The following is a 273,475-nucleotide window of genomic DNA, read 5'->3' as shown; positions in this document are numbered from 1 at the left end:
TGTGTGTGTGTGTGTGTGTGTGTGTGTGTGTGTGTGTGTGTGTGTGTGTGTAGTGATTCTTCCTGAGGCAGGGCAACACTGCTGATTCGCATGATTTGTTGGGTGCATATTTTTAGCCTACTAGTTCTTAAAACTTCTTTGTATCTATGAAGCCAGTATTCAAGACAGAAAAATACTTGAATCCAAAACAGGTAAGTTCCCATCTGGGATCAAATAGAGACATACACTATTCTTGTTTCCACTCTCATATGTGAACAAGTGTTCTTTCCAAGTTCCATTTATTGACACAGGGTTGTGTGTGTGTGTACAATGTTCATGCTTTCTGTGATTGAGTTTGCTGTTTAAAATAACCCTCAAGCATAGTTTTTAAACAGAAGGCTGCACTGCATATGGAGGACATACATGCCTGGATAGGCTTCATTCATGCACAAGTTCTGAGGTTGGCTGTGAATTCAGTGTTAATGAATCAACAATTAGGTCCTTCTAGAGAAAGAAACAGGAAGCTCCCTAAGGTGTGTGAGGCCAATGCTGAAAGTCCTGAAGATAGCATTAGAATATACTAAGTGAAAAAAAAAGATAGAAAGGAGGCCAAATCTGTGGGTCAATGAAATGACCGCAGATTAAAAACCACAGTAGACAGGATTATTTGGGTGTTGAAAGCCAAAGACCTTCGGGTCACGTTTCTGGGGTGGGGAAAACATTAAGCCATTTCTCAGCTGGATTGATTCTTACAAAAGGCGTTTATCGGGTGAAAGGTTAAGCTTCTGGACAAATCAGGTTCCACATGGAACCTAAATGATTTACAAGCAGCTGCTGAAGCAGGTGAGCTAAAGCAGCTGGAGAAGGCCATCGGATTGAGTCATGAGACTCGGCTTGTTTCAGTTGGCTTTGGCCACAAAGATACTGTCCAAGATGTTTATTCCAAGTTATGCCTTGGCCGTCTCCATTTATCACATGCCAAGCAGGCTTCTGGCCATGCACGTCATTCTCCATTGGATATATATTTCTCTTCCCAGACACAGTCTGAAGCAAGATACAAGAAATAAGCATCTTTACATTCAATCCTGTCTGCCTATCACGACATCCAAGTTAGCTACACCTAGATTCTTCCAGTAACTTTTTATTTCCTCAAAGTCCCACTTAACTCTGTAAAACAGGAATCTACCATTGGATGTATTTCAGAATAGCAACTAATTTTGTTGGTATTCCCCCAGACAAAACCACAAATATAAATACAAGCTGCTGAGAATTACATAACAAAGGGACTTTGTGGAAGAACACATTTTTAACACTGATAAGACCAACTTGTTTTACAATGGCAAATGGTGTTTGAGTTGATAAGAATCTTGCAACCAGAGATCCACAGGAAACTGACACTTTATTTCCTAGCTGGGGAGCAATAGCTCAGAATATACCAACTTGGAGTTTTGTTATGTCCTCATGGGGTACAGTTATGAATAACAATACTCAGTTTCCATGTTGAACTCAGGCATGTCAATGGTTTGACCAATGACCTGAAGCAGAGGGGTGCTGTTTCATACCCACACAGAGATTTCAGAGCTATAGTATTACCTATACAGTTCTTGATTTTTCATCAGACAGCTACCAAATATGCTAGTCTCTGACTCCTTAACAAGTGTGGTGGTTTGAGTAGGTGACCCCCATAGACTCATGGGTTTGAATGCTTGGCCCATTAGGAGTGGTGCTAATAGGAGGTGTGGCCTTGTTGGTGGAATAGGTGTGGCCTTACTGGAGGAAGTATGTCACTGTGGGGTCCGGCTTTACAGTCTCCTATTTTCAAGTTATGTCCAATGACCGTCGCCTTCTGCTTTCTGTGGATCAAGGGGTAGAACTCTCAGCTCCCTCTCCAGCACCATGTCTACCTGCACTGTGCCATGCCTCCTGCCATGATGATAATGGACTAAACCTCTGAGACTGTAAGGCAGCCCAATTAAATGTTTTCTTTTATAAGAGTTGCTTTGGTCATGGTATCTCTTCACAGCAATGGAAACCCTAACTAAGACAACAAGTCAGCGCCTGACCAGAAACTATGGAAGTTATTGCAATAATTATGGCAGAGGGAGGTAACAACTTGTGAGCCATAAAGATTTCAGATAGTTTTCACTATAACACAGCCTGTCCTCTACAGATACAGGTTGCTACTGTACAGTTTAACCAAAACATTGTGTTGGCTTTAGAAAAATAGATTAGCAGTGGAGGAGATCCACAGCGATGAAGCCAACACACTTTGCTGACAGAGGCAGGATGGCGGGGTCTGATGCTCCTAGGGATTCATAATAGGAGTGGGGCTGGAAAAGAAAAAAAAAAGTTTGGAAAAATCATCAATTAAGTTTAGAATGCCCGAAGTTTGATATTCCCAGTTGGTATCCAAGCAGAAATAGTAGCCAGCTGACATTTTGAAGACAAGTTCAAGTACAGACTCAAGTTTTGGTCTGTTCAGTATAGTACTGGGAGCCATGCAACTAAATTTCAACACAAGAGAAGCCAGGTGTGCTGAAACGAAGCTCCAGAGCATGCTGGCATCAGAGATCACAAGAAAAAGACAAATGAGCAGAGAATGCTGAAGCAGTGAAGCAGGGAAACAGGATTGTTCTGACAGCCAGTGAATGAAAGGCTTCCAGAGAAGCAGAGAGCAGCGTGACTGTCAAATAATCCCAATAACAATCAAGGAAAAAAAGATGAGGAACAGAGTTCAGGTTTCACATGGTATTTACTCTTGAATGAACAGTTTCAAAGGAAGAGCTTCATCCTCCAAGGTTAAAAAAATTCTTTCAAAGGAAACTTTGAGTTTCTGCTTTCAGAAGAAAGAAGAGAATGAGAGAGAGAGAGAGAGAGAGAGAGAGAGAGAGAGAGAGAGACTGACTATTCTCATTGGTCTTAATAAAACAGGAAAGGCTTATGGTAGACAAGCATGGAGATTTGTCAAGGCTTAAAAATGAGCCTAGAAAGAGGAAGATTGAAGGACAGATCTGAAGCTGAGAGGCAATAAAGTGCTAATACAACAGATTTCTCTAAGTCTTAAAAAGCACTGAGGAGATAACTCGGTCAATAAGATGCTTACCTTGAGAACATGAGGGCCTGAGCTCACTCTTCAGAGTCCACAGAAACAAAAGCCAGGTATCATAATGTATGCTGTCCCCAGAGCTGGGGGACAGGCACATCCCTAAGACGCCATAGCCAGCCAGTAGAGCCTCCCTGGCCAACGAGAGACTTGACTCAAAAATGGTAAACAGCACCTAAGGAAGGACACCTGAGATTGTTCCCTGAACTCCATATGGACATAAACAGGCACCAATTCACACAGACCCATCTACCTGCACACACACAAACTCAAAACACATACACAGGAAAAAAGTTTGCCATTTTATTTCTCTGTATGCACAACAGAGCTCTTTTAGAAATACATTTAGTGGTTAAGTAAAGTTGAGCTCAATGGCCCTCAGCCTTCCTTAATGGTAAAACCTACCTGGAATATTATTTCAACCTGCCTAAGAGATAATCATTTGCAATGTGTTAGTAATGTTTGTGCTCTCTCTCTCTCTCTCAATCTGTGTGTGTTATATGCTTGTGTATGTGCATATATTCATGTGTATGTTAGTATTTTTGTATGAGATCACTCTCACACACAAAAGAGACAAGGTCTCTCACAGAGCCCAAAGCTTGCCAAGCCGGCTAGAATATCTGGCCAGAATACCCTTGGAATCCACCTGTGTCAGCCGCTACAATCCCCAGTGCCTGACTATTGGCTTTTACCTGGGTGTTGGAATCCAAACGCAGTTCCTCATGTTTGTAGGACAATTACTTTGCCGAGTCATCCCTCAAGTCTCTGTATTGTTAATAAGAGTTTTGCATCATGAAATCTTTGGGCAAGTTTGGAAATACTAGTTGAGGAAATAGTTCTCTCAGTAAACGAATACAAGAAGTTTTAGAAGATTAGAGAATTCTTAGCTACACCAATACTCTGTCATTATAGTTCACACACACAGAGTCATTCTATAACCAGTTCTCCATTAGACATTCTTTCATTTTTTAATAATATATTTTTATTTTATGTGTATGGGCATCTTGCCTGTATGTATGTCTATATATGTGTGCCTTTGTGCTTAAGGGCATTAGATCTCCTGCAACTGGAGTTAGAGGCAGTTATGAATTACCATGTGGTTTCTGGGAATCAAATATGGGTCCTTTGGAAGAACTGGCAGTATTATTATGAACCACTGAACCATCTCTCCAGCCCTGGACATTCTTTTATTAAAGGAAAAAAAAAACGTGCTGTGAAATCAGAGATGTATTTTATCACAACAAATTAAATTCTAGAAACTGAACATTTTCAATAAAATAATAATCTACAAAATATAATATTCTACAAATTATATTCTACAAATATTATTCCACAGTAATATTCTACAAATTATAAACTGATTTAACACACAGAGGCATGTAAAGTCCATTTACTATATGCTTAAACTTTAAAAAAAAAAAAACAACTTCTGGCAAGTATAATAGTCCCTTAAAAATCACGTTGCCTAGTAGCAAAATTTTAACTTGGAGTAGCAGAATTCTAAATGATTGGTTTGTTTGTTGTCTTTACCATATACCAGCAGGGCATAATAATAGCAGTTGTGTGATGCCATAGTGAAAAGTTTTGCATTTCTGTTATAAACCTCCACCTTGTAGTTGAGGAAACAGGGACCTTGTAATAGGTCATTAGCTAATAAGTGGCAGAACTAGGTTCAGAAGACAAGGTCCTTGAACTTCTGTCTAAATGCCTTGCAACCTACTCCCCGCCTCTCTTGCTCAACACAGGATACTGGATAATTGCTGTGATGCATTTTTAAGTGGAGTCATAAGCCAAACATATTGTTCTGGTACTCCAAGGTGTGGGCTGATGGTCATGGCGTGTGAAAACCTGAACAGGACCTTAAAAGACAGCAATCACACTTACAAAACCCAGTCCTGAGCCCAGAGATTCAAGCCTCTGAAATACTTGCCACAGGCAATCGAAGGACAGCAAGAACCACACCATGAACAAATCCCTCAATATCCCATATAATGTATGTTGTTGTCATCATCCTAGTAAGTAGCTGCCAAAAATTCAGTGGGTGTAAAATCATGCTTTTCCTCCTGGCCCCAAACTCCCAGAATAAAACCTCTGAGACTCAAAATATATTTCCAAATACGTAGGCTTTTTCTCTGACTAGCTCATAACTTAATAGCCTGTTTATACTAATCTATGTTCTGCCACATGACTGGTTACCTTTGCTCAGGTTCCATGAGTCTGACCTCCTTACGCCTTTCCACACAGATCTTTTCATGCCTGGCAGTCTCTCAGAAACCTTTCTGCCTACCTGATATCCCGCTTTCTACCCTTTTCTATAGGCCATACATTTTTTAAATCGACAGGTGATGTATTTATACAATACAAAAATATTCTTTCTACAAGTGGGCATATGTTTTTGCTGGTTAGTATATATCAGGGATTTGGGTGAGTTCCAACAAATACAATGTTGTGTCTTAGATCCTAAGAACCAAAAATTCATGTGGTCCCCAGTGTGGAGCAAAGGACGAGCAGGAGGACCTTTAAAGGGTAGAGCTTGTGGGAAGATCACACACCTTTTCCCCTCATCTCCAGTTTTGGCCATGAGGTGAGTGGGTTTTTCTCCACCAACCAGCCCTGCCATCATGTATTTTAATCAGTGTTCTATTGCTATGAAGAGACACCCTCGACCACAGCAACTCTTATAAAGGAAAGTATATTTCACTGGGACTTCCATACCGTTTCAGAAGTTTAGTCCAATAATACCATGGCAGGAAGCATGGCAGCACACAAGTAGACAATGGTGCTGGAGAAGCAGCTGAGAGTTCTACACTTGAATCCATAGGCAGCTGGAAGAGAGAGACTCTGGGCTTGGTATTGTCTTTGAGGTTTCAAAGCCATCCCCCAGTGGCACACTTCTTCAAACAAGGCCATACCTCCTAATCCTTTCAAATAGTGCCAAACTCTGATGACCAGTATTCTAATGCATGAGCCTATGGGGATCTTTCTCATTTGAACCACCACAACTAATGGCCCAAGGCAATCAATTGAAACTATGAGCCAAAAGAAAACTTTTCTCTTTGTAAGTTGATCATCTCAGGTATTCACTATAGTAATGGAAAGTTAACACATTCAACAGGCCTTGTTCTTCTTAAAGTTATTTTTAGTGAAAGAAAATTGTAAAGAAAGTTAAGTAAGAGTATTGTCTTAGTTGAAGTTTCATTGCTTTGAAGAGACACCATGACCAAGGCAACTTTCATAAAGGAAAACATTTAAATTTGTGCTGCCTTACAGCTTTGTTCAGTCCATTTTCATCACAGTGGAAAGCATGGTGGTATCCAGGCAGACATGGTGCTAAAGAAGAGTTCAGAGTTCTATATCTCAATCCTCAGCAGCAAGGATAAGACTGGCTGTGTTTTGCACTGGGCATAGCTTGAGCATTTAAGACCTTAAAACCCAGCTTCCACAGGGATACACTTCCTTTAACAAGGCCACACCTACCCCAATAAGGCCACACCTCCTAATAGTGTCACTTCCTGTGGTCAAGCATTCAAACACATAAATTTATGGAGGTCATACCAATTCAAACTACCACAAGCATTAATTGTAAGGATACAAGGTAATCATAAGCCAATCCAAAAGCAGATAGCCCCTAGGCCTGGGTTGCTCTAAGAATAGAGCTGCATCATAACCATAGGTCAACAGCAGCGCTGGGAGCTTAACTTCTAGAACCTGCACTCTATGCATCCTCTGCAGCTATGAACTTTTATGCTTTGTCCTATCTGTCTCACCTATTGCCTGAAAACATATGGGCAGAGCCTTCCTGTCCATTTAGCAGGTCAATTCCTCTAAGAACAGAATGGAAATTATGTAGGCCATAGGTGAAAGTCTGACTTTGTCAAGAAAGAAAGAAATTAAGATTGTTCTTCCATGAAAGATTTATGTTTTAAAAACAACTGTCCTTCAAGAAAGCTCTTGTTACCAGCTTCACAATATCCATGGGGTTAAAAACATAATAACATGTCTAAACAAATTAATAATACACATGGTTTAAATACAAATAATTCTTTGTGATACTATTCACTGAGAAGTATTGAGAAGCAATCCCTACATCTAAGGTTCAAGGAATATCTTGGGAGAAGGGGCAAAAAAGATTGTAACAGTCAAATGACCAGGATATCTGTTACAAGATAGCATCTTATAGACATGACGCAGATGCCACACGCATGAGATCTCAATAATATTGGTACCTACACAAGACCTACACAATGATAATAGTAGACATGCCAACACAGATGGGAAGTTTCAAAAGACCCCACCCCTAGATGGCGGGCAGGAATTCAATAGCTGCTGAGAGAGGGAGAAGCAGTTTTCTGCATGGGTGAGCTGAAAGGTTATCCTACCCTGAGTGGTAATCCTAAACACAGGTACATAACAGCAACCCCAAATGGGCTCAAATATGCATAAACATGTATATAACAATAATATAGAAGAAGAAGTCATGATCTAAAAGGGAATGGGGGAAGGATATGGTTTGAAGGAAGGTTTGAAGGTTGAGGGGAGGAGTAGTAATGGTATATACCATTCATATAGTCAAGTCTCAAAAAATCTAAATAAAAAATTTTAAAACTCAAGAGAAAGTGAGGTATTAAGAAGTGAAATAAAAATGAAGTCAGTGATAAAAATATCATATGCCAAAAGCTGAGTGAAAAGGAAAGAGGGATCACATACACACACATGTTCCTTGAATGTGTAAAGTGTTTCTGGAAAGACAGATAATTTATCTTTATACAATTTTAGTGTCTGAGCTGATACATGTTTTTCCTATGATAGGGCAAATATTACAATCTTTTAAATTTTTCTAACATGTTCATTTTTCTCACTTATTAAAAACATCAAAGAAATGAAAATCAAGAGACCAACTACTAAATCAGTAATAACCAATAACCAAACACTGAAGTATTAAAATGAAATTGACTTGTGGACAGAGCGTTCAGAATTTATTCATAGTTGAAGCACTGTGAGAGACACATGAGTATTAACAGAACTCAAATCCTTACTCAGGAAGGACCTGTCGCAGTTAGCCTATCATTCTTGAGATATTCGTGCTAGGAGGTGCACACTTAGACATGTGTGATTCAGGAGACCTGGAACATTTGTTGTAGTCTCTTTAGGTTACCTTCCATGAGCAGACACCTATCACACTCTACTTAGAAGTTCAAGCAAGGGAACTGACCACAGAGAGAGGTTGCTTCCTGCTGTAGGTTTCACGCTATCAGTGTTTCACTGGAGTCAAAACAAGGGAATGGAGATAGAGGCAGTAGTAAGACTGTTCAAATAACTTGCTCATTATTCTTGATTGCATGTTTGTGTCCCTGATAGTCATTCATTGAAATCTAATCCATCAAAGAAGCAGTGATTGGAGGTGAACTTTTGGGGGGTTATTAAGTCATGAGATGGAGCCATCATGAATGATATAACTGCCCTTGTAAAAGAGGCCTTGGTGAACTCCTTTTCCCCGTCCCCATGTAAAGCTATATTCAAAATGCAGCTGCAGAAACTAGACACTGAATTTTTCTATAAATTGATACTGTACTTCTCATCCTCTAAAATGATAGGAAATCTCTCCTGTTTATAAACCACTTAGCCCATGGTAGTTTCAAATAGCCCACTCAGATGAAGAGGATTGGTTCCCTTGAGCACATGATGAAATGGCACTTTTTTGCTCTCTTTAAATTGAGCGTGGTTGTAATACTTTGATCAGCCAAATGTAAGCAGAAGTGATTAAGGTTTTAGAAGCCAGTGCATGCTACCCATGTAGCATATAGACGAGCTACATAAGAGCTTATGGATTTAACGATTATAATAGATTTACTATCATGCTCATTTTTCCTCCATTATACAGAAGAAAAAGATGAATCTTTGAGCCTAGAAACTAGTTTCAGAGCTACTGTCTGGAGAAGGAGAAAGAACAGTTCTGGCTCCACAGAATGGGATATGATTGTAGCCAGTGTGGTTTGTTTATCTCCACCAAAGACATCTCACAAACTCCAAGCAACACACACACACACACACACACACACACACACACACAGAATTTGGGTACCTACATAACGATAATAGTCAACACACCAACAGAGATGGAAATTTCATAAGGCCCCACCCCTAGATGAAGGGGTACGGGCGATCAATAGCTTTTGAGAGAGGGTGAAGCCTCTGGTTGCAAGTGATTGCCATGCAAGGAGGGAACAATTAGAGAGAATGAGTACATCTTCTCAATGCCTGTAACAACTCTGGAGGCTCCACAGCCAAATGCCCAGGTTGTCCTGCAATTTGGAAGATAAATACAGCTGTGAAGCTTTGATTTACATTGTACTGTATAGACTTCTGAGTTGTGCGCATATTCAATATATGTTGATACACTGTATTTTAGAGGAATGCAGATATATTGTATGTGCTGTATTCTAGTCTGGTCCTCCAAGAAACAGATGCCAAAACAGAATCAAATAAGCAAGATTCTATTGAGTGAAGTACTGTGCAGTCTAAAATCACATCCCCACCCAACAGAGGTGCCAGGTTAGGGTGTACATGTGACTTGCGTTCAGAGAAGAGGGAAAGATTGAGCAATTGTACCCTAGATCATCATGCTCTCTAAAGTACACCTACACTTGAGAGACTTTGGAGGATCAAAGAAATCCCTCATCTCCCAGGAAGTCAGCCTCCTTGAGATCTCTACTGCAATTAGCCATTGCTGTAGACCATCCACAGGGGGGTGTGGCCTTGAGGCAAGTGCTGTGGAGGATTCACGGCCTGTAGAGCTATGGTGTGTTAAATGCTTAGGCTCCACCTGTTCGAGGAGACCTGGTTACACAATGCTCTGTGAACTAATACAAGGTGCAGTGATACTGCAATGCAATTGCATTCTCATGTGGGGCAGGTATGAGGAGAAGGCACATTACATCTGACTCAGCACCTCCTGCTTTAGACAACCCTCCCTGGGGCTTTCTGGGAATCCAGCCTGTTGCTTAACCTCACACAGGGAGACAGACATTTTTGGTCTCATGATCTGTCTTGACGTATTCTTCTCTTCCTTCTCTCACGGCTAAGCCTTGTTTTATTTACCTATAATTTTATTCTTTTTCCCCCCACTCAAAGTCTCTTCTAATTATTTCTTTCCTATATCTAATGGTCAAGTTGTCAAGAAGCACAAACTGAATACCTAAAAAAAAATCCTTCTATCTAGAAATGCCATTGCATCAATGGAAGAAAAATATGAACATGCATAATGTGCAATATTATGGCTTGAAAATGAAAAAAAAAGATTTTCAATTGAGTTAAAGTGGCTTCAGCATTACATAATATAGAGGTCTTAAAACTAAGATACAAAGTCATGCTTTCTCAGACAATTGGGAATAGTGCTACCTCAAGATCAAGCTATACCACTCCTGGGCATATACCTGAAACTTAACTCCCTGACAGTGTGCCTATGGTGGAAGGACATATCTGTTCTCCTTTGCACCTTCTATTTCATGATTGGGTCCTCTTTTTTTTTTAATTGGGGGTGTGCCAAATATCCTGAATATTGCTTATTATTAACTACAAGCGTAGGAGCCTTAGAAGCATACAAAATGAACAAACTAAAATACTGTGAAACTTAAAAATCAAAGTCCAATATCCTGTACCATAGAAAAATTTAAATCAAGAATACATTTTTTGAGATAGAGTCTGGTTGCCTAGTGCAGACTGGCCTCCAGTTCAAAATCCTTTTGCTTCTACCTCCTAGGAGCTAGGATTACAAGTGCCACAACCACAGACCATAGCAAATGTTAGTCTTTCGAACATACCCCAAATCTCCTATGTGGAGCAGGTGCCAGGGAGTGAGCAGGAAAGCACAGCAGCATGCAGCGCTCTGCTGTGTTTTGTATTTAATTTTCATCATGTCATTAAATCTTCTTTGTTTCCAATTCAGGCAAAGATTATAGCAAAAGATGGCATCTGTCACTAGTGGTTCAAAAGATGAAAGTAACTGTGCCTCCAGATCTTGTTCGTGTCACCTTTGGAGCAAGTTACATAACACTTCTGTATCCTGGTTTTCCTCCCTAAAGAGTAGCAGCTGATGGCTCTGATTTTACACATGGAAATGTTATACTCTTGTACTAGAGCAGTCTCTTTTTTTATTTTTGAGATAAATATCTTTATTATTATTATTTTAAATAACTAAAATAGAAGGCCATTTTTATTTCAGTTCAACAAACAATATGAAAATGAAACAAGACATTTTTATAATATTCATACAATACACACTTAAGAAGTAATTTTGTGTCCTGCTTTCCACACAAGGCCTTTTTTATGGTTTTATTTTTTAAATTAAAATTTTTTATATTAATTACAGTTTATTTACTTTGTATCCCAGCTGTAGCTCCCTCCCTCATTTCCTCCCAATCCCACCCTCCCTCCCTCATCTCCTCCCTGCCCCTAAGTCCACCAATAGGGGAGGTCTTCCTAGCTTATCAGGTCTCACCAGGACTGGCTGCAATGTCCTCCTCTGTGGCCTAGCTAGGCTGCTCCTCCCACAGGGACTGGAGAGGTCAAAGAGCTATCCACACAGGTCATGTCAGAGACAGTCCTTGTTCCCCTTACTAGCCACTTGGATACTGAGCTGCCATGGGCTACATCTGAGCAGGGGTTCTAGGTTATATCCAGGCCTGGTCCTTGGCAGGAGAATCAGTCTCAGATAAGACCCTGTGCCCAGATATATTTGGTCCTTGTGGGGCTCTTGTCCTCTCTAGGTCTTACTAACTCCCTCTTCTTTCATATGATTCCCTGCACTCTGCCCAAAGTTTAGCCATGAGTCTCAGCATCTGCTTTGATACACTGCTAGGTAGAGTCTTTCAGAGGCCCTCTATGAAGGCTCCTGTCCTGCTTCTTGTTTTCTCCTACTTCCAATGTCCATCCAGTTTGTCTTTCTAAGTAAAGATTGATCATCTTACCTTCTTGTTTAGCTTCTTTAGGTGTACAGGTTTTAGTATGTTTATCCTATCTTATAGGTCTAGTATCCACTTATAAGTTAGTGTAGACCATGTGTGTCTTTCTGCTTCTGGGATACCTCACTCAGGATGATCTTTTCTAGGTCCCACCATTTGCCTGCAAATTCCATGATTTCCTTGTTTTTAATTGCTTTGTGTAAATGTACCACAATTTCTGTATCCACTCCTCTGCTGAGGGACATCTGGGTTGTTTCCAGGTTCTGGCTATTACAAATAAGGCTGCTATGAACATGGCTGAACAAATGTCCTTGTTGTGTACTTAAGCATATTTTGGATATATGCCCAGGAGTGGTATAGCTGGATCTTGAGGAAGCATTATTCCTAATTGTCTGAGCAGTCTCTTATTAATGGAAATATGGCTTATTCATGTCATACATCTTTATAAAAGCTGCCTTTTTTAACCTTCCTCTCACTCCCCTATCCCCCCCTTTTTATGATTTTTTTTTATCTTAAGATTTACTCACTCAAGTGACAGCACATGCTAGCGAGGATGTGGAGAAAGGGGAACACTTTTCCATTTCTGGTAGGAGTGCAAACTAGTATAACCAATTTGGAAATCAATCTGGCACTTTCTCAGAAAGTTGGGACTAGTGCCACCTCAATACCGAGGTATGCCACTCCTGGGCATATAACCAAAAAAACGCTCCACCATACAACAATTACATTTGCTCACCTATGTTCATAGCCGCTCTATTCATAATAACCAGAATCTGGAAACAACCTAGATGTCCCTCAACTGAAGAATGGATACAGAAATTGTGGCACATATATACAACGGACTACTACTCACTATTAAATACTATTAAAAACAAGGAAATCATGAAATTTGCAGGCAAATGGATGGAACTAGGAAAGATCATCCTAATTGAGGTAACCTAGAACCAGAAAGATGCACATGGAATATACTCACTTATAAGCGGTTTTAGCCATGAAGTTCAGGATAACTATACTACAATCCACAGACCTAAAAAGCTAAATAATGAGGACCCTAGGGAGGATGCTTAATTCTTATTCAGAAGGGCAAATAGAATAAACACGGGAAGTGGTTGAAGATGGGAGCCTACCATACATGTCCTCTGACAGACTCCACCCAACAGGGGATCAAAGCACATGGGACTCACAGCCAAACTTTGGGCAGAGTGCAGGGAGTCATAGGAAAGAGTGGGGAATAGAAGGGCCCAAAGCAGATAGGAGCTCCAGAAGAAGACCAACAGAGTCAACAAATCTCTGCCCATGGGGACCTGCCAAGGACCATGTATGAAGAGGACTTAGATCCCTCTCAGATGTAGCCCATAGGCAGCTCACTCTTCATGTGAGTTCCCTAGTAAGGGGAGCAGGGGCTGTCTCTGACATGGACTCTGTTGTCCATTCTTTGGTCACTTCCCTCTGTTGGGGGCCATTGCCAGGCCACAGAGGAAGAGGATGCAAACAGTACTAAGCAGACTTGACAGGCTGGGGTCAGAGAAATAAGAGGGGATAAGGGGAAAGAGGGAGGGAGAATGGGACAGGGCGGAGATGAGGGAGGGGACATAAAGTGAATAAATTATAAAAAATAAAGTTAAATTTCAAAAAGATTTACTCATATTGTTTCATTACCTTTGTAATTGTAAGACAACTTAATCAAAAAGAAAAATTAATGTTCTGATCCCAAGAAATTCCTTAAAATTACAATTTAATACATTTTATGTTATGTAGTGATAAGAGATATTTTATTGTTATGTATTTATAATGGAAGGTCACCTCTTCAAAATTGTTAAGTTACATCAGGATCAAATTCGGTATAGAATGAAAATACAGTTGCAAAGGAAAATAGTGACATAGAATGGTTGACTTTCAGTGTTTGGGTGTTTTATAAATAAGGGATGTTAGGCATTAAAGAGTAATATTCAACTGACTATACAGAAATGAGTGATACAGAGTGCTAGTATATAAGTACACCTGAAATAATTTTTTTTTAAATCTCCAAAGTATGATATGGCATCATGATGTCACCTTACAACTGTGTAAAGAATTACTTAATTAAAAAAATGTGGGAGACATGACAAAAAACTTGAAATTATTATTATTTTTAAAATTCTGCTGCTTAGTTTTCATAATAATCAGTTCTATTCTGGGCACTCACTGAGAAGGCATTCATACTCTCACTGGTGGTCACAACACAGTAGGGTTGAAAATACTACAGGCAGACCATCCAAAAAAAAAAAAAAAAAAAAAAGACCTTAGTTTCATCAGTGATTTGTTTTATAACCCGTGGCTTTCAGAGTCATTTCCTCTTTGTGAAATGAAGTGGTGGGGCCATGGCTCATGTAAAGCTGCAAACCAATTCATTTTGCACTGCATGATCAATACTGAATGTCTCTGGGGAGTTTGTCATTTTCTTTTCCTTACTGTTCAAGTACTTTCCAATTCTTTCCTAAAGGAAATGAAACACGGTTGGGAATAAAGAAACATTAGCCTTGCTGCTTTTCCCTTACCACCAAGAGTAAATTCTAACCCTCACCCTTACAGAATGAAAAATGGTGATCAGCAGGAATTACTGCAGCCACTAGAGCAAAGTTTGAGGAGTGCTGTGGTTCGAAAAAAAGGCCATACAAGAGGTTCAGTTGCACCTGCCTCTTAAACTGGAGTCCATAGAAATGCAAAGAGACTGCATAGGAAAAAATTACTTTTATATCTGAAATTGTCTATAATTATGAATGTAAACTACACTGCTGCTTTGTTACCCATTAATCTGTGTAGTTTAGATATATTCAAATGTCATTTACGCTTGCTTCCCGATTTAGACATCATGGTAGTTTATTAGACTTGACGGTGTGTCCTGTAATTTAATGCAAAAAAGAGCACATACATAATTACTTGCATATGTGAAGCTGTGGCAGTAGAACAAAAATTGGGTATTCCTAACTGTATTTCAACCGTTTACTTCCTGTATAATCCTCTAGATTTCATCTTATGGATTTAAAAACAGCTGTGAGAAGGTCTCATGAGATTGTCAATGGGGCAAGTAAGATTACCCTGGAAGGTATAGGCACAGCCAGCTCATTCAGGGACCTGGCACTGTACATCCTAATGGGATGTATGCAAACCATGGCTCCATAACTGTCTTGAGCCAGAAGCGGCAAACAGGAACTTCGCTGGAGAAAAGGCAGATTATTTTTTTAGAAATCCCGGAAGCCAAAGAGTAAGCCGTGAAGACAGCAGGGGCCCACTTCGGTCCCGGGCGTGGCTTCAGAAACACTGCCAAGGGACTAGCTAGCAACCCACTTCCTGTTGACTAAACTGCCCCCTCTCCCCACAATATCCCTCCACCACACCGCGCCGGAAAACGCAGGACCCAGGGCCTCCACCGCTTAACCTGAGACCCGCAACCTCGCCTTCTCCCAAAGACTGACAGCTCTGAAGCCATGCCCGGGTCTCCCCGCGCTCCAAACGTAGACCCTTTAAGAACCTCGCTGCGGTACAGAGCCTCCCGCACCAGCGCAAACTCCACCCCCGCTCTAAAATCCGTGCAACATTCCGCTCTAGCGCTTCGCAGCGGCGCCGTTGGCTTACGTTGCGGCATCCGATTGGCCGGGCATCCCTGCGCTCCTGTGATTGGGTCCTGGGGGCCAGGGCCCGCCCCTTCCCCCTCCGGCTGGCGGTCGCCGGGTGTTCTCGCGCCGCTCGTCCGCGAGCAGCCTGGCAGTTTGCCTCTTCCTCGTCCGTCCGTCCTCTACCTTGCGTCCATGGCCACCGCCGCGACCGAGGAGCCCTTCCCTTTCCACGGTCTTCTGCCAAAGAAAGAGACCGGGGCCTCCTCCTTCTTGTGCCGCTACCCGGAGTATGACGGTCGCGGGGTGCTCATCGCTGTCCTGGACACGGGGGTCGACCCCGGGGCCCCAGGCATGCAGGTGAGGCGGCGCCGAGGGCCCGCGGCCCTCCGGGACCAAGCCGGGGGCGGGCCGGACAGCTCCGGGCCACCGCCGGCCCGGTTCCCGCTCCACACAAAAGCGGCGTGGTCGGCGTGGCTGGTCCGGATGGGGCGCCGCGGGGAAGCCCAGCTGGTCAGCCGGGGCGGGCCAGGCCCCGCAGCTCCTCAGGGTCAGCACCCGATCACGCCGAGCGAGGATTTTTAGAGTTCTTAATCTTGGGGGCGCGGGGGAGGGTGGGGTCCACACCGGTAGGCCGGCAGCCCTGACACAACTCGCCAGTTACGTGGTTTAGGCATTGGTTTTGGCAAGACCAGCAAAGCTGGGTTCCCAGACGATAACCCGGTACGCTTCCGGAATGGTTTCTTCTGATACTTGTGTTTCTTCAGTATTTTTTTTTTAGGTTATGTGCTGTGTATTTGTTTAGCGTCCTTGAAATTTCCTCAGCTAGTCTTTTTACGTAAGGCACAACCAGTTTGGTTGGTGCGAACTTTTCAGGCCTTTTAAACCCTTCAAAACATGAGAGAACATACTTTGATTATGGCTTCCCAAAAAGATTTCATTTTCCTTTATGCAAATTAGAAGTCTTACAGCACGGACCTTACTGAAAAGTGATGTTTAAAAAAAAAATGTCCCTGAGTAAAATACATAGTGTTTTAAAATTAAACTAGCCTTTTACGAAAACCTACTAATAAATGCTTTCTAACCACTGTTGAAGATCTTCCCTGACTAGTCCTAGCGCTCGTTTTCCTCCTTTTTGGCCCTGCCTCTGTGTTATCAGACACATTAGATTACATAGATACCATCTTAATCCTTACTCCTCACTAAAGAGGGATGCATAATAATTCCTCTCTTCCTAGCTCTTGATTTTTCCTCCCGTCTTCAGCTCTTTCACTGTGCTGTCTGATAATTGACATAAATGCATAGGAAGATAATTGACATAAACGTTAGGAATTAGTGCAAGGGATAGTAGGAAGCCTGTGTAGCCACTCTGTGGAATTCTCAGAGGGCCCTCCTTCCATGAATTTGTTACTTCCACTCTGTAGCACTGCTGTGCCCTGGAGCACAGGGTGGCGGTCCTGCCTGGCAGAGTCCCTGATTTGAAGTTCTGGTAGTTAGGCCTGCCTTGGTGAATATAGTTATTTTATTAACAGTGATTTCTAAGGTGACAGCATTGTCGCATTGTGAGCTTTCTACACGGTGGAAATGCTTCCCATTACACAGTAGTGTGTGTTTACTTCTTATAGGGTGTGTGGGAGGGTAATTGGCTCACTGGTTCTTTTGTTGGAGGATCAGAAAATTTTGGAGTAGTACTACTCAGTGGGCATTTGTAATAGTTCCAGTTCTGCTTATCAGAGTATTTTGTTTCTGTAAAATAACAGTTTTCACTCCAGAGAATTACTTGACAATTGAATCCATTATATGTGACTTTAAAGTGCTAAAAAAAAAATATTGAATACTATTTTTTAAAAGACCTGAACAAACACTAGATGTCTTAAAGAAGGAGTTCATTCTGAAGGGAAAAAGTTTGATATTTACATACAACATAAATATAAACAAACTATTGAACCAAATAAAACCTAAGATCATCTAACATTAATTCTCAGATTCTAAATAGATTGTTTTTTTAAGTCAGCAAGAAATTTACATGAGTGACTCTGATTTTTTTTTTCTTACCTGACAAAATTATTTTGTAACTCTGTACATATATCATTAAGGTAAGAAAGCAAATAGAAACAAACAAAAATAATAAAAGAGGAGGCTCAGCTGGCTATTTGTGATGCCAAATAGCTTTAAGTAAAGACTAGAGACACAAATGAGAACTTGGAGGAAACAGCTGATAGCCAGTTATCTCCTCCTTTGATAACTTCCTTAGACCAGGTCCTTTATTGTCACAGCATCTGGGTGTATTCAAAGTAGAGAGAACAGCCAGATAGGAAAGCACTCTTCTGGATACAGACAGTATAAGGAGATCAGTAATTACATAAATGATTAAATACTCCCTCAGCAAGCATTCAGGTACCTGGTAGGTGCCTACAAATCCATTAAATAATGAAGTCCTGCAAACTATGACTTTCACAGAGATACAGAGTGAAATGACAGGAAGACTGATTGTAAGACCACTAAGATAAAACTTGGTCTGGGCCTTATGTACAAAAGCAATTCTCACTGCTAGTAATCTTACCATTGATTCATGCTTCAGTTTTCCAAACTTAATATTCATCAAAGGCAAACCAAGTGTCACATCTTCATTCAAAACAAAGTCAGTTTGCTTTTATTTGAATAAAACTCCGCAATTTTGAATTCTAAGGCCTTTCACTTTCCAGCTCCTAGCCTTTGAGTGTAGCCTCAGCACCACCCTAAACTTTCTTTAATATTTGATTTCCATCTTTCCCAGATACTCTTGATGCCTCAGATTCTACTACATGTATTTGCATGTATTAACTTTGCCCAGAAGCTTTCTATAATCGCTTATAAATGTCTGCTTCATTCTTTTAACACATTACTGATTTAATTCAGCCTTTTGCTAGGTTTTAGTTAGATTGCTAAGGTCTGTGGCTTCACAGATGTAAGGTCCAATCAATCCCTATTAACAATGATTTTAATTTTTCTCCCTTTTGTTCTTCTCTAAAGTTGTAAATTCCCCTAATTTTTTCATTTTATTACTTAAACTTAAATTTCTTGGAAAACATATATCAGCTTTATTTGGTATGAAATCTGCTAGTAATAATATGCATTCTTGTGGAAAAGAGCCATGTATATGTATAGTAGGGAAATATAATTTCCTCTTGGAGAAATACAGTTTGGTGTAAAAGTATACAAGTAACCTTTTAAAAGTTTATTTTAATAAGTAATCATATATAGACTTGGTTATATAGTATTCCTATTAATAGTCTTTTGCTTATGTTTAGTTTCTGCAAGTTGAGCTTTGTTTTCTTTGTGTTTCCTGGCTACCTCCTTAACCTTTTGGATCATTATCTCTACTGATCTGTTATCTCAACTGATGATGAGCTTTCTAAAAGCAGGGATCCTTGATCATGCTGTTGGAATAGAAGTTACTAACTTTTTTCATCATATATGAAATCCCTTACTTAAGTGAACATTTTCAGTGTCTCCCTTGAAAGTTCAACTACTTATACTCACATTGTATTTGTTTTTTTAGTGAACTTCTGTTTTAGATGGTTTATAAGCTTAGCCCCTCTTGTTCTGGTCTTCTCTACAGATGCTTAATGAGTGGCTTCTATCCATAACAGTTTTTGCTTTATAATAGATAAGTGGAGAAATAAGTAACTTGGAGTCCTGACATTTCGGGGAAATCTTAAAGCAGTTTCTCTTTATTTAGCTAACGTATCCAGGAAGCATCTCCCAGTCTTCCCATCAGGACAAAGGACTTACTACTGTTGCTTTCTCCAAAATTTCATTTTACAGGCTTTTCGAGCCGTCACCCATGCACCACTTCTTCAAAGATGGACAGCATATTGCCGCTATTACCAGTTGAATTTTCTTCTTGTCCCAAAGCCCCACTGCAGAATTCTCATATGGATTTGCCTTTACATTTTATTTTCTAGTCCTAAATTCTGTCTGTTAGCATTTTTATCTATTTAGGATACCTTAAATCACCTTGCAACCTTTATAACTTGCATTTATGAACCTTGAAGTGTTTTATTAGACCTTCAGACATTTATCCTCATAACTTAAACTTGTATATCCTTAGGCCTTGTATCTAATTATTTACTGTGAGACATAGGTAAGACATCTATGAACCCTTCATTATCCTTTAAGTAAAGAATAGTAAAAGGTTATATCTGAGACCTGCTTTTTGAGTCTAGCAACAAAGCAGATTGTCAGTAACAGCTCTAGGAGTGAGGCTTAAGGCCAGGTCTCCTGCATATGAAGACTGAGAAGGCATCTGAAGCTTCCCAAGATAGAAGTTGGCAATATGACTGTGAGACCCAAGTGTGAGGTTAAAACAGACCTGCGATGTTATCCTGGGTTGGGTGAGGGTGGTGGAGGTTGCTGAATCTAGGAGCCATTTGTTCCCCACCAGGCCAAGGAGCTTGAAGGCTGCATGTGTCTGTGGCTCTTGTGCTGGTTTAGTCTCCCTGGCTGGGCACAGAGGACAAGCCTGCATGGGAGCATTTTGACTTACAGAGGCCATCTGCCATTAGGCAGTCATGGTCATTAAATCCCATTTGGTTTTTTTTCTTCTTCTCTCTCTTTTTTTTTTTTTTTTTTTTTTGCTCACATACTCATAATGAGGATTTATTTTTCTACTTTAATATGATTTTGCTAGTGACTTTTTCTGATATTAAGCCTTCTGGTTATCAGAATTCTTCTAGTATAAATATCTAAGTTAAACTAAAGAATTGTTGTTCATAAAAATAACAGCTGAGCCTGACAGGCCCTTGGGAGCCTCACAGCATCATGCTGTGTGGGATCCACCAGTTGTACCTTCTAAGCTTTATCAAGAAAAAAATTGTGCGCTGTTTCCTCTAAGAGTTACTTCTTCCTTGAGTATATGTTAAATGCAAAGCTATGCAAATACTGTAGAGGAAATACTTTGTGTTAGAGAAAAGATTCATGCTGGTCAAAAAGATCCAATAGTAATGGCATTAATGCTGGTTTTAATTTTCCAGGTGGAAGGAAAGTCTAAAGACTTTGTGCTTGTTACATTTTTGACGTTTGCTTTTTTTTAAATTTCATTTTCTTTTTTTTTTTTTAGACTTTGTGTTTCCATGTTTAATTCCTGCTAGTGTGTGTATAAATGTGTGTTTGTACACATAAGTACAGTTTTAACTAGTATATATATTTATTGTACAAAATGATGGGTTTTCTTATGACATTTTTATTCATCTATACCCCCCAAAACAATAAATAATACATGGAAAAATGATTTAGAAAGTTCTCAAAAGAAGAACAGGGCTTGTAAGGTGGCTTAGTGGGTAAATGTGCCTGCCACCAATCCTGACAACCTGAGTTGAATCTTTATGACCCAAGTGGTAGAAAGAGAGAACCTGCTCCTACAAGTTGTCATCTGATTTCTACTTACACTCTGGCGTACTTGCACTCATATACATACCCATACATACAAAGTAAATAAAATTATTTTAAAAATGTCCAACTATCCAATAATTACATGAAAAAATATTTAGCATCCTTAGTCATCAGGGCAACACAAGTCAATTCTGTACTGCGATCTCAGCTTAATGAATTCGGAATTTCTATCAGGAAAAGCAACAGGTGCTGTGAAGACAAGGTTGAAGGCTTCTGAATGATCCTTATATACTCTTGGTGGAATTCTATATTAGAACGGCCGCTATGGAAATAAGTATTGAAGTTCCTTAAGTATATAAGGACGTAACAACTTGCCTTTCCAAAACTCGCCTGAAAAGAGCCTATCGGTGACCTCTTCTGTGAAAACACACCACTACTTCTTCCAGCAATAGGATTGTGGCTGTCATGAAAGTTTATGGCTAGTAAAGAAACGTACCTTACCAAAGTTAAAACTGATGCTAAGGAATCTATGTTGGATCATTCAGTAATTAAAAAAAAAAAGTTAAAGTAAGCATTGTTTGTTGTTGGGTATATGTTGGCAAGTTGAATTCCATGTAGATACCACGTGTCCCTATGAACCTTATCCCCTTAACAGAAGAAAATGATGAGTGCCACCTCACTGTATATGTCATTGCAAGTTGGCTCATGTCCTGCAGAGTGAACAATGCTGTATGGCGATCAAGTTTACGATAGTGAACACATTCAGAGATCACTGGGGAGGTTTTTCTGAAGTGGTGAGACTTTCTGAATTTCAAAGATGATTGTATGAAAATAGCAAGTGGCGAGAAAGGTCTGCGTTTTATAGGAAGCTATTGTCACAAAGCTTTTCAAGTTCTGAGTGTTCTATGAATCTGTGGAAGGAAAGTTTAAAGGGGAGGAATAGAAAAACACAGTTTGTCTTAATAGTGCATTGTAGAGGCCCCGCTGTGAACGGTGTGAGCCTTTAAGAACATGATTATATAGGGCTTCTTCAGTGTAACTAACTTCTTTTTGTCCAAGAAATTTTACACAACCCCAGGTGTGTAGGCAAATTAAATAGTTAAACAACACAAGCATTTACTGATAAGTCATAAAAAAGTTTAAGGGCTAGAGAGATGGCTCAGTGGTTAAAAGCACTTACTGCTCTTGCAGAGGACCCAAGTTCAGTTCCCAGCCCACGTGGTATGTCACAGCCACGTTCAGCTACAGTTCTAAGGCTCCATCACCCTCTTCTGGACTCTGAGGGTGCCGGGCACACATGCAGTACGTATACATACATACATGCAACCACTCATACACAGCAAATAAAAATTAACCTTTAAAAATTTTTTACTTAATATTTGGTTTCATATAATAGTATTTACTTAAGGCAAAAACAAAAAAAATGTGCATATGCAATGAAATGAATAAACTTACCATAAAACAAATTAATTTGATGTTTCTATGCTGAGGTGTGATGGAAAATATTAAACATTTTTCTGAAATTAAGCCATTAGGTTTCTATAAGAGTAGAAAATTTCATGCAGTAAAGATGTTGCAGTCTTTAGGATACAGTAGGATCAAGTCAGCCTGAGGTGTTTCAAACAAGTGTCTGATGAATTTTGTGGTATGATGGCATGCATATGTACATGGTGAATGTTCAAAACCAAGTCCGCAGTTTTTATACAGTGCAGTCAGTGTTGTGTGCTGCCACAGATACTTCAGATTCATTGCACATTTAGTTTTGAAGTATGTTTTGGTTATAGCATATTCGGTAATGTTTTACTGTTGTCAATTTTTTTTGTGACACCACAGGAGATTAAGTGACAGGACCCTCATGAAGAGTGAGTTTCAACTCACTTTATGAAGCTGATACCTATCTTCATTATGAAAGGAAGAGATGCTAGTGGTTTAGCAAGTTGCCACAATGGTGATAAAAAGTAGAAAATGGATTTGAATTCCATTTTAGAGGAAGTGCTTCCTGATAGCTGTGATGCAAGGTATAAACTAGATAATCAGAGAAGTACTTCTGTTTCTGGTTTCAACAATGTGTGTGTGATGATGATGCCTGAGAAGACAGTTTTTGGAGAAAAACAAATTAGGGAGTGTGTTACTTTTGAACTTGCAACTTACTAAATTTCAAGTATTAGTGACATTCCATAATGAAGCATTATTTTCTATCCAGTTTAAAGCTCACTCTCTTTAGACATTTGCTCTAAAGAAGGCCTTCCTTGGCCAACAACTTAAAATTGAAAAATCCATACTACTTGTCTCCTGTCTTCTACTTCATTTCTCTCAGGACTTTTCATCTATATTGTCTCCTTTCTTACTCTGCAGTATATAAGGGATTTTTGTGTACAAACAACGGCTATAACCAACACCAAAAGATTATAGATATTTAAGAAATACATGAAACCACTTGAAGGATTGTATAGTTTCTGTGACTATTTTTTCATTAGTGTTTGTTATACCTTGTCTTAATTCAATTGTATTTTTTAATATAAAGCAATTTTCACAAGCAATTATATATATGTACATATATATACTTTACTTTCTTTAAAGACAATAACTAATATTTTATTTGCCTCAATTTTTAGGTTACAACTGACGGAAAACCAAAAATCATTGATATCATTGATACAACAGGAAGTGGTGATGTGAATACTGCTACAGAAGTAGAACCAAAAGATGGGGAAATTATTGGTCTTTCTGGAAGAGTGCTTAAGGTTGGAACATTTATCTTATTGAATGGGTTTTTTTTAAAAAATTGTTTCTAATGCCCCCCTCTTTTTGTAATGTTGCTTCAAAACATCTATTTTTTTTTTTTTTTTTTGTAACTGAAATTGGTAGTATAGTAGTATTTACCTGTTACTTGGAAAGCAAATTATCCCAAACCCCTTGGTTTAAAATAAGGATAAGATGGTCCATTACTGTGCTCCAGGAGCCTAAGTGTGATGTTAATGAATGTAGATAGTAGTGAATCGTAATGAAGTTTTAAATTGTTGGCCACAGCTGCTGTTTCATTTAAAGCTTAGTTAGCTCAGGTGCACTATGAAGTTAGCTCTTTTGTGGATGTCTTTTTTTTTTTTCCATTTGTTTTGTTTGAGACAGAGTCTTTCTATGTACTCCTTGATGTCCTGGAACTCTAGACCAAGCTGTTGTGTAGTATAGCATGGCAGCTGTCTTATCTCAGGACAAGAGATCTATGAGAGTAACCTAGGTGAAAGTCAATAAATCAGCAGACACGTGAAAGAGGTATTTCATGACAGCATAATAGCACATCCATAATGAAAGGTGTGGATCATGAGGACCATCTTAGAAGTTGAAAGTACTGAAAGTTTGGATTGTTTTCTTTAATTGAGGTCAATCAATGGTTTTTAAATTTAAAATAGAAAAACAGAAAGTAACCACCTGTAAAGTTTTGCCTTCATCATTTTCTTAGTAAACCTGGCCATAAAGAAATATTTAGACCCTAATCCTGACCATCTTAAATGACTGGCTTTGTTTTATTTTGTCCTTGGTAGAAAGGCATGGGAAAGCTAAGCATGCGAAAATAGCTATAAAACAATCATAGAGCTATTCATGAGTTCTGGTTAATAAATTTAGAGGATGACAAAAAAATTGAGAGTGATTTTTTAATAATAATTTTTTAAAACAAGCAGACTTAATTTAACGTGCATTAATTTACTCTAGGACAGTGAATCAACATTTCTAATGAGCCTTGCAGATTTAGACTATGTAATTATTCTTAGTTGCTTATTTTTGGATACCTGTAATAACCTAAGCTTTAAATAAGCCATATGAACTGTTGTCTTTGTTTTCTACCTTTGTGCAGACAAATAAAATACAGTATTTAAGTTTCCCTATTTTCAGCTTTTCATTAATGCCCTCATTTCTATATCAGTTCTTTGTGTTGTTGTGTTTGCAAGATTTGAGATTCTTACAACTTGCCTTTATATTACAGTAATTTGTTCAGTTTTACTGCTGAGTGGTGTGCAGTGGTTTCTGTACAGCACATTCTATCTATTCTGTTGTATTGAACTGTTTCTTGCAGTATAGCATGGCGTTGTTATTAACAGTTGAGAACTGTTAATGACAGTTCTTTCGAAAGCATTATACACATTTCCTGTGCATATGTGCAGATGTGTCCAGGGTTTATGCCAAAAGTAGAATTGCTGAGTCATGGAGTTAGCCTTACTAGGTCATGTGTGCCAGCTTTATCATTTAGCCGAGGCTGGCCTTATACTCTTCTGCTTTCCAGCCTCCCAAGTGCTGGGGTTACAGGTATGTGCCATCATGCCTGGCCAACTTTTAATTTACAATACTTGGTATTTTCAGGATTTTAAACATTTTAAAAAAATAGAATGGGAATTGCAGCATACCACATTGTAGGTTTAATTTACATTTTGAGATCAGTCGTCATTAAAGTTCATTTACCTTTTTCTTTTTCTGTTTTTTTTTTTCTTTTTTTCTTTGTACTAAATTGTCCTTTTTCCTAACTGGTGGTTTTTATATTCCATTTTCTGTTTTATACTTAAAGTTTTCAATTTGTACATATCAATTTTACATATATGTACATATTTAATTAATGAAAATTCCTGAATTTATTACTATGATAATGAAGATATTCTCTGTATTCCTAGAAATGTGTGGTTTTTCTTATTTTTCTAGAGAATTAGACTAGAATTGATTTTTCCGCTTAGTTTGAAACAGCTGTCCTATTTTTCCTGTAAGAATACCCAATGTGCCAACATCGCACTTTAACATTCCGTTAGTTCTTCAGTAATTCTGTCTTTATTTTTGCTTTGCAACCTTCAAAGTGTGTTAACAAGCCATGTCCAACTTGAGGCTCACAGGAGACATTTCGGCCAAGAGAGCTATTGGCATGGCCTAAGAGAAAGTCAGATTAATATACGAGTTGGTGGGGATTGGCAGGGGGTAGATTTTGGGTTGTCAGGTTTGTATGTAACAGTGTTGTGTTAGCAACATCAAAAGTTTGGGCATACCTGTAAGTCTTATTTTTAGTTCTCTTTGTCCTGTGGTTTTCCTGTAGTTCCTCTACTCCATTCTGATTGCGTTTTATTTATTTGTCTAACTGTCTTATCTATTTCTACTTACAGTAATTTTATTCATGCACCATTCTGATTTTAGTGACATTGGAAAGGGACCACCATGTTGTTTCCACTTTAGCATATTTAAGTTAAACACTTTTAAAATTATCTATATTTAGTTTCAAACACTGAAAACTTTTTAGAAAGCTAATACAGGCATAGAGAGTAGTGTGACTAGATATAGATAGCCAGAGCAAATGGTGTGTGAATGTACAGGCATGTGCTAGCTGGCAGGACTGAGACAGCTCATGGTTTTGGTGACACTTGATCCATTAAAAAAACATCTCGTTTGTTAGGCAGCCTCTTACTGTAATTTGTAATTAAAGAGATTATGTACTCCAGACACAGAGAGATTTTGAGTTCCAGGCAAACTGGATTTACATATATAACAGTATCCCATCTTTAAAAAAAGAGGCAAAGAGCCAGGCATGGTGGTGCATGCCTTTAATCCCAGCACTCAGGGAGGCAAGGGCCAGCGGATTGCTGTGAGTTTGAGGTCATTTTGGTCTATGAAGGACAGCCAAGGCTACACAGAGAAACCCTGTCTTGAAAAAAAAAAAAAAAAAAGGCAGAGATATTCACCATGGGGCCCTGAGGAGTTAGCTCAGTAGGGATGATTTGCAGTGTGAGTATGAACACATGAGCTCAGATAGCAGCACAGTGTAAAATCGAGGTGTGGTATACACACACCTAAAACTTCACAGGAATTTGGAATCAGTAGGATCCCTGGATCTCAGTAGTCAGCTAATTGGTGAGCTTCAGTTTAGTGAGAGAGCCTGTCTCAAAAAACAAGACGCAGAACAAGTGAGGAATTCTCCATCAACCTTTAGCTTCCATGTACTGCATGTGTGCAACACATGTGCACACCCACACAGACATGTATTACACACAGAAGAAAATGATTATAATTACTGTTTGTAGTTCGAACCATTTTAAAGATTTTTTCTTTTTCTTTATTACAATTTATTCACTTTGTATCCCAGCTATAGCCTTCTCCCTCATCCCCTCCCAGTCCTGCTCCCCTCCCTCTTCTCCTCCCATGCCTCTTCTCCAGTCTACTATAAAGATTTCTTAAAATGAAGAAACTGTAAAGCTTTGCTTTTTAAAGATATCATATATAACTTCAAAATGTAAACATTCCATAATTGCTTGAGTTTAGATAGCTTGACTTTAATTTTGAGGTTTTTTTAATATAATTTTTATAACTAGTCTCCTTTAAGGAAAACATACAGTCCTAAGTTTTGAGATGTATGTGATTCCGTGGGTCTTGTAGAGTTTTATTTATATCATAGTTAAATATAAATTGGCAGCTGGATTATTTTCATTGTGTTCTATATATATATATATATATATATATATATATATATATATATATATGCTAGCTAATGTGATTAGAGTTTTGCTTTTCCTTATTAGCATTTCAGTGCCTTTTGAACATTTCTGAAGTTGTTGGTAGGTATTTGTGTTGCCTGATAGTGGCATTTTGTTGCAACATGTTTTTTGTTATGTCATGGGCATTACAAGAATATGAAGAACATGTTTTCCAAAGAAAATGATGGCTTTCTCTAGACAGCCAGTTGGTTCAGAAATTATTAGTTAAAACATAGGCCTTTAATAATTTTCATATATCTAAGTGTGTGAAATTTTCACCCGAAATTTATTTGCTAAATTTCAAAAATGATTTCTGGGAAATAATTGCAATGGAACATAAGTTGGGGAGCAATACCACATAGTATAAGTGAGACAAGTGAGGGTTCTTTTTGATTTCCTGTTCTCCGCTGCCCTGGAACTCATGTAGACCAGGCTGGCCTCAAACTCAGAGATCCACCTGCCTCTGACTTCAATTGCAGCAATTTTTCATAATTAAAGGGAATAAGATTAGATTTTGATATTTTAAATTGGTTGGTGCTCTTTGCATTTTATTATTTATAAGAATCATAAAGTAGAGTTAATGACCCCTAGCTTCACTGTTGGGTAGAAGATAGACGTGAATAGTAGAGCTGGACAGCTAGAGGCGTGTTCTTTGAGCAGCCTTCCTGTCTATTGCAATTCTCATTCTTCATTATAAATCAAGCTTTAAACATAACAGGTGCTCCTAATACTGGAGGGCTAGAGTGTATCAACCAACCCAGTGCATGAGAGCAGTCATGAACCTTTGAGTCAATCTCAGAGGGAGTTAACCAAGAAGCTGTGGTTGTATCTTGGCATTTGTATTTTCATAATGCTCCATTGTGCTTAAATGGCCTTGAGGCTGCTGATAGATTGACTGTTCCCGCTATGATAGATGGGTTCTATCAGAAGCTGAGGTGCTAGGGTATTTTCCCACACATGCACTGATGCCTGCATCCTCAAAAGACCTTGACTTCATTATTTCACTTACTTTCTGGTTTTATCTTTTCCTCCCACAATTTAGGAAGAGAAGAGGGTCTCTTTACCTCATGAATATGCCACCCAGTTCATAAATATTCATAGAAAGTTCTCTACGGAATTTATATTAACACAGCAGTGCTGCCGCCTCACTTTTGAGACAGCCAACTCTCCCCTCTCCTTTGGAGTGCTTACTTGCTTTTTTGTATTAACTTCTTTTAAACCGTGTCTTGCAACTGATTTTTTTTTTTTTTTTTTGCTTCTAAGAAGAATAGAAACCACACACACACACACACACACACACACACACACACTCACACTCACACACACTCACACACTCTCTCATAAGGTTTGAATTATGAAATATTTTTGCCCTGGTACATAAAAGGAAATAAATGTACCCCCTACCCCATTAGTGTTGACGTTTGGAATCACAGCCACACTTAAAATCTCATGTCCTGTGAACTGAAATTTTTGGTTTTCATGATGGAACTAGATTTCAAAGTTTTACCTTCCTTTTGTTTGTATAAGTAATTTCATTTCATCTTTCTATTAAAAACTTTTTAAATATTATGAGGTAATTTGAGAGAGTATTATAGATCTTATATAAAATTAATGTGATTTTATAGTGCTTTATCTGTAAGAATGCAAAGAGCCCTGTTTAATATATGTGCATATATGTATGGTTGTAGAAGAATGTCACTCTTAGTCTAGTAGGAAATTAGAGTGTGGAAAAAGCTCTGAAAACGTGTGCTTCTCCTCCCTGTTACTTAATTGGCACGAGTATAGTAAAGGGAGATGTGAGGTGTCAGAAATGCTTAAGAACTGGTTTAATGAAGTAATATGTTTTCAAAGGATTTTATAAATTATGAAGCCACAGTGACATTAAGTGACTGCTTAGAATATTAAAAGTATTTCTCTTACACATAAGCGTCTTTACACAATGTGAGCCAGTAGAATAGATGTGAAATAGTTTGTCTTCATGGTGCTGTATCATTGGCATTGGGTAATGAGTGAACAATTTGTTTCACCTACAGATTCCTGCAAGCTGGACAAATCCTTCGGGAAAATTTCATATTGGCATTAAAAATGGCTATGATTTCTATCCAAAGGCTCTCAAGGAAAGGATACAGGTAATGAGAAACATAGTATCAGTTGCTTGCAAATGTCTATGCTTAGATTAGATTCCTGTGTGAAGAATAAGGATTTTCTTTGGTTTTGGTTTCATGCGGTCTTAAATTTTTGAGAAACTTGGATGTTGAAAGACTGTTCAAGGTTATGCTTTTTACTTAAAGTGATTCTTAGTTTGTGGTAGTTAGTTTAAGGATGTTTAAAGCAAAATAAAGCTCAAGCTTTTGTGTTTTTTTTTGGGGGGGAATAGGTGACATAAACTGGTTTTATTAATGTATAGACCTCTTTATTTTTGTTCATGTGTGTGTTTGTGTGTATTTTAAGAAAATTTGCCCCATTTATCTTGTCTAGTTTTCTTGCTCTCATTTGTTTGTTATCATTTAGTATTATTCTATTAATCAGGTCTAAAGCTATTGAAGTATGTGTATAAGTAACACAAGTCTGGGACTGGAGAGGTCGCTTAGCAGTTTAGAGGGTTTATTGCCTTTTCATCGAACCCAAGTTCATTTCCCAACATGCACATCAGATGATTCAAAACCACCTATAACTCCAGTCCCAGGGGATCTGATGCCCTCTTCTCGCTTCTGTGGGCACCAGTATGCATATAGTGCATATAAACTCACACATACTTACATACATGCACATAAAGAGATAAAATATGTCTGTAGTTACAGAAAGAAGAGTTAAGTGTGGATAGAAGTCTGCTTTAAAGAGTTGCTGTCCAACGGAACTTCTGTCATGATGCAAATGTTTGAAGTGCTTAATATCTGCTCTGTTAGGGGAACTGCTGTGGGCTACTGCACTGCACAGGGCCATTTCTGAACACCACTGTGGCAGTAATTGTTGATGTAAGTCCAGAGTACTTCAACTGTAAAACAAAAGTGTGAGCTTGTCAGAAATCCTAATAGATGAGTGGAGGCTGACATGTAATCACAATGTATTCTTCTTCCTTTGAGATCCATGAATTAGAACTTACTTTAATGCACACAGCTTTAATTAAATAAAAACATACAGATGTCAGGAAATTTTTAATTTGGCGTATTATTTTCAGTCAGTTTCGATAAGGAAGAAATTGACATATGAATATAAATCATGTAGTTAGAGTAGACTCTTCCAAGAAAGGATTCTTTTATTGAGCAAACTTTTGTTAGGAGATACTATGTGATGAAGAATGAATATAATGTTAAGGACTGGGACAGGAATTATTGAGGGTGTCTGCCCTTCCCAGTGAAGCTCCAGTTTTTCTTTGCCATCACCTTGTAGTTGACTGTCTTCATTTTCCAATTCTGTATGGGTTCAGAAGTCAGTATTTTCTACTTTAAATGACAGGGATACAGTTTGTTTTCTGATGATACTCTACATTTTGGAGAAGGGTGGGTATAAATTGAGGAATAACAATATAAAAATATTTTTGTATGACATGATAAACTTGTTCTCCTAACCAGCTTCATTAATCCAATACTTTACCTTCAATAGGAATTTTTTATACCTAAGTTTTTGTATGTTTTTATACTTTTTTAAAATTTATTCATTTTATATCCCAGTTGTAGCCCCCTCCCTCATCTTCTCCCTGTCCCACCCTCCTCCCCCTTCTACCCTCTCCCTCTCCCCTAGTTCACTAAAAGGGAAAGTCCTCCCCTACTGTCTGACCCTGGCCTATCAGGTCTCACCAGGACTGCCTGCATCCTGTTTCTCTGTGGCCTGGCAAGGTCTTCCCGGCAGGGGGAAGTAATCAAAGAGCAGGCAACAGAGTTCAGGTCAGAGACAGCCTCTGTTCCCCTTACTAGGGTACCCACATGGAGACTGAGCTGCCTATCAGCTACATCTGAGTGGAGGGTCTAGGTCCTCTCAATGCACGGTCCTTGGTTGGTGCATCAATCTCTGCTGGCCCCCCTTGGCCCTGATTTTTTGGCTTTGTTGGTCTCCTTGTGGAGGTTCTGTTCCCTCCGTGTCATTCTATCCTCCACTTCTTCCATAAGACTCCCTGAGCTCTGGCCAAAGTTTGGCTGTGGGCCTCTGCATCTGCTTCCATCTCCTGCTGGGTAGAGTCTTTCAAGACACATATGGTGGGCTTCCATCCTTTTCCACCTCTTCTGGAGTCTATCCTGTTTTCCCTCTGAATGAGAATTAAGTATCCTCCCTAGGGTCTTCATTGTTGTTTATCTTCTTTAGTTCTATAGATTTAGTATGGTTATCCTGTATTATTTGGCTACTATCCACTTACTTTTAAAGCCTTTGTTTGATAACTTTATAGTATCTGAACTGCTAGCATGCCATAAACATAATCATAGGTTTACTTGACTATTTTGTCTGCCTGATTGTGAGATTTTTTTTTTTTTCTTTTTTTGGTCTTTGCAGAAAGAACGGAAGGAAAAAATCTGGGATCCGATTCACAGAGTTGCACTTGCAGAAGCTTGTAGAAAACAAGAAGAATTTGATATTGCCAACAATGGTTCTTCCCAAGTCGGTGCTACTCACTTTCATTTACATGTTTCACTGAATTATATTAGTATTCTAAAGGGTGCATTTTCATAGGATTAATCCCTTGGCTGTTTTTTGGGTTTTGTTTTGCTTTTTAAAGATTTGTTTCCTTACATGTTGCATATGAGTGCTCTATAATGCACTATCTGCATGTATACTTGCATGCCAGATGAGGGCATCAGATCCCAGTATGGATGGTTGTGAGCCACCATGTGGCTGGAAATTGGACTCAGGATCTCTGGAAGAGCAGACAGTGCTCATAACCTCTGAGCCATCTCTCTCCATTACCTCCTCTCCCACGACAGTTTTTTCTCAGTTGTTTAAAGTTACCAGTTCTGATGCCATTATTCAGACCACATCAATTAACAGTTTTGATGTCATTATTTAGACCACGTCAATTAGCATACTTTTATGGAAAATTTAGAATTTATGTAATTTTTTAGAAACATGTATTTATGAATGTTTTAAAACATAATCATGAAATCTTTGTTACATAGAAATTCCTTTGTACCTTTTCTTAGCCATTGTCTTATTTGTCTTCCCTGAAAGTCATAATCCTGTTTTATAACACTGTGGAATGATTTTCCTCTTTAAGATGGAACCAGGCAGAACTTTTATGCAGTTTCTTTTGCTAAGAAAGTTAAAATATCTTCTGTGTCCTGAGTATTGCATTTAGTTTTACTCCTGTTATAGTAGTCTGTTTTTAGGGCTACTACAGTGTGTTCTTCTTGTAGATTGATACTGCCCTTGTTTTTATTTTAGTTTCATTTATTCATTTATTCACTCATTTACTTATTTATTTTTGACTACTAAGAATAATCATTTTAGGAGCTAGAGAGATTGCTCAACAGTTCAGGACACTTGCTGCTTGCAAGGATGACCTAGAATTGGTCTGCAACTCTAGTTGCAGAGGATCCAAGGCATTCTGGCCTCTATAGGCATCAGGCGTGCTGGTGGTGCACATACATACATACATACATACATGCATACAAAACCCTAGTACACATGAAATAAAAATAAATCTTTAAAAAATCATTTAAAACATTGTTGGCTAAAGCTTTTTGTAGATTATAATGATTATGCCAGTTTATATTCCCACCAGATGCATATAAGTGTACCCATTAATGTCATTAAAGATTTTCTTTATTTTGATTTTATATATATATGAATGTTTCCCTGCAGAATGTGTGCATGGTACCTTCAGGCCAAAACTCTGAGCTCCTGGAACTCAGCTTTCATAGTTATAAGCCACCATGCGGGTTCTGGGGAGTAAATGTAGGTCCTCTGCTCTTAACAACTGAGCTATTGTTCTAGCACCCCCCCATTGGTTTTAAATCAGTTTATAAATGGAAATAATGTATGTTTTTTGTTTGTTTTTATGGTTTTTCTCTAAAAAGAAAAGCCAACGTATGTTTATTTCAACAACAATGTTAGAATTTAGAACAACAACATTGAAGAAACAAACCAGCTTCTCAGTGTTTGCAACTCTGGGAGTTTACTCTGCAGTTTGGGGACAATACACCCATATTCCCAGGTTATTTTTATACTTTCCAAAATCGTATTTTAAAAATACTATCTGTTGTCATACTGTAATTTGATAACTATAATTCTTGTTTAAAAAATAAATGCCCTTAAGTTTAGTAATACTGCCTTTTCCACCTTTTTACCATTTCCCTCTTTCTCTTCTTCCTGTCCTCTCTGCCCCACCTCCAGCGCGCTCCCTTTTCCCCTCCCCTCCCTCGCTGCTCCCATTAAACCTATATTTACATAATATAGCTTCATCTTGCCATTAGCTCATTCCATTTTATTTAATCATCTGGTGCCTGTGACTCGGGGGAAGCTAAGTCCCACAAGCTGGACTTTGTGAGCCACTCCCTTGACCTCATAGTTCTCTGCTCATCATCTTCAAACCCTGAGAGAACTTGAGTACCCCCAGCCTGGCAACTTGGTAATCCTCCCACCTCCCTCTTCGTCTGAATTCAGATCCTGTTTCCTCAAGAACTGCATCCAGAGCTCAGGTGCTCTGCCTGAAACCTCACAGACTGAATCAGCTAAACCTGCAGGTTCCTAGCTGCAGGTGGTCTCACTGATCCTGGAAAGCAAATAGAACAGCTTGCTCTTGTAATTAGGCCAACATTCCAGCTATTTGCCCCACGCCCCAAAATTCAACATCCTCAATGTCAGCTGGAAGTAGTGAGAAAAGATGCTTTGCCCATTATTTATTATTAACAAAAGGCTGGGATGTCAAAGTCCCTATCTGCTGCAGGGCATGGCTGCCATACCCTGCCCTCTACCTAGGGGTGGATCTTCTCTCCCAGAAGCCCTTCACTGTATAATCCAGGCATCTTGGTTCTGCAGGCCCCAGTTTTCACCCTTCCCACCTTTCTCCCCTTCCTGCCCTCTCCCTCCCTCCTCCCATCCTCCCAGAGCATATTCCCCGCCCTCTCCCTCACTGCTCCCAATAAACCTGCATTTATATAATATATGAAAAAATAATTTAGTAATACTTACAAAGAACTACACCTTGTGGAATAGTCATGAAAACATAATTTAAAATTCAGGTCTTTCAGTAAGGTAACAGGTCCTTTGGAATCAGAGGTAGACACTGCTGATTTAGGGTCTTACCTTGAATTGAAAATATGTTAAACCTTGAGAATGCATTCATAGAACTTCCATGAAATATGCTGTATCTGTGAACTCATGAATAGTAAGCTTTTTGTCTTTATTATGAATGAGGTGACTGCAGCAGCGTTGGACAGCGCAGGCTTATAAATAAGTAACAAGTAAAAAGTGTTCATTATGCTGTCGCAGGAACAACTCACAATTTGCTGTTCATCCTTTTGAATTGTGCTTTTATTATGAATATACACCTTTTCTTAATCAAAAGTCAAATGGTGAATTGAAGATAGAACGTAGTGGTAGGCCACTTGCCTTACATACCCAAGGCTCCAGCTTCAGTTTCCACCACTGCTTTAAAGCATTTTATCATTTTTCCAAAGTGAGGTGATTTTTTTTTCTATTTGTTCAGCACTGTCTTTTGTCATATGTTAATCCAACTTTCAGTTACACACAAAATGCTCTAATATTAATCTGTTTTTGGTTAATAGGCTAATAAACTAATCAAGGAAGAGCTACAAAGTCAAGTGGAATTACTTAATTCTTTTGAGAAAAAGTATAGTGACCCAGGCCCTGTGTATGACTGCTTGGTGTGGCATGATGGTGAGACCTGGAGGTAATCTCAAGTCTTTTGTCATGCTTATTAAAAATCATTTTATCAACTCTGAAGAACTTTCAACCCTCAGAGCTGTACAGAGTTTATAACCATATCACTTAGCAACACTGTGTAGTTGTGGATAAGCCTTTTGAACTTAGTATTTTTCACAGTAAATGTTACATTTATCTAATTTTTTTATAAACTTAGTTTATTAACCACATTTTGTCAGGCTGATCACTGAGGTATGTGGAAATGTTCCTTGTTAAAGCTAGACAATTTGGAAAGTAACCAAAAATATTGTAGAACATTTACTAAAAACATGTTGAGGGTGAAAAGAAGAAAAATTGATTGGCATAGATTTTTTTTTTTTTAACAGCTAAGTTAACTTGGCAGTGTTAGTAATTAAGTGTTCAGTTCTGAGTTATGCAAAATGATTCATATGTTCAACCTCAGTACTTGATAGGCTAAGATAGAAGGATTGGTACAAGTTTGTGGCCTGTGTGGGCTGCTCAGTGACTATTAGGCCATTTGGGGCTGTGTAGCAAAACTCTGAGAAGTCACACACAAACATGCATACACAGAAAAACGTACAAAAACAAAGTATTGATCTTTACATAATTTGCATTTCATTTGTGACTGATTCATTTAAACAGTGATGTGCTTAAAATATATATATTTTAATTTTAACAGTAATAAAATAGGTAAACAGCAGATAGGAAGAAAACCATAAGATGAGATGGAAATTTTGTTTTGTTAAAAAAATAAGTAAAGCTTTCTGTGATTGGAGTTTGAAGCGTATAGTCATGTGGTGTCGGGAAGCTGTAAAGGTCCTGGATTACAATGGCAGCAGGAAGTTAGGGCTGTCCTACACTAGTCTACACTCCAACCCAATTTTTAGTTGTAATTTCTCACCAGCCATCTGTGCCTGTCAGCGTCACCGTTTGGCTTTAGCACTAGCTTCGGGTAGACTTCTAAGCTTTACTGCTTATTCTGTGAAACAGAGGAGTCTAGGCATTGGGTTTGAGTGGTGGGAAAGTGAGCAGCGAGAAGGTGACCAAGAAACTATATTGTGTGATTCTTAGAAGAGTGGAAGGATAAATTTTAATGTTTATTTCTCCTTCCCAACAGAGCCTGTGTTGATTCGAATGAAAGTGGGGATTTGAGTAAATCTACTGTATTGAGAAACTACAAAGAGGCCCAGGAATACGGCTCTTTTGGCACAGCTGAGATGCTGAATTATTCTGTTAATATTTATGATGATGGAAACCTGCTCTCCATTGTGACCAGTGGAGGTATCTGTTTTTCAAATTTACTAGTGAGAGATAGTCATGCAGTGGCCGAATGATAAATTTCTGCAGCCACAGTAAGGCTTTAGTGAATTTATTATAGAAATTTCTGTTGAAGGACAAAGCCTAGTAACTTTGATGTGATTTTACTCTCTTCTTTTTAAATTATAAACTATGTAGAAGTAGTTCATAAAAAAAGCAAAACCTTAACATCCAAAAATTCGTTCATAAGTATGAAGTGATAATACTTGCACATATTAACCGTTGAGAAATTTATCTGTGAGTACAGACTTAAGTAAAATGGTTCTTAGCGTAGTATTCTACGTAGGTTTAAAAAAGTTGTCTACTAGATAGCACACCACTAGATAACTGTCCAAGGCAGAATTTAATAATGATGTAAAATTACATAATCAAAAATAATATATACAAATGTCAAATGTGTGTGGGTTTTAGTGAAAATGTCTATCATAAAACACTTACATAAAGTGGAAGACTATGCCAGATAATAATGTACATTACAGATAGGTTTGGGTGATTTAGTGGAAAGATTATGTTGCCTTCAAGGTTGGGCAGGTGAGGAGACAGGAGGATGCAGTAAGATGTGACTGTTGAGGAAAAAGACCAGAGATATGGGGTCAAAAGACTATGATGAGGACAGAATGTAATCAAAGTACAGTAAACATGAAATTTAGTATTTTATGGGCTAACATGAGAAAAACCAATAACCTTAATGTCCTTCTTCCAAGTTTACTACACTCTTGATTTTTATCTTGGCTACTTTGGACTATATGGGTGTGTTTGTATTGAGTCAGAAGTAATAAAATAGTCTTAATTTCCACATGGCTTACCCTTTTTCAATTATGTAAATGAAATTAACCCAGTTTTTATATGAGACTTTAATTAGCCTTATTTTTATGAGCTTTATTTCAGTGCATATTAGTTCATATTTATTGTATGTCAATTCTAAGGATTGATATATTAAATATCCATTTGCTTTTAGTGAACCCTAAGTTATTTGGAATTTTGAATCATATAAATAATGAAGCCATGAAATTTTTTGTGAATATCTTGGTAAACATGTTTATGTGTGTCTGTTGGGTACTGGAGCAAAGGCGAGACCGCTAAATTCATAAGTATGCCTATGTTCAGAACAAGAACAGTGTATTCTATGCTCTTAACTATTGTCAACCTTCAACACTTTAGTTATGTTGAAAAGTATATGGAGGTAACTTCATTGTGACAGTAATTTGCAATTCCAAGATGACTAATGAAGCAAAACATGTTTTCCTATTTGTATGACTTGTGGACATCGTTTTGTGAGAGGTTTGTCGTATGTTTCACCTGCTTTCCTTTGTGAGCAGGCGTCTCCGCTCCTTTTCCTCTTTATTTGGTTTGGAAGATTTTTTATATACTTTGGAGTTCTGTGTATTACAAATACTGGCTGTCTTCTGTGGCTTACATTTTTTTTACTTACTATGAACAGAGTTGTATATAAGTTAGAGAAAAAAATAAATATGTAGTTGTAGTTTATTTTGTGTGACTTGTAAAAGCATATTTGAAATATTAGATATATATTCAGGTTATATTTTTATTAAATTATTTTTGTCTTCATACACACATGTTGAAATGGTTAAAATTTTCATATGTGATTTATTTCATATGTCATTTTATACACAAACACCCTATTTCTGTCTGTAGGAGCTCATGGAACCCATGTAGCGAGTATAGCTGCTGGGCATTTTCCAGAAGAGCCTGAACGGAACGGAGTCGCTCCTGGTGCTCAGATTCTGTCAATTAAGATTGGTGATACAAGGCTAAGCACCATGGAAACAGGCACAGGCCTCATCAGAGCTGTGAGTGTCTGGGAGTTCTTGACATAGATTAATAATTTAGGGATGTAGAAACTTACAGAATTTTTATAAGATACTCTCGGTTTATCAAAAGTATTTAAAACAATATTTTGGTGTACAGAACAGTATTTTTAGAAGCAAACCATTGCTGATTAATTCATTTTACATTTTTTAAAGTTGCCATGCGACAGTAGTGCTTGGCTTTAATTCCAACACTTGGGAGGCAGAGGCAGGTGGATCTCTTGAGTTTGAGGCCAGCCTGGTCTCTCTCAGTAAGTTCCAGGACAACCAAGACTACACAGACGAACCCTGTCTCAAAAAATAGAACAACAAAAATTTAAAGTTAAAAATTACCAGGAAAAAGTTTTTTAAGTCTTGGTAGAAAAAAATATTTTATACTCATTATAGTAAATCTCAATATAATTTTAAAAAATATATAACTTGTTCCAATACTCTAAAAGGAAATTTGACTTTTTAACAAATTTAATATTCTATATTTCAGTTTTTCATATAACTTAAGTATCTTTAAAATCTAATGAGAATCATTGTATTGCCTCACCCATTTTCTTTTATGGTTTCTTCATTCTAAAGAGAATAATTTCAGTTTTAATTGACAGTTTACTGAATTTGTTTCCCTGCTATCCTTTGGCTTTAATTACAGTTTGCTTAGAAATACCTTCTAAATTAGGATATGATTAGTCCTGACACTATAGGATTATTTTCTGGCTAAGCTGTTTCTACAGATAACTTCCTAAACCAGATTCTTATCTTAATCTTTTAATAGATGATAGAAGTTATAAATCATAAGTGTGATCTTGTCAACTACAGTTATGGAGAAGCAACTCATTGGCCAAATTCTGGGTAAGTATTTTTTGGCAGTTTTTATATCATAGAATCTACTTAATGAAAAGGATTAAATGTTTTAAAGTAAACTGAACTTATAGTAAAATATAACCATGATAAGCAGAAAATTGTGTTTCATAAGTCAGACCCTCACTTCCATGTCATGTCTTTGATGCCAGGTCCAATCACTATATCTTGCAAGACCATTCCAAGCACTCCTTCATAATAGCGCTTCTGAGAGTCAAAACTACCAAGCCCTCTGGCTTCCAAATTTTCCTTTCTAGCCAGATTGGATTTGTTAGTCCATCCATTACCAAAATAGCTCATTCACATCTGTCCTGGGATTTCTCAGTGCTACTTAATTGACAGACCCATAGTTGTTCTCAGGCTTTGCTGCTCTTACACATATTGGCTCCACTTGTTAAGCCGCCATGTCTCCTCAGTGTGTGCCACTTTCTCTCCTGAATTGCCTTCTTTCTTGTAAGTTTGTTGCGTGACAAAACTTTTCCTAAGGAGATCAAAGCACATTCCTACTTACCTGATAGGAAGCCCACAACAGACCAAAATACGGATATCATCAAAGTCCAACTTGGGGAACCAGTGAGTTTTATCAGAGTTACTTATGGCAGTATGGATGAGAGGTTTCTCAAAGAAGGAGAAGTGACTCAGAGAGCTGCATCACCAAAGTCCACGCCAGCATAGGTGACAGCTCTCAAAAGGTGGGAACTTGGAGCACATTGCATAGTCTGCAGGAAGCTCAACAGGTTGGAGAGTGACCTTTCCAGATCCCTCAGTTGGTGTAAACCTCTTCCAGGCAGATTGGTTGGTTTCTGCTTCTTCCAGACAGCTGGTGTATTCTCAGAGTCTACTTTGCAGTTTAACTTTTTAAAGTCTTCATTGTAAATTGACTTCACTCCTGTGAGAGGGACTCTCAGCTTTTATTGCTTATTCTGACAGGGAGGGGCCTAGTGAATCTGGTCAGTTTCAGGCACTTCCTGAAGTCATTTTGAGTTGTTTACTTTCCTGCTTAAAGAGTTAAAGAGGAGCTTGCTGCAGGATGAACTATTTCAACCTCAGAGGAAACAATTTACATTATCCATCTTTTCTTCCAATATGGTGTTTACCTTAACTTGATTTACCATAGCTCCTTTTCTTTATATTCTATGTGTATAATATTTAGAGCTTAGTGGTCAGTGTCTCTATCACTCCTGTCACCAAAGCATTAATATATGCCACTTAACCTGGTATCTGAAGCTGTATTTAAGGTCCTATCAAGAGGGAAGCTTTAATGATCTAGAGGCTGCACTTTATTTTTACCCTGTGGCTCACTTTTTTTTTTTTTTTTTTTTTTTTTTTTTTTGCAGGTAATTGGGTTTTCTGTGAAGTATTATTTCTTTTTATAGTGCAGTCTTGCGTTTTCTGTCATCTCTTTAATTTTAATCTGAGTGGTCCTTTTCTCCTGTGTCAGTTACACCAAATTTCTCTTGCTCCCTATCTCCCCTACTCCTGTGTGTGTGTGTGTGTGTGTTCGTGTGTGTGTTTAACTTGTGTCATGGTGTCCATGGAGGTCAGAAGAGGTCAGTAGATCCTTGGAGCTTCCTTTTCACATTCATTTGTGAGCCTCAAGGTTGATTGTGTTGGTAACTGAACTGGGATCTTTTGTCAGACATTGGATTTTGCAGGACCCTTTGGAGCTAGATGTTTTATAATTTCCATTCTTTATATTAATATAACTTCATCTCCTTTAACTAATGCCAGTAAATTTTCTTGCTTGCTGTCAATCTCTAACTAGATTGAGATTTTGAAATTCTTAGGTTTTCTAGGTTTTCTCCTAGTCTTTTTCCTACATTCCACTCCCCCATTTAACTGTGTCATTAAAGATACTAGCTAGCTGTTTCAGTCAGAAAATTCTTGGTCCAAATACAGACAAGAGCCACTTCATTTTCTGTTTTATTTATTTATTTCTCTCTCTTCATAACCCTTGTGAATAATTTATACTAGGGTATATCAGTTGAAATGGCATTGTGTCCTGCTAAAAGCTCATGTCTGTAAAATCATATAACTGAGTGAATCTAATATACATCGCCTCATTTAAAGCTACTGTCAGTTTTACAGTTTGGAATCATTGTGATTGATTTAGTTATACATAAATATGGGACAGTTGTATTTGCTCAAAGTAGGTCTTTCTTTTTCAGGAGAATATGTGAAGTAATTAATGAAGCAGTGTGGAAACATAATACAATTTATGTTTCTAGTGCTGGGAATAATGGTCCATGCCTTTCTACAGTAGGTTGTCCTGGTGGAACTACATCCAGTGTGATAGGTCAGTAAGCTTTACAGTTTCTGAAATAGGTTTGTTTAAATACAAGCAAAACAGAGATTAAAGAGGACTGGAGAGACCCTGTATCCAAAAATATATAAATTAAAAGTAAACCATAGTTTAATCAGGTACTGTGTTCTATATAGAAAACACTGGAGGCCCAGGTATTTTCAGTCATTTTACATTATGACAGGGTGCTTTCATCTACAGAGTCAACTTGCATAAACTAACTTTCACTTCATACTCTTTTAAGTAAGCATATGGTTTTGTGGGCTGCGTGTGACTTGCAGGCTCTTGGTTGGACATACCTTCATATAGACTTTAAATGTGTTGCTAGAAAAATCTGAGGAGCTGTTATCTAGAATTTATTGTAATTTAGGAAAAGTGGTTTAAATGACACACATCCACACTTTTTAGCAGTTTTTTAATGTACATAGTATTTTTATATGTACAAACCCAGTATACTTTGTATAGCATAAACTTTCTCTATTAGGTGTTTCCCTTTCCATTTACAAGAGATAGAGTGCTGATGTAGAGACTAAGCAGTTTACCCATGCACACAGGGTATGTCACTGGGGAAAATAGGGTACATGAGGTGAATTGTGTTCCCTTTGGTTAATGACGAACTCCATTGTAATAGGTGTTGGAGCTTATGTTTCTCCTGATATGATGGTTGCAGAGTATTCACTGAGAGAGAAATTACCTGCAAATCAATACACATGGTCGTCTAGAGGCCCAAGGTAAGTACAAGTAATGATTGGAAGTAATACATGTGTTTGATTAAACTTGATATTGGGAGAGGGGGGTTGCAGATTATAAGTAGTGATAGTCTTGCCAGCCAATTTGATATTTTTGGGGAAACAAATGTTGTGCCCTTTAAAGGATCATAGTAACAGATCTTATGTTTATTTTGAAGTTACAATCTACTTTGAGGATTTTGGGTAAGATCTATAGGCAAACAAATTCAGATTGACAAGTTTCAGTTTTCTAACATCATCTGAACTCTATTTGTCTGGTTGTAGGAACAAGTCTGTTTTATTAAGAGATTATATAAGTCCTAATTTTTATTGTACCTCATTATGACATCATAGTGAGTACTGGCACCTGATTAAAAATAAAATCTATTTTATTTCATCCCTTTATTTCTTTGGAGATGATTTGGAAGAATTTTGATTTTGATTCAGCAACTGTGCTAGTGCCTGCATTATGGTCAGACACAAATGACCAGTTTGTGGTATGAGCTCACAGTGACATTGCTGGATGGTGGGACAGTAGGTGTGAGAATAGTTGGTTTTCCCATCCTGGAGGAGGTGGTCATAGTTTTGAAGGATTGATAGAATGTTAATAGACAATAGATGGAGTGAATGCATGAAGTCAAAGATGAGCAGGTTTTTGTATGGAACTAATTCATTATACTAAACTAATTATGTATCAGGGAAAGTTTGTCTTGTACCATCACCATAGGCTGCCCTCCTTCATTCATCTGATATCAGTAAGAATAGCTATAGATGAGAATCCAAAGTCTGGGTTGCAGAGATGGCTCAGGAGCTAAGAACACATTCTTACAGAGGACTTGAGTTCAGTTTTTAGCACCTACATTAGGCAGCTCACAACTGGCTGTAACTTAACCAGAGAACTTACTACCTCTGCCATCCAGACAGACAGATACATACACAAACACACACATACACACTTACTTAAAAATAATGAAAATAAAATTTAAAACATTTTAGAAGAATCACAGAGGTTAAAGGTTTGTGTTCAGTTAATACGAAAATTATTTAATGAGTTCTAAATCTGATTTCTAAGTTAAAAGTTTTATGTTGAAATTTAAAATAAAATTATATTTAAAATAAAACAAAAGTGTTAAAGACTGTTACTTAAGCCAGCCTTTGCAAATGTCATTTGCTGTATAACAGTTAAGGAATGTTTTTAGATGATGGGGTATAGTGCAGTGGTAGAATGTATGTATGCTTAGCATATGTAAGGACTTGGATTCCGTCTCCAGCACCAAAAACAAAACAAAGTGAATTAAAGTAATATGCAAAGAATTATTTCAATAAATTACCAAAACAAATTGATCTGAGTTTGTCTTTATCTCGTGTACAACACACATGAAATACCTTAGCAAATATTTGGTTAAATTATTAAATTTATACCTTAATAATTTATAGTAATGGTTATTGTGGACTGATGATTATTTTGAAGAACATATTTGATAGTGCTCCCTGAAAAATTGTCCTACCTCAGTATTAAACATTAGCTGTATAGATCTGCTTTTAATTTCTTTGGTTTTCTGTTGCAACTGAAGCTTTACACAAAAGCCTATCAGGGCCTATTTGCAGGAATTGCAGCCCTGCCACATAGTGCCTGGCTTCGGTTCCTCTCCAGTCAATCTAGCCTTCTTGTTCTTGTTCTTTTTTTTTTTTTTTTTTTTTTTTTGTCTTCAGAACCAATACCACATGGATGTTTATGACACTGCCATGTTCTGCTGTCCTCTAGAGAGGTAGCCCAGTGCTTGGACCACAATTGTATCAGCCTCTATGTGCTAACTCTAGAGAAACACTTTCCCATGCATTTGCCTTTAAGGAACCCTCAACCGCATGCCATCTTAGGCTTTCTTTAGATCGCTATAAAATGGGGCCTCTTGAGGGGTGGAGTTTTGCTCTCAGAACATCCTTTTGTTCCAGTATAACATAGGTTTCATTGTAAAGATGCTAATCTTTATGAATTGTAAATGATGCTTTAGCACCAGGGTGAATATCATTTTGCCTTGAAATTTTCTCTGAAATCAAAGCAGACCATTGTAAATGATAATTAGTAAGGAATGTAGCAGGAAATTAATACAGCGGCAGTTTTTCTTTAAGGTAGCTAGTTCCCAAATAATGACACAGAGAGAATGTGATTTATTTAATTAGCTTTGAAGCACAATAACTGGGCATTTTAAATCTATTCTAATCTAAGTTAGTCTAGCTACTTCCTAGCCAAAATCCCCATAATACTTGCATGTATGGCCTTCTTTGTTCCAGTTCATTTCTCAAGATGTCTCCTGGTCCTCTCCTTGTGGCCTAATAGTCTACTCCCTCATTCTTTCTCCTCTTCTCACTGGAATTGGAGGTTTCACCCTATTCTCTCTATTACCCAGCTATTGGCTGGCCAGGTTTTTATTGACAAAGCAGAGAATAAATGGTGAGCAATATTTACACAAATTTGAGATTAGAGAGTTTTAGAATAAGCATTACAACGACATGTTCGGATTGAAACCAGATAGTGAGCTAGAGAAATTAATTAGCATTTGAATTATTTGAGGATAAACTTTACGGGGAGGGTGTACAATAACATTATGCCAAAGGCCATCACCTTCAGAACTTACCAGTCAAGCTCTTGGTTCACAGAATAAAGTTTCCAACATGGTTCTTGATCAAAATATCAAACAGATGGCCCCATTCCAGCTCTTTATAGAACACACACACACGATTTTAAGATTCCTTAATGTGGCCATGCTGTGGTAGCACATGCATTTAATCCCAGCACACAGGCAGAGGCAAGCAGATCTCTGTGAGCTCCAGGCAATTCTGCTCTACAGGTAGAGTTTCAGAACAGTTCGGGTTACACTGAAACCTTGTGTGGGGCGGGAGGGAGGGATAGCTAGGCGGTGGTGGCACACCTTTTTTCCCAGCACTCGAGGATAGATCTCTGAGTTTGAGGCCAGCCTGGTCTACTTAATGAGTTTCAGGATAGCCAAGGTTACACCAAGAAACCCTGTCCTAGGGAAAAAAAATAATGAAAATTACATATAAGACCCATGTAATATTTCTGTTGGACAAAGTGAAAATTTTCTAGTAGAGGAGGTAAAAGAAATAGCCTGATCAAAGCGTTAGAGCACTCAAGTAGTTGACATCTTTGTATTTCACACAAACATAGATACGTATTTCACTTAAAAGGGAAAAATAAGTGTGTGGTGAGAAATTAGGTGAGTTCAGTCATTTTCCTTTCATTACCGCCCATAATAATATCTTTGTCTTCTTTTTTTTTCTTTTGTAATGAATGCAATTATATCATTTTTGCACTACAGTTACAACTTTTTAAAGATTGTGTATGAGCAATTATCCTCACCCTATTTAAACTTTCCTGTTTTTCTGTTTAGTGCTGATGGGGCCCTTGGTGTGAGCATCAGTGCACCAGGAGGTGCCATTGCTTCTGTGCCTAACTGGACATTGAGGGGCACTCAGCTAATGAATGGGACATCAATGTCTTCCCCCAATGCCTGTGGAGGCATTGCCCTGGTACTTTCAGGTAAGTATATTACATACTACACTCTTTTTTTTTTTTTTTTTTTTTTTTAAGTAGTAGACTATGTTTTCTGAGATGGGACAGTGTCCCAAGAGAAGAGCATTGTGAGATAGGGAGGCCCAGGAACCACACAGCTCTGAGATAAGGTATCCCAGCGGAAGGGCATCCTGAGACATGGGAACCTAGGCGGTGCAGCTTCCAGGGGAGGGTATTCCCAGCTGAGCTGAGGAACTCAGGAGCCTTAGCCCTGCTCCATTTTTTCTTTTCTTTCCTTCTCTTCATTGCCCCTTGGCTTCTTCCAGTGAGAGTCACACAAGGCAACAAATCTCATAAAAGATTTATTGGAGGGTCTAAGGAATAGAGAGATTAATCCAGAAGTGATTGCCTCTGCTCCCGGGAGAAGGCAACAGAGAACTGAGCAGACGCAGCCTTTATATAGGATTTTTGTAGGGGGTGGAGCTTTCTAGGGCAGAGATTTCCAAGGTGAAGATTACTGGGATTTCAAGTTCTGAGCTTAGAGGAGTTTAGGGATTGGTGAGTTTCATGCTCTGGAATTGGTTGGTTTTCCTGTTCAGGGATTTTGTGGTTTTTTGTTTAGACTTTTTACCTAAAATTAGCGTTATCTGGAAAGGGTCCTATTGAATGGCTGGAGATGACAGAGGCTGGAAATGTCATTATGACAGTTAGAGAAGTGTAGGGGGGTGGCCTATTGACTCATGCATCAAGGGGTTTACACAGACTTGAACTCTGGGCTAAAGGAAACAACCTTCCTCAAATAAACTGTGAACTTACACTAAGGGGGCAGATTCCTGGTCCTGGTCCCAAGCCAGCAGTGCCAGACAATGTAAAGCTCCCTGCCTGGGAAGAATGGCTAGTTCATACATTGTTGCCACAGAGATGGCTCTAGCTGGAGGTCAGAGACAAGCATGCCTCCCTGCCACTGAGTTCCCTGTCAGATGCAGTAGCTTCTGAGGCTTTGGGGGATGCTGCCTTCTCTGTGACTTCAGCTTCTCAGTTTCTCCAGGAGTCTGATCTCAGGTCCCTGCAAAGTATACAAAGTTTACCAAGGGAATCCACAGCAGGAAAGGCTTTCCCTGTCCCTTTGTGGTCATGAATAGCCAACAATTTTAGTTCTGGGGCTTAAACGGATGGGTAAATTATAAAATGTACTTTGATGATATGGGGTTTATTGCAAAGGCAGGCTATAAACAAATTCAAAATGTTAATATCACACTACCAGGTTATGATTGCTGTGTAGTATTAAATCGGGCTCAACCTTCTGCCTCAAATGTCCTCCTCCTATTATTCACTCCTTTTCTGATTCTTGAGACTTTCTCCTCTGCCCAATATGAATAAGCTACACTGGGGAGAAGTAGTCTGCCTCCAAGCCCCAGTCAGTGCCATGCTAGGGTAAGTCAGACCTCACCTCAAGATAGAAATGGTTTCTACTTATTTCTAGTCCTTCAAACTCATCAGATATTTCAAGGTTTTATGCAAAAATACTATAATATTCATCCAGTAATAGTGAGTAATAGGCTGGCAGATGTTGGCTATAGCCTTCTGTGTTCAAAATATTGCTTCATGCTGGAATCACCTGGTACCTTGTCATTGAAAATTATGATCTATGGCTGGAGAGATGGCTCAGAGGTTAAGAGACAGGCTGTTCTTCCAAAGGTCCTGATTTCAATTCCCAGTAACCACATGTCGGCTCACAACCATCTATACTGTGATTTGGTGCTCTCTTTCTGGCCTACAGGCACACATGAAAGCAGAATACTTTATACTGTACAAATAATAAATAAATAAATCCTAAAGAAAAGAAAATTCTGATCTGACCTGTGTGGTGTTTTTTTATTTGTTTTGTTGAAGTTCCACTGGTGATTATAAAATATCCTTGAGTTGAAAATTGCTGTCATCAACCATAGTTCTAAACATACCAACTTTTTCTTTAAAAAGTCATTTGAATGCTTGTAAGCTGTCTGCTTGGTACATCCATGTCATTTATATGACCGGAGATTGGCATGCAGTGAATTTTTCTTAAAAGTATTTGTGTGATGTAAGCAGTTTAAATCAACTGTTTAATTTTTAAGAAAACATTCAACAGTGAATGTTAAAAGAAGACAGCATTCATCTTGGTGAATGGGAGGTGTTTTAGCTAATGAGTTCATTAAGATTACTTTCTTGTTTGTTTTTAATTTTAGGTCTGAAAGCAAATAATGTTGACTATACTGTTCACTCAGTCAGAAGAGCTCTAGAAAATACTGCAATAAAAGCTGACAATATAGAAGTATTTGCTCAAGGACATGGAATTATTCAGGTAATTGTTGTCTGTGCACACAATAACTATACAGTATTGAGACAGTTCTGTGAGGGTGATTTAGCCCGTCTAAACTCTAGACGTGGCCACTGTAGAACTGTAAGAAAAAAGGGTACACAGACGCTTTGTAGGGAAAAGAGATTAACTGCACTGAGACAAAGAAATGTTGAGGGTTTATAGACACTGGAAATTTGAATGGTAAGAGAAAGCATTGGTTTGGTCAGGTGTAAGTGAGTGGCTTTGGATCACGTGATAATAATTGTACATCTAGACTGAAGTGGAAGGTCATCATGTCATGATTAGAATGGTATTTTGTTTAAAAGTCTGGGTTTGCTATCTTTTCAGGGAGGGAGGGTTGAGACAAGGTTTCTGTCTGTAGCCCTGGCTGTCCTGGCTGTCTCTATAAACCAGGATCACCTCAAAACTCCGCCTGCCTGTGCCTCCTAAGTGCTGAGATTAAAGGTGTGTGCCACTGCCCAGCTGGTTGCTGTTTTAACTGTGGTATTTTTAGTTTAGAGACATGAATACAGAAATTAGCTTTGCTACAGCTGAAATTACGTTCATAATTTGTAATAAAATATTTTCTTGACCTAGCCACTTACATTTTACCATTTATATTCTTTTAGGTTGACAAAGCCTATGACTACCTCATTCAGAATACATCATTTGCTAACAGATTAGGTTTTACAGTTACAGTTGGAAATAACCGTGGCATCTACCTCCGAGATCCTGTTCAGGTGGCTGCTCCTTCAGATCATGGTGTTGGTATTGAGCCTGTATTTCCAGAGAACACAGGTCAGTACAGGGCTGGCAATAGGTAGAAGCATTTATATTTGTGGCTTAAATGAATGGTAAATAAAAGAAGAATGCTGCTTGTCTAACGCTGTAAAGTAGTGGTTCTCAACCTTCCTAGTGCTGCAGAACTTTAATACAGTTCTTGTTGTAGTAACCCTCAACCATAACATTATTTTTGTTGCTACGTTATAACTCTATAATTTTTATACTGTTATGAAATGTAATATAAATATCTATGTTTTCTGGTGGTCTTAGGAGACTGCTGTGAAAGATTTGTTTGACTTATCCCTCAATGGTCATGACCCACAGGTTGAGAACCACTGCTCTAAGGGGAGGCTACAAATTAACAAGCGATTATTTTAAAACTTAATAGATTTAATGGAAAATATTAATTAGGAATCCCAGTACCATGGAAGTGCAGTCAGCATCTAAGTATAGAGGAAAACGGTGTGCCCAAGCCTTCAGTGGCCCATAGTTTTATTAAAACTATAAAAAAAAATTACAGATTCCTTTTCTGTGCATCTCATTCCTTGGATAGAAGACAGAGCTTTAGGTGAGTGTTAGAAGTAGAAGCAGTTGGTGGGGGCAGGAGAATAGGGACACAGTTGCTCAATTAAGTATAAATAAAACTGTCCTTGTATATGTTATTCATTGTTTGCAGTGATACAAAATATCCACTAAACTTCTGTTTTTAACACCTGAGCAGTCTCTCTAGCCCGAAACTTCTGTTTTTATCAGCATTGGATGAAAATGTGTATGAATCTCACACAAGGATACTAAAATAAAAGGAAGATTGTGTTTTTATTTAGGTTGTAATTTGGGTGTCATGTCTAATGCATGATACAGTTGACCAGACTCAATTGCTAAATTTTCTTGACAGAGCATAGAACTTTTAAAATGGTTCCCAGGAAAAGGGGGAAATGCTGACTTTAATTTTTTATTTATTTATCTTTAATGCCAGAAAACTCAGAAAAAATATCCCTTCAGCTTCATTTAGCTTTAACTTCAAATTCATCTTGGGTTCAGTGTCCCAGCCATTTGGAACTTATGAATCAGTGTCGGCACATAAACATACGTGTGGATCCCAGGGGCTTAAGAGAAGGGTTACATTATACAGAGGTATTGTCATAACTATTATTTTTTCTTTGCTCTTTGAAACGCTTTAAGAGTTACCTCTTAAGTGAACAATCCCCAGTGTGTTTTCTCATTAAAAAACAACTGTATACTTTTTTTACTTGATGGATTTCCTTGCTTTTCAGTGTCCATTTAAGCAGTTAGTTATATAGTGTTGCAGCCTTCTATGAAGAAGGCTAGGGGAAGATACATATAGCAAAGCCTTGTTGATCAGACCTTTCCACTTTGTTAATTATGCAGTGCAGCTAAATTTGTGCTGTGGTTAGCTTTACTATTTAGACAAAACATTTGTTAAACATGGTAGTTGTAAATAAACACAAAATAGTGTTATATCATAACTAAGTTTTCCCTCCAAAAGTATTTATAATACTAAGTATTAGTTTGTAGTTTCAGAAAGTAATTAACATGCTTTTGTTTTGGTTTTTACTAGATAAGCCTTATTGTTCATTCATCTCAGTCATGGTTTGCTATGTGATTATTTGGATTGTGGGTTACTGTGTGAACTAATGTCAGTAATCTGGTATTAGTTTACTTGTAGGACCTTTAAACTTTAGATTATTCTGTGATTACAGTACACCCTTTACTTCCCGTTTTGCAACCTTTTGCGTGGAGGTTGAAATTTGCCATTTTTTCTTCAAGGTATGTGGCTATGATATAGCATCCCCCAATGCAGGTCCTCTATTCAGAGTGCCAATCACTGCAGTTATAGCAGCAAAGTAAGTAAGATATTTAGCTCACTATCATGTATAAATTGACTTTTGGAGGATTTTTAGCTCAGTAGCACGTTACCAGAAAGATTTAAGACAGAAGCGGGTAAACAGGTTCTGCTTCTAGCTAGCAGTCTAGTTGGTGTGTAGTTATTGTTAATTATAAGTAGTTGAGGGCATCTAGCATCTGTCTACCTTCCACTGAAATGTCTTTGCCCAAATTACCAGTGACTCTATATTGCCCCACTGAGAGGTTGTCTCCACTTTCATTTTACCCCGTTTCTCTCTTACTCGGTAGTGAGTCTTCATCCTCTTCCATTCCATCCTACTTTACCTTCCTGTGTCTGTGATTATGCTCTTCTGATTTTTCTAGTTAATTTCTGTTTGCAGACTTATTTTTTCTATGTCAACCGTCCTGGAGTCAGTGACTACAACTTTGATAATATTTTGTCCTGTTTCAAAATACCAGAAGCACTCCTTAAGGATAAGGTTTACGTTCTTTAAAAAAGCCCACAATTACAACTTGGAATCCCAGACAGCTTCCTGTGTCTGATTATACTAAATTACACATTTTTAGCTGGCTCCCTGTCCTGACACTCCTGGTTTCCTCAGTTACGTATACACTTGTACTTTTGCTTTCTTTGCCTCTTTTGCCTGTCTGTTAAATAACCAAACTTATTTCTGGGCATCCTAGGTGAAGGGAATTCCTTCTTTCTATACAGCAACACTGTTTACAAGACCCTGACAGCCCTCAGCTAATGTCTTTCAATTTCTTAAATTTAATTTATATCCTTTCATTGTCAGTCCTCTGAGGATACAAGCTTTATCTTACACATTCTAAATTAATGCATTTGGGGGGGGTATTTGAATTAAATATCAATTACGAAATAGGCTTCAGCCAGTGAGGTCTATAGCATAAAATTGAGGAGATTAAATTTAAATCATGTCAGGCACAGGGAAATTGCATCACAGTTAAATTCTCCATTATATATTTTGTGTAAGTTCAGTGGAAATTTAGTCAAGACTTTCAACAATCTACAGGCTCACTTTTAAGATCTAAGCCTTCTTCTATTTTTTGCCAACATTCCCTTTCTGGAGCTTGTTGCATTAAATGTTTTTTCTTTTGCTCCTCATTAGTTTTTATAGCGCAAAGGGTTATATTTTACTCATTGGTATATTTCTAGCTACAAATAGTAGTGTCTCATACGTAGTAGGTACCCATTTCTTGATTGTAAAATTAAAGACTGTAACTGCAGCATGTACTTTATTTCCATAACATATAGTTAACACATTTCCTTATAGAATCGCCATGTGGTTTCTGGGAATTGAACACAGGACCTCTGTAAGAGCAGCCAGTGCTCTTAAGCTTTGAGCTATCTTTCCAGCCCTCTTTTTTTTTTTTTTTTTTTTTTAATTAATACTTTTTATTTTGTTTTTATGTGCATTGTTTTTTTGCCTGCATCTATGTTACAGACAGTTGAGAGCTACCTTGTGGGTGCTGGGACTTGAACCTGGGTTCTCTGGAAGAACAGTCAGGTGCTCCTAACCACTGAGTCATTTCTCCAGCCCCATATAGTTACACATTTGATGTTTACATTTCTTTGATTTCTTATGAAAGTAGTTTGTCTTTGGAGTATTTTAAAACTCCAAGAATCATGTTTCACTTACACATCTGTAAGACTGTTACTGACACAAAATATAATTCGAGTTTAATATTTAGAAATTCCAGCCTGGTATTAGTGGTGGTGGCGTATGCTTTTAATCCCAGCACTCGGGAGACAGAGGCAGGTGGATGTCTTGTGAGTTCCAGGCTAGCCAGATCTACAAAGAGTCCCAGAATACCCAGGGCTACACGGAGAAACCCTATCTCAAAAACAAAAACAAAATTAGGAATCAGTAGTTGAGAGTCTGGTAATTGGAGAGTCTTGTGAGACAGCATAAACTTTTTACTATTTCTGTTACAAGGTATAAAAATAGTTGAGTAGAGTCATTTGTGAGCCGCTGTCAGGTTATATCTGCTGCTGTGGTACAGGAGGAGGGAGGATTGTGCTTACTGTTTATCACTGCAAGGCCCCAGGATTATTTCTAGCAAATTGTTCTCTGTTGGATGGCATCTAGAGAGTCTGTGAGTTTATTGTTTACATAGCTTTATTTTTAAAGTATCATGTTTAATTTTTTCTTTTTTTAAAAATTTTCAGAGTAAATGAGTCATCACATTATGATCTAGCCTTTACAGATGTACATTTTAAACCTGGTCAGATTCGAAGACATTTTGTTGAGGTTCCTGAGGGGGCAACCTGGGCTGGTAAGTAAAATTTGTATGTGATTTTTTTAAATCTCTATTAGAGAATTTGCACACTGGTAATGATCCACTATTGCTGTATTGATTTCCTTCTGAGGAGTCTCAGGAGATACTCCTGACTACTGTCTTTGTATATCCTAAGTCTGTTCTAGGCCCTTGGAGAAGGGTTGCTTCTAGAGGGCTTTTCTCCTATAGAACATCTTTATCTGAGTTCTGACTGACTTTTGAGAAAGAGGTAGCATGAAGTTCTGGGAATGCCCAGCTTTGGAGAATAGGTCTAGGCTCACGTGTAGACCCTTTCATATGCTAGTGCTACTTGGAATGGCTTGTTTTATACTTAGATGAATTTCTGTCTTAACTGATACTGCTCCCTCTTAGTCTGTATGATTTGACAAGTATGAAAGTGTTTCGTCTATGTTAAGGTTATAACTCGTCACAACTTGGTATACTCAGTGACAGAAGCTCTTTGCATCTATAATTGTGAGTTGTTTTGTGGACTATTTTGAGGTCAAGTTGTGTCATTGCCTAGTACTACAGTATTTATATAGGGCCTCTTGAGCTTGTGTAGCTCAAGGCTCTAATAAATTCAGTAGTAGTAGTACTAAAGAATACAAATCTTATACAGAGAAATTATTTGTTTCTGCCTGGCCTTTGTAGTTTCCTCAGAATCTGTTTCCTTTAATTAAAAAAATTTTTGGTTAGTGATAAGAGTGAAAAAATGTAATTATCTTATGATATATTTAGTTGTTGAAAACATGTAGGGTTTGGGGTAGTGGTTATTGTTACAAAACATTGCTGAATGCTATAAAGTGAACATCTTCCCACATAATTTCACAGTGTTCTGATGGCTTCTAGTTCAGATCAAAGTTTTGTCAAAACACAATATATGTACTCATAGCAATTGGTTAATTTCCCCTCTGTGTTTCTTGTTTTGTGAGAATCAAAATGAACTGAACCTTGCTTTAGTGCCCTTAAATTAGAGCAAGTGTTCCTTAAATTTTGGCTAATGATTTTGGTTTACCTCTAGCGTTACAATAAAGTTAAGCCGGTGTGTTTCTGATGATAATACTTTGGGGAAAAAAATAGGAATATATACAAGAGTAAAAGACTAGACATGATAAATTTCTGAAATTATAATTATTTTACTGGGAATTAATTTTCTTTCTGATTAAAATAGAAAGGAGAGATTTTTTTTTAAGCCCTAGTTATGATAATTGTGTATAGATCAAGAAACAGCTTTGTTCTTTCCTAGTGTCTGCAGTAAGGATTGCTGTTCACTTAATGGCTTATTTCTTACAGAATATCATCTACACACATACGTTTTTTTTTGTTTCATCGAAGCTTGCAGCTTTCCTTGGAAAATAACCTTTTAGGGATTGGAGGGAAGCATGGTTAAAAATACTTGCTCCTCTTCTAGAAAGACCTGAGTGTGATTGCCAACACCCACACAGAGGCTCCAACCATTTCTAAGTCCAGCTCCGGAGTATCCAGTGAACTTTTTGGCAGCTACCAGTGATACATATGTTATACAGACATACATGAAGATAATACCCACATATGTAAAATATAAATAAATCTAAAAAATAATAAAGAAAATGTTATTCTACTTTTTATTATTCTGTAAACAGGTAAACATTTTTAAAAACTATTTTTTGAGCATTTTAATTCTTGCCAGTTTAAAATTTAATTTCTTTATTTTAGAAGTTACCGTGTGTTCATGTTCTTCTGAGGTATCAGCAAAGTTTGTCCTTCATGCAGTACAGCTTGTGAAGCAGAGGGCGTATCGAAGTCATGAATTTTATAAGTTTTGTTCCCTTCCAGAAAAAGGAACACTGATTGAAGCCTTTCCTGTCCTGGTAAGTTTGCCTCACAGGAAAATCCAGAACACTCACAAGATGTTATAGGTTGTGTCTAGAGCATGTTAGAGCTTTAAATTCTGTTCATGCCTGTCAGATCAGGTAGGATGATCCATAATTTAATGAAGGATACTGAAAACTAGGGCTGGAGAGATGGCTTGGGCCTGAAGAGTGGTCGCTGCTCTTGTAGAGGCCTCTGCTTCACCTCACTGTGCCTGCTTGGCAGCTTACAGCCATCTGTAGCACCAGTTCCAAGGGCTCTCTCATGCCCTCTCTGGGACAAGCACCACAGTCCAGCAAAGCTCTCATAGCATAAAATAAAAATAAATCAGTCTTTAAAAACAGTGAAAACCAAGCCAGTGCTTAACTGTAATCCTAGCATTTGGGAATCAGAAGTAGTAGGAGGCTCTCCAAGACCAGCCTGATTTATATAGTGAGAATCTATGCCAGGAAATAAAATTTAAGTTTTGTTTCAGAAGTGAATTTTCCTCCTCTATTCTCCCTTTATTAAAGTGCTGTAATGGAACTCATCTAAGCCAAGTCCTTTGTAAATGAACTGTACCTCAACCAATATTCATATCTCTCTAACTTAGATACTTCAGTCTAAGAAAAGTTCTGATCTTGTGCCACTTTATAATTTGGAGCTTCATTTACATTGTTAGCACATTATTTTATTAACATTATTAACAGATTTTCTTAATGTGAGACTTTTCTACAGGACACTTGTTATGTTACTAAAGTCTTACTATTGAGAATCTATAGTTTGTTTACATTCTCCATTTTTACCTGTTAGGAAGGGCTAATCCTTCCTGTGTGAGAGGTGAATGTGCTTTTGTGCTTGCTATGCTTGCTCTTTTGGGTTTCCATTTCTTTCTGTATTGTCTTTGTATCTCTTATCTTACTTTTATACAGGGCAAGGTTAGCATTATTCATCCCTAAATGTACTGTTTCTTAAGAGAAGGTTGTAACCATGATTTTATTGGTACTTCAGTTGCCAAAATTTGTTGAAATGAAAATTCATTCATGCCTATTGAGTATGCTTTATAATTTTTATAATATTTCTTCTCATTATGAATCTTAGTTATCTTTAAATTAGTCCTAGGGTTCTTTTATGTGTGTATATATAAATAAGTAAAATAGATAATAAGATAAATATTTTTTTTAATACAAATAAAATTTTTTTTGGAACAGATAATATTTTGTAATATGAGGAAGAATTAGAAAACATTCATTCTTTTTTTGTTTTTGTTTTTTGTTTTCCGGGGCTGGGTTTCTCTGTGTATCCCTAGCTGTCCTGGACTCACTTTGTAGACCAGGCTGGCTTCAAACTCACAGAGATCCTCCAGCCTCTGCCTCTTGAGTGCTGAGATTATAAATGTGTGCCACCATGCCCTGCTAACAGATTCATTCTTTATCTTTCTTATTTTTATTTTAAGGGTGGGAAAGCAATTGAATTTTGTATTGCTCGTTGGTGGGCAAGTCTCAGTGATGTCAATATTGATTATACCATATCATTCCATGGAATAGTGTGTACTGCACCACAGTTAAACATTGTAAGTACTCGAACATTCTAATTATTTTGCTGTCATTTTTGTTATGAAAAATAAGTGCTTTGGTAGATATAAGCCTTAATTAGAAACCAATCTATAAATCTGATTATATTCATTCATGGGTATTTAAAACTTATTTTAGATACAAAATATTATCTGTTAAAGTTTGAGAAATTAATTTTTAAATATTTTTTTGTAGCATGCATCTGAAGGAATCAATCGTTTTGATGTTCAGTCCTCCTTAAAGTATGAAGATCTGGCTCCTTGCATAACTTTGAAGAGCTGGGTCCAAACACTACGGTATCTCTCATTGTTTTAAACAAAAGTTGAATGTTAATGGGAATAATTTTTTGTTTGTTTTTTTCTTCTTTTTTAATTTTTTTTTTTTTAAATCCGTGTGATGCTAGAAATAAAAAAAAAAAATCCAGTTTAATTTTACTGCTTAGGAATCCTCTCAGGTTTCCAAAAGTAGCTCAGTATTACTTACTACCCTGGCTGATCCCAGCATCACTAATGTTACTCTGTTGACCATTTCACTTCTTGACATAGACAAATTAACAGTTGAGGCTGAGGCAGGAGAAGAACAAGTTCAAGGCTAACCTGGATAATTCAAGGAATTAAGAAAAAGGATTGAGGAGCTGTGCCAGAGACCAGATCCAGCTCAAGGGTTCAGGTCCTGAGACTGGAAAGGGTATCGGCGGAAAGTGAAGCAAGTGGGTCTGAATAGCTCAAGACGTCTTTATTTAAACAATCACAATCCTATCCTGAGCAGTGACACCATTGGTTATTTTATTTAAAGAAATCACAGCCTGAACACTGCCTAAGCCCCCTCATTATGAAAAGCCCCCGATAATTTCCCTTCCTCTTTCCCACCTCCCCCTGGGTTAATCACCCCCCAACCATATTTTGTACTACAAAGCACAATTTCAGCAAGCCAAAAATAAATGTCGAGCCAGGCATGTCTTGTAGACATGAGCACATACCTACCTGGCAGCAAATGTGGTTACACAGTTATGCAAGGTGAGAGACAGGTTAATCATTTGTGATCATATATCTATTCATCAAATAGACTCCCTCTGTCACAGTATATTTTAAATTGTAGACTTAGAAGTAAGTATATATCAGGAAAGGTTGCTTGGTACCATGGGCCTTTCTGATACCGTCTTTCTTCTAATAACTGTTGTGAGTCTCTATCAGCCAGACACGGAGCTTCCCCATTTTTCTAAATCTCTGTTGATCAGACATAGCTTCTTCAGAACATTTATGCAAACGGGACCCATTGTGTTCTACCTATACCTTAAACTTACTCAGTGTGACTGCAGCTGTTTCTCTAGGAATGTTATTATGGTTCATAAAATACCCTAGGATAAATGATCACATCTGGAGGATCGATAGCGACAGAGGAGAGGAAAGAGGTTTTATCCCTTGAAAGAGTACTGAAAAAACCAGATTCATCCCCAGGGCTTTTAGCCTTCATGGTCCTGGCCCTGCCCGTGGCTAACAAAGTGAAACTATATTGCTACGAGTATAAACAGCATAGTGAAAGCAAGGAGAGCTTGTAGCACATGCAATCTAGATAATAAGCATAGAAGCCACCAAAATTCACCATAGGTCCTTGCCAAGTAGGAAGGTCACAGTAGAGTCCCATCAGTGACGTACTCATATATAATTCCCTGTAGATGGTACCTGGCCACTAACGGAACTGCTTGACAGGAGTGTTAACTTGCTGTGCATAAGACCATAAATTTAATTTCAGGTATTACAACAAAGAAAATTGACAGTGTCCAATTTTTATTTTGTGAATGCATTGTCCATTGTTTGTAAAAATTCAGTACCAGAAAATGTCATTGACTGCTAGAAGAAATTTGCCTCCTGAGTGTATGCCATAAACTCCCCGTGAAAGCAGGATCTTCCAGGCTCAGGGCTGTGCTGCTATTACCTTGGTAGTGTCATTTCTTTAGGACAAGGATTAGTTCTATCCCCAGCGTATGAGGGTGCTCCTGCGAAGCCCATGCAGCAGCAGCAGCAGGTGGGGTGAGTTCACATCTCAGAAACGTGCTTTAACTCTTGTAAGTAATCATCACCCAAGTGTTGGGATTTGCCTGTGCTAAGAGCTTTTTTGTAACATTTTTAAATGTTTTGATCATGAACAGAATATCTTTGTAATATTGCAGTGATTTAGTCAGTATGGAGTACATACTAACAAAATATTGAACACAATGGTGTTTCCTCTTTAAATAACCGGAGCTGGAACCCCTTGGAGAAATGCCATGTTGGTAGATTTAAGTCTTCCTCAACACAGAGTGGGGTTCCATATTTAGACACAGCCCACAATACCATGGATTCCTCCTGTGCTTGCAGTATTCTTAAGAAACTCAAAACAGTGTGTGATGAAGGACAGTTGAGAGTGGATAGTGGAAGTGGATCACAGGAAAACATTTTCCTGTCATAGAAACATTCTTGCCGCTATCAGCCCCTATTTCAGATCCATGTTCACCAGCGGCCTTACCAAAAGGACTCAAAGAATTTCGAGTCATTGGTGTTGAAGGTGAATCAATGGATTTAATATTGAATTATGCCTATACCTATGGAGTTATTCTGACAGAGGCTAGTGTGCAAGCCTTGTTCACTGCACCGTCTTCCAAATTCCTTGTATTTAAGATCGCTATGCCAAGTATGTGATTAGACATTTGGACCCACAAAATCCTGTTGAGGTCTTTGTCTTTGCCGATCATTATGGTCCATTAGGAACCATATTGGAGATGGATAAAGAATATATCAATAAAAAAGTTTCTGTGTATCACCAAAGAGCAAGAGTTTCTCCAGCTGACAAAAGACCAACTCATAAGCATACTAGATGGTGACGATTTAAATGTAGACCGGAAGAGCATGTTTATGAAAGCATTATAAGGTGGTTTGAATATGAACAGAGTGAAAGAGAAGTATACCTTCCACAGATTTTTGCCAAATGTATATATTTTTCTCTGATGGAAGATACATTCATTGAGAAAATTCTACCTGGATTTGCACAGGCTGTAGTCAAAAGCTGTGGGGAAAAGAGACCATCCAACACCAGTGGCTAAGCACGGAGACATGGGATTTCTGCTTTTGAAGTGATCCTGTGTTTTGATGCTGCACACAAAACACTCAGGAAAGAAGCAAACAGTGCCTTGTCTAGATATAGTCACAGGAAGTGTTTATTCTATGCAAACCACCAAATGACCAAAGAGAAGTTGGGATTTGTGTATCACCAGATAACAGCATTTGCATTGCAGGAGGGTATGGGCTAAGCAGCAGTGAGGTGTCCATCGATCATAAGGCAGAAACTTATCTTTGGATGTATGACCATTCCACCAACAGATGGATACCCAAGCCATCCTTTCTTTGAGCCAGCATAGGCTGCAAACTTGTATATTGCTGTGGTAAAATGTATGCAGTTGGAGGGCGTATTTATGAAGGTGATGGAAGAAATTCACTGAGGTCCATGGAGTGCTATGACAGGAGCTAGAACTGCTGAATGACTGTCCATGCCAATTTCACTGGAGTGTCATAATGCTGTGGAGCACAAAGAAAAGATCTATGTTTTACAGGGGAAATTTTGCTCCTTCTATGAGCCTCAAAAAGACTACTGGGGATGTATAACCCCCCCATGACTGTGCCTAGAATCCAGGGTTTAGCAGCTGTGTACAATCTACTACATATTGGACCCTGTGGAAATCATTAGCATGTGTTTACTGTGGAAGCCTATGATATTGAGCTAATGGACTTGTGAAAAGGACTTTCCATATGATCATTCTATAAATCCATACCTTAAGCTGGTACTTTTCCAGAATAAACTCCATTTATTTGTCTGAGCTAATCTAGTGACTGTTGAAGAACCATCAGGAAGCATTTTCTTTACCAGTCTAATGACATTGCTGACCAGTGAGTGAAAGTGTATGAGACCCAACATCTGTGGGATCTTGGCTGCCATTCTGAGTGTGCCATGGCTAAACCATGTCCTCAGTGTCTTCAGAAAATTCTCTGATAAGTGGGAGGCCTCAGCACATCACTGGCACCTCATACTAAGGACGCTTGTTTAGGAAATGCTGTCAACATTGAAGGAAGCTGAGCGAGTTCTGTGCACAGAAATGAGTATTCGTAACAATTGTGGTTTGGGGAGGGACTTGCTTTTACCTTCTTAACATTTTCACTTCAGTAAGGAAAGGTAATCAAATGCAATTATCAGTATTTTTCCACTGCTGGCATAAAAGTGTCATTCTAGAATTTTGTGATAAATAGTTGCTAAAAAACTAGGAGAATCAAGGCAGCAATGCACTCTTAAAAAGCAGAGTATTCCTGGGTGGAGACATCCAAACTGGTTAACGTGACTTTTTTATTTTGAATATGGGTAAACAATATGAGGCAGTATCATTTGTTTAGCTGTGATCTCTCTAACAGAGAAGCACTGACTTAGATCGTTATTTAATAACTATTTACATATATCTTTTTGTGCACTGTTTTCAAGTGTTAGAGATTTAAACATGCTCCATCTGTAGGCTGAAGGAAAACTTAGTTTCAGAGAGAACTTTTAGTCAGATTGTTTCATGTTTCTCATGTAACTTTAAGTTAGTCTAAAATGTTAAAGTGTTGGTTTTCTGTCCATAACTTTTTCAAGTGCTGACACTGTCTCACTTCTTAAAATCCCAGAAAGGGCTCAGATTTACAGATAACTTGTGCTCGTATAGGTTAATCCATGTGTAGTTAGGTTGGTTCCAGTGGTTTATGAGTCTGTTTTATCTTTCAGATTAGCATGCTGGTTCCATGGCCACGCCACTTTACTTGGTGACTTTACGAGGTCTGCTGTTTGTGTGTTAGGATATGGCCAATGGCCATTGGTCTAACTGGATTCAGTTTTACAATTCCAAGTTTAACGGGCTGTTTGGTAGCCCAACCTCCTTTTCCATCTATCTGTCTAGTCATATTGGTATTGTGAAAGCTAACGTATAATGTGAAGTTTTACACCTCCTTTTAATATTCTGTTTTCTAGAAGCAAGTGTCTTGCAGTGGCTTATATGGTTCATATTACAGTTACAATTTCTATTTTTTGCACTCAACAGTGATGAATATTTTATGTTGAATCACTTGTTCTAGCTGAAGGTGATAGAGAAGGAAGGATGAGTGAGTGAACAGAACCATGGGTTTCTGTGCTATATATGTACTAAGTTCATATTTAACTGATAAGTGTCTCAGTTAGTTAGGAATGTTAATATAATGGACAAACAACTCCTTTTTACCTAAGGCAAGCATTTAGGTTAATAACATTCTCATTACTATGCCACCTATAACAGATGAAGAAGACTGTTACGCATAAGGCCCAAGTCTGTCCTCAGTCAGAATAGCTTGATTCTCTTGAAGAAAACTGGCATGATTTGTATTGAAAAACAAACAAAATAAATTAATAAATAAAAGAAAAAGGGCTTGCACAAATTCTAAGGTGATACTGTAAAACAAATTGAAAACATTGCTACTTCATCGCATACCTTCTCTTCTAGAAAATTAATGCATTGCTCTACAGAGGCCCTAACAAGTTGAGGTAGTTTTCTGAAACTGGAGTTCAAGTGGACAGCATTTATAGAATGAGCATGTATGTGTTCTACAGAGCTGGGTTGTGGTTTTTCCTAATTTCTTTGTAAACATTGTCAACCAGTGTTTTTTATCCCATTGATTTCTCTTGTGTTTTCTTTTGCTTCATGCTATCTTAGGGTTATTTCTATGATTTTTTTTTTAACTTATGTTATAGTTTTGCAATGCTAATGAGAGGGGAAATAATTTTTACAGGAGATATCCATGTACTTTATTTTTGAAAACCTTGTTGAGTATCAAGATTTCCTGTCATTTTGATAATCTCTGTATTTAGGAAAGTGCATTACCTGAAAACAAGACATAGAACATTGAGTTTGCAATGTACGTATACCATATGATATGTAAGAGAACAACACACTGTGGCTAATTCTATACTAGATTTATTCTGTTGATGATCTGTATAACAATTAGTTCTTCTCCTATAACAGTGCATATTGAGGGTATCATCTAAGTATAGTGTGTCAAAGCCAAGGTTTAGAATTTGCTATGGGAGTAGAATATATCTTGAATTTTGTATGAAGAAGTATTTGTTTACATTATATAGCTGGGATATTTTCCAATTTTTAAAATGATTTCAGAAATGGTCCTTGGAATCTTACGATTACTGATATTAAAGGTTAAGTTTATGAATGTAAAAAAATTAAAATATTATACAGTTTACTGTAAAAGGCAATTTTAGGAGTGTTCTCTCACCTGGTATGTTTAGCTGCTTTCTTTGTATCATTAAATGAAGTCTTGACTTAATTCAGTGATGCAGTTGCTTTGTTACAGCCCAGTAAATGCAAAAACCAGACCTTTAGGATCAAGAGATGTTTTGCCAAATAATCGCCAGCTTTATGAAATGGTCCTGACATACAGCTTTCATCAGGTAAGTGTCTCCTCGTAAAATATACCTGTGCAGTAAACTCTGATTTTATGTACTATGAAATCACAGATGGAAAGACATGGGTTGTCTTGGTGACTTAGTTTTTGTTCATAATTTATTGAGGTTTTTTTTTTGTTGTTGTTGTTGATAGGACAAATAAAGGGGAAAAAATACGTAAAGGAAGGAGTTGCTGCTCTCCCATACTCTTTAGCTTTATGGGCTCAATGTTTCTGGGCCTGTAGTCAGGCAATATGCAATGGCAGCAGGAACATTATTAGCAGGGGCTTCTCAACTCTCAAAGGACAGAAAGCAGAGAGAAGGGACCAGTAAATAAAAATTGGAACATGCCCCCTGCTACCCATCTTCCTCCAACGAGTCCCTGCCTCCTAGAATTTCAGCCATCTCCCAAAGAGCACAGCATCAGCTGCTGGGTACCACCAAGTACTCAGCATGTGTGAGAGATACTGCATGTCCTGACCACAACAGCTTCCCGCTGATTGGAACACCTAGCCTGATGGCCCTCTGCGAAGTATCGGTAGTTAAAGTAATTGAGACCATTGTAAATGTTGGATTCAGGGGATTTTTTAGAGTCAGTAAGAGTTCAGTTCATGTTATACTTAGTTTTGAAGCATAGTGTGAATTTAGTTTTAATGTTACAGAATAGTAGTTTTTAGTAAATAGTTACATTCAATTTTATAAAGAAATTAGAGGCTCTCTGTTAGAGCTACATATATATATGTGTGTGTGTTGAGGTGTGTGTGTGTAGGTGTTTGTAGGTATGTAGGAAGAGCACTAGGTTTGTATACTTTAAAGTTTACAAAAGTGCATCTATTTTATGCCAAGATAGTAGCTGCCCTACACTTTGAAAAAAATGTTTATAAGAATGTATTTGGGGTACTTCATTGAAACTGTGTTATTTATATAATGGTATTATATATTATATATAAACATATCAATAATTTTTTTTCTTTTTCCATAGCCCAAGAGTGGAGAAGTGACACCTAGTTGTCCACTTCTTTGTGAATTGTTATATGAATCAGAATTTGACAGCCAATTGTGGATTATTTTTGATCAGAACAAAAGACAGATGGGCTCAGGTGATGCCTATCCACATCAGGTATAAATTGTAAAAGAATTAATAAATTCCAAAATTTTTGTTAAGGTAAAACACTTAAAAAGTTTTTTAAAATACCATAATTTTTCATTCAATTTTTTTACACCTATAGAAATGTCTTTTGCTTATTGTAGTTATTAAGGAACAGGCTTGACAACTTTTCTCCTACATTCTAGAGGAGGGTCCTTATAAACACTGGCCAGCAGAACATTTTCAGTTGAGGAAAAGGGGCAGCAGCTAGGACTTTGCACATCCTGAAGCATGCACTTGGCCACTAGATTAGACCAGTAGTTTCAGTGCAGCTGTTTGTTGTGTTTCTCCTTCCTACACAGTGCTTCCATAGCTTTAAAGACAGTGAGTGAGGTATGGGAGACTGTAAAGTGATCTAAGGTCTGAGTGGAATACTGGGGTTAGCAAATGAGTAGCCTGGTGGTTTCAGTTTATTAGTTACCTTCAGATGTGGAAGTCTACTGAATATTGAACTGCATATTAGGCACTGCTTTCCACTGTTACTAAAGGAAAAAAAAAATCTTGACATGTACCTACTTGGAAATTTTGTCTTTAGTTGAAGAAATATGAGATACTTTTCCTGAAATGCTCATGATTTTTCTTGAATAGTTTAAATTGTTTATGGAAGTTTTTGCATTTAGTCATTTAAGGAGTGATCTCAGTTTTCCTGTCAAGCAAGCATCAGTCTCATTGCTGTAGACTGGACTTGTGAGGCATTACTTGAGTTACATTTCACATTGGCGCAGAAGATACTGTCTACAAAATACAGCTTCCCTATTCATGAGCAAGGTGGAATGTAATAGCAGTACATTCCTTGATCCCACTGGCTCCCTGTTTTCCCTCTCATCATAAAGGGGTGTGACACTTCACAGTTAAAATGTGAAGTTTACCAGAAGTCAACATGTCCAAACACATAGATATTTGTTTTACATAATATAGAGAAGCTCATTTTGCCTTTTTGACTGCTACTTCATATTTCTGGTGACCCATAATTTCACTGCTTTCCTTGTTATGTATAAACATTGATTATGTGAGTGTGTAGATATGCTGTGGTGGAAAGAGTGAGGGCATTGGGGTCAGACCTCACTTGAGCACCTTCATTCTTCACTCCCTGTGTGACCCTGAGTAAGCTGCCTGATCGTGTTGATTCTGCTCATCGTCACCCTAGACATTTTGTATATAGATGTCTCATACCTTGTACTTTCTGTAAGTGGAATTGTCTCTTTTATTCTTTTACTGTCATTTTATTGAACTACACTTACTTTTTTCAAATGTTTTCTGTTTTAGTATTCTTTGAAACTGGAGAAAGGAGATTATACAATTCGGCTACAGATTCGTCATGAGCAAATCAGTGATTTGGATCGTCTTAAAGATCTTCCATTTATTGTTTCTCATAGATTGTCTAATACCTTGAGCTTAGATATTCATGAAAATCATAGCCTTGCACTTCTAGGAAAGAAGAAATCCAGCAGTTTGACATTACCACCCAAATATAACCAGCCATTCTTTGTTACTTCCTTACCAGATGATAAGTAAGTGATGATGATGATAATGATGAATGACATTGTGGTTCATATATTAATCTAGATTTATAATTTACTATCACTGTAGTCTGAAGTTATTTCTCAATTTGAATTTTGAAAATTTGGACATGGGAAATATTTCAGTATGGAATTATTTTGATGGTTTTCCTCTAAGTATTTTTGTGAAACTTTTTCTTTTGTTACTTTTTTCCCTTTTTAATTCTCTCATTAGAATACCTAAGGGGGCAGGACCTGGATGCTACCTTGCAGGCTCCTTGACATTGTCAAAGACTGAGCTTGGAAAGAAAGCTGTAAGTACTGGTGTTTTACACTGAAAGTACCTGCTTTAAATTTCCCATCCCTTTGAAGATAAATCCATGGTTCAGAAGGGGAAAAGAAGACACACAGGGAGGGAATAGAATAATTGTTGTTTTCCTTTTTCTTGAGCTATTATTGAAGGTGAATTAATATTTGGTATCCTTTTAAATGTGTCATTAAAAATATTTTATGTTCTTTCCTACAAGCCTTATGCCCCTAATCTTCTTGAGATACAGATCATATTTGGCTGAAGTAAATGTGATATGTAAAATTACAGCATGCCCTAGAATTTTGACCAATATATTGTAAAGATTGGAATAAGTCAGATTCTCTTTATTTGTTTGAAAAAACCAATCTGGAGAATTTTTACTAATGGATGTTGACTTTCACATTTGTGAAGACTTGTTGAAGTCTTTTATAATTATGCGGATAAATGTAAGGTGTTTATTGTGGTATTGCGTTTTATGTTTCCAAATGATGCTTTTTGTTTTTAGTTTACAGATAACTCATTAGAATTTTATAAGCATTTCAGGTTTTTCCATCTTTTCATTGTAGATTTTTTTGCAGATAATGTTTATGTGGATCTCACCATTTATAACAGATCATTTTAGTGCAATATAATTCTTACATCTTTGCATTCCTCATTTAGCATTAGTTTATACAAAACTATGTAAGTCTCCTTACGTAATACTGGGATCTAAAAATGCTGTTGTCAGAATGAACTCATCTCATTTATCTTGAAATTAATTTTTATTCCTTGTCTCTGTTCAACCAAGGTCATATGTTCACAGTCACTGAAGAATAATTTGGGGTTTTGTGCTTAGAAAAAGCTATTTACCTTGACATTTCTCAAGATGCATTTCAGTGTGTACTGCTTACTTACACATACTTCAGTGTCATTTGAAGTAAATCGGCACTTGATACTGGACTTTATTCTTGAACTGATTTAAGAAATTATCATAGATCTTTTTGTGGATTTACGTAGATAACTGCTTCTGTGGGACTACAACTCAATTTTCCACCCAGATGATAGATGGCACATCTCAGAAGTCCACTTCTCATGAAAAGTGTAGCAGAAAAGAATTACTGGCAGAAGTATTCATAACAATTCAGAAACAGTACTTCTGACTGTACTGTTAGAGGCAATTTTGAAATTACAAGTGCTTGCAATTGACTGTAGCCAACTAACCACCATTAGAAATGTCATTTATAAGAAAATAGCAATAATCTAAAGATACTGAGTTAGTATAATTGCCATTGGGTTCTTCATTTAAACTTTCCTCATCAGTTTTATACTTCTTACGTTTTGGTAGTTAGAAAGGAAATGAGATTTTTACTTCACTTTGCCTTTCATAATATCCCTGAGTGGGTTTTGTTGTTTTGTTTTTGTTTTTGTTTTTAAAGGATGACATAGGCTTGTGTAATGATCGTGACCTCCTATATACAATCGTACTCTGCAGACTGTCAGCTAAATTTAAATGTTTTTTTAATGTTTTAATGCTAATGGAGTTTGATCAATAAATATTTTAACTAAAAAGCTGGAAGTTTTGCCTTAAAATGGCATATTTGAGTGCATTTTTATTTTTAAAAACTGGCATGGCAGTGCTGCTTTCTTAAAAGCATGCCATTTGGTCACAGATCTGACCTGTCTGAGTACTGTGACACATACAGACGGAATGTTAAACTGGAAGAAAGTTAGGCAGAGGTGGTATCTCCATCCTGTGTAGATTATGCATGTTTTCTTACAGAATGTCGTTCTAACTCCCAGGGGCAGTCTGCAGCAAAACGACAAGGAAAATTTAAAAAGGTACTGATTGTCAGTTCTTAAAAACCATGTCTTAAAGCCTTATTTACATAGTAATTAAACTTTTTTTCTCTATTATAAATCTTTATTTTTAAAGAATCTCTCCCATAGTTTTCTTTCTTTACATTCTGCAGTATAGTTCTCTCAGTCAATGCCTACAAGCAGTATTGGCATATTGCCTTTCTATAAAAGGGTTTTTAAACTATAACCCCTATTTTTCCAGTGGTATGGACAATTTTTATTGTTTCTCACTTCTTACTATAGAAAAAAATGTCAGGTTCAAAATTTTGAAATTTTCCATATCCAGAGCCATAAAGAGATGAATATGGTAATAAAACAATGGAGAGCAAAGTGGTTAGATATTTTTAAAATCTAGGGCTGACAAGATGGTTCAATAGGTTAAAGTGCCTGCTGACAAGTCTAACAACTTGAGTCTGATCTCTAGGACTTACATGATGGAAAGAGAGTTGTCATCTGACCTCCATATATGTACCATGGCACTTGCCTGTGTACACACACACACACATACACACACACACACACACACACACACACACACACACACACACACACATTAAATATTAAAATGTAAGAAAATGTAAAAAAAAAACTGAAAATCTAAAAACCATTTTAAATAAAATGATTTTGTTAATGAACTAGTTTCTGCTTTTACATTTAGCCTAGTTTTGGGAGGACAGATAAAAAAAATAGCAAATACGGACTCCTAACCAAAACCTTAGTCTGTAATAAAAATACAGACAGATTTGATGCTCTGAAAGGTTCTACTTGGTTTCCTTTAGCGTGTAAGAGTCTGTATTGACTGATGGAACCACATTTAACTTAAAGGTCTTTACTTTTAAGTACAGAGAAAAGGACACTTTTGAGGAAGAGCCACTGATCTCCTTTAGCATTTCAGTGGTCTCTAAGTAAGAGGCATCGCAGTGAGAGAATCAGTTATAATTCTTCGAGTTGCCATGAAGACAGTCTGAAAGGTTCCCCAGGAACTGGAAAACATCAGTACGGGTTTAGGCATGGCTTTTCTTCCACTTGTATTTTTTAGTTGGCCTGCAAAGTTTTGTTGTGCTAAAGTTTTACAAGGTACAATAGAAGAATGAGATGGTTATTACTGGAGGCTCTATAAAGCTTGTGTAATAAGCTTGGGAACTAGAGTCACTTGTGTAATAAACTTGGGAACTAGAGTTACTTCTGTTCATTCCTTCTTATCAGTACAAGTACACAGGACAGGACAGGTCCAGGTCTTGTATTTAAAAACAAATATAAAATTACAAAGAGAAATACAATTTGATGTAAAAGAATGTAGATACTTTTAATCATAAATGGCATCAGTGATATTCTTTAAAATAGTTGAGCAGTATAAAGCTTTTAATAACTTAATTAATAATTGAACCCTCAAATTGGGCCTTTTGAACTACATCTAAGTGATGGTGGGTTGTCCACTGAGCAGTTACTAAGTTTCTGAAAAGTATTCTTCACTATTGAAATACTTTATGGATAACTTAAATATTCTTCAACTTTTATAAATACTAAGTTTCTTCTATTCAACACTTTATAACTTTTCTGCTATAAATATTCTCATTCTTATCTTATATTCTTATTCGTGATTTAAGTTACAAAATCATTACTATTAAAATAACCTCATATGACTCTTAAGTGAGTTGAAAAAAATGCATATTAAATAAAGAGTTTATGATCATAATGTTACAAGTTACAACAACTCCCATTTTCCCTTTGGTTAGTGTTTTATTGAAACAACTCCCATTTTTCTTTAGATTGGGGTTTTAAAGTATTGATTTGTAATTTTAATAATAGAAAATTCTTGTGAAGTATTTTATAAGGTTTTACTAACATTTTAATTGTACTGGTTATTGATTATTTTTTTAAGATTGTAAACTTTTCTACTCAAGCTTTTGAAATTGGATTTCTTATTTTTATAGGTATTACTTGGTTTTTCGTATATTAACATATTACTCATTAAATTCTATTTTCTATCTTCTGTACTAAAACAAATGTCTCATCTTTGAAATTCAGAGGACAAATTGCCTTTGAAAACACAGTTCTCTATGTGGAAATGTTTCCTGCTTCCTGGCTTGGCAAGCTAAAGGGGTTCACATTACTGTTAGAATGAGTAGGGACTGCCAGGCAAGTGGTGATGGACAGTTTCTGTAACATGGTTGTATGAAGAACTTGATTCCAAAGGCAATATAACCATATTTACCTAAGTAAATATTGGTGACTCTTTATCCTTACTTCTTAGACAGTTGTGCTAAACACATGAGACAGAAGCTGTTTCTGTTAGGATTTGATTGTGTTGGGCCAGGTTTTTCAAATACCTTTTTGCTTTGTCTGGGGCAATACCTACCCAGGATAGTGACCTGAAAGCGGTAGAGAAGAAAGCTGAGCATGCTGGAGCATGCTTTAAGTCTAGCATTGTCAGGGTTTGGAAGTAAAGACTGAGACAAAGTCATGAATTCAGAGCCAACCTGGCTTCCATTGCAAGACCTGGTCTCAGCAATGAACAGAAGGGGTGGGGCTGAGGAAAGGAGGACAATAGGTGACAGGGTTCTAAAGGAGTGGGCCCAACAGCAGACCTGTTCTCTTTTCTAGTTTGGACCTTATGTGAGCCTTTGTCCCTTACCTCAGAGAAGATATTGTGAAAAATGGATTGTGAAACAATGGTGCTTATTATTTTGTAGTGAAGTAGTAGCAGAGCTACAGCAGTAATCCCTCATACACTGTTGCATCCCTTTATTCCCCAGGATCATCAGAATGTTGTTAAAGTGGATGTGCTTACACAAAAAAACCTATTTGGGGGAGTAGGGTTTTGAAGTACTTTCTGTGAGGGCAGTATATGTCCCTTTGGTAATACAAATTTGTTCCAATGTTAGAAATTTCATTAAAATTAATATAGATAATAACTTAGCAGTTTAATACAAACCTGAAAAGCTGACTTAATAAATGACTTAGTTAAAGACAATCAGTTTTGCCCAGAAACTAAGTCTAACCACTTGGTTCCATTTCCCAATCAATATATGTTTATAGGAAATGTTTATACACCATAGACAAACCAATTAAAGTATATGTTTTCTGAACTTTCTCAAAGAACTGAAGTCTATTTCTTTCTCTCTTTCTTGTTTGGTTTTCGTCTTGGGACACTACTCTTGGCCAAGGTGATCGGTAGGCTCCTTGCAGCCAAATTTTCCAGTTAGTCTCTCCTCATTGTTCACCATCTTTCATCTGGATTAGCAGTTGATTACTGCATTCTTTTTGCTGTAAACTCACTTCTTTATTCTGTGTGGGGGGTGGTGTATGTATTTGTATTGGGGGAGAGGGTGGGATCTAGCAGCAGTCAGTTCTCTCCTTGCACCAGATCAGCCCAGGAATCAAATTTAGGTCATCATGCTCAGTAACAAGCACCTTCACTGTCTCAGCCATTTGCCATCTCTGCTACTTCACTCTTTATGGTCATTCTCAATGTTTTGAAATCCCAAATTTCTTTGGTTTTGTCCCTGTCTTAGAGCATCTTTGAGCCAAGCAATATTACTAGGTCTACTCTCTTCTATTCTCTTAATCCCTGCAGGTCTTAGTCATGCCATGGATGTAAGCACTTGGCAAACATTCTTGGCTCTACCTTCAAAGACTATCTATTACTTACTTTTGTCTCCAAAACCTACTATTTAGTTCTACACAATGTAGAGTTTTTTAGGCTTGTTTCCTGACTTGTTTTCCTACCTCTGCTTTTCCCTTCTTTGGTCTGTTCTCAAGACTTATATCATCAAGAGTTACAAAAACATAAGCCCAGTTTTTTGTTTGTTTTGTTGTTGTTTTTATTTTTTCGAGACAGAGTTTCTCTATGTAGCCTTGACTCTTCTGAACCCACTTTGTAAACCAGGCTGTCCTCGAACTCACAGAGATCTGCTTGCCTCTGCCTCTCAGAGTACTGGGATTACAAGTGTGCGTCACCGTGCCCAGCTTTCATAAGCCCAATTTTTAATATATATAAAATCGAGTCATTAAAAAGGAAAGTCTTTAATCACTGCCTTGCTTGAAATATTTGATAGGCTTCTATATATTTAAAATAGGATCTACATATTTTTACCCATGTTCTATCAAACTCCACTGCTGTAGCCCACTTTCTTGGTTTACATAACTGCTTTCATATTCTGGATTCAGGGTTTTGTATTTGTTCAACTTCCAAATGGAAAAGAGAGGGTCCTTTCCTCTCTTCAGTTGGGTTATTCAGATTCATTCATGTTTTCGTTTAGCTTCACTGATCTTTCCATAACCACTTTGTTTGCATGATTTTCCTTCTTACCCAGCCGCCACTCTATGCTTTATTGTTTGATTTATGTTTGTGTCATATGTAACTTTCAGAAAGTATTTACTTGTGAGTTCATTGTCTGACTAACACTAGATTGAACATGTATTTATAAGTGCAGGAACGGTACTTGTCCTCTTACTAGGAGATTTTTCTCCTTTTAGTTTTAACTTGTTTACTCCTCTGTTCAGGTTTAATTGTAAAAGAACAGGGTAGACTGCTCTCACGGTGTCAAGTGCAGCTAAGAATGCTAAAGACACTCAAGAAAACTTCTTACCTCTTTTCTTTTAAAGGGATGGATAAAAAAAGCTTCCATGTTTTTAAAGTTGGGGGTGGGTATGCCAGTAATTGCAGATTGATATTTTTGATGTTTTTGACCCTTCAGATCTGGAATACAATATAATACAACTCAGGCACAACTCATATTACAAGAATCTCAGCTTTTGACAATGATATTAAAAGTGTGTGAAATGAAGTCTATTAACCTAAGGCTTTCTTCCAACTTCCTAGGATGTGATCCCTGTTCATTATTACTTAATACCTCCACCAACAAAGACTAAGAATGGCAGCAAAGATAAAGAAAAGGATTCAGAAAAAGAGAAAGATTTGAAAGAAGAGTTTACTGAAGCATTACGAGATCTTAAAATTCAGTGGATGACAAAGTAGGTTGGTTTTAGTACTGGATTTCAATCCTTGAGTCTTTTTCAACTAATACTTTTATGTGTATATGGACTTTACTCAAAATTGTTGACTGAATGAGAAAACTGCAGGTTTTAAAACTTTTCCTATTTCTATACTTGATATTTTTGACAATAAAATGTGTAAAATTTTTGTTTTAATTTGCTTCAGAAGAGAATTTTATTGGAGGACATAAAAAAGAAAAAAAATACTTTTTCTCTCCAAATATTACCGTTGCTTTTGTTATCTGTTGTCTCTCTGTTTGAGCGTATAGGAGTGTATGTGGTTATGTACTTTTCCAGTTAATTTTGTTGTCGACACTTCCTTTGTCCTTTAATAGTTTTTTTCAGTGACTGTATAATTTATAATACTATTAATGAGTATAACATATTTAATAACTTATTTAGAACATATGTTTATAGCTTTTCTCTTTTTGTGTGATGACCCTTTCTCATACATACAGTTTTAACTTTATTTTCTTATTTCTATGGTTTTAGTTGTTTAAGACAGTGTTTGGTTTATCCCAGGGTGGCCAAAATATCTTGTTGGACAAGAATGACCTTGAATTCTTAATCATCCAATCTCCCAAAGGCTGGAATAACAGTCATATACCAGCATACCTGGCCTAATGGACATATTTTTAAAACTCCTGTCAGATAGTATAGTCTAATTGTTAGTTTAGATGATTTTAAAAGTTATCTTGATATGTTTTTCAAATTGGCTTCTGGTATGAATGTAAGATCACTGTCTGTACAGGATAGAAAAAGCTGTTGTTGCTGGCAGTTGAGCTGTTACCTGTTGTTCTCAACATTCTTAATTAGAATATGAGGCTGTTCTTACCAGCTTAAACTTTTTAACATGAAAGATATTCTTTTCTTACTTATCACTGCTTTCCTTAAGTTTATTCTTAGGCTTTTAGCTTACCGTTTAACACAAAACTTTTCTTCTGCATGGTTGAGTTAGTTGCTCTTTTCCTATGTTGTTTTCTCTTACTGATGATTTACTGGCAGAGTCCTCTTTAGCAGACTTTGTGTATATATCCTTTTGGGTATGTGACCTGGCTCACTGCACATATATACACTCACATATTTTTTTTTAAATGTGCAAGTACTACTACAGACCACTGCCTTTTCCCTTCCAGATCTTGATTTAGACTGGTACCACCAAGATACAGTCTTCATGTGCCTTACTTTCCAGTAAGAAAAACTAGCTGTACCATTGTACACATACTCCTTCTTACTGATTAGTGGAGGCTTAGTTCCACCTTACAAAGTCCTCATGTGCCCTCAGCTCATGTGCTCAGCTCACAAGCTGGAGAGAGATAGCTCAGGAGTTAAGAGAGCATGTGCTGCTCTTCCAGAGGACCAGAGTTTGGATCTAACTACCTGGAACTCCCAACTCCATGGAATTTTTTTTTTTTTTTTGACACCTTCTTCTGTCCTCTGTGGACACACAACTACAAGTGACAGACATCCACACAAATACATACTTACCCATTGTTAAAAACTTAAACAATTAAAAGAAGGAGTTCTCATCCATGAAGCTGTGGTTGTCACTTAGATAAATGCATATGGTTTTCTCCCCTCTGCTCCAGAGCCCAGGCTTAGATATTATGTTGGTGAGACAGAATTTTTTTTTTTTTTTAATGACAGCTTCTAATGTCTTTAAAGAACTTACTTCATCTGAGCAAGACAATCTATAAATTTCAACTGAAGACCTCCTGACCAGTGAAGTGGGGAGAGGATTTTTAAAAAAAAAAAAAAAAAAAGGAACTAACAAAATCTCAGAGAAACGTGGGATCTTAGAGTGTCCTAAAGTAGATATAGTGGTGTACTGGGAGAAAGAGGGAAGGATGAGAAAGTAGCTGAAGAAATAATGGCTGAAAACCCGTATTTATTGAAAAAGATAAATTTATACATCAAGGTCCCCTAGTAAACTCTAAGAACAGTAAATGCAAAGAAGTATTATAACAGAGCTGTCACTTGTCCACCACATAGGATTTTAATCAACCACAGGCTGTCCACAACAATGATCCCATGAGATGATAATCTGAAAATTTTCTATTGCCTTGATGTTAAGAGCCTCGTAGTGTCATTGTTGAAGTGTTTATGGTAGTATAAACCTGCAGTATTGCCACTGTGAAAGTATAACACATAAGTTATGTGTTAAAATTATCACCAAGTGACCATGTTACCAGCTTGCATATGTACTATTATGTATGTATTGTATTATGCTTCACATTTTAGAGAGTTCTTAAACTTACTTCAACAAGCTTCTTACAATGCAGGCAGAAGCCTTATACATCTCCTTTTTTTTTTTTTTTTAATATCTGTTCTTCTCTCATGTATTATACCCAACAGCAGTTTCCTCACCATCCTCTCTTCCCATTCCCTCCCTTGCACCTGCCGTCTACTCCATCCACTTCCTTTTTTTTCCTTTTGAAAAGTACAGGCCTCCCAGGGATATCAAACTAATCATAGCATATCAAGTTGCAACAGCACTGGGCAAGAGGCAACCCAGTAGGAGTGAAAGGTCCCTAAAACAGGCAGAGGAGTCAGAGACAGCCTCTGCTCCTACTGTGAATAGTCCCATAAGAACACCGAGCTATACAACCATGACATAGATTTATGCAGAACCCTTCAGGCTCCATGATTGTTAGTTCAGTCTCGTTGAGAGTCTATGGGACAAGGTTAGTTGAGTCTGTGAGTTTTTTGTGTGTGGTTTTTTTTTTTTTTTTTTGGTATTCTTGTCCCCTTTCGCTCCTATAATCCTTTCTCCCCCTCTTCTGCAGGATTCCCTGAGCTCTGCCTAATTTTGGCAGTGGGAATCTGCATCTGTTTCCATCAGTTCCTGAGTGAAGCCTCTCTGGTGATATTGGGCTAGATGTCAATGTATGAGAATAGCAGAATATCGGGATTTGACTTTTTGGTTTTTTTTCTTCCACTTCTGTTTGGTTCTATCCTAGGTCTCTGAGCTATGTAGACTTTGTTTCCTGGCCCTCCAGTGTCAGGCATGGAGTGCCTCTCATGACATGTGTCTCAGGCTGGGCCCGTAGTTGGTTGGCCACTCCCACAAGTTCTGTGCCACCTTTACCCCAGCATATCTTGCAGGCAACACAGATTTAGGTTAAAGGTTTTGAAGCTTGGTTGTTGTCACCATCCCTACACTGGAATCCTTGGTTGTTTACAAAAGATGCTTGCTCATTCAGGCTTTGTATTCCCCATTTCTAGGAGCCTGTGTTCACTAGGGTCACCCTTGTGGATTTCTGGGAGTTTCCATTGTACTAGGTTTCTACGTTTACAATATGCACCGCCAGTTCCACTCATCTCTCCTAGTACTGTATCCCTCCACCTCCCCCACCTCATCACTCCTGTTTCCATCTCCACCCTCCCCAAGTCCACCCACAAAATCTTTCCCCTTTCCAGAGATATCCATGTGCCGCCTCTTGAGTTCTTCTTGTTACTTAGCCTCTCTGGGTGTGGATTTTAAAGAATAAATATCTCTTTATGACGTCTCCTGAGTGCTTCAAGAGGCCACATGGATTGATTAGCCTATTCTTTCCAGGTTTGTGTATGTACATAGAAGTGTTCTGAAATATTACTCATTGCCAAAATGTAGAAATAAACCAAGTGTTCAGTAGCTGGTGAATAATAAAGTATATTTTAATGTCCACACATTAAAAAAAAACATTAATGCTAGTCAGACATTAAAAAAAGGACTGGCACATGTTATAACTTAAAAAACATTGTGCTAAATGAAGTAGCTAGTCACAAAAGACCACCTTTTAATGTCCAGTACAGAAAACTCTGTAGTGACAAAAGTAGATTATTGGTTGCTTAGGGTTAGGGAATATGGAGTTTCTAGGAAGGTTTTGATAGCTAGATGCACTTTAACCACTGGTGTATCTCTAGTCCTTTAGTATTGTTTTTAGAACATGAATTTTCAGTCTGGTGAAACATTTAAGACTGAATGTAGCTGATGTAAAGGTGTTGGAAATCTAAACATACCATTCACAAAGCCAGATGAGCATGGCTGTTCAGAAACAAAAGGAGACAAAACAATGGAAAAGGATGTTGATCCAGAACGTATTTTAGAAGAAATTCATAGAATTAGTAGAGGTCTCTTGTAGAATTTATGAAAACTTGAAATAATTCTTTCTATGATTAAGCTATAATAGAACATACTGGTTTTCCCCCAGGCACATTGGCGCACGCCTGTAATCCTAGCACTTGGGGAGGCAGTTGGAGGCCAGCCTGTTCTACAAAGTGAGTCAGGACAGCCAGGGCTACACAGAAAAATCCTGTCTCAAAAAACCAAAGAGAGAGAGACACACACACACACAGAGGGAATATACTAGTTTTTCTTTTGTATGATTGGAGGAAAAGAAAGAAGGAAGCAGGCTCTGGTTTGTTCTTTGTACTAAGTTGGAGAGAGTAAATGGCCTTTATTGAAATATTTCACTATAAAAAAATTCTTGCAAATCTTATTTTTATATTCTATGAGATTTTGACTATTTTAAGTGAATTCCCAGACGTGGTCTATCTGTACTTGTAGTTGTTTAATTATTACTTGGATGTTAATTTGGGTTATTTTTTTTATCCTAATAAATATAATCAGAAAGAATTGACATAGTTTATTCAGCTTCCCCATTTAGGAACATAGTGTTTCTCTTCATTTAAGAGTTTATTTTAATTGTGTGTATATTTATGTGTGAATATGGATTTGTGAATAAGTGTAGTACCCTTGGTGGCCAGGAGAATTTATTGTATATCTTGGAGCTGGTACTCTAGGTAGTTTTTAGCTGCATAACATGGGTCTTGGTCCTCTTTAAGAACAATATGAGTTCTTAACCACTATGCCATGTTGATGTATACTTTCATCTGAATGTTTTATACAGCTCTAACTAAAGTAATTTTCAGGTGTGTATATTATATGTAACTAGTCTTTATTACTAAATTATACTTATGAAATATTTAATGACTAGAACTGTAAAACAATGTGTTTTTTACATTTTTTAATTTTATGTGCATTATTATAAAGGTGTGAAATCCCTTGGAACTGGAGCTACAGACCTTTGTGCTCTTAACCACTAAGCCATCTCTCCAGCCCCTAAAACAGTATTAAATCTTTTTAACAGAAATTTGCTTTAAATTGAAAATCTCTGATTTGTTTCTTTTACACAGGCTGGACTCTAGTGACATTTACAATGAATTAAAAGAAACATATCCTGCTTACCTTCCTCTGTATGTTGCACGGCTTCATCAATTGGATGCTGAAAAGGTTGGATATACTTGTTATTTTAATAACTTGGTTTTTGTATAATAGAAACTAATGTTGGTATCTTTTAAGCAAAGGTGCATCTCTCTCTGCCTTTTCTCCCTGACTACTGAAAATGAATCTTCCACAATTGAATATGTCATTAAGATAATCGTAAGAACTGGCCACAGCCAGACGTGGTGGCACATGCCATTAATCCCAGCACCCAGGGAGACAGAGGCAGGTAGATCTCTGTGATTTAGAGGCCAGCCTAGTCTACAAAGTGAGTCCAGGATAGCCAAGGCTACACAGAGAAACCCTGTCTCAAAAACCGAAAAAAAGAACTGGCCACTACTGAGTTGTAGTAGCAGTAATTGTGTGAAAACAGTACTTGCCTGGTTCGGGAGATTGTAGCACTGGAAAAGTATAAGGTCTGAAGTTTGCCCTTAGTCTAAAGGATGAGTTGTCCTGGACAGCTGGAAATCTAAACACCTTCTATAACTACTTTATTACTAAAGGGGTTATTTTTGTTTTGTTTTTTAAAGATTTATTTATTATTTATGCAGTATTCTGCCTGCAGAAAAGGGCACCAGATGTCATATTAGATGGTTATAAGCCACCATGTTGTTGCTGGGAATTAAACTTGGGATCTTTGGAAGTGCACTTAACCTCTGCGCTATCTCTCCAGCCCTATTACCGAAGCTTTTATAATAATGCCAGATTGTCTTAACACGAGCCATAGGCCAGCTGTTATTCCTGTTAATGGAAGTAGAAACATAATGGTTATTATCATCAGTTAAAAATCATGAAGGTTTGGAATGAACTAGAAGGAGGTCTCTCAAAAACAATTTGACAAAAGAGAAAATTACTAAGTAGACCATCCATGGTGGTCATAATTTTAGTCTTGATTATAATCTTTATTTCCTCTTATTTTAGTGATTGTTTAGAAAGATTTTGCTTATGAATGAAGTTTTGTGGAATTTAAAATATTTTTTTTCATGTGGCATGGCATAAAATAGATTGTTATCACTAAAATCTTTTATGTTACAAAGGAATTTCCCTTGTTTAAAAAACCCTTGTTTAAAAAATTTTGATAAATTTTATATATTTTGTTTTATTTTCGGTTTTGAAGTATAGACTTAGGTTACAGATTGTCGCATCTGAGCCCGTTTTTCAGGGATACTGGAAATTGTAAAAATCACATTAAAACATAGTACAGAGTTCACAGAGGCCTACAAGGAAGTGATATAGTGTACTTTCATGGCTGGGACAGTAGAAATGAAAATGTTTTAATGCACTTATTGATACACCTTTATTTTCTACCCAGGAACGAATGAAAAGACTTAATGAAATTGTTGACGCTGCCAATGCTGTTATTTCTCACATTGATCAGACCGCTCTAGCAGTTTACATTGCAATGAAGACTGACCCCAGGCCTGATGCAGCTACTATAAAAAAGTACCTAACCAGTAAATAATCTTTCTTGCATCTCATTTCTTAGTTACTTGTTTAAAAACTAGGGACTAGTTTTGAGGATTTTTTATTTTTGTTGTAATATGCTTAAAATCAAGACTGACAGTTTGTTCATACTTCCTCAGAAATGTCATAATTTTCTTCATCTTGTTAAAACACAGCCCAAGGAAATAGTTTGCTTAATCGCCACCAATTACTATACAGGTAGAATAACTCCATAGTTCTGATCAAACAGTGCCGCCCTTGGTAGGTTATATGAATTGGATAGGTAGAGAAGACATTGCCTCAAGAAATTCACTTCTAAGTTATTTACTGACCAATAGCGTGAAAAACAAAATCTAGTTCTTAATACCTCATGAAATAAATGAAATGAGGTTAAAGCTTTTTGGCTTTAATTTTATGGAGGAGATTTGGAATTAATATTGGAGAGGAGTACAGAGGAGCATTGAGAGTTTGGCTTTTGTACAGCTTGATGCTCTGTATGCGTGGACCTTCAGTGCCTATTGTGGTTCAGTCTCTTCACTCTTCTGTGGACTCCTACCGTTACCTTTTACTGACTCTCCCCAAATCACACTTTTCTTACGTTGTATGGATTCCTTTCAACACGGGGGCTCACTAACTTGCAAGGTTCTTAATATCCTAATTATTTCATAGTTGTAGCTGGTAAAGCAGACTACCTAAAAGAACTATTATTTTCTTTAAAAGTTCTATGTTCTACATAAAATATTGGATGCAAAACTGCTAGAACTCTTTGTGTTACATTTTAGTCATAGTTTTGTTTTAGGAATCATTGCAAAAGTAGTAGTTTTCAAGTGGAATAAAATTTAGTAAGATAGCTTTATAGTCCATGGTTAGTAGTACCCTTTCATATTTTCCAGATGTATAATTTTTAAAACTTTTTATTTGGATGCTGTTTTTTAATTTTAGTAATATTAGAAAGTGTATGTGCTATTTATTAAATGATGATCATGTACAGGGAATTTTGGTCATTTTAAATGCATGGTCCTCCAGATACTGTAAAATAGAATATTTGCTTAGCTTTTAGAAGAGAGGAAAGTGAAGCTTACAGAGAGTGAATGGCTTGCCTGTAGTGCTGTAATAGGAAGTGGGAAAACCAGCATTCACACCTTTGAAGATCTACCTTCAAAGCCTGTGCTTTTTCTTTTTCTTTCTATCTTTGCCTTATTTCCCTTTTCTTAAGATGAGCAGCACTAATTTTTATCTCAAAGGAAACAAAGGAGCTGCTTAAGTGTGTTGCTTGCCTCTGCCTCTAAGTGTCAAGAGACTCCCTTCTCCAGGTCTGACCGTCCTGAAAAAACAGCTTTATCTCACTGTCCTCTGTAACTCTACTCAGTAAAAAGATACAGCCTTTGTCATATTCCTGCCAAGCTCCTGGTTTGTTGCAAGGCTGATTTGCACTGCTGTTCTACTTCCTTAAAGCCAGTATTTGTCCTGATACATGAGAAACTGACAGTGACATGTTAAGCTATTTTCCTTGCCCTACATGACCTTCTCTGTCCCCTCTGCCTTCTAAAATGTTTCATTACATCATATAGTTTGTAAAGTAATAGAATTTCTGGAAGGCACAGATGGCGCAGCTGTTTCATGTAGAGCAGCAAGGACCCAGGCTCAGTTCCCAGCACCCATATGTTAACTCAAACCGTCTGTAACTTCCATTCCAGGGGTATCTAACATCCTTTCTTGAACTCTGCAGACACTCATACACATAAAAAAAATTTTAAAGTAGTAATAGAATCTTCTCAAGTTCAGGTATATATAAAATAAGATAGGACTCATTTTGAGATTTTAGTAAGTATTAAGGCCCATTTATTTTTTTCTACTGTTTTGGCTATTGCTACAGGAGAAATAACTCCAGGTTAAAGGGAGTCAGGTGTATATTAGTCTTTTTTTTTTTTTTCCTTTAGTTGAGAATTTCTATGCTTTGAAAAACTCCCAACACTGACTTTAAATGGCTATCAAAAATAATAATAGGGAAGTAGCTGGTGAAGAATATAGTTCTAGAGATTTTGAAATAACTAGGTTAAGCCTATAAAAAGACCAACACACACACCATACTTTCTTAGATGTCTCTTTTCCATGCGAAGTTCCTTTTGTTTAAATCACTTTTATAAAAAGTGGCAAGATTGCTTGCCACATCTGTTGGCACATGCCTTTATTCCCAGCATGCAGAAGGCAGAGGCAGGTGGCTCTCTGTGAGGTAAGACCAGCCAGGTCTACACAGTGAGACCCTATCTCTAAAGAGATGGAGAGGAGGAAGAGAGGTGGGGACAGATAGAAATGCTGTTTTATGATCATGATCTTTTTTAGTGATCTGTAAGAGTTTTAGTTTCTTGTCTGGCTCTTAGGGTTAGTCACTTCCTAAAGTGTGGCTACAGTGGCCGTGATGGGATAACCAGTTTTGATCAGAGCGTGTTTATTGAGCAGGTGTATGTAAGTTATCATTAGGAAGGGCTTTAGAGAGTGACAAGACTTCCTGTTGAGAAAAGTTGGTCTAATTCAAAAGATTAAATTGGCAGACAGACCTGAGTGTATATCTTTAGTCCCAGCACTCAGGAAGGAAAGGCAGGTTGGTATCCATGAGTCAAGGCAAGCCTTGTCTACATGGTGAATTCAGGACGACCAGAGCTGTATAATGAGACCCTGTTTTAAAAATACAAAACAATAACAAAAAAAATTCCAGGTGGGATGTACTGTATTAAATATTTTTAATAAATATTTAAAATTTTAAAAGCCTGTAGGAAGGAAGTCTGACTCTTATTCTGAATGGGCAAAGCTTCACAGCTTAACAAGTTATTCAGCCTGAACAAGTCAGTACTAAGGTAGAAAAGAGGAAGAAAATATTTCTGTGTATGAGATTTCGATGATTTCATCAGAGGATGCCAAAACTGTGAGAAATGTGTCCTGTTGGTAACTTAATTTATCCCTGACAAGCATAGATCACCAGCTTCTCCCTCATCCCCAAAAGCCCTTCCTGAGTAGCTGTGACCAGTCATTTGGGTTTGGCATGAGTTGTGATAACTACCCTCATTGATTCAGTCTGTTCCAAAGCACTCCTCTTCTCCACAATGAGGACAGTTGTTCTACCTGACTCTTAGAGCTGTCCTAAAGCAGAAAAGAATGGTACCAGGCACTTGATGCTGGGCAGTAAGTGAGCAGGACAGTAGATGCCTCAAGAAGGGACCCAAAGTTTGCTGTTCTATGTCTGGATTAGCTAAAGCAGTGTCCAGGCATTTCCACATAGAAGAGCAAGGGTAGTTCTTCAAACCTTGGATGTGCTTGATGACTGGTGGAATTCAGGGCAACCTAGAACCCAGACAGGAGAGTAATGGAGCCATCTCTGGAGTCAGAGTATTACAAAGATTAGAATTAAATTGAAGAGGACCTCAAAGCTTGGAATGTGGAGTTTATACTGAGAGACTACTTAAAATAATTAAAACTGGGACCTGGAAGAATCATTTGTGTTTTAGTATAAGCTACTGAGGGGGCAGACATGTGGGATACCAAATTAATGAGTTTTGCCAAGCATTGTGTGATTAAATGAACCGATGAGTGAGGTGTGCTATGGCCCATCAAATTCTGCCTTTATTTATATATCGAGGTACAGGCCTGGTACTAAACTAACCTGGCGAATAAAGCCGTTGCCACAAGAAATATAGAATAAGTAACTGACCTGAACTGGAGGGCTGAGAGGAGAGGAGAGGAGAATGTAGCACTGCTACCACTTCATGGTTCAGGCTGACAACTGAAAATGGTAGAAGGACTAGGTGGCCAAAGAGAGAATGAGCATTTTGCCCCATGTCAAGCACTCCCTTCCCATCCCTGTGGCTCTGTGGAATAAAACTGTATATCAAGCCAGTCTGGTGACACCATAGGATAGCTAGATATGAGTTTGTGAAACCCCTGGCTTGTGGTTGTATGTCAGTTCAGAAATAAAAAAGGAAACTTTTATTGTTTTTGCTAATAAACTAGGGTATCTTATGGGCTAGTTTTATTTTCACTGGAGATGATGTTGAGGCTATCTTCTTAGATGACCTCACAAAATCAAATGGTCTTGGAGCTCTTGAGAACATCTAGTCTGGAACAGTATGTTAACACCAGCATTTTATGCTCCCTTTATGCAGTTCCAGGGACCTGCTCAAGTTAATACTCCCTCTCAGCATGCAGAGCTAGTAAGCCTCAGAGCCCCAAGTTGCTGAATTGGTAACTGTCCACCTGCTTCTTGTGAATCCGGTGCATTTCACACATTGCACGTTTTACTATGGGTCCTTCAGAGTTAGTCTTCTTGTTAAACTGGTCATCTTCCCACAGCCATGTACCTTGTGGTCATTTTCTCAGCATTTTAAGCATTTTAAGGATTGTTTTCACACATCCCTGGCATGAACTGGAAATAATGCCTCAAGTAAGCTCAGTAATGTTCCTTGGAGTGGAAGTTACTAATGCTGAACAGTAATGGATAAGCGTCTAGTCTATGCCAGGCATGGATGTAGGCACTGGAAAAAAATCTTTACATTCCCAGAGCAAGACAATTTACCCTAGAGACTGAGCCCAGATTGCAGAACCAGACAGCTCAACTTGGAGTCCTACATCTGATACTTTCTAACTGGACTAGATCTCTTTGTCCTTCTGCTTTCTCCTATGCAAAATAGGAGTATCTTATTCATAGACTTGCTTTTGGGTTTGTTTATTTTGTGTTTGTGTATGGGTGTACACATGTCATGATGTGCCTGTGGAGGTCAGAAGAGAGCTTAAAGCAGTCAATTCTCTTCCTCTGCTTGGTTGGTTCCAAGAACTGGATTCAGGTCGTCAGATTTGGTGGCAAGCACTGTTACTCACTGAGCCATCTTACTTCTCCCATAAAACTGTTTTGACTATAAGTGAATTCATATGGTTAAGTGCTAAAGCAGTTATTGGTGCACTCAGAGTAAACATGATATTTGCTTGATTTAATATATGATATCATTTGTGGCTATAAAAACCTTGTCTTTCTATACATTACATATAAATGTATATATAATTACTGTTTTTAAATGTAAAGACTTAAAAGATACTGCCCTTATTAAAATGTGTATAGCTGAGAAAACAACTAGATAATCTTTCAAACTCTTTGTTACTATGGCATTCTGCATCAGCTAAGCACAGTCACCCTAACTCATCTCACCTGTATGTATGATGAATCTTTTGATGCTTACTAATAACAGTCTCATTTGATGTGTAACACATTTACAAGGGTTTACAAAATTTATGCATGGTAAGTCTTAGAGAAAAGAACATGTGCACTAAAAATGAAATCATCCCTTGGAAAAACTTTTAATTAACAGATGGAAAAAAATTTTTATTTGCTCTCTAGTGATATGGACAAGCAGAAATCCACCCTGGTAGATGCCCTCTGTAGGAAAGGATGTGCTCTGGCAGACCACCTTCTTCATGTACACCCTCACAATGGGGCAGCAGCTGGAGATGCAGAAGGAAAGGAAGACGAAGGAGAAAGTACCTTGGAGACTCTGTCGGAAACCTTTTGGGAAACTACAAAGTGGACAGATCTTTTTGACACTAAGGTAACTTACTCTTCTGTTGTTGGTCTTAGTACAGCTCTTGATGTAGTGATCTCTCAGGTCTTGTGCTCTGACTGCCAAAGAGAAAGAAATTGATGCTACACTCTGAAGAAGATGCATTTTAGCCTAAGTACCTTGCTTTTGTCCTACCTGTTTTAATATGTTTGTTTAACAATAATTTTGAAAACAATTTGAGGACATTTATGGTAGCCTTTTAAGAGAGTTATAGAGGAAGCCAAAACTGATGTAAAAATGGTCCTTCTTCCTCCCTGCGTATTTTTTATGCTAATTTTTAGGGTAAAGTATGCTCTTTAGTTTATATATTATTATTTACTTTCTTCAAAACTCTGTAACTTCTACATATCTCAGGTTTTAGCTACCATTTTCTTTTTTTAATTTTATGTGCATTGGTGTCTTGCCTGCACGTATGTCTGCGTGAGGATATTGGATCCTGGATTTATAGACAGTTGTAACCTGCCATGTGGGTGCTCAGAATTGAACCTGAGTCCTCTGAAAGAGCAGCCAGTGCTCTCAAATGCTGAGCCATCTTTCTAGCCCCTAGCTACCAGTTTTAAACAAATGTTTGGAAAAGCAAAGTTAAATTTTTTTTGGATTTGGGTTCTAAAAAACTTATATCAAATTCCTTTTGTCTGTTTATAGTACATTTATATAACTGTAGGTTTTTATTAATATTCTTGGAGAAGGAAAAGTAGATGAGTTCTCACTCAGAAATTATCAATCACTGGGTCTCAGAATTAGCTATGGTAATTTTTAATTGAAAACAAAACTAGGAAAAATATTTTTTATGTTTGCAGCTCCCCTATAGACCAGTATTAGTACTACTGGTAGTACTAGTACTGTAGTTTTCTGCAGTACTCACAGAACTAAAGCAGGCAGAATTAGACAAGGGAGAAGGGTTAGGACCTGAAATTGAGTTTTATTCCCGCCTCTGCCTTTTTTCTCACAAGGTACTGAACATTGATACCTGTTTCTTCCCTGGATATTCTGAATAAGTAGTAAGTTCATGGGGAGTCCTCAGTGGTATTGCTGTTAACTGTTAACAGTTAGTAAAGGTCTGCTGTTCATCAGCAGTGCTTCCTACTAGAAACATGCATGTAGTGAGGTGATAAACACTATGATCTCCTCAGTGAGATTGTTAGGCATACTTCTGTCTTCACAGGGACGGGCAGTTGCTGACCAGGGGCAATGCGTTACAGTACTGGCCTGTTTCCCCTGTTAATTGAACAAGAACAAACACTGGAACAGGAGTTCTTTTTCTAAGGATGGTTACCACACTCCATAGTTCAGGGAAAACATCAAAACAGCTTGACAGATCAACATAAAGAAGGAACATATTTATGCAAAACATGTCCTTTACAGAGTTAGTGATTGTATTGGCCATTTTCATTTCTACTCTTTATTTTCTGTAATTATGTTAACTATGGGTTCTTTTGCGTGAAGAAATGGTTTAAAGTGGATTTTAGTAGCTTATGACTTATCATTATTTATTTTCTGTGTAATTATTTTATGTAATTATTTGCCCTTAAAAGACATTTTTTAAAAAATTTCCCTGATACAACATATTCAACTTAAAAGATACACATTCAGGGGCTGGAGAGATGGCTCAGTCAGTAAATTGCGTATCACACAGCTATGAGGACCTGAGTTCAGTCCCCTGCATCAGTATAGAAAGCCAGGTACTATGACCAGTAATTGCAGAGCTGGGGTGGCAAAGATGTGATGGTCTGTGGGGCCAATAAGATGGCCAAGTCACCCTTAAAAAGATGGAGAGCAATGAGAAAGATACCCTGTGTTGACTTCTGCCCTTGTGTACACACACAAGAAAAGCTATGTGTCTGTAAAAGCCTTATTTTGTTGTTAAAGCTATATGCCTTAAAATATACATACTCCATTGATAATCTTTATTTTGTTTTATATCATAGGTTTTGACATTTGCATATAAACATGCATTAGTAAATAAGATGTATGGGAGAGGCCTTAAGTTTGCAACTAAACTCGTAGAAGAAAAACCAACAAAAGAAAACTGGAAAAATTGTATTCAAGTGAGTAATTATGCTGCATATCACTGCCATACTGCATAGTGACAAGAGCATTCGCGGGGGAAACCTGTTGTCATTATAAAACATAACTTATTATGGCCCATTGTTACCATTACTAAAGCAATATGAGTTATAGTAAATGCGTGAGAGACCATCGGTAGCCATCAAAATTTCTAAAACAGTGTCACTGCTATTTAGAGATCCTTATTAACCTTGAATGTTTTCAGCAAGGGCAAAATGAATTAAGTACTTTCTGTTGTTAAAAGAAATCATTTTTTTTTTAATTTTTTTCTTATCAGTTACATTTTATTAACTCTGTATCCCAGCCATGTCCCGATCCCTCATTCCCTCCCAGTCTCTCCCTCCCTCATCTCCACCGTGCCCCTTGCCAAGTCCACTAATAGGGGGGACCTCCTCCCCATTCATCTGATCCTGTTTTATCAGATATCTTCAGGACTGGCTGCACAGCTCTCCTCTGTGGCCTAACAGGACTGCTCCTCCCTTGGGGGGTGGGGAGGCCAAAGAGCCAGTCATTGAGTTCCTGTTAGAAAAAGTCCTTGTTCCCCTCACTATGGGAAACCAATTGGTTACTGAGCTACCACAGGCTACATCTGAGCAGAGGTTCTAGGTTACATTCATACATGGTCCTTGGTTGCATGTCAGTCTCAGAAAAGACCCTGTGCCCAGATAGAAAAAGAAATCATTTTTGAAGGAAGCATTTCTTCTTAATGTGTATTGTTTTGGTTCTAATGTGGTTGAATTTGTGGAGCTTCTATTTTACTTTTTGTCTGAGGTGATTTCCACTATATATCACATATACAAAGAAAAACTTGTTGGAGCTTTCTTCGTGAGTTAGTTTGAGATGATATGAAGAGAAATGATAGTAATGTCATCTTGTTTTCTGTCTACCTTTGTCAGTCACTCCGAATAGTTAGACAGTTTGAGTCCTTTGGATCTTGACTAGGCTAAGAGAACTCTTTCTGGAGTTCCTATCATTGTTTCTATGTTCTTATACCCCTGTGATAAGATTGTAGTTTGTTAGGAAGGACAGTCAGTTGGTGGACGGATTAATGGATGACAGACTGAGAGAAGGAAGGTTCTGTCTTGTGGTGCTATAGTGCTATTACTAAATTAGGAATTTTGGGCTTGGAACTGTCACCTGCTTTACTAAATGCTCTCTTTTATTGTAGCTGATGAAATTACTTGGATGGACCCATTGTGCGTCTTTTACTGAGAACTGGCTTCCCATCATGTATCCTCCTGATTATTGTGTCTTCTAAAATAAGAACCAAGACTAAATTTCCAAAAAGAAAATTTTATAGTGAACAGATATATGAACAAATGTGTGGAATTTTTAGTCTAACTAATGCATGTTTTCATCCACTATCCAATACTGATCATTAAAACTATATATATTTATCAGAGAACTCAATGGCGTGTGGCTTAATACATGAAATCTAGACCTCTGACATCATGCTGTTTTCCTAGTCCTCCCACACCTGTCAAGGGCAAGGCATACCCTGTTTGCCAGCCTCAGCTGGATGCAGCTGTTCACATGCATGAGAGGTTTTCATCTTTTAACTGTAAAATGTCAAATCCTGTTTTTTATTTTATAAATGAAAAAGGTTAAAACATGCTCAATTTTTTCCAAGTATATAATGGCCTTTAAAAAGCTACATTAGATGTAGCTAAATTATTTATTTGACTAAAAATTAGGAGAACATCATTTCCAGACCTTGTTGGGTGTAGGTTTTTTTGTGTTTTTTTTTTTTTTTAAATTTTTATTTTATTTTTTATTTTTATTTTTTCCTAAAAAATTCAAATAACTTGGGGGGCCATAACCACATGGCTGTTGATGGAGGACACGTGTTACAGAAGTCTTCACTAAGGAGTCCTAACAGACAAGTTGTTTTTACCACCTCCTCAAGTACATAACATCAGAATGAGTTAAAATCTGTGTCAGTGCCAGACAGCTGACTTTATCTGGTATTGTAAAGATATACACAGTATGTTTATAATGTTGAAATCATGTAAAACACATGAATAAATGTACAAAACCACAGGCACAGTACACCATATGCACTCTGATACCTTAATTGCTTTTATAAATAATAAAAGTAAATATTGAAGCTCCTTAAGATTGTTCTTAATTTTTCATAAATCAAATTTGGGGTTAGAACATAACAGTGTATTAAATCTATAGGCCAAAAAGTTAGATAATTTATTTTATAATGTTTCTTAAGGGTTTTCAGTTGTTTGAACATATTTACAGTGCTTATCATTTGTTTAATTTTTTTTAATCTTTCTGTCTAGTATCCATAGCTTTATAAAATAAACAGACAAAAATAGACAATATTAAAAGGTCTAGAGTTAATCTGTTAGCAAAGTGTGTTTTTGTGCTCACGTTTTTGTATAATCTTGTTCTTTTGGGTTACTGCCGTAAGAGTTAATCTTGTTTACTCATTTGTAACTGTTTTCTTTTAGCTGACAAAAACATGAGAGCTTTATGAAAAAATAGAATTATGCTTTAAAATGCTTTGCATGCAGTTTCTACAGGATCTTATGTTATAGAGTACAATACCCATCCATGGATAGCTACAAGCATGAACTCAACATTACATGTGTTTTCAGATGTACACATGCAGGCATATACATCTAGTCTTAGCTCAGTAACAGAATTGAAAGGCTCAGAAATATTAGGGCACTTTCCAAAGATCACTGCAGAGTGACCTATTACTAATTTCAGAGTCTGTTCTGCCAGCCAGGTCCTGTTCCTTCCACAGAAGTACCTCGGGGAGAGGTCAGTAAACCGTGGCCGTTGAGCTGTTTTTGTAGTTTTATTGGTACAGTTCTGTAGCTGGGACAGTCAAGGTGCTGCCATGACATCTGCTCTTTCTGTCTGTATTATACTATACTTCTTGAGAACAGATGAAATCAAGTAAGCTCTAGACTCGAACATGTCCTCTAACCAATAGAAATCTAAGAAAAGATTCAAGGATGAGATGACTGAAAGTCATTGTGGCGAATGCTTGCACTACTCACACCGAAAAAAACTGAAGAACTAGAGAAAGTAACTTCCTAAAGGAGCATGAATTGCTGCAGAGTGTAGCTCGGGATTACTTCCAGAGGACATTTCCAGTACAAGCAGTCTGTCATCATGGAACTTCCTTCTCCTTAGTACTGTTATCTGCATCCTAGAAATACGTATTCTTTACCTTTGAATAGGCCAGTCCTGTCCTTAGACACACAAGACTTAAGCTTCCGTTGTGGTGCCCAGTACCCTAAAGAGTAGGCAAGAGGCTGGATAACTTGATGCCCACCTGCCCTTGTAGTCTAACCTTCCTGTAGGCACTCAATCCTTTCCGTTGCTCACTGTGTCTGTGAGAAAGTCTGTTGCGTTCAGTGTGCTACTCAACGTTCAGAAACTGCTTAGTTGTGTTACCTGCAGCTTTTGTGTCATGTTTTCTTCTCTGCTCTTTCAATAAGCCAGGACTTGAAAATACCTGAGCCTTCACCTTCTGTGTGTAGGATATAAGAAGATTGAATGTAGGGAGGTAGGTGAGGGAGCCAAAACCTTTCAGATGAATTTCATTTTGAAGAATATAAAGTCAGTAGACTTGAGTCTGAACATGTATACCCAGAGAAAGGAAGACCATGAGTACTGCTCTGGGAGTGAGGGGCGTTTGGGGCAGCATTTTTTCCTGACAGAATTTCCCACTGCCCTCCTGATCCTCTGGATCTTCCAGCTATGGCCTGATGGGAGCTTTGCTCTTACAAAGTACTGGCTACTCCCTGGTGCTGGTTTAATTTTATCTAGAACCCCCAATTCAGTGAGAAGCAATCCTGATGAGACTTAACAAGCTATGGGCAGATGGCAGTAGTGGAGAACTCTGCCTTTCAGTGGACTAGGAGTAGAGTATGGGGGAAAAGAGGGAAGGAGGGTGGAACTGGGGAAGGGGCTTCGATCGGGATTGTATAATGAATAAATTGTTCAGAAAAAGAAATTTTTAAAAGGACTTTAAGTTAGTTGAAATCCTGTAGGGATGGTAGGCCAGGAGGCTGTTCAGTGTCTGGTGTCGTAGTTGAGCGATGGTGGCTCTGTGATAGACTGTGTACTGGACACCAGGCAGTGGTTTGTTTATTTAACTATAGTCAGTCCAGCCTATGTAAAAATATTTCTGTCCAGTTACAGAATAGTGTTGTGGATATAAACGTGTTTTTGTTTTGATCCCAGGTGTAAGATACTGCACTGATTTCAGCAGCAGCAGATTCTTTGCTTCATACGGGCTCTGAGAGGGGCTCTTTGCCAGCTGCAGATAGATAGCTACAGCTGAGGACTGTGAGAAGGGAATAAGGGCCAGAGAGCAGAGGGAGGGGAGGTTCTGAGAAAATAAGGCTGCTGGTGCTCCCACCTACTGCCCCTGGTTGCTGTTGATGCAGTTTGACAAGAAGAAGTCAAAGATACCCTGAAACAAAGATTGGACTTGCCCCAAGGAACCTGATGACCCTAACCAGCAGGAAGTAGCTAAGAGAGAACTACCCACCATCTGCCCACTAACCTTGTTGTTCCCCTACCTGGTATTGGAGTGTTGGAAGGGGTTGGGGTAGAGAAGGGAGGAAGAGACATCAAGAAACATAAAAATTCTTTTTTAAGGTAATGCTCCAGAATATTGTGGAATTTGAGTCCTATCCTGGAAATACAAATAAAATATATTTGTAAGTCCATGAAGATATTTAGAGGACAAGATCCCATTGCTATAAATTTTACTTCTCTACATTCTATAGAGAGCATTTGAGAAGAAATTAGGCTCCATTTGATAGAAGTGCTTTTTTCTTTTAACTTTGTGTGGCATGTGTACACACATACATAGAGGTCAAAGGACAATTAGTGGGGACTGATTCTCATCCATCTATGGTTTGTGCAGATCGAACTGAGGCCATTAGGCTTGGAGGCAAGCCCAAGCCATGTCACCAGCCCCTAGCACAACCTGTTTTTAAATATTTGTCCATTTGTAGTCCGTTTCCATTCCGCCCTTTTCTTGAACAAGCTGTGTCCTGCTTCTTGTCACTACCCTTTGAGTTTACTACAGTGTTCTAAAAGTGGGATGCCCGAACCCAAGATCCTTTCAGTCTTCTTTAGTGCAGTATTCTTGAGTTAAATGCACACTGTAGGCTGGCTCCGTGCTGTGCTTCACTGCTGGTTCTTTCTAATACATAAACATTCCTCATTCTGTTTATCTGCTCACCAATTGGTGGGTATTTGTATTTACTTTGTGGTAAATATTTTAGAACAAAGTTGCTGTTTATTCTCTTTTTAATGTAAGAAACTTTCAAATTGTTTTCCAACATGACTATTTAAATTTCTTACTGGCTAAGTGAGTCAGGGGTTTCTGAGGGCTTTTTGTTGTGGTACTTTTGTTTTTCATCCTTCTCAGTGCTTAATAAACTTTTAAAGCTAGGTAGTGGTTGTGTTATCTGTTTGTGGTTTTAGTCCACATTACCACAATGAATAGTATACTTATTAGATATGTGTCGCCTCTTTGTTGAATCCTCTTCCAAAATTTAATCTTTTTTTTCTTTCTGTGTTGTTTAGTTCTTTTTGTATTTGACACATAAAGTGCTGTATTGTGTAGGTTTACATTTTATAAATTTTCTGCTAGAAAAATTTAAAAAGCGAAGATTTTGAAATTAGTATGGTCCAATTGCATGATTTATTTTATATTTTATTTTAGGCAAAGTATCCCTATGTAATCCTGACTGGCCTAGAACTCACTGTGTAGACCAGGCTAGCTGGAGATTTCCTACCTCTGCCTCGTACGTGCTGATATTAAAGGTGTATGCCACCACACTTGCTGCAGAATACCTTTTTAAATTTGTAAGTTATGCTTTAACTATCATTTCTAAGAGCTCTTTGTTTAATCCATAGTTATAAAGATTTTTACCTTATTGTATTTTACACCTTTTATAATTATTGCTGCTTATATTTCACTGTATGTTGCTATTTCTTTAGCTTATGAAATTAACCAGTATTCAGGGTTTTGTTAGGTAGGTGTGTACAGGGTTTATTCTTCTTAATTTATTGGTGGTTTATCACCCCATTGACTGACCGTAGCGTAGCACCTTTATCAGAATTGGTTGACTGTGTGGTAGTATATTTCAGAGTTTTACTCTGCTCTATTGACCCCACCACCACCACCATGACCATCCCATGGCTCTTTCATGCTCAGGTACTGACATTCACACTGAGAAACCAATGATTTCCAGATTGATTACTTCTACCCGTACTCAACAGAGAAGCAACAGCAAGTAAAACTGTTTAGTAGAGTTCTCGGGAAAATACCCTGTACTTGCCACACATTGTACAGTTACCAGAAACACTGTCCTTGCCTAGGTTTCTTCTGTGTGGCTCGATCCTGTGACTTTTGTATCCTAAAGAAGAATATTTAAAAAGCCTTCCTTTTGCTCAAAATAAGGAAACTACACTACTGTGCTGACAGATTACTTGTTTTTATTTAGTTGCTGAAAGTAGAGGGTACATAATTTGTGTGTGTATCTGTGTTTATGGGGTTCTAGGGAACTGAATCTTTTTTTTTTTTTCTTCAAGGATTTTAGAATTTTATATGTACCAGGCACCATGGTACACCCACTCTGTGGGTGCCTGGTGCCCACAGAGACTAGAAGAGGGTGTTGAATACTGTGGAACTGCAACTACAGTTGTGAACCAGCATATGGGTTCTGGGAACCAAACAAATACCAGACCTCTGTAAAAGCAATAAGTTCTCTTAACCATGAGCCCTGACACTTTTTGAATGTTGTTTTTCTTTTAGAATTTTATATAATGTATTTTGATCAAATTTCTCCTCCTTTAACTCTCAGATTCTACCTGCATACCCAACTAAATGTTCTCTCTCTTTCTTTAAACACACACATACACACACACACACCAGAACCAAAATATCAGCCACGGAGTCTTGTTTATGTTGGTCAACTATTGGTCATGAGGCTCTCTCATGGTTGTAGTTGTTATACTCAGTGTAACTCCATTGAAGAAAAGTGAGTTTCCCTCCCCCAGCAATTACCATTTGCAAGTAGCCTCTTGGGTAGAAATAGGACTTTTTTTTATTGTTGTTAAGTTTTATAAAGCAAGCCTTTTCACCAGATTTTTAAGGAGTATCCTGACGTCTCTTAGCCAAAATCTACAGAAGCAATTCATTTCATAAGAACTTATATTGGAGGCAGGGAAGCTCAGAGGTTAAGGGCACTGCTTGGTCTTCCAGAGGTTCAATTTCCAGCAACCACATGATGGCTCACAACCACCTATAATGAGATCTGGTGCCCTCTTCTGGCCTGCTGGCATACATGCATGTAGAATACTATATAAATAATAAATAAATGAACTTAATGTTGGGAATTTGACAGTGACTTCACATCTGTTCATAAAATTTGTAGAAAGTTAATCTTTGAAATGCCTTCCAGTGTAGGAACTTGCTCTGTTACCCCTTTTGTTCTTCTCGTTAATGCTATAAAATTGAGTAGGATTCTAAAATATCTGTTAATAGATTCTCTTACGTATTTGGCAGTGCTGTTGTAAGTGGAGTCTTGTATTTCCAGAGATCTGTGGCTAGAATGTATAAGGAACGTTGAGATTTGTATTCTGACACTTATCTTCTTTGCTAAACTATTAACAAATCCCAAAAGTCCTACTGTAGATGGCCTGCAAGTCAATGGCCTGGCAGGATGTCCTGCAGGCCACAGGCCACATAACAGCCACAGTCTGGTTTTGCAAGCAAAAACAATGACGTTTTTATAAGTTACTGTAAAGAAAAAAAATCTAGGTAGTATATGTTCTACAGAAGTAGTATGTAGCTTGCTAAACCAAAACTTTTATCTGATCCTGACCCAACCCCATCACATCAAACATGAATATTGTATTTTTTATTTGTACTTAAGGTTTGCATGTTTTCTTTGCCACCGAAGCTAAAATCTACACATACATAATATGTTTGTACATACATACACACATGAAATAATGGCAGTCAGAATTTTGTTTTCCTTTTCTCAAAAGCGTAACTGTAATTGCGATATTGTATGGGGTCTAGCTTTCACACCCTTGTTCCTCTGTGCACATGTGTGTGAAAGCTAGAGCTTGACACTGGGTGTCTTCCTCAGTCACTATTTTCTTGAGGCAAGATCTCTGAACTTGAAGTTCTCCAATTAGGAGAACAATTAGCTACCCGGGAAGCACCCGCTATCCTCCTGTCTCTGTCTTCCCAGCACAGATTTCAGGCATGTGCTGCTGTGCCAGCTTTTCATATATGTTCTGAGGGGGTGAGCTCAGATGTTCACATTTATGAGGCAAGCACACTACTGACTGATTTTCCTTTTATTTTTATGTTTTATGAGAGCAAGTAATTCCATTTTTTTTTTAGTGTTCCAAGAATTGTAATCAAGTTCGGGGCAGGGGACATGCAATCTAGAAATCCAGTGGAAAATTGCCATACGTAATTAAGGTAATTTTTAAATTCCGGAGAAGTTTTTAAGATAAGTGGCTGAGTGTGCATGTATGTGTGAGTGTGTGCACCTTGGTGCTCAGAGTCCAGAAGAGACCATCAGATTCCTCAGAGCTGTAAAGCGTTGTTTGCTGAACACCAGCTTGTTAAATGGAGATCTGAACTCCAGGCCCCAGGATTTCATAGCAAGTGCTCTTAATTGCCAGGCCCTCTCACCAGCACCTCTTCAGAGATATCTGTTTTCTCATTCCAGCAGTTTCCATGTTTTCATATAAATATAAACCAATCACTGTGGCATATACTTGTGATCAAGAGATGCATATCTATTTTAAAGCTGCCCTGGGTTGCACAGGGAGACCTTGTCAAGCTCAGTATCAATAATTATGACAAAAGCATATTGTCATATGACAAATCTAGACACTATAGCAAAAACAAGGAGGAACCCACCCATTTGTTCATTAACTTTGTAGAATGTGCTAAGTACTTAACTGATAGTCTTGGGGAGTCAGCAAGGCTGCTTTCATGTTTCTGTGTTACTCTGTAGATACTTAGAGTGACCGTGTCATCTTAGCATCTTAATTGTATTTTGAGTTGCACTTACTCTAGCTATACCAGTATGGTATAGTGTACCTTCTAATAGCTCACAAGGCACTGATACTTTGAAAGGCTCCTTATATTTCAGTCCCATTTTAGTGTCCCTTTAAAAAGTTTGACTGATGACTCTGAATATTCAGCCAAGAGAGTGGTATCAAAAACTTGCTTGAATGTATCTAAAAATTCATAATCAGTGGTAAATCTGAATTTGTTTGCCCAAAGCACCACAGTGCCCTGCTGGGAAAGGTACACCATGGTAGCAAGCAGCTTATCCAGGAAGTAGTGGTGGTAGACGACATCGGAGGCCAAGATGTAGTCATAGTAAAAGGTTGACTTAGGGAATTTCTGGTCGAGGTCTTCCCCCCACACCAGTTCTTTCACTTCAGGTAGATGAGCTGCGCATTCCACTGTGTTTTTTAAAAGATTGTATTGAAGATTTCCTAGAACATCAGGCAGGTCTGTTGCTGTGACTTGAGCTCCTAAGAGAAAAAAAAAATGGTGATGCTGCCTGGAGACTTGCGGACAGCCACAATTTCCTTCGATAAGAGATAGACAGGAACATCTACATGTCTGACCCCCTGCCATTGTATGCTAAGCAAACTGATGTAATTCAAACTAGACAGTTTCCTCCTGTAGTCTTAACCTGGGCTAAGATTTGGTACCACACTTGATTTCAGCAGCACCCTAAATTAAACCTCCACTCCCATTCATGGATGTCAAAGGGATTCAGTTTCATTCCTTTGAACTCAACTTCCTTGCATGAAAACAAGGCAAATTAACATAGCTGACTAACCTCCAAGACTGTTATCTCTGAATAACTAATGATGCCTGTCAGACATTTGGGGGCGATTCAATGAAATTGTGGCCAAGCCACACCCTGTCAGTAGTAAGAAATCAAGTTTGTCACAGAAGAGACTGTTGTTTTTGTTTGTTTGTTTGTTTTAAATGAGAACAAGAAAAAACAAACCTAAAAGACTTGACACAATGGAAACAAGGCCCGGTCCAGCACCAATTTCAAGTATTTTAGCATCTTGGAGCTTTAATTCCTCTGTATGGTCTTCCAGATATTGGCACAATGCTGTAGCCTAAAAGACATTAACAAACAATTTTCCCTTTGGAATTATATTATTAGAAACCATGAGCAGACCATTGTATTCTTGTAGTTGAATATTAAGGTGTAACCCTAAATATTTTTAGTTTAGTAAGTGTTCTGTAAGAACCTAAATAGCCAGATACAGTGGCTCAGACCTGTAAGCACAGTAATGAAAGAATGTGAGCCAGCCTTGAGCTACTGTGTGATTCTGTCTCCTTCCTGGCCCAAAAAGAAAGAAAAAAATGTCATACCCATCTCTGCCATGAATGTTGTAATTCTGTCTAAGGAACTAGAGAAGTGGTTCCACTCTTAGAATAAATCAGGAATATGTGCTGAAAAATAACAGTTCTTGACAGCTTTGTCATATTGGGTCTCTAAGTGCTTCGCGTAAACTATAACAATTTGAACGTTGTTTAGCTCTTTTATGAAAATTCAGACTAATTAGGTCTGTTACATTGGAAAACGGACCGGTTTGGTGTTCTCCCCACTTCATGTCTCTCTCCCCTTTCCCTTCTTGGCTGACAAACACTGTCAGAGTAGTACTTCTTAAAGTGTCCAGAGTAGCTTGTTAAAGATGCAGATCCTTTGCATCTAGGTCAGGCCTGATAAAGCCAGTCTGGACTATAATCTGAGTAAGCAAATTAGTTTTTGTGAATGATGTCAAATGTCCTTTTCTTTTTCTTTCTTTCTTTTTTTTTTTTTTTTTTTTTTTTCATTTTCTTTGTTTCTACTTCCCTTAACTTTTCTATAATGGGATACATCTCACTGATTCATTAAAAAAAAAAAATTATGTCAGCTGTGCATAGTGGCACATACATTTATTCCCAGCACTTGGGAGGCAGAGGCAAGATCCCTGTAAGTTCAAGGCCAACCTGGACTCTATATTGAGCCCCACGACAGCCACAACCTTGTTGCCAAAACAAACGTGTATGTGCGCATGTGTACAAGCACGTCAATGAAAGACTAAAAACGCCCTGGGAAAGACTAAAAAGTAAGTATTACCAAGAGAGTAGAACAATCCAGGCTAGGGTTGTTGCAGTGTGGACATGGACATGAAAAGTAGTTGAGCTCTGTAGTTTGCAGTCCACTTTCTATTTGGGCTAGACAGAAAGTTACTGGCCAGGGAATTTCTGAGCTCCTGCTCTTACCATTGTAGGTCATAGAGTGAATATCACAGTAACCCTAACCCATTGCATCCTGTGTTCTTAGGAACAGATAACCTAACCTACAAAGGTAAAAGTTATCTGTGCTGCCAAGGTACTCTAGTGGCAAAGCTAAGACATGTGAACCACTTACAAATTACTGTGCTTTATGTAGCATAAACAAGGTATACAGATAGGACTCAGCATTGGAAGTCAGTGCTGCCTTCCTGATGCAGGGAGGGAAGAGCCAGCTAAGGAAAGATGCCAATGGCCTTCTAGGTGAGAGTTGGAGATGTTAGCACAAAGGCAAGGAACGAGGTTTGGATTAGCAAAGAGAAAGTTTTTGTGTGGACCTTCAATATTCAATATCTCTTAGAGTGGCCCAGAGAACATATTCTGAACAATCTTGTAAAGATGGCTGAAACCAGCCTCCCTTTGAGGACACCCTGCTGCACAGCTGTACCAGAAATCACAGGAAGTACCATTCTCCCACTTACATTCACTTTGTGTAGTTGTCTGAAAGAGATCCCAAGAAAGGCTGATTTGGTACATGTCAGGCTGAGACCTTTCTTTTCCTAATGTCTTACTGTCTTAATATCATTATAGTTACCTGTTTGCCTAATGTAACAGGAAAAGGAAGCAGAGAGGTTTAGTATTTTCAAACTTCTGGTTAGGGAAAAGACCCTTGCTTGAAGGAAATCACCCCTGTGTTTGAATTACTGAAAGAGGCCCCAGACTTGAAGCCATGGCTCCTTTTCTCCCACTTACTACCAATCCCAAGACCATTTCGGGGACCATTTCACGACTGTTCAGTGCTCCACAGATGCACTATCATGGCTTCCTGGCTCAGACACCCTTTCCTATGTTCACATGTTATCAGTTTTAAATAAATACAGTCCCCTCTATCCAGTCATCAGTCAAAATCTGCGTTTGAATAACATCTCAACATAACTTCCAAAGGTCTGTGAATTTTTGCTCTGGATCCTTTCTAATCTGGACAATCCTTTCATTGGAAAATCTGCTAATTCTGGGCCCCGGAGCACCCAAGGGTTAAGGTTTACCAAGCCTATGGATCTTCCTGAGCTCTGGTATTCTCGGCTGTGTGGTAAGAACAATTGTTGGATCCATCACTACAGCTAGGTAAATATTCACGATGTCAGCAACTAGTTACCATTAGTTCACATTTTAAATATAGAAACTAAAGAAAAATGGACAAATGACTGCTCCTGACCACACAACCTGAAAATAGGGACTTGTCTGTTTTAGTACCATCTTTACAAGCATGGGAAATAAGAGGTATAGAAATGACTCCTGAATGTTTGTTTCCTCTGAAGTACCTATCATTTACCATGGGAAAGAAATCTGAAACTAATGAATGGCTGAAAATGATGGGAGCCCAAAGTGCCTTTTGCAAATTCTAAACTATAAAATTTTAATTTATTATGTAATAGTTTTATCAGCTTACATCCCATTTCCAATATATTCTACTTGTATCACTTGAAATATTTCAGTAAATATTGCTGAGGGCTGTGGGTGTGTAACTCAGTGATGAAGCACTCATTGTCTATCATGACAAGAAGGCAGGCAAAAGATGGATGAGGAGGAAGGTACAGGAATGGGAGAGGAGGGTTTTGCTTCAAAGCCAGTGCTCCTAGAAGAGCCCAAACCCCTGGGGGACCAGGCAGTTCCTCATCAGCTGGAAAAGCACAGAGGTGAGAAAGCAGATGGACAGTTGTTCTAGGCAACACAGACGTACAAAACATTTTATCTCCAGAAAGCTGGACCACAAATAAACGTAGCAGTTCTCACCCCTGGCCACACCACTGTGCCATAGTTCTCGATGGATTCTTGGATGATGATCTTCTTGCCTGCAAACCGGTAATGCTCTTGTGTGTAGCTAGCATAGTCTGTAGGAACAAATTTCTGGATGCTATGAAGCGATGACTCTATTTTGTCAGACTCTGAAACAGGAAAATGAGATGGGCCTCAATAAGATGAAAATAGGTGAAACTGAAATTTTCTCTAACAAGGAAATGACATCATCAATAGCTATGATTGCAGATGGAACACAAAACTGAATTACATAGGGTGATGGGGACATGGAATTCACATGTGACACTTTATATTATGGCAAAATGACAAAGAATGCTCCTGGTGTGTCCTTAGGAGAGGACAGAACCAGCGAGGGCCCACAAAGAGAAAGCAGTGTAGCCTGGTTACCTGCAAAGTGGCCTGAGTGAGCTCTCTGAACATGGCGGAGCTAGATAAGCACGCAGACAACTATTTTTAGGTCTTGGGATGAGGCGGTGTTCCCACATGTTGGCAATAGCATGTTCTCTTAAATCCACAACTAGGCCTCAAAAGGCCTAGGCTACCTACAGTGGGGCCAGCTCTCCAAGCCTGGAGAGGCTGTTAACTGAACTCCAGATATTAAATTACAACTGCTCTAAATACTGCTTTAGCCCCATGAGCCATGACAGCCGTTCTCAAATGTCATAAAGCCAGAAAGAGAGCACCTGATGGGGCTGGTACCGTGCAGTCACGGGTCTTCACAGGTTTTCCAGTGTTAAAGAGCTGTGAGGCAAAGTGTCAGCAGGGAGGATAAGGGCGCCGAGCTATGAGCAACCAGTCACTGTTGGCTAAGCACTACAATGGCATCAACAACAGGAACACTGGCTTAGAGCAGAAGGGCCGTGTATGGCCTTTGTTTTTATGTCCTAGGATATGACTAGATTTTGACAGAAGTAGAATCCGGTCTCTAGAAAATAGAGGGGAGAACAATCAATGAACATTTGATGTCTTTCAGAGCAACCACTGAAGGTGGAAGGGGAAGGATGAATTGGGAAAGAACCCTACCCAGTGGTAGCTTTCTTCAGAGCAGGCCCTACAGTGACTTCAGGTTACGTTGACTGTGGCATAGTTTATTTTTAAAATAAACTGGGCTAATAGGTTGTGTCTATGTATGCTCATTTTTGTTTCATGGAGGTTTGTTGTGTTTTATGATGGTATCCATCTGGCACGTGTAAGGAACAGGTCCTGATCACAGTAGGGGGCATTGAGTCAGTTATAAATTAACCTAGAGGCAGCCTTTGGTTTCTCTGGTGGTATCATGGTTGTTAACAAGCAGGCGGTTCCAACTTACATCACTCAAAAGAGAAACTTCTGTGCTGGGACAAAAGCAAAGATTCCCTGAGCTCACCAAGAGGCAGCACAGACCCATTAGCCTCTGTAGTGACCTGGTTATCCAGTCCAGTCTTTATGAATGACTAATGAGGTCCTAGACTCCTACAATGGGGCTGTGAGCCGGTACTGGGGAATGTTTCACTCACAACCCCTACAGAGAGGAAGAGACACTGATTCACGAGGCTTGACAAGGACCCTGCATAAACATACCCACCGTGGGTGGTGTGTGACCCAGCAACAGAGGAGATGGAAGGAACCTGTGTCACTGTGAGATGTAAAGGTGAGATCTGAGCAGGTTTTAGATTTTATTATTTCATGCGTGTGGCTATGTTGCCTCCGTGTAGGCAGGTGTGTCTGTGTACTGTGTGGGTGCGGTGTATGGTGCAGTCTCTGCAGAGGTCATAAGGCATCAGAGCTCCTGGAACTAACGATGATTGTGAACCACCTGTGGGTGCTGGGAACCAAACCTAGGTCCTCTGGAAAAGTGACCATTGCTGCTGACCACTGAACCATCTCTCCAGCCTGAGGTTTGAGTAGTTATAATATAATTGTTAGTTCACATAACATCAAATGTTACTTGGCGACAAGTAACAACCAGCTTCAAAGTCCATGAAGTGCACAGCCAGAACAGGCTACAGGCTGTTTCCAGCACGCCAGGTCACTGGGGGAGGCCTGTCAGCCCTGTCGCTCTCCTCTAACCTACCACACCCGCTGTGGGCCTCCATGCTTTTCTCCCAAGGACCACCACTGCAGCAACCTAGGTGGACTGATTTTCAGCAGTTCATCACTTCGTAGGTAAATAAGCAAGTTTTAAGTTTAACAGTTATTCTATTCCTATCAATATTATGCATTACTGTTATTTTTTTCTTTATTTATTTGGAGACGTGTCTTTCTGTAACACAGGTTGGTCTTGAACTCTTGATTGCCCTGTCTCAGCCTCTCCTGTCCTGGGAGTACTGATGTGTGCTACTGTGCCTTGCTTCAAGCAATCATCATTACTTTAAAATATGATTGCCACAAACTTTTCTCTACACACCTACTATGGCATGCACCTGCTTGCACAAACACAACTTTAAAAAATTTATTAAAAACAAAAACTGGCCTAGGGGTGCACAGCAGTTAAAGGTACTTGCTTCCAAGCCTTAGGGCCTGTAGTGCAAACTCACACAGTCAAAGGAGAGAACCAGCTCCAGCAAGTTACCCCTGCCTTCCACATGTGTGCCAGGACACACTCATGCACACAGGCACAATAAAATAATACACAAATCAGTTATTAAAAGTTTAAACACGAGCATGTGAATAGTTTTATGTAAGACCCTCCGAAGGTCCATAAAGGGAAAATATCTGCATTATACCTTAAATATTGTAATTAGTAAAACATAGTTTTAAAAAGTTATATTTTATGAAGAAATAAGTCAACACCCTCTTTAGCAAAGGTGAAACATTTTTACCACTTTAAACGGTTGTTTTAAATGGCTCTCAGGACATCCTTGGTTGTGTGTATTATTTATCTGCTTCTGAATCCATGCCCAGACACAATTCTAAACTTCCACAGGGCTCTAAGGAGAAAGATGCCAGAAATGCATCTGGGAGAGAAGTAAAAACAAAGCTAAATTTCCTTTTAATGTTTTTAAAGTTCTTGTCTCAAACATACAGCACTTTCAGAACTATGTACATGATAAAACGTGGACGTGATAACAATGAAAACTAGAAGGTAATTGGTTGTGTATTTTTTTGCTGTTCTCTATTTAGTAAGAACAAAACCATAGAGTTTAAAAGAAACACGAACTCTGTGGCTGGGAATGCTCTAAGGGCTTACCTGCTGAAGGTCCTGCAAAGCCATCCTCCTGTAGAGTACCGGTGCGTAGGAGCTGCTGTGCAGTGTGGAGACACTGGTCCATCTCCAGAGCCTGTGGAGAGGGAAAAGACCCTGGAGGCTCGGCCTTGCAAGGCGCCAGAAGGCATTGCTTATCGCCTTATTGTCTGCTTGTCTGGTTGCTCCCTCAGGGTAGGGGAGGCAGCCACCCCAGGAGCTGGCTTTGCAGAGTGGGTGCACTTGGGAGCAAACGCTGCTGTTCCTGGTCACGACCCAGCGCTGTGCAGCTCATCATTAAGTTCCCGACTTTGAATATTTTCCCATAACCCCTGAAAGATAACTTCCATGAAGAAAGCCTGTGTAACACTGCTGCCCATGGGGGCACTTGTGGACTGTGTTTGCTGGAACCCAGCTCGAATCAGACTCTGAGGCTGGGCTGGAACACTGTGGAGAGCACTGTGCTCTAGCTGGGAGACTGACGTGGCTCCCCACATTCAGTACTTGGCATCTCCTTAAGCCCCTCACTCACACACGGGAAGACTGATTTGCAAAAGGAGAATTGTCCAGGGACCAGTGATAGGCACAAAAGCCACAGGGCCTGTTGGACCTGGAGGATCCAGGGCGCTTGGTGTTTGCTGAGTGTGAAAGCAGACACTGCCGCTTAGAGGTTAGTAGGATAAACAGACACAAAACCAGCGCCAGAGGTGTTTACCCATTCATTGCCTTCAAAATCACCATACTCCCATTGCTATCCCCCCTGCCTGGGAGGCTGAGGCAAAAGAATCACAAGTTCAAGGCCATCCTTGCCAACACAAGAAGCCCTGTCTCAAAATAAAAAGAGTTAGAGTTGTAGCTGAGTGGTAGACCACTTGGCTTGCATGCACCAAGCCAGTGTTAAGCCCACAGGTAAGAGGGTGCTCAGGGGAGAGCTTCTCAGATAAAGACAAGATTGATCAGTGGTACTGGCTGCTTTTGTGTGTCAGCTTGACACACATTAGTTATCAGGAAGGAGACTCAGTTGAGAAAATGCCTCCATGAGATCCAGCTGTATGGCATTAGTGATCACTTTGGGAGGGCCCTGCCTATGGTGGGTGGTGCCATCCCTGGGCTGGTGGTCCTGGGTTCTATAAGAAGGCAGGCTGAGCAAGCTATGGGGAGCAAGCCAGTAAGCAGCACCCCTCCATGGCCTGTGCATCAGCTCCTGCCTCCAGGCTCCTGCCCTGCTTGGGTTCCTGTCCTGACTTCCTCCAGTGAGGGACTATGATCTGGAAGTGTAAGCCTTTCCTCCCCAACTTGCTTTTTGGTCATGGTGTTTTGTTGCAGCAGTAAAACCCTGACTAAGACAATCAGTGACAGACCAGGAGTCTGGGTAGACATCCAGCTGCACCCCACACTGTAGCCCAGGAGGCTGCCTACTTCCACCATGGCCTTCCTTCAAGGCCACACTGTGCAGTGACATCATTAATCTTTCTAACAAGGTTTTCTGGTTTTTGCAATCTGCATTTACTATCCTTAGTGTATCGTGATGCTCAAGAGCTGCCCCATCCTGCTCTTTGAGCTACAGAGGGTGGTGAGCAGGCAACCCAGCCAAAAGCACTACACTGAATTTGCTTGCACCCAACTGATAACTGCACATCTGCAGAGCTGGCGTGACCCTGGAGTCTGTATGCAAAAGGATGTCGGAGGGATTGTGGTGACTGTGATGTGCTCGCATGTCGCTGCTATCTCTGGTGAAGGGAGTGTCCAAGACTGCAGTGGGTAGGCATGATGTGGCACTGCCCTTGCTTTAAGCACCAGGTCACCAAGTAATCCCCTCAAAATTCCAGACTAACCAGCTGGCCGAGAGTGGCCCACCGCATGCCTCAAAGGAGCATCTTCGCCCTTGTGGACACTTTCTTGTCTTAGTTGTTAGGTTTTTTAGCTTTTCAGTGACTTCGCCCCTGGCGAGGCGAGAAGCCTGTGTTAGGTAGCCCTGCTGTGCACAAGCTACTTTGAAAATGCAGTTAATTATGACACTTACCACATGAGTCTGGAGGACTGAGAGCTGTAATCCAGCAAAGCCTCTCAGACATGCTGTCCCCACGCTGTTATCACAGCCAGGGCAATGGAGTAGACATTCGATATGACTATTTCCAGGGCTTTGGGGTGGACACAGTATACAGCCACTTCCAGGGCTATGGATGGGCATGCAGTATAACCCCGTCACAAAGCGCCTGCCTGCCACCGCGGGGGCCACACGTGTAATCTAAGACACTTCTTTCCTTCACATGCAAGGGAGGGGGAACATGTTTCAGATAAGGACCACGTGACCGTTCTTGAGAATGCAAATGACCCCTCCCACCACTATGCTTGATGTAAAAACTTCATTCTCCCCAAAGACAGCTGTGTACTGAAAAAAAAATCAGTCTAGAACAGCAACTATTATTTACTTAGAGTCTGATATTAGTTTGACATATATTAGTATTTATTATTAAAGAATTTGATCTTCCTTATGGCAACTCCTGGTTATTGCCTTCAAAACCCTCAAAACCTTTTCAAGCTATCAGTTTAAGCATGCCTTTACCTTATGGAGCAGAGATCGCAGTTTGTGTGCCCTCCAGTCCCCAGGGTTTTTTTATATAGGTCCTCGCTTGAAATGATGAGCTCTTTATGACCAAAAGCCAGCCAGTGGAAGTTCAAGTTATTTATGGCAGCATTACCCAGAGTACTCACAGACACATCACTAGACCTCGCTCTCTCTCCCTTGCCCCATCCAGCACACATGGAGCCCTTGCAGCATGAAATGGAATGTCCCCCCCAAGGTCTATGGTGTTTAAACAGAAACTAGCTCTTTAGCTCTGTGGTGCCCTGTGGCTGAGGGCAGGGTGAAATGGAGACTTCTGTTTCAGTTCTAGAAAGAAATGGGAGGTCAGTGGGGGAGGGGATGAATGGGAATAAAGTGTGACACATGTATGAAAATGCCATAATGAAACCCAGTACTTTGTAGCTAACCTAAAAGAAATTCAATTGAAAGTATAGCCTGGGTGGTTGGGGTTTCACACAGACCTGCAAATACTCTTTATGGTTCAAGAGGCACGTCTGCCCAAGATGCTGAGCCTAGCAGCCAAGAACAACAGGAGCCAACACCCAAAATAAAGGAAGGGGTTTTCCAGGAAGAAAGATCTTCTGCCCAGAAGGGATGGAAGTTACAGGCTTCAGCTGTATGCAGGATGTCTGAGGTGGGAGTAGAGGGAACAGAACTTTGGAAAGACTCCTCCTGGAGAAAGCTATGGAGGGAAGGAAACCCCTTTCCTTCCTGCTCAGGGAAGAAGCTCCGTAACTCTTAAAATAGAATCCAGGTCATAAAAAGTAAAGCTGCGGGCAGACGGAACTTAATGAAGTGACCCAGTATAAACAGTGATTAAACCTGAGTACACAGGAAAACCAATGTTTGCTTTCCTAGCCAACCTTAGTTCTCATTATTCTGCTGTCACCATCGCTATGTCACATTGTGAACGCGGGTCCTTATCTGGGCTGCTGGGGCTCCATGCATGCTGGGTCTTCCTTCTTGTGACATGAAGGAGCAAGGCGCTGTGATAGTTTCCCAACTTTATCAGGTGTTCTCTTGCTCCCGGCAGGCCCAGTTCTGTGACTGGACCTTTGTTCCTAACACTTCCACCAGTTTCCTTAATCTCCGTGAAAACAGTATCAACATGATTATCACAATTTGGTTTAAAAGCTAGAGGAAACTTTGGAAAATGGATTCAATGGTGTCACACACCTGTAATCTGTTTGAAGAAAAGAGGAGGAGTTGGAGCACAGCCTGAGCAATTTAGGACATTCTATTTCAAAATAAAAATAAAAAGTTAGAGGTGTTCAGTGGCCTAGCTTGAAAATTTTAAAAATGTCTGCAGTGCATATGAAATCCTATTCATTCTGAAAGCTTCAACATGAAGAAAAGGGAACAAAAATGAAAAATATACAGAATCCCACTATCAGGAAAAGATCAACTTGACTAGCATTTTATTTTTGTATTGTAATCTTTACTTTTGAAATTACATAAAAAGAATGGGGGTTTTTTGTCTACCTTTTCTCCTTTTTGTAAAGCTATAGAAAAAAAGGCTGGATGGGGTGTTTGTTATTTCATGGCTTGTTTGTAATAATCTTTTCTAAAGCTTCTTGTAGCTGCTTTAAGAAGTAAATCACAGCTCTGTTTCCTGGATTTCAAATGACTTAGGTCAGAGGTTCCTAAACACAGGACCATTGGAAACTATGTCAGAAATCTGTAGAAGCTTTAAAATCCCTGGTAAGTCTTGCTTAGAGGCTTGAAAAGGAGCCTAGGGGTTTGACCAAGAATTGTCCACTGACCTCCTGGCAGGCATAGTTGCTGTTTTTGAGCTCAAATCTTGCTGTGCCAGGGGTCCACAGGGCTCTCTGGGAGATGGCAGGGATGAACACTACTTCAAGAGCCGGCTCACGAAGAATTAGGACTCTGCAGGGTGCACTGATGAGGTAAGGTCCCGGAGTTGGCTTTGGGCTCAATAGGAAAGAACTTTCTAACAAGCACTGCTCAAAACAGCTGTTCCTGGGAAGCCCTACAAAGTGGAAAGTGGGCCAGATCTGGAGTCAGAAGACACTGAAGGCTGACAGGCTTAGGCAGGGCCCACAGGCGTTGTCACTTGACTCTCCCCCTCAGAACAAACCTTTGATTTTCACTATTTTTTTTTCTGACTGACCCAGCTCTGTCACCCCTGGTGCTCATACAGACCCATCCCTCCCTCCCACATAGGACCCTGAGCAATTTGTAGAGGCATGCTTTGTTGTCACATCTGTGGACAAGGGTGCTATTAGCATCTAGTGCCTGGCATCCAGGATGTGGTTCAAAATCCCGAAATACACAGGGAAACACCCACAACCAACAATTATTTGGCCTCAGCCGTCAACAGTGTCAAAATCAAGACAGTGCATCGGAGTTGCCATGTGGGAAGATTATGGTGGGTCTCCTCCAAAAGCCATGTGCTGCCTGGATAAACATCCTGCCTCCCTTTCGTCTCAGTGTCCTCGTGTGTAAAATAGAGATGGACTGGCTGGCCTTCACAGAGCAGTTAGCCCAGGAACAATTGCAAGCCATGTTTTCCAAGTATCCAGCAGCCCTGAGTCTAGATTCTCCAAGAAGCAAACACAGAGATGGGAATTGAAATGAAATATTTGTACTTGGGAAATATAAGTAACCCAGTGAAGAAGATGAATAAATGAGTGAACTGCAGCTAACAGAGGAAACAGTGCTGAGGGCGGGTTTGTTGGCGTGATGAACCTGACCATTTGCCACATGGATGAACTAACTTCCAGCTTCTGTTCCCAGGTCAGAACACGTTGCCTGGCAACAGCTGTTGCCTTTTGCTGAGGTAATCTGTCACATCAATAGAAAGTACAGTCTTTGCTCAAAATTGTTTTCACTACCCAGGGACTTTTTCATTTCCGTATGAATTTTAAGATTATTTTTTTCCACTTCTGTGAAGAATAGCACTGGGATTGTAACTGATGTTGCTTTGAATCTGTGGATTGTTTTTGCTCCAATGGCTATTTTCACAATATGAACTCTAATCCATGAGCATGGGTCCCTGCAGTTCTTAAAACAGACGTCCACTGGTGGGAAACACCTTGTTCTAATTGTACTCGTTACATCTTCAGCCTCAGTTGTGTGTAGATCATTACTGGCAATCACCAGGTTTCATGATATCACAATAGCCAAAAGTGCCCTGTGACTGGACTGCAAGCCTAAACATTCATTACGAGGAGGACTCCATGCTTGGGAAACAGGTTTGAATGAGAAATTCTGACATAGAAAATGTTCTCAAGGACCAGCATGACGGCTCAGCCGGCAAAAGTACATCCTAAGGATGTTGGTCACCTGAGCCTGATCCCTGAAACCCACAGTCGGGGAGAACGCACCCCTGAAAGTTGTCCTCTGACTCCCACGCACATGCTGTGACGAGCACACTTGCGTGCCTGAGCATTCACATGAGTGTGCATATATATATATACAAGTCGTGTATGTGTAATATACATTAAAATATTTTAACATTTGGAAAGTTTTCAAAATTATGGTGATTTTCATAGCATTATTTCTTCAGTCTTACCCTTTAACAAATGGCAGGTTTCTGACTTAATCTGAGCAAACCACAAGGGTGCCTAATGCAGCCTTCTGTGGACAGCGCTTCCTAGTGGCTGTGCTTGGAGACTGGAAGAAATGTATTTAGTTCCAGCTGTTTTCCTGTTAGACCTCTAATCAAAACAATTAAAACAAATAACTACATGCATCTACTCTCCAAAATGTATATACGAGTTCACAAGAAAACACATTGGTTTTCTACTAAAGCCATTTGGTGAGCTTGAGCTCACGCTGCTCAGGGCTCTTTTGGATACAAACACCTCCAGCAGCATCCTTGTTTCTGTGATGCCACCCATGGCTTGAAAGTACAGCTTTTTATAACCTAACTGTAACTGACTAGACTCTGATTTTAGCTGCAGCTCTTGACCACTGTTCAGAATGATAATTTCCTCCCCCACCCCCCCAACAGACCTCTATTAGGAAAGAATGTGTTTACCTGGCGGAACTATTCTGGAATGTTCCATGGTGTGACATGCCTCCCATTCTTTCCCCCTTGTAGTGTAGAGTTGGCCGGAGAGGCATTTCTGTGAGATTACATTGTCAGAGTTTGGAGGGATGTGCTAAGTTATTTCAGTTCCCATCCTGGCTTTAAAAATAACAGAAAGCCTCTGTCTTTTTGGAAGCTACACTCTGACTTTGTAACCTTAGACAAGCCTGTCTCTAAGGCTCTATCTCCTTCTTCTAGTAGAGACATAAATGCCTTCAGGATATCTTCTTCAAAATGTTCTAAGAGGAAATACCTCTGGCCTGTTCTCCTGTTTCTTTTCTCAGCACGAGACAAAGCATAAGCCTGTGTACAGAGATAATGGAACCTTCATAGACAAGTCTATGCCAGGGATGCCCCAGAGAGTTGCCCCACCATCCTAGGTGGTCAGGACATAAAAATTATGGGGATACGTGAGCACAGTAATTATTAGGACATATGATTCCAGGCTAACCTGACTTATGATTCATGTGTGTGCAGCTATGTGTGTGGTCTTATCACTGTGACTATGTGAGCATGAAGAAAAGCAAAAGACACACCCCGGAATATTAGTGGGAGCTGATAAAGAATAAATTAGGTGGGAACAAGAAATAAAGTGATAGGTAGTCAGAAATAATAATATTAATACTACCTACTACTACTACTAATAAAGCCTGTAGTTATACAATTATCTGTGGCATGATTCCATGATAATCAAAATGTCAATCATTATTACATCTGGATGTTTGCATACTGGGTGCTCTTCCTTTCTTCACTGCCCTAATCTGAGCCTCTCTTGAGGCTTAGTTAAAAATGGTGCTCAGGAGCAGAGAGAGAAATAAAAAGCCGTCAAAACACGAGTCTTTGGGGGGAAACAATTCATATCTGAACCATAACAAGTAGTCTGGAAAGGCAATACTACAGAGATAACCAAGAGGCTACTGGTTGTTAAGTGGGGAGAAGTAGGGACTGAGGGACAGATCATAGGGGACCTTAAGACATAACTACCCTGTGCAGTACTGCAATGCTGAATATATTCTGTGACGCTTTTTCCAGTCCAGAGACAGCACAGCCTGGAGAGTGAGCTGCGGTGTGCACCATAGACCCGAGTCCCCAAGAATGTAGACCCTGTTATAATTCTCCAAGAAAAAAAATCCCGCAGGTCGATATTCTGCGGACTCTTTCTCATGGTGTGAGTAGAAAACCCTGAGTGGCAATCAGAAATCAGTCACCAACTCAGTGCAAGCTGAAACCCTAAACTGCAGGGCGGCTTAAGTGCTTTGCACATGTGAAAAGATGAGCTGATTGGCTGCAGGCTTGGTCCTCTGCCTTGGCACAGAAGCAATGATGGCATCAGCAGCCGTTCTCAAAGAGGATCATCTTTTCATTGCTGACATATGAGTCACTCTAGGTTCTGGAATAAAAACACAGTGGCTCTTCCTAAAGGAAAAGATTGCAACATACCTTAATACACAGACAATGAGATCAGAAATACTCATTGTACATGTATGGACGACGGCCCTTATTTGGAAGGGTCCTTCGGAATAGCAGTTTAATCAGAAGAGAGAATGAAAATGGCACACTCCTTTCCCTTGAGAGGATGAATGTGGTTGAATACGCACGTGGCTAGGCAGATCTGTGTCACTAACCAGCCCCCATATGTCGGAACTCACATCCAGTTATCCCAACTATTTACAGTCTTCTGCGTTAGCGGACAGCCTAGGAATGGTCTAGGACCAACATACAGCTTCTCTGTTCTTTGCTCTCCTAGCACAATGGGAACAGACGGACCTCTGCTCTTTCGTAAATGCTTTTCATACCACCCATCTTACGTCATTTTAGTTAGACCAAATCTCATTCTTACTATACACCTTACTTATAAGGCATCTTTTCCCATCCTCTCGGTTTCAGTATTTCACAGATGAAACTTAAGCTTGGCCTCTTTTGATAAACTGTTATATCTCCCCACCCTCCACTGAAAAAACAAAAACTAACGGTAACACGAAAGGAGATAAGAAATGGTGTCTTCTGGCCTGGGGCGGCCGCCGTCGAAACCAGCAGACATGGCCCTGTGCTACCCCGTGGCCATGGGCCTCAACAAGGTGACAACGAACATCAGCAGGCCTATGCTCAGCCGGGGCCGCCAGCACCTCACCGAGCGAGCGCACCAAGCTCGTGCAGGACGCGATGAAGGAGGTGTGCGGCTTCAAACCCTACGAGCAGTGCGCATGATACTGCCCAAGGTGTCCGAGTAGCGTGGGCCCGCACATGTCCGCCAAAAAAAGTGGGAGGAGCTGAGCAACGAGCTGGCAGTTTTGGGGAAAGTGGTGGACGAGAAGGGCTAATGACCCTTCCCCTGATACATGTGGAGGGAGGGAGGGAGGGAGGGAGGGAGGGAGGAAGGAAGGAAGGAAGGAAGGAAGGAAGGAAGGAAGGAAGGAAGGAAGGAAGGAAGGAAGGAGAGAGAGGGAAGGAAGGGTGTCTTCTGAAGCTAAAATATAAGCAACTATGTCCCGGGAACACAGATTTAGAATATATACGTGTGTGTGTGTGTGTGTGTGTGTGTGTAAGTATATAACTGTAGGAGGAAGGGACTTTGCATGCTCCTCAGTGGGTAACATTTACTGTCTCTAAGTCGTCCTATTTTGCATGCTTAACTAAAAATCCTAGATGAGAGAAATTTTTAAAAATCACAAATGGGCAGCATGTTTAGTTGGAATTTAAAATAATCTAATAATGGTAAAAATTGGTAAGGTAAACAAAAAAAATAATAGTTCTAAAGAGACATGTAACTGAAAGGGGGGTGTAAAAAATTAAATACGATTAATTTTTAAAATGTTTGCAGTTATATTAGAACTAGAGATAAATTCCTAGAACAGCCCTCTACCTCCATCTCTCTCTCTTTCTGACCTTGTCTCTTATCTAACAGAACGGAGTTCTGTGTCAAAGGAAAACATGGCGGCTTGTTTACTTATTAAACTTTGTGTGTTCGTGTGTCGGCACCAGGTGTGCGCAATGTCAGCGAGAGCTGAGAGAAGGCTTTCGGGCCCCTGGAACTGGAGTTACAGGTGGTTGTGAGCACCAGGTGGGTGCTGGAAACAGCTGACTCGTCCTCCTCTGCAGGAGCAGTAAGCACTCTTAACCACTGAGCCATCTCTCCAGAGCCATGTGCCCTGCTTTACGATAGAAACCAGACAGCTTTCCCTTGGGAAGCTACACTTTAAAAAAAATGAAAAAGTGCTACCAAGGAAAGATATGGGAGTAAAAGATTTGTTTATTATTTATACAGTGTTCTGCCTGCATGTATCCCTGCACGCCAGAAGAGGGCACCAGATCTCATCATAGACGGTTGTGAGCCACAGTGTGACTGCTGGGAATCGAACTCAGGACCTTTAGGAAGAACAGCCAGTGCTCTGTGCCATCTCTCCAGCCCCCAGTATATTTTCTTTCACTTTCATGTTTAAGCGTACATTAAAATATCTTGGTTATCTCCATGCATGGTCCTTGGTAGGAGTATCAGTTTCAGAAAAGACCTCTGTGCCCAGATTTTTTGGTTCTGTTGCTCTCCTTGTGGAGCTCCTGTCCCCTCCAGGTCTTTCTATCTCCCCCTTCTTTCACGAGATTCCCTGCACTCTGCCCAAGGTTTGGCTATTGTGTCTCAGTCTCTGCTTTGATACACTGCTGGGTAGAGTCTTTCAGAGTCCCTCTTTGGTAGGCTCCTGTCCTGTTTCCTGTTTTCTCTCTCTTGCAATGTTTGTCCCATTTGCCTTTCTGTGTGAGGATTGATCATCTTACCCAGGGTCCTCCAACCAAGGACCAGGCATGGAGATAACCTAGAACCCCTGCCCAGATGTAGGCCATGGCAGCTCAGTGCCCAAGTAGGTTTCCTAGTAATGGGAACAGGGACTGTCTCTGACATGAACTCAGTGGCTGGCTCTTTGATCACCTCCCCCTGAGAAGGGGCAGCCTTACCAGGCCACAGAAGAAGACAATGCAGCCAGTCCTGATGAAACCTGACAGACTAGGGTCAGATAGAAGGGGAGGAGGATCTCCCCTATCAGTGGACTTGGAGAGGGGCATGGGAAGAGATGAGGGAGGGATGGTGGGACTGGGAGGGAATAAAGGAGGGGGCTACAGCTGGGACACAAAGTGAATAAACTGTAATTAATAAAAAAAATTTAAATTTAAATTTAAAAAATGAAAAAAAAATTTTATTGTGGAATCTGGAGAGATGGCTCAGAGGCTGAGAGCACTGGCTGCTCTTCCAGAGGTCCTGAGTTCGATTCCCAGCAACCATATGGTGGCTCACAACCATCTATAGTGAGATCTGGTGCCCTCCTCTGGTGTTCATGAAAACAGAGCACTCATGTACATAAGATAAATAAATCTTTAAAAAAAAAATCTTTATTGTGTCAGCATTGAAGTCACAAGTCCTGGTTTGGTGTCAAATTGAAATCCTTTAAGCTTAGGGGACTCCTCAGGCAGCTAAGGATACGCCGTGTTTCTGTACCTTCCCTGTAGACTTTCTCAACTTCATGGTGAGATCCATCTTGAGGCTCTGCTGGCGAGTGTCCCTGCCTGTTGCTTGGCTGATCTGCCCCAAGAAGCACGGCTTCTGTGTTACGTTGCTTATTATTATTTATTTATTTATTTATTTATTTATTTATTTATTTATTTATTTATTTATTTATTTCCTGGCTGGAAACCCACTTAGAGTCTGATAAAAGCCATTGGCAGTTAAAATACAAATTCCAGCTGGGAGTTGGTAGTGCACCTTCCGGCCTCCGACAGAGGCGGGCAAATCTCTGAGTTCGAGGCCAGTCTGGTTTACAGAGCGAGGACAGCCAGGTCTACACAGATTTCCTAGGCTGCTCCCTACCCTGTTTCTGGGTCTGATGGAACGGCGCCTGGCTCGTCCAGAAGGTCAGCGTGCCAGCGGGTGAGCCAGAGCCACCAGTGCCGTTCTCTCGCCGCCTCGTCCTGGAGACCAGTGCAGGACCCGGTGGGGAATGCCATCAAAGCAGCACTCTCGGGTCCGGAACACCGCATCAGGAACAACCGTCTGTCCTCTGCTCTAACCTGGAGTGTCACTGCTTTGCCTGCCCTCCCGTTCCTCAGCTTTCCGTAAAGCCAGTGACTTAGACTGGAGGAACTCCAACCGCTTCCGTTCTCTGGGACGGCCTGCAGAAAGGGTCGGCTTTTTTATAAATTTTGAAGTAGGAAAAACAAATCTGGGCTGGAGAGATGCAGTTAAGAGCACTTGCTGCTCGTCCACAGGACCTGCCTCCTCCCCTCCTCATTGTACCTCAGAACCATCAAGAAACCTCTCTTCTCACTGCTGTGGGCTCTGTGCACGCATGGAGCACGTACAGACACACAGGCAAACCACTCAAACGTCAACTAAAAACAAATGAATCTAAAAACTATTTAACAGAGATAAATGTAAACTCTGTGGTCCTACTTCACGAAAGGCTGACAGAAAACAGCTGCTCTGTGTAACTGCGTCTTTCTTTAACTTTACGCTGAACAGGAACATTTCTGATCTAAGGGCCTCTGAAGATGCCCTGAGGGAAAAGTCGCCCTTCGAGAACTGGTTATAACCAGATTCTGGATAAATGGCTGTAGGGGACAGGCCTGTGTTGCCTAATCCAAGATAAGGGACAGGCCAGCATTGCCAGGCGGAGGAAGGGACACAGGTCCCAGATAGACCCTGGCCCAGTGGAGGACGCCTGATCCAAGAAGCGATACTTCTGTTTTCTTCCTTTTTCTTTTCTATACCCAAGCAAATATGAAAACTATAATTTAGCACCACTGTAAATTAAAAGAGTAAAGCTCTTTGGCTTAAAGTAATACTTAAAAAAACAGACTCATATTTTTATTCACATTTCACTTGAACAAAAATATAGACACAGAAACAAAAGAAACAAGTGGTGGTGGGAATCTAATAGATAATGAAGGCCCTATCTCAAGCCATGAGGAAACTTTAGATTATTTAACCAGCACTGTTCCTCTGCTGCCTCAGCTTCTGTAATATGCCACTGTATTAGGCACCTGAGAGAAACAAAAGGAAGAACTCACTCAGGGTTATGGTTCCCACAGGCTGACTATGGCTAAAAGCGCCTGGGGAAACACAGCTTCTCAGTCAAGATGGGAGGTGAGGGCAGGAGAATGTCCGCGTTATCAGGGACCTTTATCTGGCTTTTGTTCCTCTGGCCCCTAACTTGTCCACATTCAGGGCTTGTCTTTCTTCCTCAGCAGCTGCCCCTCAGCTGAATACTCCCTCTAATTACTTCTGTGCACAACTGGAAGTGTGCGTTACTGATGCTCTGTGTCTCCTAGTACAGTCAGGTTGACAATCAAGGTTGAACCTCACAGATATTTAGGAGAAATATTTCCAAGGACACATTTCTAATGAGTCAATTATAAATTTACTTAATGAAATACTAGAAAACAAAGTACTAGAAATGAGCATAGGTCAATTTCTTTGTGAGTTTGAATTTAAGAAAATGTTTTCACAATGTTTGATATTCCAAAGGCAATTTTCAAAAGATATATACATTTAACAACATCATATGTAAAAAATGCTACATTTTAAAAAGTCAATTTGAGGACACAAGAGTAAGTTAGCAAGCTAGGAAAGACATTGAGTTAAATCACTGACAAATGACTTTTAAAAGATACCTAAAAACTAACTAACATTCAATTTTAGGAAATTTAGGGAAAATATGTAAACTATGAAGTTAAAAATAAAAAAAAAAACAATAAGAAAACAGTTGAACCTTGCCTAGGTGGCACATGCCTTTAATCCCACCCCTCAGGAGTCAAGCAGGGGCAGGGGCAGGGGAAGTGGCAGGGGCAGGGACAGGGGCAGGGGCAGGGGCAGGGGCACGCCAAACTCTGGGTTTGAGGCCAGCACGATGTACACAGTAAGTTCTAAGACAGCCAAGGATACAAAGAGAAACCCTGTCTCAAGAACACAAAACACTGATTTTGTGTTATAGTGATATTCCTCTCCTCAAGTTTAATACAAGAGTAAGTATTATCTAGTTTTATGTAATGTTATCATTTAAGACATTATAAGCTAGCTTTCTGTTCATCATAGAAAGGAAAACTAAGCTGAAAAGAATAAAGTGCCTTGACCAACAACAACAAAAATATTAAATAAAAATAACTTTACACATAAAAGATGGCTCAAAATCATATAATATACATATATATTACATATATATATTACATATATGTAATATAATATGTAATATAATATATACATTATAGGAGCCAGAGGCAGTAGATGACTACAAACAGGCAGTGCTTATAGGAACTCACAGCAGTTGTCTACATTCAGGTCAGCCAGGACTACATAGTGACACTGTCTCAAACAGAGTGAAAATAAGTATGAAACTCTTAAAGAACTAATGACGTATTATTTAAAAAGATAAACATGTTCAGTTACATTGAGATTCCGCTTTCCGTTTGTTAGTATTTTAATTTAACAAAAATCCAAGTTTTAGAAACTCTGAAAATTGAATACAAATGAAAATAAATGTGAAAGATTTTGGAGGAGTGACTTCAAGAGGGACACTGAAACAGATTACTGTGGAGTTGGAAAAGTTATAACACTGTAGACAGACAGATAGACAGCGGCATGTCACAGGCTCCGAGGGCAGCTCAGGCTCCATTGCCAAAGACAGAAAGTGGAATCTGAGCCCAGGTAGCAGAAGCGGAGGTCTCTCTTTTCTTGTCCCATCCTGAGGGTGAGTGAGGCCTTACAGTAGAAGCCTACAGCTCGGCTCTCTGATTTCTCAGGCAGGAGACAAAAAAGCAAGCTGTGTGGCTACCAACACACGCTATGGTGTCAACTCACTTTGCCAAGCGGAAAGACGTCCGTTAGTTAGGGGCTCATGGACACTATCTTCTTTTTTAAGATTTATTTCTTTATTTTATGCATGTGAGTGCTCTGTCTGTATGTACACTTGCAAGCCGGAAGAGGGCACCAGATCCCAGTATAGATGGTTGCGAGTCACCATGTGGTTGCTCGGAAATGAACTCAGGACCTCCGGAAGAGCAGCCACTGCTCTTAACCTCTGAGCCATCTCTCCAGCCCCAGAAAAGGAGAAAGGCTGCTTCAAATATTGTCACCTGAACAGCAGCTGGATTCTACCTTCATAGTCTTACAGAATAAGCATTAATTTGCATACCATTGTGAACATAGCCACCTACAGTAAAGACTTATTTCAAGTGATTTTAGCACATATACTTTAATTATACATCTTTACTGAAATGTACAAATAAATACCAGATTTAATTCTACAGTCTGATTTTAAGTATGCACGTTAATATATTTTCAAACTCTCACTTTATAGGGCAATGTTATAATTGATTGGGTTGCTACTGTTAGTTAGCAAAACTTTTAGGTTGACAAAAGTCAGATAAACATAAAATCAGAGTTTGGACACTAAAAACACAAATCACTGAACTAATCAAACAGCGAGAGAGGGAGAAGGAAAGGGTCTCATTTGGCAGCATAGTATCAGGGCACCAATTTTTCATTCTGGAAACTGACAATTAAAAGGGAAGAATTAATCACTGGTCTTGCCTTTCAAGGTACTCAAAACATTATTTACAGCTAACAACAGAACAAATAGTGATAGAATCCACAAACTACCACTGTGATAACTAAATAGTTATGTCATGGACCTATCATCAAAGGATGACATCGCTGGACAAAGGGGAGAATCACAATGAAGGTGTTAGGCTGTCACCACTTGAAGCCCTTGATCAACCTTAGCACCAGTAAAGACAGAAATCAGGCATAAGGTGTCTCCCGGTGTCATTCAATATGAAGCACACAGAACCAACTATGATGTATTCTTACCAACCAAACAAAAACAAAATGAAATTCAAGTTGATCTAGCCAAGCTTCTGTGGAAACACAGAGAAAAGAGAAAGTTATATTAGATCACAAGGAAGCAGCTGGGTGTGGTGGCAAACACACCTGTCATTGTGGCACTTGGGGAGGCAGAGGCAGCCAGATCTCTATGAGTTTGAGGCCAGCCTGGTCTACAAAGCAAATCCAGGACAGCCAGGGCGACGCAGAGAAACACTGTCTCAAAAACAAACAAGCCAACTAAATCACAAGGAAGCAGAGAAACAAATCAGAATGCAGAATATCCTGTAAGACAGTGTCTGTCCTGAGCAGACAAAGCCAGGAAGAAGGGAAAGCAATGTTCCAGGGAGCCACCTGAGGTGACCACTCCATTTATAGACAAACCAAGTCTTTATTCCAGTGAGCTGGGCCTACCCTCAGGTTTTAGGAACCAATGAGTAGCTCCAGAGGTTTGGATAAAGGATGTTTTTAAGGCAAAAACCACATCCTTCTAGCTCACTTCAGCAGCTGCAAAGGTTATGCACTTTAACATTCGCTGGGAGGAAGCGGGCGGTTTAGTAAAAATTAGCTTGACCATTTTGACTTTGGGCTCTTCGAGTAAAGTTTGGTAATTTTCCACAAGATTCCTCACCAAGGACATCAAATTCTAGTTAAACCTAACGGGCCTCAGCAAGAATACAAAATGGAGGGGCCTCTGCCCTGCCCTGCCTGTTACAACAGTGGAAGGAGGTTTGCCTTGATTGATAGAGATGAGCACAATAACTGAAGAGAATGAACAAACCTTAATCTAAAATTTTTTTTTGTTACAGTTAAATTTTTTATTTGTTGAGAGGGGATATCTTATCAGATACTATGAACAAATTTAAATAAAAAACCGAACCGTGACTGTCACCTCGTTTTTAAGGAACGGTAGGGTCTGGGGAGGATGGCTCAGTTACTCTGTCAGGTGCACCCTGTCCTGAGTTCAGTCCTCAGCACCCTGGAACGCTAGGTATAGTGGGCCTATCATCACAACAGCCCAGAAAGTCTAGGTAGGAAGGTCAGAAGTTGAAGGTTGTCCTTGACCACTTAGTGAAGATGAAGCCAGGCTGAGCTATAAGAGGTTGTGCCCCCCCCCATACATAAACAATACCCATGAACGTAAAAACTGTACGTTACCCATATGGATATGACTGGGTCAACAGGCAGAACTAGCCATAGTATTTTCGATAGATTTTACTCATTATTTATGCCCCGATTTTGATAATTGTGCGTAGGGCACGTGAGACAGTGCCGGTACTGTAAGCCCCTCGAGGCACACAGTGGCCAGGACCCGCTCCTGAGATTCTCCCCCTGGAGGTTCCCCCCACAAAACACCCTAAGTGCCCTGATGGCTGGACCCAGCCCCTGCCCTACAGGGTAAAAAGCCAAAGCTTGGGACTTGAAATCCCATCAGTCCCTGGTCTGGACTTGAGACCACATCAGAACTGGCGATTTGAGTTTGATCCCAGAACTGTATGTGGTCGAAGTGTTAGGGACTCAGGAATAGCTGCACACTGACCGCTCAAACGCCAGGCTCAGGCTGACGGAAGTTTATTCAACGCTGGACAAAAACTGACCAGCCAGGGGCACAATCCAGTCTCGGGAGCGGATTTTTTAATACGAGAAAACAAAACCAGGTAGCAACCAGGTGTAGGAAGCGATGGGGGCAGCATTCCATCACTTTGATTAACTAAACATAAATGATTTTGTTCCAAGTGTAAAAGCGCTTTAAGCTGATTGGCTGGGATTTAGGATAGGAGAGTTGTTGGGGGCTGGAAAGCGCTTTTGGGGAATAAGGAACATAGCAGGCTGTAGCAATCTTACCTCTAACAGAACATACATTAATTCTTAATTCAATCAGGACATACATTTATCATCTATTGTTTTATTCTAAGCAGCATATATTGAACTGCTGAATTGTATCCTGGTCTCAGGCATATAGAGCCTGAGAGCTTGAACTCAATTTCACCTTATAATCAAAATGGAGACTTTGAGGCAAAATGGCTTCTGATATGCTAATGGCAGCAGCAGGTGTTAACAGAGGAGCCACAGTTATGCTAAGAACTAAATAATATTACTTTAATATTATTATTATTTATTACAATTTATTCACTTTGTATCCCGGTTGTAGGTCCCTCCCTCATCTCCTCCCAGTCCCACCCTCTCCCCCTCTTCTCTGCCTGTGCTCCTTCCCTAGTCCACTGATACAGTTGGGCCTTCTCCTCTACTATCTGACCCTAGTTTATTATGTCTCATCAGGACTGGCTGCATTGCCTTCCTCTGTGGCCTGGCAAGGCTGCACCGACACCCCCCTCCCCGAAGGAGGTGATCAAGAGCTGGCCACTGAGGTCATGCCAGAGACAGACCCTGTTCCCCTTACTAGAGAACCCACACAAAGGATGAGCTCCCTATAGGCTACCTCCCAGCAGAGGGTCTAAGTCTTCTTCATGCATGGTCCTTGATTGGTGCATCCGTCTCTGCAGGCCCCTGGGGTAGATTCTTTCAGAGGCCCTCTGTAGTAGGCTCCCGCCCTGTTCCTGCCTCAACAGAAGGGCTATAGGGTGTAAGCAGGTTACAACAGAAGAGAAGCTGTTGCTGCAGGTTGTTCTCAGGCTAGCATATTATGCCCTTTCCCTTCAAACATACACCAGTGAACTGGAGAGGAATCTGAAATCTGAGAGGCTGGAATGTAGCTCAGATGGTATTGAATTTGCCTGGCACATATTCAATCCAAATTTGAATAAATACCCTCTGCAGATATTTTTGTAATAATTGGAAGAATTCAATCATAGTCTAGACACGGGAGTTGGAAGATCTATGAGGTGTGATAATGACAGTGATTAACATTCCTATATTTTGTAGAAGAAAGTGTTCTCACAGTTTAAAAACAAGAGAATGCAAGAGAGAAAGTCTATAGTTTTCCTAAAAACCTTTTGGGTGTGAATGAGTGAGTGAGTGAGTGTCTGTGTGTGTGCGTGTGTGTGTGTCCACACATAGGACACAAAAGGATATTTTCTTTTATCGCCCTTGATCTTATTGTCTTGATATACATTCTTTTACTGAGCCAGAAGTTTCTGTTTCTTCTGGGTTGCCTGTACAGCAAGCTTTCACCCAGTACCAGGCATGTGCAGCCCTGCACAGCTTCTCATATGTGAGCTGGAGGTTCAGATTCAGACTGTCATGCTTACAGAGGAGTATTCTTATACCCCAAGTTATCACCTCAGCCCTCCTAAAAATGCTTTAACAAAGATGAAGAAAACAGCTGAAATAAATGTGGAGGAAACTTGGTAACTTTTGTTATCTGAGAGAATGCCTCAGCCATGAGGAACTGAGTCAGGCTGCACTGGACAGTAGCTCCTAGCCGCAGAGAATGGCCAGCCTGATCCTTCCAGCCCCACTTGCAAAAACAGTATTTCCAGGTATCAATAACAACCCATTTTGGGAGGGGAGGAGGACCTCCCCTATCAGTGGACTTGGAAAGGGGCAGGGAGGAGATGAGGGAGGGACAGTGGGATTGGGAGGGAATGAAGAAACTGGCTACAGCTGGGATACAAAGTTAATAAAATGTAACTAATATTAAAAAAATAAACATTTAATTAAAAAATAACTTAAAAAAAAACAACCCATCTTGCTCCCAATAAAACCACAAAAAACAGCCCCTCTAAGTTTCTCCGACCTTCATTCTACAGAAAGATTAGGGTTCCTCAACTGTTCTAATCAAGCAGTCCCAGCCTGTTGAGATCAAGTCTGTTTGGCTCTCTGCCTCATTTTTCTTACACAGGGCTCTTTATTATTTTTAATTTTATGCTTGTTTAAAATATTTCATAATAAGATAAGATGGCTTAAAGCCTTTTATATGATACATTAATAAAATACAAATTATAAACTATTGAAATGAGCAGTAAAGGAACAAAATATATAAACATAGGGAACGCCAAAAAAAATTCCCATGAAAATCTCTAGACTTAAAGGTAATATATATGTGTGTGTGTGTATATATATATATATATATATATATATATATATATATATATATATATATGATAGATAGATAGATAGATAGATAGATAGATAGATAGATAGATAGATAGATCTGGGAAAAGTAAATACTTAACTACAAAAGAAATCATCACTGTTGAATAGACACATGTAATTAACCTGATTTCAACATTGTGCATCACATATATGTATTGGCTAGAACCCAAAAAAATACACCTATCTTCTATTTTTATGTAACAGTTAAAATAAGATTTGCCACACTGAAGTAGTAAAAGTTTTGAAGACTATTTTGGTAAATTTATTTTCAAATAAAGTAAATTTTTATCTGCCCAGCAGATCATTAAGAAAATGCGTCACGATGGGGATTTAGATCAGTTGTAGAATGCTCCTGTGAAGATTACTGTTGGCTGTGAACCTGACAGGCTCTGAAATCCCTTTAGCCCTCTGGTATATCCATGAGGGACTGTGTGGACTGGCTTATCCTCTGGGAATGTGTTCTAATTTCATTCTGTTGCAGGGACGAAATCCATGACGAAGAGCAACATAGAATGAAAAGGTTACAGCTTAGATTTCGGCCATCATGGACGGAAGTCAAGCAAAAACTATGGTGTCATCATGCTTGTTGGCTTGATCCCAGGATTCATGCTTATCTAGCTTTCTTACAGGGCCCAGAACCACCTGCTTATAGAATGGAGCTGCCCGCCATGAGATGGCTGCTACTACATCAATTAACAATTAAGACAACCCCCCACAAACAAGCCAACGTGACCTGGGCAATCAATCCTTCAGTTGAGATTCCCTTCTCAGGTGTCTCTACGCTGTATCAAGTTGGCAGTCTTACAGCTAACTAGGGCAATACGCCTGTGAGGGATTGTTTAACTGAGTGGGGAAGACACCCCCCGCCCCCGAATGTGTAACGTCATCCCCAGGGTTTGGATAGTAGCGTATATAAAAAGCAGGAAGTACTAGTACCCATCACTTTCTTCTTACTTCCTCCAGATGGGTGCAATGGGATCAGCTGCCTTAAGAGCCATGAAGACGGCAGACCTGTGCCCTCAAATGTGAGGCCAATGTAAATCTTTCCTTAATGCTTTTGACAGTGTATTTTATCATACTGACAAGAAAAGCAAAACAGCCTGACTAGCACGCACAAGGCCTTGGGTTCAATTCCCAGAGCTACCTTAAATAAAAATAAAAATTAACTTAGTTTTCAAAACGTTTACAGTGTTATTCAGGTCTGCTCCATTCATGAGCTATTCGGATGTCAGTGTGGATGTGACGACTTTACAGCCCTTGGCTGCTGATTCTGATTCATTTCATGCAGAAGTTTATTGAAGTTGCCTCAAAACACCAGGTAAATAAAGCATTTTTCTTTTTCTACATAATTCTTTCCCTGCTTTTCAATGGGGAATGCATAACCTTGTTTCTGCAAGATGGTGATGAGGCTCCTTGCGTTAGCCAGGGGCTAGCGAGAGGGGAGATGTGCTGCTCTTCTCTGGGTGGCAGCTGGGAAGTCGGCAGTGTTCAGACATCCAGTGCCGGCCACAGCAGTCAGCAGAGAAAGACACCGGCGTGCAGTAGGGCCCTGCAGAAGTGTCCCATTCTGCTCAGCATCCTTTTCTGGCCCTTTAGCTACAAAGAACAGTCTTTTCTAAGGGGTTGCTTACTCTTGTTTCTGTGGCTATTGACTGATCCTGGGGTTTGCCAGTCACTGGCTAGAGGACAGAAATGAAAACAGAAGCAGTGCGCTAACTTCCATAGTATTTTCAGAATCTTAAAGGCCCTGCCCAATTTGCCTTATTTTAACCACCTTCCGTGGTCTCCTGATAACTGTTTTACAGATTTTGCCGAGGTTTTTCAGCTTTTGTTAAAATGATGACAGCGGGAGTAGAGAGATGGCTCAGTGAGTCAAAGGGCTTACCACCCAGACAAATTGCTGAGCTATGGGTTAAATGAAAAGAAACAGGGCGGAGAGCAATTGAGGAAAACACCCAACACTGACTTCCAGCTTTCACACACGTGTGCCCACCAGTAAACACACATATGCCCATGCATAGTCACATGCATCATGCATACACACACGCAGGAAAAAGAAATGTGTCAGAATATGCTTACTCCATCTTATCTGGAACTGGAACTCACAAACTCTAGGTTTCTATCTTTAACTATTAGAAAGATGAGGTTACCGTCAACTGGATAAACAGGACAATGCACAATGTTCAGCCTTTGTGAGTTTAAAATATCTACTACTCAAAGCAGCATCAATACTGACTAGGTAATTATACAAGCTTAGAATTTAGGAAAGATATTTGAGCTGGTGATGAGAGTTTGAGTGCAAAATAACCTACAGAATGTCATTGCCGCTGTGATAGTGAAAGGTCAACGCTAAGGGGGGGAGGGGGAAAAAAAGAACAAACAAATGCAACTGAGAAGCAGGAAGCGATAGGATGGGAGTGAAGCCGAAAGTCTGTAATGTCAATCAAAGGGTTTCAGGCAAAAGGAAGCTATTCCCTATTTTAGCCAGTGATGATATCTGTTAGCAGAACAGAGAATGAAATTTCAAAATGTAGAATGAGAAAAACGTGAAGATAAAGGATTTATTTCGGCTGAGAGCTTCAGAGGTGCGTGCTCATCACGGTGCGAAAGCATGTTGGAGTGAGGCAGCTCACTACCACAGCAGCCAAGAGGCACAAAGGCTGTGTACAGGAAGGGATCCGAGAGCAAGGCCCAGCCCCCAAAGGCCTGCTTCCAGTGGCTGCTTCCAACGCCTCCAGTGGCCTCCAGTGGCCTCCAGTGGCCTCATCTTCCACGCCTCCCGCCATTTCTTCTTTTTTTCTTTGATTCTTCTCTCATACATCCTCACCGCTGTTTTCCTCTCTCCGCTTCTCCCAGTGCCCTTCCTAACGTCTCTCCCCCAGATCCACTCCCCCTCCATTTCCCTTCAGAAAAGAGCAGGCCTCCCGGGGTATCAAGCTAATGGGTCATAACAAGCTACAATAAGATTAGACAGAAACACTCATATCAAGGCTGGGCGAAGCAACCCAGAAGAGGAAAAGGGCTCCAAAAGCAGGTGAAAGAGTCAGAGACACCCCTATTCCCTCTGTTAGGAGTCCCACAAAAACACCAAGCTAACAGCCTTAACGCATGCAGAGGACCTCGCGCAGACCTGTTCCGGCTCACAGAGATCGCTGCTTCCATCTCTGTGATGAGCCCTGCTTAGTTCCTTACACCGGCCATGCCCTCCAGGTGCTCTCCGTCCCTCTGACTTCCACAATTCCTCTTTCCCCTCCTCCGCAGGGTCCCCTGAGTCCCTAGGGACAGGTCTCATCATTTTTGACTTTTCGCCACTTTCAATGCCAAGATTTATGGGTCTATGAAGGGAGTAGGCTGTGGGTTAGGTCAGGGGACTTTTGTTGCAAAGAGGAGAGAATAAATACGGAAGTAGTTGGCCGGGGAAGAAAAGTGAAATTGTTTTTGTTTTTGTTTTGTTTTTTTAGTTAGATTTAGATGAAAGAAATGACAGTACAAATGTTCTGAAGAATGATTTGGTAGTGGATTTTTTAAAATGGTGGTGCTGTGGAGAGGAAAAGAGGAATGTCGGGTGATTCCTGGAGCCCATGACGACTATGGTTTAGTGTTTGTGTCTCTGGGGTGTTTGTGTTGGAGCTTAAGCCCAAAGCGTTAGTTTTGAGGGGAGGAGTCTTGAGGAGTGAAGCAGTTGTTGAGATGGCTTGCTCATGAATGTGTCACAGCCTGAGGTAGCTGGTTAGCCTGTGTGCTTGTTCCATAAGGCACCACATGTGAAGAAGAGGCAGTCATCCCGCGCTGAACTTGCAAGTGCCCCTGATCTTGGATTTCACAGCTTCCAAAGATGGAGGAAGTCGACCAAGTCAAGGTACTGTACTCTTGCAGCCTTGAGGGACTAACTCAAAAAGGCGGAAATGTTTGTGATGTGGTGGTTAGTTCACTCAGTTTCTTCATTTCTTTATTAAATACAAGGCACGTTGTCTTTGTGTGTGGTGTTCGGAGACTGAGGAAGAAAGTGAAGGTTGGAGATAATTAGGAGAACTGGGCAGGAAATAGATGGTGGTGATGCCATAAGGCCAGATGGAATTTGTCATAGTGAAAAATGATTCCAATTAGAGAGGTTGGATGTGCCAGGGTAATCTGTTGGCAGAAAGCAGTGAATCCAGCTCTACTCTCTCATGGCTTTCAGGTTCTCTTTGACCCAGTTTTATATTACCCTTTGTTTTCCTATTGTTCTAGGAGATATGCCTAAGTAAAATACAGAAGGTGGAGTACGGAAGGAGACACCAGACTAAAGTTGAAAGGCAAATTGATCCATTTTAATTTGTGAGGGAAACACAGTGCCATCTGCTGGACATGAAATGGATTGCTCTCTTGAATCCTTTCCATTTGCAATCAAATGCTGATGTATTTTAGCCTTTGCTGGGACAGGAACACTGAAAAAGAATCAATGTAGCATTCCAGCCAGATTCCAAGGCATGAGAAAGTCTATAACCCCTGACAGGCACACATTCTATTACGTAATTTCCGTTAAGAATAAAATTTAAAAATTTACCTATAGTATTGTTTTCAAGATACTAAGATGTTAAAGCACGGCATGTTTAACCATGACTGTCAATTTAGAGACACACTTGCAGGTTGTGCTTGCAGAATCCTTCCAAGAAGGGTTCATTGAGGGAAGAAAGTCTTCCCCCTGAAGTGGGTGGCAGCTTCTACTTCTGGAAACAACTCAGATAGCACAAGCAGTGCTGCTTTGTCTGTGCATCTCAGCTTCCTGCCGCTGCGTGTGCCTGCCCTGTTGCTGCTCCTGCTGACCTTCACTGACATCAGAACCAGCTTCTCCATGTACTAAAGACCAATAGCTTTCCTGTTTTTTTTTGTTTTGTTTTGTTTTTTTGTTTTTTTTTAGACAAAATCCCAAACATTCAGTTTTACCAATAAAGACTCAGGAGCCAGATGCTGGGGTGAAAACCTACTATCTCAAAGAGGCAGAAGAACACCCAGCTGACCTTCCTACTCAGCTGATGTCCCAGAAGGAAAAAGCCTTTACTCCTTCTCCATGCTGTCTTAAAAACCCTTCAAACTAAATGTCCCTTCTTTCTACTTTTCGTGTGACTCTATCCATCCTCTGGGCTTCCTCTCACTCTCTACGGTTTTTTCCTTTGCTCACTTCCTGTCGACAGGTTTTGCTTGCTCTGCCCCTTGACTTTATTTAATCTTCTTTGCAGAAATCTTCTGGATTAAAGGAATGTGCTATGGCAGAGTCCCACCACAACCACAGCTAGAAACAGGCCTTTCCAGTATACAATCTAGAGGTTCACAATGTGATCGAATATCCTGCAACGCTCCTGGCCTTCAGTGCCAGAGTTGGAAGCAGCCGGCCTCATGGGTTAAACAGGTTGTAGCTTCTCAGCCTCTCCAGAATATAGACAGCAAACACTGTCTAAACCAACCTAACAACCCCCTTTTCATAGAACACATTCTTGCTATCTGTTTTTCAGAGAACGCTGAGTAGCACAAGATTAGATTTGAATTAAGTCTTTTGGACTGAGGTTACTTTGTTACTTATTTTGGCTTAGAAATCCAGTAGTGAAGTTCAGACTTAAATCAGGGGCACTCGCACTGTGAGTCACTGTGACCTTTCCATGGAGAAGGGAGCACCTAATGCCATTAGAAAACACAGATGTTTACGTTATGACTCATAACAATAGCAAAGTCACAGCTATGAAGTAGTAATAGGAACAATTTTATGGTTGGGGGTCACTGTATTAAAGGGTCACAGCATTAGGAAGGCTGAGAGCCACTCTCTTAAGTCGTTAACTGGAAACACTGGAGAGTTAAAAATGAGTTCCTCGTACTTTCTCCATTTCTTCAAAGTCAAGGGCTTTGGGGCAGGGAGTGCGTGGTAGAAATTCTCAGGCTAACACTGTTGCAGGGTACCCATTCTGAAATACCACACTCTTCACTCTTCCCTCCAAGTTCACTAATGACTTTAAAATCTGAGCACCCCCACTTTTGATGGCCTCCAGTGGCACCATCCCCATGTGCCACTATTTTAACATGTGCAAAGAACCATGTCATATGTGCCAGACAGCTCCCTGGAGTCTTGTGTTCATCAAAGAAGCAACATGGGTCCATCAGAAGACTTAATCTTTTTGTAACCATTCACTTTCAGTGTCTTGGTCCAAAGAATTGTGGTCTTAGATACCAGATATATGTGTTGAAATAAAGCTAGGTTTAATGTATGCCTGTGTCCATCTCTGTGTGTGTGTGTGTGTGAGAGAGAGAGAGAGAGAGAGAGAGAGAGAGAGAGAGACAGAGAGACAGAGAGACAGAGAGGACATTGATTTTTCTTCAACCTGATACTGAGTTTCTTAATTCAAGACTGTGCTTCACTGTGAGTTTCCTAACTTTAGGTTGTGCTTGCTAACATTTATTTATTTATTTATTTATTTATTTATTTATTTATTTATTTATTTATGTATTTATTATTTATCTATTTATTATTTTAAATTCATTTTATTAATTACAATTTATTCACTTTGTATTCCAGCTGTAGCCTCCTCCTTCGTCCCCTCCCAATCCCACCCTTCCTCCCTCTTCTCCTTCCATACCCTACCCCAGTCCACTGAGAGGGTTGTCCCTCCTCCCCTTCCATCTAACCCTAGCCTATCAGGTTTCATCAGGACTGGCTGCATTGTCTTCCTCTGTGGCCTGGTAAGGCTGCCCCCCCCCCGCCCGCCAGGAGGAGGTGATCAGAGAGCCAGCCACTGAGTTCATGTCAGAGATAGCCCCTGTTCCTCTTACTGGGGAACCCACTTGGACACTGAACTGCCATGGGTTACATCTGTGCAGGGGTTCTAGGTTATCTCCATGCATGGTCCTCGGTTTCAGAAAAGACCCCTGTGCCCAGATTATTTTAGTTCTGTTGCTCTTCTTGTGGAGCTCCTGTCCCCTCCAGGTCTTTCATCTCCCCCTTCTTTCATAAGATTCCCTGCATTCTGCCCAAAGTTTGGCTATGAGTCTCAGTATCTGTTTTGATACCCTACTGGGTAGAGTCTTTTAGAGGCCCTCTGTGGTAGGTTCCTGTCCTGTTCCCTGTTTTCTCCTTCTGAATGCAGATTAATCATCCCAGGGTCCTCCTTCTTGCTTAGCTTCTTTAGTATGATTTTAGTATGATTATCCTATATTATATGTCTAATATCCACTTATAAGTGAGTATATACCATGTGTATCTTTCTGGCTTCTGGGATAGTTCACTCAGGATGATCTTTCCTAGTTCCCACCATTTGCCTGCAAATTTCATGATTTCCTTGTTTTTAATTGCTGAATAGTATTCCATTGTGTAAGGGCTTGATAATATTTACTAGGTTCATTGTTCATGATGAGGTCTGGCACATGAGAAACCTTCAATAATTATTTGTTGCTAAGATATAGAAATTGATAAATCAATGTTATTTTATTTACATAAGCATATATATTATAAATGCTAAAGAAGTCTGATCTTGTAATATGTTTTCAGTGTAGTTAAAAACATTGTTTCTTTCCTCTCTGACTTATCCTTTGCATCTGCCTTCACATCCAGTGAGACTGGAAAAGCTGAAGACATTTCTGGGGTTGGGACCAGGAGGGGCTAAGTTAGGACACATTCTCTCTGGAATTAATGGGCTATCTGTGTATATTTATGTGACTGACATGTACTTCCTATACAGTTGTGCCTTCCTGGGATAGTGATAGCTTCCAGAGATTCCTCTGCTTACAGTGAACCCATCCCTGTGGTGACCCCAGCATCAAGTACAGAGTCTAAGCCACGATGTGAGAGCCTCCTATGGTTCGTGGAACTAGAGGAACCTGAATGATAAAGAACAAACAAGCGGGAAGCTACAGTGTTGGAAGGAAGCTGTGAATAAATCTTCGGAGTTAGCAAAAGTGCCAGAGTTTTCTAAATTGTTAACAACAGCAAAATAACTTTTTGTTGGAACACAGTCCAATAATGGTGTTGTGTAAGGTGGTTTCAAAGTGCTTGGGGGAAAACTACAAGAAACCAAGACAAGAGTGAGCTCAGTTCTTTCAAAACCACTGAATTGTTCTTGGATTATGATTTTGTGCCCTTCCCAGGTGTAGTAGATAAGGGTGAGTTTACTTCAGATTGTTCATTACAACTAGCTACTTTTATTTATTTATATATCTCTATATTTTTGTTACGTGCCCTAATCTGCTATGTGTGGCTATGACTGTACACTTACACTCTCAGCCCTTAGGATGTAATTGTTTGCTGATGTGATTAAGTGGGCTGTTGTGTGAGACTTTAGTCCTCTTCGTTTATTGGCTCAACTTTTCATGAATAAGATATTGCCATTTATCTTTAGGAACTATATATTACAAAATTGTCCGTGATCACAAACACAAACTATAAGAAAATACATCAAGCAGGTAACTAAGATAATATGTTAATAAACTTTTTTCTTCAAGCAGCATTATAAAAATTGGAATGTGATTTTTTTTTGCCTTTTGTCTAACTTTGCTTTTAATTTTTTGCAGTATTTTTGACGTAGTTTTGCATCATGCATATGCTAGTCAGGATTCTCTAAATGAAGAAAACCGAATCTATCTATACATCCATCATCTATCTATCTATCCAGCATCTATCTACCTACCTACCTATCTATCTATCTATCTATCTATCTATCTATCTATCTATCTATCTATCTATCTACCTACCTATCTACCTATCTATCTATCTATCTATCTATCTATCTATCTATCTATCTATCTATCTATCTACCTATCTATCTACCTGTCCATCCATCATCCATCTATATCTATGTATCTATGTATCTATGTATCTATGTATGTATCTATCTTTATCTAGAAAGGGGATTTATTAGAATGGCTTACAGGCTTGTAGTCAAGCTAGCCCAACAATGCCTGTCTACTAACAGAGGTCCAAGAATCCAGTAGTTGCTCTGCCCACGAGGCTGGTTATCTCAGCTGGTCTTCAGTACATTCTACAATCCCAAAGAAGTAGGCTCTAGTGCCAGTGAAGAAATAAGACTTTCCAGCAAGAGTAAGCAGGCATAGAGAGATTCCTTCTTCCATATATCTTATATAGGCTGCTAACAGTGTGGCCCAGATTAAAGGTGTATCTTCCCATCTTTTAACTTCATATGATGTTTTTATTTCAAATGATTTAATTAAGAAAAAGTGCCTCATAGGTTTACCCAAACACTTGGATTTTAGTTAGTTCCAAATGTAGTCAAGTTCACCACTAAGAATAGCCATTGTAATGCACCTAATCACTCAGTGCTTACTCTCCTATCATTTATGACTAGAAATTAAACTCGCAACTACAGCTCTGATATGTATCGCCAAAACTAACAGGCGGTCTTTTGAGGCATAAATTTTATTTTAAATGTGTCACTACTGCATTCTAGTTGAATTTTTTAGGAAATAGTTTATGTTAATTTTAGCTGTAACAGTGGTATTGTGGCCATCTTAAAAGCCCATATGCAGATATGTAATAGAAATGTTTATGGACCAAATGATGTATCTAGGATGCTTTCCGAAATCCTAGTGGCAGAGGAGTGGAATGAAATACGAATGAGATGGTTTTCACCAAAGGTCTGGAATGTGGCTACTGGGCACTGGTCTTTGTTTCTGAGGGTCCAGAGTTCTCTATCGTAAAACGAATTAAGGTATTCAGTCTGGCTGTCAAACTCAATGGGCATAACTCTACTTGATGTGCTGTCTCTGACTTGTTTTGTGCTGTTTGATAGAGTTAATCTGTTAGTGCTATCTCAAACAGCTTTATCTATGTGTTCCTCCTTTCCATCTCAGTTACTTATTCTCCCTCTTGTCCACAGTTGAATATTCCTCCTACTCACCATTCAGCCATGACGGTGGGAAAAGGGCTTCTGGTCTGCGGACCTCTCGTTAGGATTACAGAAAGTAGAATCAACTGAAGGGAGAGCTCTTATCTGGTATGATAGAACACAGTCATGCCCTGCTCCCCCCCAGCCTCCAAGAACAACTTCATAGATCTATCAAGACATAAAGCAGATGAGCTGAGTAAAGACATCTCATGTCTCAAGGAAACATGACAGTCTACTGTTTTATTTTCATAGACTATCACAATAGCAAGCAGGGTTCCAATTCAGGAGCATCCACGTGCCACCGGTATCAGCCCATATCGGACTGTATTAAAGGCCCCTGCGAGTGAGTCCAAAAATTTTTTTGATGAACTCCATCGATTACAAGAATTTGAAATATTTGCCACTTGCGGAATTTGGAAGTGTCTCTTTTGTAATATGTTAGGGGGGACAACCCAGCGAATGGTTTGGGGGATAACATCCATTGAATCTGCTGGTACACAGACATAAAAAAAGGGCTGTTTTCCTCTTCTTTCTGAATAGAATTTGATATTCTGCCAATGAGAATTTGGCTCTGGCATCTGATTGGTTTGTGAATTTGACTCTTTTGATTCACAATGATATAGTCTTTTTTTCCTTGCCTGCTTTTTTTCACCGTGAGAGTGGCTGCAATCTGAACTCTGGTAGATTTGGGACTTTCTCCATAAATCAGATTTAGCCTTCCTTCTTTCTTTGATTTGTGGGTACATGTGAGACTTGCCATGTTTTTTTGTGAGACTCAATTTAATATTTGATTCGGTTGTTGAGGAGGTTAAAGAGTAGCTTGTTCTGCTCCATGTGGTCGTGGTCCAGTGCTTTGCTTTACTGAACGTTATGGAAGATGATTTAGACTCGATTTCAATAGTGTTGGCTGAGCTGTGAGACGGCCAGTCAGAAGGCTGCATTTTGGAGTTTGACCTACATTTCCTGTTATTTTTAAACTGATAGCAAGGGGAGGTATGTTTCCTACAGATTCTAGTATTGTCATTTGGATCTTCAGAGTAAAATGGTTTCAAATAAGTTGCTTCATTGACTTTGTGAATATTTGTCAATGGAATGCCTTTGGGTACCTCAAACAGAAGCTCCTGTGAATCCTGAGTTAAGCAAAAATTTGTTTCTATAAACACACATTCCTCACTGTCACTTACTTCAGGAGCTGGACATTCCACCACGTCAGTTGATGTCTCAGTATTTAGGGGGATATCGATCCCATCATCAGAAATCCCATCATCAAAATTTGAATCAGATAAACCAGCAGTATTTTGCTGAGTTCCTGAAACAGAGTGCTTGTATGAATTGGTTTCTTGAAACCACACATGACATTCTTTATCCCTTTCTGTTGTCATTTCTAATTTTAAATCTGAAAGAATTATATCATTCTGTTCTGTGCCTTCTAGACCAGGGAAAAAGGCAGGCACATTGGTAGACTTCTGGAATTTTCTGGAGGGTAATGACTTTTCTTGTGCATTTTGCTTTAGAAAAGAAACATGCAAAAGTTCTTTGTCAAAGGAATGAGTACTACTTTCCTCACTTGCTTCTACTTTTATATATTCTGAGCCTGAATCCACGCTTAACTTGGCAGTGGGTTTGGAAAGTGCATTTGGCCTAGAGATCACAGTGAGAGGTTTAGGGAGCGATTGGAGATATTTGTATTGCAAATCACAGTCAATTTCACAAAAAGATTTTTCATTGAAAAGTACTAAAACTCTGTTTGTTTGTTTTGGTCCTTTTGTGGCAGGATGGATACACTTAAATAAAGGTTTTGACTTATCCTGAGCATTGGCTATTGCATAAGATTGTACTACAATTCCGGGAAGGCCTATTGTTTGTATCTCCACTGTTTTGGCACAAAGGTGTGCAAGAAGGTCTTCCTTTTCTTTCTCTGAGAACTTGTGAAGAATGTGACTCTGTGGGAGATTACTCAAAGTTGCTAGTGATGTTACACTTTCTTGCTTTTCAATGGCCTTTGGTTTTGTCTTAACCATCGAGACCATCATGCTGCTACTTGAAACATTAGTAGTTGTCTTCACACAGCTGAGAGGATGAACATCTTGGTAATTGTTTTTTAAGTTAGCTTGTATAGTATCAACCTTTGGAGACTTAAACTTCTTTTCTGTATGTTTTTGATAAAGACTGCAACTGTAATCTTCTGAAATAGCCCTTTGGGGGTGAGAATTACACTTCTGTAATGATATGTTCACCATCTCTGGAAGCTGATTCAGTTTTATCTCAGTTGCTTTAGAAACTAAATGCATAGGAAGCTTATTTTTAAATTCTGGAGTTAGCTGTTTTAAAAGAGGTGTGCATAGCAATGTGGCATATGTTTCTGATGATGTGTCTGGACCCTCCAGCAAAGAAGATGCCTTTGCATCACCAGGCTGGTAGGCTCCTACTTGCTCCAGTATTTCAGAAAGACCTTGGTTTTGGATCTTATTTTCAACAGGGTATTCAAAGACACTTTTAAGTGCTTTATAAGCGGGAAACAAATGTTCTGCAAGTGTTTTGCTTTCATTGTTCTTATCTTGAAGTGTTGTGGGCAGAGTTTCTGGAGCAGCTTCCCCTTGCTCAGAAAGCATGGGACATTCTCCCATCTTATCAAACAGCGAGGTCCCAGATAGTGGTTGTAGACTTTGAGTGAGGACATTTCTACTTGAGGTTCTTCTCAAAAGAGTTTCTATAGTGTCCTTTAGATCTTCAGATGTACACGGGTACCCTGGGGTTGTCAGAATGTCATTTTGTATTTCTTTTTCCTCAGTCAAGGTATTCATGTCAAGTTCATGTATGACCTTTAAGTCATCATTCCCTGGAGCAATCCTTTCTCTTGTTGGTATACATAGGTTCTTGTTTATTTCACATTCTAGGTTTACTTCTGGCTCCACAGCAGGAAGTTTCTGTATTTCCTGATCATTCACCACAAAGGGCTGAGAATCCTGCAACAATGGGTTTGTAAAATCCAGTTCCTTTACAATTGTTATGATGTCCTTAATTTTTCTAGCATCTGGTAATTTCTCTTGGAATTTAGAATGACAGACTCTGTTTTCCCTTTTTAGGTTTGTTTTTGAGTGAACTGTTCCTTCATTGTAAGGTGGGCTTATTTTGGAAACATAAAGACTTCTGATGATGATTCCTAAGGAGGTGTCTTTGCTGCTTGGAACCATGGTTTTAGGTTTGTTGAAGGCATATTCTAATTTCTTTTTATTGCTTGGACTACCGCATCCTGTGATACCAAGCATCTTTGAAATTGGGTGCTTTGGGATTCTCATAGTCAAATATTTGGGTTTCATTTCTCTCTTCAGGTTTGTTACTGTGAATCTGTTTTTCTGGCTTTTCAGACAAATAGGAATACAGGTACTCAATAAATCAATAATTATTGTTTGAAGAAATTTTTGTTCTTGAAGGTTTTGCTTTACAGTAGATATATCTAACTCCTTTTTAAGCTTTTCCTGGGCTGGGTAGTTTTTCTTTTTGGGAGTGACTACCTGAGACTTGTTCTGCAATTCTTCTGTTCCTGGAGAAAGAACATGGCGTGTAGTGCTGCTGGTCTTCTCTCTAGCTTTATTCTCCAGATTGATGGTACAGCTCTTCTGCATTTCTCTTTTGTCCTCTCCTAGGTTGATACCTCTGCTTCTATCTGTTTTGAACTTCCTTTTTTTCTGAATCACAGTAGAATTGTTGTCCATTACTAATTTTTTCTGTTTCAAATTTACATTGGAGACTGTGTTAGTTTCATCCTTTTCTTCCAGGTGTCTAGATTTCAGTAGAGAGTCATGAGACTTCTGAGACAATGCTAGATCACACTGTTCTTGTTCTGGAACAATCGATGGTGAATCTTTTTTCCTTCTTGTGGTAATAAACTCTGTAGTACTCATGTGTACTCCTGACTCTATTTGTGAACTGATACATACTACATGTTTCTTTTCTACATCTGTTTGTAAAGGTGTCCTCTGATTTCTGCTATGAACTGGAAGATTAAGAAAAGGAAATGATTCTGACTTTAGCTGCTGTCTACTTTTGGACAGAGACGTGCCTTGCACTTTCATGATCACATTTTGTTCTTCCTTTCTTTGAGACTTACTCACACGTACAATGCTTAGTTTTTCAAGTGATGTCTTTTCTGGAGTTAGCATTTTGCTTATTGTAGCATTGCTCTGTCTATCTTTCTTTGGCCTATAAGACTTACCTAAACCAGTTTCCTGTTCTCTCTCTGTCACAAATACTTTTGAATATACAGGGGTGTCACTTGTGATCAATGTTTCCTTGAGTGATTTCTTTGGTGGAGAAACGGGAAACTTAGGTTTTGCTTTATGGCTTAAATTATCTTTGGTTTCCTTTTTCTCCCAATTTCCAATTTTTGTTGAAGGTTCTTTTCCACATTTTTCTGGCTGATCCTTTTGCCCTTTGATGAACATGTCCAGCATTTCCTCCCCTTTTATGGTACTTAATCTTGTGAGATCAATTTTGTGATATGGGGAGGCTGACTCACATTCTGATTCTACTTGTCGATGTTCACTTATTCGCTGGGGACTGGTCGTACACTTTGACTTCTGTGGTCTGGCTTGTTTCAGTAGCAGGTCGTGAACTGTTGCCTTAATAGTATGTGGATAGGAAGATTTTGTAAATCCTGCTGTGCCTTTTTGTGTTTCGTCCTGTGAACATCTAGAAGCTGCTGATGGTATGGACATGAAAGTCCGCGATGTAACCACAGCGAGTTCACTTTTGTTTTTGTATATTTTTTTCTCCAGAACCTTCATATTCAGGACAAATTCTTTTGCATTAAGAAGATGTGAAATTGACGAGACCTGTGCTGCTGTGCAGTGCACTCCAACTGTCAAGTCTACTGCTTCTTTTACATGTTTTTCATATTGTTTTTCTTTTCTGACATGATCACACGTGTCCTCTCTGTCTGTCATTTTTTCTGCGTCTGATAATGCTGGAACCATTTGTGGGAGTAGGAAAGATGGTTTATTCTCTAGCCTTTCTTCATCTACTTGTACACCTCTACACATGGTTGTAGATCTAGAAGTATACATTTTTCTTAAAATTCGAGGTTCACTCACACCTTCATCAAGTTTCTTTGATTTGAGTGGTTTAATGTGCATATGTAATTCTGTTCTGTGGAGCTTCTGAGACAGAGCTGATTTCCGTGACTTCAAAGTTACATCCGTGCCTCTTCTGTCTGTCATTTCTTTTCTGTATGTCTCTTCTCTCTGATACATATGTTTTTTTTTAACATCTTTCATGGAGTCACCAACAATGGCCTCTCTCGGTACTGTTTTTTTTTCAGTTGATATTCTCTGCAAAGCAGAATTTCTAAGTCTTTGTTTTGTGTTATTGTATTCTATCTTCTCATACAATTTGGGATGAGGCAGATCTGGTGATAAAGGAAATTCAGTCAAAATCAAGTCCTGTTCATCTTTAAGTTTCTGCACCTTCATTTCTTGGTACTTGTGATTTGTTAGGATATTTGCTATTTGCACTCCAGCTTCTTTTTCCTTTGACATATGTTGTTTTTCATTTTGTAGATTAATTGAAGTATGTCTGGTAATTGGCTGAACGTAAATTCCTTCTTTAGAATCTGTTGGTTTTTGTAAATATCCTATGAAAACAGAGGATCTTTTTAACACTGGTGTACATACTTCCTTGATTCCAGTATTCAAAGTAAGGATAGGTTGGGGAGGCATAGCAGTGGATATCTTAGCCAACTTTTTAGTTAATGTTACATCTGGCTTACTTCCATCTTCTTTGACCTTTTCCCCCTGCCCTCTAGTTTTCCACTGTAGGTCACTCAAATTCTGCACATGTAGAGTAGGTGATTTTTTGATCTTCAAATATATATTCATAGGGCGCACTATACTGTTCATAACCACATGTTTTTCTTTACCAACTTTTTCTTTCTGTGGCATGTATTCTTTCAGTAATTTTATTTCACTGTAAACTTCTCTATCAGCTAATTGTGAACCTGAAAGTTTCTTGAGCTGCAGTTGTGATATAGACAATTCTACAATTGTATTTGCCAGATCCACAAAATTTTTTTCCTGGGTTTTCCTCTGCAACTCTTTGATGGTGAGTGTATGTGATCGTGGTAAGTTCTTCACCTTTTCATCTATTGATGTGGGCATCATGTTGTCTTTCACATATTTTTTGAGTCTATTCTTTTCTTCTTCTTGTGTTGGTTCTTTTCTGTTCCTTAACACATAACCTGATGATTCCATGCACACCTTTTGGTCTGAGACGGATACATCTTGAATCTTTGGTAGTAGAATAGAAATTTGTATTTCTCCTAGTAAATTTTTTTGTTCATTCATCCTAGTGTCTGACTTCAGGAAAGATGGAGAAGGCAAAAAAGCAGTTTCCTTTAGAACCACCACTGGTTCACTTTTGCCTAGTTCAACATCTTTCCTTTGCTCTTTAATATTAAAAGTTGGTATCATTTCGTCATTCAAATGTGCTTTCAAAGCTATGCTATCTTTGCCCTGTTTATCTGTTACACTGTACTTTGCCTCTTCATATAACTCTTGCTGATTGGCTTGAATTATTACATTATGTAGAATAATGCCTTCATTTGAACCTGCATGTATGAGTTTCCCTGTACATGAAGTCATAAGAAACTCATCCTCTAGAGGAGACAGTCCGTAGTGAGGTACAGAAGGCATGGAAGTAGCAATTTTTGTTGCAAACACAGTAGGCTGTCTCACTTTGTCATGTTTTGGTATTGTCTTTTCTTCACTGTTTCTCATTGAGGTACTGTGCTCATTGACAAGGAACACATGAGTAGGTGCAGATATATTTGCCTTTAAAACTATGCCACTGCAGTATGTTGAACCATCCAGGAGTGGGGTTTGTACTTCTTCTTGCTCTGAATCCTGTTTTCTCCTTTTTGCACATTTAGCAATTTGCTTTGTGGATGCTATGTGCCCTATAGCTACTGATACAGAAGCATCACTTTTTGTTGCAACCACATTATGGTATCTTGCTCTTTTCTGTATAGGTCTTGTTTTTTCATTACAACTCCACCTATGAGTCTTTTTCTTGCTCAGGGTACTGTGTTTATTGACCCTGGACACCTGAGGAGGTGCAGATATCTTTGTCTTAAAAATTGGGCCACGTGGGTGCATCAAACTATCAATGACTGAGGTTTGTACTTCCTCTTCTTTCCATGGTGGATATAGTTTTCTTTTTGTTGAATAGTTATCAATGGTCTTTGTAGATTGTGCTTGTCCTATAGGCAATGATTTTTGTAGCACAGAGTATGGTACATGGCTTTGCATTATTTCTGTTTCAACTTCCTCTGCTATGTCTAATTTAGACACATCTGAAGAAGTGATGGCAGGATAAGTTTCTCTCAGAAGCATGACTTTTTCCTTACTGCCTTCTTCCTTTTTACTTTGTTCTTCAAAATTCATTTTAAATCTCTCTATTTTGGGTACACATGAAAGGAGTGATTTCTTTATGTTCACATGTTTGACCTCGGGATTCATTATGCTTCTCTCAAATGTATTCTTTCCATCTTCTTTATATAACATGAATCTTGATCTTTTTGAATCACTTATATCATTCAAAGAAGATGCTGCATAATTTATTTTTTCTGCATCTGAAGATTCCACACTCTCTGAGTATGGAGAAAAGGATCTTGTTTCTACCCATGTTTCTTTCTTTACTTCTATTTCTGTGTCTAACTTGTAAGGTAAAGATGTCAAGGTCAAACTCTCACCCAGTTTGCATTTTCTTTCCTGAGTATGTCTCAACTTTTCATGTGTATTTGTCTGTTCATCTGTTGTGTTTGGGCCATAATGCCCAGTGCTACTGCATACATGTGAAAGTGGTAATTGATTTTTGTTGGAACTTGTGTCTTTGGGGTACATTAAATCTTTTGTATCCATGATTTTTTCTCTGCCCATCCATGTCTGCGACTCACACTGTTTCCCAGTTTTTACATTTGACTTTCCATCATCTTCAGTTGACTCTGTATGTTCAGTTTTTCTTGTTTCAAGCAACTTCTGATGCTGTTGTGAGTGCGCTAATTTTATGATTCCTTGCGTGTCTTCTTCTCCTTCTGTTCTGATGTCTAATTCATGTTCAGGAGCTTTCGCTTTGTTTTTCTCTTCTTGATTTGCTTTCCTTGACTCTATGCCGTTGTGAGTCACATTCTCTTGAGTGTCAGATTTATGATTCCATGTTTCTTGCTCTCCATCTTCTGGACATATTTTCTCTTGCCCTGGACCATTTCCATCTGCTTTCTTCTGCTCCTTCCCCTCCAGATCCTCTTTATCGTATTGATGGAATTTCTCTCGTTTCACATAATTTAGATCCATTTTCTCTCGGTTTTTGTCATCATTACTATAATTCTTTTGGTTTTTGTCCTTTCTAGCTATTGTTTGTTCTTCGTTTTGAGATTCTATTTTTCCTTGCTCTTTAGAATGTGATGGCAAGTCCTGGGAGAGGGTTTTATTTCCTTTCAAGTCCTTATCTTTTATATGCACTGTCACTTTCTCACTAAATATTTTTACTTCATGCTCTGTTTTCTGTAGCATATGGTCTTCTCCTTTCTGTGTGTTGCTGGTATGACCCTTGGCCCACTCTTCATTTGCTTCACTCAGGGTAGCTAATGATTTCTGGAGTGGTAGTTCTAGAAGAGAGTATAGGGTTACTTCAGTCATACCATCTCCTTTTTCTATCCTTTCTGATTTTAAACAAGATGATGTCCATGTGCTGGCATTAGTTACAACCACATTTAATTTCTCTTTAATGTTTTGTAGCTCTTGCACTGGCTCATTGATGTCTAACTGAATTTTCTGTGAAATCAATGATTTTTCTTTCAAATGTATGTTTTTTTCTGTTTTTGTCCTCTCCTCTCTTTCCTGAACTTCATGTTCCATGGAATGTTTTACATTGTTCAAGACAGGCTCAAAGGTGGACTTTTTATGAATTCTTTCCCCTATATCTGATGGTCTTTGGAGCTTTGAGTGATCACTAAAAGATTGGGTTCTTATTTGTATAGTTTCCTCTCCATTTATTTTTGTATCTGCTTCAGAGTAAGGAAGAGAACTTATAAAAGATTTGTTCCAATTTTTAATTTGTTTATCTTCCTGCATCTTTTTTGCTCTTTCTTCAACATTAAATTGTAACTCCTGTGATGCTGAAGAACATTTCTGTCTCAAAAAGAGTTTCCTGGAATGCATCACTTCATTGGAAGCTATCTGCAATCTGTCTTTCAATGGTCTACATTTTGCCTTTTCAAAACTGCTTAAAATACTATCAGTTGGCTCCTTGCACATTTCTATTGCACCTGAAGATTCTAACACTGCTGGCGATCTAAGGCAGAACTTTGTTATTCTTTGTAAGTATGCTTCCATTATTTTAGGATTGCATTCCAGATAAGGTGGAGAAGGAACTGATTCCCAAGGTTTATTTTGAACTACATTTAGAGTATTTTTGTTGCCTCGGATATTTTTTGGTATTTTATTGTTCCGCCATGGTTCCTTTTCATAGAACAAGCATTTAAAAGGTGGCTTTTTACCCTTTTGAGCAATATGTATGTAGCCTATTATATCTTTCAAATCTAGTATATTATTTCTATATTCTTTCTTCTGTGGAAGATACTTTAATTCCATTAAATTGTCTAAATTATCTCCATTAAATGCCTGTGAAGATGGTACTTTTCTGCTGTTCAGAGATAACAGGGGCTTTAATGGTGGAAGGCAGCTCTTTAGTAGTCTTGACTTATCTTTTCCTACTCTTATTCTTGAATTTAAATTAGTATGTGGTAGAGAGGGTAACAAAATAAAAGATTTTGTCTGTTTCATGTCTGATTTACTTAGCTCTTCTTGTACCCTGCCTTGATTTATAGTATTAAACAGTAAAGTTAATTTCTTTTCATGGGATGGATAAGACAATGATTCCTTTATCTTTAAGGTAATATTAGAGTCTATTATTCCCTTCATCTTCCCTTCTTTTATGCCATTCTTCTCTTCCTGTGATTTATGTTTTTCTTGTCTTACATTACTTGAGATAAGCACATCAATTTTCTCTTTTTCCAGTTTGAAGTGAGGTAAAGGGATGGGGTCACATGCTTTTATTACAACTGAACCTGACTTATCCTGTCTGTGTTTCACGTATATCATTTTTTCTTTTTTGTAACACTGTGGTTCTGCTTTATTGCTGGGGGTATAGTCAGTGGAACTACTGCATGGATGCTCTAATTTCTTCACGTTTAGGACTCTTCCTTTAGGCCATATTGTGTCTTTCATAACTCTGTTGCCCTTCTGTTTTTCATTTTCATACAAAAACTGCATGTATATTGAAAGACAGTGTAAGAACAGCTTAGGCAGATCTATCTCCTCTTGCTTCTTTTCACTTGCTTTATGCGGCAGGCTTTTTGTGCTGACTCTTAGCATGGATGAGCTATCATTTGACACTGACTTACTTACCTGTATTCCATCAGATGACTGTTTTCTTTTAGACAACAAAAGGCTTGGGCAGTTTGTAGTTTTACTGTCTGACTCCAAAGGCAACACTGTATCTCGTCGTTTTGTTTGCTCTTGAATAACTCCAGGGAAAATCCGCTTTGGTCTACATTCACACATAGTCCTTAGCTGATCTTTAGATGGTAAGTCTAGCCCCTTTGTCATGCCTGACACCTTGCCTACTTCTGACAATGGTTTCTTTGTCAGAGGCTCTAAATGTGCCTGGACATAAGAATAATTTTGGGAGCATGGTATAGGTTTCTTCAAATTCTTGAGGGAAAATGACGGGGATTGCTGGTTTTGTCCTTTTACCCTTTTGTCCTTTTGTCCTTGTATCCTTTTTTTCTCTTCTCTGTTTTCTGTATTTAAAGAGTGATAGTTCAGATTCTCTATTGCTTTTAACGGTTTCTTTACCTGTGGTGGTGTAATCCTGTGTATATCCATCCAGGAGTTGGTATTAGACATTGGGAAAGCCTTGCATGCACTTTCTTGCCAATCTGCTTCTCCAATGTTAAGTTCACTAGATGTTTTTTCTACTACTGTGTTAAAAGCATTTGAACTTAGAACTGCTTTTGCTGATATTTGTTTCTGTGTATTTTTGGCCTGAAGTTGATGTAATATACAAGATAAACAAACTTCCAGAATTTTTTCTTTGTTCTGAGTAAAAATGGTCAGTTGTTTTTCCTGCAGTTTTTTGGAAATGTCCACTTTCTGTCTGTTTAATTTTAATTGACTGTCAGCTGGCTCTGCTTCTTCTTTTCCCATGAGATCCATTTTGACACCTTTAGCACTGTAACCACTGCCTTTCTTTGCTGTAAGCAAGGCTGGTGTTGTGTGAAGAGGCGCCCTCTTGTGGCAATGTACAGAATTCAGAACGATTCTAGGCCTGTGATCTGACTTTGAAGAGTCTCTCTGAGGTATACCTGTTTTGTGTAAATCATCTAGATCTGTGCAAATAAATGCCTGTACTTTGGAACCTAGTTCTGTGTCAGTTTTCCTTAATCCTTCTCTTCCAGATAGATGGGAAATATTTTTTATGCTATGATACATTCCCACTTCCTTAGGTACCTTAGCATTTTCCAAGTCAAAGGACTCGCTAACTGGGCAGGTAACAGGCCCCAAGCCTATCCTGGAGGTGGTTTCTTGTTCAAGAAGTTCTTGTACCTTACATGTCTTTTTCTGGAAAGTATCCAGCTCCATGAGAAATCTGTCATGTCCTTTGGAACTTGAAATATTTGTCTTTTTGGGCTCTCCTCTTCTGGGTGGAGCTGAGAATGCATGTTTGATGGGGTCTTTCAAAACTCCTTGTTTTATTCTTTGTGTAGTGGAGAATTCAAATTCTGTACCAGCTCTGTGTCTTTGATCCTCGAGCCCACTGTAATCAGATTCTCCAGTGTCTGGAAACACGACACGGTATGCTTCTTTTTCTAAGTGGGCATGGATGTTGATATGTCTTAGCTCCTCCACCTGTTGGCCAGTCATTAACTGATCTTTATTTTGTGGGATAATATCTAGTAAAACCATTTGGTGTTCTTTTAGCTTTCTAATATATTGTGTTGATTTTCTGATAGTGCTTGATATTGAATTGTTATCAAGAGATTGCACAGATAACATTTTAGTTTTATTCATTTTCTTCAGCCTTTGTGGTTTGCCCTTTCCCTCTTTTATTTCTGTAAGTGTTTTTATTTGAGATGCGATGTAGTCAGAATAACAAAAATTCTTCCAAAGTAAGTCTGCCACAGTTTTCTCTTGAGGCAGCTCCTTCTCTGTATTGATGCTATGTCTTAGTTCCTTTCTGTAGCTATGGGTTCCATATCCTGTGATGTTAAGTAGCCTTCCAGAAGCTGTCCTCCTCACCTTCATTTTTACTCTTTTGTGATACATGACACTTTCCATGAAAGCTGTTGTTTTTTTGTTTTGTTGTATAACTTTAGAAGTAAACTCATCTGTATAAACATAGTCTAGGCTGATCCCTTGTACACACCACCTTTGCTGTCTCCACAATGTGGCCATACTCCTGTTTGGCTCTTCTCTTTGCCTGAACATACCATTGTTCTTTGTTGTGTTGATAAACTGTGCTCTCGTTTTTATGTCTTCTGTTATTTCAATTTTTTTACTCCCTCTACTTTTTTTCCTTCTCTTTTCCTGTTCTTTAATAAGTAAGAGTAGTTTTTCAATACTTTTTGGCATGTAATCCATTCCTGAAATATATTCTTCACTTGAGAGTTTTTTCAGCTGTTGGGTCGAATTCTTTAAGATTTTGTCACTTATTTTCATGTCTTCCTCTGGCTCTTCAGTATGAGGTTGATGTGGTACATGAGAGGAAATAGATCCCAGAAGAGGATCTGTGGAAAGGTTTTGTTGCTGTACCATAAGCTTGGGACTAAGCGACGACTCCTTTGACTCTAATGGCTTATCCGTTATGTTTAGTCCTCCTGTCTTCTCTAGACCTGATGGTGTAATGTCTTGCTTTCTTAGGAATTGGTTTGTCATTCTGTAATAATCACTGTAGATGTTTGTTCCTCCTCTAGCTCTTGAGGTATCTAGTGCAAGGTTATCAGTTTCATCTTTCTGTGAAGGTAACTCAGAGTTCATCTTTCTTTGTAAATCTTCTAGTTTGCAAGGGTGTTCTGACTTAACCCAAAATTGTTGCATAAATTGCTGGTGTATGTCCTTCAAAGTACAGTGATCATGTGCCTTTTTAATATGTTCTTCTAGGTTTCTAGATACATCAACACATCCTGACCATGATGCTTGCCTTTGGTTAGATGGTTTCTCCAGAACTGTCTGGGAAAGAATGTTTTTTCTTTCTTTCAGCTTGGCTTTCTCCAGTTTTACTCTGGTAAGCTTTTCAACTGGGGATATCAAGCACCCCAAGTCGAAATTAACTTTTAGCACCAAGTTTTGTCCATTTCTCCTCAGCTCTGATGAGTTCTGGTGCTGTATACTATGTCCCAGTTCTTTTTTATTGCTTCTGTCTCCATGTCCAAGTAGAGGAGCTGGTATTTTCTTTGCCTTCAGCTTTATTTGTTTGACACACATAGTACTTTTCACATTTGATATTTTTGCCTTATTTTTTTGTCTTACAGTTTCAGGGTCGGTAGTTTCACTGGCATAAGAACTCCATGTAGGTCCTGAGATAGTAGGCTTTGCCTGTTTCTTTGGCAGGGCAAAAGACTTGGACTTTGTTTTCCAATCTGTTTTAAATTCTTTGTTCTGCCTTCCAATTTGAAGAGTATGTACATCAGAAGAAAGAGCAACCTCTTTGCTAAGCTCTTCTCCAACTTGATCTATAAAATAAATAGCTGTTTTCTGAAGTGTGATATCCTTGTGGTGCACTGTGTTAGCTGAAAATGCTTCTGGTTTGAAAGGATCAGGTTGTTTCTTTTGATCTGCTCCAAATGGCTGAACACTCTGTGAAGCTATTGTAAACAAAATCGGCTGTTCAAACTCTCCTTTCCTCTTCATTTTTGCTTTGTCCTTTTGCAAAAGGTCATTTCCTTTTGTAGATTTCCCATACATGTCCCATATATTATGGGATGACTCTGTTTTTATATGTTGAATTGGCATACACGTATAGATGGATTTTATATCTGTATTTACCTCACAATTTTCTTTTATCTCTGGGGTTCTAAAGTCCTGTGCCACATTTGTTTTTAAAGCAGCATGGCTTCCATCACGAGCTAACTGTGAATCCATTGACCCCGGTATCTGTTTAGGTATACCTTTATAGGCTGACAGGTTAGATATGCTCATGCTACCAATCATGTTTTTAAATTCTTTGGAAGCAACTAAATGCTTGGCAATCAAAGTGGCAATTCCTGTCAAATAAAATAAAGACTTTTCTTTTAAACAAGACAAGCCAGTTTTCTTTTTACCATGTTTGGTAGTACGATGAGCTGGCTCACTGATTTTGTGTGATTTCTTCACGTTTGTGTGTGGATTTTCCAAGATGACTTGTATGTTGTTTTCTGTTTTTACATTAATTTCTGAATTAGCCTCATACATTTTACTTCTCTGGGGTAAATATTCTCTTAAATGTATTTCCTCTGACTCCCCAAGTTTGAGTTTCTTTATGAGTTTTGTATTTACTGATAACTTTTTTGTATAAAATGGAATAGACTCTATTAGCATTTCTTGCTTCTCTCCTCCACATTGCCCAACATGTAGTTTAGTTTCCTTTAAAAGTTTGGAACCACCTCTGTCAACAGAATCATCATACTCTGCTATGGCTTCAACTGGTGACTCCCCATGTGTTGGCTGTGTTTGGGTAAACTTTGATATTCTCAAACTTACCTCTGCTTCGAATTTACTTTTCCTGTTAGAGATAGTTGATATGATGTGAACAGTGCTTTGAGGTATATCAGTTATTTTTTCACTGAGCCATATGACTTTCATTTTTCTTCTTAATTTCAATTTCTTATGATTTGTGATAAAGTATCTATTTATTTTAATTATCGTTGACATTGGTGGTTTCTTTCTCTTCCTAGTTGAAAATCTCTGATTCAACATAATTTCACTTTCTGATAATTTAATTATGTTTACCTGTCTTTCAAAGTCAAACAAAACAGGTATAAAAAAATTATAAGGTCCCAAGAAAGTTGTGGCAAAGTTTGCTTGCAATTTTGCCTTTCCCTTTGCCATAGGTTTTTGTGGTATTCTGCTATAAAAATCAGCCTTTGCTGCTGTATCAAGTGAAAGTTCACCAGTTAGGAATTTGAGTGGACAACTCACAGCATCTTCAGCAGCGTGAAGCAGTGTCTCTCCCACGCATCCCATGTTTCTCGAATGGTGTTTACTATTATAGTGCCTTTTCTTCCTATGGAATCCCGTGTAACCCCTTGTAATATTAAGCAACCTTAAAACTTGTCTTGCCCTGGGACTCACATCTCTTTTACCTGGAAACTCTAATGTGCAGCTCTCACATTTGTATTCAGGTGACATAGAGCTGGGCTCCAATGCTGTTAAGCCTCTTTGAGTCCATGCTTTTTGTTCAGAAATAAGGTAGTCACATTTTATCCTGGGATTTCCATCCCAGGTGTTGTTATGTGGTATGGGGCCAACTTGAGATTCCTCTAGATTTAGAAGTGGAGACATTACGCCTACCATGCTGCTTTGTAGGTTATTCACATTGACCGGCTGTGCTTGCCCATCATATAGAAGTTTCTCTAATTCTGGCCATGTTGCTGAATTAACCAGTTGTAAATCAGATTGCACAGAATTAAGCCCTGCTGTATTCTGAGAACTGAAACTGAAGTGTTGGGAAGTCAGTGGGCCCTTCTCATCACCTTCACCTTTTACATCTTTGGTGTCATTTGATGTATTATCCTTTTCCGTGGAGTGTGTATGGCAAGTTCTCTCCTCGTGCACTGACTGGTCAGGAAGCTCACGACTAAATCTCACTGTCCACGTTATGTCTTCATCTTTTACCCCATTCCATGCGCTAACATTCAGAGACATGGGCATAGGAGAGAAGATGGCATTTAGCGATGAACCTGCCATGGGCTTACTTTGTTTTGGTGTTCCACATCCTGCAGGAATAAGTGTCTGGAAGACTGTTGTCTTACTTGCTTTAACAGTTACACAGTTAGTACTCATTTCATCTTTCTTGTCCATGAATTTAAAATTCTCTCTCTCTTTAGATATGGGTGTGGAGAAACCCAAAGACTCTAACATTGTTGCTGTCAATTCTTGGGTTAATAATCTTTTGTTTTTCTCTGCTGTTGGGTCTTTCAATATGATTATATTAAGAATATCAGGTAAGACATCAGAATGTGTTAATAATCCAGAAATCTGTGATTTCAAGGTTTTGGGGAGTAGATTTTTTCTTTGACTACACTGTGGAATAGTTAATACCTTTGAAACAGATGTTTTTCTTCCTTTCATAGTTACACCAGTTGAACACATTTTACCTTGTAAGGCTTTGCATGTAGACACCTTGCTTTGCCTTTTAGATTTTGGTACATCAGAAGTTGTGAGATTCAAAATCTCTGGGATGGTTGCTTGTAGATAATTTTTAAGCCCTTTTCTTTCCACTCTATCCCAACTATTCAGTTCCTGTGCATGAGTTCCATCGGCTGGTCTTTCATATTTTGTTCTATCAGTATTAATTTTATTAATTTGTGAGTCTCCTGGTTTTAGGGGAGGGAGCTTTGAATTTGATATGTACATGTCATATTCTCTTCGAGTTATATCTGCCCACCGATTCTTCTTTGTGATACTTCGTTCTACAATGGACAGGATGTTCCTCCCTCTTTGTTTTCCTAATTTATGAGATTTAGGTCCCCTACTTTGATATGAACAATATGCAAAATGTTGGCTATCTTGTGGGAGTGATTTTAATAATGTGTTGTCATTCTTTTTCTCTTCTTCCTTATTTTGAATATCAATTTCTTTGATGTCATCTGTAGTAATCGTCTCTTCATGATGCAATGTCTCTGCCTTCATTTGTATAGAATGGAGTGTTTTTTCCCTTAGTGTGCCTTTTCCTATTTCTATCTTGCTGCTTATATTAATATCCAGTGCTACATTTGATGAAGAGGAAGGTTCATCTGCAATTTTTTTTTCCTGATTCATGCCTTGCATTTCGGTTGAGTCACATTTCATTTCCCCACGATAGTCTGGATTAGTGTATGAGACTGATAGTTCCTTTGCTTCCTTTTCACTGTTACCAGCCTGTTCCTTGTGTAGTCTCTCATTAGATAGATCACATTGTTTTTCAGATAATGCCTTGTCCTTGGCGTTCCCAACCTTCAGAGGGAACATGCTGAAACAGCCCTGTAGCTTTTCTAATTGAAGTTCCTCTGGGATGGGGCATGTTGTAGAATACAAAATTGCTTCTGTGGGTGTTTGTGGTTGCACCTGAGTGGTTGCTCTCCCTCGTGGGTCCAGTTGTTTGTATGAACTAACAAGGTCATGGTCTTTTTCTTGATACATATCAAATATAAGGCCTGGGCTATTTTCTGAGACCAGGAAGTCTTCTAGTTTCTCTTTTTTCTCCTCTTTATAGTTTTTCAAGCTAGAGGAACTACTTGCATCAGCAGAATCTGGACACTGTGCACTTCTTTCATTTGGTGACTTCTCTTGCGTTAGTTGCATATGACCAAATCTTATTCTCTGTTCACCTGTCCATGTTTTTGAATTTCTAATGTTTTTATTGGGCAAAATATGTACGTTGGAATGAATGACATCTAAACAGGCAACTTCTATGTTACACTTTTGCTGTGGACCTTTCATTTCTTTGTTTTGTTTTAGTTTTTTGCTGTACCTGAGGTTAACTGTCCATGATGGTTTTATTTCCCCCATAGCTCTACGTCTCTGATTCACTGGTATCTTCTTCTTTGATCTTGGTGCTTTTCTCATCCTTTTAGGTCTAGAAACAAAGGATCTTGTAAAAGAATCAGAAGACTGCAGATTTATTGATGTCTCTGAATCTTTTTCTACAGGATATGAATCTAGTTCACTTTCAGAATTTTTGTCAAATTCTAAATCATCATCTGTCATGTTTGTAAATTCACTAGGTGAAGAGTTCCCTGCTTTGGGAGATAAAATTTTAGGAACTACAGGGAATTTTATGTCATTTTCTGTTTTGGTAGTTTTTTGTAATCCTTCAGATTCTGTGGGATCTATTTGTAAAGTGGCCTCCAAAGTACTTTGCAGGAAATCTTTTTGGCACTTTACACTCTGAGTTTTAACAAGTTGTTCTTGACTTAAAGAGATAAGAGATGGGTCTGGATCATTGAAGAGAGTATCCTTGCTTTGATCTGCACCAGCCCACAGGTGTTGGCCATGGCAAAGTGCTGCTTGTTTCTCTTCTTGAAGGTTTTTCTCTCTATCATGTATTGCACTACTCTCAGCAATGCCAAAAACACATGTTTTGTTTGCTAATTCTCGTTGCTTTAGTTGAGCGTAACAGAATCCTCCTTGCAATCTGCTATGGATGGATAAACAAACAGTGTTTTGACATTCAGGTAAAAGTGCTTTAGCTTGGTTTATCTTTTTAAATTTGGTCTTGTGGTCCAATTTTGACTTTTTATTGCTTGTGATATTGAATGTTTTTGAAGCTGGTGGTTTTATCTTATTCATAAACTTGAACTTTGCTGCACTTGTATTTGTGAATTTTGTTCGGTCTTTCTTTTTTTTAGAGTGCGTCAAAACAGGCATGTAGTAATTTAAAGACCACAAGAAAACTTTTTGGGTAAAACTACAACTAATTTCTCTTGTATCATTCCCACTATTTAGAATATTACTTTCTCTTGATTGGCTCAGAGAGTCTCCCATTGCTAATTTTTCTGATGTTGGAGGAACCAACTCTAATTCTTCAGAAAATTTGAGCTCTGTTTGTGTAGATGTGCTGTTCTTCCTGTTTGCAACAGAAAATGAATCCATTCTCAGTGAGTCAATTGTCTTAATTGCTTCTTTGAAAGATACTGCTTGAAACACTTGTTTCTCTGTTTCACTCTCTTCCAGCGGAAGTGCATCACATCCGAAGCTCCTCTTCCGCTGAGCCGCCACCTCTGGTTGCGCTTGCTTCAGTACTTTCATACCACAGCACAGCTGAACTTCTAGAGTATCTACAGCTTTGCTTTCTTTAGTAAGGACATCTAAACTATTTCCTTTCTTTTCAACTTGAGGTTTTGGGGGTATTATTTTTATATTTGCTTTTTTATTAGGAATGAGATACCTGTGAGGGTGAACATTCAGAAGCCCATGTGCCAGTATTGCATTATGCAGCATTTGTTTAATGATGCTTTCAAAGCTGTCTCCTATTTTTCTCTTGTGGTTCAGAGTGTCATATGGAGTGATACAAAACCTCAGGAAAAATGCAGGTTTCTTCACTTTTGTGATTCTGTGCCTGACACTGAGTACATTTTTTGTTCCTGATGATTTTTTTCTGGTTTTGAAAGGTCTTATGGCAACTGCACATAAGTCCTTTTTCAAATCTTCTTTGTCTTCTGGAATGTGACCATCCAATGTCTCTGTGGGATATCCACTAAACGGGACCCTACATTCTGTTGTTTTAATTAAATATTCACCAATAGGCAAGTTTTCTGGCACTAAAGATGGGCGCATAGGATCTGCACTCCATTCTTTGTCGGTAGGTTTGACTGTCCTTTGCTTTATTTTCTCAACTTGTAGTGGATCAGTTGAAGGACTTGAGCTGGTCTTCCATACTGTCTGTGTAGAACTAGTTCGTGGCTGCTCTTCTTTCTCTTCACTTTGAATTGTTCTATTTTCTGATTGGATCTGTTCCATTTTAAATTGGACACATTTGTCCTTTTGTTTCAGACATATAATGACTCTAAAGTCTGCCAGTGATGGAACTGTTTCTCTTTCTTTTCTTTCTCTGTCACACTTTTCTGGCTTTCTACATATAGAGCCCTTATCAGGATGCTCTACTTCCTGTATTTTCTTTTTATCCAGGAGTTTCTCTTGCTTGAGTGCAGAGTGACTACAATTTATTGTTGGTGTGTCTGCCTTGGCTTTTAATCTGCTACATAGTTCCATATCAAAGGGTTCAGAAATGGTAGCCTCCGTGGCATTCTCAGAGGTTTCTGACATCCTTTCATCTTGATGTCTGTTCTTTTTATTGGTTCTTGTGTTGCATTCCAGCTTTTCACTGTCACTTGGTTTACCGTATTCTGTAATACTAGTCATCAATGGTTCTTCTTCCTTCAAATTTATGCTTCCTGTAATTATTTGAAAAGTTATGTCTTTTAACTCATTTTTTTCTTGCTGCTGGGATCCTAGGGCAATAAGTGAATTGATACCTGAAAAGTTCAGAATGATTTCCATTGAATTTTTGGCTTGCTGTATTTTGTCTTTTGGAAAGCACCTTTGTGTGTTTGGTATACTGACTGTTAACTCATCTACATTCTCTGTAGTTTGTCCGTTCTTTTGCACTTTCATTCTTCTGTTTAATTCTGTATTGGGAAACAACACATCTTTCTGTGAAGACTCTGATAGCATTTCTAAATGCCCCTCATGCTTTGGAATGTTCAAGTCAAATGCCTGCTGAACTGAGTCCTCACTAGACTCCTTCTTCTCTCCATTTGTTTCAAATAATGAACAAGGAGCTGCCAGTTCATCGGTGTTGGCTGCGAATGAGTGTTCTAAGTTTTCAATAACACCCATGCTTCCTCTATCAGTAGAACTTGTAAAACTGATTTTCTCTGTGTCTGGTGACCCATTTTGCTCCTGTAGAAAATGTTCATGTTTCATTACGTCTGGAATGACCATCACTAGATTTTTCAAGAAATACTTTTTAACATGGTAAGTAATAAGCTTAGAGATGGAAATAAGATGCAAAGCTATAACTGCCATTATTTTCCTTTGGTATACTATTTTCTTCTTCTTGGGTCTTAATTCAATCTTCTTTTCTAAAGTGTGACATACTATGTTTGGAAATACCTGTGAACAAGACATTTTCTTTGCTTTCGAAGATGGAACTTTAAGATTTAGTTTTCTTTCATTGTCTGGTATCTTTTTCTTATTTCTTTGCCTTTTAATGGTAGGTTTAAGAGACATTGAATTGCATGCATCATACTGGTTGGAATCTAATGAAGGTATTGGTTGATGGCTTTCTGGCATTCCCTTTTGTTGTGGAACAGCTTCAGCAGATGACTTTGGACTTAAAGATAGAAATTCAGCATTCTGGAAAACACTATTTTGCCCTTTGACTAAATAGTTAATCTCTTTTGGGTCACTAAAATAAACAGAATATTGGGTCTCACTGAAACTTTCATCAGACTCTATGCCCCGGGTTGAGTCTTGTGTTCCTACAATACACGGAATATGAATGAAATGTTGGCTTTTTTCTTTACGATCTCTATCTTGGGCCTGGAAGAGGTCTTGTGTGCTGCTAGAAAATGGCATTTTTATAAAATCTGGAGGCTGAGCAAACCCAGGCTGGCTGCTGAATGACTCTTGGTTGTGAATAAATTGTTGGATTTGGCTAGTAAACTGTGCTTCATGAATCATTTGATTCTGTATGACATTTTGGTTCAGGAAAGTATCTTGTTCTTCCACAGGAATAACCACCTCATTAGAATATTGATTATGAATCGATGGCTCCTGAGATGTATGGTGCAAATAATCAACTTCCCTCACCAATGTAGCCGTGGGGTTCACAGGGATTCTTCTTCTTATGTTTTCTTCCACATGTCTAATTTGATTGCTAGAAAGAAATAAATGGACAGGAGGGCATGGTGCCACATTGAGATCCTTGTCTCTTGTAGTTTTAAAAGGGTTTTGAAACCTAAGATCATCAGGAAATGTGCTTTTTGTACTGTTTGTTTTCATTATTGAAAATAAATTATTAGAGGAAATTTGTATTGCTTGATATTCTCTTTGTGGTTCTTTCCTGTGGCTTACAAAAATTTTCTTTACTTCTGAGTGAAACATTGACAAAGATGCACTGGTCCCACCTGAAGATGAGTAACTTTCATAAAAATGGCTTCCTTGAAATTCACAGTCATCGGATGAAAAAACTCTATCACTAGTGTTATCTCCATTCTCCTCAGATGGATGAGTGGTTGTTACTTGTCCTGAAAGGGTTTCAACTCTGGAGATAAGAAAACAGTGCATGTGAGTTGAAACTTAAAATAAGCATTTTATAGGGTCTTACTCTAGACTTAGGGAAAATCTATCATAGATGAAGACAAGACTGTTTATAAGCATGAAGATAAAGGTGAAGCTACCATCCACATTGTCAAGAAACTCATCACTTCATCATTTCCTTAAGCAGACCAATCAGTTATTAATATGAAGAAAAACATTTATTTAAGAGTAAGAGAATTTCTTCCTCAATCGTTCTAAAAGTGTTTTTAATAGCAATGAGCCAAAGGATGAAGACTATATATTTTTATAAAGAATGTTTCTATTCTTTACATAAAAATTTTTATAAGTAACAGTCTTATGGAATTTAGAAGGTACAACAGTAGAATATCCCATAATATCAAGTGTAGTTTTCTACAGATAGTTAATCTCACCAGCTATTTGTGAGGAAGAGAAAAATGACATTTGGGAGAAATACCTCTCAGTGGATTTCTGAGTCAGAGTAATGATTTGTAGTAACGAGCAGCAAAGAAGTTGCAGTTTTCTCCTACTATGGACACTATTCTGTCTAACAAGTACTCACACCTGCAACATTAGCATTACCTTTGTATGGTGGTTAATTTATATGACATCTTATCTGAGATGTGGAGCCCAGATACATGATACAATATTACAATGGATATTTCTGTGAGGGTATTTTAGGGATGAGATTAAGATTTGAACTAGTAAATTATAAAGGAGACTGTTTGTTCTAATGCGAGAGGAGTCATCCAAACAGCCTTAGGCATAAACAGAGCAAAAGAGTGACTTCTCTATAGCAAGAAGAAATTTTGCCAAGGTAATACTGAGACTTACACTACAGATTTTAGCCTTGTCATTAAGCATAACTGCATAGACCAATGTCCTAAAGCAAATTGTCTGTCTAACACCAGGGCAAACCACAAAGCAAGACCTTAGCAAGGTATGGTAGCCTATACCTCAGTAGGTTGAGACAGGAGATTACTGAGTTCAAGCCTAGTCTGGGCTACATAGCAAGACCCTGTCTCAAACAAGCAAACATAATTGATGGGCTAATTAGCTAAAACTCTACCTTTGTAAACCACAAATGGTGGGTTTTCACTCCAGTATGTGCTCACTGGAGAATGTCCTCATAAGCCTTCCCCTCCCAAACCACTACCCTACCACCCTTCTCAGCTTCAGCGCTTTCCTTCTCAGGGGTCCATTCCCAGCTTGAATCTGTAGATATTCCCAAATTCTGAATACGCTCTGCATTTTCTTCTTGTTCACAATATTGTTTAATTATTAAATTGTGAACTATTTTTTTGCAGTGCTAGGTATTAAACCCAAGGTCTAGAACATACAAGGCAAGCACTCGAGTACTGAGTGGCCCGAAGTTTGATTTATGTTAGGCAAAGATTTAAAAACAACAAATAATAGAATAATATAACACTCCATAATGAAAGTTATGTAACATTTCTCTGTCTCAAAAGGTCCTATCTTATTTTCACTTTTCACATAGAGCACTTTGCAGCTTCTCTTTTGATGTCTGAACTGCCAGCAACAATACTAGCAATGCTTTGGAGCCACGGTTAAGTAAGGATTATGTGAATATAAGTACAGCGATATGGAATAGTCAATCTGAAACAAAGGTGGTTACTAAGTTATGTAGGATAATGCAGCATAGATATGCTGAAAAAAGAGACAGAGAAGAATGGCATCCACCTTAGTTGTTACTGTTCTATTGCTGTAAGGGAGATCCCATGACTGAGGCAACTTAAGAGAGGGCATTGAATTGGGGGCTTGCTTAGGTTTCAGAGGCTTAGCCCATGATCATCACGGTTAGGGACATAGCAGCAGGCAGGCAGGCCCGCAGGCAACAGCAGTCGCTGAGAGCTTTTTTTATATCTGACCCACAGGTTCTTGGCAGAGAGACAGATGGTGACTAGGGCTAGTGTGGGCTTTTTAAACCTCAAAGACCATCCCCAGTAACATATCTCTTCCAAAAAGGACACCTCCTGATCCTTCCTGACATTCTATGAACCTGGAACCAAACATTCAAATCTCTGAGCCTATGGAGGGCCATTCTTATTCAAGCCACCGTAGCATATTTCGTCATGTTCCTCAGAATGGCATGTGATTTAAAAGTCATAGATTGTTTATTTCTAGAATTTAGAAAATTTAGAAAATTGAGTATTTCCAACTATACTCGGTCTCAAGTACCTGAAACCATGGGAATTGAAACTTTAGATTGAAGGTGGCTGCTGCATTTTTCCTTAGAGTCCTAAGGCTTAGCTTCTGCCTAAGCATGAAGGAGTGAATAATGCATGGCACACAGAGGGGGCAGCTGAAAATCCCTGTCCTCATTTTTTAAGCTTTCCTCTTTTCTGTCAATACTCTGGTGAGCTTTGGAGACAGTGCACACTTTACACTGCAAACTTAGTGTCTCAGACAGTCCTAGGGACGTCTGATGGCACTATGGAATTTCCCCAACATGCAATGGCAATCTTGCTGCCAGCCACTCTTGACAGGAACCTGTAACCTTCACACAATGTTTCTGCTTCTTGAGGATTAAAGTTCCTAGGACCTAATGGAATAACAAAGCAACTAGACTTTAAAATTTAGTAGATTTGAAATATGAAAGACATTTCTTTCTGATTGGCTATCAGTCTCCAGGTTCATTCTGTACAAAGAACTGAGTGATCTCATGGAAAAACAGAACAGCCCTCATAGCAGAGCATGGTGGCACACACCTTAAATCCCAGCACCCAAGAAGCACAGGCACCACCAAACAAGCAAACTAACAAACAATACATAAACATAATTTTGAAAACTGAAACCCCAAGCTGGGTGTGGTGGTGAATGCCTGTGATCTTAATACTCAGGGAGGCAGAGGCAGGTGGATGTCTATGAGTTAAGGCCGGCTTGTTCTATAAAGCAAGTCCAGGACAGCCAAGGCTACACGGAGAAACCCTGCCTCAAAAAAAAAAAAAAAAAAAAAAAAAGTATAACCCAGTTCTAATGTTCCTTTCATGAAATTATTCTCAAAGTCCTACTTTGGTTTAGACATCTTCTAAATGTTTGTATACGGGGCAGCAACTAGTGTGCATAGCTACATGTCTTTTTGAGATCAGAAGTGTTTGTATCTTAAGTGTTTGTACCCTAGCACCAAGTTGTATTCATTGCATAGATGTTTAATAATCATGGGACGATTATTGTGTTTAAGCCACAGCAATGACATACTTGTGAGCTGACAGATTCTGAATTAAATTCTGAGGCACTTGTAGAGAGTTGATAGAGTCCCACTTACATTTTGAACTTCAAAGAGCCTGTCAGTTTTACAGCACCTAGTTCACTGTGGGTTCCATCCACAGTGGATGATTTTTTTCCAACTAAATTAAAAGAAATGGTGGTTATGATTTCTATGTGAATAGCAAAAGCATTTTTATCTTAAGAACCTGAGGCAGGGGCTGTAGAGATGCCTCAGTGGTTAAGAGTACTGGCTGTTCTTCCAAAGGATCCGGGTTCAATTCCCAGCACTCACATGGCAGCTCACAGCTGTCTGTAATGCCAATTCTAAGGAATCTGAAACCTTCACACTATTGCAAACAAAATAAAATTAAATAAATTAAAAAAAAAAGAATCTGAGTCATTTAACCTCTGTAAGCTTTATCTACTTTAAAGGACAATTTTACCAATATATGAAAAGCCCTCAACACAGCTTGGGACAAGGCAACTACTTAAAAACAATATTAGAATGAATTGTAGTTTAGAGTACTTTTGGGAAGATCCTTCTCTTGGACTTAGAAATAAAAAAAGTCTGAACTGAATATAAAGAAGTTAACGTTGTTTCTTCCCACTTACCTTTCTGCTGAAGATGAGTGGGTAATTGACCAGCTTTCTGTAGCTACGTGGGAACAAAAAGTTACAGTATCAGGGGAAGACAATCAGGTCACATAAGTTTAATATTAAAAGATGAAACTGTAGACTGGGCTGTGTTTGCTCATGCCTTTAATCCCAGTACTTGTGAGGGAGGCAGAGGCTTCTGAGTTTGAGGCCAGCCTGGTTTACAGAGGGAGTTTCAAGATAGTCAAGGCAATATCGAGAAACCTTGTCTTGAAAAACAAAACAAAGAGATAAAATTGTGTGATATTTACCAAATGTCATGCCTTTTGGGAAACCATCTTCATTCTGCTTAAAGGGAGAAGGTAAACATGTTAGAGAAATAACACAACTATCAAAGTTTAGTGTTTTTTAAAGTAAATTACTCTTACGTGTTTTTGAAAAATAGTAGAGAGTGGTCAATCATTTCTTACCTTCTGAGAACCCAAACTACCATTTTCCCATAGCTCAAGCTTCTTCTTAAAGAATTCACAAGTTCTTACAAGGATTATCTCAAAAGCAACTCCTAGGAAAACTATAAATAGGATTGGTATCCAAGCATTGTTAAAAATCCAGTAGTCTAGAAAGTCCCATAATTTGCAAAATGTGTTCTCATCTAATACAGACTCCAATCTGTTTTTAAAGAAATGATACGATTTTGTCATAATGGGTTGGTGGTATTTCACCCAGAAGGCAATAACTTCAGAAGCCCCTCAAATACAAAAAGCTTTTCTGTCCATCTATCTCATAAGCACATGCAAAGCTCTGCCATTAAAAAAACCACTCATACAGTGCCTGTGTCCAGTGGAGTAGTGCTTGCTCCAGGCCTGAGTAAAGTAAGGTACGTGTCACAGTGGCTGTCTAACTGAGCTCACAGCAGCTCCTGCAGTAACAAAAGGCCACAGGTGAAACATGTACAGTCCATGTGTGGTACTAGTGTCGGAAGTATGTAGGTCATTTTTAAAAAATTTATTTGGCGAGGCCTTGTACTATATTGCCTGGAGCCCCTATGTGATCCAGGCTGCCTTTGATCTAGAGATCCTCCAGCTTCAGCACGTGTACGCTCCACCTCTGTTGGCATCATTATATAGTTTTTTGTTTGTTTGTTTTTCTTGAGGCTGAGTCTTCTACTATAACACATGAGAGCCTGGAACTCATGGAAATTCTTTACCATTGATGATGTAATTAATACTTCTTGGGCTTCATTTATTCAAAGTGAGTTGAGGATAGAGGTTATTTATTCTGCTGGAGTAAACTGCTCAGGCCTCCAAATTTATTTAGTAATTTGCATCAAAATTACTGAGCTCTTACTTTCTCCAGTACTGGGGCTCATGAGAGAAACAGCACATTCTAAACAGAATTGATAGTCTCTTGTCCAGAGTAGACTAAAGATGCTTGTGTTTACCTTGGGTTCATTCTGATCTTGGATTTTGACTTTGCAAAGACAGTTCTTCAGAGTGTGTGGCAAGGATTCCATAGCTCTAAGAAACCTTTGTCATCACTCTGTTCTTTAAGTATAATGTTACTTCTGTCCTGCCACACATGCACAGTGGCAGTGATTTTTTTTTTTAGAAGACTCATTTTTTTCCCTAGATTTTTAAGTCTTTTAGCTTTTTTTGGGTGGTGATGGATTTTCTGATAAAACTTAAAGCAGCTGAGTGTGTATCTTGATTTTTCTTACATGATGGCACATTTTTATCAAGTTCTTTTCATGTTAAGTAACTAAAATGGGATTCATTTTAGTATTGTTCTCTGTACTTCATGTTCCCAAGCTTTAAAGCCCTGGATCCCTAGCTAGCTCTCTTATTGATGAGCTCCTATAAACACCAAACAGTCTTGGGACAGCTTCTGGAGCTTTGTGGTTCGCTCCTTATGTAAATGCCTACTGGGAAGAGACTAATTTGTCACATAAATGCTTTCTTGCATTGGAAACCTCTTCTTAGATCAGTCATACTGAGCAGCACAAAAATACATATATTCTTAATAATCATAAAGGCAGATGTGAAAATGAGACCATCAGACAGACAGCCCATTACCAACAGTATTTAATGACACAAGAAGATACTCAGAGATCCTATTTAAAGTTTTAAAACCTTGTCTAATGATTTCATATTCTTTGAGCTTTTTGGACAATGCAAGACAAGACTTTCATTTTAACAAGAACTCTCAATAATAAATGTATAAAATAAGCCAGGGGGTGCTTGTAATTATAAGTAATAATCAAATAGTTCAACACAACAAATATTGATCCAGTATACTGTAAGTCACTGCAACTAAGAAGTACTTTAAAAAAAAATGAATGAAAATCATCCCTTGGCAGGAGTTTGTAATGAATATAGGATGGATTCATGGTGTGACTAACAAAGGAAGAACATGTCATCAGTGTTAACAAAAAATGCTCCGGAAATAAAGGAAACGTGCAAAGAGTGGGGGAAACTATTTTACAGCCAGAAGGACGAATAGAATTTGAAAACAGATAAAGATCAACCTAGTAAAAAATCACCAGATAAGACAAAAAGGTTTTCCTTTTCACAAAACTGTAATTCAAGTTGGCTGCAGTAGGGTTACAGGTTTAGAATTAGAAGGGGCAGGACCAGAGGGTTGATATGGTCCTTTCATGGGGCCACCTTTGGAGGCTCATGCTTTTTAAAAAAATTATTAATTACAACTTACTCATTTTGTATCCCAGCGGTAGCCCCCTCCCTCATTCTCCTCCTATGCTCCTCCCTCGGTCCACTGAGAGGGTTGTCCCTCCTCCCCTTCCATCTGATCCTAGTCTATCAGGTCTCAGCAGGACTGGCTGCATTGTCTTCCTCTGTGGCCTGGTAAGGCTGCTCCCCACTCAGGGGCAGGTGATCAGAGAGCCAGCCACTGAGTTCATGCTAGAGACAGCCCCTGCTCCCATTACTAGGGAACCCACTTGGACAGTGAGCTGTCAATGGCTACATCTGGACAGGGGTTCTAGGTTATCTCATGCATGATCCTTGGTTGTCCTAAGTCTCAGAAAACACCACTGTGCCCAGATTTTTTGGTTGTGTTGTTCTCCTTGTGGCGCTCCTGTCCTCTCCAGGTCTTTCATTTCCCCCTTCTTTCATAGGATTCCCTGCACTCTGCCCATAGTTTGGCTATGAGTCTCAGCATCTGCTTTGATACCCTGCTGGGTAGTCTTTCAGAGGCCCTCTGTGGTAGGCTCCTGTCCTGTTTTCTCCCTCTTCCAATGTCTATCCTGTTTGCCTTTCTGAATGAGGATTGATCATCTTAGGTTCCTCCTTCTTGTTTAGCTTCTTTAGGTGTACAGATTTTAGTATGATCATCCTTTATGTCCAATATCCACTTATAAGTGAGTATATACCATGTGTGTCTTTCTGCTTCTGGGGTACCTCACTCAGGATGATCTTTCCTAGTTTCCACCATTTGCCTGCAAATTTCCTTGTTTTTAATTTAGTATTCCATTGCCTAAATGTGTGGTTTTGTTGGAGGAAGTATGTCACTGTGGAGGGAGTCTTTGAGGTCTAATATGCTCAAGTTATGCCCAGGGTGGCACACAGTCTCTTCCTGCCAATCCAGATGTAGAACTCTCAGCTCCTTCTCCAGCACCATGTCTGCCTTACATACTGACATGCTTCTCACCATGGCAATAATGGACTAAACCTCCAAAACTGTAAGCCAACCCCAATTAAATGTTTTCCTTTGTAAGAGTTGCTGTGGTCATGCTGTCTCTTCATAGCAATAAAACCCTAAGACAGTGTCATTTACTAGTAGAAGCAGCAGGATGGCTCTTTAACAGTATTCAAACTAAAAGGGCTTTGTATTTTCCTACTAAATGCAGCAATAAGGAGAGAAGCATACATTTCAGCCTCAGACCTATGGCTCATTGCTGAGTTACACATTCTTACCAAACATAATTAGGTGCACGGTTTTCAAATGGCATATTATCACATAAAACACCACAGTAATTTCTCACACAGCACTGAGGGATGTTAATATTTGAATGGCTACTATTCCTGTTTAAAGTAGTATCTTTGATTACTGTCTTAGGGTTATTACTACTGTGATGAAACACTATAACCAAAAGGAAGTTGGGGAGGAAAGGGTTTCAGTTCACACTTCAGGTACACTTCTCCCATCACAGAGGGAAGACATGGCAGGAACCTGGAGGTAGGAACTGAGAGGCCACAGAACAGTGCTGCTTACTGGTGTGATTCCCATGGCTTGCTCATCCTGCTTTCTTATACAACCTAGGATCACCAGACCAGAGATGGTACCAGCCACAATCGATTGGGCCCTCCCAGATAAATCACTAAGAAAATGCCTTACGGCTAGATCTTATGAAGACATTTTCTCAATTGTTTCCCTCCTTTCAGATAACTCTAGCTAGTATCAAGTTGACCTAAAACTAGCCAGTTCAGTTGCCTATGATTTACCTTAATTTGTTAAGTTTGAAATTTTTTATGGCTTCACTACTTATCTTTTAAACCTATTTTATCATTATACTTCTATATTCTGGTCGTTTTCAAGTTTCCTTTATTTCCCTTTTACTTTTTTTTTTTTTTTTTTTTTTTTTTGGTGTAGATTGAATCCAGGACCTCATTCATGCTAGGCGAGAGTTCTACTGCTGAGCTACATTTGTCCATTTGTCCACGGACATATAGTTATTGGAGCAATGGTATTTCTGATAGCTTGGGGCACTTTTCCTCTCTCTCTCTCTGGCTTACAATGTTTTGACACCCACAGTATTTAAAAATGTTCAATATTCATTCTCTTTACACATTTAAAAATTATGTCTTGTTCAGAAAATGAGTCAACCAAAAAGTATTATATACAGTGATAAAGAAATTTGAAATTATAGCTATACATATTTTACAATAATATAAATGACTAGAAGTTACCTAGGTTTTTACTCATACAATATCTAAGGTGGAAAAAAGTAGTTATCTAAAACTGATCTACCCTAGCAGGGTAGGAGAAATGAGGGTTCTCAAAGATGCCTGGACAACTTGAAGCTTAGTGCCTAGAGCAGTAGGTTAACTACTGATAGAATTTAGGACAGAACCACCCATTTAAAAATTTCTTTACAAATTTAGTCTCATTTTGTGTACTTTCTAAAAACCCCTAATTCTGCCTGCACATATTAGTTCAACTATTTAGCTATTTTTAACTTTCTATTTGAATGAATCATCTATTGTCTTCATACACTATGATGGAAACTCTCAAGCAGTTACTCATTTTTGCAAACCTACTGGTTTTTTTTTTTTTTTTTACCTAACAGACCTTAAGTTCATATTTTATGAAGGAAAACTGCTACTGCACATTTTAAATACAACCAAGGTTGTTTGAAAGCACCTCCATGATCTTTCCACCTGCTTCTTTTAACAGTGTTGAGCCCAAGGTTTCAAGCCGGCAAGTCTGAACAATCAACACAACACCATCCCTTTTACTTTGTATATGTGTGTGCACATGAGTATAAACGTGGAGTCCAGAGGTCAATACATTTGTGCTCCACCTGATTTTAAAGCACAATGATTTGGCTAGACTGGCTGGCCAGCAAGTGCCAGTACTAGGTTTACAGGGGCATACTGCTGTACCCACTTCTTTCCATTGGAACCGGGGATTGAATTCAGGGATTGGCAAGATGCTAAGGTTACTTGCCACCAAGCTTGTAATTAAAGAACCAACTGTCCCAAGTTGTCTTTTGATTTGCGCATAACCCGAACCCAAGATAAATAATAGAAACTTAATAAAATTTAAGTTATTTATGCTTGCATAACAAACCCTTTATAACTGAGCCATCTTCCCAGCACTTCCTTTTCTTTTTCAAAGGTGATAATGCCTCTCAAAATTAAGCATTTCACAGTTAAGACAAAAGCACCATTGTAACAAAATGCAAATGTTTAATTTTTCAAAACTTAACTAATGAAAATAAATTATAGACAACCTTCAATATTTGTACATTATCTTCATATAACTATAACAGTGCTTTCAAAAGACATCTTGTAAAGTATATTTTCACAATACAATGTTTCAAAAATAGGGCAACATTAAAGAACATTAGTCTGAAATATATCTCACAATGCTGAGAGGTATACTTTAACAAATTAACCGTACTTTTATTCAAAATAATCTGGCTTTTACTGACAATTATTTCTTGTCCATTTCAGTGATTTCTTGGATCCAAAACAAGATCTGTGTATTTATTTCTTTGAAAACATCATTTGTTGATCGCCCTTTCACTGCCATGGAATGATTTGCCTTCTCAATCCAATGGATTTTACTGGGAGCTTGCATTTTCTGTGCTACTTTCTCCAGCAAGTTCTAAAGAGGAAAGCGAAGAGGATATTAGACTCTATTGACATTTAGTAAAGGATTATCCTTCCCTCATCTATACTGGACTGATTCAAGAGTTTCCATTAAATACCTGCTTTACAGACAACTTTATAGACAATGAAGTTTATAAGGAAACATCTACAGCAGAGGCAGTCCACTTTTCTCAAGCAATCACATCACAGAATACACCAAGCATTTGCTGACAAGAAAAAGTTAAGCAGATTACTCAAACTGTTTTTCCAAAACTCTTTTTCCCCTCTAAAAATTGTGTGCTCTGGGAAATAGGCTAATATTCAGTAAGATATGAATGCCGCCAAAGCGCACTTTGGGGTTAATAATAACAATCTACCTAAAAGTTAAGGCAATAAACCAATGTATACTCGACTATCTCCCAAATCATAACAATTATATATTAATTCTTCAAGTAAGGATTAAATGTATTTATCAAATCCCTTTGGAGAGATGTGTTTTGTTTGTATGTTTTTTTTTTTTATTTTTTCCAAAGATGGAGGGTTAACAAAGACACAAACTAACATTAGACAAATAAGCATTTGTTTGTTTTGTTTCTGAGACAGGGTGGATGTAGCACTGGCTGTCCTGGAACTCCCTATACATATAACCATGCTGGTCTTCAACTCTCTGATAGCTGTCTTATGAGTGTTGGGATTAAAGGTATGGGTTATGGTAACCCATGATTCAGATGCTGAGTGTGACAGGTAATAATCTTGCCCCCAATATGTTTCTTTCACTAATACAAATATAGAGTTCCAATTCACCTTTTCACACATTTCATCTGCTGAGCCTGACACAAACAGTACAGGATCCTTTATACGAAAGAGATCTTCATCTCTAAGTTTATGCTGCTGCTTTGGATGGTGCAGTGGGTAAGAAATACAAATCAGACCTCGAACAAAATCATCAGCGTCATCTGGTTCAGCATGACACATTACAGAAGCAGCTGCTCTTGAACCCATTGAACGACCTATAACCAATTAAGCTCAATTAGAAATATAAATATTTACATACAATAGTAGTGATAGTATGGTAAAATTAGAGTTGCTATTCTTCACATTTATGGAGAAAAAAAAAATCACAATTCAAAAAAGTGGCAACCAACAAATTCCAATGGTTTTAATGGAAACCTACAGATTTATGAAAAGCTAAAAGCTGATTTGGCTTGAGCCCAATTTTAAAAAGAATCAATTATTTTTCTCAATACTTAAAAGGATGAAGAAATTCTTTTACAATGAATCAACTGGAAGAGTGATAAAATGCTGTGAATAAAGGGAGAGAAACTTTTAACACACAAATGCTTTAGATTTGCTTTAAGCATATAAAATACTTCAAAATAAAGCATCAGGGTTATGCATCAGAATAACTCTTATTTCCTGTTATCAATTTTAATATTATAATACAATTAACACTGAAGCTTACCTCCGAGAAAAACACCAGCAAGTTTGTATTCTCCTGAGGTCTTTAGGTAATTCTAGGTAAATCAACCAAAAAATTATCAATTCCTCTCATATCATATTCCACTAGATATTCTTATCATTAATGAAGTATAGAAAAATTTATGCAAAGACAAATGTACAGATTCTTATAGGAGATACAGTTTTTTTCCAGTTCTGGTCATGTATTCACTATTAATCCTTATGTTGGTTAATATGTCAGGGAAAAATAAATTTGCCTTTATAATATTCAAGCAGTAAACTGTTGGGACACACTCCAGGAATGGAGTTGTGTTCGAATTCTGAGTGCTTGTGAGAAAACTCCAAGAAAAAAAAGAGTCTTGTGATTTCAGTTTCTTCAAAATACTAAATTGTTCTTGTTTTTATGGTCTTCCTAGGTGTAGTGCATAGAAGTGAGTTTACTTCAGATGTTATTCATATGCCTCTACAGAGAAACATTTTTTTGCCATGTGTGCTTGTTTTCGTTATTAAACATTTTATTCATGTGAGCTTTCTTAACCCTCAGAGTCTAACTTGCCTGATGCTCTGAATACAGTTGGTTATTGCATGAAATTTTAGTCTGCCTCATTTAATGGCTCCATTCCCCCAGTTCCCATCACCTGTAGAGCTGTAAACAAAGTGGCACCCAGTAACCTGAAGTCAGCTAAGAGATAAGACAGTAAGGACTCTCACAGAAGGAAGTGAATCGAGCATTATAGGGCAGAAACCAGGGAAGGCTTTGCCTTATGTTGAGCTTGTGCATCATTTCTTAAAGGAGAAGGGGGAAAAAAAGGGCTGGAGGGATGGCTTAGAGGTTAGAAGCACTGGCTACACTTCCAGAGGTCCTGAATTTGGTTTCCAGCAACCACATGGTGGCTCACAACCATCTATGATGAGATCTGGTGCTGTCTTTCCGTGTGCGGGTATACATGCGGACAGAGCATTGTGTACATGATAGATAAATTAAAAAAAAAAAAAGGAGAAGGACAGGTATCAAAATTATAACTACTAGACTGCTTGCAAGTTGTTTATGATTATGTCTGTTCCAGAAGGAGGAACTTTAGATGAAGAAGTATGGGGCAGACTCTAAAAGAATATTGAAAAGGCAAAATAAACAAGGGGAAAGATGCCTGTTCAATTTTGGGTCACTTGAGCATTGATTCAACTTGTTATTAAAATACTTAAGGAAGATAAGGAGGATACTAAGTATGACAAAGAGATAGCTAATTCCTCGAATGGCCAAAAACTCAATCAAATCTTAAAACTGACAAAAAGGCAAAGATTTCTTCCTGTGCAGGCAAAATCAAAAGTAAAAACAGTATGAACTATGACAGTGACACGTTCCCTCAGCTCCCTTATTGGAGCCTCCTTTAAAATACATATCCTCCATTGTCTGAAAATGACCCCGAGTGAAGAATCTTGTAATCAATCTAATCTTGAGTTCTCTCCACTTTTTGATGAGAACTTTGGAGAACCTATGAAAAAGCTACCTTTACAACCCAGACAAGCTAGGGCATGGCTGGAAAAAGTACTTTATCTACCCACCTCTCTCCAGCCTCATAAGCTGTGCTTAGTATTTCCAGTGTAATTTCAGCAAAATTAAAATGTTTACCTAATTATGCACTAACCAATCTACTTAAAACTCTAGAAAAAATAAAGACTGTGTTGGACAACCCTTGCACATTGTTATCAAGAGCAAAGGAAGAACTACAACTCTTTGAATCCAGACTAAAAGAAGCATTTGTGTATTAAGTGGACCCTTTGCTGCCTTTAAACTTACTTTCCCCACTAAACTGTTTCCTATAGGTATTATAGCATACAGAGAATAAACCCTTGAAATGGAATTATTTATACCAAAAGGGCCATAAAATACTTGACTGCTTTGCCTTTCTGTTCTTGTTCAACTAGTAAGAGGAGGACCTGATGCTAGTAATTATCATATAGGTCTCTTTTCAAGCTATACTCTAGAATCTTTTGGTCAATATAATAATGTAACTAATAGTACCGAACATAGTTTGGATCTCTGTTCGAGGAGGCAGAGTATTATACACAATGTTTTCACTGTTCTAATATTATAATTTGCTTGCTTATAGAAATGTTCATGAATCAAAGGACAATATAAAACATCTAAAATAAAAACCATTCTGGAGATCCTGCTATTAAAAAATAAAAAAGGGTGAGAGATGTCAGAACACAGTCCAAGAACTGTGAGTGCTTGGAGAACACTCCAAGAAAACAGGGTAAGAGTCTTGTTATCGCAGTTTCTTCAAATCACATAATTGCTCTGGGGATGTGTTTTTATGTTCCTTCCAGGTTTTGCAGATAGGAGTGAGTTTACTTCAGTTTTTGTTATTCATATGTCTCTATGAAAAAACATTTTTGTCACATGTGCTTGTCGTTGTTATTGAACATTTTACTCATGTGATTCTTTTTAACCCTCAGAGCGTAACTTGCCTGATGCTCTAAATAAAGTTGACTATTGCATAAGACGTTACTCCACCTCATTTTTAGGCCCCACTCTCCCAGGCTCATGACACCTACTAGAGAGATAAACAGTAAGCCTGATAAAGGAAAAATTATTTTTTTTCAAGCTGGAAGCTGCAAATTTGATGAAAATACTAGCATGTAATGTAAATAATTTAAACAAAATTTCAGTGTTGACCTTTACCCAGGGCTTTTAAGTCATGCTTATGAACAACATATAAAGGTGGTATATCTGTACATGAACAGTATAGTAGGTTTTATTCTCTAGGATTGGCAAATCTATATTCTAAAGTTAGATTGTTTCCAGTGAAAAAATTCTAAGTAGTTTCTTGGGCAGCAGTATGAAAAAACACTTATGAGGTCAACATTCATCTCCATGAAAACAAACTGATGACAAGAAAAGAGAAATATAACCATTAAATAATCTCCATGTACTGGCAAGTTTCTAAGAATACTCAGAAAAATTTTTTATCTAAAAATCAAATAATATGACAAAATATCTTAAATTTATAAAGAATTTTAAACAGAACCTTAAAAGTAAATACATTTTTCTTACCAAAACTGCTTTATATGCCTTAATTCTATGTACAATGTTAAGGCCTTTGCAAGTAAATCTCAGGCAAAAAAATCCATGAGATGCAAGATGGGATGCCAGTGACATCAAATGAGGAAGATTCATATCTCCTGATGCTCCATGTGTAAGAATTATTCCATATGCTATGTTCTTGTTAGGTACCAAACAAACGGCATCCAGTAATTTATTTCCAAAAGGTATTTTTAATTTAACCTAAAATCCAAGAGAATAAAAAGATATTATTTCCTTGACTGAATTTAAGCAACTGAATAAATAAACATATTTGTTTTATAGGACTCGTGACTAAATGCATGGCCTCCAAACAAACATGATATTTATAGTATTTAAGAAGTGTTTACTGTCAGGTACTTAAAGCGCTAATGTATTTACTCATATAAGCATTCCTTATAATTCTATGAGGCAAGTGCTATTATTCCTACTTTACAGATAAGGCATAGCAGATTAAGTAACTTGCTCAAAGTTACATAGCTATTAGCTAAGAAGCAAAGTCAGGTAGTCTTGTTCTGGCGTCTTTACTCTCCAATACAAGTTTTGTATTGTCTCTATCTTGCAAACTGAAAACAAGGCTAGTACACAGAATTATATGATAATCAATGAAAATTAGTCCATTTCCCCTACCTCCCCCAAAAGTTAATCTGAAGATGCTGAACATATGAAAATATCTTACCTCTGTATGACTCATTTTCACTGCTGAATAGTAAACATAAAGCACATTACATCCAAGAAACAAAGGGCATCTCCCTGAAAAGAAGACTCTGTTATGAAAGGTTAGTTGTCAGACATATATATGACACCAGAACAATTAATGAGCAGATCCAAAAGCTGAAATAAACACAATCCGAAACTAGTTCTCTACAAGCTGATATCTCTTTATATATTTATTACTTAATCATGTATTACTTTCAAGATTTTTATGGGCACTCAAAACTAATTACAAGAGCTGGCAGATAGTATATAAGATAAAGCAAATGGGATACACTGACATAGGTCTTAAAGTAGTTTATTCCAAAAACAGGATGCTGTATCTTTACAAAAATATTTTTGTAATCTATTTATAAGAATTTTCATTCTTAGCTGGGCATAGTGGTGCATGCCTGTAACTCCAGCACTCAGGGAGGCACAAGCAGGGAGATCTCTGTATGAGGCCATCCTGGTCTACAGAGTAAGTTCCAGGACAGTCAAGGCTACATACACAGAGAAACCCTGCATTGAAAAACAAAAACAAAAACAAAACCAAACTTCATTCTTATTCACCTTAATGTAATTTCTATATATCTAATTTTCTTTATCATTTCTTTTTTAATACAATCTCAACCATTTTCAATTTAATTTCCCTGCAGCTATTAAATCATTTCTATCATGTCATTTCCCCCCTTCTGTGTAACAAAAGTATCTATCCACAATCCTTGTCATGTGAATCTACTGACACTAGGTTTGGCTACTGGAACATTTCCAAGTGCTACTTCTAAGTTGAGCTTTGGTGAATTCCTAGAAATTTGGTACTGAATTTCACCCTGAACTCATAGAGAAAAACTATCCAAGGAAGTTTTTCATTTTCAGCGAGAGTCCCATAATGAAGACAGTTCCAGCAAAACTGAAACCAAATTAAAGCCTATAACTCAGTCTATATCACAACTGATCTGAAGAACCACAGCATAAATGGGCATAAGACACTATAATCTTTGTGACTGTTATCTATTCTTTTCTATTGTAAGAGAGCTTTCATTTTTTAGCATATCATTGGCATCAGAATTTCCATTATCACCCATATGCCTTCACTGGTATTTAGTAGGTTCAAAGCTCAAAAAATACCAAGAATATATATTGTCTCATTTCACTTTTGCCTTGCACTCAAAACCTCTCTTGAGGCTACTGCCATTATTTGCTTCTCGTGACTCTTTCTAGGTATATTAAACATGTATACTCACATGTAAGTATATTTGTAAGAAAAATTCATGGGAGAGGAAATGCTACATCAAATAATCTGTTCATACTTTTAAAAACTTTTTATTTAAAAATAGGCAATACATACATTTATCTGTTGTTGTATACACATATGTGCAAGTGCACGTGTGTGTGCCTGCATGTGGAGGCCAGAAGTGAACACCAGGTGTCTTCCTATATTACTCTTGCTTATTAAGACAGTCTCTCACTGAACTTGGATCTCATCAATCTGGGTAAGCTGGCTGACCAGCCAATAAGCTTTAGGTATCTGCCTACTAGGGTTGCCAGAATCTAGGCCTGGCTTTTAAATGAATGCTGGGGATCCAAAGACAAGATTCTCAGCTTTTACATCAGCTGAACTGTATCCTCAGCTCCCAGTACAAAATTGAAAACAAAAATGTAAACAGCGAGGTCTCTTCACATTTTAGTATTAAATTTCTTACTCCCTGCCAGAAGCAACCACTGCTAACTTGTGTTTATGCTTCCTCATTGTCCTTTTCATCCCACCCACACCTGTTGAGCATGGAGGTTATTAATCTAAGCTACTAAAGTTTTGTAAGTTGAAAGAGGAGTGAATGAAGAAATTATGGCTTTAGGGCCTTTATTTTCATAAATATATCCTTAAAATTAACTAACTGCCTTGGGTCCTCCAGTTAAAAAACAAAAATTCTTTGTCAAAAATATGCCTCCTCCTCTTCTAAGCATGGGGAACACAATCACTTAAGAGGGTGAAATGTGGGAAAGTAATTGAAATATCCTACTCTTCCTTAAAAAGATTCAACCTAACTTTTACATCATCCACATCAATGCACTTCCACTTCCAACTCTATCTAGTACTACCAGTTTCTGTGTGTTTTGAAGGTCATAATTTATTCAGGGTAGTTTTACTGTTCCCTACTGCTGGTTTAGCCACTGCTTTTTAGAGTCAACTGTTAATATTTCCCAAGGTCTCTCTCCCAGTGACTTTTTGTCCAAAAAAAAAAAAAAAGGCCAGGTTGGGTGGGGCCTGGACTGAAAGGCAGAAACAGGAGAATCACTGCAAGTTTGAGAGTAGCCTGAACAAGACCCTATCTCAAAACTGAAACAAAACAAAACACCCTTCCCTGTAATTTTAATGGGATTTCAGAAGGCAGTAAAATTAGACCCATGTTTTCAAATTAACACCAAACTAGAAAGCTCTTTCGGATTACTTTGGGTTTTATTTTTAAGAAAAACTTTGCTCTCCAGACTCCACGCCGAATTTGTTCTACGCTGCTTCAGTAACCCTGAAAACGTCCCACAGGATAACAGGGTAATAACGGATAGTGTCGATTTTATCTCTAGCTTTTTTTTTCTTTTTTAGATAAGGGAGGGCTGAAGCCTGGCTCTGCCTCAACGTCTTCCACAGCAAATGGAGAAAACTTCAACAACCGGGTTAGACTGATACACACACACACACACACACACACACACACACACACACACCCACCCCCACCCCAAACGCAGCTGATTCGGTACCAGGTCCAAACGTTAGGAGTAGAGCGGAGTTTGGGGGGAGGGGCTGCTTCCACCCAGAGGTGGTATTTTACGGTCGTATCTTCCCACTAAGCCGTCAAAACGCCACCGTCACCTGACTTCCACTTAAAAAAAAATAATAATAAACATTTACGCCTTGTCTCTTACGTCTGCACCGTTACGCTGGCTGTCACCGGGCGAACAAAAATGAGTTCTAGTCTGGCCGGGCTCGACCGACCAACGGAGCCAAACAGCCAAACCCGGGGTTAGGGGGTCCGCGGGAGTCGTCGTTTATTCGCTCAACGACCGCTCGAGTCCCGGGCCCGGCAGGCGCCATCCCTCGGGCAGAGCTCACGACTGGGAGGAGGCTCCGCTCCCGTCACCCGCGACAGCCCACCGGAGTCGCCGCGGCCCGGCTCCGCCTGCCCGTCGAGCCAACCCCGCGTCCGCCCTCCTCGGCCAAGCCGGCCACGGGCTGCTGCCCGGCGGCGGCGAGCTTCCACGCGCGCCTCAGGCGGCGGCCGACAGCCCCCGAGGAGCGGCCCGCTGCCCCGCTTCCCGCCGCCGCCGCCGCCGCGCTTACCAGCGAACGCACGAGTGACCGCCGGCGCCCAACCGCCCTCACTCTCTTCAGGGAGCAACTAACACGCTCGAAGCGACCGCCTCGCCGCCCCCGTCAGCGCGGCCCGCCACTGCGCACGCGCGCGCAGGCCCCGCCCCCGAGTCTCGTGGGGGCGCGCCGCGGGGCTCGCCGGGAAGGAGAGTTTTCCGCTCGCCTGAGCTCGGCCCCGCCTCCCGCGGGCGCCGGGGGGGTTGCGATCCTGAAGCGAGGATTAGAACGCTGGTGCAGCCAAGCGCGGGAAAGCCGCTCCTGTCGCTACCTTAGCCTCTTCCGGTCCGATCGTCCCTTCATAAGTCATGGAGTAAACCCTTGCTAGCCCCTTCCCCGACATGGATTCCTTATACCCTTGGCTTTGAGGCGCGTCCAACCCGGTGCCGCATGCGCACAGGATAGCTATGCGTGCGGCCCAAAACAAAACAGTGCACTCAAAACATTATTTATTTACGTATTTTTATTGCTTATTTATTTATTTTGCGACTTAAACTTTTCCTTTTTGGCGACTTGGCTGCGTAATTCGGTGTGAGCTTTGTAGATGGCCAGGTCAGAAAAATGTCAAAAGGTTTAATGCTTCTCACCTGTACCAGGCTACCTGCACTACCTGCATTAGCCTCAGGCCACCAGAAGGGTCGGTTGCTAACAAGCCTGTGCCCATCACTTCATGTGGCAGTCCCAGGGTGAACAGGACCCATCCACTCAGTCCCTCCTGAAGTCTCCACGCTTCCCTCTTTAGAGTCAAATAACCAGAATTTCCTCTTGTTCTTTCCGTGGATTGCCACCTCACTCCCAACCGACCAAGCAGGGCCCACTGCAGAGGTTTGATCCTGTTCTATTTCCTCAAAGTGCATCTTTTACTTAGGACTTCATTTACATGTCATTGTTTTTCTTTTTCAGGCCTTTTCGGAAGTTTAAACTTCCTTAATGAAGGTGTGTGTGTGTGTGTGTGTGTGTGTGTGTGTGTGTATTTGAATCTCCTATATAAGATAACGCCTGACAAATGTTTGCTGAATGAATGAATCCCCCTCAGGTACATTGGACTTGGTACCTGCCCTTTTTTTTTCTGACATAAAACATACTAACAATTAGGGGAAAGCCATTTATCACAAGTACTTTCTAAATGTCTGCTAATCTTTCTTCCTTCCCTCAGTCTTTCCATAACCCTCTTCTTCCTCAGCCTCTGCTGATGTTAATGGAGCTAACACTGAGAAGTTTCAAGGGAAATTTTTTATTTTATAGCCAGGCCAGACTTAACACTGTCCTCAGGAGTAGGAGAATGAAAGCAACCCAGGCCATAAACAGGAAAGCCTTTTTATGCTAAATGATCAAATGATCAAACAAACAAACAAACAGAATTTTTGGAGTTATTTTTATGATCATGTTAGAGGTAGATAGTTAACATACCATGAAACATTTTATGGTCAGTCAACTCTTTGAACAATGGAAACAATTTACAACATTTAATTCACAAGATTATTGAGGCAGAACAAGTTAAAAAAAGAAAAGAGAAAAAAGAAACCAAGGTGACCTCTATCCAAAGACATGATCAAAGTCTAACACTGTTTAACTAAAAAGAAAAAATGGAGTCAGCTGTCCCTTAACAGGTGTCTGGGACCCAAGGCTTTTTGTCCATGCAGACATTCTATCACTAAGCTATACTGCTTGCTCATGTCTGCTATTTTCTAGCTATGTTTTATTTACTTTATTTGCATGACTTAAGTTTCAATTAAAGTATACATTTTGGTGATCTCCAGTAACTGTACAATCATCAAATTCTAAGGACATTTCATAATTTCTAAAAGAAACTTGTCATTCCCCTTTCCTACCTTTAACACCAGATAACCACTAACTTGGGTTGTGTCTATAGATTTACCTTTTCTGGATAGTTCATATAAATGGAGTCATAGAATGAGATCTTGCACCACTCTGTTATGTGTAAGTGTATTCTGCCTCTTCTTATCAATTCATTTCTATCACTGAGTCCTTTTAAACAATTTCTGTATCTGTTACTGGGCATGGACACTTGGCTTATTGTGAATCATATTGCTGCAATGTTCAGAGACAGCGGTGCTGTGGTGAGAGAAGCAAAGGCTGACTTTCAGACATTAGGCTGTAGGCTAGGAAGATGGAGAGAGGGTTCTCAAGGCAACAAATGTTAGGAATGTAGCATAAGGAAAGAAAGAAAAGAAAGAAAGAAGAAAGAGAAAAAGGCAAGAATATGGCCCCCCTTTTCATCAGAAGGAGTCAACCCTGCTTAATGTCCTTAACATTAACTGTGACTTCCAGAATTGCAACAACACAACTATATTATTTTAGACGACTAAGTATGTGATAGTTGTTTTTTTTTTTTTTCCCACAGATGGTAAGAGAAAAATAATATAAAACCTTTATTTATGAACCAAAATTTGAGTTCTACATGTACTGGAATTTTTTTATGATTTCAACCACTTAAGATGTTAAAATTATTTTTAGTTTAGAGGCTATACAAACATGGGTGGTAGGTCAGATTTGGCCTGTGGATTGTAGTTTAAAATGTCCTAAATCAAGATCAGGTATGGTGGCCCACTCCTTTAATCCCAGCACTCAGGAGGCAGAGGCAGGTGGAACTCTATGAGTTTCAAGCCAGCCTGCTCTACATAGAGAGGTTCAGGCCAACCAAACCATGATTACCTAGTAAGATCATGTCTTAAAAAAAAACAAAGAAATGGCTAGGTAGTGGTGGAATATGCCTTTAATCTCAGCACTGAGGTAGGAAGGAGTGGGAGGGGAGGGCAAGGCAGGTGGGTCTCTGTGAGTTCAAGGACAGCCTGGTCTCCAGAGTGAGTTCCAGGATAGCCAGGGCTATACAGAGAAACCCTGTCTCGAAAAATCAAACCAAACTAAACAACAACAAAACAAACACCCCAAAACAAAAACCAAAAAAGAAAGAAAATTAAACATAAATTATTAAATGGCCACATTGTATAAAATTCTTAAGAAGTTAAAAAAAAAGAATGTCTAAATCAACTCAGCACTGACCAAATAAATAATGTAGAATGATCATGGCTTTTCACCGTGTTTCAAGATGAAAATGTTAGTGTAATTCACTATAAATGAATGCAACAAAACCAGAAAAATAAAATACGAACAGTTCCAATAGATATCCAAAAAAATACAGCTATTTAAAGGTCTTCTTAACGATTTGCTTTTATAAATTAGTATCAGAAGTTTTTAACATTTTGGTTTTTTATTTGTTTGGTTGGTTTTTCAAGACAGGGTTTTTCTGTGTAGCCATGGCTGTCTTGGAACTTGCTCTGTGAATCAGGCTGTCCTAGAACCCACAGAGATCTACCTGCTTCTGTTTCCCCAAGTGCTGGGATTAAAGGCGTGTGCCAACATGCATGGCTGAGAAGTTTTTAATATTTTAACAGTAGCTTATCATTAGCTATGCCAACAGTCAACCTCTGATTTACACACTCATATTAGTGATAAGTAGGCATTATCTCCCACCCCAATGATGACATTTTTAGCCACAACCCATACTTAATTATTTTCTTGATTTCAAGTGTCCATTCTTTTTCCAGAACAGACAGTAACTATTCCTATCTTTCGAACTTCGTATAATATATGTATGCATATTAGGTATTCAATATATATTCACTGTATGAATTCCCATTAGTGATGGTTAACTTGGTTGGGCCTTTCCCCAAATAAGGTCAAATAATCTGAATATTTCTGCCAGAATATTTTTCAATGAGATTAACATTCAAATCAGTGAACTTGAAGAAACGCAGATTGACTGTTACAATGTGTGTGGAACTTACATATAATTGGAGGAGAAACGTGAGTAGTGGGACTAAAGGCATGTACCAGCACGCCTGGCCCCCCTGCTAATTCTTTAATTGCATTTTCAAGGTAATTGTCATTTATTTACCCATTTACAATCTGTGGTCCCTTCCATGTTCAGGCGAGCCTGTTAGACCATAAAAAGTCTTTGTAGGCAATATGCTTAAGGTCCGGGGTATAAGGGAGGGTCTACCCAAACTACCGCAAAGTATGCTGACTCCACGACATGAACAGTCAGAGGCGCCACATTCCCGCTAAGGGCCGGACAGGAGTGTGGATCCTGGCTCCCACAGAAAGGGAGAAACAAATGCCAACACAGGAAGAAAACAAGCACGGCAGTAGGGTTCACGATAACAAACGGTAACAGATTTGCCTAACAACAGAGGCAGAGGCCAGATAAAGGCAGCTCTTGCAATGTTTTATCAGAATGAGGCTTGGCTGTGACTGAGTGAAGAGTCATTCTCAAATAAAAACAGCTCAAAGGAGAGAAAGTTATCAGTATTTTAAGACAGAGTCTTGCTGTCTTCCAGCTTATTGTGTAACTCAGACTGGCCTTGAACTCATGGCAATCTTCTTGTCTCAACCTCGGGGGGGCTGAATTACAGGCATGGACCACCACAGCCGGCTGGGTTTAGTTTTTAGAGGTCTGTTTGAGTCAGAGCAAGGAGTCAGCAGAATGCCACAATCAAGGACTCAGACTCTCCTTTTTCTACTCATACATAGAAAATAATTGGTACAAAATAGACCTTTAAAATAAAGGTGGTTTTATTAAAAAAATTTAAAAATGTGCCGTAAAAGACAGTCATGGAATACTGCGTAAGAAGAAATACTCTGAGAAAGTGAACACTCACCAGTAGATTTTACATTGTAAAACTAATACTTAAAAAAAAATCTTTACAGTTACGAAGTATCTTCAGAGCACCATCATTTGAATAGGGATATTTTGCATATCAGAGTTCATCTTTGGTCTGTAATTAAGAAGAAAAACGTTAAGAGCCACTAAGAAATCTTAGGAACCAAGAATGCTCATACCAGATAATTAGTTTTTCCTAAAGAGAGAGGAGGAAAAAAAAAAAATCCAAGTTTCTTCTAGGTGTTTTAAGGGCTCGGGACTATTTCTGTAGGACCAGAATACCCAGTGTAAACTCACACTCGGATGGATCTTAAATATGCGGGGGTCTGTGTCACCACTACACCCCGAATGTGTGAAGGGATGGGGTAGACAGCAAGATATGCCACTCCCACGCAGACCTCCACTAGTTAGTGAGAGACACTGATTTGCTACCTACTCTCTCCACATCTAAAGAGAGAGACGGGAAATGAAACTGCCCATATCGTACAGAGCCAAAGCAAATGTGGTAATTAATCCTTTTCATTCTTGGCCGTAGTGACTTTACAGCTCTTGCAGCGCAGACATGGATTAGCATAGATGATGTACCCTTAGCAGATAGTGAGTTAGTGGCAAATCATTTTTCATAAAAGACAAATCTGCAAAAAACCAAAAATTCGTACTTACAGACTGTCATGGCGCACAGATTCCCACCAGGCTGATAATCAGGTACCAAATTTTTAACCAGTACTCAGAATTCCTGCATATTTCAGACAGTGTGCAGGCATTTGCACTGGTTCTGTCACATATCTGGGGCCAGAAGGTTAGTCTTGTTACCTTTCTCCTATGGCATGTGCAAGGAAAGAGGTCGTCCTCAGATTGTGGCTCTACCTTCTTCATACCCTCTCGAATTTGGGGCTCACTCACTTGTAAATTGGCATAACCCTGTTAAACAGCAACACAAAGGCATTCCTTAAGCAGAGCTTTTAAAAAATACCAAAGGAGACACGATGGAACTCACAAAAAAAGGCAATCTTTTAATGCATATGTACCTTAGTGTCCTCCATATCCATTTTAAATGTCCAATACAGAGTCCCTGATTGCGCTCCGAATACTGGCTACCGATTTCTAATATACCCCTTATTAGTCTATGTGTGTGTGAAACATATATGATGATGTGTAGAGGCCAGAGATGGACATCATATGTCTTTCTTAATTACCCTCCACATTCTTTTTAGAGGCAGGGTCCCTCACTGAATGACTACATTGGCTGGACATGAGCCCAGGGATTCTCCCAGCTCTGCTCCCAGTGCTGGGATTACAGACAAGTTCTGCCACAAATGGGCCTTCACAGGGGCACTGGGCATGCTACCTTGTCCCCTTACACTGTGTAGCAAGCACTCTACCCCTCCAGCTATCTGCTTAGCCCTATTTTGATATGTATTTTTGAGAAAAAGCGTCACTATAGTTGGCCTAGTGATAGGTACACCACACAAATTTGCAGCAATCCTTTTGTCTTTACGTCTTGAGTGACAAGATTATAGGTGTGTGCCACTACATTAGCATATTTACATTTTAAAACACTTTTCTTTTACATTATGTGTCTGAGTGTGGGTATGTACACGAGTACATATCAACATATGATGTCCACCTCTGGCCTCCACACATCAACATTTATGTTTTATACACACATACACACATATGTATATCAACAGAGGCCAAAGGTATCGGATGCCCTGAAGCTAGAGTCACAGACAATTGCGCGCTGCCTGACATGGATGATAGGCACCGAATTCAGGTTCTCTTCGAGAACAATACGTGCTCTTAAGTGGAGCACTCTCTCTCCAGCCTCATAGCCCAAATTTATATGACTAAATATTTCTTTAAGCGTAAATAATGCTGCACAAAATTCCTGCTAGAAGGAGAACAGAGCCCACTCCTTTCTTCCCCACTAAGGCTGCATGACTCTGAATCATCACCTTTCTTGATTATCTTCTTATTCTGCAATGGGCACCATACGAGGCATGGAAGCTGCACATTAGCTAAGTAAGTGATAAAACACAGTGGGTCTTTGGATGTTCAGACAGTAATCCCCTTGTTCTAGTTCATTCATTTTACACAGCTTGCTCTCTGTATCCTTTCACCTTCTAGGAAAGATTATAAATCAGACCAGTACAAATCAGAGACAGAACAACTTTGCTCTGTAGCAGAGCCCAATATATGGTATTTGATATCTATAAGTCTGAGACAAGAATCTTAATTTAGCTCTATTATTATTAGGAAATAAATTTATTTATGCACTTTTTAAAAAGATAAGCCTTTTAAATAATCAGATACGTTGGGATTATACTTTATAAATTCTTGGTTCGTGAAAATGATTTTCAAGAAAAGGCATGAGTCATTTGGGGCCAAGAGGCTGATTATTCTTTGCACTCCATTGAATTAAGGCTTTTTTTCATATTTTTATTGATTGATTGCCTACAGTACCCAGTATTGCCAAGCAGGCTCCCATGCAAGTATGAAACAGGTCTGATCCTGTTTAGCTGCCAGATTAAATGAGGCTGGCCTTGTTTGAGGAAAATATGACCGTAGACCCCTTTGAACGTGCAACCAGACAGGACATGACCCTTTGCCTACCCAAGTTTGGACTTCCTTTCCACACATACAGCCCAGCCTCCAAACCCAGGCCCTGAGGCCTAATATCAACATTTTCACTTGATGTTGTCACATTCTTGGTATTCAACATCTCTTCCCCTAATGAACCCAATGCCTCGTGCATTATATCCTCTACAGTTAAGCTATACTTCAAGCCCCAGATACTTACTATTTAGTATCTGTGTCTAATTTTTACCAAAGTGGTACATATATGTCCATATAGTAATATACTTTTAGAAAGTTTTATGTGAAATACTGTTGGCCTGTAACATGTCTAATCATAAGTAATATAAGGTGCATGTGTGTGTGTATCTGTGTGTGAAAATACTAACCTGGAAAAGTTTGAAGTAATAACAGAATATATCATCACCCATCAGATTATTTCTTGCAAATTCTTGCCCTGCTTTTGCTATCTTCTTTGCCTATTGGGAATTAAAACAAAACAACACCCTTTAAGGGAACTTTTTTTGCCTCATTTTTTTTTCTCAGACATATGCAGACCTTCCGACTACACAGTGAAGACGAAACAGAAAACATATCCTTGGGAGCAGCCTTCAGTGGCAAAAGGTGCATTTCACAGAGTACATTTGTTCAGCTCAGAGAGGTTTGCAAGATTTCAAAGTACAAGTCACCATGTGGGATGCTTAGAGAGAAGCCCTCCCTTGGAGAAAGGAGTTAGACCCAAGCCAAGTAACAACTTATTAAGCACACAGTATGAAGCCTTGCATGCCCTCTGTTCGGTTTTCAGTAGACATTTAACTCCAAGCTCGCTTATATTAAAAACCCCTTGTTTTATTCTACAGCAGTCACTGACATCTACTGTCAGATAGGCACTGCTTATGCTCACAACCGACCTGAACTAAAGAGAAAGACACAATCAAGGCCAGAGTTTAGCAGCGCGCTCAGCTAATCTAAAATGCAGTTATGTGGACCTTGAGGAGACCTGTGCACTACCCTTGCTCAGGGAGCATCCCACGTGCGGGTAAAAGCTGCACCTGAACATCCCAGTGCCCTGGCATGTTTCCAACTCTCCTGTGACACAGCGGTACAAGTAGTAGGAAGCCTTCTAGGAGACTGACCTTACCTCTGCATCGTGATCTTTTGCCCACTTGAGCTTTTCCAGCAGGTCGCTCAGATTGCTTTTGACTGGGATGTAGTGTTTCCAGGGCTGTAGCTCATTGTAGAAATGTTCATAGTAGATGGAGTCCTGCTTCAGGACCACACTGTCGCCCACCAGCAGATAGGGCAGGCGGTACGCTGCCACGGTGCCATCGATATTTATCTGATACTTGTGCTGCAAAACAGGAGCTTGTAAGAGCCCTCACTGAATTCCCATTTCTACTCATTTTCTCTTTCCCCTTCTATGCACAATTTTGCCCTCCTCAGACACACTTCCCCTCTCCATCAAAATTGAATAAATGCTCTTATTATACACTGTGTTGATCTAGAGTTAAAGGTTAATTTGATATGGCTCCAAACTTTCCAAACGCAGCTACACATCTAACACTGAAGCAGTTAGCAAATTAATAATACAGATGTCCTAAGGGAAGGCAGAGCTGTAGCTTTGTAAGTCCTCTGCTTCTTTACTGATTTACCTGTGCGGCTAATGGCAGCAACATTCTATGCCATGTCAGCAGTATTTTTAAAATATGACATGGCAACACACATCTTAAGAAATTAACAATCTCGGGCATAAGAACATCTATGATTAATACTGTGGAAATCAGGATCCCTAGATGTGGAAAACTCAAGAATATGTAAGAATAAAGTCAAGTGATAAAATACTGCGCTTGGCTCTGGGAGAGGGCTCAGGCAGTAAAGTGCTGGCCATGCAAGCATGAGGACCTGAGTTTGGAAGCCCAGAACCTTTCACAAAAGCAGGGTGTGGTGGCATGTGCTTGTAATTCTGGTGCTGGGGAGGAAGAGACTGGTAGATTCCTGGAGCTACAGGCCAGTCAGTATAGCTTACCTGGCATGCTCCAGGCCAACTGAGATACTCTGTACCAAAAATCAAGGAGCCATACACCCAAGGCTCTTTTGGCCTTTCTACACACAGGCGCCCACACGCTCGCCCACACACACCCCCTTTCTGAGAAGGGATGGCTAATCATCTCTTGTTACATTAAAAAAAATTGTTTATATATATATATATGTGAAAACATCAACATATGAATTATTGGCATCCCTAAGGTCTATCTACTACTACAGAATCCATAAAATAAAACTGCATCATCCATAGAAGAGGTCACTAATTTCTCGTTTTCTCCCACTTTTTTGTTGAGCCAAAGAACTGCAGAAACCTCCTCCAGGGCTGGGGAGTGGGGAGGCAGCCACTGCTTGAAAATGAGTTGTCAGAGAGAGGATTACTTCCTGGGAAACACGAATCTACAACCAAGGTGTGGAAAAACCACGTGTCATGCCCAGAATGCTCAGCAGAATGACTGGATGTGTTTCAAGTCATGCTTCAGCAGAATGCCTGGTAAGAGATGCCTGTTTTAAATCTTGCTATTAACGCTATGATTTTGGGGATCAAGTATTTATAAAATGACTTACACATACTTTCTAATAAAAAAGGATTTGAGCAAACACACATTTATCTTAAGGGTTATCTGGAAAAAAAAAAGATAACTTTTTCCAGGCTCTGAATTCCCATAATGCCTAGTCAGTATCAGTGCTGTGTGGTGAATCCAGATTCACCAAGACGCAGTACTCATTGTGTTTTGTGAACCTTCCCATGCTCTGTAACTTGTAGATTTCAGTTTCCTTTCCCCAAAGTGCTATGTACACATAAATTGGAAAGCAGAAAGAAATAGCCATAGGTGATGTCATACCTTGAAGAAATCAAAAAACGAAATGTGTTTCACAATGGGCCCATACAGGCTCTCATCGTGTTTAAAGAAGAAGAAGTTGGTGAAAGCAGCGTCGATGAGCTCTGGATGTTTTCTGCTAAGCTTCACCAGCTCCAGTCTCTCTTTGCGGCTGTCACGGCCCCTCCAGACAGCTGTGGAGTTCTTATTTTCCCAGGGAGGCCCTGTGTTAGCTTGCACTGACATCATATCCAGACTTACTCTAGAAGACAGAAAACAGAACATGTCTTCCTCCCAAACCATCAATTCATGAAAGCAGCTGGAAAAGAACTCACCAAAGAGAGCAAACCAAGGCTCGGGGTCAACCCTGACCATCTCTCACCGGCCCATGGTTTCTAGAACAGAGTCAGTCAGGTCGTACGTGGGCATCACAATATCCCTGGAATCTGTGGAGCCACACCAGGAAAAGATCGGCTGAATGTTGGAATTAGATTTCTTCTTTTCCAAAGGCCAGTCTCCCAAATTAACAAAAAACTCCACATCTGGCATCCTCACCTAGGGGCGGGGATAACACAAACTTATTCACAGTCACGCACTGTACATGATCATATATTTATCAGTTAACCTTAGCAGTTGGAACTAGGTATGACGGTGCTTATCTTAAACCCTAACAGTTGTGAGGCCGAGGCAGGAGGATTGTGGGTAGGATAGTGACTATAAAACTAGTCTGGGCTACACAGTGAGTTCACGGCCAGCGTGGGCAAGACACTACCGAAAAATATGGAAAAGAGATCTGTTTGTGAAGATAAATACATGATGTACATCTATGAAAATGTCACAATGAAACCCATCATTCAGTATGCTAACTTGACAAAATTAGTCGTTGCTCAAATAAAAGGCCAATCTTTCCAACTTTAGGCAATGAAAATCACTTCAGGTCAAATGACTGGAAACCTTTCAGAATATGGTCATGTGCAGAAGTACCCTCAGTTTGATTTCTGTGGTGTCCAAGCTGGCCATCAGATTTACCATAAAATCAAGAAGCTTACAAAGGTAATTTCTATTGTTCTAATACTATCAAGAGACTCTAATGAGATCACAGAGAGACAGGGAGAGAGAGAGAGAGGAATCAGAGAAAGGAAGGTAGAGAAAGGGAGGGTGGGAGTATTGCTGGGAAATACAACAGTTGGGGCTTTAGCGCCGAGCCAGAGGCACTTTCCATGTATGGTATTGCTAAAGATTGACTAATTTTCCCTCAAGAGATATATATGCTTAAGTCCTAAACCCCAATGTCTTACAGTGACCTTATTTGGAAATCAATCATTGCTGATGTAATTAGTTAAGATGAGGCCATAAAATAATGTGGGATGGGGTTGTTAATCCAATATGATTGGCATCTCTGTGAGAGGAGAGGGTAGGGAACAAGGATTCTTGAGGGCAAAAGATCACGTGAAAAGAGGCAGAGATTAGAGTGACAAGTTGTAAACAAAGAAGCACCAAGAACAGAGGACCACCAGAAGCTAGGAAGAGGCAGGGAACAATGCTGCCAGAATCTGAGGTGTGTGACTCTTCCAGCACTTTGATTTTAGTTTGGTGGCCTCCAAAACCATCCTCTGTGAATTGAAGGTATGCTGGCAGCCCTTAGTATCTAATACATATACCAGGCACAAAACAAAACAAAAAACTTTAGTAATACAGAAGGCACCAGGACACTTAATATTGCTGTTAATGATGTTTTGAAAAATTAAATTATAAAACCTGGATTGACATTGTCTATCATAACGCAGAAAAAATATACTAACCTTTCTAGTCAATGAAAGTAGTATGGCATCCATGAAAATCCTAAACCCAACATGCTCACCATGAGTCTTGACATAAATCTAAAAGAGAATTTGACATTTATTATGTATGTGTAAAATCCCTGGCAGATGCTGCTTCAGATGGGCTTGTCAAAAGATTGCACAAGAATGATGTTTAACAAAAGTAGCCAGATGTAACCAAATGGTCAGAACACTACAGAGCCCTGAAAACAAGCAAACCTCAATCATACTGTACCTTATTGTCCTTTAAGGTATAGTGACACAGGCTCTGCCTCTGCCCAAATCGTCTTGGGATTTCTGCTGCAATCTTTTCAGGGTCCACAGTAGGAAAATGTGACAGATCTTTCTGAATCTGACTGATGGTTTCTGGACAGCTCATCTCCTGTAGCCAGGCTGCACTGTCTTCCAAAGGGCAGTCACAGTTCTCATGGTAAACTGGTCCTATTCACATGTGAACAGCAATTCAACACAGTGGTAAACATTTCACTTAATAACTTAATCATAATCAACAAATGCTCCATGAACTTGAAGCAGCTTTCTGTCGTACCAGCTTTTCACAGCTCTTCTTCCTATACTTCTCTAGTCTGGCCCACTCTGCACAGGTGCAAATCAAGTCAACGGGTAGCACATACATACTGTACACGGATATAATTCATTACTCTTTATAATTCCTTTACCTAGGAACAATCATGGGGATGGAGAAATGGCTTAGCAGTTAAGAGTGCTTGCTGCTCTGGCAGAGGAGCTGACTATGTACCCAGGACCTACAACCACCTACAAGTGCAGGCACAGGGGATCCAACACCATCTGGCCTCTGGGATACTTGCACATGTGTGAACATACTCTCCACTACAGGCACACACACACATACTATTTTTAGAACCCTTAGAAACAATGACAAAGTATTTGCAAAAAAGTGAGGAATCTCTATAGCTTGTAGAATGAAAGTGATATGAACTACCATTTTACTGGTTTATTATAAACCAAGTTCTTTGGGTGTCTATGGGCTAGAGAGATGGCTCAGTTTTTAAAGGCTAGGCTTACAACCAAAACTATAAAGTACTTTTTTTCAATGGGCAAACCAATGCCAGTAGTAACAGAGGTAAAGAAAGGACTCCAACCTTGTTTTATTTAGTCTTTTTTTTTTTTATAGAAAAAGAAATAAAGAAGGAAAGCAAAGGTAATCCTATAAACCTGTGATCTCATTAATATCACAATGAATTAATTATACAATTAAAAAAATGCTAGCCTAACATAAGAATCTAAATTGTCACTGTGTTATTCCTTTCTGATATCCTCAGTTTCCAAACTGAATCTGATCCAGTCAATAGATGACAATGAAATTTATATATATTTTAATGCTTTGCAGGTTGGATTGTACCATGGAGTCCCAGTAGAATGTAAGAGAAGAATTTGGACAGTTGAAAAAAAAAAAGAAAATCTGTGGGAAACAGGGAGGAAAAGAGGGTGGGAGGGGAAGAGGGAAAGGGCTATGAGGATATAAAGTGAGTAAAATAAATAAATGAGAGACAAATTTTTAAAAATCTGTAATTTCCTTGTGGTCCTGTCTTCTTATACAAGAGGAAAATGTTGACCTTGTATCACAAAGCTCTCTTCCCACCCTGATGAGAGAAACCTCTGTAACAGTGGCACAGAAATGACAACCAAGCCAAAGGTCAATTCCTTTTACTGCTTTAAGCCACCTGGTTGGCCTGGAACTTAGAACATAGACTAGGCTGGCCTCAAACACATAGAGGTCACTTGCTTCTGTCCTTCCTCAGAGCACTGGGATTAAAGATGTGTGCCACCACACCTTGCAATCTTAGTGATAATTATAAGTTAATTAGTTCATTCATTCAAGATCTACGACTACATATCTAACTTGATTATTCTTTTTTATTTCTTTTTCTTTTGTTATTTTTATTTTCTGCATATAGGTGTATTATTTGCATGCATGCCCTGCAGTGCCTTTGGACGCCAGAAGAAGGTGTTATGAATGGAGTTACAGATAGCTTGAAATGGCAGATGGGTGCTGGGAATTAAACTCATGTCCTTTGGAAAAGCAGCCAGTGTTCTCAACCACTGACCCATCTCTTCAGTCCTGATAATTCTTTTTTAAAACTAAGACTTACACACATATCCACACAAAATGAATAAAAAGTCTGAAGTAGTACAGCATAGAGGAGAGAATGATTATAATGGTAGCCATGATTTCTTTGAGACTTTGTTTTAATTTCTTATGTGCATACACACATATCAACTATCATTTATATATATAAAACATGTTATATCTCTTATTGTAAGCTGTGTTCCAAAAGGTTTATTAAAACCTTGTTGTAAGCTATGCATTAAAAACCTCTCTAACGGCAAAACATTTATTATTGTAAATTATATGTGTGTGCATGTATTTGTGTAGATGTGAATGCAGGTGCCTGTGGAATACAGACACCCTCTTCCCTGAACTGGAGTTCCAAGTGGCCGTGTGAGCTACTTGACATGGGTGCTGGGATCCAAGCTCCCGTTCTTTGCAAGAGCAGCATGTGTTCTTCACTTTTGAGCATCTCTTTAACTTTTTAATTTGATTACTGTCACAGATGCGTCTTCAGGGAGCAACTTCTCTAGAAATGTTTCTTGGTCTTTCGTGAGTTATAATCACCATGTAAATAATCAATGTCTCTCTTTTGCTAGGTCTCTTAATTTATCTTTTAATTACAGAAACATCTAGTTTTTTTTTTTCTTTTAGTGGAAAAAGTATGCTAAGTGTTTTGATAGGTTCTTATCGGTGGAATGACAGGTGCTTTTGTATACAAATCCTACTGCAAAACTTTGTTTCAAAATACCTCTTAAAAGGTAAGGAGACTTGGCCACATGTTGACCCAGGTGTTTAACCTCTATCTTCAGACTGCCGTAGCTTGCATACATTCTGTATCTCACTATGAAGGAGCCATCCTTTCGATCTAGAACCTGGACACCAACTCTAGTGAACTGCTCATCGGGTGCTGAGATTTTAACCTGGAACACCTTTTCACCTGGAGACGATGTGAACCTGTTATGAGAAGCAATGAGGTAAGAGTATTATTTTAAGAGCAGATGCAAAATATTTATTCTTGTCAGTCTGTAAAAGGTGAGTGTCCTGTCACACCCTTCTTTTAAGTACGCTTGCTTGCGTCTCTCTCAGGCTTTTTGTACCAGAACCAATGATGGAACAAAAATAAAAAGACAATAATAGTAACATAAAGTTTTTTTTTTTTCAATAGTTGCCAGGAGACACATTAAGACTACCAATCCATTTAGCATACAAATACAGAACAATATTCCTCTCAGCCTGCTACTAATTCATGCTCAACCTCTGGCAATTTGTCATTTGTTAAATGTTTACTTTAAGGATGACCTTATCTTGAAAATTTGCTTTTAATGGCTCAAAAGAAAATTCAGTGTTCTTGGGGCTGGAGAGATGCTCAGTGGTTAAGGGCAATTACTGTCATATAAAAGATTTAGTTCAGTTCCTAGTACCCAAGGCTCACAACCACCTGCAGTTCCTGGTCAAAGAGATCCAGTGCCCTCTTCTGGCTTCCTAAGCACCTGGTCTCATGTGTGAGTATATACCCCCATTCACATTCATGAAATTAAAATGAAATATGCCAGTACCCCAAATTCTGTTTGCAGCTATAGAAAAATCAAAATGATTGGTCTATCATATTAACAACACAATCATTTTGAATTGAGTATTCCTGCATTTGAGAGATGCTTAGTTTTCTTAGTTGAAAGAGCTTGTGGGAAAGCATTTAAAAATAACAAGAGATTTGTTTAGCCTTGATTCCCATCTGAAAAGCTAAGAAAAGAGTTGTCATTACAGCAGTATTATTTATACTACACTGGATACATATTTTGGAATTATTCCTAAGGTTACAGAGAAAAACTGGGGAAGCCTGTTATAACCAGATGTAGATAGCTCTCCAAAATTCTGGAATGTAAACTGTCTGGAGAAAAGACGAGTTGGGGCAGATGAAGATGAAGAACAATAAAACAAATAACAACAACAGAGAGAGAGAGAGAGAGAAAAAAAAATTTTAAAGTACGATCCCAAACATAGTCATTGCTGTACTTACGGTTCCCCCGAGGCATCCACAGCCCGAATGTAGAAATAGCGGGCAGGAAGGACCACGTCTGCTTTTAGCCCGGGTCCCCATATTTCACTCTTCTCTGGGCTCAGCCTCCTCTCTCCGCTGGTCTGGGCAAGTGCTGGCACAGTCCCCAGAAAAAGGAGGGAAAGCAGCAGAATGCTGAACATTTACAAGACCGAGTCTTAGAAGATCCACGGATAAATGCAATTGTGCTAAGTGGACACAGCTAGCCTGGGTACGCAGGGGCACGGTGACCAGCCCTGGCTGCAACCAAGGTCCCTGAAGTGTCGCTTGACGTGCGGGGCCGTTGCGTGGGTCTCCGCTGTGCCCGAGAATGTCACAACCCGAGCGCTGGCATATCCTGGAGAAGAATGCCACCGGTTCTGGTGAACCGGGTAAGAACCGCAGCCTCGCTCCTCTTTCTCCAGGCAATGACAAACTTGCCACTTGAGCATCACTTTGGGGACGAATCCGTAGTAGGTTCCAGGCAAGGTGAGAGGCAAAGGATTGGCCTGAGCGGTGACCAGGCTTAGTAAGGTCTTCTGCTAGTGGATGAGTGGAGTGGACACGCGTCCTAGGCCCTCGGCTCTCTGGGATATGTAGTCCACCGTAGGATTAGCGGAAATCCTGCTAGGGGGCCACCCCCACTGCTTTATTTTCCTTAACTTTGGATCACTGCTTTCGGGCGACCCTTAAATACTGCAGTTGCGCAACTGGCATGTCTGGAGTCACAGCTAAGGCTTCCCAACATATATTTTGTTAACGGCATCCACGGCCACTGCAAGTGGCAGGTATATATATAGGAAAGGATGAAAGGAAGGCAGGTGTTGTCAGTGACATCCAAACACCCGGCGTCAGTGTCCTGGCGCAGTCCCTGTGCGCTCAATGGGACAAAAGACTCTGGGCCTTGGGTAGGAGGCGCCAGGATGCTCATCTGGTGTTGCCTTCCAGCGCCTGAGTTCGGACACCCAACCGGGAGCAGAGGTGTTCCCCAGCGGGAGCGGGAGGGGGAGGGGGCGGCCCAGGGGCAGTTGTGTGCTCCGCCTCTTCAGAGCGCGGGTCACTGCCTCCTTGCTGGTCTTCCCTGGAAGGATCTGGGTCGAGCTGAGTCTCGGAGAAGGTGCACGGGATAGAAGTCGCCGGAACAAAGCTCGGCTTTGGGGTGCGTCTGTGGGTATCCCTCTACCCTCTCCAGGAGAGGGTCTTCACGCTACGCTAGCGGGCCCTGCCACACACCCGGCCTGCGTGGAGTCTTTCTCTGCACACCCGGGAGGTCAAGAGGAATCACAGGCTCGGCCCTCCCACCGCGGGGTAAGGGGCGTGGAAAACACAGACCCTCGGTAGCTCGGCGAGTTAAAGTCCTACTGGTTGTGGTGTGGGGATTCCTTTTTTCGCCATTGTTTTTATTGGTGATATCGGCTCAGCCATCGCGGCCTCCCCTTCCAGCTCCGCGGCTGTCACTGCCCTTGCGCTACTTGACCCTCCGGGCCCCCACGGGTTGGAAGCGGCACCCCGCAGGCGTGTGCGCGCTCCCCCTCGTGGCAAACCTTTTCTTCCGGCTGGGAGTGAGAGAGCAGGCCAGGAGGAGCCGAGGAGGCTTTAGCTGGCCGTGGCCAGTGGGGACTGGGTCCTCCTGGCTCTGGGTTAGCCACCACGGGACGGGAGTGGGGACAGCCGCGCTGCTGTAGTTGCACTCAAAAACGTCCCTGCTGTGCCAGGTCTCCTCCGCCTGCACCGTTGTTACCTTCAGGTGGCCTTGGAGCCTCAGAAGACGACCGGTGGCAAGACTCCTGGCTCCCTAGAGCCTGATCTCAAAGAGGGCACCGTGCGCTGCAGGGATCCCATAATAGCAGGTAGGCCTTCCCTAGAGGGTCTGCTCTGATGGTTGAGGCTAGGGCACTGATAGAAAAGAGTGGGGGTGGGGGCTGAAGTCTTAGCGTTTCTAATCAGTCCTGCGGGTTTCTGTGTCTCAGTTGCTTTCTCTACAGAATATTGAATATACGACTGTGACATGTAGAAGGTTTTACTGAGATTTTATAAGATTTACAGTTCTGTACTGAACTGTGAGAACAAAAGAAACACCATTTTGCCTTCCAGACTCCATCTTGTAACTTACTCAGGGTGAACTGGTTCCCCCCAACCCAATTCCAGTAATAAACCACAGACTGTATCTTGGTAAGAACAGAAGTTCATCCACCTGGGGGCAGCCAATCAGGTCCTGAGGCTAAACCCCCACCTAGTTCCAGGTGTACCTTTTAGATAATTAGCTTCCGCCTGTGGTTTGGCCCAAACTGTCCCTTCTTGCCCCAACCAATGATTTTAAAAATCAACTTGCTTGCAACACTGCTACCCAATCATGTAAGGCCAAGGCCTGGAATTCCCTGCTTGTGGTTTTTCCCTTTAAAAACCCTGACTTCCCTAGGCTTGGGACCACTCTTCTAAACCTGCTGTGTCAGGGACCCAAGCTCGAGCTTGCAATAAAGGCCCTGTGTGTTTGCATTGGACTCGTGTTCCTGGTGGTTTTCTGGGGGTCTCACGATCTGAGCATATCATTTGGGGGCTAGACTAGGACCCTCTCCAGGCCCCAGGTCCCTGTCCATAACTGGTGAGTAAGTTCTGTTACCTGTGTGCCCTGTCCTACTTTCAGTCTGATCTCACATGGACCCACTGGAGGGTCACAGAGGTCTGGAAGATGGTTCAGACCCTGAGGGGAGCATGGAGGGCCTCTTGGTGGAGGCCTGACAGCCCCGCATCAGGTTGATTTTGAAACCCACGATTGGATATTTTCCCCAGTTCTGGGGACTGCTGAACAGGTACTCTCATTTTTGTTTTCAGTCGCGGAGGCTTGGGTGGCTTGTTTGAATGCTTCTGTCTGTTGTCTTTCTGTCCGTTTTTTTTGTTGTCTTGTACTTGACTTTGACGGATGACATGGGACAGACCCCTTCCAACCCCCTTGACTTGGTTATTGCTCATTTCAAAGAAGTTAGGATCCGAGCACATAATCTTTCAGTAGATGTGAAGAAAAGAAAAATGATAATCCTTTGCAGCTTGGAATGGCCAGCATTTGGTGTTGGCTGGCCAGCCGAAGGGCAAACTTTCCATTTGCCCACAGTCCTAGCTGTAGAAGAACATGTCTTCCAGAAGGCACATGGTCGTCTTGACCAAGGCCCTTATGTAGTGGTTTGGAAAAACTTGCTTACTCCTCAGTCACCAGCATGGGTGAAGCCCTTCCTTCCTCTTCCCCTAACTAACCTATCTTTGTCCACAGGAGAGGTATAGGCTTTGGTGACTGAGGACGAGGGACTCAAGAAACCCTTGGCTCCCCTCTACCCAATTCTCCAGGGTGGTTATGATGAAGAGATTATTTTTTCTCCCCCTCCTTAGAGGCCACTCCCCAACCCCTGGGAGCCCACAGAACTGGCCCCAATGGCACCTTCACAAACACCAGCAGGGATAGGGGTCCCCGCCCAGGGTACTCAGAGTCAGAGGGTCGCAAACCTGGAGGCTCCTGACCAGGAAGCTGACTCCACTGTCCTACCCCTGTGGGCTGACGGTCCTGTTGATAATGATTTGAATCAGCCCCACCACTATTGGCCCTTCGCCATGTCAGATTTATATAATTGGAGGTCCCCAAATGCACCTTTTTTTTGAGAACCCCAAGGACCTAATCAGTCTCTTAGAGATTGTTCTTTCTACCCATCAGCCTACTTGGGATGATCGCCAACAGCTATTGCAGGTCCTCTTTACCACTGAGGAACAAGTATGGATCCTCCTGGAAGCTTGGAAACAGGTCCTGGAACAACTGGAGCACCCACCCAGAATCCAGCTGACAATGGTGCTGGATTTCCCATCACTAGGCCCACTGGGGACTATAACAAGGGTGAGGGTAAGGGCACCTCCTTGTCTACCGCTAGGCTCTGTTGGCAGGTCTCAAAGCAGCCGTTAGATGGCCCACCAATTTGACCAAGGTATATGATGTCAGGTAGGAACCTAATGAAAGCCCAGCAGCATTTTTAGAAAGGATCACGGAGGCATTTCGTCAATCAACTCTATAGGATCCCTATCATGCAGACCACCAGTCTATGGTGGTTTTGGCTTTCAATAATCAGGCGGCCCTAGACATTAGAAAGAAATTGCAGAAACAGGAAAGACTAGGCGAAAAATCATTCTGGTGGCCTTAGCTGAGAGAGTTTATAACAACAGAGATAGCGACTGAAGGGGACAGGGTTCAGAACCCCTCCCCGAGCCCAGGATAACTTTTTTTTAAATTCTTTATTAATTAAACTTTATTCACTTTGTATCCCCCTCTGTGGTTCCCTCCCTCCTCCAGTCCCAATCCCTCCCTTCCTCCACCCTCTGCATGCAAGCCCCTCCCCAAGTCCACTGATAGGGGAGGTCTTCCTTTCCATCCTTCTGATCCTAGTCAATTAGGTCTCATCAGGAGTGGCTGCATTGTCTTCTTCTGTGGCCTGGTAAGGCTGCTTCCCCCTCAGGGGGAGGTAATTAAAGAGCAGGACAATCAGTTCATGTCAGAGATAGTCCCTGTTCCTATTACAATGGACCCCACTTGGATACTGAACTGCCATGGGCTACATCTGTGCAGGGGTTCTAGGTTATCTCCATGCATGGTTCTTGGTTGGATTATCAGTCTCAGGAAAGACCCCTGTGCTCAGATTTTTTGGTTGTGTTGCTCTCCTTGTGGAGTTCCTGTCCTCTCCAGATCTTACTGTTTCCCACTTCTTTCATAAGAGGGGAAGCCCATGGGCTTTCTGGTGGAGACAGGAGCACAATACTCGGTGTTCCTTGAAGCGAGAGGACCTCTACCAAAAAGTCCTGGGTCCAAGGGGCCACAGGAACTAAACAATATCCAGAACTACCCAAAGAACTATGGACTTGGGGATGGGATGGTTCATGGTCATCCCTGAATGTCCTTGTCCACTCTTGGGAAGAGACCTCTTATCCAAAATGATGGCTCAGATACACTTCAGGCCTAATGGAGTTCATTTGATGGACGAATATGGAAAGCCTATATGTGTATTGACTTTAGAATTAGAACAAGAATACAAATTGTTTGAGGTGCTCTCCTCCTCAGAAAAGGAGATAGATCTTTGGTTCCAAAAATTTCCCTAGGTATGGGCTGAAACTGAGGGCACGGGACTGGCAAAACACTGGCCACCGGTATTCGTAGAACTGAAATGGGGGCTGACCCCATCTGCGTTCGCCGATACCTCATGCCCCTGTAGTCAAAGAAAGGCATTATGCGCCATATCCACAAACTCCTCAGCCTTGGCAGTCTGAGACCTTGCCAGTTGGCATGGAACACCCTCCTGTTGCTGGTCAAAAAGCCTTGTGGCATGTCAACAGGCCAGTGATGGACATACATCCAACCTAAATCCATACACTCTATTAAGCTCCCTCCCTTCAGAGCGAGGCTGGTATACCTTTCTGGATCTTAAAGATGTCTTCTTCAGTCTACCTTTGGCTCTCAAAAGTCAGGAATACTTTGCCTTTGAATGGAATGACCCAGACATTGGGATCAATGGCCAGCTCATCTGGACACGACTACCCCAGGGTTTCAAAAACTCTCCCACCGTATTTGACCAGGTGCTGCATGAGGATTCGAGTGAGTACCATACCCACCCAAGTTATCACCCTCTCCAATATGTAGATAACCTCTTGATTGCAGCAGATGACCAAGAAAGCTGCTTCTGGGGGACACAAACATTCTTCTGAACTTTGGGAGGTCTGGAGTACTGAGCATTGGCCATAGAAGCTGAGCCTTGCAGGACAGAGGTAATCTACCTGGGCTACATCCTGAAGGCAGGGCAACGATGGCTGTCTCAGGCATGAAAAGAAACTGTGCTTAACATCCCAGACACCCCGGCAGGTCAGAGAGTTTCTGGGATCTGCAGGGTTCTGTAGACTTTGGATACCAGGCTTTGCAGAGCTAGCCAGACCCCTCTATGAGGCTACAAAGGAAACTAAGGAGTTTAAATGGACACCAGGCCACCAACAAGCCTTTAAAAACTTAAAAAGGGCCCTACTCTCAGCTCTAGCCTTAGGGCTACTGGACATAACCAAACCCTTCCACCTTTATGTGGATGAACATAAGGGCATTACAGAAGGGGTCCTAAATCAAACTGTAGGGCCATGGAAATGGCCTGTGGCATATCTGTCCAGAAAGCTTGACCCAGAAGCAGCGGAATGGCCCCCATGCCTGCACATAATCACTGCCACTGCCTTGTTGGTCGAGGATGCTGATAAATTAACTCTGGGACAGAACCTCACTGTTTCTGCTCCCTGTGCCATTGAGGGAGTCCTGAAACAACCCAGATAGATGGCTCAGTAATGCCAGCATGACCCATTGTCAGACTTTGCTAATAAATCCTGAGGCGTACTTTTCAGCCACCTTCCTGCCCAATCCAGATTTGGGCCCGCCATTACATGACTGCTCCCAAGTCCTGGCCCATGTGCATAGTACTAGGGTGGATCCGATGGACAGATCACACTTGGTTCCCTGACGGGAGCAGTTATCTCCAAGATGGCCAAAGGAGGACGGATGCCGTGGTGACCACGGAAACGGAGGTAATTTGGGCTCAGCCTCTGCCCCCGGCAACTTCAGCCCAGAGGGCTGGATTAATTGCTTTAACTAAGGCCTTAACCACGGGCAAGGAGGACCAATCGGTTAACATCTATATGGATAGCAGATATGCTCTTGCTACTGCTCATGTGCCTGAGCCATCTGTCAGGAGAGGGACTACTAACAGCTCAAGGAAAGACCATCAAGAACAAGGAGGAATGTTTACAATTGCTGAAAGTACTCTCATTACCAAAGAGGCTTGTTGTCATTCATTGCCCAGGACATCAAAAAGGGAACACCACCATAGCCAAAGGAAACAACTTGGCTCATAAGGCTGCCTGAGAGGCTGCCTTACAGGAACTGGACCCCATCCTGTCCATCAACCTTCCTGACTCTGGGGACCCCTGCCTACTGGAAAAGCCTGATTATACTCATGAGGAGGTCAAATGGACCAAGAACTTTCCCATGAGCCAGCTTCTTGAGGGATGGTGGAGGTCTCCAGAAGGTCAGCTCATACTCCCTGGCTCCCTAGCCAGGGATGATGTCATCCTTAGAAAAATCCATCAGACCACACATAATGGGAACTTGCAGAGTGGCTGATGCAGTGAGACAATCTAAAGTTACCTTCAAAGACATGCATGCCAAAATAGAACGAGTGGTAGTGAGTTGCAGAGCTTGTCAGCTCTCCATCCATCCATCCATCCATCCATCCAACTCTTAGCCTAATGCTAAAAATCCAGGGACTCGGTTAAGAGATGAGAGACCGGGGCCTACTGGCTGATGAACTTCACAGAAATCAAACTGGGAAAGTTCGGCTACGGGTATCTTTTGGTGTTTGTCAGCACTTTCTCTGAATGGATGGAGGCTTACCCCACCAAGTCTGAGACAGCCAAGATAGTTGCAAAGAAGCTCCTTGAAGACATTCTGTCGAGGTATGGTTTCCCACAGATGATAGGGTCAGATAATAGACCAGCTTTCATTTCCGAGGTAAGTCAGGATGTAGCTAAATTCATTGGGGCAGATTGGAAATTACATTGTGCTTACAGACCCCAAAGCTCAGGACAGGTAGAGAGAATAAATAAAACCCTAAAAGAGACCTTAACTAAATTGACCTTGGAGACTGGCACGGACTGGGTGGCACTCCTCCCCTTTGCCCTTTATAGGGTGTGAAATTCACCATGCCAGATGGGACTCACTCCTTTTGAAATCATGTATGGAGTCCCTGGCCCCATTATCCCCAATTTGCAAGCCTCTGCTGTCATGGAAATGTCAGATGATGAGTTGCTGTTCAGAGTCAGGGCAACCCAATGGGCACATCAGGTCCCCCACCAGAGCCTCATCAATTCCAGCCTGTTGACTGGGTCTACATCAAGAGATACAGCCAGGGGACCTTGAACCATGCTAGAAAGGCCTTTACATAGTCCTGCTGGCCACCCTGACTGCACTCAAGGTAGATGGTCTTGTGACCTGGGTCCACTATTCTTAGGCCCAGCCCACAGATCCCTTTGCTGTCAAGACGGACTCTCACAACACTGAGACTCCTAGATGGAAGCTTCAATGAGACAAGGACAATCCCCTCAGACTCTGCATCACCCATTCCAGACATTAATTACCCTGTGCCTAATAGCAGGTGCTAGTGCTGTTTTAGGTGGCCCCCACACGGCCTTTAGTAACTCCTGGGTCATTACAAACCCTGAGGCGGGGCATGGGGCTGTGCTTGCCCAAAGGGTGGGACCTCTAGGTATCTCATGGTCTCCCCCTCTGTCTTTTGATCTGTGCCAACTAGCTGACCATTCATGGCCCAGGACACAACCCTGGAAGGGAAGAACAGGCGCACGGGGTAGGCTTTGCAGATATAGTACTTTTTATGTCTGTCCAGGAGGTAAGAGAACCACTCGGTGCAGAAGCCTATTTCTGTGCATCGTGGGGATGTGAGACGTCGGTTGGGGCCTATTTAAATGAAGACAAATGGAGGGTCTCAAAATCAGACCTTATAAAGTCAGACAGGTCCCGAAATGGTTCAGTAAGCATCACCTTTACTGATCCTGGAAAGCAGGAAACAGGCTGGGAGGCTGGAAAATTATAGGGCTTAAGAATTTATGTTGCTGGTGGATCTAACTCAGGGTTAGTATTTTCCCTCCGATTGGTCAATGAACCTCCCTCCCTCCCTGCAGGCACAGGCCCTAACCAGGTTCTTGCACCCCAACCCAAAACCCAGCCAACATCTCCCACCGTATCTTTTTCCTCTTGAACAAACACATTCTGTCTAGCCCCAAACTACCACCTTATATCCACATGGGGATCGAATCCAGGGGGATCCCCTATGGGCTATGTTGCTTAGTACCTTTGTAGTACTTAGCTCTCGACCAGATTTGGCTGACTTGCTGGTTATGCTACAAACCCAGACCCCCTTATTATGAAGGGATAGGACTAATAGACAACTATACCAGTTTAGACGACCTTAACAACTGCAGATGGGTGCATGAGGAACCAGCCCTTACTCTCCAGTCGGTCTCAGGACAAGGGCTATGTATGGGAACGGTCCCAGTCCCACTCTCATCTTTGCAACTTGACCATCCTTCACACTCCTCAAGAGTATATCATACTTCCCACCAATGCATGGTGGGCCTGCTCATCAGGACTCACTCCATGGGTCCATAGCGTCCTTCTTAATCACACCCACCAAGAATTTTGTGTTCTGGTTCAATTACCACCCCACATTACCTATCACCCTGAGGGTGAGATCCAGACTCTTTGACAATCTTGAGGGGGGACTCACCAGATTTAAAAGAGAACCTATATCCCTGACCCTAGCCCTCATCTTAGGAGCAGGCCTTGCAGGAGCAAGTACAGGCATAACTGCTCCAGCCTTGGAGAGCAAAACCTATCATGCTCCGAAGGCAGATATAGATGAAGACATTCAGAGACTGGAAAAGTCTGAGTCCTGTTATTACTGGAGAGGACTCTATTTACTTTTTCTTCAACAAGGGGGACTAAACAAGGCCCTTCGAGAAGAATGCTGCTTTTATGTTAATCACTCAGGAGTTATAAGAGAATCCTCAGCCAAGGTCAGAGAAAGTTTAGAAAGACACTGCAAAGAAAGACAACAGTCTCAAGGATAGTTTGAATCATGGTTTAATAATTCCCCCTGGCTAATAACCCTGATCTCTACTTTATTGGGAACCTTACTTATCTTTATGCTGTTGCTTACCTTTGCCCCATGCATTTCAACAAACTTCTTCAGTACATGAAGCAAAGGCTGGTGACTATCCAGCTGATGGTTATGCACTCCTAGTATCAAATTCTAAATGAGCCTTAGGGTTTCAGGATTTGATCTGTAGTTACTCCAAGAAGGGACATTGTGAGAACAAAAGAAACACCATTTTGCTTTCCAGGCTCCATCTTGTAACTTACTCAGGGTGAACTGGTTTCCTCCAACCCAATTCCAGGAACAACCACAGACTGTATCTTGGTAAGAACAGAAGTTCATCCACCTGGGGGCAGCCAATCAGGTCCTGAGGCTAAGCTCACACCTAGTTCCAGATGTTCCTTTTAGATACCTAGCTCCCGCCTGTGGTTTGGCCCAAACTGTCCTTTCTTGCCCAGTGATTTTAAAAATCAACTTGCTTGCAATACTCTTACCCAATCATGTAAGGCCAAGGCCTGGAATTCCCTGCTTGTGGTTTTTCCCTTTAAAAACCCTGACTTCCCTAGGCTTGGGACCACTCTCCTAAACCTGCTGTGTCAGGGACAGTTTGCGACCCAATCTCGAGCTTGCAATAAAGGCCCTTGTGTGTTTGCATCGGACTCGTGTTCCTGCTGGTCTTCTGGGGGTCTTGCCATCTGGGTATATGAGAAAAGCACATAACCTGAGAAGAATATAACCCAGGCAAGTAGTATCGACTTTGCAAATGGTATGTTTATTTGACAGGAACTGTTCATTCCAATGACTTTCACAAGTCATTTCTCTAGTGCTGTCTTGAAAGCCTGGGGTTCATATTGCCTGTGAGATACTGTAAATAAGTTTTGGCATTGAACTGAATTCCTGCAATCACACTCGTTCCCAAGTCTTAATATGTTAATGAAAATGAGGATGGACAATTACAATAATGCCTGGTACAGTATTTGTTGGACCTGTCTTCTACAAAGGCTAGGCCTTAGAATACAATTGCCAGGAAAACCAGATTTTCAGGAGGCAGCCATTTGTACACACACACACACACACACACACACACGAAACGTTCTCCTTGTTTGGAAAGGTTCTCAAGTATGGACAGGGTGCCTGGGCCTAGTTAGAACAGCAAAGAAAACTTCTCCAGAAAGTGAGATTTGAGCATACCTTTGAAAGATGGGTGAGAATGGATTAGTAAAGGGCTGAGCGCTTGAAGACAGCTTTCAGAAAACTAAAAAGTAATGTGGAAAGACAGGGGAGGCTATGTAGGGTAAGGTGGCCTTAAGAGATAGATTTTAGACTAGTTAAGGAGTTGGCCTTTTCCTCCAAGAGCCAAGGTCTTTTTTTTAGGCAGGGAATTCCTACAAGCATACATGTGTAACAGACTTTACTATCTGCTGTCTATGTAGGGATCAGACTAGAAAGGACAACTGAAAGTGTGGGTGGCATGAAGTTATAAACATAACGATGGAAGGAGATACAAACCTCAGACAACTGCAGGCCTAGTAGTGGACTGTCAGCCCTTCATACCTCTGTCTTTTCCTGAGACTACCATTGCAGCTTACTAGAATAATCTATGTCTGTAATGGTTTTTATCTCCAGTAATTATTCTTTCTTCATTTTAAGAAAACAGGCTCTAAATGAAGTCCCAAGGATACCATAGCAGAATGTCCTCTGACTTTAATTGCAAAAGGCCGTAGATGTGGCTCAATCATGGTGCAGAAAGAAGAAAAAATGCTAGCATGGGTTCTGGGTCACTTGTTTGCATTTTCTGTGAAATACCTTCTGATACTTCATAATTTTTCTGCAATATACTTTACTTGTGTAATCAAACCTATGAATGTATGTATTTTCAGAGATATTCATGTAAAACGGTTCAAATGAGGAACTATTGATGCTTTTCATTTTGAGTGAAAATTGGTGTAAAAGATATCTTCAGGTAGATGGCAGTTAATTTTTTAAAGATAAGATGAGAACAAAGATTATTCTTGTTCAGTGACCATTGCTTAAAGCAAACAAACCAAAAACAGGTAGGTTACATGTTTTATTAATCAAGCGCTCTACTCCTAAGCAGCTTCATCTTCCAGCAAGTTCAGTCATATCTTTCATTCTTGAATGAAGCTGTTTCCCTTGTCTGTTTTATTTATGTACCTTTGATTATTTGAGCTAGGGTTTTGTCCAGTGTGTACTGCTGGCTGGCTTAGAACTAGTTGTGCAATTTGGTCTAGCCTCCATCTTGCAACAGCCCTCTTGTTTCTGCCTCTGGAGCCCTGGGATCAGAGAAATGGCCTACCACATTCTATTTTGCTCACACTTTTTTTTTCTTTCTGTATGTTCCAAATGAGTATAAAACCGTCAAACTGTGATACATAGTGCAGGTCCCACAGTCCAAATTTTAGAGATAGTTTTGGCACATAGTGATCCCCAGAGGGGTGGGCTTAGAATGCCTGTGATGCACTGACTCAATAACCTGTGTCTGCTGCCCCAGCTGACCATCTGTTGTCTGTTATCCTTCCACACCCAAACACAGACACATCTGTGCCCCTCCACTGCACAGTTTTTAAAAAAGAACATGAGGATCACAGACAGGAAATGGGAAATGGAGAATCAGAGAAACAGTCCTCAGAGAAGACCGGTGTGGTCTGCAAGCCTCATGAATTGTACTTCCCTTTGGGTCTTTCTCCATCATCACCGTCACACCACAGAATGAGGAAAAAGGAGAAAGTCCAGACATTATCTGTAGACACACTGTCTGTTGTGGTTTCATTTAGTGGTTTTCTAAATGAAACCACTGCAGATGCCACCTTTGTTGATAATGTCCGCCCGTCCTGTGACCCACTCTTAACTGCAGGTGAGAAAAAAAGCCTACCTGAAGTTGTGAGGAGAAGGCGTGTCTGATAGAAAGGGGAGCTTACTTGGCACAGATGGAGTCTTTTCACAGAAGTGTGTCTCCTTAACTTCCATTAATGGTGTACAGGGCCTTTACCCCTTTTGAGACTCAGGAGATCCCCGTGTTCATTATCATGTCTGTTTCCTAGAGACCCAGCCACAGGCTTGTGTCATTCAATACTTGTATGATGTTTATTAAGCAAATCACAGTCTGTGATTATGATTCAAAGTAAGCAAATGAGAAGATATATTAATATCTAAAAGTCAAAATGACCCCTATGGGCGTGTTTAGTCTCTAATGTACTGCGTGGTCACTGGAGCCTGGAAAGGCCTGTTTTGCCCTGCTGGGCAGCTGCGTTTGGTTTCTTGCATTTGGTTATGCTTCACTGAGGACTTGATCCTTTGTAAGGCTTTTGCTTCTTTGAATGCACTCAGTAGCTAAGTTGTACCTTTACTATGTTCCTGTGTTAGTTATAGAATATATTCATTATTTTAAAGAAAAAGTTCATCATGCTGAATCTTCCATCCCAAGGCAAGATATACTCTGCTTTGTAGACTTACCTCTCTTGGAGATTTTGTATAAAATTGGACTCTTAAGGGATCAGTTGTTTTGTGTGTGTGTGTGTGTGTTTGTGTGTGTGTGTGTGTGTGTGACTGGTTTTTTCATTAGCATGTTTCCAAAGTTTATTCCTGATATGAGGATCAGTAGTTATTTTTGTTCCAAAGCAAAAGTTCACCAAATGCATGGGTCACTTCTATCCATTAGTCAGTTGCTTGTCTTCGGACTGTTTTCACTTTTTGCCATTATGAGTTAATGCTGCTATGCGTGGGCATGGTTTAATGTTTTCTATATGTATCTAGAAGGGAAATTTCCAGACTACATGGTAAGTGCTGAAATGTATGAGAACTGTTCTGTAAGCCCACCAGATCATTTTGTATCTGTAATAGCAGCTTAGGAAGGATCTGATTTTCCACACAGTCCCCAACACACTGTTGCCTGTGTCTTGTTATTATAGCCGTCTTGGTGGGTATGAGTTGGTAAACTGTTGTGGTTTTGACTTGTATTTCCAGAGCAGCTAATGATGCTGAGCTTCTTTTCAGGGACTCATTGTTCATCTCTGCCATGCCTTTACAGATACGACTTTGTCCTTTTTAGCTGGGTTATTTGTATTTCATTCTCATATTTTGTTTTACACTAATTTTTGTGTGTATGTGTTCGTGAGTGTATGTATGCGTGTGGAGGTCAGAGATCCTCATTACTCAATCTTACTTTTTAAAGCAGGGTCTCTCATTCTCCCTGAACCTCACTGATTTGGCCAGACTGTTGGCCAGCAAACCCTGGGGATACTCTTGCCTCCTCTTACACAGAGCTGCCATTATGATACACCAAGCCTTTTAATTTATTTATTTTTAATGTGGGTGCTGGAGATCCATCTCAGGTCTTCACATTTGTCTGGCACACACTTAACCAACTAAGCCATATTCCCCATCGCCTAAGCTAATTTTTAATATAAAATAGATGGTTAGTGATCATAACTCAGGATGTATGGTCATAAAATCAACGCATATTGAGTGACGGTATATTAATCATACTCAATATAAAGTCTGTTGCCATTCATCATGCCTGCTGGATAGCTAGCCAGTCAGCCTTTCTTCTCTATCTTTTCTTAGGCTCTCTTTTGTCAACTCTCAAGCTTTTCTAGAATGCTATGAACATTTGCCAGCGTTGTTTTTCAAAAAAGAGAAAGGGCTGTGGATTCTTCCTAGGAACAGAGACATCCACGGTGGCTTTCAATGCCTAACGTTGCTGAAACTGGAAGATCCACAGACTCTGGGCATGGTGACCACACATCTGGGAACAAGTCCCCGGAAGAGGACCTGCAAGGGGCTGTAAAATCTTTCTGCACAAGTGTCATGGGAGCGCCTGTGGGCCCCAGAGGAGATGGGCATTACCCTTCAAGCTGTCCAGTGACTCATACTCGGGAAAAAATTTATGCCATCTGTTCAGACTATGCCTTCCTCAACCAGGCAACCTCGATCTACAAAACTCCCAGCCCAGCCCTATCTTCTTGCCTCCCCGGTAATACCTCTCATTCTGCTGGAAATAGCTCAAGACATATTGGTATCCCAGCCAGTACATCAGAAATAACCTATAAAGAAGAAAATAGCTTGGAAAACTTATCCACCAGCTTGGGCAAGCTACCTCTCGCATGGGAAATTGATAAATCTGAATTTGATGGGGTGACTACAAATCTAAAACATAGATCAGGTAAGAAAGAGCTATGAAGTTTACAAGTGAAAACAAACAGAAAACAAATGCCACCTATTGCTAAATCTTACAATGAAATGTTTTCTGTTGCTGAACAAGGAACATCACTATCATCTTATCTGTCAATGTAGGTTTTTTTTTTTGTTTGTTTTGTTTTATTTTATTTTATTTTATTTTTTTAATCCTGGGTATAGTTAGTCCAGGACTCTGTTGCCCATGGAAACTTTTGACCTTATGTGTGCATTTGGGGAGCTTTGAAATTCGAAAAGAATGGAATGTAAGTATTAAAGATAAGTATACAGTAGCTTGGAAAAGGCTAGATTAAGTACTCAGTAGCTTGGAAAAGGCACAGGTAGATTAATACTGTTATTTTGTGGTTTTGCAGGGATATGTCATATTTTCTAATGTGGGATATATTATGACATTTTTGTCTTGAAAAAACTTGAATGCAAAAATAACATGTTTTGATTAAAGACTTGCTATTTTTTTGTAGAAAAAATATAGTTATGTAGAAAATTAGTTGAGGAAAGATCTTTTTTCTAAACCATATTTTAAAGTCCATTTTATTTCTCACATGTGTGTATGTATGTTAGGACCTGTTCACATTTATTTCCATGTGGTATTTGCTGCCTGTTCCAAATTTTAAAAGAAAATTCTGTTTGACAGCTCCTTCTCTCCTTTTCAATGATAGCTCTAAAACTTCCAGATGGCAAGGAAGTTTATTCTTCAGTCAGACATTGAATCGATGTATTTTTGTGAAGCCAAACTTAAGAAATACTTACCTTAAATTAGTTGATGATATGAACAGGATGATAGAAGGTAAATGATAGGAGAGATAGATGATAAAGTATTCAAATTGCTTTAAATTTTAGATAACAGTGAACCCATAAATACAAAATTCTTTGTCATACCAAAATTTTAGCAGTATTACATAAGGTTTAAATATATAATCAAACATTCTGAATATAAGATTTAGTATATATTTATATACATATGTATTATGTATACTGTTATACAGTTATATATTCTATATAATACAGACAGAAATAGAAATAAGAATGGTTATACATAGATTTGGAAATATATGTTCATTACTATTACAGACACATGAAAGGAAAGTCTAAATCACTGGGAATAAAAAGCAAACAGCATCTTCTAGGATCTACTTAAAAAAAAATGACAACAGCCAAATTTGAGTACCCAGAAAAGCCTCTATCCACTCAGGGTGCAGTGAGCACCCAGAAAGGCCTCTATCCACTCAGGGTGCATGTATAATGTTCGCCCTTGCACTGGAGTTCTCTTCAGATACTAATGCTTTTTCACTTTCCTTGAGTTAACAGTAATGCAGGGATTATAGGAAGTAGGTGCCACTATTCTAATCATATAGCTGAAGATGGTGAGGCTTAGAGGGGATGAATCTCCTGCCCAAACTTGCCCAGCCAGATAAGACTAGGATTTTTATTTTCTGTTCACTCTGATGGTTTTATAAAAAACTCCACACTTCTGTTTGTGCATTTTGAAATTAGTTGTCCCAGAGATTGTTGTGTAAATGCATAATCCTCAGGGGACTGGCATGCTTTGTTTGTGCCATTATTTATGTGCAATGTATTTTATTTATCTATCTATCTATCTATCTATCTATCTATCTATCTATCTATCTATCTATTTATTTATTTTAGTATTTTGCTTTAGGGTTGAGAATTAGTGCTATGCAGGTCTCGTAAAACAAGCTGAGAAGTGCTTTCTCCTGTTTCCTGTGGGTTTGTAGTAGGATATAAAAATTTCTAAATAGAATTATGGTATTGTTTCACTGATAATTTTGTTGTGTCGTTTGGGGGCCTGAAGGTGTGCTTTTCCTTAGTATCTATCTATAGAGTCATTAGTGATGATTCATTCTTCACTCCTGTCCTTTTTCCCCAACCTGGCCCCTGAGTGACTCAGTAATCCTTCAGGCTGCTGTTCACTGGACTGAAGAATGAGTATTAATTACATTGCTGTGTGTTGAAACTGACCAAAATTCAATGTTGTTTGCGTTCTGGCCTTTTCTTAAAACGTGCTGCCCATGCGGAAGTCTTCCAGAGTTCCAGAGTGGCCCCCCGTCATTGCAGTTGTTGCTTATGTAGAAGACAGCTTCAGGCACTCTCTTCTCCCCACCGTTGAGATTTTAAAAGTGCGCTGTTACTAGAAACACTCACACGTGTAATCTTTATAGTTCCTTGAAGAATTGACCCCCCATTAGCTAGGCATGATGGCGCTCGTCTGTAATCCCAGCACTTTGGAGGGTGATGTGGAAGGATCATGAGTTTGAAGATAGCCTGGGATACATACTGAGTTCCAGGCTAACCCAGGCCACACAGTGAAACCTTATGTTGGAAAAAAAAATGTTCCTTTTACTAATAGGGCATATGTTTCAGCACCTTCTTGTTACAAAAACTGCTTTAATACTGACATGGTTGTCCCAGCTTTCTTTTGCCATTTGTACGTGCTTTCCCATTCTTTACTTTTAGATCTAGAAATTACATTGCTTTACAACTTCTGTTTCTCACTCGCAGAGATGTGATATCTTCATTTATTACTAGAGCACTTTATATTATCTAGCACAGTTATAATATCTACTTCAAAGTCTTTGCAGATTTCAAAATCCGGGTTAGGTCAGAGTTGGCCTTATCTTTTCCTTGAGGGTGGCTCATTTCATAGTTTTTTTTTTTTTTTCACATGCTATATTGTTTTTTAATATGTCCTGGATGTTGGGACTGTTGTATCAACTCTGTTATATCACCCCAACAAGCAGGCAGGGAGGCAAGCTAGCTACCTCTCCCCCCTTCCTTCTTCTCTCCCTACCTTTCTCTCTTCGTATGACTCTGTGTGTGTGTGTGTGTGTGTGTGTGTGTGTGTGTGTGTGTGTGTGTCTTTCTCTCTGTGCCCCTCCACATGATTGAACAGAAACTGCAAGCTCTCTTTTAAAGACAGTTCTGCTCTTGGGTTGGGCCCATTAGCCCTGGCTGTGTCCCTTGGGGTCTACTATGAACCAGTGTAGTCCAGGTCTTAGCACGAGATTTGAGCCTCATTTTCTTTGAAAACTTTTCTGTTTTCAGGTTCCTTCTGACCTCATTTTGGTGGTGCTTGGTGCCCAGAACTCTGACTCATGTTTCCTTCCTTTTCTCTGCCCTCCGTGCCCCCCCTTTTTTTTGGAGACAGTGCTCTGGCTATGTACTCCAGCCTTGCCTATAATTCTTTTTATTTAAATTTATTTATTTTATTCGTACTTGATGTGTACGTGTGTGCCTGATACTGTTAGAGGCCAGAAGAACATGATGGATTCCCTGGAACTGGCATTAAAGATGGTTATTAGTCACCATGTGGGAGCTGGGAAATTAATCCAGGTCCAGTGCAAGAGCAGCCGGTGCTCTTAACTGCTGAACCATCTCTCCAGCCCCTTGGCCTATATACTTAATCTCCCCGCTTCAAGATTTTGAGTACTGGGATTACAGGTGTGTGCCACTGCGCACAGCTCTGAGTTTTTGGTTTTCTTTTCTTATACTTTTCTCTGAATACCAGAGTATTTATAGTGAGTGTGTGTGTGTGTGTATGTATGTGGTAGGGTTGGGAGAAAGAAGGATAAGGTGATGGCGCAGAGCAATGGACAAAGGTCACTGTGATTGAATGACCAGGAGACGGAAGTGAGAGGGGCTTCTTTTGTATGCTGTGATCTAGCTTCTGCTTTGATGATGCTTTCTTCCTGCAAGTTCAGTGAAATGTCAGCTGTCGGCCCAGATCTGCATGTGGCATTGTGGAGCTCTCTGCTTACGCGCAGTGTGTGTGCTCGCTTAACCCCGGGAGAATCACAGCAACATACTCACCAAAAGCCGCACAGGGAAGGAGTCACAGAGCACAGGGAGGAAAGAGTACCAGAGCGGTCTCAGCCCAGTGAAGCCACAGTTTTTGATGTTTCATTAGCCTCACAACTTTCAGTTGCTAAGAAAGTACCAAGGGAATTAATTCAAGAGGCAGAAGAGGGAGTCCCAGGGAAAGTCAGTTTTCTGTCTTCTCTTGAGCTTTGTTTTAACCAGTGAGGGAATCTAGCCCAGTGGGGTCTAGTTCACATTTGCAAGTGTTTGTTAAGCTCTGAACCATTTTGTGTTCTCTGTGTCTAGAGAGACATGGCAAGAATAATTAAACAGGAGGGGGTATTGGGTCTTGATTGTATAGTGTTCACCGTTAGGATGTTTTACAGGTGTTCCTTGAGAGGCAGTAATTCCTGAGTCCTGGCAGGTTAGAGAAGGCACATGGTTATTGTTTATGGTACTGAACTAGATTTCATGGCAGAATCTGAAAGCAGGAGTCTACATGGTCTGTGTTTGATAACTCAAAAATAAAATATTAGCCTCAAGTAATTTTTACATGAGATTTGATTATTTAATTTAAAGTAGGTGATGCCTGGAAGGTGTTAGTGTAGTTGAAAGGAATGTTAGCATTTTAACAAATCATCCCTGGGTATTATTTTAATATGTATACTGCTGAGTGGGTGAACATTAAAATGGTTCAGAAAGAAATACAATAATCAAAATTAAGCAACATAAACTCTCCCTCCACTTGAGCCTCTTTTTGTCCACCTTCCATATCTCTCCTTCCCCAGTAGGCATTCATTCCTTGTCTTTGGGGAGATTGTGTGTGTGTGTGTGTGTGTGTGTGTCTAGGTAGGGCATACACAGAGGTTATCAAGTTTTGCATTCCAGTTCCTAGTGCAGTATTATAGTATTATAGTTTAATTATAGTTTAATTATGCTTCACCCTACATTTTTTTGAGGTCTCTGGGGCCTAGAGTTATTATTGTGCAGAATGTTGTCATACTGGATCCAGTGTTGTAATAGAATTATGTTAATGTGGGTTTTATTGTTTTATATAAAGGAATCATTTTCAGGAAAATGGTCTAGTTTAATTCTTTCCTGTTGGTAACTTGTAGATGCCGCTAAAGTTTTTGAATTGGTTATTTTAACCAGTTTTAAGAGACTTGCTCTGGATTTGGATAGGATCTTGACAGGAAATAACATTTTGGGTAGCTCAGATTGTTTTTAATTCTCTTCTTGCTTTCTCCCTAGGGAAGAGGACTCTTCTAGAAAGTGTAGACATTACTTCCAGATGTTTGCAAATGCCATTTTCAGAGTGCATGGCAGTTCCTCTCTGATGCTGTTGTAACGACTGGCAAGGTGGATTACTCTGTTTGAGCATTTTCCTCTTTTATTCTGTTGTTCTGTAGGCAATGCAAAGAAACAAATTTCCAAGAAAAAAACTTCAGATAAAAAAGGGCTGCATCAGAGAGAGTGTCCCCACCATTTTCCTCTTGAAGATGTTAAACAGCGCAAAGTGTTAGACCTCAGACGATGGTATGTGACCATGTCAGCTTTTATTTTCCAGTCTTAAAAATACGTAATTTGACATTAATTTTGCTAAGTATATGTTAATAAATCATATTTGTTATGAACACCTTTAGTTCCAAGATTGCGTCTAAATACTTGAGATATATCTCAGATTTTGGAAGTATGCTAGTTGGGCTCGGCCAGCATTTTCTAGACTCACCTGGCCGTCAGTCTGATTTTGTGATCCCTCCTAATGGTAAGCTACATTGAACGGTACTTATGTTTGGTGTAGAAGTTCCCCTGGTTGTTCTCTGTTGAAAAATTCTCCAGGAAGTGACTGATACCATATTTTACCCCAAATCATTTAAGTATGCATTTCTAAAACTGACTTTTTAGCTTAGAGAAATTACTGTCATACCTAATAAAAGTAACAATGTTTCTTTTGTGTGTAAGTTCCAGACCAAAGTAACACTTTCTAGATTGTTCTAAAAATTCATCCTATGTGTGCCTGTTTGTCATGGCCCGTGAGTCTCAGTTTAGAATCTCCAACTTTCTCTTTTTGTCTCTGTCTCTCTCTGGGGGATTTCATGGTTTCCTTTTAAATCATCAGTGACAATTCTGTTCTGGGGTTCCCTGCCCGGGGGTTCATGTGGATGTGGTGGGCGATAAAGGGATCGGCTTTGGTCTGAGCAGAGGAATCTCTGAACCTTCAGACACGAGAGAAAAGGGATTTGCTTGGTCCCTCCAGTATTTCAGAAGTTGCAAATGATCCTGTGCCCACTCAAATGGGCACATAGACAATGTGGGCACTCAAATGGGCATTCACATAGACATTTGAGTAGTTTGTATCAGAATTTATAGATCAATAATTCCCTTCTTGGTTTGAATAAGATGTACTTTCGTAGGTCGCTAGCTCTTCTTGGTAAAATAGATGCTTTTTCACTCTCATGCATTCTTTATGTGTTTAATAAGTAGGAACTATTTTTAAACAAAATGGTGATTTTACATTGCATTGACATTTGCATTATGGTCACATTGAAATCACTCATAAAATGTATATCTTTGTTCTGCATGTTTTGTATTCATTCAAGTAAAGGAAACTTTGATTTCTCAGGTACTGCATAAGCCGACCACAATATAAGACTTCATGTGGTATCTCCTCATTGATTTCTTGTTGGAATTTCCTATACAGCGTAATGGGAGCTGGGAAGTAAGTATGCCAGTTTACCGCTATCAACCAAACTCTACTTTTGAAAGTGGTTTGAAGAAAACCTGGTGTGGTGGTGCACACCTGTAATCCCAGCACTCAGGAGGCAGAGGCAGGCAGATCTCTGAGTCTGAAGTCAGGGTGGTTTACATAGTGAGTTCTAGACCATCCAGAGCTCCATAGAGAGACCCTGTCTCAAGAAGCCAAAAAGCTAAAATATAAAAATAAAAATAAAAAAGAAATTTGAAGTTACCTGTTTTATAATGGAAGACTCAGAGTAGATTTTTTTACAAATGAGAAAAACTGTGTGTATTGTTATAAGCCTTTCAGGTTAAAATATTTGCATGTATTCTTTTTAAATAAAATAAATGAAGTATATTGCTGAAGCTGTTTGCAAGCTAAACCTATATATTATTAACATTGAAGCAGATTGTGTTATGACTGGAACTGTGAAATAAAAGGAAATGTTTCTTTTATAGTCTCCCACCTATTACCCAAGAAGACGCATTACATATTTTGGGCTTCCAACCCCCATTTGAAGACATTAGGTTTGGCCCTTTCACTGGAAATACAACACTCATGAGGTATGAAGCTGCCACTTAAAGGCAACACCTAATTTCTAATTCTGAGAAGTGATAATGCTGTTGTGTTGTGGAGACTTTGGTGCTGGGTCCCAGGCTCCTTTAGATATACCATGTGTGGGCTGTGCTTGGGTTTCTGTACAATTAAAACGGTGGCCCATCTGTGTTATGAAACTATTGCTATGAGCAAATCTTCTTATTTTCAGATGGTTTAGACAAATTAATGACCACTTCCATGTGAAAGGATGCTCTTATGTTCTATATAAGCCCCATGGGAAGAACAAAACAGCTGGAGAAACTGGTAGGTGAAAATGAACACACACACAGACACACACACACACACAAGCTTTGAGGTTGAGTGTTAGCTCTATTGTTTCCTGGGACATCAAGTAAACTTTCAACAGTCTGATGTTTTCATATCTTTTTACCTCAGAAAGAAATCATGATAGTAATATGTAGGGCACTTTCAGTATATAGTCCAGTATTTTTACCCCTCCTTTCATATAGATGTTACTTTCATATAGATGTTAGAATTTTAAGGCATGTTATAAACACTGCTCTTAACACTTTGATTTTATTGTTTAATACCTTGTTATGTATGTGTGTGCATTATAGTAAAACTTTTAGAGAAAAAGCATGGAGTTCATTTTAAAACAAAGTGAGAGCATTTGAGGCTATGTGATGCTGGACAGACATCAAAGGTAACACAAAACAACATGGTAACCAACTGTGACGTGGCAACACTCTGTTGTAAAGCAGTCTCTTTTTTAACAGACATATTAGTGACGTTAGGGCTTATTTGTTATATACTAGCTGAATTATTTGTATTATTTAATGATTTCATCTGTAGACCAGGCAGGCCTGCCTCTGCCTCTCGAGTGAGTGCTGGGATTAAAGGGGTGTGCCACCACCTTCCGGCTTGTTTAATGATTTCAACTTAAATTGTCACAGTAAACTTTGAATTTTATGGAGCGGACAGCTATAAGGTACTGTTAAAGAAGAAACTTTACTGACTCTCCTTGAAACGGGAGATTTTATTCAAGACTGCTGCAATAGTGTATTGTGATAGGAATTAAGATTAGCCTCCACTTCAAAGATGATAAAGATGGATGGAGTGATGGATGATCGATACGAAAGGTTATAGGACATCAAGAAACTGTGGGTAGCCATGTAAATTAACAACATTCAAATAGTATAAAAATATGAAAAATTTAATTAACAAAATGCAATGAAGCACTAACAGGGCTCCATAGAATTGGTTTAGGTTCAGTATTCTGGATTTTAAGATTTTTTTTCATCAGCTATGCTGTTTATTATGTTTTGGGGCCTAATTTTGTTAGCGATTTGAGTGTGAAGATCTTTAGAACAACAGTGCTTGGCTTGCTTTCCAGTGGCTTGGCTCCTGTAGCTCTTCATGACTTATTTGTACCATGGGTGCGTGGATATGAATGTTGTTGCAGAGTTTCCTGATGGACTAGGATATGTTAGGATGTTTGGCACCGAGACCCTCCGATTCCCTCTACTTCTGTCTAAACTTCCTTAAACAGATGCCCAGTTTATTTGTAGGGTAGAATAAACTGTTTTCCTTTACAAGTTTTAAAAATTGCATTTATTTGTGTATTTATTTTCATGTGTGATCACAGAACAACCTGAGGGAGTTGGTTCTCCCCTTTCACCACCTGGGTTCTGGGGATCGAACTCAGGTTTGAGGGCTTGGGAGCAGGTACCTCCTAGGCCATCCTTCTTACCCTCTCTCTTTTTATGCAAAGGGAAGATGGTGGTTTCTTCAGATTTCTTCAAATAAAGTTTAACAACATAGTTTATCAATTTTCTTTCTTTCTTTCTCTTCTTATCATTGCTCTCCCCAACCTCCTCCCTGTTCTGCAACCTGGTCTCATTTCTGAAGTATCCCTGGACAGCTTAGCCCCAGAATCCTATTACTATCTGCTAGCCTCTGTCATGTGGTATTTGGTATGTGATACCACGTATTTCATCGTTTTAAAGTAAATGTCTTGCTTGGTGCCCAAAGAGTCCATTCCAAGTAGCCCTTTAATTCGTCTGTGCTACACATCACCAGCCGTTACACTCAGGTGGGCGGAGCACTGGTATTCTGCTTCTCTCCCTCCTCTTTATGCTTTGTCTTGTAATAGGAAGAGCTGCTTAGAGGGGTTTTCTTCTTCAGTGGTTTCTGGAGTGAAACCATGCCCGAGGGTATTGTTTATTTAATACATTCTCTGAAACGTATCTCTTTTTTTCTCCATTTAGACAGATCCGATTTTTCACAGTGGGCTTTCAGTGTTCTTGAGAACTGCATGTCCTGGACTTATTAACTCTCTGGTGCCACTGTGCCCTCCATAGTGACTGTAAATGGAGCTCCTTAGAAAATTTTTAAAAACTTGGAGAATGTGGTAAAACTAAACAGTTAATATGAAGTGAAGCATATTTTCCAGAGAAACGATTGCTCACACTGAATGCGTGCACTAAATGTTAACAGTGGTTGTTCATTCGGTTAACTTCAAAGTCGTGACTCAGGTTGCAAAGTCAAGATTCACTTCGAAATCACACTTAGGCTCAGGAATTTATTTCTTTTTCTCTCAGTGGGTACTACAGTTTACTGCTTTGTTTAACACAGTACCAGCCTCTGTATAGATCACACATACTGTGCCCTTGACCATAGCTATCGGCTCTCTGTAACCCCAGTTATATCATATCTCAGATATACAGCACATTAATACTGTTTTTCTCACCTCCAGTATTCTTCCAGTTCATATTAAATAATTGTCTTTAACTTGCAGTGTAGTTATGTCCCTTTCCTCGTTGGGAGTTCTCTAGGCTTGAGTACAGAGCAAACTAAATAGTATTGATATCATGTGAAGCCAAAGTAAACTGGATTATCACCACTACCCTCACGTGCCTGCTGTATTTAAAAAGTATCATATGGGTAGGGCCCTGCCAGGATATGCCGCTTGATACCTATCATGGTTCCAGAATCTTTCCTGACTTTCAGTGTATAAAGATTTATTTTCAGTTGATCTTCCAGAGTTCTCTAAGTCTTCTGCAGAAGGACACGTTCATACTAGACCAACTCAAAGAATGTAAGGGCCTGACAGGGTGTTGGGTGAGAGCTGTAGTGCCAAAGGGGCCTGAATCCCATTGGCAGCTCAAGTTGTCTGCTCAGCTCAGCTCAGCGCCTAATTCTTACAGCCTTGTTCGCATCCTGTCTGTCCACTGTACAGCTATGGAAGTGGCTGTTTTGTGACTTAGTTTTTAGGTGTCCTCTGCTATAGGGTGAACCTAGTTTCTCTTAACAACACATTTATCTTCTCATCATACATCATTTCTTTGGGTAACTGCCTTATTGATTAAATATTGCACTGTATTTTAGAAGGTAATCTTTTCTCTGATTTTGTCCTGAAAGTGTGTGGGGTGTGCTCTGAAGGCTTTCTCTGTTGCACTCCATGTTCTGAACTAGTGCCTTGATGTTCCCATGTATGTTCTTCTGTGGATTTGCTTCCTCTTATGCCCTCTCCTCTGTCTAGATTGTGGAAACCCCACCTCTTCACTATGTTCCATCTTGAGTGCTGCCCCTTCTTGATTCCTGTGACTTTAATACCTTTTTGTGGCACTGTAGTTTCACACCTTAACATTAGCTGTTTCATCTTCTATGCTAGAACTTGTTTTTTTTTTTTTTTACATATGATATCTGACAGAGTTACTAGGTACTCAGGAATTAAAATCTCCACTTACTCAAAACTAGCTGCTTTCAAAATACTATCTCTGGATGCATCACCTGGTAACTTGTTAGAAAGGCAAATTCTTGGTTCCCAACCACAGACCTAAAAAAACCAGCCACTCATACTGGGCTCCAGCAAGACTTCATTTAAGTCTTCACAAAGAGATGGTATCCAGACTCTTTATTAAGAGTTTGGTTTTGCATTGACAAGGAGATGCAGTAGTTTTCTAATTGTGCTCAGTTAAGACCTGAGGATTCTGTTTAAGGGCTTTGTCACAAAAGGGAGAGGATGAAACAGAATTCCTTATACACTTTTTTGGCCACAGCAGCTCTGCTTTAAGTTTGCTGATTTCGAAATCATCTGGAGAATGTTATGTACTTTGGAGAAACAAGAAAACATCCTGTTACTAGAAACCATATGGTGGTACACACCTTTAATTTCAACACTTGGTAGACAAAGGCAGGTGGATCCCTATTAATTCAAGGCCAGCCTGGTCTACAGAGTGAGTTTTAGGCTAGCCAAGGCTACCCAGAGAAATCCTGTCTCAAAAAAAAACCAAAACAAAACAAAAAAGAAATTGTATATAAATGCTATATATCATATTTAATAATCCTAGAAACATGATTCCATAGAAGAAAACCCACACCATGGTTTCTGGAAAACTAGGACACGATAAAGGAGTGTTCTCAGCCACACATATATGTGAGTGCCAAGGAGAGCAGACATTGTCATCCATCTCATCTGCTCCTGGGGTCCTGAATAGATTAGAAACATTAGTTACAACGACACTAGCAAAGTTTTGTGTTACATTTTAATGGAAGCACTTTTTTCTCCCTTTTTCTTTTTTCTTTTTTTTTCTTCTTCTTTCTCTTTTTTTTTTTTTTTTTTTTTTTTTTTTTTTTTTTTTTTTTTTTTTTTGTTTTTTTTTTTTTTTTTTTTTTTTTTTTTTTTTTTTTTTTTTTTTTTTCTGGCTGTTCTGGAACTCTCTTTGCAGACCAGGCTGGCCTTGAACTTACAGAAATCTGCCTGTCTTAGCCTCCTGAGTGCTGGGAGTAAAGGCATGTGCCATAACTAAATGCTTTGAGTTCAAGTTTTAGTGTAAAATAATAGTTTCAGTTATCTGAGAAATCTCACTGCAAACTTTAAGCTTAAAAACATTTCAGGAGTTTTTCAAAATCAATGGTGGTTATAGACAATTTTTACAATGTTTAAATGTACAAAGAATAAAGTTACACATTTCATTTTAACTCACCATCTGGAAGCTATGATCATGTTCATTTATGGAAATGAAAGATTGTACTGAAGTTAGTCCTAAAAATTCTTCATTTAAACTGCCAAGGGGGTCAGTTTTGAAAGTGTGAGGGAAATACAACTCAAATATATGGAATGGCTGATCATTATTAGTCTTTTCAAAGTAGAGATTTTAGTAGAGAAAACTCCATATCTACGCTGATCTGTCCAAAAGTAAAAAATTTATGTGGAATGCCTTGATGGAACTTCAGAGTAGAAGCCAGAACGAGCATGAGCAGAGCCCCCACCTGCAACCCATTGTGGAGCAGCCAGTCTGCTCTGTGGAACTGCTGCAGACGCTGACAGCAGATCTTGGTGGTCAGCAGCTATTTGAGTGGCCAGAAAGTCCATCACCATGAATGTATGATGCAGGCTTTCAGCTCTTTTTAGGGTTTCCAATTTTAATGGGCTACTTGTTAATGAATAATTTAATTTCTTCAAGGAATGCAGGTCAATGAAACCTCAGTTAATGGCCTTGAGTGCTGATAAAAACTTGTTTCTTTTGCTAATACTTTGGAAATCACTTGACAACTATTAGAGTGATAGGCAGCAGATGAGGAGAAACAGTTGAGCTCCTGCCTGACTGCAAAGCTGCTGTCTTTGATCTCTGTGGTGTGTGTAGAAAAGCTGATGCTGCTGGGCTTGGTGGCAGCCTGTACTCTCAGCACTCAGGGAGGCAGAGGCAGGTGGATTTCTGTGAGTTTGAGGCCAGAGTGGCCTACAAAGTGAGTCCAGGACAGCCAAAGCTACACAGAGAAACCCTGTCTTGGAGAAAAACAAAACACAAAAACACAGAAAAACCAAAGCAAACAAACAACAACAACAAAAACCATACACAAGGGAAAAAAAGCTGAAGCCTTTCATCTGTGTGACAAACGTAGAAAGACGTTTGTCTTAGTTAAAGTTTCTATTGCTGTGATGAAAACCATGACCAATCTAGGAAGGCATTTGGCCGATGTATCCTCAATCACAGTCCAGTGATGGAATCTGAGGCAGGAATTCAAAAAGGGCAGGGACCTGGAGGCAGGAGCTGATGTCAATGCCATAGAGAAATGCTGCCTGCTGATCTGTTCCCTATGGCCTCATCAAACTGCTTTTTAAATAGAACACAGAACCACCAGCCCAGGGGTGGCACCACCCACAGTTGGCTGATCCCACATCAGTCACTAATTAAGAAAATGCTCTTCAGGCCAAATCTTATGGAGGCATTTTCTAAGTCAAAGCTCTCTAATCTCAGATGACTGTAGCTTGTGTTAGGTTTGACGTGAAATGAGACAGCACAATGAAAACGTGTTATTTTGTGGTAGGTGTGTGCTTGCACACCATTATCGTAGCTTGTTTTTACTTTGTTTATTCCTATGCATTAGTAAGCTTGAAGTAGGATGTACACGCTACAGCTGGACTTTAGAATGTCTATAATTTAAATCCTTTTATGGACTTAGTTTAGATAGAGAGTTTGTAGACAGATGCACTTCACTTGGGCATGCTCGTTCAGGAGCTAGCAGTGACAGATGTCCACAACCAGAAAAGTTAAGACTGTGATTGTGTATACTGGGTTTTACACACTCATTGAATATCTTAGACAACTTGGTGTATTCTTAAAAAGTTCTGGTAAGCAAGGACATGTTTCACTTGTTTTTGCTACTGAGTTTATCTAAAACTAAAAGTAAATTCATTCATATTTTTGCTCACATTGATAGCTTCTTAGCCCCTCACTGAAAATCAGAATGTCACTGTATTATAAATTGCATCTTTGCTGTTTTCCAGTCCTTAACTGGTTCTCTGTGTAAAATCAGACTTTGCTTTGTGGCCCTCAGTTTGTCTGATTTTGCCTTTGTAGCTCCTGGGGCCTTGTCAAAGTTAACCCGAGGATTGAAAGACGAGTCACTGGCTTATATCTACCATTGCCAAAACCATTATTTTTGTCCAATTGGCTTTGAAGCAACCCCTGTTAAAGCTAATAAGGCATTCAGGTAAGCAGCTCTGTACTGGATAAGGGTACTTCACCAGAAAAATGAGTTGTACAAAATGTTTTTGGGAACTAAACAGATTCTATTTTTTTAGAGATTGGGAAGTCTGGTGATGTGTTTTGTTCACACCAGGTGTTCATATGTATTGTAGGACTGAATGCACTTAAAAGCTGTTGCTCAGTCATTGGAAGAGGAAGCCATCTGAAGCATCACTTTTGTAACTATTATACACAGAATGCAGGGGCCTTCACATGCTAGCCCCAGTGTCCTCTTTATTGTCCTACATGCCCGTGTGTCAAGACTGCTATCACCGAGCCCTTTAAAAGCCCCTTCTCTACTCATAATGAAGAAGGTATTTGTCAGGGTTTTTCTCCAAGAAGTTCAGGACCAGTTTTATCTCATGGTTTTATTTGCCTCTTCCTTTTGGTTTTTATTTCTTGAAAACATATTTTCACACATATATGAACATCTGTCTCTTTGAAGGAGATGTGTTCAAAACAAGGGAACTGAGTTCGAATGTTTTCTTTTTCTTTACCACATTTCTCCCAAAGCAGAGGTTATTGTTAAGAACAGGTGAAAATGAAAGCCATGCATGGCTATCTGACCCCACCGATTTTCTGGTTGATTCAGACTTGGCTTGGTGGGGTTGGTGACTGAGGAGGGTGAAAAGATTGGTGGCCGTTGGAAGTGCTCTCGACAGTGAGGGTCCAGTGTCTTCCTGGAGGGCAGGGCTTGGCCTTTAGGACAGGAGGGTTTTTATTTCCTGGAGGCCGTGTGTCCCTGCAGTCCCACTCAAAGGCCCTTGGTGCCTCAGGGAACCTGAATCAGGTGCAGAAACTGGAGGAGCCAGGAGGCCGAAACTGCTTGTGCGTGAGGAGCAAGAATAAAACTGCTCTTTCTCTCCAACTCCTGACATGCTCTGATCACTTCCTGAAGTGCGGGGCACTGCTGCAGTTCTTTTGTGACTCCAGCCTGTGCTTTGACCTTCCTTCAGGTACCTACAAAGTGTGAAACACACTTTGACTTCCACTGCTCTGTTCCTTTGATAGTTGGACTTCACCAGTGAGTGCCTTGTGTTTATGAACCACCTGAATCATTCTTAAAATTATGCAAATCTCTAGGCTCCTTTCCACACTTGAATTAGAATTGAATTAGAATTTCCAGGGATGGGACTGGAACACTGTATGTTTAAAAATGTCATCTTCCCCTCTGATCTGAGGGGGTCATATATTAAAACATTTGTAATCTTAGATTTTGAATATGGAAGTAACTAGGGCTTAAACCTAATTTGGGGATTTCTTGAATGGCCCAAATAATTGCTGATGTTTATTCTAGATCAACAAAGCCGTCTCTGAGTTTTGGTTGGAACGGCATAGTGCGGGGAGTGAATGCCACTTACCAAGCGGACTGTGAATATATTTTCTGTTTAGCAGGGGCCCTCTCTCACCACAAGAAGTAGAATATTGGATTTTAATTGGAGAGTCAAGTAGAAAACATCCTGCCATTCATTGTAAAAGGTATTTTTTAGTAGCTTTTATCTTTTTTTCTTTAATTGGGGTAATATTTCCTTCACTGAGGGCACAGATCAAAATTGTGCAATTAGATGCATGTAGATAAATGAGCACACTGGTACGGTCACGACCCAGTCACAGTGTGGCCACAGAAAGTTCTGCTTGATCTGTTTCTTTCCAGCCCACAGCCGGTGTGCTTCCCATTGCCACAGACCTGAGTTTCCTCTTCTGGAATTCTATGAAAATGAATTTTCTTCTTTTGGTCCACTTTTCCATTTCAGTAATATATTAAGTTTTTTTTCTAAAAAATTTTTTGAATTGCTTCATTTTTGCTAAAAATCCCGATATTTGATTAAAATAAAATCTTGCTTCACAGTGTTGGCACACGACTTTAATCCCAGCATTTGGGAGGCAGGGGGATCTCTATGAGTTTGAGTCCAGCCTGGACTACAGAGCGAGTTACAGGACAGCCAAGGCTACACAGAAAAAAGCTAATAAAATAAAATCTTTAGGACTAGTGAGGTAGCTCAGCAGGTGCAGGTGCTTGCATGCAGGCCTGATGCTCTGAGTAGCTCTTAAAGGCTAGTCAATGGAACAGTGCTGACACAGGAAAATAATCACCATTTCCTGCTGTCATATATTGTGGCAACTTGCTCTTGGAAAAAGCTTTATTACAGTGTACTTTGGACCTAAAGAAAACTGTCCTTTTTCTTATTACAGATGGGCAGATATTGTCACTGATCTGAACACACAAAATCCAGAATTCTTAGACATCAGACATCTAGAGAGGGGGCTGCAGTTCCGGAAAACAAAGAAGGTAAGAACATTACCATATTGGAAGCCATTTCCCAACGACCAAAATGCAGTATTTTATTAATACTCTTGATGTGGTAAATAACAAAACCAAGTTCAAACTATCATAGTCAGCAAAGTAAGATTTATTTTACGAATGCAGGCTAACTTTAAACCCCTAGCCAAGGAGGACAGTCGCAAGGAAATGACACCCAGTACTGCGCTAACAGTAGCCACCAAGTGGCTCTGAATGCTAATCACTCTTAGGTAGGCTGTGCTGTGCTCACTGCTTTATCCAAAAAGTAATTTCTTGCAGACTAACTTTCAATTTGTGACTTATTTTTAGGTCTAGATTGAGACTTACCTGCCTTGGTTGAGTTCCTTTGGCCCAATTTTGGTAAATTATGGTCACAAGGCAGAGCCATGTGTTGAAGCATGACTGCAGAAAGAAGCTCTCAGAAGCAGAAACAATCTAGATTGAATAGGCAACCTTTTTTTCTTTTTGCTATGAACATAGTGATAAAAGAATAAATGAAGCTGGGTGTGGTGGCACGTGCTTGTAATCTTAGCTCTTAGGCAAAAAGATAATGGTTTTCATGCTAACCTAAACTACAGAGATTGTGTCTCAAAAATCTCCTTGTACACACACAAACACACACACTCATACATGGGGGAGGGAATGAGGTAAGTATTTTAGGAAAGGTGAGGAGGAGATAGACCACACACACAGAACAGGAAGCATGACCTTGAGTCAGGCTGTGACTATGTAGAGTCCAGGCTGTGGAGGCATTAGGGCAGGAGTGCTCTGGTCCCTCGGGGCTTTGTTATATTGTAAAGGCTGCTGTCAGGACCGGTGAGTATGTTAGCGTGCTCTAAGTAGTATTTTCAGACACTTGAAAGGGCAACACCATCACTCCAAGGGAGTCATAAGGACCTTACAAACTTATACAATTATTTTCTCTTTATTGTCTTCATCTTTTTTTTCTTTCTCAGGTTGGAGGAAATTTGCATTGCATCATAGCATTCCAGAGACTCAGCTGGCAAAGATTTGGTTTTTGGAACTTTCCATTTGGAACTATTACACAAGATTCACAACCTCCCCAGGGAATGGCCAAATCTGAGAGTGAGGACAACATCTCTAAGAAGCAGCATGGGCGTCTGGGCAGGTCCTTCAGTGCTAGTTTCCACCAGGACTCGGCATGGAAGAAGATGTCTAGCATCCATGAGAGAAGGAACAGTGGCTACCACAGCTACAGTGATTACAATGGCAATGACTGAGCGTGTGGAAACTGAAGCACCGGTGTCTCCCACACAGCTGTTATGTTCAGGAGTGCATTAAGACTTCAGATGGTTTCTTAAAGTCTATCAATAGGAACAGATCTTGTGGTACAAAACATAACCTGTAGTTCTCTAGTAAATAAGCATACATATGATTACAATGGGTGGCTTCAAATAGGCAGGTAAAAAAAAGATTACTGCTCTTTTAAAATTAAAAGCAGATAAGCAATCTGGACAAAGGGTTTTTAAAAATCCGATAAAATCATAACTGCTTCAAAGCAAAACCACAAATGCACTTAACAGAATTAAAACTTGAACTATTTAAGCATGAAGTGATTTATTAAAACTTGATCCCTAGCTATTAATTACAGATACTTTGATTCCTAAGACCAATTTGCAAGGCACCATCACCTGCCCTTAACAAAATGGGGGCTGTCAAGTTGCAGTCTTTACTCATGGTTAAAGCTCATTTAAAATTATCTTGCTAGGCTAGTTGTTCTTTCAGTGGTGGCAGTATCCACCTCACCTCCGGGCTTTCCTGAATAACTGTCTCAGGATTCTTGACAGAGAAGCAGAAAAGTACTCAAGAAACTGACCTTTTCTACAGGTCCAGGTGGGGCATTGATTCTGATACTCTTGATTTGGCACAAGAATAGGCCCTGAACAATGTCTGAAGGTCTAGAACACCTTGTTTTAGGCATGCAGTTACAGAGCGTTTGGAATCTAGAGTTTCTATATCCATGGTAATATGTGCAGTGAGATCTGATACTTTATTGGTCTCTTACTGGAGTCACGTGTTAAACAGTGCTGAAGACATGTTGGCGATATTCAGCTCACTCTGAGGACAACTCTCTATTCTCAATTCTGAGTTGTTTCTTTTTGTGAAACATCCAGTTGTTTGAAGTGTGTGTTAAATATTTCAGATGTGTGAACTCAATACTCGAGCTCCTCCTTAGCTGCTGTTGTTTCTCTTTTGCTGCAATGTGTGACTTCCGTTGTTCTTTCATGTAACAGGCTCATTCCAAGATTCAAGTCAGTAACTTGGTGATTACAAGGTGCTGAGTATGTTAGAACCATATTGCAATACACCTCATAGGGAGGTTTCAGATTTTTATTTTTAAAACATTTTCATTTTGTCTCTTGAATTTTATATACATTTATCCACTCATACATGCTTAGCGTACAGAAAGGGCTTTATATTACAAAATGGTCCTATTTCTGAAGAGATTATTTAGCTTGAAATGCAAAAGACTGAAAGTTTGTAGGTTGTTGATTTTGTTATTTCATACTGGAACTTTTAAAATGTTTTCATCAAATAAAGTTTTTTTTTTTTTTTACTTGTGAATATTAATGTCTGTTTTGTAGTTAGGGTGTATCCTTGGAACTGTGTGAAGCATATGATAATTTGGCATTTCCGTGTAACTAGTGTTACAAGAAACATGTTACAATTTTTATAATCAATGAAACAATGTGAAAGGCTGATGACTTATACTTCATGCTTGCTATTTTCCAAATACTTGGGTACTGATTCTCTAGTACTTCATAACATGATACGGAAAAATTTTCATATTAGGTTGAACCAAATGAGGTTGCAATTTTTGTGGATCAAGTGTGTTTTTAATGTAAGCTGGTTTTTAATAGTTCAATTGAATATTTCAATGAAATAAGTTTGAAGAGCTAAGAGGAAAGAATACAAATGCAAAATAAAATAGAAACCTTAACAAAATGACAGCTGAGGAAACACGAGTTTATTTCCTACATACTAGTTATGTGCTCTATAAAAGCAGACTGATGTGTGAGCACTTAAAACTTCAGCTTACAAATTTAAGTTATTGTTTGAATTCAGTGGGAGGTTTTTATCTTTTTGGGGGGTTAAGTAGGTAAGAGATTCTGAATACTTATTTTTGAAAACTAGTAATATTCCTGTCCTATTTGCTAGTCAACCCTTTTTCTAATGAATGATAACTGATTGGCTCTGAAATTACTAGTTGTTTCACCTGTGAGATTATGTGGTTTGAAGGAAAAGATATACTAATGAATATAGTATTTAGAATAGTGGTTGGAGGGCAGGAAAGCAATTTAAATCTTGCTATAATAATTATTTTAAAAAATGTGCTTTTAATTGATTAGTGAATAGAGACTGTTAAATTGAAAAGAGCAAATGTATGTCAAATATACACTCCTTGGTTTCTTTTCTTTCAAGAGCATTTCATATTCAAAACATACTGTTCTGGTTTAAAAGCATGCCTAATACTTAAATGGGCACACTATTTGTTTTTATCCAGCACTCAGGAATTTAAAAAAAATCCTGTAACACTTCTTTTCCTCACCATTATACCAGTTACAAGGCCAGAAACCATCTTGTCACACTGTCATAGTAACTGTCATGTTTCCCAAGTTGCTTTGTTTCAGACATGGGATGAGCAGAGTTAACTGCTCCAGGATTATGACATTATTTAACTCCCTTTCACTCTTTGCATTTCTTCTCTGCCAATCTTTCACTTAAGAATAAAAACAAAGCAAAACCCCAATCTTAAATCCCATCACTTAATAGATGTTTTCATGTGAAAACTCAGCGCAGCCCTCAGAAGTTGGTGGTACTAACAGGTGCCAGCTAAACCTGACACTTTCACTGGTGAAGCTTCTTGCCTAGGGTTATAGAGAATAATGGTTTGCTAGAACTTTCATAAGAAAATACTGGATTGCTTAAAAACAAGTGGGTTTTCTTTTTCCTCACAATTCTGTAGACCAAGACAAGGTCTTGGCAAGTTTGGTTTCTTGTCTCTTAGACTTGTGGATGATCACCCCTTTTGTCCTCCCATGGCCTTTCCCTTATTTGTGGGCACCCTTGGAGTTTGTGTTCCAACTTCCTCTTCTTATAAGGATGGCACTTATATTAGTTAGTGGCGACAGTCTTTGTGTACATCTACGAAGAGATAGGAATCAAATCCATAAAAACATGTCTGCATGTTTGTGATCTATCACTGATCATGATTGTTAGACACAAAAATGGTTTTGCTAAGTGGTCCCTACTGGCCTTATTGTTATAAGAATCACTTTCTAAACATCACTTTGAACACAGGGACATTCTAACATATTTGGAAATATGTGTTCAACATGTGAATTTTGAATTCAACATGAATTCTCACCTGAATACATAGTAATTCCATGGTCCAGATACGATCTGAACTAACATCTGCTTAACCTGTAATCCAAATATTTTCCACAGGATGTAAAATGGCCTGGAGAGCTTCAAACAGGAGACTTGAGGGGCCATTTAAGCAATATTTATGAACTTCTGTTGTGTGTTACAAGTAAGGATGTGACAGTCATCAAGATTGAAATTGATTTCAACAAATTTATAGTCTACTATTGGAAGTGATAAAAAATAAACAGGCAATTGTATTGCCCTCGGTAAAATACAACTGTACTAGAATGAAAAATTCGTAATATTACACCTTGAGGAAACGCTAAAAGCACTTTGTGAAACTTATGGCCTTTGGAAAATAAGCTAAGATTAATACAGGTTAACATGTCTACTATAAGCCATCTGTGTGGACACATACGTTTTTGCCAAAACTTCATTTCTGATAGACTTCCGCTGCAAACGATTCTTTTAAAAAATTATCTAATTCTAGTCCTCCCCCACTTTTTTTTTTTCTCAGACAAGGCCATGTGGTCCTTGAATTTGTGCCATCCCTGTCTCCCAATGTTTATGACAAGTCAGGATATCTTATTTCGTATCAGTACCTTTTCACTGGGTCTGAATGTAATTCCGATACTGTACATCAAATCGGAACAACTGTATGCTAAGTGCTTTGCACACAAACTCTGCTCAGTAAAAGATTTTACAGGTGACGACCAGAAATTCTGAAGACACGTGATCTCCGCAGAGTTAACTAACCACCATAGTGAAGTTTCGGGTTGGTTTTGATTTAGCAAGAGGGTACCGGGCCTTTTCTGGGCCTACATTGCCAAAAGTCCTTTCTCACCACGGCGGTGGAATTCCAAGTTTCAGATGCTGGAGGAAATTCGCGACTAAGCACTGCGTTGTGCCGCCACCTAGTTACTGAACGGTGTCTTGCAAATATTCACCTTTCTGTTCTTTTCTCGTCTCACCCAAAACCTGGCCTCAAATCTACAAAGCTGGAGGGACAACGGGGAAGCTGATATTCAAAATACACAACGGGGACTTCACTCCACTAAGAAAGCCAACGTGCAAATGCCTTTCATGCCTAACAGCCAGCCGAAGAGAGACACTAAAAGAAAACTGGGTCGCAACCCCGCACTGACTTCCGGAGTGTTCCGGCGCGGAATTTATACGTCAAGCGTCAACGCGAGACTCCCAAACTACGCGTTCACCTCGACGGAGGCCGAGAGGTTTCAGTCCCCGCGGGAGACATCAATCGCAGGAGGGAGGCTTAGGGATACATCCCCTCCCACCGCCGCCACGTCCAGGTCGCGCCTTTCTTCCGGGAGGCCAGGCCCGCTCCGGAAGTGCTTCCGCCTGTTTTCTTTTCACGCCCCCGCGGACCCGGATGCCGGGTGGAGCGCGGTGGGCTCTGCGTGAGTGGAAGCCACCGCCGTGCCAGGCCCGCGCGGTGCGCCTGCGCCATGGGGGTCCACGGGCTGTGGCGGCTGCTGGAGTGCGCCGGCCGCCGGGTCAGCCCGGAGGCGCTGGAGGGCAAGGTTCTGGCCGTGGGTATCCTTCACGCCGCGCCGCGCCGCGCCGCGGGACGAGCGTCTGCCCGTGACTGGGCGTCGTGGCGGAACCGTGCCGGGCGCCCCCCCGGGGGCCGCCTGTCCGGCTCGCGTAGGGCCACCCTCCGTCCCCCGGGTTTGGTTCTCCCCGCAGGTTGGCTCCGCAGTTGGCGAGGACAGTGAGGAGACGTACGTGATAACCCACGGAATGGCGCCTTGCTCTGTAGTACTGTGGGTCTGGGAGGTTATTCTGTGTGGGCGGCTCAGCGTGGGGAGAACAGGGTAGAGAGTTCCCGACCCCCCACCCCGGTCCTTCTTGAATAGTTAACTCTTTGCTGGAATAAACAGTTCATGCGGTGGCAGAGTGGGTTCGTTTCCTTTGCGGCTTCTGTGGTGGTTGTGTGAGTGCTTAACTTTCTGCCTCCGGAGTTTTGTTTGGTTTTCAATTTTGAAAATGTGACATTAGTTTTGAAATTTGTTATGTTCGTTTGTTCCACGACACACCCACTTCCACTCCCCCCTCCACCCCGCTTTTTCCCTTTTACAATGATTCTTTTAGCTCAGAAGCTGGAGGTACCTTTACACCGTTTTTCTAATGAGAACTAGAGAAACTTGTAAATAATTGTTGAAGGTGCGCGCGCGCATTCTGTAATGTACAGTAAAGAGGCCACTGATGAATCAGTTTTTAACTGTGCCCAGCTTGTAATTAAAGGAGAACTTGTTCTTTTGGAAGAATCACGTTTTATGTCAAATACGCTGATGGCAAAATTTAAGAACTTGTCCTAACAAGTTTTTACACTGGGTTCAGTAAGTTGCGTAACCTGAAGAGCTTTGTAAACCCACCCTAGTGGTTTTCCGTTGTCATTGCAGTTTAAGGATTCCTGAATTAATAGTAAATGAAAGTACACATTTGCGTGAGGGAATTCTTGCATTCTTATCAAATGGTTTCAGCATGGTACAGGCAGAGCTCTTTTTTAGGGTGTATTAGACCCCGGAGTTCCAGCCCCATCTTTGAGAAAAAGTAGTGCTGATGACACCATCAAGAATTTAAGTTATTTTCTCTTTCAGCCCCTAGAAAGGCTTAGGTTAAGCAGTTCAACATTCAGGGATGTGAGCGGGAGAGTAGGGGGAGGGAGTAAGCCATGTAGATTATCTGCATGTCAAATAGAAGTGTCACTTAGGGTATGAAGTTATTTTTAGGAGGTTATTAAGCTTTTCTGAAGTAATGGGCCATTTAACTAAACAATTGTTAAGGAGTCTGTATACAATCACATATGCATAATGTAATAATCCGATTACCCTGTAATTTAATTTTCTATATTTCATCATGAGAATTCTGAGATCTAAAATGTAGATGTTATTTTTCTGTTTGCTAATAAAGAACTTATCTACGATTATCTCAGGTTTCTTAATTTACATCCTTTTCCAAATAAACTTTGGATTTTAGACCATGTGGATAGCTGAGTGTTTTACTTAAACAGTTTATGTTTGTGTCAAAAAATTAAGAAATAGCAGTTTAGGTTTTTTCATTACAGACCTTAACATAAGTTAATGTATTACCAATATTAGGGAGATAATACCCTCACTGAAACCATACCAGTATGGATTAACCTAGTCTTCAGTCAGCTGCCTCCTGGATTAAGAAAAGTTCTCTTTTGTTCTCAAATGTTATTGAGCCTTTGAGGTTCAACTCTAAAGCAAGCTTTGACTTGGCTTCAGACTTTTAACTTCTTTAGCCCTTGGGGAATTTCATTTTGTCTCGTGTTGAAGCTTGATGAATCAAAGTATGTAAATACTTTCCGCATGTCTGATTTTTTTTTTTTAACTAAGAATTTCATGTTGGAACTCCCAACCTTCCATGAGTTAATTAGTTAATTTAAATGTGAAAAATGAAAGGGAATTACTTCAATGTGATTTAATGTTTCAGGAATATGGAGTTTAATCTTTTTTCAGAAGCTGTAGGTCCTAGACTCATAGATAGCAGCTTTAAGAGCTATCTTAACTCTGACAATGGGTTTTTTCAGTTCTAAAGTCAAAGTGATTGGTTGTGTAGAAACTTCTTCATTCCTGTATGGCAGTGTAGCAAGCAGAAACGGTCCAAGCAGGAGTAGTTGTCAGGGCAATGCAGAACAGAGACTCGGAACGCCTCCTCTAAGATAAATGCTGTGGACCTGATCACTTATGTCTGAGACGCTGTCATGGTCATCTTTCATGTGGGAGGTTGTAACTCCTTAAAACTACTTTTCTTGCAGTTGATTCTTCATATGTCTTCTAAGGTCTTAAGTCATTCTAGAAATGGCTCAGATGTGTTTTATTATATATCATCACTCCGCCACCACACACCTTGCATAGAAGAGGCTTCTGTCCTAGGTGTTTGTGTTTGCAACTCCTTTTCTCCCTAGGTTTTGTCCTGAAGAACCTCTTGTTCATGCCAGCCCTATTCTTGGTGTGGGCCTTCTGTAACTAAAGTGCCAGACCCACAACCACTCTTCTGTCCTGTTATTTTTTTGGCACTTAATGAATGTGTCTATTCTTTTATTGTCTGTCCTCCTTTAAGATTACATGCATCTAAAATATGTGACTCGGCATGTATTTGTCTTGTTCACAAATGTATCGTTTGATGCATCTCGCTAGGGTCTTGGACATGCTTTTTACATGGAGCACTCGTATATAGCAATAAGTATACCAATATCTTTTTTGTCCACTTGGCATAAGAGTCATCTAGAGTCATCTGAGGAGGGAACTTCAATTGAGAAAATGCCTCCATAAGACTAGGCAAGACTGTAGGGCATTTTCTTAGCTAGTGATTGAAGGGGGAAGGGCCCAGGCCATTGTGTGCCAGCCTAGGCTGGTGGTCCTGGGTCCTCTAAGCAGGGTGAGCTATAAGCCGTGAGAGCAAGCCACTAAACAGCACCCTTCCATGGCCTCTGCACCAGCTCCTGTCTCCAGGTCCCTGCCCTGTTTGAATTACTGCCTTGACTTCCTTCAGTAATGGACTGTGAGTTGGAAGTGTAAATGAAATAAACTCCTCCCCAACTGCTTTTGGTCGTGGTGTTTTATTACAGCATTAGAAACCCTAACTAAGACAATAGATATTGCTCTAGTACACAAATTACACCAGTAACTTTTGTGGTGGTAAATGATAGTATACATTAATCTTTAAAAAATAATACATATTGTCTAATATGTTAGGCCTTATGGCGGGAATGTATTGCAAACAGAAGTGGTTTACACACACAAGATCACTCACAGGATTGGTGTCCCCTGCTGGGCGGTATGCTCCATTTTGTTGATTGTTTGATGTTCAGGTTTCTGCTGTTTAATAGTACATCTCATGGAGGTGTAGATCTGGAAGCGTTAAGTGAGGTTTGGGAAAAGTCACGTAGTTCGAGACTCAGTAGGACACAGTGAGGTTAGCATGGGAGAAGTCCTTGGTGGCAGGAGGAGCTGTGTGTTTTCTAACACACATTAGGAACGTAGTGGCTTAAAATATGACAGGAGATTTGAACACAGGCCAGGTCATTTATAGATTCTGTAGGTCATGAAGGGTCTGTGTATGTTATCTTAAAGGCAAGGGGAAACATCGAAAGGTAAAAGATCTTTTTAGTAAATCTCAGTGTACTTAGAGGTGTGGCAGACCTGCAGTCTCCAGCCCACATGAACCTGTAATAGCTAATGAGTGTGGCCAAACACAGAATCATTAAATTACCTAAAACATTTTGAAATTTTTTTTGTTTTTGATAGCTTTACTGCACAGGTCTTAGGCATTGATAATAACAGCGCTGCAATATTAAAGGCTGATGTGCCTGCAAGGTAGAACTGGTAGGGTCTCACACTGGTTCGATGAGGAGGATATGAGAACTTACCCCCACACCCCCCGCCACACACACATGAAACAGTGATTCACAGAGCTGGGCCATAAGCAGCTTAGTGGAGAAGGCATGGACTTTGAAATGTCTTCAGGCGGTCAGGTAGATTAGCCGGATTAGCTAGGACACAGCACTGCCCTCGTCTTGTCAGCTTAGCCAGGTTAGCTAGGACACAGCACTGCTCTAGTCTTGGGGTACATGTGCAAAGTGTGGTAGGTGGTTCGAGGCAGCCTCTGCAAGAGGTATCGACTGGAGGTGGAAATGGGCCTGGGAAAGATTGTGGTAGAAAAACTCTAAGGCACTGGCCAAGAGCAGGAAATCCAGCTGGGTGCTAGTTCATGCTTAGGAACAAATGCAAAGTACATTAACAACCACCACAACAAAAAGGCATCTTTGAAAAAGGTTGAGAAAGTGGGAAAACTACAAGAAAACGTAATGACTCGTTTAGCAGAGGTTGCTACTTGTAATATGGCTGGTGTACGGTCAATTTTTCTGCATTTTACACTACTTGGATTATAGAGAGAATTGCACTCTAGTTTTTATAATGTATTAACTTTCTTCTAACAATGTTTTGTAACTATTTTTAATCATTAGACCTATTTCTGAACCTCTTTCTAAGAACATGTTATCCTAGGAACTCAGCATATTATAATGGAGTTTTAAGCACAGACCATGAAAAAAACTTTCAATGTTATATTCAAGTGTTATTATAAATTTTGTGGTAAATCCACGATGATCTCTTGAGGTTAAAAGTATGGGAATGAAATTCTTAGGTAAGACAGAATACAGTTTTAACCTTTTCTGCTATGAATTTTCAAGTTGTCTTTCAGAAACTTGTGACAGTTTCCTAACATTTGCTGTAGAACACTGACTTTTTTTGTTTGAGACAGAATCTCACTGCTGTGTGGTCCAGGCTGGCCTCTAACATAATCTTCCTGAGTCATGCGATCACAGGTTCCTGTTACCTTGCTTGCTTAGCTTGTTCTTGCAGTGCTGATAACCGAAGCCAGGACTTTGTGCATACTGGGGAAGGACTCTGCTTCATCTCCAGGCTTGGTGGGAGGGCTTTCTTTTCAAAGAAGGCGTTTTTATTATAAAAGCTTTAAAACATTTTTTGTTTGTTATATTCAAAATAGGTTTCTTTGTCATATTCATATATGTAGATCATTGTACTTTGTTCGCATTTTCTCCCCTCTCACTACTTTTCCCAGTCCCTCTTCCAAGTTCCTTCCCATTTCTTCCCTCCCAAGTACTCGGCCCTCTGCTTTCATGCCGTTGCGCATACCTATGTGGGTAGATGCATATGAAATGTTAATTTTAGACTGGGCATGCAAAGAAGCTGTCTTTGCCGTTAGACTTTTCAAGGGGTGCGCCTGCCTGTCATTTTAAGGTTCAGAAAGTAGAAAGCAGTAAGGAGCCAAAGAAAAGTAAGCTGCCTTTGGGTAGATTCTGTCATGGCCAGGTGTGTTTCAACTTCACAAGAATGACGGTGTGTGTTTAATGTTCAGTCTATTGGATAATTGAAAATTTGAGGATGAAGATGGAAATTCCGAACAGTTTTCCTTTACTGGTTCTCCCAGATATTAGTATTTGGCTAAACCAAGCACTTAAAGGAGTCCGAGATTGCCACGGGAATGCGGTAGAAAATGCTCATCTTCTCACATTGTTCCATCGGCTCTGCAAACTCCTGTTTTTCCGTATTCGCCCTATTTTTGTATTTGATGGCGATGCTCCACTGTTAAAGAAACAGACCTTGGTAAATATCTGATTTTATTTTCTCTTTAGACACCAGTAGCAGTTTTTTTCATTATTATTTAATTCAATTACAATGGTTTCCCTTTCCTTTCCTTCCTCCAAACCTTTTCATATATCCCTCCCAACTCTACTTTAAATTCATGGCCTCTTTTTTCCGCCAGTTGTTATTCCATGCATAAATATATATGCATCTATATTTCTAACTATAACACCTGTTCAGTCTGTATATGTATGCCTGTATGTATCTTTCCTTTTTTCTTTGGGAAGGGAGGGTTGTTCAACACAGGGTTCCTCTGTGTAGTCCTGGTTGTTCTGGAACTCACTCTGTAGATCAGCTGGCCTCCAATTCAGAGATCCACCTGAACTGGATCCACCTGCTGGGATTAAAGGTATATGCCACTACCACCCTGCTTTTATGTATATTTTCAATGAGCAGTTTTGACATGTAATCAACCTAATTTCAGTTGGTTTTAAAAATTTATCTTTAACAGCTTTTTGGGGGATTTTTTTTTTTCTTTTTCTTTTTTCTTTTTCTTTTTCTTTTTTCTTTTTTTTTTTTTGAGACATGGTGTCTCTATGTAGCCCGGCTGCCCTGGAACTCCCTATGTATAATCAGGCTGGCCCTGAACACACAGAGATCCGCCTGCCTCTACCTGCATTTAAAGGAGTACACCACAATGCTAGGCTTATAGCAGTTTATCTTTAAAAGCTTTCACAAGAGTGAGAGTCAATGATTAAATTTGTCTATTAACTCAAAGCCCTAGAATTAATTTTAGATGGTCTCCATTATGTCAGGCTGGGTTCCTATTGCTCATTAAGGAGCCCCTACTTAGGAGATGGGTGAGAGTGCGTTTGCGTGTCCTTGGGGACAGAGAAATAAAATGAACAACAACAACAAAAGTACTTTCAGAACAACAACAAAACTGAACTTGACCAGGTTATCTTCTGAAATGTTTTCTGTGGGGCAGCACTGTCCCAGTGAAAGTGTCTGCTCAGCTAGATATTTATTAGAAGATCTTTTTATACATGCTAAGAATTTCTTATATTATCTTGAATTCGGGAAGACAGAATTACATAAAAATAATAATTTTTGTATTATTTCAAATTGATTTTGGAATAACGTATAAAATTTAGGTTCTTGGTGGTACTGAAGTATATTTACAAGAAACTGACACTAAGCTGATCACTTCCCAGGTGTGCTATATATAGGTGATTTTTAGGCAAGTGATCTGTGTGTCCTGTGTAACCCAGAACCTGAAGGTGGTTATCGGCAGCAGTGAGAAGGAAGCGATGGAACAGCTGTTGTCCCTAATTTCAGATGATGAAATGTTTTTAGTAGAGCATCATCAGAGTTGAAACGCCACACACTTCATTTTCACAGGCAAAGAGAAGGCAGAAGAAGGATTCTGCATCCACTGACTCAAGAAGAACGACAGAGAAGCTTCTGAAAACCTTTCTGAAGAGACAGGCTCTGAAAACTGCCTTCAAAAGCAAAAGGCAAGAAGAGGACCACAGTGGCTGCAGATACTCACTGCAGCCACTCCAATAGTGTCTCTTTTTGTCCCATTTAATAGGAAGTCAAGAGAGGAGTGTGCAGATAGCATCGGACTTGGGAGTGTGGAATTGTAGCTATTGAGAAAAGTTATATTGCTTCCTCTTTTAATGAACTAGTTTGCTGATTTATATGGTTTTTTTTTTTTAAGCGTTGCAGGGCCTCACGTGCTGGGCAGGTGCTCTTCTATGGGGTTCACTGCAACCCGACTTTACTTTAATAGAGCCCTTCCTGATGATTGTTGGGGCTGTATCTGAGGAGCTCTAGGGACTTTCCCTTTCCCTTCACAGGGACGTTAGTTGTGACAACAGAAGCTTAGGGGAGACTCAGGCCTGGGGAGGTCAGCTACTGTCCTTGAGTGGGGTTTGTATAACTAGTGGAAGGAGAGGAATGACTCAAAATACATTTCATATGATTGTTGAAAGTTATGTGTGCTTTCCAGAAATGAAGCGCTACCCAGTCTTACTCAAGTTCAAAGGGAGAATGACATCTATGCTTTGCCGCCTTTACCAGAGGAAGAAAAACATAGGTAAATGTTTAACTACTAAAGAATATCACTTTATAGGGACCAGGCAGGTGGCTCAGTTAATAAAGGACCTGCCACACAAGTATGAGGACCCGCATTTCATCCCTAACACCCACGTAAAAAGCTGTGCATACTGGCACCAGAGGCTTATAATCTCAGCATTGGGGAGACCTCTAGCTGTTCCTTGGCAGTGACTTATAGGGAGGTATCCCTTACCTGCACTGAGATTTTCATTTAATATCTCTGTCTTCTAGGATGACTGTCCATCTATCTGTGTTCAAACTCCTCCATTTTTAAAAATTACATATTTAAACTAACTTACAAAGTACTGGGATTCGATATGATTTTTTTAAAGATACCTTTGGTTATCCTCCTGTACCTTGACCTCTCCCCTTACTCTTCCCCTACCCCTGCTTAAACTTTTAACTCTCAGTATCCCTCATGCTTCATATCATATGTATTTATACTCTTTTGTACTCATGCTGACCCTACCTGCTTCTAGGTTCCTTCCATCTCTCTCACCACCAGGATAAATTACCACATTTGACGTACTTGTTGATAGACACGTGGGCACTTCATATTTCTCACTGTACTTAACTTCTCTGCCCATGTGGCTGCCGTGACCTTCCTGCCTGCATTCTTAGCACCTTTCTAGTTGTTCCGTGAGTCTTGCTCTGCTGGTGGTTAGCCCTCAAGGTGTCTGTGTTTGAAGTGTTGGTGGAGGAGCAGAAGTGTAGGCAGTTTTTTTTTTTTTTTGACCCTAGCCTCTCATTCTCTTCCCAGGGGCTTCATGGCAACAAAGCAGATTTTTGTATCAGCCATTTCTTTCTCCACATTGTTGTCATGACTGTCTCAATAGCATCAAAATTTGTTTTATCCTTGATCTCATGCCTTTGCCTTAACTCTCCACCTTCCAGTGCAGTCTGCTTTGTCCTCTACAATATATTTATAGCCCAATTATGGTCGTTTTCTTTCTTTTAAACTTCATGGTATTTTTATGCTTTTTTTTTTTTTTCCCCAGTGCCTACTCTAGTCTGGCCTGGAATTTGCTGTGTAATCCAGGCTGGCCATGAATTTATAATGTTCCTGCTGTAGCCTGGTTAGTGTTGGGGTTACAGGCCTATATTACCATGCCTGGCCTAGCCTGTCATTTCTTCAGAATAAACTTTCAGATGTTTAATCACTCCTCTTCAGCCCCATCACCTGGTCTCCTTACTGTCATAAGCAGATTTTCCTTTCCTTATTTCCAAATGACTGTAGAGCTCAGTTCATGTGGCTAGAACACTTCCTTGCATGTACCCTCTGTTATATCTTACATTTGGGTCCTTTGTTTATTCATAGCAAATCCACCAATGTAATTTGTAGGAGATTCTGGAAAGCTTCCATGGCTGTCTGTATTAGTTACTTTTTTATTTCTGTGACAAACGCATGACCAAGGCAGCTGGTCAAACAAAGTGTTTAATTGGGCATATGGTTCCAGAGGGCTAGAGTCTATTATGGCAGAGTGAAGGCATGGCAGTAGGAATAGCTGCGAACTCACATCTGGAGCCATAAGTGGAAGGTGTAGAGTGCACTGGGATGATGGGAGGATTTGAGGCCTCAAACCTTGACGCTTATAACATGCCTCCTCCAACAAGGCCATACCTCCTAATCCTTCCTAAATAGTTCCACCAATTAGGCACCAAGTGTTCAAACATATGAGCCTGTTGGGGTTAATCCCGTTTAAACCACCACAGTGTCTGAAGCTTTTTAGATGATTTACTCCTTAACTCATCTTTAGCCCCCTTCTCTTCCTTGTGGATGGGGTTAGGAATTCTTACTGCAGCTGCTACTTGCACTTGTCCCTCACCATACAGTAAGACCCTGGAGTCACAATTTTCTCATCCCACTCACTCTTGTAGACCTTGAGCGCAAGAAATGTTTGTAAGTATTTGTTAAAAATCATAGATGTTAAAATTGTTTTCTTGACTTACAGTTCAGAAGAGGAAGATGAAAAGCAATGGCAAGCAAGAATGGATCAAAAGCAAGCTTTGCAGGTACTCATATAACATGGGAATTCAGAATAGGTTTTGTTATTGGAAATGGTGAAAATGAGTTATCCTTATGAGGTAGGATGGTTTATGGAAGTTCCCAATAAGAAGTAAAGGTAGGTGCCCCTTTTACCGTGTGTGTTTCTGATTGTATGTACATATATGTATATGTCAAATCCACACTTACCTATGCCTTTCATACACTTGTATATTGGATTTGGCCTTATTATTATTATTATTATTATTGAGTTTTTGTTTTTCTTTGTAGTCCTGGCTGTTCTGGAGCTTACTGAATAGACCAGGCTTACCTTGAATTCAGAGTTCTGTCTTCCTTCAGTCTCCCACGGGCTAGGATTAAAGTTGTGCAGTACCACATCCAGCTTCATTATGCATTCCTATATATTTTTTAATTAATTAGTTAATTATTTATATTGCAAATGATACTTTATTCAGTCATTGTCTTTACAACTGAAGCTCTGGGAATTCAAAATTAACATCCTTGCTCATGAGCTTCTTAAACACACCAGAAAAAGTTTCGACCTTGTGCTCCACACTGTTCTGCTGTGCTTTGTCTAAATGAACCTTTATGAGCCCGCCATTGGGCTTCACTATCTTGGTGCTTAAGGTGAACATGGCTTTGTCCTCATGGAGCATTGGCTCAGAAAGAGCATTTCTATATATTCAAAGTAAGCTTTTTTTTTTTTTTTTTTTTTAAGAGATAACTGATTATTCAAAAAGTAAATAGTAATAATAGGAACACATGCTTATACAGATTATAAGAATACTTTCTTGGGGCCAGGAATATAACTTGTTGATAGAGTGCTTGCTTTGTATGCATAACACTGTAGATTCATTCCCCATTGCCACAATTAAATGCAAAAACAACAGTCTTTATATTTAAAGCAACTTGGAAGATTTTGGCAGATATATATATATATATATGCCTATATTTATATTTATGTTTATGTTTACTCATGCCTGTGCATGTGTTCTAATTATTTTTTGCAATGTAACATAGTGGTATAAAAGTGGCCATTTTTATCACTCTGCCACACTGCTTGGAGTCGATAAGCCCGGGGAGGTGCTTCTCTCATGGGGTCATCCATGTAGATGCTTTCAGGATGTAGCTGGGGCTGAAATTACTTCATGTGCTCCTTCACCTGCATGCTCGATGGTTGGCTGTGGCCATCAGCTGACCTCAGTGAGGCTGATGGCTATAATTTCATGTAGCCTGCATATGGCCTGTGCTACTTCCTAGCACAGGGCTCTACCAAGGGGAAAGAAACATCCAAAAGGAGACCCTCGGCAAATTGCCTTGCTTTGGACATTGTATAGTTTCCTTTCTACCACATTCTTGGCTACATGTTTTCAGCGCAGTACCTACAAGGGAAAAATGTCAAGAAGAGACTCAAAGACTCTGCTCATGTGGTAGAGCCATCACCATGCACATCAGTGAGTATTGCCTTTAAACACTGAAGTCACACAGATTTTACTTCCGTTAGTAGCCTTGGCTGGCCTAGAACTTGCAATCCTCTTACCCTAGTCTCTCAAATGCTGGAATTATATATAAAGCACCACCACTCCTGGTTCTTGAACAAGTTTTTTTTTTCCTTTAGATTTACTTACTTACTATTTTTTTTATGTGGTGTATGGGTGTTTTGCCTGCATGTATGTCTGTGTACCACAAGCATGCAGAATCTGTGGAGATCAGAAAAGGATGTCAGATTGCTGGGAACAGATCTCTGTGAACCATCATGCGGGATGTTGGCAATAAAGCTTTGATGCTTTAGAAGAGCAGCTAGTGCTCTTAGTCACCGAGCCACCTCTCTAGCCTCCTTTGTGCAATTTTTTATTTTAAATGAACTTTTTTTTCAAGCTTAGTATGGTAGTAGGTAGCATTCTTTGACTTCCTAAGGTCTTATTGTTTTGGTATGCCTGGTAGAAGACTTTTCTGCTAAAACCTTGGTTTCTTTCAACTTCCTATGGCTCTGCATTATCCACACATCAGGTGTTAGCAAATGGTGTTACTGAGGATCCTGTGGTCAGGACTTCAGTGTTCACGGGCCATGTGATTTAGGAAAATTAATTTTTAAGGCATTATTTAAATTTCAAAATATAAAACTAATATAAGTATAAAAATGGCTCATATCCACAAGTCTTCTCATCTCATGGCGCTTACACTTGTCTTCTTCAGTTTAGGATCCCCATACCCATCAGGGTCTTGGTATTTTTCAAATCCCTGCTCAGGACATCTGTCTGGCAGGGTTTTCTCCATCTAACCCATAAGAATTTTATCCTTTTTGTTTCCCTGATTAGACTCATCAGATCAGCCTGTTGGATGTTCTAACAATTATCTTCCTGATATGCCTTGCTGCACTCCTAAGATTAAGGCACTTACATACATAGTTAGCACAGTACCCAAAGTCTTAAAGCAGGGCCAGGGTGGTGTATAAGTGCCTGGTAAGTAGTTTGCTTTGGACTGAATGAACAAATGAAGGGACTGATTGCTCGTCTGCTTGTTCACTATGATGCCTGTTATAGAATTTATACTCTATATGTAGATTACTTAGAGCTATATTTATAATGGAAACACAGTGTTTGTAACAGCAAATAGACCTAAGTGGGTAAATATGAATTTAGTGATGCTAACATTTTATTCCTTATAGGAAGAATTCTTTCATGATCCTCATGCCGTAGATATTGAGTCTAAGGACTTCAGCAGCCTGCCACCAGAAGTAAAGCATGAGATCTTGACTGACATGAAAGAGTTTACCAAGCGAAGACGAACATTGTTTGAAGCAATGCCAGAGGTAAAACAGCCAGCAGTGCACAGTAGCACACCAACGCTTAGAATTAAGAACTTCAGTAAAGCCTCACAGAAAGAAGAGGAAAATTGGCAAGTGGTACTTTAGAGAGAACCCTAGTTGCAAGGGTACAGAGTCTGTGTATCTCAGGCCACACGAGGCCTGGTTTGTTTATGCGTTCACTGCAATTCATAAACACTCCAACAGATTCTCTGCACCCTCCAACCAACACGAGGTCTTTTCTCCCGTGTGTTCTCAGCACCCTGTAACATGGTATTTTAGTTCTCAGCATAAAACATGCCCGTCCTGATCCTGGCTACACCCACAGCGGGTAACTCAGTGTCTCACACAGGAAGTGCCCAGCACCATATGGTTCTTGGGCTAGTTCCCAGAAGTCACTTTAAATGTATGACACACAACATACATTATTTACAAAAAGGAACTGTGACATGGAAAAGATTTCTGACTTGAAATTCCAGATATAGGCTTGTGTGTGTTCCTCTCCTTTGTGACTAGTGGGAACAGGGTGGCCTAAGAATAGTAACTTCAGAGTCACTGAAGTTACAGGTTTGGTGTGCATGGTCGTGTGTTGTTGAATTTGTCCTGATCATGTTGCTGTTGATTACGTAATTAGTGCCCCCACTGAGTACTTGCTGTCTTTAGTTCCTGACGCGTGAGTTCTGTTTCCCTTCCTCCTGCCACCACCTCTGTTGACAGCAGTTCTCCTCATATGCTGAGGTAGAATGTAAATTGACAGCAGTTGATGTAGTTGTTTTGTTTTTGTTTTTGCATTTTTTTAACTTGCTGTAGACTTTGGAATACTTTTTTACTTTGATACCAGAAAGATGAAAAAAGCCAGATATGTCAGTCATTTCTGGTTTTCTATGTAGCTAGGGTAAAAAAAAAAAAAAAAAAAAAAGGTACATGGAAATGATTTTATCAAAATTTTTGGGTACAAGAAATTATTTTTATTTTGAGGGGGAACAATTCATGCTCCATCTGTCTTTCAGCCTTGTTCTTTCAGAGGTGTGCAGATTCTCTGAGTATTACTGATAGAAATAGGGTTGAGTGGAGTGAGAAAGAAAGGAGGAAGATAGCACCTAGTGCTTTTCTCTTTTTCTCTGTGCAACTATGATGCCACTAAGGCTAGGAGGCTAGGGTGGATCCATGAGGAGAGAGTTCTGAGTAGTCCAGGATGGACTGTGGAGTGACTTATCCGTCGTGCACATGATGTTGACATGAGAAGATCCATGTGTAGCAGGGACAGTCATAAGTCTACTAACAGAGTCAGTTTTAGTCAGTCGTCTGTCTGGGGTTTCCCGTGTGAGTCTAGTGTTAAAGTCTCAAGCTCATCATTCGCAGACTGGATATAGGAAAATGTCTCACTGGATGCCTGTGAAGGTAAGTCAAGGTGGGCAATATAAAAGGACTCAGAATGCCTTCAATGGGAAAGGCTTTATTCATGTAAACTACGGTTATTAATACCTCTGTTTATTTACTCTGTGTGTTCTGTGGACCAAGGACATTGCAAGGCACTTCACTTGTATTTTAGAAGGTTGTGTTTCACTGAGCCACCATCGCAAGTCGTACTATAGCTATGTAATCTAGCTCAGAAAATGATTTTTAAATGAATAATTGAATAATAAGATCTTTCATTATTTTTTTTTTGTTTGTTTATATCTTTGTTTTTCAAATATTTTTAAAGGCTATTATAATGCCATCTGTGCTAACCACAGTAGTTTGGAGGCAGAGGCAGGAAGATTTTCACAATTTCAAGGCTAGCTTGATTTATATCTATATAGTAAGTTCCAGGCTAACTTAGGGTACATATTGAGAGACTGTCTCGAAAACACAAAACAAAAAAATGAAACCCCCTTAGTTTTCAAATTGTATTGGTATGCTACGAAACTCTACCTTTTGGAAATGGGTTGGACAGTGATGGTATTATCATCTTAATGTAATCAGTAATTTTGTTTATTTTGTCCCTAGGAGTCTAATGACTTTTCACAGTATCAGCTGAAAGGCTTGCTTAAGAAAAACTACCTAAACCAGCATATAGAAAATGTTCAAAAGGAAATGAACCAGCAGCACTCAGGGCAAATCCAGAGGCAATATGAAGATGAGGGAGGCTTTCTGAAGGAGGTAGAGTCAAGAAAAGTGGTCTCTGAAGATACCTCACACTACATCTTGATAAAAGGTACCAGGCACCGTCATTGATTTGACAGCTACAAATCATGATAGGGATGCAGTGTTCTCCTGCTGTCATGCCTGCAGTGATGGGCTGTTTCTTCTGTGCCAGTCAAAGCAGAAACACAGCATATGAACACTTCTGTCAATCAGGGGAGCTGTGCTCTCTCCTGTTAGGTCTTATGCAGGTGGCCACAGCTACTCTGTGCTTATTTTGACGGCCATCCAATTTCCAGAACACAGCATTTTGTGGGGTCTCTTTCCATCCTCACCCTCCTTCATTCTTTCTACCCCCTCCCCTCTTGTGACATTCCCCTTTTATGATATTGGTGTGTGCGTGTGTGCACCATACGAAAGTCTCATTTAGGGCTGAGCACTCAGCAGTTGCTTGTTCCGGAACTCTGCGTTGACTGTCACCCTCTTCAGGGAGGAACTTCTCTGGCCCAGGCTAGCGGCAACAATAGGCTTTAGGTACAAATGTGGGATTTACAGTCTCAGGCATGTCTTCCCTCCTGTGGAGTGGACCCCAGATCCACTGAGCAGGATATTGACTTGACTGCAAGGTATTCTTGCCACTGCTGCACTGATGTGTGTATCCTGTTTGTCAAGTCAGGATTGTAGCACACAGGAGTCCTACTGGGAAAGACTTGATAATTTCTCACCCTCAGCAGCCTGTCTGGTGCCTTTCAGTCCTGCAGAGGAGGAGTAGCAGAGAGGAGGCATCTAGCTCACTTCCAGCTTCACTTTTCTTTGTCCTGTGTCCATGGTGTGTGTGTGTCCTTTGCAATAGGATTTTACCATCTAGTTGTGGATAAGTAAGAGCAACAGTAATGGACTGTACTGTTTTGGGGCTTCTTGGGCTGTCTGGTCAGAGACTCATGGGGAATGTCTTGCACTTGGCACTAGGATTTTTGTTCAAGACCCCATGGCTTCTGAGAGCAATACTATCAACTCATGGAGGGGACTTCCATTCATACTTTTTTTTGTTTTTTGAATTGTGCTTTTTAGTTTATAGAGTGGTGCATTTCTGTGTGGTGTTAGCATATATTTTTGGTTTTGATTGACCCTTCCCACCTACAACCTTTCCTTTCTTCTATTCCTCCAGTTCCTTCCCTAGTATGCCCCCTAGTATGCCTCCGATCATATGGAAAAACCTTACTTTTAAAAATGAGAGAAAATGAAATAATGCAGAGTCTTCGTATGATAGAGAAAACAGAAGTTGAAATCATAGGATTTTAGAAGCGGACATGAGCTTGAGTTCCAGTTCTGCCACTTAATTCGGGAGCAAGAGGCCTAACCTCTGTGATTCTTTACTTTCATCCAGGCAGGTTGAGAACATGATTATTTCTGATACAGTTTTGTTCAGTGATGCAATATCCTCTTCTGGCTTCCTCGGGTACCCACAAACACATGATACACACACACACACACACACACTACACAAACAAACAAATGCATAAATAGTAAAAATAAAGTCACAACCTGTAAGGCCAGATTTGAATTAGGCCGTTTCACACTGCCTCATTACTCTACATCATTAGTTTCAGCAACTGTATCAAATATTTTTCTATTTTCTTTATTGTTGCTTTTTCTTGGAGGGGGTGTTTTAAATTTTTTTAATTTCAGCTTTTATTATAAAGAACTTGGTTCAACAACATTTTTCAATTTTACTGGTCATTAAAATAGTAGAAAGATCATTTTATTAATTTAATTTTATAAATTCACATGCGTGAGCACTAACACCAGGATTTGATTTCTTTTCCTTTTTTTTTTTTTTTTACAACACAAATAAGAAACAATCTAAAATGAAATCATGTTTTATGAAATGGATAAAAGCACTTGTTTTACTCTTGGCTATCTAGTGTCAAATCAAACGTTAAATCTAGGGTACTTTGTGGCTCTTGAGTTCTGGGAAAAGACATCCATGATAAAGCCAGTGGAATCTTGCTTGGGTAGTAACAGCTGTACTTAGCCTCTAATGGATTAGCTACTACAGAGCCAGTCATTTTAGAATTAGTGAATGGATTCAATAAAAATGTCTTACTGTAGTTATGATCCAGGATTCTCTTGTTTATCTTCCCAGAAATGCATTGTTACAGAGTGAATTGCATAGTGAGAAATGTTTTTATTTCTCTTAGGTATTCAAGCTAAGAAAGTCACGGATGTGGATTCAGAATCTCTTTCTTCTTCCAGCAAAGAACACAGCATGTCTTTTGACTTGAAGACATCACCCCATGAGAAAGTGAAGCCAGAGAAAGAGCCGGAGGCCACACCCCCTTCTCCAAGAACTTTACTGGCTATTCAGGCGGCCATGCTGGGAAGCAGCTCAGAAGAGGAGTCTGAGAGTGGAGAGGCAAGGCAGTCTCGGGAGAGGAGCTCGCGGGCCACTGCAGATTCAGGCTCCATATCGCCGCAGACCCTTGCAGCTATTCAGAGAGCTCTGGAGGATGATAAAGATGGGAAAGTGTGTGCCAGGAGTGATGAACTGGAAGTGAGAACACTGTCCGGAAGTAATCCAGACCAGGAGCACGTTGATGGAGTTCCAGTAAGAGGTGGCGGTGCACCATTTGCCACAGTTCCTCCTTTACCCAGTGTGACTGTGGTAAAGGAGTACGTCGCCAGCTCCAGCAGTGAAAAAGAACAGATAGCGTCAGCACATTCTCTTAGTACTGCTTATCATCCATGTGATTCTCCAAAACAACAAATGCCACTTACTCCTGGGGTGAATGAAGCCTCTCAGATAAGTAGTGAGTGTGAGGTTGAGAGTAGGCAAGCTCCCCTTCCAGCAGCATTCCCAGACGTTCCATGCAGTTATGCCTCTGGGCTCCTCAGTGCAAGGGAACCGACCCTGGTACCTCCAATAAGAACCCGTACTGATCAGAGGATGGACACACACTCTGAAGAGCCTGAGCTGCAGAAAGGTCTTTACCTACCTGAGAGTAAGTGTCTTTCAAGTGATGATGAAACAGAAGGTGGACAAAATCCTACTTCCCAAGCAGGGGATACAGTTCATGTCCCTTCAGAGGCAATAGCTAGCTTGGAAAATGCTTTGTCTTCTAATACTGAAGAACATGGAGATAACCTGAAAACCATCCAGCAGCAGGAGATGACTGAAGCTGCTTCCAGGGAGTTGATTTCCATCCCAAAGCCCATGGAACCAATGGAGGTGGAGTCTGAGGAAAGCGAGTCTGATGGTAGGTACTCTTTTAAGGGGATGGAATGGGAGGACTTCATGTCTGTAGAGACTGAGAGACCCTATAGTGCAGCCCTGTTTTGCTGAGGAACCAGGAAGAAAAGAGAAGTGAGCTTTCCAGGGGAACACAGCCAAGATGGGGATGTTTTGCTGGGCTATCCTTAGACTCTTGAAGATTTTATTTTATTTTACATGTATGGGGGTTGTGTCTATGCACATATGTATGTGTGTACCCACAGAGGCCAAAAGAGAGCATCAGATCTTGTGGAGCTGGAGTACACATGGTTGTAAGCTGTGCACTGGGAACCTAATACTGGACCTCTGCAAGAGCAGCAAGTGTTTTTAACTGCTGAGGCATCTTGCCAGCCTCTGTCCTTGGTACTTTTAGAGGTAGGGAGTATCATGTTTGGAGAAAAGAAAGCTGAATTTCCTTTAGCTTTTGTTTACTTTTTACTTTGACATAATTACAGAAATTAAAAGACTGAAGAAATAGTGTAGAATACTGACTGATTCACACCTAAGCTAAAGGCCGGTATTTTGTCCCATTTGTTTTATATTTTCTGTTTCTGTCTCTCCCCCCATTCCCTCTTTCTCTTCCTTTCTATCACTTCTCCATCTCTCTCTCTCTCTCTCTCTCTCTCTCTCTCTCTCTGTTTCTCCCATGCATTTTCTCCATGCACATTTCTCCTCTTTCTAAACCTCTGCATTTTTTTGTGTACACATATGCAGTGATCCTTTCATTGCTTATAGTTTAGTTATTTATGTTCTGCTTGCTAAGATTTGACTCCAGGATCAAAGGCACTCTAGTTTCTTTATGGCATTTGTCAGGAGATGCTCTGCTTGGTTTCACTGCACCCACAGATACAACCAAGGACCATTGACAAGGCAGTGGAGTCTTGAGGAGGGATCTCCAGCTGGGGAGCCTCCCCATTCTGGTACCCTACTGTGGGTACCCTCAGGCAAGTCACATAATACTCTAAACCTCATTTCATAGTGATAGAATGTACATAGAAGTACACACACACACACACACACACACACACACGCTTGTGCTTATTACATATATGTGTATATGTATTTGCTAATTTAGTATTTGAAATGACTATAGACCACACTTCAAGTAATGAAGATAACTGTATGCATATATGTTTATATATAATTTGTGTTGTGTTATTGATCAGTTTTTTGTTATCTGTCTGTCTGTCTGTCTATTTATTTGAGACTCATGAACTTAGGCTGCCCTCATTCCTGCTATGCAGCTGAGGCTTGTATTGAACTCCTGACCCTCTTGCCTCTACCATGTAAATGCTGGGATTACAGGTCTGAACTACCATTCCTGGCTAGATTTTTACATTTTTACTTCCTCCCTTTGACAGTGTTTCATGGAAAGGAATTTGGGGCCTGTCAGAATATGCTGTACCCAAGCAAACTTCCTGCCATTTGTTTCAGCATCCTTGGTTGGTCTCTGTCTGGGTAGAGGGCTACTGTGATGGTTGCCAAGTAGTGCTGGGCAACCTATCCTTCCTTAGGCATTGATTAGTTTCATCCTACTGTAAAGACCCTTGCCCTCTCCCTCCTTTGTTGTTTTTATTGTTATATGGATTGCTGTATTGTTACAGTCCAACACTATATATTTGTTCAAAAGTGTCCTCACTTTGGTGGTGATGGGTTAGGCAAGCTCTTATGGCTTTTGCCAACTCCTAATTGTATTTATATCATTTCTGTACTTACTGGCTTTTTTTTCTACTGACTTTTTTTGGAACCCTTGATTAGCATTTCATCAAGGAACTGTGGAGCTTACAAGTCAGACACTGGCTTCTGGGTGCACTTTCTGTCCCCTCAGTAACAGCCACGGAACAAACACATGCATACACACATATACACACTGAGTGTATGTGCACGCTCACAGCTCTATGTATTTCTGTATCCATCCATCTTTATTGCAATCCACACGCTTATGATTCTATTCTAACATACCAGAGCCATCTACTCCTTATGGGAGTGATTTTTTTTTTTTTTTGTAGAAAATCAGTTTTTTTTTTTTTTTTTTTTTTTAATGTAGACAGTACAGTGAACTTTCCTCTTAACACAGCTTTCATTAAATTTGGGTATGCTGCTTTTTTATTGAATTCTAGAAAGTCTTTAGTTTCTGTCTTTAATTATGTCCTGACCTGTTCTTCATTCAGCAGTGAGTTGAGTTTTCATGAGTTTGTAAGCTTTGTGTTATTTTTGCAGTCATTGATATCTGCTTTAATATAAGGAAGTCTGCTTGGATGCAGGGCGTCACTTCTGTTTTCTTGTGTCTATTGATATGTGTTTTGTGTCCACGTATTTTGGAGAGAGTTCCATGAGGTGTAGAGCAGAAGGTATATTCTTTTGTGTTTTGGGGGAAGTGTTCTATAAATATCTTTGGGTCCATTAAGTTTATACCCTCTGTTAGCTCCAGCATTTCTATGTTTAGTTTTTGTCTGGAAGACTGTGGTGGTTTGAATGATAATGGCTTCCATAGGCTTATAGGGCGCGGTACTATTAAGAGATATGGCCTTGTCAGAGTAGGTGTGGTTTTGTTGGAGGAATTGTTTGGACTTTGAAGTTTAGGAAGCTCTAACCAGGCCCAGTGTCTCTTTCCCTTTCCTCTCTTGGCTTCTTCTCTAGAACCATGTCTGCATGAATGCCACCATGCTTCCTGCCATGATGACAATGGATTAAACCTCTGAACTGTAATCCAGCCCCTATTAAATATTTCCTTTGTAAGAGTTGCCATGGCCATGGTGTCTCTTTATAGCAATAGAAACCCTAAGACAATGGTGAGAATGGGGTATTGGAGTTTCCCACTATTGGTGAGTGAGCATCAATGTCCTTTAAGCTGTCATAGTGTTTCTTTTACAAACTTGGGTACCCTTTTGTTTGGGGCACAGATGTTAAGAATTGAAATGTCATCTTGGTAGGTTTTTTTTTCTTCAGTGAGTATTAGTGTCTTTCCCTATATCTTTTGATTAGTTTGAAGTCTTTTTTGTTAGATCTTTTTTGTTAGATATTAAAGTGGCTGCACCAGCTTGTTTTATAGGTCTGTTTACTGAGTGTATCTTTTTCCAATTTTTTACCCTGATGTAATCTGTATCCTTGATGTTGAGGTGTGTTTCTTGGATACAGCAAATAGATCCTGTTTTCACATCCAATCAGTTAGTCTATGTCTTTTTACTGGGGAATTGAGACCATTAATGTTGAAAGATATCAATGACAAATGATGGTTTTTGTTATTTTTCTTGTTTATGGTTGTGCTGGTGGTGGTGATTTGTGTATAAGAAAGAGAGATAATGTGTGTGTATGTGCTTTTGATTTTGCTGGTTTGAGTTGTAACTGAGGTGTAATTAACCTCCCTAAGTTGGGGTTTTTATCTAGCAATCCTATTAGGGCTGGGTTCTGTTTAAGTTTGACTTTGCCATGGTGTATCTTATTTTCTCCAATTATGGTGATTGGTTTTGCAGGATATGAGTTGTCTGAGTAGTCTGAGCTGTTATCTGTGGCCTTGTAGCATCTGCATCACATCTGTTCAGGTCCTTCTGGCTTTTAGAATCTCCATTGAGAAGTTAGGTAATTCTAACAAGTCTGCCTTTATATGCTACTTGCTCATTTTCCCTTACATCTTTTAGTATTCTGTCTTTGTTCTTTATGTTTAGTGTTTTGATAATTATGTAGCCTGTTTCAATCTATTTGGTTTTCTGTATGCTTCTTGTGCCTTTATAGACATTTCTTTCTTTGGGGTAAGAAAATTTTCTTCTATGATTTTGTTAAAAATATTTTCTGGGTCTTTGAGTCAGGATTCTTCTCCATCTTCTATTCCTAATATTCTTAGGTTTGGTCTTTTCATAGTGTCCTTGGTTTCTTGGATGATTTGTATCAGGAGTTTTTTTAGATTTAACCTTTTGTTTGACATATATATACATTTGGTATTGTATTCATTGCCTGAAGTGTGCCTCTGTAGTACCTGTTTATATTCCTAAAGTTTTCATTTCCAGAATTCCATCAGTTTGGGTTGTCTTTATTGCTTCTATTTCCATTTTCAGGTCTTGAACAGTTTTATTTTTTTTCTCTCAATTGTGTGTTGGTTGTTTTTTGTTTTTTTTTTTTTTTTTTTTTTTTCTTTTTTGGCTTTCTTTAAGAGATTTGTTCATTCCTCGTACTCTTTGTGTTTTCCTGGGTTTCTTTCAGAGATTTATTAATTTCTTCCAATTGCTTGTTTGTGTTTTCCTGGATTTCTTCATTTCCTCTTTAAGGACCTTTATCATCTTCCTAAGTTGGTTTTAAGCTCTTCTTGTGCTTAGCTATGTTGGATGAATATTCAGGATCTGATGCAGTAAATGGCTGTGCCCTGGTGGAGACATAATTGTCCTACTTGTTATTGATTTGTTCTTATGCTGGCATCTAGGCATTGGGTTTGGAGTGATTATAGATCTAGGTGCTAACTTCTGGATTTGTTGGGTGGGTGTTTTGTTCCTTGGTTTCTGTCCCTCTCTGTATTCTATCTATCTATTTAAATTTTTTGTTTCATGTTCATTGGTATTCTGCTTGCATGTATGTCTAGGTGAGACTGTCAGATATCCCCTGGAACTAGGATTACAGACAGGTGTGAGTTGCCATGTGGTTGCTGGGAATTGAACCCGGGTCCTCTGCAAGAGCAACCGGCGCTCATAACAGCTGAGCCATCTCTCCAGGCCCCTCTCTGTATTTTAAGAGAGTGTGATGGCTGTGCTTTGCATGTTTTACTGGCCTGCTTGTGTAGTGTGCACACAGGGAATGCCTGGGCAGTGGCCAGCTTGAGTTGGGGCCTGGGATATAGGAAAAAGTGATGGGGGGAGTGAGTTTAGGAGGGGGTGGTCTGTGAGATCCACAGGACTTGTGGTCAGGGGTGTTGGTGGAGGAGGGAGGCTGCAGCTGGTGTTCCCTTACAGTCCTAAGAGGGATCAGCCTAAGGGATTGAGTGTCAGGGAGAGCTGAAAAGGTCTGTTGGCAGGCTCCCTGCTTTCCTGGCAGGCATGGACTGTGCTTGAGCAGGGAGGTGGGGGGTGGCAGGGGGAGAGTCCAGCTGAGTTGGACTGAAATACAGCTACAAGTTGGGGGAGGAAGGCTGTGAGGAGATGGTCTGTGGGTTCCATAGGAGATGTGTGCAGGGGAAAGAGGCTGCAACTGGTGTTTTGGGTCTGGGAGAACAGAGGGCAGAAAAGCTCTGCATCCAGGTTGCTTGGTTTTCTGTGCCTTGGCTATTACTGATTGTGTTGTTATGCTGACATCTACGAATCTGCCACTGATATGAATATATAGGTCTAGGTACTGATATCTGGATTTGTCTTTGTTGTTTGGGCATTTTGTTTCTTGGTTTCTGTTTCCTGTCAGGGTTTTCCGGGACTGTGATTGCTGTATGTTGCCTAGTAGGACATTTTCTTTTGAACTAATAATTGTAGCCACTGGGGGTTCCAAGTGTTATGTGTTTCTGTATACTAGTTGACACTTAGGAATGGGGCTAGGCCAGGGGTCTGAAGGGGTTCACAGGAGGGAGTAGAGCAGAACATAGTGTTCAGCCAGGATCTGCTTATTTTGTCAGTTTGGAATCAGGGAGTCAGGGACGAGAGGTCACCGCAGAGGGTTTGCTATAGTGCTGGTGATGAGCCTGGGGGTTTGGATCTAGAACAGCAAGAGAGGGGAAGATCTACAGACAGCTTACCTGGTTGTCTGGCAGAGTGGTTTGTGGGTTAGCAGGGAGTGCCTGCTGGAATTGGGGGCTTGGATAAAGCAACAATTGGGAAGAGGAAGGTTAGGAAGGCAAAGTTGTGGGATCTACAGGAGATGTCGGCAGAGGGGGAGGGGAGGCTTCACCAGGTGCTCTGCACCATAGTTAGGGATGAGCCTGGGTTTGGAGGAGAGGAGAGTGGTAAAGGTCTTCAGTTAGCTTGCCTGTTTCCCTGGCTTCCTCAGCTGCTGTGTTCACAGGGAATGCTTGCTGCTTTTGCAGACTGAGATGAGTTGGGGAAAGGGAGGTTGGAGAAGTCCTTTGTGATCTGTGTGGGATGGGGTCAGAGAGGAAGAGAAGACTATAGCAAGTGATCTACAGAGCTGGTGATGAGACTGGAGGATTGGGACTGGAGGAGAAGAAGGGAAAGGGGAGAAGCTCTGTTCTCAGCCTATCTGCCTCCCTGGCCTCCTCTTTGAGTTTTAAAAACAGCCTTAGTCAATGGAGCATAGTTTTTTAAAGCTAACATGCAAGTCTTTGATAATTTCCTTCCATACTTTTAGTGACCAAAAGCCTAATAGATCAGTTTGTTTAATTGAAAAAGTTGTTTAGAAGTGATGGGTAGACATTTGTGATGATTGTATTTAAGAATAGCAAGCTAGTGTCATGTTTGTGGTTATACTTAAATCCTTTACATTGGAGACTGAAATTTTTCAGGACTGTTCAGAAAACTTTGATGACTTCAGAGTGACTAATGTTCTCATTGTAGATGAAGTGACATCATTATTTTTTGGACAGGGAGTTTTGTTGAAGTGCAGAGTATAGTCAGTGATGATGAACTTCAAACAGAGTCATCGGAGGCTTCTAAACATCCCTCTGAACAAGGTACAGAGGAACCAAGGGGAACTCAGGAGGAAGAAACCGCCAGTGACACAGAGTGCCTCCTGGAGGACAGCACTCACGGTGAGGACGTGGCCATGGAAGAACCCAGGAAAGCTGAGAGAGATGCTGAGGACTCTCCCGATGAATGGCAAGATGTTAATTTGGTAATAGTAGAACACATTTTTTAACTTTGTGCCAAGGAAGCCAAGCCTGTGACTTTTGAGACTTTAAGAGTTGCTAGATAAATAATTGCGAGATGTTTTATAATCCATCTTGTTACTCATAGCTTCCTATTAAAACGTAAGTTACACCTGGGGTTTAGATAGGCGAATATGATCTAGTGAGGGCAGTGTTGCCTGGAAATCCCAAGTGGAAACACTGTAAGGAGAAACAGCTTATTGGTTATTTCAGCCAGAGGAAAGCAGGCTTCTCTGCAACAAATGACCATAATTGGATCTCAACTATAATTATCTGTGGATGGAACCTGTTTTATAGGAGGAACTAGATGCCCTGGAGAGTAACCTCTTAGCGGAACAGAATTCACTGAATGCTCAAAAACAGCAGCAAGAGCGGATCGCCGCCTCCGTAACAGGCCAGATGTTTCTGGAAAGCCAGGTGAGTCTGACTTTAGCTTGGTCTTCCTTAGGCTTGTCCTTGGAGGAGCTGTGTGACAATGTCATACCCCCTTGTGGTCAGGGTCCACAGTGAATTTCCCTGCATGTGTTTTCTCTTACTACAGGAACTCCTGCGCCTATTTGGCATTCCCTACATCCAGGCTCCCATGGAGGCAGAAGCACAATGTGCCATCCTGGACCTCACTGATCAGACTTCTGGAACCATCACTGATGATAGTGATATATGGCTGTTTGGAGCTCGGCATGTCTATAAGAATTTTTTTAACAAAAACAAGTTTGTAGAGTACTACCAATACGTAGACTTCCACAACCAATTAGGTAAGACTCAGAGTGATCACTTCTCACAGTTGACCCTCAAGATTTGACTCATATGGTTTTTCTTTTCAAGGAACTAATTGATGCATGAACAAAATGGGATGTCCTAGGATATTAAAAGTCGGATTTAGGAAGTTAAAATCCTTGAGTCTTTCTTGCAGTTAAATCATCTGACAGAATTATTTGAATGCTTACTTGACAGGGAGCCAGAGATGTTCTCATAGAGTGGAGCCATTGCTGCTTCTGCCGCTATGAGTGTGCCTGACATTTACCACACCATTCATCCAATCAGTTGGGAAATGCACACTGACGCTCATGTGCCAGTCATTCTTGACAGTGGCATAGTAGCCAAGAATGAAACAACCTAGTGGAAGAGGCATATGCTGGCTATGTTAACAAATCATAATCTGACAGTTGGTGTGTGCCATAGGAAAAAAAAAACAACAAAGCAGAGTGAGAATGAGATGCAGCTGCAGGAGAGCACATGCTGCTCTTGACAGAGGTGTCATTAGGGAAGGCTTTGTTTGCGGCAGCCTAGGGCAGGCTCCCTAAGGAAATAGTAAGAAAATATAAATACACATTTGACAAAGGTCGTGTCAGAGGAACTTAAAGATTTCAAGACCTTGCCGCAGAAGCTTGCTTGTATACATGCTCTAGGGAGCCAAGAAGGCCAATAGAAGTGGGGGAGGGGGTGATATCAATAGTTAACCTTGGAGAGAGGAAACTGAAGCCTTGTAGTGTCTGGTGCACCAGAGAAAGCAGTGTGCATGTCCTGGCGTGGGAGGAGCGTGGGAGGAGGGGTTCTAGCTTCTTGGTTCTAGGCCAGTCATACAGCGGAGCAGAGGAAGGGAGTGTTGAGTTGAGATGAGAGGGTCACTGCATAGGTCGGCAGGGGCGCTCAGTGGGTAATGGGATGCTTATGCTTGTGGGTAGAGGAAGCAGGCAGGATCACTAAATGTAGAGAAATAAGAATGTTTAAAACTTAAAGCTCAGCTGAGTGATAGCTAATGAATGAACCTATTTTTAAATAAAACATGTGTCTTTGGATGTTGGCTTAGCATATGCAGTTTATAAAAATACTAAATATAACTGTTGCTATTTATGCAGGATTGGACCGAAACAAATTAATCAACTTGGCTTATCTACTGGGCAGTGATTATACTGAAGGGATCCCGACAGTCGGCAATGTGACAGCCATGGAGATTCTCAATGAGTTCCCTGGGCGAGGCCTGGACCCACTCCTAAGATTCTCGTAAGGCTTTTCTTCATGTCTCTAATTCAGGTATTTTTATAAATACTCAGATTAACAAATGGATTCTTTTTTTTAAGCTGAGCTCTTACTGTGTTGCCTAGGCTGAGCTCAAACTTGCAATTCTCTAGCCTCAGCTTCCTACGTAGCTGCTACTGTAGGTGTGTGCTACCACAACTGGGATCTGTTTCTAAGATCATGACGTATCCCATCATCATACGTTGAGGGAGCAATGGGAGACAGTGGCTGTGGCTTCGAGGGCCCTGGGGAGTCTGTTTTCAGTCTGTTTTGGTCTCATCTTAGTCATGCCTGGGCTTCTCCTAGTCCAGGGACACAAAGCCAGTTCTGCATTGCTTGTTAGTGTGTGAGCTGCCTCTGAGTTCATTCAGATCGTTGTGGAATGGCCAAAATGAGTCATATATACAGGTCTTAGGGATGGGAAAGGTGAGAAGTTACAGCATATACACTCAGGTTTCCTTATGGAATCGGATAATGGGTTTTGGAAAAACAAATGAAATCATTCAGTGTTGCCAGTTAAATTGTTCACCACTCGTTTAGTGTTATGAAAGAAGTCAACCAGAAACGTGCTTGGAGGGCCAGGGCCAGGAACTAACATGGTAACGTCATTGTCCAAGAAAACACATGTGCTGAACCAGAGGTATGCTGTACTTGCGGTGCAGCTTCTGAGCTTTGGAGACCAAGTATTTTTTTCTTCACCATGGGCTGTGACAAGTATTTGACAGAAGGAACTTAAGGAAGCGTTAAATTTATTTATTTTGGCTGATATTCAGTGGTCTAGTCTACTTTGGCTAGGGGCATGGCGGTCAGAAGCAGAGAGAAATGAATGCTGTGTGCAGCTCATTTTCTCCTTTTCCTTCAGTCTAGACCCTAGAACACCAGATGCTGCTGGCCATATTTACAGGGATGATCTTCAGACCTAAGTTAGTTCAGCCTAAAAGCTCTGTCACAGACATAGTCAGAGCTTTCTCTCCATAGGGAATCTAGGGCCTGTCAATTTTATAATCAGTATTAATTGTCAGAGACTCCCAGTCTCAGAATTGGTAGGAGCTGTGTCTCTGAAAGTAGTTTTAAAAATTATGTTTATGTATTTATTTTTAACAATTTATTTATTTTTATGTATATATATTTTTTTACCTGGATGTATGTCTATCACAAGCATGCAGTGCCAGATCCTCTGAGGCTGGAGTTACAGATAGTTGTAAGCCACCATGTGGTCCTGAGAATTGAACCTGGGTCCTTTGGAAGAGCAGCCAGTGCTCTTAATCTTTGAGTTATCTCATTGTGGAGAGTCAGGACAACTTATGAGGGTCAGTTCTGTTTCTACCGTGCCAGTCCTAGGGATTGAACTCAGGTCATCTGACCTGGCAGCAAACAACTTTACGTGTTCATTCATCCCACTGACTCAGAAAGTAGGGGTTTTTGTTTTTGTTTTGTTTTGTTTTTTGTTTTTTTTCTCAATGGCATTAAAAAAAAACTTGAAATATGACTCATATAACATGAATTCATCTCTTTAAGAGGTAAAATTCATCATTGTCTAGTTTGTTAGCAAGGTTACAAGGTTCCCTTGCAAGCACCAGATTGCCACGGGTAATGGGTTTAATTCAGTTGTGTTCTCTTGTGTTGTGAAGAGTCAGTACTGAGATGCAGTGTGTGACTGCAGGGATCGCTGGCTCCAGGCAGCCTCAGGGAACATGCTGGTGCACTCACCTAATGCTTCCTTTCTCTTGCTGCACCTCTCTTGCTGAGAAGCTGACATACTGGGGTTAAGTTATTGACATACTCGGGAATTAGCTCATCAAACATGGCTGGTAAAGAACTATGTAGCTGCAAATGACATTCTTCCACAAAGGAGTAAATATATCATAGCAACATTGCAGAGTATGCATTAAGATGATTTTACTCAACAGTTAATTAGAAGAAGCTGCAGTTACATGCACATTATACCCATTAGACATGCACATTATTCACACACGCATGGTAGCTGGTGTATCGTGTACCATAGCTTTATTTTCTTATGTTGTTTTTCCTTTTTTCCCCTTACACAATATATTCTGAATTTGTTTCTCTTCCCTCTGTTCCTAGCTGTTTCCATCCAGATCCACTCCCCCCGCCCCCTTTCTGTCTCTCATTAGAAAACAAATAGGCTTCTATGGGATAATAATAAAATAAGTTAAAACAAAGCTAACACATTGGAATTATACAAAACAAACAAACAGAAGGAAAAGAGCCTAAGAGCAGGCACAGGAAACAGAGACCCTTTGTTTACACACTCAGGAATCCATAAACACTAAACTGGAAGCTATAGTATATAGGAAAAGGACACTCCTCCCACCTCCTTTTCCCTCAGTGTTGTAGGTGACGATTAATATTTATTATAGGGTTATCTTCTAGTAAAGCTTGCTGTTAATCGTCAGCAGCTGTATAACCAAATCACCACACAGAGACTGGGATTTTAGTTATCCTAGAACACAATGCTGGGCAATATTACTCCCTCCTAAACCTCCAAGCCCTCAGTTTCCTAAATATTTAGATTTCCCACATTATACTTGCTTTTTGTGAAATCTTAGGTCTGGTTCATGCTCCACATCCTCCAAGATCTCTCCTCCAGCTCTGCTCTCTCGCTCTCCTCCCGCCCCTTCTTCTCCCACTCATCTCCTGCAACTAGACACAATGTTGAGCTGGGAGGAGCCAGAGGACAGGAAAGAGGGGAGGAGCCAGAAGGCAGGATGTGTTTCTGAGTATTGGGAGCTGACACTTAGGAGTGGGAGTGGACTTGTGGGTGTAGGTGAGGGTGCAGAAGGTCCACAGGAGGGAGCAGAGCAATGTGTTCCACCAGAATCTGCTTAGTCCCCTGAGAATGGGGGCAGAGAGTGAGAAGAAGCCGTAACAGATAATATGCTCCAAAACTAGGAGTGAGACTGGGGCATTGGATATGGAGGAGAGGAGGAGGAGTGAAGACCTGAAGCTTGCTTACCTGCCTCACTGGCTACTGGCTTCTCTGACAGGCTTGGCTGAATGGTTCTCAGAGAAGCCTGCTGGGATTAGGAGCTGTGATGGCAGTATGAGTGGAAAGAAGGTTGGAAGAGATCTATCTGATGGAGGCGTATATCAGGGAGTGACCTCAGATATAAGAGGAAAGGAGGGATTAGTGAAGATCCCCAGTTAGGCTACCTTGTTCCTTGGCTGTATTGACCTGTGGGTTCTCAGGCAAGGCCTACTGGAGTTGGGGGCTAGGATAAAGCAATGAGCAGGAAGAAGCGAATTTAGAAGGTAAGATCTGTGAGGTCCATTGGAGATGGGGCCCAGGGAGGAAGGGAGGCCTCAGTAGGTAATCTGCTACAGAGCTGAGGATGAGAACTGGGGGACTGGATTTGGAGGAGCAGAGAGAGGTGAAGTTCTGCAGTTAGCCTACTTGCTTTCCCAGCTGGAGTGGCTTATATGCTTTCCCAGGGACTGCTTCCTGGATTCGGGTGCTGGGATAAAGTAATGAGTAGGGGGAGGGAGATTGTGAGGGAATTTGTATGATTTATCGTAGATGGAGGCAGGGGGTTAAGAAAGGCTGAATGAAGCAGGTGTTCTGCTGCAGAGCTGTGGTGAGACTGGGGGATTGGATTTGGAGGAATGGAGGAATGGAGTGAGAGGTGAAGAGGTTCTGTTAGTCTACCTGCTTCCCTGATAGGCTGTTTGTTTGTTTGTTTGTTTGTGTTTGAAAAAGCAATGGAATGCTGTTGTATGTTGTAAAGTCAGCTTCAGGGACTTCTCTGGCTCTGGTGTCAACGCTTCTTGGACTGGCTGAACAGTCCCTCCTTCCTGTTTGAGTCTGGAGTGTTGTATGAAGGCAGAGCTAATATTTAGGAAGACAGGTAGGAATCTAGCAGAGCACGGCACTTTGGGTTTTTTTGTTTGTTTTGTTTTTTTGTTTTTTGCCACTAGCATTTAAATATGAGGTTGTATTCCCCAAATGTTTTGGTTGGTTCAAGGAAAAAAGGAGCTCAAGATCCTGTGCCCCTGTTGTTCCTAAGTAAGCTCAAGATAGCTGGGGTGAAGTGACAGCCCCTCCTCCAAGCACGTGTTCTTCAGCCTCATCACAGTGGCTGCCACTTCTTACTGTCTCCTGCCAGCCTGGTTGAGAGACTCAGCCCTGTTTTTCCATCTTCCTTGGCAGTGCCTGGCTCTTACATTAAGGTATGTATTTAGGGCTGATGCTCACTGTGGTTTTTCCTATATTATGTTGTAAAACTGGTTAAGAAAACATTTTTTTCTATGGTCTGTATAATGGCCCATTTGTCACTTTCCTAGAGGACTCAAGTTCAGGTCTCCACAGCTACTTCAGGTCATGACACCTGCACATACGTCACACACACACACACACACACACACACACACACACACACTCACACACAACAAACAAAAAAATTTTTTTTTAATTTTATTTTTTTCTTATCAGTTACATTTTATTAACTCTGTATCCCAGCCGTGTCCCCATCCCTCATTCCCTCCCAGTCCCTCCCTCCCTCCCTCATCTCCACCGTGCCCCTTTCCAAGTCCACTGATGGGGGGACCTCCTCCCCATTCATCTGATCCTGTTTTATCAGGTATCTTCAGGACTGGCTGCAAAGCTCTCCTCTGTGGCCTAACAGGACTGCTCCTCCCTTGGGGGGTGGGGAGGCCAAAGAGCCAATCATTGAGTTCCTGTTAGAAATAGTCCTTGTTCCCCTCACAATGGGAAACCAATTGGTTACTGAGCTACCACAGGCTACATCTGAGCAGAGGTTCTAGGTTATATCCATACATGGTCCTTGGTTGAATGTCAGTCTCAGAAAAGACCCTGTGCCCAGATATATTTGGTCCTTGTGGAGCTCCTATCCTTTCCCCATCAGACTAACTCCCCTTCTTTCTTATGATTCCCTGTACTCTGCCAAAGGTTTGGTCATGAGTCTTTGCTTTGAAAACACTGCTAGTTAGAGTCTTTCAAATGCGCTCAGTAGACTCCTGTCATACATTCAATGCACATCCCATCTTGTCTTTCTAAACGAGGATTGATCATCTTATGCCATGTCCGCTCTCTTGATTATCTTTTTTAGGTGTACAGATTTCATTATGTTTATCACATCTTATAGGTCTATATAAGTGAGTATATACTGTGTTTGTCTTTCTCCTTCTGGGATATTTCACTCAGGATGATCTTTTCTAGATCCCACCATTTGCCTGCAAATTTCATGATTTCCTCCTTTTTGATTGCTGAGTAGTATTCCATTGTGTAAAAATACCACAATTTCTGTACCCATTCCTCCGTTGATGGACATCTGGATTGTTTCCAGGTTCTGGCTATTACAAATAAAGCTGCTATAAACATGGTTGAGCAAATATTCCTTTTGTGTACTTGAGCAAACTTTGGGTATATACCTAGCAGTTGGTATAGCTGGGTCTTGAGGAAGCACTATTCCTAATTGTCTTAGAAAGCGCCAGATAGATTTCCAGAGTGGTTGTACCAGTTTACATTCCCACCAACAGTGGAGGAGGGTTCCCCTTTCTCCACAACCTCTCCAGCATGTGTTGTCCCTTGAGTTTTTCATCTTGGCCATTCTGATGGGTGTAAGGTGATATCTCAGGGTCGTTTTGATTTGCATTTCCCTGATGGCTAATGAGGATGAGCATTTCTTTAAGTGTTTCTCTGCCATTCGATATTCCTCTGTCGAGAATTCTCTGTTTAGCTCTGTTCCCCATTTTTTAATTGGATTACTTGGTTTGCTGTTTTTCAGCTTCTTTAGTTCTTCGTATATACTTGATATTAGTCCTCTGTCAGATAAAGGGTTAGTGAAGATTCTGTCCCAATCTGTAGGCAGTCGTTTTGTTTTGATGACAGTGTCCTTTGCTTTACAGAAGCTTTTCAGTTTCATGAGGTCCTATTTGTTGATTGTTGCTCTTAAAGCCTGTGCTGTTGGTGTTCTGTTCAGGAAGTTGTCTCCTGTGCCAGTGAGTTCTAGGCTGTTCCCCACTTTTTCTTCTAACAAATTTAGAGTATCTGGTTTTATGTTGAGGTCTTTGATCCACTTGGACTTTAGTTTTGTGCAGGGTGATAAATATAGATCTATTTTCATTTTTCTGCCTGTGGACATCCAGTTGGACCAGCACCATTTGTTGAAGATGCTGTCTTTTTTCCATTGAATAGTTTTGGCTCCTTTGTCAAAAATCGAGTATTCATAGGTGTGTGGGTTTATTTCTGGGTCTTCTATGTCGTTCCATTGATCCTCCTTTCTGGTATTTTATGCCAATACCATGCAGTTTTTATTACTGTTGCTCTGTAGTACAACTTGAGATCGGGGATGGAGATACCTCCAGATGATCTGTTGTTGTACAGGATTGTTTTGGAGATTCTGGGTGTTTTGTTTCTCCGTATGAAGCTGAGAATCTTTTTTTCAAGATCTGTAAAGAATTGAGTTGGTATTTTGATGGGAATTGCATTGAATCTGTAGATTGCTTTTGGCAGGATGGCCATTTTCATAATGTTAATCCTACCAATCCATGAGCACGGGAGATCTTTCCATCTTCTGAGATCTTCTTCAATTTCTTTCTTCAAAGACTTGAAGTTTTTCTCAAACAGGTCTTTCACTTGCTTGGTTAGTGTCACCCCAAGGTACTTTATGTTACTAGTGGCTATTGTGAAGTGTGTTGTTTCCCTAATTTCTTTCTCAGCCCTTTTGTCTTTGGTATACAGGAGGGCTTCTGATTTTTTTGAGTTGATTTTGCATCCTGCCACTTTGCTGAAGGTGTTTATCAGGTGGAGGAGTTCTCTGGTTGAATTTTTGGGGTCGCTCATATATACTATCATATCATCTGCGAATAGTGACGCTTTGACGCCTTTCCGATTTGTATCCCCTTGATCTCCCAACAAAAATCTTAAAAAGAAAAGAAAGCATTCTTTTCCCTTGATTTTGGTATTGATGAAGACCACTGTTAGACTTCTGAACTCTAGGTGGCACTCCTAAGACACTCACTGAGGTTCTACAGGCTGAAACCCAGTTCCTGTTACTAATAATACCTGAAGAACTAGAACAGGGGATAGGCGTGCAGGATCCAATGAATGATCGGGTAGGTCAGGAGCGTGTTTGAGCTTTGATGGTGTTTTCTATCAGTCTCCTGTCGGCATGTTGCACTTACCTACCTCAAAACTCCAAAGCCTCCACTAGTATTACGTGGTGGTTCTGCGCCTGACTCTGAGGCTTGCTTAGAAGCCTTTTGTTCCTATTCTCTGGCTTGCAACAGCTCAAAGCTCAAGGGCCTGCTGAATGTTTTACATGGCAGGCAATATCAGTTAGGAGGCCGACAGACTGGCAGGCCTTGGGTCTTCTCTGTCTAGACCTCTGTGTAAGCACAGGTTCCTCAAGGCATGGTGGCTGCTTCCAATGGCAGCTTTTTCCAGACACAGGAAGTGGACAGGCTTATTAAACACTCCATAGTTATCACCTGTGATGATTTCGTCATCAGAGAAGTAGTATTAAAAGAAAAAAAAAAAAGTGTGTCTTTCTTGAATTTGCTGTAATTATCATTAAGATGGAAAAATTTTAAAGTGGACTTAATATAAAAAAATCAAAATTAACAGCCTGTTTTTGCGTAGATCATTGCCCAACCCACCAGAGAACAATAATTCTTGCTATTACTTATAATTTAAAAGGTCCTACCATCTCTTTCTGCACATACACCCCCTGTCTATCATAGCCTATTTTGTGTTGAATGACATCTGCACTAAAACAACGATTATGTGCCTGACATTTTTGGATCCGCTGTACCTTTCACTTCACTGACCAGAGGCCTAGAGAAGTTGCTGCTTTGTGCTACTGTGCTTTGAGCAGAAGCCCTGGGGGGGGGGGGGTTGTCATCTGATGCTGACAGTGAAGTCTTGAGCAAAGTACCACTGTGTGAGTTTATTTCTTCTTCTGAGAGCTGAGAGTAACGATACACGTGAAATATTTAACCTGGTGTAAGATCTGTCCTTGGTTGCTTTGTATTCTACACCACATACATTTGTGCTGGAATTAGGACTTGAAATTGCATTTCTGAACTTTCTATTTAGCTCTTTCCCTCCAGGGTGACAACTGTAATGTCTCCCTGCCTTATAAGTAATTGCTCCTGTTACCTTGCAGAGAGTGGTGGCATGAAGCTCAAAACAGCAAGAAGGTCACTGCCAATCCCCATGACACCAAAGTGAAGAAGAAATTACGGAAGTTGCAGCTGACACCCGGCTTCCCCAACCCCGCAGTTGCAGATGCTTACCTCAGGCCTGTAGTCGATGACTCCAGGAGATCGTTTCTGTGGGGCAAACCTGATGTTAACAAGATTAGAGAATATCCTTCCATTTTTAAAATTTATGATAATATTAAGCTACAGACTTGTTGGGTTTAAAACTTAGGGAACCTGGCTCTTCCTCCTCCTCCTCCTCCTCCTCCTCCTCTTCTTCTCCAATGTTCTATTTATCTGAGGCCCTCATAGTTGTCTTCCCTCTTCAGTTTTACTGAGGACTTTTTTTTTTTTAATCTCCCAGTGCTGGGAAATGAATCCAGGGCTTCATGTATATGAGGCAAGTATCCTTCAGTAAGGATCTTTATTTGAAACAAGCCTTTTATCTGACCACTTCACTCTATGAATGCAATTATTCTGGGAGACAGGGAATGGCGTTAATGGTTGGTTCTTAAATTTTTTAAAAATTACTTGTTAAGTCTCTTTAAAAAACTTCTGTAATTCTTAACTGCGAGCACATTTTGTCAGAGGTATTTTGGCTGGAACAACACAAAGACAGATGAATCCCTGGGCCCAGTACTAAAGCAGCTGAACGTCCAGCAGGTAATTGTGGATTTTCTTTATGTCGCAGTTAGTAGGGTGGGAGCTGCTAACGTCCAGTTAACAGTCTTGTTTCAGGGCAGGTGATTGAAGGCTTGAAACCATGACACCTTAAAGAACAGAGTGAAACCACAGGGGAGATTGGGCCCGAAATCCATTTTTTTACTGTCACTGTTAGTGCTGCAGTGTCCTTATTTATGCTGACTTTGAAAAAAATTCTAGCCTAATAAATAATTTCATAGTAAGATGTTTGAGATGAAATGTTTTACCCTGGAGATATCTTCAATTTTTAAAAGCCCAGGAAATATTCACTCTAAAACAATTCTAATCATTCAAGCTTCTTCAAATATTAACATTTTAATTTACAACTTAGGATCTGGTCTTTATAGTAACATTTCTGCAAGAGGGTTTTTTTGAGGAGGAAAATTCCCTTTTATGTGGCTTTCTTCTAAATGGGTATCAGTCGTATTCATGTGTTCTGCTCACATTGGATAAGCCTTCTTCCATCTCAGAAGCTACTCATGAAACATGCATAGAAATACAAATGAAACTACAATATTTAAGTCAATGAAATCAGTGTCTAATAAATTTGGGTAATTTAGGAAAAAATCCAATACAAGTAAGTGACTTAAGACATATTCCCAGGGCTTTTCTTTTGTTTGCCTGATGACATTTACCCACCAGAAATAGAAGCCAACTAAGAATAAAAATATTTTCTAGTGACCTTAATTTCAGATAAATGCCATTGTAATATATTTTCTCTTTCCATTATGCATTTTCTTTCTTTAAAGAGTACAGATAATGTAGACAGCAAAGATAGTAGATTAAAACTGCTGTCTCCCTCCTAATGGTTGTTGACATGGGTTAGTTGTCTCTGTTTACCGTACTGACTTGCTCCTCTGCGTAAATACTTGTTGATGGTGTGGGCCTCCTCTTCCGCTCGGCTCCTCAGCGTATTCCAGCTTCTGTGAACTGCATCGCTTTTTGTATTTCAGAGGACCAGCTTACCTTCCAGGACAGTTCACATTGACTGTTTCTATGTTGTTGGGCTTTTAGTTCTCAAGCAGTTATGAATAATGCTGTGATATACACTAGGTTTAAGGTGTCTTCTCAGCAGTGGATTTGTTGCACTAAAGGCTTGACTTTTGTTTCCTGTGTAGCTTTTAATGGTTCCTAATGCATCAGCAAGGTTTTCTCTTGAGGACTATAATGCTAAGGCTTTTAAAAGAAAGGCATTAATGACTTAGGCACAGACTCTGAAAATGTTGCTATCAAAGAAAAGGATACAGTTGTTACAAAAACAAAACAAAGCAAACAAAAAATATTTCACTGCTAGAACTGCCTTCTGGGAGGCCATGAATCTAAATTCTTGGAACTAGTAATCCAATGTGAGTGATCACACTTGAACTTGTTGATTTGGCCTAGAAACTACTTACTTACCTGACTTACTGTTTCTTTTTATTTTAGACCCAGCTACGAATTGACTCCTTTTTCAGATTAGCTCAACAGGAAAAACAAGATGCCAAACACATAAAGAGCCAGAGGCTGAGCAGAGCAGTGACATGTATGCTAAGGAAAGAAAGGGAAGAGGCAGCCAGTGAGCTGGAGAAAGAGATTGATGAAGCAAAAGGAGAAACCCAGAAAAGAAGCCTACCAAACCCAGGAGAGACATCAGTCCCCAAAAGAAGGAGGCCTTCTGGAAATGGTGGGTTTCTGGGGGCCCCCTGCCTCTCAGAATCAGCCGGGGAGTCTTCAAGTGAGGATGCAGAAAGTTCGTCTGTGATGAGTGCACAGCAGAGACGATCAGCTGAGTCGTCAACAGTCAGTTGCTCAGATTTGCCAGACTTACAGCCTCGTGGGAGGGATGGCCATATGTCCACCAGCAGCTCCAGTGAGGACGATGGGGACAAAGCTAAGGCTGTCCTCGTGACTGCTAGACCCGTATTTGAGAAGAAAAGGAAGACGCTAAAGAGTATGAGGAGAAGAAAAAGAAAAGCCTAAAATTTAGAAAGCCAGTGATTTGAAGAATAGTGCTTGCAATGGTTATGTATTGAGAGCATAAGATTAAATTTATTTGTATAATCGGTTTTGAATGTGTGGTTTATTTTATTTTATTTTTTGATTTGTAAAGTTTATTAAAAATCAAAGTACAGAAAAACTTTACATAAAAATAATATGTTTTAGTGTTCATATTGTAGTCCACATACAAAATTGAAACATGATATGTTTTGGTCAAAGTGTAGTGCACATATCCATGGTAGCCAGGCCAATTCATCTGATTTATCATTACAGGGGTAGGCACGTACTTATAGTTGAGGGTAGCATTTTAAATGCACATCAGTGGGTCGCTGGGAACAGTCCCAGAGTGTTCCTTACTGTAGACACTGTCAATATTGCGAATGTGTAGCGACTAGTACAGGCCTATGGATCACTGTTCATAAATAGTTCTTATTTTTTAACTTATTTTTATTTCATAAATATTCTTCAGTAACAGGTCCACAATTTAAATAGTTTTAAATATTTTGGATAATGCCAAACCTCATGAACTGCAGACACAGGGTGCTACTCTACCCTAGAATGCCTCACAGAGTCAACAGCTTCACAAGGCCTGACAACAGAGGGACAGACTGTGGTTTTTAAAACATGGATGCTAAACTGGACAGAGTTTCAGTGTGCTACAATTTTTCTGGTGTTTTCTACTTTATCATCATTTCTATTATCTTAGCATGTCTGAAGGTTTGAACCCACATTAAGGAAAAGGAAGGGATTTCTGTTGGTGAGTGCTCTCTCAATATGTGTTCGTCTAGGTCCCAGTCAGACCTAGACAAGAAGAAAAATATCCTTACTTCTCAGTCCAGCTGGCAGCTGGACTGGCAGCTCCAGCAACTCAGTCCCTGCCATCCACTATTGTCCCAAGCAGACAGCAGAAGAGGGCCTCATGCCTGGATCATGGAACGACATTGTTTTGTCTCAACAGGTTAATGCTAAAACATCTCAAGAGTGTTTTTTCAAGTTGTTATTTAGAACATACTGGTCTATCTATAGTTTTGTTAGAATCATGAACATGGTATACTTCATAAAGTAACCTTTCAGCTCATTAATCTTTTCTTCAGCTTTATCTGCATTTTACTGTTAAAATAAATCATTCAGTTCTTTATTTTTATCATCCTGAACACAGTTCTTTTAAAGTCTGTGTCTGGGTCACCTGTAAGTTTATACTATTTCTTAGTTTGCCTGGTGAACTTTGGTGGCTGGACTTGCTGTGTTAAAAGCCGAAGAAGTTTTTCTGGCTAGCAGTCCAGAAAGTCTCTTGAGAGGCAGTAGTGCTTGAGGTCACGTCTTCTACGGCTCGGGGCTGATTTGCATTCTTGCTAAGGCTTCTACTTCTGTTTTCTCCTCGTGCCTAGGAAATAGCTTCCAGGAGAACCCGCTAGAAGCCTGGGTGTTTCTCCTCGTTTTTGCTCTTTGTCTCCCTTTGCTTTTGTAATACTTTTCATTCCCTTAAACAGTTTAGTTAGCAAACTCTTGAGTATAAACTCAGCACTGAAGGTGTCTGTGGCTACCCATTCTTTCCAGAATCCTGGGCTTGTGGTTCCTAGCTACTTTATCTGCCCCAAATATTCTTTTGTCTCCCCAGTCCTATGAGGTTGTCCAAAGTGATCTGGGATACTGGTCTGTTGTCCTTTCTCTGGCTTCTTAGCCTTCTTTTATTTTTTGAACTTTGAGAGATATTCTTTATTGAGATAATTGAGGAGCTAAGGTGTGGATTCATTACTGGATTCTTCATCTCATACAATTAAAATATCAGAAATATTGACTCCTCCCTGCTTGCCCTGCTGGGGTCTGATGGGCAAAATTTTCACTCTGACATTAGTCCTATGTCTTCACGTCTCTCACCTACCACAAGATAGTTATTGCACATAGCCTGGCTGGCCTGCCATGATGATGTGATCCACGTTGGTAATCTAAACAGTCAAGCTTCTGCTATTTTAACACCAAGTCAGTGACTGAGTCACCCACGAACAAGTAGAATTAGCACTGATCCTCCTATCAAACATTAACATTTTCTCCCTTTAAAGAGTATGAATCAGGAAATCAATTGCCTTGAGGAAATGTTTTTCTCTACTGTGCAGATTTGTGCAGACTGTGAAGTGTTTAATAAAGGCATAGGAAGCTACTCAAAAATAGGGATGACAAGCCTCTTGGATAGGGCTAAGTAGATGAAATTACCCACAGGATTCACAAACTTGTTATGAATACAGAAATATGCTCATGTACTCAGGGAGCCAAATGATGGCTTTGGTGAGGAAAAAGGCAGCTCTCTTCCTATGTGTGAGAATTTTACTTTTCTTGACTGCAAGCAACAGATAATGCTCTGCTAAGTACAAAGTATTTCCTAAGATATTTCACCAGAGTGGGAGTTAATGTTTCTTATTGCTATGGTAAAAACCTAAAGGAAACGCGAAGAATATGTATTAGTATGTATGCTTGACCTGGTGACTTTATGTGCGCCATGTGAATTCAGGGGCCAAGAGCCATAAGAGGGCACAGGAACTGGAGATACAGTCGATTATGAGCCAGCATATGGTTTCTGGGAACCAAACCCTGGTCATCTGCAAGACCAATAACAGCTCTTAATTGCTGAGCCATCGTCCAGTTCCAGAAAGGATTTACTTTAATTCAGATTTTGAGGAGATGGAGTCTATCATGGTGAGCTAGGCCTGGTGGCTGGAGGTGCTCACGTTGGGGCTAGTGAGAAAGCTGGAGTTCAGGCTGGGGGTTCAAGTCCCACCTCAGCAACCTATTTCCTCCAGTGGGAATCTGCCTTCTTTCTTTCTTTCTCTCTCTCTCTCTTTCTTTCTTTCTTTCTTTCTTTCTTTCTTTCTTTCTTTCTTTCTTTCTTTCTTTCTCTCCTTCCTTCCTTCCTTCCTTCCTTCCTTCCTTCCTTCCTTCCTCTCTCTCTCTCTCTCTCTCTCTCTCTCTCTCTCTCATATTAAATCTTGATGCAGTTTCCCCTCTCCCCTCACCCCAGTCTCTCCCACCTTCCCCAGATCCATCCCCATACTCAGACAAGAGCAGGGACATTTACCAAACAGGGCATAACAAGCTACACTAAGACCAGGCACATGCCATCACGTGGAGACTGGATGAGGCAACCCAGTAGGAGGAATAGGGAGAGACCCACCTCCTAATGTTCCACAGCTTCCTCACAGAGTATAACCAGCTGGGAACCAAGTGTTCAAACACTATCTCGTGAGGGAGCATCACATATCCAAACCCCAGCAACCAGTAATCAGTAACTACTAGAATTTTTGGCTGCTTTGGATGTTCTGTGATATAATGAAACAGAAGTGTGTGCATAAGTGCGTGTGTGTATGTGTTTAACATTTCCTTTCCTAAATAGAGTCAGAAGCCTTCTGTAAGGCACAGCCAGAGGAATACATCCAGGTACTCCAGAGTGTAACAAATGATTATTGTCATGTTGGTTAACATAATTGATTTGGGAGTTCTGCATCTTGTAAATCTGGCACTGAGGATTTCACAATCTTTCAAATAATTCCCTGAAAGAGGTAAGTAATTTTATTTATCAAGTCATTATTCATTTTTGTTTTCAATGGTCAAAAAGGGAGTGTGTCCTCTGGAAAAAAAAATTGCCTGTGCAAAGTAGTGTCCATTCTTCAAGGTTTTGGAATTCCCAGGAATGTTTTACCTAGAACAGTTATTCCCCAAGTACATATTATGTGATTTTTTAATCCTGTTTTATAAATGAGGAAAGCTAAGAAATACAGTAAGCAAATGACTCCAAGTCATAAGTAGTTATTGACATGAATAGTAAAAACTGGTCCTTGTGATGCCCAGACCTCGTCAGCTCTCTGTACATCATGGTATAAAAGTATTTCTTAGAAGCTGTACTCATACCCCTGGGTGCACAGTCTTGCTTGGCTTTGATTTCTCCTGCAACTTGAAGGCTAGTATTAGCAGTGAAAGGGAACTTACATGTGCACTGAGGTGTTGGCCTAGATGCTGGTGTGTAGATGTTCAGAGAACCACATCCCATTCGTCTTGTTCAGCCCCAGTGAGAAGGAATTGATGTTATTTGACTTTTGGGTACAGAGTAATGCTACACACATGCTGGTGTAGTTGTTGGATTTGAAAAGCTGTGTTCACACCCAGATAGGTGACATAAAAAGTACAAGGTCTCTATTTCATAGAACGTCATAGGCACAGAGTCTTAGAATAACTCTTGGAATTGAAAACTTGGTTTGCTTCCTCTAGGGAGCCTACGTTCTCACCGCAGGAGTGGTGTGTGTTCATGAGCGCTAGCTGTCTTCCCAGGCAGTCATGGGACATTCCTACTGTCCTTCAGTCTTTGCTTTCTGAGCTTTGCAACGTTACTGTGGTACAGTCAGAGGCACAGAGGCTGCAGCTGTCGGACTCTAATCTCTTCTGCCTGGATTTATTGTCAGGGTATGCAGGAGTGAACTACAAGCCCTGGGGACAGCCTTGCAGGCACCACCAAAGCCTTCAGCAGCAAATCACTAGCTGTGGATGGTGCTCTTTCACCTTCTATAAACTCAGCTAACACTTTTAGGTAGGTCCAGTCTTAATATTGACCAAATACTCATCTCAAGGTGGACAGGTATAATAAAGACTGCTTTCTTTATGAGAAATGAGAGGAGGAAAATGTCTTGCTAATTCTTTTATATGTATCATTTTGATGATTTTATTTAACTTTTGCTTTTATTGTGTGTAAACTGTAGGGAAATAGTTTGGCTTCTGGGAAACGTGCACAGGATCTTTGGAAGAAAGTGTTATATTCTTATAGAAGTTGTGGGGTTATTTGTCATGTAAAGTCAAATTGAGAAGTAGAAATATCCAATTGTTTTCAGAGACTAACAGCTTATTTAAGCTGATTCCAATTACCTGCTCTGAGTGAATGGCAGACAGTACTTGAGCTTGTTGTAAACCTTTGCCTGGATGTACTCGTAAGGTAGATACTGCCCCAAAACACTACCTGGTGGGTCAATTAGTTGACATTCTAATTTGGTAATGATATTTACTATAATTTTCTCAGCTACATCAGAAGTTAAACTATTAGGTAAGTATAAGTACACTTACTACACATTTTTGAATTAATTATTGGCATTTGATATTTTAGTGTATTTGCTTATTGTTCAGCACATGATCAAGAAAACATCAGCATATTACTATTCATTAATTCATCAGTTGATGGACCCAGAAACTCAGAAAGGTAAATAATTTTGTTTCTTCTTGTAATTTGACCAATCCGAGATAGACAAAACTATTAATATAATATAAAAACCATATAATATTAGTCTTCATTAATGACTTAAAGGGAACTATAATTTATTAATTACATATTATATTTTGGCTTCTGTTTACTAACTTGAAAATATCTCCAATATTTTTAAAGAATATGTAGAACATCAGTGATCCTGATGATACATTATGCATAATTTTGACGGACAATAATAAATTAATCTGTAGAAAATACAAGATTTTAGAATTTTTCTTTGATCTTCAAAAATGGCATTTTAAAACAGATGCTATAAACCAAACACATTATTGTGATTATTTTTATTTTTAAATTTTTTCACAATTTATTCATTATATGTAATAATTGAAGTCCCCTCCCTCAACTCCTTCCACTTCCATCCTCCCTCCCTCTTCCTCCCATTCCCATCTCTTAGTCCACTGAAAGGGGGAGTTCTTCTCCTCTGCCATCTGCCCATAGTCTCATCAGGACTGCCTGGATCCTCTTCCTCTGTGGCCTGGCAAGGCTGCATTGCCAGGGTCAAGTGAGTAAAGAACAGGCAACTGAGTTCATGACAGAGACAACCCTGCTCCCCTTACTGGGGAACCCACAGTGCTGGGTTGCTGCCAATTGGCTACCTCTCAGCAGGGCATCTAGGTCCTCCCCACGCATGGCCCTTGGTTGGTGCATCAGTCTCTGCAGGACCCCCTGAGCTCAGATTTTTTACCTTTGTTGGTCTCCTTGTGGGGCTTTTGTCACCTCCATGTCCTTTTATCCCCACTTCCCTCTTCTTCTGTAAGACTCTCTACGCTCTGCCCAAAGTTTGGCTATGAGTCTCAACATCTGCTTAGATCCCTTGTTTGGTAGAGCCTTTCAGTAGGCTCCCATTTTGTTTCCTCTCTTTCACTGTTTCTGGAGTCTATCCTGTTTGCAATTCTGAATGAGATTTAAGCATCCTCTCTAAGGTCTTCCTTAGTGTTTAGCTTCTTTAAGTCTGGATTTTAGTAGTTTGAGAGAGAGAGAGAGAGAGAGAGAGCACAAAATAGTTCAACATAAAACTAAATATTTTAATGATGTTTGGATGAAAGATGAATTTAGGCTGCAAAATATCTCCGACATATATTTACCATCTTTTTGACTGTTGATTCAAGGCAAAAACATATAATGTAATTTGGCTTCTATATGTAAGAATTCAAATTTGTGTATATAGAACTGGACCACCATTTTTTTCCCAGTCTTGCATATGAAGTATGGCTTTCCCTAGGTTACTAAGTATAATGATGTTCATTGTGATAAAAGTTCAAACTTTTGTGGATTAGTTTTAACACATATCAAATTATCTTCTATTTTCTTTATGTTCTCTTTATTTATACTCACTGTAGATATTTTCAAATAATCATAGACCTGTTTATTTCTGGGGGGCTATACCAGGTTTAACAAGTGGCCTCTACCCTGGGTGAGCCTATCTGCAGGCAGAAAGAATTGGGTATAAGTCTAATGCTGGCAGCCTACCTGGCTTAAATGCCAGTGCCTTGCAAACTCAAATTTGTAAATTGTAATCTCATGGAAAACCCAGCCCTTCAGATAATTTGAATGCAGATGTCATTTCTGTGTGGGTCATGTGACTAGAATCATGTTATGTTCATATCCATTTAAAACAGTTCTTGTCTCAAATGTTCACATGATGATTTGGCAGATTAAAATGGAAGCAGAAGTAGTTCAAGATGAGTTTGAGGCAGAACAAGTCTTAAAATATTTTACAGCAAGAGCAAACAAACCTCAGAGTCATCTATGTGGCTACTTAAAAATGTAAAAGTGTGTTCAGATGCGGACTGCTGAGGGGATGAAGGGTGTGTTGCAGCAGCCAAGCCAGATGGCATTTTGTTGGCAAGACTTCCGCCAAGTAAAGGAACACCGGGTTCCCAAGTGCTGAAGGATGTTTATCTGTCCTGTCCTTTTACACTTAGTATCTTGGGCTTGGAAAAGATGGAGTAAGACCAAAGGTCAGTCCTCATATTGCAGTACTCGCAGGAGGATTTGAGAATTGTAAGCTGCCACTAATTTATGTGCAGATTGACACTAGGACTAGGATGAGAGCTAAAAATTCCTCTGTGTGTATGTCTAGTGCTACCCTGTAATCTTAAGTTCTCTAAAGCTTCGCTTATATTAATTATTCTAAATTCACCTCGTTGCCTGCCCCATGCCACAGTCCCTGGAGCTGCCAGGACAAGTGGCAGAATGCTGTAAGATGGCAGCTCCCGAGAGTCTTCAGCTGTGGAGCAGAGTCCACATCTGGATCCAATGTTCCCTGATCCCAGTACACAGCAATTCCCAGACCCGTTGCTTCAGCTGCTTTCTTGGCATTGTGCACACTGCCTGTGTCTGTTTAGGTTTATCCAGAAGTAATGCCAAAATGGGATTAGTTATGCAAGGGATTTACTAGGGATAAATGATTATGGTCGGAGATGAAAGAAGGAACAGAAATAGGGAAAGCATTCAGCTCACACCTCGAATGCTCACATATGAGAGCAGAGGGGGATGGGTAGAGCATAGGTAGACCTGTTGGCTATGTCAAGTACAATAGAGAGCAAAGAAAGCCTCATGTGGGCTGATACAGGATTCCCTGAGCAAAGGTTGAGTGCTTGATAAGGCAGTAAGAATCTGGGTGACAGCAGCAGCCATAGCAGAGAAGCCAACCAGGAAGCATGTATGTTTATTTGAAGTGTGCATTTCTCCTTGGCGGCGGTAACTGGCATTGATTAGTGACACCCAGCCCTGAGTTTTAGAGACATCTGAGGTAGATTGGATTGGTAAATTTAACTTCTTTTTGTTTGACGTGCAGGAAATTAGTTTATCATATATTTATTCAAGTTGTTTTTTTAAATCTTTACTATGTATTAGTGAGTGACTCATTATTTTATATCTCCCGCTAGTATAGTAAATATATTGCCCCAGACTGCAGCACTGCACGCAAGACTGAGCAGGCCAGTCTTGTGCAAGGATTCACTGAGTGCAAATGTCACTTTCTTTAGGATGCTTCTCTTGATTCAGCCAACCCTGGGTACTCCTATAACACCTCAGGGATGCCTCTTTTATAATAATTATCAAACTCCATTGCTGTTTATTTAGTATCGTTCCATTTTTGATCCAAGTATCAATCTCAGTGCAACAATTTTCATTGTTTTTTGTTTTCCACTTTGAACAATCCAAATAAGTTTTTTTTTTTTTTTTGGTCTTCTGTAAAGACACAAAATATAGTATTGTTTGAACTATTTGATTGGAACTAAGAAGACCAACTGACTGGAAATGTTTGTGGAATCTTCTCAGCATTTCATTTTAGAAAAGAAGAAGAAGAAGAAGAAGAAGAAGAAGAAGAAGAAGAAGAAGAAGAAGAAGAAGAAGAAGAAGAA

The 273,475-nt window shown here is 39.9% G+C and overlaps 7 protein-coding genes and 1 pseudogene across 16 annotated transcripts; 4 read left to right on the top strand and 4 right to left on the bottom strand.

Annotated features, from left to right (window-relative positions):
• The first annotated feature begins 15,741 nt into the window (after positions 1-15,741).
• Tpp2 (tripeptidyl peptidase 2) lies at positions 15,742-89,355 on the top strand. 4 transcript variants are annotated; one of them, XM_055605301.1, is made up of 30 exons: positions 15,743-15,995; positions 23,624-23,752; positions 29,542-29,637; positions 31,994-32,098; positions 35,224-35,348; positions 36,459-36,622; positions 38,315-38,469; positions 39,251-39,327; positions 41,505-41,632; positions 42,270-42,369; positions 45,777-45,925; positions 48,124-48,239; positions 48,866-49,034; positions 49,996-50,153; positions 50,808-50,884; positions 53,074-53,180; positions 54,879-55,033; positions 56,470-56,586; positions 56,783-56,883; positions 62,980-63,076; positions 64,053-64,190; positions 65,484-65,728; positions 65,952-66,030; positions 67,806-67,844; positions 72,688-72,839; positions 78,039-78,135; positions 79,439-79,569; positions 84,953-85,160; positions 86,126-86,173; positions 87,101-87,157. In XM_055605301.1, exons 1-29 carry the CDS (start codon positions 15,831-15,833, stop codon positions 86,168-86,170), a joined length of 3,624 nt encoding a protein of 1,207 aa, XP_055461276.1. In that variant the 5' UTR covers positions 15,743-15,830; the 3' UTR covers positions 86,171-86,173; positions 87,101-87,157. The 4 variants fall into 4 exon arrangements, with proteins under 4 accessions (XP_055461277.1, XP_055461276.1, XP_055461274.1 ...); XM_055605299.1 differs by lacking the exon at positions 86,126-86,173 and adding an exon at positions 88,408-89,355 and having other exon boundaries at positions 15,744-15,995; positions 87,101-87,220; XM_055605300.1 differs by lacking the exons at positions 67,806-67,844; positions 86,126-86,173 and adding an exon at positions 88,408-89,355 and having other exon boundaries at positions 15,744-15,995; positions 87,101-87,220.
• On the top strand, positions 57,693-62,973 carry LOC129675276 (kelch repeat and BTB domain-containing protein 8-like; annotated as a pseudogene).
• Positions 89,356-96,405: 7,050 nt separating the features above from the next.
• On the bottom strand, positions 96,406-103,640 carry Mettl21c (methyltransferase 21C, AARS1 lysine). Its single transcript, XM_055605237.1, has 4 exons — positions 103,559-103,640; positions 100,366-100,517; positions 97,289-97,406; positions 96,406-96,800 (listed from the first exon to the last, which is right to left on the bottom strand). Exons 1-4 carry the CDS (start codon positions 103,638-103,640, stop codon positions 96,406-96,408), a joined length of 747 nt encoding a protein of 248 aa, XP_055461212.1.
• A 29,616-nt stretch (positions 103,641-133,256) lies between these two features.
• On the bottom strand, positions 133,257-159,574 carry Ccdc168 (coiled-coil domain containing 168). The gene is made up of 8 exons (XM_055605266.1): positions 159,344-159,574; positions 159,185-159,221; positions 158,892-158,934; positions 147,671-155,037; positions 141,704-147,445; positions 139,656-140,782; positions 135,978-139,328; positions 133,257-135,575 (listed from the first exon to the last, which is right to left on the bottom strand). Exons 1-8 carry the CDS (start codon positions 159,572-159,574, stop codon positions 133,257-133,259), a joined length of 20,217 nt encoding a protein of 6,738 aa, XP_055461241.1.
• Positions 159,575-164,804: 5,230 nt separating this feature from the next.
• Positions 164,805-173,937, bottom strand: Tex30 (testis expressed 30). Of its 3 annotated transcripts, none has more exons than XM_055605418.1 (6): positions 173,782-173,937; positions 170,428-170,515; positions 169,722-169,952; positions 166,668-166,719; positions 166,010-166,215; positions 164,805-165,221 (listed from the first exon to the last, which is right to left on the bottom strand). In XM_055605418.1, exons 2-6 carry the CDS (start codon positions 170,440-170,442, stop codon positions 165,048-165,050), a joined length of 678 nt encoding a protein of 225 aa, XP_055461393.1. In that variant the 5' UTR covers positions 170,443-170,515; positions 173,782-173,937; the 3' UTR covers positions 164,805-165,047. The 3 variants fall into 3 exon arrangements, with proteins under 3 accessions (XP_055461393.1, XP_055461394.1, XP_055461392.1); XM_055605419.1 differs by having other exon boundaries at positions 164,818-165,221; positions 170,428-170,450; XM_055605417.1 differs by having other exon boundaries at positions 164,819-165,221; positions 170,428-170,501.
• A 4,445-nt stretch (positions 173,938-178,382) lies between these two features.
• Poglut2 (protein O-glucosyltransferase 2) lies at positions 178,383-190,960 on the bottom strand. Of its 2 annotated transcripts, XM_055605411.1 has the most exons (10): positions 189,860-190,960; positions 188,591-188,796; positions 185,986-186,191; positions 185,733-185,810; positions 184,313-184,485; positions 183,955-184,192; positions 182,208-182,417; positions 181,456-181,545; positions 179,306-179,413; positions 178,383-178,607 (listed from the first exon to the last, which is right to left on the bottom strand). In XM_055605411.1, exons 1-10 carry the CDS (start codon positions 190,039-190,041, stop codon positions 178,590-178,592), a joined length of 1,509 nt encoding a protein of 502 aa, XP_055461386.1. In that variant the 5' UTR covers positions 190,042-190,960; the 3' UTR covers positions 178,383-178,589. The 2 variants fall into 2 exon arrangements, with proteins under 2 accessions (XP_055461386.1, XP_055461385.1); XM_055605410.1 differs by having other exon boundaries at positions 178,383-179,413.
• Bivm (basic, immunoglobulin-like variable motif containing) lies at positions 190,957-223,841 on the top strand. 4 transcript variants are annotated; one of them, XM_055605413.1, is made up of 11 exons: positions 190,957-191,036; positions 191,593-191,727; positions 204,187-204,784; positions 210,042-210,168; positions 211,256-211,351; positions 211,828-211,932; positions 212,136-212,230; positions 218,794-218,926; positions 220,354-220,440; positions 221,155-221,251; positions 222,220-223,841. In XM_055605413.1, exons 3-11 carry the CDS (start codon positions 204,310-204,312, stop codon positions 222,502-222,504), a joined length of 1,500 nt encoding a protein of 499 aa, XP_055461388.1. In that variant the 5' UTR covers positions 190,957-191,036; positions 191,593-191,727; positions 204,187-204,309; the 3' UTR covers positions 222,505-223,841. The 4 variants fall into 4 exon arrangements, with proteins under 4 accessions (XP_055461388.1, XP_055461390.1, XP_055461387.1 ...); XM_055605415.1 differs by having other exon boundaries at positions 190,974-191,185; positions 220,357-220,440; XM_055605412.1 differs by having other exon boundaries at positions 190,974-191,185.
• A 3,103-nt stretch (positions 223,842-226,944) lies between these two features.
• Positions 226,945-264,876, top strand: Ercc5 (ERCC excision repair 5, endonuclease). The gene is made up of 15 exons (XM_055605409.1): positions 226,945-227,206; positions 232,655-232,830; positions 234,211-234,326; positions 234,824-234,910; positions 236,883-236,943; positions 239,604-239,747; positions 241,731-241,938; positions 244,067-245,122; positions 251,648-251,895; positions 252,227-252,346; positions 252,471-252,684; positions 253,789-253,933; positions 262,096-262,298; positions 262,710-262,792; positions 264,257-264,876. Exons 1-15 carry the CDS (start codon positions 227,119-227,121, stop codon positions 264,788-264,790), a joined length of 3,483 nt encoding a protein of 1,160 aa, XP_055461384.1. The 5' UTR covers positions 226,945-227,118; the 3' UTR covers positions 264,791-264,876.
• Positions 264,877-273,475: the final 8,599 nt, after the last annotated feature.

This window comes from Psammomys obesus, unplaced genomic scaffold (assembly GCF_907164565.1).
Source record: "Psammomys obesus unplaced genomic scaffold, mPsaObe1.curated_primary_1811, whole genome shotgun sequence".
Taxonomy (NCBI): Eukaryota; Metazoa; Chordata; class Mammalia; order Rodentia; family Muridae; genus Psammomys; species Psammomys obesus.
The sequence above is the reverse complement of the archived record's forward strand: the minus strand, read 5'-3'. Positions and strand labels throughout refer to the sequence as shown.

What these genes read in the sequence shown, in the direction of transcription:
- Tpp2 (XM_055605299.1), top strand. Translation starts at nt 15,831, where the DNA reads ATGGCCACCGCCGCGACCGAGGAGCCCTTCCCTTTCCACGGTCTTCTG. An exon ending in TTTCTGGAAGAGTGCTTAAG is followed by an intron (nt 23,753 to 29,541) that starts GTTGGAACATTT and finishes TTTCACCTACAG; the next exon opens with ATTCCTGCAAGCTGGACAAA. An exon ending in GTGATGCCTATCCACATCAG is followed by an intron (nt 64,191 to 65,483) that starts GTATAAATTGTA and finishes TTTCTGTTTTAG; the next exon opens with TATTCTTTGAAACTGGAGAA.
- Mettl21c (XM_055605237.1), bottom strand. Translation starts at nt 103,640, where the DNA reads ATGGACCAGTGTCTCCACACTGCACAGCAGCTCCTACGCACCGGTACT. An exon ending in CTTTGCAGGACCTTCAGCAG is followed by an intron (nt 100,518 to 103,558) that starts GTAAGCCCTTAG and finishes TTCCTGTTTCAG; the next exon opens with AGTCTGACAAAATAGAGTCA. An exon ending in GCACAGTGGTGTGGCCAGGG is followed by an intron (nt 97,407 to 100,365) that starts GTGAGAACTGCT and finishes AATGTCTTTTAG; the next exon opens with GCTACAGCATTGTGCCAATA.
- Ccdc168 (XM_055605266.1), bottom strand. Translation starts at nt 159,574, where the DNA reads ATGACAAAATCGTATCATTTCTTTAAAAACAGATTGGAGTCTGTATTA. An exon ending in TTGCTACTTCCATGCCTTCT is followed by an intron (nt 139,329 to 139,655) that starts GTACCTCACTAC and finishes TCTTTCCTGAAG; the next exon opens with TCAGACACTAGGATGAATGA. An exon ending in TTAAGGACATCATAACAATT is followed by an intron (nt 135,576 to 135,977) that starts GTAAAGGAACTG and finishes ATGCTTTCTGAG; the next exon opens with CAAGGGGAAGCTGCTCCAGA.
- Tex30 (XM_055605418.1), bottom strand. An exon ending in TGCTGGTGTTTTTCTCGGAG is followed by an intron (nt 166,216 to 166,667) that starts GTAAGCTTCAGT and finishes AATTGGTTATAG; the next exon opens with GTCGTTCAATGGGTTCAAGA. An exon ending in CAGATGAAATGTGTGAAAAG is followed by an intron (nt 165,222 to 166,009) that starts GTGAATTGGAAC and finishes TTTCCTCTTTAG; the next exon opens with AACTTGCTGGAGAAAGTAGC.
- Poglut2 (XM_055605410.1), bottom strand. Translation starts at nt 190,041, where the DNA reads ATGTTCAGCATTCTGCTGCTTTCCCTCCTTTTTCTGGGGACTGTGCCA. An exon ending in GTCTCCTTACCTTTTAAGAG is followed by an intron (nt 186,192 to 188,590) that starts GTATTTTGAAAC and finishes ACATGTGAATAG; the next exon opens with GACCAGTTTACCATGAGAAC. An exon ending in ATTACTTCAAACTTTTCCAG is followed by an intron (nt 179,414 to 181,455) that starts GTTAGTATTTTC and finishes GCTGTTTAACAG; the next exon opens with GGTTATGCCAATTTACAAGT.
- Bivm (XM_055605413.1), top strand. Translation starts at nt 204,310, where the DNA reads ATGCCTAACGTTGCTGAAACTGGAAGATCCACAGACTCTGGGCATGGT. An exon ending in GGAAATACAACACTCATGAG is followed by an intron (nt 211,933 to 212,135) that starts GTATGAAGCTGC and finishes TCTTATTTTCAG; the next exon opens with ATGGTTTAGACAAATTAATG. An exon ending in AGTTCCGGAAAACAAAGAAG is followed by an intron (nt 221,252 to 222,219) that starts GTAAGAACATTA and finishes TTTCTTTCTCAG; the next exon opens with GTTGGAGGAAATTTGCATTG.
- Ercc5 (XM_055605409.1), top strand. Translation starts at nt 227,119, where the DNA reads ATGGGGGTCCACGGGCTGTGGCGGCTGCTGGAGTGCGCCGGCCGCCGG. An exon ending in AATGGCAAGATGTTAATTTG is followed by an intron (nt 251,896 to 252,226) that starts GTAATAGTAGAA and finishes CCTGTTTTATAG; the next exon opens with GAGGAACTAGATGCCCTGGA. An exon ending in GACCCACTCCTAAGATTCTC is followed by an intron (nt 253,934 to 262,095) that starts GTAAGGCTTTTC and finishes GTTACCTTGCAG; the next exon opens with AGAGTGGTGGCATGAAGCTC.